The sequence below is a fragment of the Daldinia decipiens genome (genome assembly GCF_022478715.1).
Source record: "Daldinia decipiens strain CBS 113046 unplaced genomic scaffold F4813scaffold_9, whole genome shotgun sequence".
Classification (NCBI taxonomy): Eukaryota; Fungi; Ascomycota; class Sordariomycetes; order Xylariales; family Hypoxylaceae; genus Daldinia; species Daldinia decipiens.
Window position 1 is genome coordinate 2,912 of NW_026054552.1, and position 242,777 is coordinate 245,688.

The window sequence follows — 242,777 nt, forward strand, 5'->3', positions numbered from 1 at the left end:
ATAAAAAGTGTTGATTAAACTTAAAAATTTAAATAGATTTTTTAATAAGTTACGTATTAATTAATATATATAAGATTTAAAATCTTTATATAAATAAGGTAATAAAAATTTATAATATAATTTTTAATAAAGATAAATTATTTAATAAAAATCTTATAAAATTAAAAAAGAAATTACGTAATAATTTATTTTATATAAACATTAAAAAATATAATTATATATTTTAATTTATTTAAAATTTTTAATTGGTTATTATTTAAGTTATTAATAATAGCGTAGTAAATAATAAATTTAAATATATTAAAAATGTAAACATATTAAAATTAAATTTAATATTATTAATAAATGATATATTAAATAAATTTAAGGTAATAAATATTATAATAAAGATTGATTATTTTTATATAAGTATTAAATTTATCCTTATATTAATTTTAAATCTATTATTATTAATAACTTTATTTATAATTACGATATACTTTAAAACATTAAATTATTTTAATACCTTACTTAATAAAAGATACTTATAAATTAAAATTTAATAAGCCATATTTAATATAAGTAAATTAAAAGGTTAAGTAAAGATTTATTAAAAGTAAATAATTAATAAAATAAAAAAAATAAGGTTATTTTATAAATCTTTTTAATATAATTTAATTATTTTAATAATATGCTTTAAAATTAACCCTTAATAAGTAATGAACTGGTGTAATGCCACATCGCCAAGAGCAAGGGTATTATTATATAATCTTAAATCACAGGCCATATAAAGATCTAATATTTATTATATTCTTTTAATCAAATAGCCATAATTATTACCATTCAATTATACATTTAATATAAACATATTTATTATTTTCTTATATTTACAACTTATAGCCCTATCTTATATATTTATTATATATATCCTATCCAATTAATAGATCCTTACAGTTCTTCCAAAGTATAATGCTATTATCAGCTATTTAAGGTTTTTTATAAGAATCTAAACATTGAAGTGATATGTTATACTCTGCAGGAGATACCAACTCCTGTTCAGTAAATAAATTTAAAAAGGTATATTAAAAAAACCTTTCGAAACCTTTTAAAAAGTATGGTAATATTAAAAATTACCTTTATAAAGCGTTATTTAAAAAGGTTAAAAAGGTATATTTAAAAAGTTATTGTTAAATAAAAATTTAAGAAAAAATCTTACGATTTAATTTTAAATATTTTAAAAAATAAATTTTCGATTATATATAAATATATATTGAACTGGTGCTGGTGTATCAGGTGACCTTGACCCTGATCATGTGATCATATTCTTAGTATAAGTACCATTTATGGTCGCACACACCCATTTTACATAGTATCATCCACTTTTAATACAAGTCATTCCTTTCCTTCTTCATCAGTTTCATCATCTAAAAGTCCTTGATATCAGGTCTAATAGGGCTTGATCCAAGGCCAAGACGTCTAAGTCTTGTTCAATATATATAAAATTAATAAGTATAGTTATTTATAAAAGGTTAAGGTAAAATTAATAGTTTAAAAGAATTAATAAGTTTTAAAAATTAAAGAAATATATGCTTTAACGTTAATTAAAAAGTTTTTTAAGATCTTAATAATAATAGTTATAAAATTTAATTTTAAATTAATTTAATATAACGTTATAAACGTGTTTATAAATATAAAATTTAAAAAAGATATATTTATAAAAATATTATTAAGTTATTAAAGAAAAGGTAATATTTTTAAATTATTTAAAATGTTATATGGATTATGAAAATCTTTTTTATTATAGTAAAAAAAATTAATTAAAATTTTAAAAACCTTAAGTTTTAAACTTATTCTTAAAAAATCTTATATATTTATTAAAGAAAGGATTTTATTATTTGTTTATATTAATAATATTGTTATAGTATACCTTAAAGTTAAAAAAAAAATAATATATTTTATTAAAGGCCTTAAATAATGTTATTAATTTATTAGGAGTAATGATTTATAATAATTTTTAAGTATTAAAATAATAAGGGATTAAAAAAGGTAATTTATTTGGTTAAATTAATTTATATATATTAATAAAATAGTTAATTTTATAAAATTTTTAAATCAAATCTTAAGTATTTTAATAATTAAAAAGGAGTTATTTCTTTATAAAGAAATAGCTTTATTTAAAAGTATTTATCGTTATTAATAATGTATAAGATTTATCTTATATATTACGGTAATTACACGCTTAAATATAGTTTTTGTAATTTTATAGTTTTTATAATTTAATTATAACTTTGGTTTAAAACATTATAATATATTAAATTAAATAATTTTATATTTTAAATATATACAAAGATATATATTATAATTAAAAAAGGGTAATATCTTTAAAGTTGCAAGTAATGTTTTATTTATTAATAATATTTATAATTAAAAAAAGTTTTTAAACATATATAATAAAATTATTTAAAGGTATAATAGGTTAAAAAGCTAATAAGTAAAATATAATAATTATATTTATTATAAAAGTTAAATTGTTAATTTTATTATAAATAATAAAAAAAGTTATATTTATTATAAAATTAATTTAAATTAATTTATTATTAAAATTAATTGTAATAATAAATAAATAATTAAGTTAATTAATAAAAATATTAAAAAACTAAAAATTAAGTTAAAATATATAAATATATATAATTATTAACTGCGTTAAAAAGCTTAATAAAGCTATATTAAAGTAAATTACGTTATTTTAAAAAATATAATCGCAAATAAACTTATTAAAGTCTTTACAAAAGATTTATATAAATAATTTAAAACTTAATTAATTTTAATAAATATTAAAAAATATTTATAAATAAAGTAACTACGAAAATTAAATAGTAAAATAGTTATAAAGTAAAAAATACGTGTTAACAGCAATTAAAAACAATTAGGGATTTTTTTTAGATTAAAATTAAATTGTTAATAACTTAAATAATAAAAGAATATCAAGATATTTTAAATTAAATTAACTTATCGGTTGTATTTAAAGGGATGTGTTAAATTAATCAGCTATGTTAAATAACTTAAAAATCTTTAATCTTATATAAAATAACGGTGTAACACACGTTCCCACGATTTTATTTTAATTAATTAAATTATTAATAATATAATAAATTAAACCTTATATAACGTTTATTTAATACGTATTAATTATATAACACTACCACCCACTTAATTTATATTAAAATTAATATTATTTTTTAATAAATTTATAATTTTATTTAATCGTATTATAATATTTATATTTAATTAAATATATTGTTTAAATTAAAGTTATTATTACTTTTTAAATTAATAATTAAATAATTTAAAACGATATTACCTATTTAATAAAAGCCAATAACTTTTTTAAGGTTTATTATAATTATATTGTTAATTAAAACCTCATTTTAACGGATAATGAACAGGAGTTAGTATCTCCTACAGAATATAACATATCACTTCAACATCTAAATCCTTATAAAAAGCCTTAAACAGCTAATAATAACACTATACTTTAGAAAAACTATAAAGATCTACTAATCAAATAAAATATATATAATAAATACACAAAATAAAGCCATAAACTATAAATATAAGAAAATAACAAATATATCTATATTAAATGCATAATTAAATAGTAATAATCGTAACTATTTGATTAGAAGAATACAACAAATATTAGACCTTTATATGGCCTGTAACCTAAGATTACATAATAATACCCTTACTCTTGGCAATGTGGCACCACACCAGTTTAATAAAGCCTTAAATTAATATCACCGATTTAACTTTTTTAGCTTTAAATCACTAACACAAGGCCGTTATCACTGATTTAACCACGTTGATTTAAAATTAATAAAATCAATTAAATACGATGAGTTAGCAAATAACAGCTTTAGTAACGGCCTTAATACAATCGCTTTAACAACAGTATACATAACAGTATACGATTCCCTCATCCCTAACGCTAGCGCCAACGAGGCCTAATATCGCATCTAGCCTTTACGGGTTACAAGGCTTACAAGGCTATCAACAATGGTCTTGTCACACAACTAATACGTACTAAATAGGCGTTATATAAGGTTTAATTCATCATATTCCTGATGATCTGATTGATTGAGGTAAAATCGTGGGAACGCGTGTTACACCGTTATTTTACATGAGACTAGGGATTTTCAGGTCACCTGACATGGCTGACTAATCTGACAGGTCTTTAAAACCTTCCCAATAGCTTTAATAGCCTTAGCAGCTTGTAATTTAACAGTAATAAACGCTTATTATCCCTTTTCAACGACTTATAAAGTAATAAAATTAATGGTTAAATTAATATAACCAATTAAATCAATAACTTTAACCTCCGTATTATTACTTTAATTAAATATATAAACTTATAACTTATATATACGTATTAAATTTAATTATAAATATATTAATTTTTATTTATTTAAATAATATATTTAATTAAATATAAATATTATAATACGATTAAGTAAAATTATAAATTTATTAAAAAACAATATTAATCTTAATATAAATTAAGTAAGTGGTGGTATATCGGGCTATCTCACGTAAAAGTGGATATGTTGTACGTTTAATGGATTTTTACTGTACGTTTAAAGTTACTGGACTTTGAGGCTCTTTTAGTGGGTCTAGCTGGGGATCAGGTTCAAACCTTAAAGGTGGTAGCATTAACTGGCCAATCATTATCCCTGTTACATCCCGAAATGGAATTAATTCAACTAGTACGGATGTCCCTTTCAAAAATTTTTACCATAGGGAACCCCTGTCAGCATTATTGGCAGCTGTCTTATGCTTGGCTAACACCTGTCGGAAAATGTTAAAATGTATACAATATTACCCCTTAGGTTTAATACTAAATTTTACAACAACAGATAATAGTAAAATGAAAGCAAATTTATTTAAATAAGGCCTTTACTTTTATATTTATAAAAAAGCTTTTATATATATTTTTATAATTTATTTTAAGAAATTAATACTTTATTGAAATAGTAGAGTAAAATAAGATACGTATGAGAAATAGGTAGGCAGCTGTTGCCAAGCATGGTCAAAGCTTGCCGGGGGTGACAGGGGTCTCCCTATGGTAAAAACTTTTGAAAGGGACATCCGTACGTATCCGTAAGGGCGACATACCTAGGTACTTTATTTGATTATCTCGGATAGCATTCTAACCTTGATTCGAATAATTGGTCTGGGTCACCTGTGATATGAATATATATCCTTTTTTTTTTTTTTTTTTTTTTTTTTTTGTTTTGCTGTGAAAAAGACATTTGATCTATACCTGCATGAAGCATAGCTTGGTCTAAATGTCTAAGCACTATAATTTACATGCCCTAGGATTCCTTTTTTAACCTTTCTTTTCTTTAAGGCTCACGGCTTAAATCATTGCGGGTTTACTTTCTTTTTTTTTCTTGGATTTTCCCTACATTCTGTAACTTGATAGTTATTTGTAATGCTATCACTTTTTCGTCTCTCGTTTTACCCAAGTTATGGACATTAAAATTGTCCGTTTTTTTGAGACAAGGTGGGGAGTTGGGAGTTGTACTTCGCTTGACGCCCTTCTGGGTATCAGCTGCTCTGTTCTGACTGTAAAGGATAGGACCCTATACCTGCCAAGTTCGGATTATATAACAGCGTGTTCCCTCCTTATTGTGTATTTTTATATGAATAGAGGCAAATGCACGACCCGGGATTTCAGTGTTACTTCCTCCCACTTACGAGAATGCTAAGACAGGTCCCTCGCTGGGACGACACCAAGTGGATGGATCGAGACCTATATCATCTGACATCTTGCATGGAATTGGGTACATGGTTGGATATATCACATCATTATGGGGTTGTAAGGCTACTATCATTGACTTATGATAACCCCCTTTCGAGCTGTGTCCTTGGGCATACACATATGAATGTTAACTTCTCATCGACCGACACTCTTCCTGTAGCGTTCTTCATCTGTTTCGTGAGATATTAGTCTAATGTCAAGTTCGATAGATGAGCTATAGTTCACTTACAAGCTCGAGAAGGGGTCTTGCATGGTTTGTTATCTTGGACATGATTATGCGAAGACCTCGTCAACTACTCTAGATACTACCCCAAGGAAGTTCGGAAGTCGGTAGGTATAGCGGACGGCGCTATCTCACTTAAGAAGACTTGAGTGACCGGCCCAGGACGCTTGTGGAAGGTTCTACTTTATGAAATGTGCTTGCAGAAACTCAAGCACGGCTATATCCGAGTCTCACATTGTCATATTTATTGCAGGAGCCGAGCTTATTGGTTCCAGACTCGAATACAAGGTCGCGAAGCATTAAATGTTGATATTAACAATGGCAAGGGGGTCTAATATGGTGTAAATTAGTTCGTGTTATCTCTCCTATTGTGGCGACGGCTTGAGTATGAAGGACGATAGGAATCACCTATCCGTCGCTTCCGCCTGTCTAGGCCTTCGTCCGCTTCAAATATTCGAGATACGTTGCTTACTTGGTCGCTCCTCTCAACATCTTCTTCCTGGACTCGTCGCTTCCTTGCCGTAGGGTACTGGACCTTGCGATCCCAAGCCTCCAAAGACCAGGGACTGCGCAAAAAGTTCTTGAGTTCGTGAAGGAGCAACTTGGTATTATCGCGACCGAGGAAGTCTTTCAACATTTCTTCCGCTTGACCCTGGCTCCCTTGAATATCTACAGTCTTTAGGATAGCAATTATGTACTCAAGTAGAAACTCGGCGTTATTCGCACGTCTTCTCGTGATCGCGTCGTCGCTGGATTGTGCGGTAGGTGGAGTTCGAAGGAATTCGAAGACTTGTAGTTCCCTCCTGAGCCACGTTCGCGCCCTTGATATCATCTCGGGATCGGATTCGAACACTTGCGGAGTTAAATCTCGATAGCCCGATCTTTGGTTCGACCCGACGTGTAGGGAGTAGAGTTGATTATGATAGACATCTTGCCGGCGGAGAATAGCTTCATTGGCAGTTATCCGGCGCGGAGGCGCTTCTTCGTATCGTCGACGGTTTGGTCTCGGAATCATATTTCGCGGATGTAAGATTTGGGCATGCGATTGTTGGGGCTGTTTTGATGAGGCCTTCGGAGGCGGAACTAGGTATACCCTGCTTTTCGCATCAGGGCTATCGCTTTCGAAATCGTACCAGACCTCATCGACATTGCTCTTGCAAAGAGGGCATCTTGTCTGCTGCTCCAGCCAACTAAGGAGGCAGAGATAATCGAAATTCCGATGACTGCAAGGCCTGGCCTCACAGACCTCGGTGATGCTATCGAGGCAGATGACGCAGCATGTCTCGTTTGGATTATCGGCTTCGGATTGTCTGCTTGACAGCGCTACCTCTGCAAGAGTATTTCGGAGTACTTGAGATTGTATATCAGTCGCATCCAACTTTGCGTCCATATAGATGAGCAGGAGCAGTAGGCAGGGAATGTTGTAAGTAGTTGAAAATGACTTGGATGTTTAGAGGCAATTTACAAAGAAGTGGCGATTGGCAGGGATTAACCAGGTACGGAAGTACGAGAGTACAAACAATGGCTCGGTTTCACTATGGCCGCATGGCAGCATTCTAGCTGACGTAACATTTTCCCCCTAAGGCGGATACGTACATGTACTAATGTAGATCATTTAAAGTGCCCCCCTAGATTGGTCCCGCGTCGCGTTCCATTTAAGCTTGTCGCGTTTTTGGCGGATTAACCTTCCCTATCAAAAACATTCCTTATTACCAAATCCAATATTTAGCAACAATTATTACCAATTCTCGTCAAAGTCTACATATAGCACTTCTCAACTCATCTCTTAGTTAAGATGGATGAAAGTGAGAAGCTTCAATACGAAGAGACGTGCAGGCAATTACGCGCCGACCTCAAGCACTTCGAGGCCGACTGGGCAAGCCATAATGCCGGCACAAAGCCGGGGCGCGAGGATATTAAGAAAAATCCAGAAATAGGTTAGTTTTAGCCCCAGTGGTAGATTTTCACTTACGAGGCAATACTAATTGGTGCCTTTTTAGCTCGAAAATACAAGAAATACAACCAAGTCCGCGATATCTTAGCTGGCAAACTCCCTCCCCCAAAAGCCAAGACGAGGGAATCATCAAGTTCTCGGAAACGCGAGCCGGAAGAAGTTCTCGCAGTGACGCCCTCAAAGCGGTCAAAGCCAGCCGAGACGCCTTCCCATATACGGGAGCGAATTATAGATCCTGAGATGTTTGAGACACCATCCTCGCGGAAACTATTTAGTCCTGCTGTACCTACCTCAATTGGACCTACCCCCCAAAGGGATGGGCGTATCCTGGGATTATTTGATTTGTTGGAAGAGAACGACGAGAACACGCCTTCGAAAAGTAGGACTGGCGAATCATTGAAAGATGGTGCAATCCAGGCCACTCCCAGCAAAAATGTTGGTGGTGAAAATATCGGTGACGCTCTCAAACTGGATAAAACTCCAGTGTCGAGCAAGCGCACGACACTTTTCATGACGCCTTCGCGGCGAGATAGCAATGCTCCTCTAGGTCGAACTCCTAGTTCGATCCGTAAGTTGCAATTGACTACACCATCTTTTCTTAGGAGAGCACCCCTCGCAACGGTGGACGAAAATGGCGATTACATAGCTCCTGCACCCCTACGACTACCACGCAAGCCTCTAGGCCGTAGTCTGAGCAGCGCAGTGGCGAGTCTACGAAAGCTAGAGGAAGAAGCACTGGATGACGATCTCGAAGCCTTACGTGAGGCGGAGAATGATGTTAACCCGTCGGCCACTACGAAGCCTGTGAGGAAGAATGAGGAGATCCTCGAGCCGGACAGTCAGGCCCAGCAGCTCCTTGGTGGATTTGACGATGAGGATCTTTATGACAGTACACCCGAAGAGCAAGTGGGCCGTGGCGGACAGCCCCTAAAGGTTTACAAGAAGAAGGGACAAAAGAGGACTACGCGACGAGTCAATATGAGGCCAACTAGGAGCAAACGGCCACAGCAGCCTGCGCAGGAACAACCGGAGACCGATGACGAAGGTGACGTCGTACCTGAGACGCAGGCAAACATAATGAAGGGCGGCGATACTCCACCACTAGACTTAGGGTCCGACTCTGAATTCGACCTCGTAGAAGATGATGGTCAAGAGCCCAAGGAGACGAAGCATGCAGAGAAGAAAAAGAAGACGGAAAAGAAGGATGGCAAGGTCCAAAAGGTTGCTAGGAAGGTCAACGAGCTAGCCCATGCGAACTTTAAGAGGCTAAAGCTGAAGAATCATGGAGCCAAGGGGCCTCCGTCTGGGTTTGGGGGTAGATTCAGGCGCCGTAGATGAGCGGGCAAGTTACTGATACTACCGTATTGAATGATTATGATGATGCTTGTCAATAATTGCCTATTTACATGAGCCCTTCCATCTTACTAACCTATGCCTTTTGTCATATGCTGTTACTTAACGAAGCAAGAGGCAGATACTTGAAGACCTCCAATTTGAGATCCTACCATTTGTAGTCGTCAAACGTCGCTTAACAGCGGTCTAGTGTATACGCATTAGGCTGGGCGGATAGCCTATTATCGGTAAGATAAATAAACGAGTATCAGTTTGATAGTTTGATTAGGATGGCGTGAGATGGGAATTTGAGAATCCGACTGTTAACCGAATTTGACTATATAGGTACGCAACAGAGGACACCAGCGACCTCTACAGGGGTAGATAGAGGTTTGTTTCACTGCATGTCTGCATGCTGCATGGCGCTCATCGGGAAGACCCAAACCCAGAAGGCGGAATATCACCCTGCTATTGACTATCCTATGTACATTCTTTGGTAAAAGCGTGGTGATTATATAACCTGGGATCACCCTTCAGCTTGGTTCCTATGATAGTTTCACGGGCAGGTATAGTTGAAATTATATTATGGAATGCATCACCCATATATGAACTATTTCTTGGGTCTTGAAGTCTGGTATAGTATTGTATGAAAAGCTATTGTGTTAAAACCAAGAAGTGGAAGTCTGTATTGCCATACAAACGACTATCAACTGACTAGGTAAAGGCCATATGATACTAAGACAGGGTCCCAGATAAGGACCACTATGAAACAGACAAGAACATGAGGGTTAGGTAAACCTGTGCCTTAATGAATGTGTAGCACGACACCATAGTAGTATTCAACAGGAATGTATTCTATGTCTCCACGTAAGAGTCCGTGTTGCGTACTTAAATGCTAGCCATAATATTACCCAAGTCATACTAGGGTGCTGTGAAGTCGGGAAAGGGCCAACATGTGGATCGTCATGTGGTAATACATATGGGACTAATGTCTCCTCATATTCCATACCTCAACAGTCTTATTTCTTATCATCGAACTGGGCCCCGAATCCCAGTAGATCTTGGTCAAGGTTGGTTGAGTCACTCTGAGTGTCTGAGGGTGAGTCGTTAGACTCTGAAACGTCAGGTAAGTCAGGCACGGGCGAGCCCCTGTCTGTCCTTGTACTGTCGTTCGTCATTGCAGGCTCGTCGTATCTATGTGTAAGGTTATAGACATGTCAAAATTGGTTCATACCAAGGGGAAGCCATGTTCATCTGAACAAGTAATAAGCTTACGAAGTAGTCTCCTGGCTACCGGAGGACGAAGGGTGAGACATTGTAAGTTGTTGAATGATGAGATATATATATATATATATGTGTGTGTGTGTGTATGTGTGTGTGTATATGTGTGTGTGTGTGTGTGGTAATTAAAATCGAGTGGATATAAAAGTTTGGTTGCAGTAGATGTGGTAAGAACGGGTAGATAGCAGGTAAGTCTTGGTGACTGTATGGTATTTAATTGTGGAAAAATGGACGGGCATATATATGAAGGCCTAGAGAAAATATCTAAGTCCCAAGATAGAGATATAAGCCGAATACTGGAGTTGGATCTGGAAACTAGAATGTAGAAGAAAAGAGAAGGAGAGAATGATGGGAAACACCCAGGTATTTATTTATCCCATAGCTCAAGGCATTACCATGTAAATCTCCCCAGGCACTTCTCATCTACAATTCATAATCACCCAAACTACTCAAATACGTATGTACGCTCTATCTAGGTACGTGTATACGATAATTGCATATATTACAATTGCTTTGTATGAGTGGCTACAGCACTTTTGTTGGACAGATAATTTCGCTTTTTATGAATATTATTTGGGTAGCGGAAATCGTCCATACATGATGTTGTGTAACACCAGGAGGGCCGAGATACTACGTAGGTACCTACCTACATGCAGGCTGCTAAGCTACCGTTATTACGGTAAGCGTCGCTCAAACAAGGAATGCGCACGCGCCATGTGCCCATTGGATATTGCCTGTTCCCACCATTGGATGTATGCCATTTCTTGCGGGCCAGCGCAACGATTTAAATTAAATGGCATCAGCTATTGGTTCTTTTGCTTACGCCCGACCAAGCTGCTTACTCCGATCTTATATGCATAAGGCCTTCATCCTATTAGTTGCCTGACCTGGCTGGGAGGCGAGACGGGTTGTAATATAAAGGGGACGGTAACGCCTTAAAGGACCTAAAAGAAATCTAAATTCTAATCTTCCATTTCTTCACTTTTTCAAAGTTCAACTAAAGCTCACTACCTTGACAAGAGACCAGAGTGAGGTAATAATGGAACTGTCTAACTCTTCAACGGGCAATAGCCCAGTTGAGAAATTCTTGCATATCCCATATGACCAGAGATGGGAGTATCTTAGACCTGTCATCATTCGTATGTACTTGGAGGAGAATAGCACGATGAAGCGCCTCTCGCAGCGGATGAAGGATGAGTATGGCTTTAATGCCCAGTCAGTATTATATATCCATGCTTGTTTGCTCTGTTTAATAACAAATTGCTCAATGACCAGAGCCGGCCAATATCAATCTCACTTTAGAAAATGGAAGATTAAGAAAAGGATAACGACTAAAGAGAAGAACGTCATTATCAGCGCTCTAGGAAAACGTATCCGGAAAGATGGAGTTAGCAGCTCCAACGTAACCATCAATCAAGGTCAAGGTGACTTTGCAAAGAGTGTGGACAAAAAGCAGCTCAAGCGGTATATTAACCAGGATATTCGCCAAAGCGAGCCGTTGACCTTGAATCCCGGAATGTAAGCTAAGTACGAAGTCTTCATGCAATTCAAAGACTAAATCCATCATCAGATTCTTTCGGCACAACCTTCCGTACGCCGCATTAATTCACAGCCTTGGCGGACATGACGCCTATTCTCCGGCCACGTCAACTCCCCATTCTCTGGATTTTACTATAAATAGTCCACCAGAAGCAGCATCCCCTTCCAGTCCTAAAAATGCTTTGTCTCCAACTATGCAGCAAGTCCAACAGAGTATACTATTTAATCGAGCCCGCCTCTTTTTAGAGGGCCGAGATCGAGACCTAATCACACAGCTAACAGCAGATGAACGAAAGTGAGTAGCCCTTTTCAAACGATTTAACTTTCAAGTTCCTGACTAACCCATTTGATTTAGACCCTTAGCAATATGGCTTCATGACTTTTGGATATATTCCTTCATGACTGTCAAGTACTGGGGTAGGGGACCAGAGACGTGGGATCAGCGGCTTATTAACTTCAAGTCGTTTGCTGGGGTGGTTCCTCCATCCCCTGTGTATCCCTCCCTTGATCAAGAAGCCGGACTATCATCTAGATCTCATTCGATTCCCGACAGCCCGACACAGCTCTGTCGATGGAGCATACACTACAAACCACCAGCCTATGAATCTCTCCCTTCTCCGCCAGCAGAAATCCATAGGTCCGAAGATCAATTTGATATTGATGACGAGTCTACGTGGACTAAGTGGCCAACCAATGGCTCCAATCGAGATCTCACAAGCACACTAGCTCAGGGACTTCAAGAGAACCAATTTAGTTCAGTTGAAACCAGTGAACTCCCATTCGCTACACATTCAGTTGTGAAGGCCGCAGAGAAGTCGACGGATGAATTGAAGGCAGAGGCATTCGGTTTTGCTATCATGTCACGTAACATTGATGTTATCGTAGACATCATTGATGATTATAAGGATTCACTTCCAGTCTGGTTTTCAACGATATTTCCATTTCACCTCGCAGCGAGATTTTTGGATGGTTATAAGGCTTGCTGCATGATAATGGATACACTGGTAGGACGTGTTGACGAATCAGGTTCTATTGGTGCCAAATACACTGATGATAACGGATATACTGTACTGGACATACTCTTTACGACCATCATAAGATCACACAGCAAAGCCCCGCTTGATCTTCTGGGTGATGTATCTGCCGGCCAATCTCGGTATGCTGGACAGGAGGTCGACCCTTGTGGTAGATGGGATGTGGATTCATCTTGCGTCCGCCGGCTTTACGCCCACGGAAGCTCAACGATCCCACATGAGTGGAAGCATATGTTCTGTCACACATCAGTACAGGCTATATGCCATTGCATTTCTTCTATGTTCACCGCCCCCTGGCGTCCCAATATCGATACGCCGAGTGGAATATTTACAACGCGATGCAGTTGTTGTGGGCTAGAGTTAAAGGTTGGACCACTTCATGCTCTGGTGTTGACAGCATTATTCTTGGCAAATCATGGGATGCCTGGAGAGAATCTTTTTGGCATGATATCTTGTCTTGTCTGTTTGTTGACTCATGATGCCGACCCCAGTATTACCGGAGAAGTATCAATTACTCAGCTACTTGGATATGGATCGGAAGATGAGTGTCAACATTCACGCATAACCCCCGCAGAACTAGCATCACAAATCTATTGCGAACGGTCGAGTTCGTGGACCCATGACGTTAAACGTGGGTGGGAAATTTTGCTTTCTATACTGCGGCTATACTTCACTAAGGATCAGCATCGAAGTACACTACCTAGTATGAGCGATACAGGGGTGGATCATATTTCAGATAACGACTCATCCGATGGTATGGCCTTCAAGTCTGACGATTCCAGCCACTGTCAACATGGAGTTCATGAAATTAAGCCCTATGTGAACTACGAATTAGTGCATTGTGGGGATCGACGGTTGGGCCATATATGGGCAGCTATACAAGCAGAACTGGTGACCTATCGCCGTCTCGGCGAAGACGACGGGTGGCTATCTCCTAACTTTGATATGGAGAAACTACGAAAAGGATTGGAGGATAATGATGAAGGACTTCTCCGTGAGTTTGCTAACAACCCAGATGGCGTGACTGGAGAGAGTAAGTTGAAGGGGTATTCGCATTGTGGGCTCTTCGATGCGGAAAATCCATTTTGTGCTACAAGGGAGGAAGTATGCACATCGTATTATGCTAATCTCGATGACTGGAAACGTACTAATTTTATAGGAGTACCGGGATTTTACGAGAATTACGATTGGTAGATGCGTTTCCGATGCTAAGGAACAGCATTCTAGGTTCTCAGATGTTTTGTCTCAATGTTGCCTCAATAGATTTATTTTTGAAAAGTTCTATGATCCACTGTCCTCTGTCTTCCTCTATTTTACGGTTGGAGGGAACGCCTCTGGAAGAATAAAACTACTTACCTTCTAAACCATCATACTCGTAAACCCCGAGCTATTCCCAACTCCAATACCCTCACAAACTTCCTCACATCCTCCACCGAGCTATAAAACCCAAACGACACCCTCACGCCCAACCTATTCATCGTAACGCGCGCACCCCCCTGACCCCCAAAATACGCCCCCCACTCCTTCGGCAGCGCCAAAATAGTAATATGCGGTGCCCGTCTCCCCCTTTCCCTCGGACTCACCACGCGTATACCCAACCGATCACACTCCCTCGCCAGCACATCCGTCAGCCCAAACAAATGCGCCTCGACGTCCGCCGGCCCTAAAACATCGAGATAAAACCGCGTAAACGCCGCCGCCGCCGCCACGGCCACAAGGCTCATATTAGCGTGTTCGAACCGGCGCGCATTCGGATGCAACTCCAACGGCTCATCCACCCTAACGACCAGGCTCTCGTTGAGATTCTTCACAGCCTCCATACTAACGATCGGCGGCGTCGGCTCGCCCAGCTCGCGGAAAGACTCGGGCGAGACGTACAAAGCGCCGATCCCCGTCGGCGCATTAAGCCCCTTGTGCAGGCTAAACGCCGCCGCCGACACCCCCAGGTCGCGGACGTCGATGCGCGCAAACCCCACGTTCTGCGTGACGTCCGCGAGCACGTGGATCCCGCGGGGCCTGTACGCCGCGCAGATGCTCTTGACGTCGTTGTGCTGTCCGCCATCGAACGTAATCGAGCTGATCCCGATAGCGCGGGTCCGGGAATCCACATGCGGCCGCAAAGTCTCCGCACCGACGATGTCGATCCGGCCCGTGCGCTCCGCCTCGGCAATAGTGGGGACTTGTCGGACCTCGAGCCCGAACTCGCGCAGGGCGAGCCAGCACAGCGTCTGGTTCGGGTGCTCGGAATCGACGGTGACGACGTTGTCGCCGGGCTGGAAGCTCACGCAGCGGATGAAGCTGCCGAGGGCCTCGGTGGTGTCGCGCGTGAAGGCGATGGTGGATGGGTCTTCGGCGTTGATGCACCGAGCGACCAGGCTGCGTGCTTCTTCGCGCGTCTCGCGCCAGCTGGTATACGGGTAAGCCTCGTATAAGGCTTGTGCTGAGTATCGCGTGATGGCCTCGTGGACGATCAAGTTCGACGGCGGCGCAGAGGCCGCGTTGAGAAATATGACATCGTCGTTTTGAGAAACCAGCGGGACTAGATGTCTGTGCGCGGCGAACTTATCCGCCAGTCGCTTTTCTTCATCCGCGCTGTATTTTGCTGATGGGTCAGGCTCGGCATACCTAGATGACGCCCTGATAAGTGGGCGAGATACCATGGCTGGCGACTCGACAGTAAGTTTCGACAGTAAGTTCCAACCCACTTGTAGACCGTTGGGATTAATGGGTAGGGAGGCTCGAGGTGGACAGCGGGACTGATGGGAGGTAGTTGAAATAAGTCTCGGGATAAATCGAGATCCTTTCCTAGATGAGTATGTGTTTGGTATCGAGTATCATTGCACCATTCATCCTCCTATATACGCCTACCAACCCCGCTTCTTCGCATGAGGCCAATCAGCACAGCTTCGTTTATCATGTAGTATACGTCGGGCATAGGAAGTATTTTTTACACGGCCAAGTTTCCCCAACTACAGGATATATAAATATCGCCTAAAAGGACAGAAATATCGTCAAGATTGTGACTTGTAAGGTAAGAATCGAAATAGTATATAATTAAAATCTTATAAGGTTAAATTTTCTATTGGTAAGAAGGGTATTGACTTTTCCGGCATTGGCCATATGCCATATAATAATATCAAATTATCAACATGTCCTAAACTCCCCGCTCAATGAATTTGTAAATGCAACATATATATCCGATACCTATTTACTATCAATCTTTCATCTAGCCTCTCACGGTAGTGATAACCGTATCTGTTACCGTTGTGATCGTTGTCACCGTCTCTTTCTCTGTTATAGTGACAGTAGCAGGGGTGGGAGTGGGTATAGTCATGGATGTGACACCGAAGTTATTAGGCTTCGTGAAGAAGGGAGCGCCATTTGGGTCATCCCCGCTATTTCCTCCGATGCCCCCAAGACCAGGAAAGTCGATAATATCCGTCTCGATTGGGATGACGTGGAGGCCGGAGTCGGTAGGGGTAGTCTTCGCTACCGTCGTTGTACTCGTAGACGGTAGAGGTGTTTCAAGTGGTGAAGATGTTGGGACTTCTGGGCTGGATGGCGTTACGGTTACGGTTTCTGTAACTGTTTTAGGAGGCAATGGCGAGCTTGAGGACCGGGTTGCAGTGCTAAAAGTGGTCGGCACATAATGGGTAATTGTTACTGTTTTCTCTGAAGGTTGAGCAGGAACCGAAGAGCTTGTTTTTGAAGAACTTGTTTTCGAAGAGCTTGTTGCTGAAGGGGTTTGTGTAGATGAGCCGAGGTTTATGGTGGTCTGAGCCGTCTTGGTGGCTGTCGGTGTGACTGTCACAGTGACCAAAGTCCCATCTAACGTACCGGTTTCTATAGATGAGCCGGCAGAAGTTGAGCTTCCAACGGGGGGTACGTCGCCACCCAAAGCTTTACGAACGGTAGCGTCATCCCAGCAACCAATCTGGACGCCCTCAACTGTAGTCATCGGCAAGGCATAGCAGGTCAAAGTGTCGGCGCAGGGGGTAATCTCGAATGCGCCGGCACTAGAACATTTCCCAATATTGCCATTAACACAGGCAACTTGACCAATAGCACAAGCAGATTGCTCAGTCAAGCCAGCAAAGACCTTATTGTAACTCTTTGCGTCAGCCAGATTTCTGGCAAGTACTTCGGGGGAAACTGTCGTTGACGAAGCTGGAATTGAACTAATGATGGTGGGAACCTGGTCATTTAACGTCCCCGTCGGCGTTACTGGATGAGACACATAAGATGACTTAACAACTGATGAGTATGAAGCAGTTGTTAGTTGGGAGGATGTGGCAGTAGCTGATGTAGATGAACTTTCCAGACTACTACTGCTTGCTAGTGTGGAAGAACTTGCGGCATTTGTGTTAGAATTTATGGACGTGGTAGACTCCGAAGCCGTGGAACTACTTTGCGTCAGTTGCGTAGTTTGAGTCTGCTCGGTCGCTGTGGATCGAGACTCGGTAAGAGATACTACTGAAGGCGTCGGCGCGAGGGGAAGAGTCAATGCCGTAGATAGAGATAGCGCGGTAGTTTCCTGAGATGAGCTTCCTGTCGAGTTCGATGGAGCAGCAACCGCAGTCGAGCTCGAAACAGCCAAGTCTGCGGTAGAAGCAGGAGGGCTAACAGGGACTGTAGAAGATGGGAAGAAGTCAAAGGTTGGGATGCTACTAGTCTCGTTTAACGTGAACGATCGAGATATCGAAGTGGAAGAGCTAGACCCAACCGGGCCTGAGATGGGACTCGCACTTGAAGTAACTACAACCGACGATGAAGTTAAGCCGGGCGCTGATGTTGCAAATGGTAATGATTGAGATGAAGATGAAGATAACGTTGACGCTTCGCTCGTGATCAACGTCGAAGAGGTTTCAGTTGATAAGGGAGTGGTCGTCGTGGTGGCGATGCTACTAGTATTTGCGAACTTATAAACCCTCGAGGCCCCCAGCGCATCACGCTGTCCCAATCTAAAGCTTATTAGTTGGCTATCATCATATTGCCGTCTTGTTTCTTCGAAAACGTACCTCTCTCCTCGCCTCAGCGGACCTGCCGCCGAGGCCTCGGAGAATAAGAGGAGGTGTGAGAATAAAACTAAAATGAGCATTTTGAGTATGATTTTTTCTTTTCTGGATTGAAGTGAAATGAGAGTCTATCTAAAAGGAAAAAGGATAAAATGAAGCGAAAAGGCGAAAGATAGGTTATGACGCCGAAGGCATGGAGGAGCGGCGGTTCATATTATTTGGTGTATGTGATAAAGAGCCCAAGGATCTGAAAGGAATGCCAAGTATCATTCAAAACCGAACAAGGGGCTGGCAATACGGCACAACGGTAGATAAAACAATAGTTAGTTAGGTATAACTAGTATATGAAAAGACGCCAAAGAAAAGGTAGTTAGCGGAGAATAAAGAGCCGCAAATTTACGAGGACGACCAGCGGGATCTAGAAAGGACGATTATAAGCATTGACGATCTTCGCCCGCAGGAAGGGGGGGAGCTCTCATCTTGTACTAAACACCAGACGGACTGATCATGCACATTTGACCATTCCTACGGTAGAAATCCTACTGTTGGGCCCACGACTATGATGTTAAGAGACCGGGTTTCGCCAAAGTTTCGGCCAAGATGAGATGTCGAACTGCTCGTAACATAAAATTGAGGCCTACCGAGAGGACCAGACGAATCGGGGTAAATCGTCCAATAGAATAGTATTGGACCAGCCCTTGACATGGCAGAACTACTAGTTGATTTTCGTATCGCATGTAGATTGGGGTTTAAGAAGGGTTGGCTAAGCGCTGCCGGGGGGTACTTCTAGTTTCTTCGTTTGGTGTTTCGTTAATTGACGATGGTGACGCGCGCTTGCGTATCATTGGTAGCGGCCAATTGATGGTTGGCGTCTACAAGACTTCTGAGCCAATCGCTTGAGCTTTGCAGAATTACCTGCGGCCGCCTAAAGCAGGAACCCGTCCTTTGAGGCTTGGCTCCGTTGACTTCATTGGTCATCGTATATCCTTCTTGTGTATAAGTATCCAAGTAGCATCGCGGGAGAGCTACATTTAGATTCGAAGCCATTCGGGCTTTGTTTGCTTCATTTTACAAGCCTGGAAGGATTAAAAATCTAAGTTAGGTGGTACGGCGAGTCAGAGGGTAAAATCTAAACGATATCCCTGTTTAACCACGTGACTTTCACATGATATATTTAAGTAAGCATTGATTCGCCGTTCAAGTGACAACTTTACTTAATGCAATAAAGCAATCAAGCTATTATTAGATTGTTACAATCGCATTTATTTAGTTAACCATAACAAAGAACAAAGAACAAAGAACCATAAGAGAGAACTAAGTCAACCTTGACTACATGTAGGTTAGGTTAGGTACTTATTCAGTATTGGGGAAATTTTGCTTGGTTAATTGATACGCCGTGTACGTATTGGCTGTATTAAAAATCGAAGGGCACCTAGTTCTAAATCTACCTACGGGTATAACACCCTCAAAGCCGCCGCTTGCTACCATAAAGGGATATTAGAACCTATAAAACAACACAGTAAACCACTCTATTAACCGCCCCTAATGCACCCCCAAAAGCCTCTCTGTGTACCCTATATAGCCAGGCCTGCATCTCGGAGACCATATGTCGCACCGCCCAGCTCGGTGAAAACATAAGATGACGAGGTTGAAAAGCAGGTATTTGCAGAACATTACAAGCATTCCTAAATCATATATGCGCTTGAAGCCTTTCGCGGTTAACCGTGAATGATACTCCAAAATATCCTGTCCACACACTGCTCAGCAGCGCCTACGTCCCTAGAAAGACCCGCGGCAACAATAGGTCGCTCGATCGGTCCTATCCGCCATAGGCGTATGCGGGCGAATAATCGGGCTGAAGCCAACAAATGAGTATTGTGACCTCTTCTATCCCGTCCAATCGGGATAAAATTCAACTCCATCGTATATATCCCCCGTCTCAAGACGGCTGGTCCTGTTCTAACAAAATCTGCTGTAAAGCCTTAAACTTAACAGGTTTAGTCAAAAACTGCGACATGCCCGCATCCATGGCCTCTTGGCGCGTAGCCTCGTTGCCGACACCCGTGATGGCAATTATAGTAGACGGTGGCGCAGCAGTAGGTTCCCCTGCTCTTTCCTGTTCAAACTCGCGGATCTGCCGTGTTGCTTCGAGTCCATCCATGACAGGCATCTGCAAGTCCATCAGCACGAAGTCAAAGGGTTCCTTAGTTTCCTTGAATTGAGTAACGGCTTCGAGCCCGTTCACGGCTTCAGCGTACGGCAACTTGATCTTCTTCATGAACGTCACTAGGAGCTTGAGGTTGATCGCGTTGTCGTCTACTAGAAGGACGCGAGGCAGTCGTCTAACGTGATTCCCAGACCGAGAGCGGCCGTGCGGAATACTCGCGGGACCGGGTTGATTATTGATCGTGCTGGGATGTAGCAATCCTGCCTGAATGCTCTGCTCCAATGGTAGTTTTGACTGTTGTTGATCGGATTTCCATTTTAGAGCTTCGATCGAAGGCCTATATCGACCTTCTGTCTGGTCGTATACGACCGCTGAAGCATTCCACCCAGTCTCTAAACTATACACCTGATTTCGACTGCTCTCTAGGGATGGCGAGGGTGCCCTAGACCGTGCAAGTTGATCCTGGTGCTTTGAGCTTTCTTCGACGCGTTGAAGACACTGGAAGAGGACTTTTCCTAGCTTGCGCACCCCTACGGGTTGGCTAATAACTTCAACTATTCTGCCGAGGGAAATTAAATCCTTGACGCCGGCAGCCCGTAGGGCCGCGGCCTCGAAAGCATTCGTGCAGACGATAAGTAAAGCTGCTTCTTTACCAGTCTCGCCCATCTCCTTTCGCTCGATGTGTTGTCTTACCAGATGTTCTATCGGTGGCGGCTCGGCATATATGTAAATCGCTGTGTCCGGGTCGGTATCGACAGTCTTGCTTTCGATAACATCCATATTGAACCATTCATGACAGAAAGTGGAGATGGAAAGTTCCAGCTTGGGCAGTTCTCCATCGATATGGGTACCAAGCAGGGGGTCCAAAATGCACACCTTTTTCCCTGCCGTAGCCTTCATAACTTCGCGCTGGATATCATCTTGGACACCACCGCGAGATCCGCTGGCGTCGGCAGTCTTCATAGGAATAGTGATATTAACGTGTGTCCCAACTCCCTTCTCGCTGTCAATTTTGATCTTGCCATCCATATTTCTCACGATTTGTGAGGTGATGGAGAGCCCAAGTCCGGTACCCGGCGTGAATGAGTCTTCTTGTGAAAAGGGTTTGAAAATGTGGTTTTCAAGGAAGTTCTTCGACATACCAATGCCGGTATCCTTTACAGAGAGATCTACCTCATAACTAGACGGTGTGATTTCCTTTGCCTCTAATGAGACGTCGATGCTACCGGTTCTGCAGTATTTGATAGCATTTCCGACCACATTCATGATCACTCTCCTAAGGCCACCTGTTTGTCCCTGCAGATACCAAGATGCCAAGCGTTGGATGTGAAGTATCAGAAAGACCTTTCCTGAGAATTTTACGCTGCCCGAGTGAATCTGTTCTTCGGTTGTCGATGAGTCATCGATGCTTATCGACTTTATTTCTGCAGACACCTCGTCGACGGGGTCGTGATGTCGGAGGTTGATTTTGCGAAATGTCTGGCCGGCGAAGACCGCTTCGACGACTTCCTCCAGGAGAAGGGCAAGATCAAAATTTGTCGATAGGGGTTCCCCAACATCACGCGATCCTTTCCACGTTCTTCTTTCCTTCGAGGAGCTGAGTCGCGCGCTCGCACGGTTCAAGTTGTTGATTTTTGCGTAATCTAGGAGGTGGTCGATGGTATCTAGCAGTGTCTTGCCACATGTTTCAATTGCGCCAATCAGACTCATTTGGTAGGCTGAAGTCATAGTATCTTCTAAGAACTCTAAGCTTCCCAGCATTCCGTGTAGCGGGGAACGCAAGTCGTGGGAGATGGAGGCAATGAACGTAGACTTGGCAATATTTGTGTTCAGGACCTCCATGCTCGCTACCTCGCTCATCATACAGGATCCAAAGGTCTTAAAGTAGGGCAATGCATCATCGGGGTCACCCATCTTGAAGTCGTCGCCCCAAATAAAACCAGCCGCAAACCATTGGCCTCGGGCGTAATTGAAAAGGGGGAGGAATATCAGCCATTTCGCATTCGGTATGCTGCTCAGGAGCTCTCGCGGTAATAGCATATGGGGTTGGTCCTCTATATCTTGTGTTGACGCATTCAAAGCTGTGTAATTGGAGCCTCCACCGACAACTACTTCGTCGAGAGTCATGCTATGATGGGATACGATGCGTCCCTTGTTCAGGTAGAAGCATTTGCCAAACGGATAGCGCATAATGAATTTCTTGAGATTTTTGCGCTTGATTATCCCCTGCGGGAACTCATCACCATCACTGCCGAGGACATCGGCCATTTCATCTAGTCGATCACCAAAGGCAGCCTGAGATAACGTGGATCCATATCCTGGAGACGAAGAATCCTCTCTTGCCTTGTCGGCGTCGATTTCCTCGTCCTCTGTCGACTCAAAATTGACATTCGAAGATACGGTTGGATCAGTATCGCTTGGAGACGATATTACCCCCTCAGATTGACCAAAGAACAGGCCCGATGCAGCGTCGGTAAATACGCAGCCCGTAGCTCTGGCTTGCTCGCATAGTAGCTGCGAAGCCTGTGTGAAAATCCTACGTATGCTATCCTTCGGCGAGTCGGGAGCTTCTTTGCCTTGAGAATCGCTATCCCTAGAGAATTGAGGCCCTCGACATATTAGCGCCTCGCTATATGCAGAGTCATCCCTAGTAGGTGGAATAGAAGTGTGCGCCAAATTTACGGATCCCGGCTTGGTAGGCCGCCCTCGTGGAGGATCCATTTGGGGGTCAGTTGCTCTCACGTCTGATTGCTGTTTGGTACTCGGCGCCTGTATGGAGCGATCAGTATTGCTCAGTTGGAACTTATACTCGGATAAATCTTCCAAGAAGTAAGAGATACCCCTCATGAAATCTCTCTCCGAAACACGGCCCATTGTATCCACTACAGACTTGGTCAGTAAATCTTATATCGAATGTGCTTGGAAGTTGGGTAAGCGAAAGGTCATGTAATGGAAACATATATTTCTGAGGTAGATGTCGTCGAATAGATGGTAACGCTCGAGACTACTTACTAACCCTCTCAAGATGGTCCGCCACGATTTGAGCGACATCTTCCATAAATAGCACCTCGTCAAGACTAAGGCCCTGGGGCCGCGGTCGAATATCGGAAACACCATAAACGCCAATCGCGTGCCCTTGCTTGGTGACTATGGGTACGCCTGCGTAAAATCTGACGCTAGCTCCAGACGTCACGTACGACCGGTATTTGAACCGATCATCCTCTAAAGTATCATTCACGATGAAGGCGGAAACGTCAACGTCTTCACCTTGGGCATCCTTGTAGGTAGTTATGGCTCCAAAGGCATGCTCGTCCATACAATCCTGACGCGGAAGAGACACATGACCGAGCCATATGTGATCCCCAGGAGCGTGCCGTCTTTCATCAACAAGCGACAAAGTCTGTGTGGCTTCGGCGAGAATGATTTGCGTATTGGCGTCTATTAAAGATACCATGGCGCGTTTGACGTTCAACCTTAACGCAGCCAGCTGAGCAAGCGCAGTTAGAGTAGTATCGTGAGAACACTGTACTTCTCGGGTCTCATCCGGGCCCGTATTCGCGGGTACAGTCTTTAACTTCTTGGAGTCGAGCCATGGCTGATAATATTTATGAAGATCACGCTGTCTAGCCAACTCCGTAGTGCTGACACTCGAGGTGCGCCTCGTCGCGACGCCGGACACAGTCATGTTTGCATGTAGAACATTAAGAACAATCTTGAGAATCGTACCAACTACCGGTCTGCAGAACTCATCAGTCTTGATTTTCTCGTGGCGTTGCTCTTAGCGCCGAGCGGAGATGCCCGAGGTCGAGACCGATCGCTAATGGATCTTGACCAGGAACTAAGAGTTAGCGTCGTAGCAAGGCTAATAGTCGACATGATGAGATGTGTCAGATTGAGACTATAGGTGTTGGAGATCGAACTGGCGTTCTTGGTTCGATGACGTCGAGTTTCGATTGTGTTGTGGATTTAGACGAGGATTTTAATAAGTTGCCACAATCGGGCGATCTCAATTTCATTCTCGATGTGCCACATGCTTCGTGGCTAACCTAGTATTGTGGATACCGATTTGTGGCTTATCTTATGTACTTTGAGTTCGATTCAATCGTGGAAAATTATTCACTCTTCGCCTGTTCGTATTCCCAACGTAATACGCGCTGGTCAACCGGAAGATCGTCAAGTTAATAGATATAGAATAACTACTACATTAGACTTACAAGTTAACGTTTCATTTCCTGCCTTTAAGACGTATTGCAGAATGATGTTCTCGGCAAAATTAGGCACTGAGCTGGATTTTATCATTTGCGACTTGTGTTCTCAGCCTTGCACCTGAGGACATACTAGCATATTCAGCAGTGTTAACTATTTAAGAGCTATGGTCAATTCAAGGCTAAAAGAAGAGATTTTTCGTCATATAGACCTGCAACTATTAATTCGGGGTTGATTACCAGATACACCGAGTTTCAATTAGACATAGAGAGACGTTCTTCCTCGTGTACATGTAGCTCGGGTTGCAATAGCTCAAGATTCAGTGCTGGCATCGAAAGTTTCTGCAATGTAATAGCGAATCATAGGAGAACACATTCATTCAATAGTTTCTTCGAACATCGCTTTCCAGTTGCTACGTCTTTCTTCTATGGAGACGCCACGGAAGAAAACGTTGTCAACCAACATTCTTCTTACGGCGTCAATCTCCCTTCGTAGATGTGCAGCTGCTGGCAACTCGAGAATAAGGGCCTCTGCCTTGGAAAGGTGCTGTCGCGCTTTTTCCACACTCACCTTATCTCCGCTCAAATCACCAGGCCCTACAGTACGATTCGCTTGTTGAGAGAGAGAGCAACCAATTTTGAATGGAAAATATGGCATTCAGCCTCTTGTCGAATATATTTCGCCTCCTGTGCTAACTCGGCTAGCTTCTTGCATTCCTCAAGTGCCTTTTTAAGGTTAAACTTCACCACTGTATGACATCGAGTCAGACTTCTCAAATGCAGAAAGTCGCTTATGACTACTAAATAACATCGGAATAGAGAAGTCTGAGCAGCAATCTTGCCACGGGTGTGTCTATCTGAGTAAATCAACTCAGACTTGTCGGTGGAACGATCACTATGATTAGTGTGTTCTATAAGATCATATACTTGGCGGTATGACTTCTCCATAGCCGTAACACGACCAACGTATTCGAATATGGTAAAGTAGAGGTGAATGATTGGCTTATACCGATCATGTCCAACCCAATCGTGGATAGCAAGTAATTGGTCGATAGGGCTTCCGTTGACGTAAAGTTCGTTGCTTACTCTGCTAATCGACTCTTGAAGGCGGCCAGACTTCTTGAAAGTTACAAGTTTTTCCTCCTCGTCAATAAGTTGTCGTTCCAGTTCCACCGACTGGGTATGAGACCAGGTAATATATTTCTTAGTTGACTCTTCTAGTAACGTCCGACGGACAATTGTCCCGTATCGTGATATGTTTCGCAAGCTTCCTCTGCAACGTGGACAAGACCGAATCGTAGCATCCGAAAAAGGACCCGTCGAAGCCTGCATGGTAATAGGGGTATCATCGGCATTCCGACAAATGTCTACTATTCCCAACGACCTGTCCATACTTGATACTGTAAATATGTGACCACAATCAAGAAAAAGGCAGGGTTCCGCGTCCAAGTTGATCTTATGATATTCGCGTAACTCAGGTGCAGGCAACGTATCAACTATGGTGGCTTTTATTTCTCCAGATGCACAAATTTGACAGAACTTCATATCAGGGCAGGCCTCGCCACAAAGAGACGGGCCTATATACTCTAGTCAGATCATGCGTGTCTCACAAAAAGGTATGTCCTTACACTGATGACCGCAAAGTAAGCGCTGGCCGCAACGGTTAGAACAAGTCGTCCAATTGCATGGAGCAGAGCATCTGTCAAGAATAGTTAGTAATCGCATAATAAGGTAATCGCTTGATATGGCAAACTTACGGCATAGAGCATTGACTGTGCACACAGCTAGATGAACACGGTAACATGCAAGGGGTACAAGGCTCGGAGCATAGTTTAGAACATGCTGTATGGGTGCACCGTTTATCGCAAGGCATACCGCAAGGAGCGCAATTCTCACCCGGATGACATTGATCAGCACAAGAGTGTTTACAAGTGCTGTAGCTTCGACCACAGATAGATGTGCATCGTGAATGAGTCCCACCACGAGCCCTGCAAGCTTTGCATGAATCTTTGCAGACATGTCCGCAGGGAAGAGGTTGACCACATCGTGCCGAACAGACGAAACTCTTCTCGGTAATGTCTTCATAGCAGGGAACATCAACATGATGAGCGCAACCCGGAACATCTTTCCCCACACGTGTGAGACATTTGACCTCGCCCGGATGCTTAACTTGCCAACATCGAGGTGAGGTCAGTGTGTGACCACAAGGAAGAGAAACACTATGCCCCTCGAGGATTGTAGAGCACCTTTCTTCACAATTATCCCCACAGAGTCCAGGATAACTATGGCCACAAGACTTTAGTCGTAGGCATGGTTCTGGACATTTGACTGCCCTATGCAAGGGCTTTGCATGACATTTGCTACGGCAAATGTGATCACAGCCAAGCTTCTCGGAACATTGAAGATTGCATCCAGCTTCTGGGGACAATCAGATAAAATCATCAGGTTCCGATACTTCGATGGTTGTGTGTTTGTGTCTTGGGCATTGAAGTGGTAGTTTAGTGCCGATGCACCCGCTTTCGTTTAACATGGAAATGACTTTTGACCACATCTCAACCTCACCATAAGTTGTCGAATTTCCGATGATGTACATCCCATGCTGCGCTCGCGAAAGGAGTACGTCGATCCTGTTTGTAGTCTTCAAGAATCCGCATTGTCGTTCCGGGTTACTTCGAACCAGAGAAATGACAATTACTTTCGCTTCTTCACCTTGAAAATTATCAACGGTCGCAAGCCGTATGCATTTCCCCAATGCCTGCTTATGTGCCTCTAATGGGGTATCTAAACCTTCTTTTTGAAGGTTCTCGAGGTCTCGAGCCTCGACAACAAGCTCGAATGAGTTTTGAAGCTTCTTTCTTAGCTTGTGCAATTGGCCTAAGTAAGGTGTCAGGATGGCAATATCGTCACGTCCGTACGTCCCCTGGCGTACAAGATGGGAAACGAGAGCGGAAACAACTTCAATTTCAAAATCGTTCGTCCGAGACGTATTAGTAGGGAAATTCGGATCTGATCGCGCTTCCGGTCTATCATGGTCGAGCCAAAATAGTCGTTTTCTCATGCCGACGACTTCGGGATAGTTGTTGACTTTTGCATCGTCTTTAAGAGTCTCGTATATGGTGTCTCGAATTAGTCTAGATATAGATGGATGCATTCTCCTTTGTATTTCGAGCATATCGAACGGCAATTTCAAGTCTGTGGGCCGTGTTGGCTGAACAAGTCTCTCAAAAAGTGACACGTCTAGCGAATATTGCTCTCCACGCGGGTTTGCAGCAGAAAGTTCATAATCTGAAACTTGAGGGCGCAGTTGAAGATGGTCTCCGATGAGAATAGCGTGCTGTACCGACGGAAATAACGCTGTGATAATATGACTCTCTAGGACTTCGCCGGCCTCTTCGCAAATTAAGACTTTGCTATCAAGCTTTCGAAACATATCTAAGTTCCGGGCCAAACCGGTTGTTGTAACGCCAATGATATCAGCTTCTTGAAGAACGCGAAGATCCACCTCACGTTGCACAGTGTCGTGTCTCCTCTTTGCTTCCTGATAGTCATGGTGAAGAGAGACAAATTCATCTCCTAAGTCGGTAGCTACTACAGAACCCCAGGATGTGAAAACTGCAAGCCTTTCCTGCTGGCTCAAAACCATTGGATCCTGCCTCTTCAGCGCTCCAACATCTCCGACTGGTTTCTCTGACACGAAACCTGCATTGACCCAGTCAAGGAAGTAAGCTAGGTCGTCCTTACGGGTAACTTTAGTCCAGTCTTCCTCTTCTATGCCAAATATCGCATCGTAGAACGGCGATTCACTGGCCTTGATATGCTCCTTGATCCTTTTATGGGTTGTCGAGGCTTTTAGTTCTGTTAGGTATGCTTTCATCTCGTCCTCTGCCCCTTTTAAACTTGCAGTCGACTTCCATGAAGCATTTCTCTCCGATTTCGTGCGTTCCATTTCCTTCCCCACATTACGCAGGTTTAGATTTGTAAGGACAGCCGATTTCGATCTTGAACCAATGCGAATAATCTGCTCTACTCCGCCATTAAAGAGATGTTCAAGGAGTTGATCTAAAGCATGATTGGTGTAGCAGACACAAAGTATTGGGCCTATGCTAGCCTTTTCCTTGTTTGCTAGAAGGACTTTGATAATAGCCTGTATATATGCCAGTTAATTCTTAGGTACTTTATACATTTCGGCAAGTGGAATTTTTGAATATGTTACTCGTTTAACCCGAAATAGAAAAGAAGGGCCAAGACTTCGGATATTGACTTACCTCCCCTGTATAACTTTTTCCTGTGCCTGGAGGTCCCTGGATTAGTTCCAGGCTTCTTTTTAAGGAGTTAAGGAGGGCTGTAGCCTGGCCTTCATCCAAGCTTGATCTGTTACAAAGCTCCTCAGGATTGATGGCTTCCTGAGGGGAGAATTGTAAATATTTTCCATCCAACGTAAGACAACTCAAATCAAAAACAAATCCAGACTTTGTTGCATATAGGGGAGGTGGGATGTTAACTTCGGTTGGCCCATCAGCACTAGATGCAAGCAGCTCGGCAAATGGGAGATCCAGAGTCATGAATATCTGTTGGAGGGCTAATAGAGTAGGTTTGAATGAGGGCAGAAGAATGCCGGGAAACTCCACCAAGGATCTCCTGACAGGTTCATTAGACTGTGAAACCGACAGCATAGTCTTTAGATCTACTTCGTTCGGTTCGGCTAAGTTCAGATTCACGTATGCAAAATCCTTATTGCTGTGAAGGTTACGTTTCTCGGTGCTATTTTTATCCGTCTTTTGTGTATACGTGCGAGTTGGATCTGGTCTCAAAGTAGATTCGGCTACAACGCAAAAGACGGCGGTATCCTTCTCTAGGAGGCAGACTAAAGCCCCTGCCTCTAATCGTTTCGACAGGTTCCACCAATCTGCTCGTGCTTCACTTGCCAATCTTCCCGCAGAAAAGGGCTGCTCAATTTTCAAATGAAACTCCAATCCGCATCGGCGTGTGCATTTAATGTCAACAATATCTACAATGTTATATGAGTTTGTCCGAATACGACTCTGTGGGTTGATGATAGCTTTGCTCTCGGGATGTTCAAGAAAACGTATCTCTTCGCTAATACAGTCTTTTAGCTGACCAACCATATCTTCTCGAAGAAGTCGAAAGTGGCGGTCGATTAACCCCTGGATCCCTGGCAAGTGTAGCTGTGAGGGATCTTGGAGTGGCCGGTAATCCGAACGGGTGGACATGATCTCTGACATTGTTGGTAGAATTCGAATCTTCGTTATATCCTCATGATCATTGTCGTGACGTGGACCTTCCAGGGACAAAGTTCCAGGAAGATCCCGACGTAATACAAACTTGGCATGTCCAAGGGGCTGGGGCTTTGGGGCGTCATCCCGCGCGGCTTCTTTGATGACGCCAAGACGACGCTGAATATACTCGAGATGTTTCCTCGCTTGTAAAGTCCAAAAGCTACGGCCACTCTTATCAACGTCATCGATAAGTTTCAATATTCGACTAACAATTGGCGGGACTTTCTCGTTCACGAGTGCTTGAGAATTGTAACTGATCGCCTTAGCTAATATTGCGGAGCAAAGTTCTAGGAATTGAGCTTTTGGTCCGTCGTCATCTTTGATAAGCGGCGATGTCCATTTCACGGCGAGTTCAATCAAGAAGTTGAAGAGAATTCCCAGACGAGACGCATCGTGGCCGAAAACAACATTGTAAATAGTCCCTGTGTGCGCTTCTAAGATAGCAGAGTGGCTTACTCGCTGCTCGGTGAGTGTTTGAAAGAAGGGTAAAACGCAAGTACGCCAAAGAGTTATACGTTTAACATCGGTATTGCAAAATTGAATCTGCTCGTCGATCATTTCGCGCACTTCTAAGACTCCTGGATCCGTCGCAAGTTCGGTTATCGTCTTTTGGAGCACGTCAAGGTCACCTTGGACCAGATCACGAGCGATCTGGAAGAATTGAGGTAGTTTAAAGCCAAAGGCTGAAGGCTTACCATTATAAGTCTTCGGGATCATTCTTCGCCACTTATGAAAGGAAGGCTCATTATTTGTATCTTGAGAAGTAGACATGGTAATGTTGGCGCGGTTTTTTGAACTTTGGATGCTGGGAGAGTCTTGTACAGAATGCGAAAATTTACAAGAGGCTCCGCGCTTGCAACCACCAGGTTCGTTGGCATTGCGGCATTGGGCCGAATAGCGTCTATAGAAATTAGCATGAAACTTACTAAAGAGGAGACAAATAAACAAGGCAACTTACATGCCCGAAGGCGCCATGCCAACTCTAACAGTTTTCAACAGATATATTAGGTTTATTTACAGATGGCGATCACAGAAGAAGACCAAGGATAGACCCTTGGATCCGAAATCAGGCGCGATTCCTCGGACTATTGAGTTCGCTTGGGAGAGGAGATGCACGCTTGTAAGAAGATAAAATGTGGTGGTTGAAAGGGAGATTATTGAATGCCTAGATTTAAGCAAATTCCGGGTTGAAAAGCAACCATTGAAAAGGTAACACCAGGCAGGAATGGAGTTGGCGAAGGAAAGGAAACAACCAACGTCTAAAGAGGTACATAAGGGATCAGCCAGCTTGTGTGCACGTTAGGTACCTCTATGCACTTACCTTAGGAAGGAGGTATATTGGGCAGGTACGCGATGTGATGCTAAGTGTACCTGCTTTACCGTTGACGTACCTACCTTACGTACCAGGTAACTTATTTCCTAAAGAGGTAAGACAGGTATGAATTATATATGGTCAAGATACACGTGTTTATATATTATGGTATCTGTAGATGTCATTTACATATTTCAAATTAAATCCACATATATTGATCTCGAAGTCCCTGATTTCGTTTGGCAATGATACGCCACGTCGAAAACTAACATTAATTACAGAAGGCCTTCGCCTATGAAAGAAGTTATGAAAGTTTAGGATTGATTTAAATATTAAAATAGGAGTGAATAAAGAAAGGGGCTAAATCGTATACCGACGCAGGCATTTTGTACCTAAAATTGAACTTATACTATCTATAATCCATGGTAGCGATATTGCGAGTAAGGGGAGAGGAAGAATATTAGAAAGATAGGTATTTATGTGTAATATGTAGGTTTAGAAAGAAGCATGAGACTTGAATTCCAAATGTCCCCCAACCCATACTATTTGCCTCTGAATTCTCTAACACGATATAAACTACATTTGTAACCCGTATATCTCGGTTCCTTCCGCACTCCCGAAGAAACATGGCCTACCTTGGTACCAAGTAAAGTCGAAGATCAATAAAAAAAATATAGGAGTTAAGAGTCCCCTGTTTATTTATGAGGCAGTTAAATGCGAAGGATCAAGTTAACCGTGATGAAGGATTTATCTATGTGTAGTGGTTCGATTTTAACAAACACTGAAAGTCTAGTATTTCTAAACGGCACAGACATACGAATGTTGTCATCAGCGCTGTGCATTATAAAAATAAAATTGAACACACTCCAGAAGCCTGAGGGCTACCCTGCTTTGCTATATTGAATACGAAGAATCTCACGATCCTTCTGTGTCAACTCTTACTTGTCCTCTGGATAGGTAGTCATGTCTCATATTTTAGGATGGAGAGCTTGCTTTTCGGGGGTTCGTAACGTTGTTTTCCGGAGCGGTGAACTATGGCTTCATCTTTGTTCGTATTCCCGATTTATATCTCTCGCTAAAAAAAGTCCGAGGTTTCTAAGACTCCTCTGCCTGGTAGTCCTGACAGTTGAGAAACTGTGCGTGCATGGTTTATGAATCATGATGCTCAGAGAGATGGGCGTTTTGAAATAATGTAGTTTCCACAATCCATTAGATAATTTTACTCCGGATGCAACGTAGTCAGTAAAGACAATAAACAGTCTATGTGTTTTATCCCCGTCCTTGCTCAGAGTGGGGCAAATAGCTCTCCCAAGACATTCATTAATGACCCCTTTTGGCTAGGTGGGATCTTTGAATCTGAGTTCCCATTTCGGTGATTCTATGCTTATAATGGTGCCTATTCGGATCCTGTTTTGAAACCACCCGAATCCTACTAGTCTACTCAATTTGGTTTACGTTTTGAAGCGGCGTTCGGCTTGAAAAGATGTTGATTGGCTACCGGTTACGAGATGCATGGATACGCACAATTATGATTGGCGGGCTTGGTATGGGGCTCGTACCTAACTATTCCGGGAACCATGATCAGCAAAGAGAAGAGACATTTACCGGTGTTCTGGAAAATGGCGGCTAAGCACGTGGCAGTACTCTGCGCGTCGTAGCCGCGAGGCTTAACTTCGGCCGGGAGGTCCTATGATAGGAAATCGGGATGGCGTAGTAGGTGGATTCCTTCTCTTATTCTTCCTTCTTCTTCATTCTCTGCCGGAGTGGGTGAAGCAAGAGAGAAATTCTTCTTCGTGATGTAAATTGAGCGATCCGTCTTTCTCTACGGCACGTTCCTTCAACCAACACGAGAAAAGGTGATGCCGGAGGCCTTCTCTAGGATAGCCCTTCAGAACCCTATAAGTTTCTCGAAGACACCCGCCGACATGGCACTATTGCAAGATGTCAAGACAGACGCTAGAATCATCCAAGCTCGCCCTAGTACAGATTGCTCTCGAGTTCTCTTCGGTACCAACAATAACAACTCGAAAGTATTTTCAGAGTCCAACACTAGCTCCAACATGAGTCACTCAGAGGGCCAGGCATGCACATTTGCAGATATTGCAGTATCGTATCGGGTCTACATTCTCGACGACCTCCTTGCAGAACCGCAAGAGATTGTCCATGATTGGAGCCGGAACCTTTGTAAGTAGTGTCAAGGCCCCCTCCCCCCTTTTCTGCTCCGGTTTATTCCTGTGCCCCTTAAGACTTCTCACAGAATACAGTAATTACTAACAATCATCATCAAAGTATACATCAGTCAACGACATCGGCAGGGCCATAGTTTTGCGCCTATTGAGATGTCTAACGAAATTTTTATTTTCGACATTTCAATTGGTGACATTATCGGTTCAATCGATATTACCCCGTATACCGGGCCACACTGCATGGAGCTAGATGCGTCATGTAGCTATATCCATGCTTACGTCAACGGAGGGACTATTTGGATCGATCTCGAGTCTAGAATAGTCACTAACTTCGAACCGACGCAGACCAGGAGGCGCGGAGAGAGGACCACCGAAGACTTTATTGCTGAAGTTGATCTCAGGTCCGGTAAGATGCGACAGAGGATCAACGTTCCAGAAAGCGACAGAAACTCTAGCGATGGGCAACATGTCACCTTCTCTACCCCGGCAATTCGGTTCGCAAGTCGGTCATCAAGTAGTAGACTACCTGTTATAGATGTTTCGAACGATCATGTTGTCAATGCTATTAAAACTAAGTTCCCGGTGAAAGCGATCTACGTCACATCGAGGAACATTATGCTAGTTTGAGGGAATACATAAAACATATTCATGCCAGAAATGAACACCTGCCGAAACTATGATGGAAAATAGGAGCTGGAATTAGAGCTAGGATCAGGAGTTAGGAGCTATAGATTTAGTCTATGCTGATATGGAGAGATGGAGTTTTTCAATGATTTGTAATAGACTGCTTAAAGTATAACTACAGCAATGTAACGTTTTCCTTCTGTATCTTAACTACGTGTTTTGAATAGTTGTATATGAGTAATGCTGCCTGTTTTAGGTCTATTAAGATAATTATAACAGGCCATGACCTTAGGTTAGGTAAGCACTTTAAACTAAAGTCTTAGAAGTTATCGTATTCAAGTCCCGCATCATGAACTGCCCCTGATCCCCGCACCCGCCTCCTTACAGGGATATGCTTAAGCGATTATCGGAAACCCCACCTTTCAAAGTGGGTTTCATATGCCGTGTTACCGCCAAAGGTCTCGACCCTAAGTGTACATATGTACCTACATGTATGTATCGGGGAAGATTCGCTGCATTAATGTGACGTAAAGGCGCTTAGCTTAGATTGGTAATATAGACGGGTACTAAACGTATTCTAAGCGCGGCTACTTCACTTCCATCTTTTTCGAGAGCAACTAATAAAGGCCTACATAAGCTAGGTAGTCATCATTAGGCACGATTACCTACTTGTAACTTTTAAAATGTCTTACATATAAGTGGATCTACTTCAGCCCTATGAACCAACGGACCCTACCTAACTACCTAGGTACATATGTGCCCATGCATCCCATGTATCCTACTTTAATTGGGACTCCAAGGGCCGTTCGGGGTCCATGGTTGATTATTAACGCGGATATACCATTATATCGCCGGGCTCGGCGACCAGTACGTCATAACCCATAATATAAGCGAGCCTATAGAGTGGATAAGCTTATTCCTATGCGATGTGACGGGTAAGTTGATCTTGCTAGTTGATCATTATGTCTCAGCGGTACAAGCGCGGCACAGCTGAGACGCAGCGCTAGCCATGACGAACACAGCTTACGCATTTAGGTTCTCGTAAACATGAGATTACTTGTGACGTTCAATAAACTGAGTCAATAAGCTTGGTGAAGCGCCGTGCCGCAGTCACACGAGAGTATAGCCACTGTTAGGATTGTTGGCTTTCTTCGCTTTATCAGCGTTACACTTCACCACTATATATGTTAAGATATATCGAAGTTTATGTCTTACACGAGGACTAGAGGCTGTAAGGATAAAACCACGACAATCTAAAGGATGCGCTGCCTACATAATTTGAATACGGAGAGTTTTAGGTACCTAGGTAATATAGACGCAAGCCCAAGCTAACAGGGTTCTTTTGCCCCCATGTCATTGCGCCGCCAGTTTAGCGGCCGGAAGACTTTACCGTGCGATCTTCGGGTTCCATAGTAGATGTGATATGCCGAGTGCGATTTAAGCTTTTAGTCTTTCCCACGACTGTTTATCCATGTCAATTTTAACTCGTACGAGTTGATCCATACCTGTAAAGTAATCATCAACTTAGATAATCCTTCAACCATATTCTTACTTTACATGGCTCTTTGATGGCGACATTATAGCTTCATTAGTATATCAAGTCATTCGTATTTATAAATAAACCTGGAATTAGCTCTTGGCAAAGGCGAGGAATGCTGAACTAGTAAATTATATACACTTATGAAACTTAGAATGAGCTTTACCATTAGCTTCTCGCTTTTCTTAAACCATATTCAGAGAAGACGTATGTGTAAAAATGCAACATAACATTTAAAAGCTTATAACCACTAACATTAAGCACGGATAATCCGAGTTCTCGTGTAATGTAAGTCCCGTCATTGGCTAACGATGTAGCCACAATTAAGCCGTTGAGGACATTGTATACAATAAGGCTGCCGAGAATATTAAGCCATTTATACCTATACAAAATTTAAACACTAATTATAAAGATAAAGCCATGGACCTTTTTGAGATTAGGCCACATGTACAATAAAATAAACCTTATATGTTAGTCCGATGTTTATAAACAAAAAGTTTAGGGACAGTCTATCAATGTTAAAGTCTACTTGGATCATACAACATTACCTATACATGTAAGTAAGTACCAAAGGAAACGCGTACATAGGCACCCCCAACTTAGTCAAATTTATTTTTCCCGTCTTTGCGGCTACGCGTATCCGGCTTCCCGTTTGTTTTTCAGCCTTTTATTCATCCTTGATTCTTATGATGTAAACGGACATTTACCTTATTTACATGAATAAATATTTAAGACTCATTCATCAATATCTAGTATTATTAAGCTACTTAGGTGGACTTTAATGCAAGTTCTAACTCCTTGTATTTTTTTTTTTTAAGATTTTCCCCATACATATATTGTAAAGGTATTGAAAGTAACCGAAATGTACGCCTTGAAGTAAAGGTGGATGCAACGGATAGAGTATGCACGTAACCTACTAACTTTCACATGGCCGTACTTCGTAAACTTTAATACATACCTAGGTACATCGCATGCACCTTTAAAAGGGTGTATGAGGTAGTTTTGTATATGGTCCGAGCGTCGATTGGAGGAGGTGCTGATACCTAACACTGGACGTTCAAATATTTATTCCCAAATGAAAATCATAAATGTTCCAATACAAATGGCTTTAGGTCCTTCTTGCCTTTAGGTACATACCTATGTTTAGGCTAGGAGGTACTCGACTTTTTAAGCAACAGCTAATGATATTTGCTATGAATCTTGGCCTAGAACTACCTTAGCAATAACGATAAAATAACGTTACATAAAGAGCACCTGCCTACCTAAGATTGAGGTTTGTTTATGTGTCTCGGCAGCCTTGTCGCGGTTGCCTATTGACATCTCGGCCCAAACAAATAGCGCTAAGATATCGATTCGCTCTCGTTGAATTTGACGATGCGCCATGTGGTTCCAGTGAATGATCTATCATCTTAGAACCAACACAACTCATACATGTGTAAATTGTAGTGCATTACGCTTGTGTTTGAATACCTACCTTAAGTACCTATCCTACATAACCTACCTACCAGGTATTTTACCCCCCGAACGCACGGCAAGATATTATGTTCTTCGTTCACTATTCTATATTCCCTCCCGCCATGTTTCCCTCTCCCATGGTGCTTCCAACTATCCTACTCGTTTCTTCTCGCCAGGCACTTATTGATGCGAATACAACTTCAATAGATGCTCTTTCTACATTTCCCCTTCATACTTTTTATTTCTACAGATAGTTTTGACGAGACAACTGGAATAAACTGTGAAAATACTCTTCTTCTACATTGTATTTCTATGTGATCCTGTCGTCGGAACAGCAATTGGACTCGCTTTACGAAGTCTTAATGTTGGTTCTGCCCACACACAATGGATTTCGAAGAGGTTCAAACCCCAGATGGGGTTCTAAAAGCCCTGTTTCATCACATTGCACTACCTGCGATGCTACCACGAGGGTCTGAGTCTAATACTGAGGATATCGAGCGCGGGATTCTGGACCGTCTAATAATTGCGGCCAAACTCATGGAGAGCATTGTAGATAGCACCCATTGGCAAATCTGGAACTCGGTCAGGCGCTCACTCCTAGCTTGCAAAGCCCTGAATATTGGTGGAAAGTTGGAAAGAACCCATCTCACCTCGTATCTCAAAGAACTTCGAGACTCTGAGCTTGTCATACTTCACGTGGGGGCTCAAAATGCAGGACTTCTCATTTATAAACCCACAGAGTAAGTTTACTTTTGCCATCACCCATACGGTTGAGACTGACAAAGTGCATTTAGCCCCGAGTTCAGTGGCAACATTCTTTTCGAGGCGTTCGAGGCATCGCCTCGACGCGAATCAGTCCTGGCATCTCAAACCCTGTCATGGACATTCCCTGGCACTGCTGTGTTAATACCTTCCTCGGTATTCTATAGTGATACGTTTCTTGAAAGCCTCTCGGCCTTTCTCGAGCAGGCCTCAGTTGAGTCTACTCAGAAATTTTCCGAATATGGTAGAAAGGCAGGACACGAAATAGCAGAGGATAGAGGAACTTCGGATCCGGCTCTGGTCACATCTCTTCTCACTGCGATACTTGAGGCGAACGGGAAGCGCATTTCTCCTACGCTTCTTCAGAAAAGGGTCAGAGATGACGTGTGCTGGTTCAGTAGCGCACTGCCCTGGCGAAGGTTGCCTTATTGGCTTGTGCTTCGGGTCGCCATCTCGCGTTACCTAGCAATGATGCTTGGTGGAGCCCATGGTAGAATCCACTACAAGTTTCTGATGTGTGTTATTCATGGTATGATACTTGATGATACTCGAGATATCATTCCTTTGGAAGACCAAGCCTTTCTTAAGGCTAAACTTTGCCGTCGTCTCTTTAAGCTTGATCGGGACCGTCTCGAGCAACCCCAAGCCGTTCAAAATTCCTACTCGTTGTTAGCCACAGCTTTAACGCCCCGGTTTAATAGAGTAATTGATGCTACAGCAGCAAGGATCAATAGCGCTTGGGAGCAGGAGAAGCGAAACACGACCAGGCCCATACTCCCGTTGCCTCGGGAAGCAAATAGACACCAGCAACGCTTGAGTCTGACTTCAAGTCGCCCATATCTGGATAAGGCTCGCAAAAGATTCCAAGCAGCCATTCCACGTAGGGCATCTCCATCTCGTATAACGCCGCAACAGCCTAAGGTGCACATCCAAGCCTTTGGGAGCAAGCTCTTTGGACTATTTAACGAAGAGAAGGAACTCCAGGCTGCTTCTGCTAATATGTCCACATCCTCTTTAAGTCTGTCAGCAAAGGTCCGACAGCTTTACAAGGGGATTCTTAAATATATCGACCAAATTGACGGTTATTACGAGAATAACGCAGAACAGAAGAGTATTATGCTGCTTACGCTACTGGAGACGTGGATGTCGCTTGACGAAGCGGCGTGTTCCATGTTCCCACTTTTGAATCATTTTCACCCAGCCTTTACTTCACGATTGATAGAAATACTCCGATTTCCACTCCTGTCTGATATCTCGCGAGCTAGGGAAGTGGAGTCATATATACAAGATCGAATTTCTAAATCTAAAACACGGGCTACGCTTTTTGATGATCCGTGTAAAGGATGCTTCGCGGAAAGATACTTCGATGAATCTCCCGGCTCCGATGCGCTCACAAACATACTTTCCGAAATACAATCAGACTCCATGAAAAGAAGAGAGGAGAAAGAAGAGGAGTGGAGGAATTTGAGTGCTGAATATGAGAAACTGACAAGAGAATACGAGTCTTCAACATGCTTCTATGTCGAATCACGAGATGGCTTCCATTTAGAGCACGAACCTCATTACTGTCCAAAATGTCAACTTGATAAAAGGAGATCTCGTATGGTGATCAAAGCTTTCGAATCGCCATTACCCGAAAACCCTGTCATGGCAAAGGCCGTAGTATTTGAGCTCAGGTGTCCCGAAGCTCTTGCTCAATATCGCGACGCCACGTGGGCAATCTTGTATCGCATCGCAAGGCAAACACAGGAGTCGGGCGTCGAACCGAAGCTATGCCTTCAGGATTATTCGGGGCTACAGCTGTATGCAAAGGTTCCTGGACACATAACCCTTGCGTCAACGACCAAATCCTGTGAGTTATCACATACTCTTCTCCACGATAGCAATAACCTACTAACACAAAGTAGTTCTGATGACTCATTACAAGGAGAGGAAGAAGTTCCCAGTTGACCTTGATCAAGTTTGCCTTCCAAACGGTCTCAAGCTTGCATACTTTGACCAGGCTACTCATTCTTGGCCCGGTCGCAGAGAAATTCATCCAACCTTCGAGCACCATTGTAAGCTAACACTGCCCAAAGGCTCGCCATTTTCACCACTTCTCGAGTCTCAAAGCTTCAACGCCTATGGCAATGGGCCAACTTCTTATGAGATTGCGGCGTCTCATTCATCCTGTCCTTCCGCCCTAAGTATACACGAGTACATGGCCTTCCAATTCCTCCTATCCGGAAAACGTCGTCGGTGGATGGCTCTTCTAGCAGAGCTTGGGTCTTCAAATCTCAATATTTCTACAGAAACGACTGTGCTTTTATTTGACCACTTAGCACATCAGATTGGCCCCTCGGACAAGCACCAAGCGATTCTTGGAACTGTGCACTATATTTTTCGAGATACCTCTTTCTGTGAAAATTTACTTCAACAACTCCGAATAAAGTTGGAAGCCGTTGCTTCCAATTGGCGTGAAACTCACCTTATGGAGATCGTCATCATGTTAGCGCTGAGAGTACTCGCGTTTACAACACCTTTTACAGATACAAACTACTTGGCGTCAAAAGCACTATTACTCCTTTCTGAAGCGAGACAAGTAACTTTCCAATGGGTCAGAATGCTACGGAAGGAAATGTATTGTGCCAGCGACCTTAGTAACGCACAGAACTGTCAGTCATATCTACTGTGGGCCGCTATCCTCTGCAAGAGAACATTTGCTATTTTCCAGATGTCAACTGAGGATCTCAATAAGGATGAACTTTCTACATTTTTAGAATGTAGTGCAACAGTCTACGACAATATTCCGGACAATATTTCCTCCCTCGGGCAAATAATGAAGAACTCATTCGTTCGTGATTTGAGAATGATGTACGAGCTGAAGGATAAGATAAGGAGGTCCATAGAGCTTCATGGACATGATGCTCTTCTTGCCACGTTACAGGTCTTATGGCCGGCTGCTGAATCGAAGCACATATATAACGTCAGCCTGCAAGCTGATAACTGGCTTCAAGTTGAATTAGTTGATCAACATGGGTTTGAAATTGTGAGCTATAACTACCTTTTCGGCATCTTGCTAGTAAATGGCCAGCCACTTGGTGTAAGTAACTATGACACACGTGGATTTGGGATACACTCTATTAACATGTAATCACAGAGACTTCCAGCAGATCCCGAGAGCACCATTATACTCGAGGAACTATTTGGGAGCCAGACTAGTCTCATGAAGTTCCCATCATCCATTCCAGGAATGACGCACGGTGAGTACTATTTGGCATATTTTTGTCCTACAATTCAAGAAGTATTCCAAGTAAGTATGCGGCTAATATTCGAATATATTCAGTCTTGGCCTTCAAAAAAGGCGGATACCATACTCATATAGGGTACGATGAAGGAGAGACCATAATCCGTGCCATTAAAGGCTCACAAGTTTTGGAACTCGTCCCAAGAAAGATATTTCGCGATGGAAATTCTTTCGACCTTCCCGCACATCTTATTGATAATTGCATTCATTGGCTGTAAGTTATTAAATCTAATTCTCAGCTAAGCTCTTCACGATAGAACTAATTAAAATCAGTGACCCGATATCTGGCATCATCGAAATCAGGCCAAAGTCAAAAAATATTTGGCGCTCGCACCCACATAACTGGAGATTGGATGTTACAACTTCGATATGTACACGATTTACACCCACTCGAAGAATCAAAGAAACCCTGGTGGACCCCTACAGTCCACTGTTCGTGCGCGTGTCGAAGATGTTCGCATGGTTTGAGCACGCGATGCATTTAACCATCTACCAACCTGGCGGCGGTCATGCGCTCACCGTAGAAATGCCTCGCATGCAATTGAAATGGTTCGTAAACAAAAACAATTTATTGCAGTCACCACACCTACAGGCCGAGATAGATCCCTGCCAATCCATCGACACATGGTATGGATTCGACAGCAAACTTGTTTGCCGCAGCCTGAAGGACCCTCTAGAGCGTTTTGTACTCGTCCCGCTAGGCGTTCTGAGGGCAAGAAAAAGGGGCTGCCATATTCAAGTATGCGTGCAATTGCACAATATGCCAACAGCCGTATATCTCCGCTTCATGGTTAACAAAACACTTGGCCGTATAGAGTCTGCGGCTGAGCCCGCATTAGTATACAAGAAGGCAGAAATACATGCACTCACATCTTTCATCCTCCCAGATCCCTTAACAGGTCTAACAGGAGTTGAAAGCTCTCTGGCGATTTTAACTTCTGGGATCTCCCAGCCATGGTCACCTTTGACGGTCCTCCCGACTAATATTTTACATTCCATTTCGAACCTTTCACCTCATCGAGAATACTACCCTCCAGACATAAAAGTAATGAAGAAGGAGATGTGGGATCACCATTTACCTACGATGATTCAGCGGGATGAGTTTCGCATAATCGTTTCCCAGATCATCTCACAGTCAGACAGGCTAGCAACATTCCACCCTCATAGGGCAGAGGATCTTCAGAGTCCTGAGATGCCGGAATTGCCTTCGTCCGGCGACCATGACTTAAACCTACGTAGTCTGCACCGCCGACGACTGTATGAGAGGCGTTCCAACTATGAATTGCCATTCAATTATCCCGACGATACGGCTTACGAAGCTAGGCATAATCCTCATGCTGCAAGTTTGCGTTACTCGAATGTCCTCGAAGCGCTCTATATAGTCCGCGACAAACCTGCAACTATGTCCACAGTGGAAGATCTTGCATTGAATCTATCGCAATCACTTCATATCAAGGGTTATAAGCAGATTCTAGAAAAGATAACACTTCAAGAACGTCTTAATACTGATGTACGCCGCGAATGGGGTCCATTAGTTGATGTAGTGAAAGAAATGCGCGACCAGCACAGGCTCATGTTCTTCATAGGCATAATATCATTTCGGTCAGATGCGAACATGCCTCTAATAAGAACTCTCATTGCATTTTCATATTGGGACCAGCTCCAGTCCTTAGATCTACCTGACCATGCGGAATACCACAGTTTCCGACCTCGTCAGATACCACAGCTTGACGTTCTGGTCAAGCTTATTGAACCATTCCAAGTGCCGCCACCAGAGGATCCGCCTTTAATAGAGTTTGCAAGCAGTAAGGGTCAAAGGAAGCTCTGGCAAGCCAAGGCGGCCCATGCTCGCAAAGCGAAAGAAGATTGCGAAAAGCTCGCGAAATCTCTAATGTCAAAGTGGCCTACCCTAACTCCGAGTGCAAATGTCGGCGACGTACATCTGGTGGACATACCCGCTGCTTTAGAAAAGCTGGAGCCTGAGTGGGAGATGTTATACCATAATCATGAGTTCTATAACCACCTCCAAGAAGTTCAGAAGGTTTTATGCCAGAGACATTCAGACGCAAGGTTCCAAAGGGCAGACTTCATATCATCTGAGACATCATACGCTATCCAACAACCGGGCTACACACTACCTGGACTTGGAAATGATCTAATGAAGATGCCTATTAACAAAGCTAGAGAGCACCCCGAAAACCCTTCATATGATTTCAAAGGGCACAAAACACAACTTGAAGTACCTTCGTATGGTAGTCTTCAAGATTCCGGGGCTTCGTATGAGTTGGGTCAGATTATCGAAACATTTTCCAAATCAAAATCAATCATCCAGCAGAGATATGCCAGCGATCTAAAAGAAAGTCTAAATGCGTTTCATACCCGTAGAATACCGACTGCGCCGCGCTTAGCATCGTCTTCCCACAATGAGTATACATTATCTTATCTTCAGGAAAATGTAAAAAGATGCCTCGGGGACATTAAATCAGCTATAGAGATGCCGAGTGATAATTACTCCAGGAGGCAGATTTGGTGGCTCCAACAGGGACAATTGTGGCCTGCTATTACTCCAATCACTATACTCGAACAGCTGCGAACAACCACGAAGCGCCTATTTGGAAGTGGCACGAAGGAATGGATTCTTCACTTTGCCTTATCAATTACAAACTTGCAACGAAAGATGCGAATGCAATCGTATCAGCTTTCGAAAGAAAACGCTCGCTACGAAGAAGAGAGACAAAACATGGGGCATCGTAACTGGCGCGTCGAGGAGTACCCTGACTGGCTATTGTTGGAGGTTGAATCTAACCTACTCATTCGTGAAACTCAGGTCGAAGTTGCGTTGGCAATAATCGCACCGGAGTCTCAAGCAAATAGTGTTCTTCAGTTAAACATGGGCCAAGGCAAGACATCTTGTATCATCCCAATGGTTGCAGTGCTACTCGCCGATAGCAAGAACCTTGTGCGAGTTTCCGTACCTAAAGCTCTTCTACATCAAACAGCACAGCTACTCCATGGGCGCTTAGGTGGCCTTGTAGGTAGAGAAATCAGTCACGTACCATTTTCTCGAAAAACACCAACAAAGGAGGATCATATTAAGCTATTCCATAGGATACATCGCGACATTCAGAGAAAACGTGGGGTGATGCTTTGCCTTCCCGAGCACCAAATGTCATTTATGCTAAGCGGCCTTCAGCGGGTTCTAGATCAACGGATTCCCGAAGCTAGTATGATGGTTCGCGTGCAAAAGTGGTTACAATCATGTGCCCGGGACATACTGGATGAGAGTGACCATACATTAGCGGTGAAGACACAACTGATCTACCCATCTGGGTCGCAAATGTCTGTCGATGGGCATCCACATCGTTGGGTTGTAGTCGAGCAGATTTTGGCCCTGATGGATATGCATCTATACGATCTTGCGACCTGTTTTCCGCAATCAATCGAAGTGGTAAGACGTTCGCAAGGGGGGTTCCCTTTTGTTTTCTTCCTCCGGCCAGATGTTGAGGAGGAAATGATCAAGCGGCTCAAGTTCGATGTTTGCCGTGGTACCAGAGGTATTCTACCAATAGACACAATCGACCCGGCCGATCGTCTAGCCATCAAAGAGTTTCTCTCTGGCGGCAAGGTTCGTCCTTCCAGCTTAGATCGCATCAGCCGTTTATACCCAGATCGTCCACATATCCGGCAGACAGTATATCTACTACGAGGACTTTTTGTCCATCGCATTCTAATTATGGCACTCAAAAAACGATACGGAGTCCAATATGGGTTGCACCCTTCCAGGGACCCAGTGGCGGTTCCTTTCCACGCCAAGGGGGTTCCAAGCGAGCAATCGGAATTTGGACATGTCGATGTAAGTTACATTCACTAATTTTAAGCTCCTACACTACTGGGAGATATACAAGAACTTTATAAAGTCGTTTCATAAGTACTAATCTGGGACAGGTGGCCATTCTATTAACTGTATTGGCCTTTTATTACCGCGGTATTAATCTGTCACAAACCCGCCAAGCCCTAGAAGCTGTCTTAAAATCAGACGATCCCGCTTCTGAATACGATAAATGGACTGAAGATGAGGGTTTCCCGGATTATTTGAGGGACTGGCACTCGATCAACGTTGACGACTCTCAGCAAATAAGCCAGATTTGGAGTTGTGTTCGGTTCAAAGTTCCCGTGATCGACTACTTTATGAACAATTTTGTTTTCCCACCGCATGCGAAACAATTCAGACTTCGGTTGCAGTCGAATGGGTGGGACATCCCTCTTTTCTCCCACGCACAATCTGATACATCAGCCAAGAATACGTCGTTAAGCAAGTCACGAGGACTTACAACTGGTTTCTCCGGTAAGTCTCATATCCCCATTATTTCTCCCTTCCCCGTTCTGTTAGCTTTACCGAAGTGATATGGGATCGTTCTAGCTACTAACATATGTTGTATAATAGGCACAAACGACATCAAGTCACTTCTACCTCTTACTATTAAACAAGACGACTTACCCTCGTTGTCGCATACAAATGCAGAAGTACTCACTTATCTCCTGCAGCAACGGTCAAGGAAGTATGTCGTTATGGCTGATCATAACCATAAGCGTCTCAGCGAGATCGCATTCTTGTATATGCTTAAAAAGTTCGATACTGGCATACGTATCTTGATCGATGCTGGAGCGCAGATCCTCGAACAATCCAACAAGGAGTTAGCCGAGAACTGGCTAAAAATAGATGGAAGGGCAGATGCTGCACTCTATTTCGATGGAGATAGCCCATTCATCCTTTCTAAGCAGAATACGAGGACCCCGTTACTTGCCTCGCCCTATGCAGACAACCTTGATAAGGTACTTGTATATCTTGATGAGGTACGTTTACAACTATACCAAATATTAAACACATAATCTAAATACATTCTTTCCACAGGCTCATACACGGGGAACTGACCTCAAGTTCGGTCCGAAAGCTCGCGCTGCTCTAACCCTTGGCTTAGGCCAGACGAAAGACCATACTGTGCAAGGTAGGGCCCCTGGAATTTCAATTCATTTAGAAAGGTATAACTAACGATAATTACTTAGCTGCAATGCGATTAAGACAACTCGGAACTACACAGTCTGTTACATTTTTTGCGCCCCCTGAAGTGAATCAGAATATTCGAGACCTGTGTAATAAAAGGGATGGTGAGCGTGTAGATTCATACGACGTGTAGGTTTGACTTCCTACCATATGAAACCCCATACTCGTCCCCAGTATGATTAAACAGAACTGACGCGGCAGTAGGATCCGTTGGCTTATCAACAACACCTGTGATGGAATTGAGCAACTGCAGCCCCTATTCTACTCCCAAGGAACGGATTTCTGTAACCGGATACAAGCGGCGGAAGATTTTCCAGACTTCCTAGTTAATGACGAGGATAGGACAGCGTTTATTGATGCTATTAAACATAAGGAACGACAAACCTTGCAGCAGCTTTACGGCGCCCAACCTAGATCAAAGACAAATGCATCCACAAAATCAAATGCCAAAATTGCAAGCTTCGTTAAGGAACTCGAATCCCGCAAGAAAAACTTCCAGGATACTGGCCAGGCTGTTCATGCTTCGGCCCTGCAAGAGGTTGAACAGGAGCGAGAGACCGAGATTGAGGTTGAGGCGGTACGCCAAGTCAAAAAGCCCATGTCGTACACGCCTCTCAAATTCCCTGGGCTCCACAGGGACCTAGAGACTTTTGCCAGAACGGCCAGGATTCCTGCCGGGTCAGATATTTTCGTCCATGTCATGAGAGCTCTTACGAGGACTGCGCTTGGCAGGAAGCATAAGGTTAACCACGAAGTCAGCTCCTCTCAGCTATTTGTTTCTAGCGAATTCGAACGGACGGTTAAGTTAGTCTTTGAAGCGGCGAACGACAATTTCTTGGTAATACTCCCTTATTCTTTCATTCTAACTATCAGTAGTTAGTACTAATTCTTGAAAATAGCGCCCTGTCCAGTGGGTTCTTTACGCGACTTCTCCAGAAGCAGCCATCATTGTCACGCCTGAGGAAGCCGAACACTTAATCCAGATCATCCAAGACGCCGAGAAAGAGAAACAGGGATGCCCAACTCGTCTTCTAACATATGCAGCCCCTGTTACTCGACGAATGATGCATTTCAATAAGCTAAACTTCTATTCTATGCCCCCTCTTCCTCCGGACTGGAAGCCCTCGGAATGGCTCACTACTGAACTTGGATTCTTCGCCGGAAGGCTGTACTTCGAGTTCTCCGAGTACGATAGTATCTGTAGGATGCTTGGCATAGATGTATCTAAGCCTGGGATTGATGAGTTTGACAGCTCAGAAACGGATACCACCGAGCAACAGACAACCTCCACCACTGAGAGGTCCAGCGTAGCGACGTCTCCAAGCTCAAACGAAGTACACGAAGCTGTCGAAGTTCCGCTAAATGAGAAGCCGTTAAAGACCAAGCGCTTCACTTCAACTCTTACATCAAAGCCTTACACGTTCACTCAGGAATACTTGGCTGTTCGGCGACGCGGGCAGGACTTTACGCATACGCCCATGGGTTTCTTGAGCAGTGGAAAGCCATTAACCGAAGAGAGTCCTTTCTTCCGTCGTGCGGATACTATTCGACGTAGTCTGGGCTTAGTACCTGTAGGAACAGTCCAAGCCGACGACGAAGAGGTAGATGTAGCCGAAGACATGATGGATCTAGGAAACTACGATCCTTCAGCAGAGGTTCAAGATGATGAAGAGCACATCACAATAGAATATGAGGAGTCTGAATTACACCCCGTGGACGAGGATGAAGAAGACTCTAGCACTGAGTCTCAGTCTCCTGGAAATATTGATAGGCAGCGGCCTAAGCAGAAGTCCAAACGAGGTGGATTTACCGTAAGATAGGTTGAGGAAATTATGATGTAATTTCCTTCAAAGTTTGCTTGGCCTGTTAAGTTTTCGTTATGTTGATAGGAAAGAAAATGTGGCTATTAGCTTATGTGTATGTAGGACTGATTGTGTCCCTGTTTCCTTCTCAAATTTACATGTTGCTACTCGACCTAGTTCCTTCGTATTCAACTTCCCGGAGCTTGCGTGGCATATACGTCTGTTTCTATCTCTTGTACTACATGCAGTAAAACATCGGCTTATTTACCCAATTTCGAGTCGCAACTTACATTGACATTTTATAGGGAAGATAATATTCTTCCAACTACCAAGAATCACTAAATACCATTGATATTTGACTCGGGAAAAGCCGGGTAGGCGATAACCATGAAGGTAATGATAACTATTCTATCTACAAAATACATAAGTTATCCTAATAGATAGGTACTAATAGACCCTTTCTCTAGATCTTCATCTTCCTTCTTGCGCTAAGCGCCTGCGCCGTCGCCGCGCCACATCAGCGTCGTTCCCAGGCAGAAGAGCCAACTTCCTACAGGCTCGACTGCCACTCCCCTAACACGACGAAGTGGTGCGAGAGTAATTACCACGCCGGATGCAACAGTAACGGGACGCTACATACGGATAACGTCTTTTATTGTGGTACCAGGGTGTGTAAATGCGTTCATCAAGTGATAGGTCCTTAGGAACCTAGTTTGGTCCAAGGAGAGATGGAAGCTGTGGTTGGCGACAATAAAGGGGAGGGAATGCGAAGGGAGAAATGCACGTCGGATAAGATTTGAATAGCAGGGCGCATGGCGGTCCTGACATTGAGGAACAACAAGTTGTATCTTGGTGATAATGATACACATCAAATAAATTCATCGCAAAATCTGTTTACTACCTAGACATCCACTTGGGATACCTGTTATACATGCGATCGCCACTCTCGCCAATTACGATCTCTTTGCACTAGTAATGCGCGGTGCGCACCCACATTTTGTGAGCATCGAATTTAGAGACGTCATCCTGGTCTGCGCGATGCACTTGGACGCGGGTTGGACCGTGCTGTATACCTATATACTGGTTGCAAATGTCTGCTTACGCCGGGTAAAAGCCGTACGACAGCCGTCTCATCTATCTAAGTACATACGTACCTAAAGTTTCGTTCATTGTGACCTATCGATCTAAGCCTTTCCACGCATTGCATAGGCTGCAGGACGACGATGTCTGAGAGCAGGGCTTTGGCAATATCCTTCGGTACCGAGTCTACTGAGTCCCAGCAAAGTGCCAGGCTTTACGACACGTCTGTGCGGCTGCGGCGGACTGACCTAGTGGATCTAGGTATGTCTAGTCCCCGGCCTCTAAAGTAATATCTATAAAAAGATTTAGCACATAACTAAAGCAGGCGCCGCGGAAATGCGTGATTGTATATACATCATCATACATACCTACCTATATATGCAATCGGAGATTTTTCGGCAAGTCTCTGAATAGGGGGGATACAGCATCCCGCATTGCTAGCTTCCTGTACATAGGTTAGCTACGCAGAACCAGAGCTTTGATCACCCATCCCCAGGGGCTTTAGAATTTTGGATATCTAATCTGGAGCTTAGGTATTTGTGAAGCAAAAGGAGTCTGTTTCATGGCGATAGCTTCAGGGGTTCAGGTCACGTGTGCGACGTTGATCTTCAAGCAGTGATAGTTTTAACAAATTGGTCAATTAAACGCCTAACCAGCAGCCTTCAAAGCAATATATAAACAGGGATTAGATAGCTGGTAGACATGATTTATTAGCATATTCGACGTGCAAAGCTCTTTGCACATTCACATGACACTTTTGTTTCCAACCGACAGACGTGCCAAGCTAAGGGGAAATCATCGCTATTATGTACAGTGCGATCACCGTCTTCGCACATACAGTTGTTGTAGACTAAGAATATCCCAACAACTATTATGTCTGGTATGAAACTTGAATTAAATTTATATTTCTTGTTGGTACCTGATTCCTCATAGTTAGCTTTTTCAGAGTTTAACCACCAGCAACTCTAAACCATTCATCCTTACCAGCACAACTCGCGGTTGAATATTCTAAGCAATGACAAACGAAATTTTTATATTTAGCTAGGGAATTTTGAGCTTTAGAAATCCCAGGTAGCTGGTAGAGAGATGTTTAATCTGAATAAAGACGGAAATCTTATATTGAATTGGGCTCTTCTAATACTTCCACTGGGATCAAATCCAATAGTTCAGATCGCAGATAACGTCTCCAGTGCAATGGCACTCACTGCGGCAAGTAATACAATATTCAACCCAGATAAAACTGGCGACTCAAGAAATAATAATTACCATGTTAAATAAGACCTACCGGGTACATAGTAGTTAACCACCAAGTAAGAATGCAGGTAAACATTGTAGATTTTTGAGCTTTGCGTAGGCATTATTTTAAATTCTATCTAAACTCAACGCCACAAAACATCGCGCAGGCCTCCACTTGCTGCACGACCTGTAATATTGGCTGTCCCATGCCAGTGCCAGTCTCCCCCCAGCTGTCGCTCGATTTTCGGTCCTCTAAGCAACGAGGTACATCCGACAAAGTACATACCCAGGCAACAAGACATATATATCGAAATAAACTGCAAACACTCAGCCGACCCCGCAAAAAGGAAGTATCCCTGGGTGACTGGAGGCTAGAGAAAACTGCACCGTGGTGTCATATGCTGGACCGGTATGCCCGTGACTTGACAGTACGACATTTACAAAGTAGTTTTTCGTAGGTCCTGTGTTCAACACACAGGCCGAGCTTTTTTTGCAATTCTTTTTTACTAATATTCCATCTATTTGATTACATTGTAAAACTACATGCCCCCTTTCCAATAGCCCCTTTCCCACATTCTACGTTTTATTAATTATTGATTGTCCTTACGATCTAGATAGAATTCAATAAAATATGCAAATAGCTTTCTTTCTGTGCAGCTATATACCTAAAATCAAATCCGCAGTTGCTGCGTAATAAGTTCTACTTCCTCCCTAATAGAATTTGTGCGATCTAAGGCAAGACTAACTGGTAAGATCTACGTTCAATAGAACATTGGCCTTGCCGTAGCACTGTTGCATACAATCTACAGAAAGGCCATCTTGGTTGTTGTACTATGAATCACCCATGGTAAGCAATTTCTTATATCTTGCTGACAAACTCCAGAAGTCGCGTTGGGATAAACTGTAACGCACATTGGGATGACTACATCCTAAATATGGAAGTAGAGATACGATTGCATATGAACGATGTGGTAGGTACTGGTTCAGCAGCAACACCAACCGCCGCTATTATCAGCCAACCTTTCTTTCACCTTAGATCATCGACGCACCTTATAATACCTACGAGTAATATGTCCATATAGCATTAATCTTACATCTTCAATTCAACTATGTCCTACGCAAACGACTCCTCCTAGTCACATAGAATTAATTAGCTTCTTAGACACAGCACTTCCAAGTAACCATGTCGTCTTCACACGGGAGAAGCATCGGCCAATACTACCTCACCAGGGACTCCTTCGGTAATAGACCCATGTGGCTAGGCGAGATGCTGGAATACATGGAAGCCGATAACACCACAGGTACGGATGTGTGGGAACACCTCTTCATCAAATGGGGCGCCCGCACTGTCATGTCATATAGCGTATCCCTACCCAACTTCGCCTACGTTACCCATTCGGTCAATATGAGCATTATGCCACCGCCGAGAATGAAACATAGAGACATGATAGTCGACAACTATAAGGCTGCAGGAGGGGACTTAGCTACTTTTCAACGGATCTGCGTCGGCTTTATTACCAATTCATCAGCCTATAATTGTGTCGAGTCCGCGTTCGCTGCGAGAGGATTACAATTCCCAGATAGGGAGTGTATGGTGGTCAATTTGGTACGCACCCCCTTTTCCTTTCTACAGCTTTCCGTTTCTCATCTAACCCATGTACTATTGCTAATATTTATCCAGTAAGTACCTACAAAAGCCCTTCTAACTCTCATCACGACCATATAAGCCCTACACGGCCCGTCAGGAACACTAAGACGTAGCAGCGAACCAAACAGTACTGGCTGGGCCGAACTCGTACACGGAAACCCGTTCCTCGAGGGCCAGCAGAAGATGCTGAGGGAATACAGCAGAGAATTCAACAACGCGCGGATCAAAAAGGTAACAATTGCCGTAGACGAGGAACCCGGCATGATCGACATGAACCTCTTATTCATGGTAACGCACCTAACACGCGACGGGCGGGCTATACAGGCGGCCCCGCAAGAGAAGCCTTCACCAGAGACTCGGGAAATGATTAAAGCTTGGGATTGGGATATACACGATTGCTATGTGTAAAAGAATACGGAATGGCTATTAGATGTTGAGGGCTCGATATGTTTACCATCAGCGTTTATTCTGTAGCGTAGTATCGTATGATAGATAGTATGTATAGGCAATACGATATTATTTCAGCGAGAATATAATACATCTACGTGTATTTTCAAGCCCTTATGCTAGACATGGTGGTAGAGTTTACTTAGAATCCAAGGACGATACGGAGATTATTGTGTCCAAGACTTTCAGCTGGATCTCCTATCCAACAGAAGGCCTAGCTAAATCCAAAACCAAAAATTCCCTAAACTCTACAACCCTTCAAAACCTTACCTCGGAAGCGGCAACGCCTTCTGCAACCTGAGGTCCCTCGAACTCGCTCCGACATATGCCGTCTTCGGATACCCAGTGAGACGCCAGTCCTCCTCCTCGGAGTTCCAGTTGCTCAGGTCGCGGTACGTCACATTGAAAACCACTGTCTTCGTCTCTCCCGGCTGCAGGTATATCTCGTCGAACCCGCGCAGCACGACCTTTGGTTCCGTCGGACCGCCATGCGAGATGTACTAGGAAACGCATTAGGTGGAATGATCAACAAGACTACCTAATACAGTGGTTAGTAGTTGATTACTTACAAGCTGTGGAATCTCAGTCCCGGCCACCTCCCCGCTGTTGGTGATATCTGCGCTAATAACGTAGAGAAGCTCGTACAACTCGGGGTTTCCACCCGACGGACCTCCCGCTGGCAGGATCGGCTGCGCAGAAGCATTGTGGCCTCCCGGGGGAATCTCAGCAGTTATGTTTGGGATCGTCGCGGTATTGATGTACGGATAAATAAATCTCGGTATCTTGGTGAAGCCCTCAGGGGTAACCGCATTCTTCGGGTCCAAATCCAACTCGCCGTACGTTGGCGCCGGGGGTGTGGTTCCATATGCTGGTTTATACACTCCTGGGTCGTGATGAACCGCCGTCAAATTTGAGTATGTGAAGTTAGTATAACTAAGCCCGAAGCCGAATTCGAAGCTCGGCTCTATTTCCTCTCGGTCAAAGTATCGGTAATCAATGAAGAGGCCCTCTGCGAAGTCCTGCTGTGGCTCCATCGAGGTAGAGTTGAATAGGATAGACACTCCCCAGTCTTTCGCCCCCTTGCCCCAGGTAAAAGGCGTTCGACCCTGCGGGTTGACTTTCCCGTACAGCACGTCCGTCAGCGAGTTACCCGATTCCTGACCTGGGAGACCGGCCCATAGGATGGCGGTCACGTTCGGGTTCGTCTTGATGTGGTCGATTAGGACCGGACCGACGCTGTGAATAACAACTACAGTGTTAGTATTAACAGATGAAACAGCTTTGATCAGTTCGTCGCCGCCTTTCCAAAGCGTGAGGTTATTACGGTCGCCAAAGTTGCCATCTAATGTCGTATATCCCTCTCCCGAATCAGCATTAGCGAAGACAATCGCAACAGACGCATTACTTGCCGCCGCTTTAGCAGCATCAAGATCGAAGTTCCCCTTCACATTTGCGAATGCTGTACCATCGATCTCCGCCTGCTTCTCAAGCGCAGTGGCCGGCGAGATCAAATAGGGGTACTCCGCTGTCGCCGAACCCCAGCCCATCGCAAGCGTCCCGTTGTTGCAAATCCGGTCTACGCAACCATTCGGCCCGTCGGGGTTATCCTGCGCGTCTTCGCCAATCACTGCAATACTCTCGGGCTTAACCAAGGGCAAAGCTTTCCCAACATTCTTAAACAGTACCGTCGCCTTTGCGCCCATCTCGCGGATGAGCTCGCCATGGTCGGCCTGCACGTCCACGTGGTAATTCACCGTCGTGTTTCCCTGCTTCGCAGCCCAGTACTGGTAGCCAGTGGTCTCGTTCGTCCAGGAAGAGTAGTTAATATCGACCTGCTTTGTGTCCCGCCCTACCTTGTAGAAAGCGGCCATGATGCGGATAGCCATGTCGTCGAGTCGCCACTGCGGAACCGCACCGCTAAGCACCGCTTCGGTCAAAGCGCCGCCCCAGTACGATCTATAAGCACCCGCTCCAAACCCTTCCCCGGGCATCGTCATATCCAAGCCAGCAAGTGCGCTGGCGACGCCGCTGTGCTGCGCGCCCCAGTCGCTGACCACTACACCAAGGTCCAATTAATCACACATATTCCCATAGTCTTGACAAAAAGCACCCCTTTTAACCCCTTAAAACGCCTTCAGAAAACAAGGAAAAACTTACCGAACCCCTGAAACCCCAGCTCATTCTTCAACAGCTTATTCAGGACGTACGAGTTCTTGCACGCATAGCTATTGTTGATCTGATTATACGAGCACATGACGCTGCCGACACCCGCGCGCACGGCGTCCGCGAACGGCCACAGGTACACCTCGTGCATAGTCTTGTCGTCGAGATTGGAGCTGATGCCGCTGCGGAAGTGCTCCTGCTCGTTCAGCACGTAGTGTTTAACGCTGGCCACCACGCCCGCGCTCTGCGCCCCGGTGATGGTCTCGGCGACTGCTACGCCGGCGAGGTACGGGTCCGGCCCGAAGGCTTCGAAGTTGCGGCCGCCGGCGGGGTCCCGGCCTAGAGGGCCGACTACGGGACCTAGGTGCACGTCTGGGTAGGGGGGTAGATATTAATTTAGCTGGTGGTGGTAAAAAAGGCGGAAAAGGGGTTGCTTACCAATGCCTTTACCGCCGAATTCCTGTCCAATCGCCTCGCCCCGTTTCCGGAGTAAAGAGCGCGACCATGTTGCCGCTGCGCTGATGCCCGCCGGGAACACGGAGTTGAGATCGGCTATCGAGAATAAGTTTTCATTAACACACACTCTCCCGACCAACAAATCAAGCGTGTTTCTTCACGCTCCTGCAATTCGCCTTTATTCCTCCAGCTTGAGATATATATCAACTTACTATACCGAACCCCCACAGGTCCATCCTGCAAGCACAGATGGCGGAAATTGAGTCTTGGCACCGACCCCGTATTCCCCGTACACAAATCCGCTTGGTTACCAGTCCCGGTCGTCAAGTTAACCTTTTCAAGCAGCGTAAGCTTGCTGACGAACTCCCTAGCCTTTTCGTATGCTTCGTCCCATCCCGGACCACCAGTTCCCCACGGCGAGGGGTACGAGAGTTCGAATGTGGCCTTCTGGGCGCTGCCAAGGGCAGCTAGAGAGACAAGAACCGCTGCTGAGATTCGCATTGTGCCTATTTTCTATTTTCTCCTCTATATATGACCTTTATAAGGATCTCAAAAGGTATTACGAGGTTCAAGAAAGAGTTGAGGTGAGGATAGGGTTATTATTTCATACTTGAGCTGCCCGCGATCGCGTCATCCTAATCTATAAACAGCCAATTACCGCATATATATATGCCAGAGATGCAAGGTCCCGCTAAGGAACAATATATAAATAGATAGAGCACGCTCTCGGTTCGCTTGAACCGAGTGTTGAATTGCCTGATTAAGTCCCTCATTTGCGGCAGAATGCAGGATATCTACCGTCGGGGGATAAAGTCAAAGAACTATTGTAACGGCGTGAGCCGCATCTCCAACTTGGCATTTTCATTTTCTTAGGATGGGCTATCATGCTGTAATAAGATTCAATAAAATAGCAGTAATAGCTATCAATCCTGAAAATCCACACGTCGCCGATGCTTTTAGGAATACCTTTACCAGCCTATTCTCGTAACTCCAGCGTACCTAATATATCAAGCACGAAACGCAAAGCTAGAATATAGAAAAGCATACAATCTACGAGAACTTGCCTACAACGCTCCCGAAAATCATCTTCCTTTTCTGTTGGCTGACGTACTTACTAACATCATCAGCCCATCTTTGGCTACTATCCGCGGCGGTATCCAGACTGTCGTTCATAAGATTTAGTTTCTCTGTACGCTCATTCAGTTGCCTGGTGAGATAATCACCCCAGCCCTCTTGGCTACCTGATCCCGAACCGAGACCCTCTCCTAGATCCCGTTCGATTGCTGCTGTTGAAGCGTTCATGCGCTTAGCGGGAGGTCGATCGGGACCACCGATCAAGAGGTCCAGGTCTGCCGGCGTGACGTATTGCGTGCCCGAGATCCATTGCACATTTGAGATAGTCGGCCTCGGGGGTATTTCGAGGTTAGGATTAATGAGCTTATCAGCCGTGTTCTCTAATGGTAAGCCGGTACCCCACGCCTGAAGAATTGCAAGTTCGGATGGACTTGTCCAGCAGAATATGTCGCCATCCCCTGTCACTACCGCATCAATAGATCGACTACCATCCATCATAGGGAGTGAGTAGCTTCCTAGTTCCTTGAGTCCTGGCAGGCTAAAAGCTCTCGTCGTCAGGTCTCCAAATACGCCAACCAAGGCCATTCCATGCAATTCGAACTCGGTCACCGCAGCGGCATTGCAGAGGTAGTCGTCGAATGACTTCGAGGCCCCTTTAGCCGTGGACGGCTTGAAAATGCGAGCTTCGCTTTGCGTGACTAAAATAGAGTTAGTATTTATAAGAATATTACCGTATATTGGTCAGCTTACCAACTACAAGTAGGCCGTTGACGTGTTTTCCCTCTCTGAGCCCGGCCACAGCTTGGCCCGTAGCAAGAGCGGGCTTTCCATCCGCGGCGACAATGGGGCATATAGATACCACCTTATCATTTAGGTGTGCAACACCTGCTAGCGTAGCAGTATATCCCGCACCGGACGGTAGTATCTTAAAGGTAATGACCTTCCCTAGGTTTGTGCCAACGAAGCAGCATATGCTGGAATATTTGTCCTCGTCAAGAGTCATGACACCAAATTCAAGCACCACAGGCCATTCCTTAGCCATCGACACGCTAGACCGGCCTTTAAAAAACGACGAACGTTTTTCACGTTTAACAAACTCTGCCATCGGCGCTTGGAACATGACCGTAGGCCCTCGAAGGTCAATGATGCTTATGAAGCCATTCTCGGATCCAACAGCAAGGAAGCCTGCGTCTGAAGCCTTTATAACGCTGATTGGACCCTGCATCATTTCGTATAACGCTAACGGCTGAAGCCCACTCTTTAGAGATGGCTCGGCTCTTGTGCTAATATTAGTGATGCCTCCAGGGTTTGATTCGATGTGCTGGTCCGGGGGTTTCCCAAAATACGGATTACCACCCCATCGGTAGATGACAACTTCACCCTTGCTTGTACCAACAGCGAATTCACCGGTGGTGGAAGCCATAGTCATAGCCGTAATCTCTACATCCTCATAGCGGTCAAGAGCTCTAGCGACATCAACTTGAAGCTGGGACGAATTTTCGATCTCATCACCGTGGCCCACGTCCCAAATTCGTACTGTGCTATCCGCGTGCGCAACCTGAATGATAGTTCGCCCCTCGAAACGCCGGCGCGGTCGTGGTGCCTCGGCACCTCCTTTCAATAACGGCTCACCCTGGTTCCTATTTTCAACCATTCCAAGCCACCTCCCTCGATCAAGTATAGTTATCCCAAACTTGGTCGCGAACGGGTGGGCGAATGATACGGACGGGTGAAGCTGATTTGTTGGCGAAATAGGATAACCACTCGGGAAACTCAACGTGAGGATTTCTCCCGATGAGAGTAGAGTCATGATAGCAATTGGGTCCTGAGCACCGGCGAAATGAGGTGAGAAGCGTTGAATCAAAAAGAAATTTGCAATTCCAACCCCAGGCGGCGTCTGTATAGTATTATGGTGTTTACCTTTCAGGTAATCTGATAGGATCTGCCACGACGAAGTAGCATAATTAGGTGTAATCCCAAGGTCGATGAAAGTTAGACCATTTGAGGATTCATCAAACTTCCGGCCGCCTGCGATAAGTAAACCACTATCTTCTGGATTCTGCTTGCAGCACCAAGCAACGCGAGTGTACGGGTGCTTGGGACTCGAGGAGCCTGGATTTGGTACGGGTTGATTGATGTTGGTATCATAGAGAGTCCGCGCCAATACCACGCGCCCATCTCTCGGATCCCAGAATACCAAGCTTCCATCGTCATGGGCAGTCAGTATGAATGTTCCAGTAGGATGCCATAACGCGTGAGTAACCTTTGGTTTCCTCATAGATTCGACAGCCTGGCTTGACCCTCCTGGAGCTCCCGGGGGTAGCTGATACTCAAAGAATTTGGTCGGAATGTTCTGCTTGAACGAGTAGACCACTATACCATGCGTGTAAGCAATTAACAGCTTACCTATGTCGCGCGGGTGCAGCTGCATAGAGACCAGAGCCACCGCCCGAGCTCTAGGATCGTTTTCGGCCCATAGGTTAGGAATTTGAAACGGTGCCATACGTTGTCTGTCGATATCATATGTATGCACGTCCCCTGTTTGCGTGCCTAGAAAACACCAATCCAATACGGGGTCAGTTATCATACAAGAGACAATTCCAGGCACACGAAAGCCGATGATCTTCTTGCCAGTATCTAGATCCCATATGACAACCTCGCTCTTGGTGTCTAGGCTCACCAAGCGATTATTGGTGAATTGGATATCTGAAAAAGAACATGATCGTGATGGAACAAGCAGTTTCTGGACACGGCTTTGGCCGAAGACGTATATCTTCCCGCTTCCATATTTAGACTCATTCGTTCCAATGGCGAGAAGAGATTGGATAGGCTCATAGGCGATGCAGCTACATAAGTGAAATAAACTCAGTTAGCGAACCCCGGGAACTATAAGATATAGTAAGTCTGAATGACTTCATGATGGCGTACCTGATCTGAGAATTAATGCCGTAACGCGCCCGATCGTCCGGTATGAAAGAGCCTGGGATGATGTTAGCAGACAGGTCATTTTGCATGCCTGCCTGTCGTCCTCGAAGAAAAGCAGCCATTCTTTTTAATAGAAATAATCGACTAGACTGGAATCCAGGACCGTCTTCTTATGTCTATCTCCTATCCCAAATTCCCCTAGTTAAAGCAATTAAAGAAGATAGGAGAGGAAGTTTGTCTGCTAATGAGAAACATACGTCATCGGTGTTTTACATAATGATTCCCGGTTGCCCGGCACAGCGCCCCCACATTGAATAGGTTCTATGTAAAGAGATGAGATCCGGCCACGTGATTTAAACCACCTTCCACGTGCTCGACTTGGCATTTCTCAACTTATCATCGTGCGTTTCAACACTACAAGTTAAGTAACATCTCCGATTGGATTAAATATTTATCTCTTATCCACTTGATACTATAGAAATAGATACCGTCACTACAGCTTCCGCATCTTCCAGTCACGAAACATCCCCCCGCCAGCAGCAATTATAATCAAAACACGCAAACGTAGACTGGCCTCATAAGTTACCTAAAAGGCCGACCTTGCCAAGTCTTATTTCCGCTTTTGAAAATGAGCTCCCAGCAATGTGACCAAAGCCACGACTTAATTATAGTTGAAGCTTTTTGACCCAGTAAAGATCGCTATACTCACCTGCTATACACCCTAAAGCATCAACCGAGTTTGATGCTTTGTAGCGCCCCTTGATTCTGCTCCCAGATTGCTTTAGGCACCCGCCCCGCAGCCTTTCTTTCCATGAAATCGCCTCTCCTTTCGACCCAGAGCACGTTGTAGAAATCATAATTCTCGTGACGCCACTCTTTTGGTAGCCCCTCCTCATCATAGAAGTGATAACAGTTGATGTTTTTGAGAAAAAAGGGCCCCTGATCCCGCTCGTCGGCCTCTTTCTCCATACTCTTATAACATTCCGATCTCGAATCTCCAAAATACGCTACTACACTGTTAGCATTAGATTTTCCAGGATATCATTCCTTCTCACCTATCTTCTGCTGGAAACTCTCAGTCAGCGCGAAATGGCAGTGATCGCGCCTGAACTGGTAGCAGGCCAGTCTGTCAACCGTCTCCTCGTACGCCACGGCAGCTTCCATAAAGCTTGAACTACCCTGAGAGATAGCTATGAGTTCGACTGTTTGCTGGGCCTTGATATTTTCATTATCATTCATCACTCTAAGTAACCCAGCCCAGCGCCCTTGTTCGTCTTCGAGGGTTATCACAGGGCAATATGTCTCGAATTCGGGCTCATTCTTGTATAGCTGCGTGTCTAAGACGGAAATACGAAGCATGGCACCGCTACTAAGCAATTGCTGCGCCCTCTGATGAGGATATAGAACTCTCCGGACGTTAAATGTAGCTGTCGATGTCGTGCAGGAGAGGAAGCGTTTATACCCTTGGCTTCCGACGGTTGATGGGACATGTGTCATTGGCAGGGGGTAGCGAAAGATAGACTGAGCGTCTGAATCATGGGAGTACCAGCTGTTTGGTCTGTTTGTGGGTGTATACGGCTTTACTCCTTCCGCAGAGTCTGTATCTTCTGTTTTGTAGGACCACCCATTAGGCAAATCTTTATTGGAAGGGTTATCCCGCAACCCTTTATAGTGCTCTAGTATTCCCGGTTCGAGTATCTTGCACTCGTCAGCCACGGTGGTCGAGCCAACCCAATCAACAAGCTTCCTAGTCCTCCTAGAAGTTTCGCCTCGGATCTCGTAATCTAGACCGCTCTCTAGGCTTGCTGGGTCTATCAGACATTGCCACCCGGCCCAAGACCAGGATGGTAATGGCGGAGACGATTCAGGTTTCTCCTCAGAACAAACTCGCCTCTTCGCCTTGACGAAAGGCTGCCAAAGAAGAGCGGAGTCAAGAAAAATAGCTGGTAGTCCACTGATGAAGCCTCCCGAAAACCCGTATGTCAACGCATCAAATACACCGGAAATAGCCGGGAGCGCATCCTGGGCGTATGTGAGATTGCGATGATTGTACCGACATATCAGCTCCATGTAGAGCCTGAAGTTGGGTATGGACGAGGTTACAAGATTCTGTGATAATTGTTTATTTTCGTTGTAGATCCTTGTTTCCGTGTAGTCCTTTTGGCTTCGAAGTCTTGATCTCAAAGTCATATTGCCCGACTTTGGCGTACCGAGTTTTCTAACGCCTGCTTCCTGGCTGGTGATCAAAGATTCAGACCACCACACATCACCCTGACAATCCCAGAATGCCGTTTCATTAAGAAAAACCAAAGACCTCGTGGAAAGCATTTGTTCCTGAAACGTCCATCCGCGTGTGGCCCAGTGTGTTGTCATCAGTGCCCCATGAAGGCTACCCGCACCAGGGAGGCCATCTATATTTTTAACTCTGTCAATACCAGCTCCCGACCCGTATAATCCCGATGATTCCGCCGCTGCTATGATCGTGAAATGGGCTCCAGAATATATGTCCCTCATCGATAGGACATTGTCACAGGTGGTCTCGTCGTTTTGAGGGATACAGAGACAATCAACCCAGAGCTACCGCACGCCGGATTGTTGCACGAAGTCCACTGAGTCCCGAATAACTTTGGGTAGTTTTTCAGCCACCCCTAACTCGGAAGATAGAAATCCAGGCTTTCTGAAATCATCTAACTTGTCCCGTTGGAGCATCAATCTCTGTGCAGGTGTCTGGTTACTGGTGGTATCTAGTGGAGACGTCCAGACATAGCTAAGAGCTACATATTTGTCGACTGAATTGCCCGGCACGAGGCAGTTTTCTTGGGTGTCGATAATCCAAAAGTTTGGTATGTGCTTTGGTGGCGTAACTTCGCATTTGCTGCCGTGGAGTTCTTTACATTTCTGAAGTGCGTTTTGTAGTGAAGACACGATGTCTGCAGTCGACAGGCGTGCAACTGCCATTCTTACCAGTCCTACACAGCTCAAGAGGATGGCTTCTTAACCAGAGAAACGGTACGTAGTAGGTCGAATAATCTCTAGCAAAGGATACTTGAACTCGTATCCCACTGTTTTTGAGAAGCGAGATGTTTCTATCGGGAATCTCAAAGTTGTAGCTATATATAGCTTGATACCCAACATACCCGAGTAGGACTTTGCGAGGGGTTATATATCTATATTTTCCCCCAAGCTCGTGGTGTCACGAATAAAACAGGAATCGGGGGAAATAACCCACCGCCACTTGGTTCATTCGCTGTTCGTGCCGATGGCGTACAACAGGTAGTTGAGCAGGATCTGTTTTCGTAATATTATATACTTAACCATATTAAGGTACCAAGGTCTAAATGGTTATAATGATATGCTAACTGAGGCTTTAAATTCAAGTTATGGTAGATGCATATAAATCGAAATACCCTTACTGGGGCCACCTATTTCCCATATAAAATCAACAATTTGGCATATTTATATCCTATTTAAAATCAAAAACCGTATATTTTTCTTTTTCTTTTAAATTAAATATAAATATGCCAAATTGTTGATTTTATATGGGAAATAGGTGGCCCCCACTAGGGTGGCCCCAGTAAGGATATTTCGACTTATTAAAGATTACCATATGTAAGGTATAATATAAAAGGCTAGGCCAGTTAATCATGATAGAGTAGGGGTTGTCATCACAATACAAGCAATAGGAACAACTGGTAATTACGTATAACTAAACACTTACTACTCTGGATATCCCACTCACTAGCACTTGTGAAGGTTTAAGAACGTGGTCTACTTTAAATATTAATTATCACTTTTCTTGCTTTGTCTAAATATTCTAAGTTATTAACTCGATTCAAATATCATACTTCTGCTTAGCCAAGTCAATATTTCTTTTAAAAACTCAAGAAAATACAATGCATGGGCTATTTATGCCCCTGGCTAGAACCAGCAACGATATAACCCATTAGCCCTTCTCAAGTAGCATATTGCAAATGTAATTCTCTAAAATATATGCCAGCTGTCAGATTTGCACAATGTTTGGCTAATTCATCCCATAATAAATACATAAATACGTAGATAGGTACCTAGGTAGGTATCAAAACTCCATGTGAGTACTTGCAGCATCACGTCGCGGGGTGACCGTCTTCATCTTCTTGCACTACGGTCCGTACTTTCTATATTTCTATTAGGCAGCCAGCGTCAGCTCAATTATTAATTGTGCTGGTACCTTTAGACGTATCGCGTTCATAGTCACGCGTTCACGCAGGCATCCACAGTTAAATTTCTTGCGTGAATGCCGTCCCATCTTCATTTTTTTCCCGTCTACAACCTCAAATTGTTGTCGACGCCAGAATCTCTTCACTCTGATCTCGAGTTTCTCCACTGAAATGCCCCTCTGTCCTCCAGACGATCAAGGCAAGTCAACCTACACGATCCTTAGAGTTATCTTCTTAGTCTAATGAAAGCAGATCCGGACTTTGACAACATGTCCGACACGATGTCGCCCGCTGGTCCTTGCAAACTTGCACAATCCGAGGTAAGTTTTTCTGTCTCCTTTCTTCCTCCTTCCATTGTTTGCTCTACCTATCTCAAAAGCTACGTATGCTGAATAATTTCAGTCTGATGACGAGGTCCCCCCGGCAAAGCCCGCCAAGGTCAAAAAGACATACAAGGAGAAATACATCGAGGTATAAGATAAACTTCGTGTGGTTTTTGGTCAACTGAATGTTGTTATGACTGGCTTAGAGGAGACCGCGAAAATGTGTAACGAAATGAGAGACGATTTGAAATCATTCGGAAGTGATACCTGCCGGGAGATCTCAGCTTGCAAATGGGCCCTCTTCGTTTCCAACCAAGCCAACGTGAAGCTTGAGAGAGAGAACATTGCTCTACAAGAACACATCAGCATGCTAGAAGCCAGACTCAGTGAGAAGGAGGACTAGGAGTTTTGCCCACAACGCCATCCCATCCTACGCCTTAAGCGCTGGATCAAGATGAAGATGACGCTGTCTGGAACAAAAGGCTGATCAAATTCGGAGGGATGAAGAACATTTGACTTAGTAGTCTAGGCGTGTAAGGATTGGGTTGAGTGCTTTGTCGCTCAAAGCTTTACTATGGCATCACAATCTTTATGACGGAGACGCCACTATTGTTCACTCGTTGATTTCAAACGGACCAATAAGTTCCCCTGCAATTAGGTAGTCACCTGCAATTCAATTAGTCACAGTTGACTTGCTATATTGACTTCCAAGTTTCGTCCATCTTTGATATACTCGTTTCGGCCGTGACATCAAAATGTCGTAGACTCAACCTAATCCCCATATCATGAGCAGACAAGTCCACTGGTCTAGATGGGCTCTAGCTTTTTATGCCTTCCCTTGCCAAGTTCAAGCATGATCCATTCGTAAACGGCCCATTGAACCGCGTTAACAATGAAGGCCCTAACACTGCATACGGTTAACCCTCTAAAGAGCACTCGCATGCCTTCTTCTTTATATGCGGCTCTGGCAATTTCGATCGCTCCTAGGCGCCTTTGGGTTGACAGAGGGGAGTTAAGCAGAGGCATTTTCGTAGCATCAGAAGCTTGTGCTTGAACCCTGGTCTTAATGACATCAAGAGGAAATATGCTAACCCAGGTGACAATGCCAGCTAGACCGCCACAAAGCAAGACCTTTGCTGCATCTTGTGAGAAGTCGGGGGCGTTCTGTCGGTTGGACTCGGCCCACTTGCTACTCAGTTCATAGGACCAGAAATAGAATCCATACCCAATACTATCCCTCAGCGCTGTGATAACACCACCAAAGTATAACCCCCTAATACCCTCGGTCTTGAATACCTGCTTCGCGATGCTCCAGCTCGAGGCTGGAGGCGATGACAACTGAGCACGGCACTTGATCAGCTCAGTTGGGGTGCTCACGGCCCAGGTTGCTAGGCCACCAACGGCACCAGCGAACCACGTAGTCCAGAGGTTTGACTGGCAGCTCAAGGCAGTATTTATAGCGGCTTCGCTGCGGTTATACGAGACGAAGAGGAGAGCGTTTAGAGCGCCATAGCCGAGCACAGGTGCAGCAGTCCCGGCTACTAGAGCCGACTTGCTTTCGAACTGTCGGACATATGATATGACCGTTTGATTAGGTATGCCTTCGCGCGCTTGCAGCCGCACCTTAATAAGGTCTAGGGGATTTCCGATTAGGATACCAACAGCTCCGCTGATATAGCCGGCCCAGAAGTCTGCGGACATAGCCAGAACACTTGATCTTATGAGACCACGGCTAGTTTCTCATAAAGATCGGAATTTTGAAATTTTAAGTCCTCGAAACAATAACCTATTGTCTCACTCTTGTCACCTCCTAGCTATGTACAACTTAATATATACGGAAAGTGACATGGGGACTTGAGAGGTTGAAAGTCCTTATCGAAAAAGTAAAAGAAGAGAAGTACAGTTCACGTCAGATCTCTACTAAATATAATGGCGCATTAAGGAATCGGATTTTGATAAGCCTACCAAGTGAGATCAGCACAAAGGTAGTAAGTGAAATGAATATACCAAATAGAAACCCCGCTATTGAGGAACGACCAACAATGCTAGAGTGATCAAGCGTCAACGCGGGGTGACGGATAGCTCTAAATACATAGTGGAGCTGATTATTAAACTATTTAAATAGGGTATTATTCGTAAATGGCTTGGGGAAGTAGCCTTGGATATAAGACAACCTTTTGAAATATTAATAGAATGATAGGATGAACTGGTCTAAGGAAAAGAGCGAAAAGTAACTTTGTAGGTGATGATTGCAAGTTACATAAGAACAGAAGGCATTCGCATTCAATTGAGCTCCATTCAATTAATATAATATGTGGGGAAGACGAACTAGCCACGTGATTTGGTGTCACTTCCCCGCCAGTTCCAGCAAAGGCGCGACGCGCTTGCCTCAAGTCAACAAAATGTAAAAATGCCTAACCTTAGGTAGATTAAGATTAATTGATTTCTAATAAGTCGCCGTCAAGTGGCAAACCCCAATTCTATACATCATTTAATTCGCTAGGCCATACCTCAAAATACATCTCACTTTCTTGCAGAGTAACTGCTAGGTGTGAGGAGAAGATAATGTATTTAACCATTCTCTCTAGTTAATACCATTGATATGGATCAACTACTAATATTGTATTGTATAGGGCGAGTGCACCCGCTACTCCGCTGGTAAAGCCGAACAACACCCCTGGGAAACGCCTCCATTCGCAACAATCAAAGGACCAGCTATTTAAACCATTCAGATGTCCCGGTGCGGCTCTTAGTTCCCCGGCTATCGATCGCCCAGTTCGGAAAAAGAGGAAGGTCGATTATAAAGGTGCTGGTGGCGATGACTCGGAAGATAAGCCTTACACAAATGCCGATAGATTAGCTCTAGCAAATCGAGATGTCAATCGCTTCCCCGTATTCCAGCCTAAGGATAAAGACAAGGTCTTTAGGAAGGCTTTTAGCATACCTCTGATCAATAAGAACAACGGTTCCTATAACCCCAACCGTCCTCCGCCAACACTCGGCTTAAGGCAGGGAGCTGTTTTTGTCGCCAAGCCTTTGCACGATCCGAGCGGCGAGTTTGCTATTGTGCTCCACGACCCGACTATCGACGATAAGCCGAAGGAGACTAGCAAATCGGAAGGCGACGAAGTCAAGGATGCGACCCGAGAAAAGCTTGACGCACCCTTAGTTCACAAGAGTCTAGCCGAGATTCTAGGCATCAAGAAGAAGGTAGACGGTGAACATCCAAGAGTGCCAGTCGTCATCGACCCTAGACTCGCCAAAGTGCTACGGCCACATCAGATCGAGGGTGTCAAGTTTATGTATAAATGTGTTACCGGCATGATCGACGAGAAGGCCAATGGCTGCATTATGGCTGACGAAATGGGTCTCGGAAAGACGCTTCAATGCATCACGCTTCTCTGGACTCTCCTAAAGCAATCTCCCGACGCCGGCAAGACGTCGATACAGAAGGCTATTGTCGCCTGCCCATCTAGTTTAGTTCGCAATTGGGCAAACGAGCTTACCAAGTGGCTTGGCGCGGATGCTATCACTCCTTTCGCTATTGATGGCAAGGCCTCTAAAGAGGAATTAACTAGACAGCTTCGTCAATGGGCTATTGCAAGCGGTCGCGCAGTTACGCGGCCAGTAATCATAGTTTCCTACGAGACGCTTCGGCTGAATGTTGAGGAGCTTAAAAACACTCAAATCGGTCTGATGTTGTGCGACGAAGGTCATCGATTGAAGAACGGAGACAGCCAAACGTTCACAGCTCTAAACAACCTCAAAGTCACGAGAAGAGTCATCCTTTCTGGTACACCTATCCAGAACGATCTTTCTGAATATTTCTCTCTAATTAGTTTCGCAAATCCCGGTTTACTTGGCAATCGACTGGAATTCCGAAAGAGATTCGAGATTCCTATTCTACGAGGCCGCGATGCTGATGCAAGCGAACATGATCGTAAGAGAGGTGACGAGTGTCTAGGCGAGTTGCTTGGCATCGTCAACAAATTCATTATCCGACGAACGAATGATATTCTATCCAAGTATCTTCCCGTCAAATACGAGCACGTCGTATTCTGCAATCTTGCTCCCTTCCAGCTAGATTTATATAACTACTTCATCAAGAGTCCAGATATCCAAGCTCTCTTGCGTGGCAAGGGAAGTCAGCCCCTCAAGGCCATCACCCTACTCAAAAAACTTTGCAATCATCCAGATCTGCTCAATTTGTCAGAAGACTTACCAGGATGTGAGAAGTTCTGGCCCGAGGACTACGCGCCAAAAGATGCACGCGGCCGCGATCGAGACATCAAACCGTGGTACTCGGGCAAGATGCAAGTGCTTGACCGTATGCTGGCGCGTATCCGACAAGACACGAACGACAAGATCGTCCTAATCAGCAACTACACCCAGACCCTTGATCTCTTCTCTCAACTCTGCCGACACCGCGGATATGGCCACCTGCGCCTCGATGGTACCATGAACGTCAGTAAGCGACAAAAGCTCGTCGACAAGTTCAACGACCCGGACGGCGGCGAGTTTGTGTTCCTGCTATCCAGCAAAGCTGGTGGTTGCGGTCTCAACCTCATCGGTGCCAACCGCCTCGTCCTATTCGACCCGGACTGGAACCCTGCCGCCGACCAGCAAGCGCTAGCCCGTGTATGGCGTGACGGGCAAAAGAAAGACTGTTTCGTGTACCGGTTCATCGCGACCGGAACCATCGAGGAGAAGATCTTCCAGCGCCAGAGTCACAAGCAATCATTGTCGTCGTGCGTCGTCGACTCGGCCGAAGATGTAGAACGCCACTTCTCGCTAGACAGTCTACGAGAACTGTTCCAGTACAGACCAGATACACGAAGTGACACACACGATACGTTCAAGTGCAAGAGGTGCAAACCCGATGGACGGCAGTATATCAAGGCACCAGCGCTGCTGTATGGAGACACGAGTACCTGGAATCATTTCGTCAATAAGGATCTCAAGCCTATACAGGATTTGCTGCTGCGACAGGAGTGTGGGGAGAAGGAGGTTTCGGCCGTGTTCCAGTATATCTCGCATTAAGGTGGCTGCTAGGGACGAGGAAAGAGAAATGTGCGAGGCGCTGTTTTGACACGATAGAACGGCGCTGGAGGATTGGTCCGCGGCATTTGCAATGGTATGGTGTTATGGCATGGCGTCGTTGCTTCGTAGACTTGCTTGCTGCATGGCAATATAGTGTATCATGAGAGGCTTTACGAGAGTACTTAATGAGGCCATGGTCTGACGGATATATTAACCCAAGTCTTGCTTCTACCGCTCCTGTAAATTTGTGACACTCCCAATGCCAATATATCTATAAGAACCGTTGCCTCGTGCATACCGCCCATCTGTAGTACTAACACTCCCAAATCCTACCTTTCGTTGCCTTGTTCACTTATATTCAAGCGTCCCCGGGTTATATGCAACATACTACGTACAGTTCGGTGCTGACCTAAATAGCGAAGGGTAGTAGGTATTGTGCTGATACCCGGTATCGGATTATTACTTGATCGTACTATTTTGTAAATCCGTTATGGTGGTTAAGTCTTTAATCAAGAAGATAGATGAACATGAATATAAGAAATTATAACGTATTGATAAAAATGTCACTAGATTTGTCGATACGTTTAAGAAATCACATCGAGACTGCTGGGACAAAGGTACCATAATATAATCAATACCTAGTTTGGGAAACTTAGCAGGCGACTTCCTCACTGCTAATATCCTAACCGTAGTTCCTCATCCGCCTCGTCAGCTGCATCCGCACTCATCCGTACCGATAGCAGCAAGTTCTCAGATGAAGCCACGGGCACTTCCAAGGCTATTTCCATCTCATCTCTCACATCGTCCACGACACGATACATCTCGCTGATAAATAATGGCAACGAGTCTATTGTCAAATCCACAACACGAGATCCATCATTAGGTACCGTATTTACACCAGACGAACCAGTATACAACCATCTTCAGCAAGAATTATTTCCTACTAGAGACCATCCTGCGCAAATACCTACCTACCTATCCATCTATAGGTCCGCCTCCAAGTAAACGCCATGATCTACAATGCAAATACCAGGCGTCGACATCCTGCATCTACCTAGCAGGCGGCTTGACTCAGCTTGGCATAGTCCAGCCACGCCTCCCCCACAATCCGCCATCTTGATAAAAAGGGGTTAGAAATTTCGTCGGCATCTCAACAGAAAGTGGTATCATGATAAGAAGTGAGAAAGCCGCAACCAATCTATGCCAGACACAATATATTTGTCCCGTTACATGACAACCTGAGATGGAGTTAGTATAATCGTGAGGCCGAGGTAAAGGGTTAGAAGATAGGAAGAGCCGGAAACTTACGCAATCGTCGTTCTGCTTTCCCTGAGGAATACCCATCGCCTCAAAAGTAGCAGGCCCTTGGTTAGTCTTAGATGTGGGTTTGGAGGCGGGCGCTGGCGCGGATGCTGCAGAGGTAGGAGTACCAGATGTTGGCGGCGGACTTGATAACGGCGGTCTAGCCTGGGCCTGTTGGGGCGGAGCGCTTGAGCGACCGTAGTCTAACTGACTAGGACGGTCTTTCAACGGTGCACCGCTTCCTCGGCCGCCGCTTGACGTTCTCTGGCCGCCGGGACCCCCTTGAGGTAATCCTCCAGGCATCGGCATGGAGCTATTGCGAGGCCCTAGGCCACCAGCCATGGTAGGAGATGAAGGGCCTGAACCCCGCCCGCCATGGTCGTAAGGAGCAGTAGAGATCCGGGGACCAGGGGCATGGGGGCTCGGCATAGATGACTCCCTCGGACCATAGCCAGCCGGATACTGGCCGGGCGGAGGCCCTTGTTTCGTGAGTCGGTTGGGTCCAGGGTTCTTAGCAGGAGCAGGGCCGGGGCCGGGGCCAGGTCCAAGTCGCGGGTCATATCCGGCCGGGGGCAGTCGCTGATCGAATTGCCCCGTGATAGGGCGAGCTCTCGGGTCCCTTCCAGGGCTGGGCTGTCGGTAGCCGCTTTGACCTGGCGATCCCCAACCGGCGGAAACTGGGCGACCACGGTTGGGATCCATACCAGCTGGAGGGACAGGCAACTGGCCTGCTGAATGGGACGGACGCATGCCACCGTTACCAGGAGATTGCGTACGAATCCCAAAGGAACTTCCTGGCCGGTCCGCAACAGGCCCGTTCGACGGCCGAATGCCTGAGTTATAGTAAGGAGCAAGTTGCGGCTTTCCACCCGTATCGTCTTCGGGGTAAGGTACAGCAGCAGACTTGGGTCGTAGAGATAAGGCTGGCGGCCTGTCATCTTCTGGATACGGAGCTGCTGATGACGGTCGGTCCGGAAGGTTGACGGTGAAAGCAGGAGGTCGGTTACCACCGCTACTAGCGAGTCGGGATGGGTCTGGCATGTCTGTGTGGTCGAAATTCTGTACTCTAGGGGAGGGGTGCGGCGATACCCTGGGCGAATTTTGGTCTTCCGACAGCGCCGGCATAGGGTTCTGCGGTTGCTTGAATCGCTCAGGTCTTTGACCCCTCTGCGAGCCATGTTTCGACTTGATGCGCGTCAGCGCCGTCGTCTCGTGGTCCTTCTTCGACAACGTCTTAGATTGTGATAGACTTTCTAATCGGTCCACGGCATCCTTGTTACCATGATCTGCCGCCAACTCGTACCACCTTCGGGCTTCTCGTAAATCCTTTTCAACCGATATTCCAATTTCGTAGTAATAGCCTATGGCAAACTCTCCGGTTGGTAGTTTTGCCTTGGCAGCTAGCTGGGCGTATTTGAACGCGAGCCCTTCGTTCTTCGCAAATGTCCCTTCGTAGCCAAACAAGAACCATCTGCTAACACCTAGACACGCTTCAGGTTGGCCCTGTCTAGCAGCTAGGCCATAGTAATGTAGCGATAGTGCCGGATTGAAATCGCAACCGAGTTGACATAATTCGTAAGCCTGTCCCATCTTCAGCTGGGCCTTAGCAAAACCGAGATAGGCAGCCTTTTCGATATATTGTCGTGCAATACTAACGTCGTATTGTAGAGCACCTTCGGGGATGGCGACGTCCGGGAGATCTCTTGCGATGAGCATGCCATATACAAAGGCACCTTGGGGTGCATCTTCATCGGCCGTATCAGCAGCGATATGTATCATATCCAAACCCCTTGGGATGTCTCTGGGTTGGCCCCGTTGACCTAAGAGGTTGATCATGCCTAGTCGGTAAGAAGCTGCGGAATCATTCGTAGATAGGCCAAGTTGATAATGCTGCAGAGCCTTTTCCATATCGTTTGAATTTTCGTATAGCATACCGATTCGATAGTCGGCGCGACCCCATCCTGACTTTGCGGCGGCTGAGTAGCAAGCATACGCCTCCTTCTTGTCTTGTCGCTTACCAAACTTGCCGAATTCTAGCCACTTGCCCCTGATGAATAAAGCCTCAGGGTGTCCCTGGTCTGCAAGATAGCTAATTATGTTAATAGCGTCGATCCGCAGCTCGTGTTCAATCTTAGGCGTTGCCGTCCGCATTGGTAGCTCTCGGTCGTTGGGGTTGCGCGTGGCCTCCTCTTCCCGGAGAGCAGCTTCGGCAGCTATCTCAACATAGGACAGGACGTCGCGGGCCCAGCAAATCTGCATGTTAGGGTCGTTGGAATGAAGTACATGGTGGCGACTCTCGGCTAGTACGGCCTCCTTCTCTTCATCGCTAGGAGGGATGTGCTCGCCTTGAACCTTGGGGAAAGGCGAAAAAGAAGGTAATTCGCGCATATCTCGAAGGTCGCTCTCGAACTGGGGAACGCGATCCTGAGTTTCTTGGAATGGACTGAAATTGGATGCGGGACTATAATCGGCAGCAGGATTGCTCCCGTATTGCTGCCCAAAGTTATTGACTTTGGTGTTCAGCACGGTGGACAAGGACGGCTCGCGAGAATGTCGCGGACCGGATCCGGGTGCTTGCGACGACGAATTTACTGATCGAGCTTCTAGTTCCATTCGTTGGAGGCCTTGCTGCATGTTCTCGGGCACTTCTGGCATTACCCTATTATGTGCGAAAAGGTTAGGTCAGGTCAGGTCAGGTCAGGTTGAGTCAGGTCAGATGATGACGGTCAGGTCACAGAGATGTTGCATAGGTAGAGATAGATGTCTTGCATGCTGTTGGCTGAGAGTAGGATATTGTTTCAAGAGGTAGGTAAAGAGGTAAGTAAAGAGACAAGTAAAGATGCAGGTAAAGACATAGGTAGTGTAGATAGATAGGTGTATGTATAGGCAAGTAGTCTTAGAGGCAATAGATGTAATAGAGGTAATAGAGGTAATAGGTAATGTTAGATTAGTCTTTAAGAAACGTACCTTTGTGGTGACGGGGCTAGGACCTCGGGCATGTAGTAGTCGTCCATACCCCCTGGATAGAAGGTAGCTCCAAAATTAGGCATTTCGAAATCGTCTTCGCTTGTCTGCGGCTGGAGAGAACCTGCATAAATTTAAAGAAAAATGTACTTGTCAGCCTGCCGCTCCTGGGGGCCTATGGGTCACGCCAGTCCGGCTACAGACCGGCGTAAGATGATAAATGTAATGAAGTACTTTGATCTGACTGGTAAAGGAAGAATCCGTTGTTGTGGCGGGGTCCCCTATTTTCCTGGTTTCGACCGAGTGGCGGCCAAAAAACCGTAGTACGCAATAGGTTGTGAGTTGTGGGTTGTGGGTTGTGGGCTATGGGTAATAATGGATTATGGGTAACGAGTTATGAGTTATGAGTTATGGGTTAACTATGGTCAATTGTTTCTCCCCTCTTTAACATGGAGTATGTACCTACAAGACCCTTTGATCGTCTTGATCCGACCTGACCAGTTGAAGGTAAGAGTAAGACCTATATCCTAGGATCCAGGACCATATGGCATATGGATTTCGGAGAATATGTAAGAGTCAGGTAAAGTTGCTGATGAGTTCAATTTCCCATGTCCGGTAACAATAAATAAAAAAGGGGGAAATATTTATCGATTCTGAATAATGTTAAAACTCTCAAGGGTGACGATTGTTTAAGTGCTCCGCGATGGTCCAGACGCTCCTGATTAAGACTGAAATGTCACCACTGAGGGGGGCTCAGGTACATTCGTCCAAACCTACCGCCACTTCCCCAGATAGGTTAGACAGATTTGCTAAGCCCCTTGGTGCTGAGCTTAGAGTATTTTTTTATAGGTACCAGTCTCGGCCAGTCAGGGCATCATTAGTAAAAGAGCTCTAATAAAAGACGGCCCTAAAAGACAGCTCTACATAATAAAAACCGCTTATTGTTAATTCCCGTCACCAGTTTCCTTAGTGAATGCATAACCCAGATACGTCAGATCGTATTCCAACATATGAAGGGTTGTCTTCTAGGTTAGGCAACAGTTGGCTTTTTTGTCGCATATGTTCCTGCATGACTGCACGATCGTCCCGGATCACGGATCGTTACTTCAAGGTTCGGTTCCGGAATCTTAACATCCAAGGGTCCAGCCGGTAGTGGTCTATTGGTGTCCATTGGTGTCCATTGGCATCCATCGAGCCGACAAATCTTAAATCGATATCCGTGCAGGGCCTCATGGGTGGTGTAGGTGATGATAGGGAGGTGTTGTGGAAGGGAAGGGATAAAAAGGGGATCTGTTTACATACCTTGATCCATTTTGGGCTGCACGTCCGCAGTTGGCGTCCTCGGCCGCGCGTTACCTGCTTGAGCCTCCGTCGTCATCTTCACCAGTACGCAAAGCAATCGTATTAGTCTAATTAACGACTACGTAATCCCTGTTGCCGATGTTGAGTACTGCCGATTTGTAGGCAGGGAATCAAGGTCATAATATATAGTGAGAGTTGCAGTAAGGGAGTTGTTAGTGAAGTTAGTCAAAGTTGCACAAGTCCAAGCAGCTGGTTCTTAAGTGTCTACAATTTAGATCCCAAACCATATTCACCCTAGCAACTATCAGGCATATATTTACATATTTGGGTTCAATCTGGGTAGGAGTTGGGAAACAGATGGCAGCGTCTGAAATAAGATGAAGGGACCTCACCCTCCAACGTTGACGGCCGAGATTCCCGCTGTCTACATAGCCAGGGAAGTTGATATCAAGAGCGAAATGAAGCTTCTGCAATCCTTCCATTGTCTAGATGTGGTAAAAGGCAGGGTAAAGATGAAATCATTTGCCTTATTAGTTTATTCATCAATGCTTAAAGTTACCATGCAGGTGTTACAGCCGGTACGATGCCTCATGTTGTAATGCAAGCCAGATGGAGAATATCGCGGCTAGTCCACCATAGCCTCATTATGTTCTATTTCTGGAACAGCACGGTCGTAGCCGCAGCTGAATATACACTACACTACCTAGGATGCACCTAGACTCGGATATCCACTGGTAGCAAACAGCTGACAGCAATCCTCATCCCCCGCTGATCCTTCCGCGTTCTTTATACATACATGCATGGGTTAATGCAGATAGATAATGCCGGATTGAAAGTATGCAAAGAGACGATTGAATAACATGATCTGGTTTTTTTTGGGGGGGTTTTTTTTTTTAATAATATGCATGAACATGACTTATCCTTCCATCTTCCATCCTATGGAGACGGGATAAAAAACCAAGCTGGATCAAGTAATACCAAGAACGATAAACAAGTTTGACACAAACATGTTACTGTCCTCCTTGGATTCTCGAAAGGCACAGGAAAGGCACAGGAACAATGGAAATTCTATAGAAGATCCATTTGCTACAGTTGGCAGGACGGAATGAAACACGACTATATCTGATGTGTCATGTGGATCTAGTCGTTCACCGTTGGGCTCTGGCGACTAATAAACCAATATTTAGTTAGACAAGAATGAAAAAGTGTCCGAAAAGAGCTATAGAGGGTGGCCGATACGTGAGTAACCAGGACCTCGTGGACAATGGACAGTGGGTAGTTGTCAACTGACAAGACCCAGAAAGAGACGAACAAGTAAACAGAGACACACAATCATAAGTAGCTCGTATTAATAGAATAGAAGACATGTCGATTTACGACTTGTAAGTCGTCTTGATAATATTATCAATATTCAATATTGGAATATTGGAATATTGGAATATTTTATATTTTAGGATAAGAGACAAAGGGAAGAGGAATTTGGAGAGGATGAAAATACGAATAAGAAAAAATGGGACTGCAAGCCCACCAGCCACAACGGGGACAAGCAACAGCACATTTCAAAGCTTCAGCCATATGTGGCGCAGAGCTCGTCACTCCATGTCCATTAAGCAAAGTGGATCGGGTTCTTTCGTCAGCCTCTCAGCCTGTTGCTTGCCTTGCCTCATCACCAAACCGATAAATCCACCTTCACCAAGTCCCCAAGACCAAGCAGCAGCAGCAACAACACTACCATTTTCCATCCGTCGTATTGAATTTGCCTCGTCTGAATATCCTTCAGAATCACCAATTGGGAGATCCGAGCTTGCGAAAGCTCCGCAGTCGTATTCGCACTTATCTTCGCCAGCGACGCCGACGAAGCTACTACAGCAGCCCAACGGCACCACCACCAGCGAAGCCGTCACCCCCGTAGCTCTCTCATCCTTGCCGTCCACAGCGCCATCCTCGCCATTACTCCCGCCTTCGTCGTTATCGCCGCCGCCGCAACGCACCAACATGGCCGAACGAACGCTCCAGCAGATCCTCAACCAGCTGCGCTCGAATCCCGGGCTGCCCTACCCCGAAGCATCCTCCCTCCTCTCCAAAGCCAAGATCCAACTGCTCCAGCTCAAGGCCGCTACGCCCGGCGCCCCCGGGTCTGCCGACACCTCTCCCCAGAACCTAGCCCTCGCCCGCGACGTCTACGAGCAGGGCGCCCTCTTCAGCATCCGCGCGCGGAACCCCGACGCTTTCACCCGCTACGTATCGCAGCTGCAGCCCTTCTACGAGCTGCCGGCTACCGCGGCCGGTGGCGAGCGCAACAAGGTGACCGGTCTATACCTATTGTTGCTGCTGACGCAGGGCCGCTATGCCGAGTTCCACTCTGAGCTCGAGACTCTGAGTACTAGGGCTAAGGAGAATGGTGCCGGCGAGATCGAGGGTGACCGCTTCCTGGGGTACTCGATCAACCTGGAGCGATGGCTCATGGAGGGGAGCTACGACCGTGTGTGGAAGGCTTTAAAGAGTCGGGAGGTGCCGAGCGAGGAGTATGGTGTTTTCTCTGAAGTGAGTTTATATTTTCTACCCCATGCATACCTCCATACCTTATCCCATATATATACTCTATTTTCCCACCCTATCCCCCCACCATCCCCCTCCAAATCAAGCCGTATATCACACAAACTAACCCCCCGCCCACAGATCCTAACATCCCAAATCCGCTCCGAAATCGCCTCGAGCAGCGAGCGAGCATACCCCTCGCTACCGCTAAGCAGCACCAAGTCCCTCCTATTCCTCGACTCCGAAGGCGCCGTCGTCGACTTCGCGCGCCACCGCGGCTGGGTCGTCCGCGACGGTAACATCTACTTCCCCACATCCGCCGCCACCGTCGACGGCGAGCCCATCAACGTCGCCTCCGAAGCCGACGCCGGCGAAGAAAAGGAGTTCAGCCGCATGGTCATCGAGAACGCCCTCGGCTACGCCCGCGAGCTCGAGACCATCGTCTAGCCAGGTTGTCCCAACCACAGCTCAAAGCCCAAGATAAAGAGAGCTACACGTGAAAGTTGCCCTACCTGCCCCTTACGAGCTAAGCTGGGCCCATAATGGGAACTGGCCCCTGGAAACAAAAAAAAAAACGTCGAGAATTCCGGTGCCGTGTGAAGGCTCGACTAGCTAGCTACCTACGCGAGAGGGGGTGAGAATTCCGATACACTTAATAATATCCGTCGTAGGAGACGAGCACGAGATAGATACGCTAGGTGAACCGCTTATAGAACAGGTCAGAGGTTTCCTGGGCCTCTGTATGGATAAGCATAAAATTAAGCATCAATAGCTAGTATGAACGTATTAATGTGAGGCTTCGTCGGGAATTAAGCGCTACTTTTCCTAATCGTATGAGCAAGAGTCCCTAACCTAACCTAAGGTGCCTGCTATCATGATAATCGTCATAACATAGAAACGAGACGCATCAGTCACCTCCCTAAACAACACAATTACCACTATTTACATGCATCGGTCCGACGATTGTATGAATAGGTAGGTTTCATTTGATTAGGCAACTCCTCGTTCCAGCTTTCTACATAAATATATGAATCATTTTAGCCCCTGGCCCCGGTCCCAGCGACAATGACTTTTTTTCCTCCGGCCACGTCCACAGAGAGTACGACTCGTAAGATTCATCATTACCTACTCCACAGCCAGGCTAGGCTAAACTATCAAACACCCTCTTTTATCTAAGCGAATAACTTGAGACCACTGCCGTGCTTTCCGACCTCGCACACCTCGCAGACTGCGCAGACGGTACCCTTGTACTTGGCATGGTACTTGGATCCGTCGAACGCACACTCCTCATACGGGGAACCGCTGTAGATAGGCGTGTGGCTGGCAGCACAGATCTCGAACTCGGCGAACTGGTCGTATTCAATCTCTACCGCGTCATGCGGGTTGCGCTCGCATTGTGCTTTTATCCTTCGTGCCTGTATATCGAATTAGTTAGGTTACATACAATATCGGAAAACCAAGAATACTTACAGTCTCGAGAATCCTTTGAGCACCGCCATTGGCCAGGATGCGGTTTGCAAAACTCAAGGCGGAGCTGAAGTTCTTGCTCCTAGACGCTAGGTTCATAGCATTGAGAAGAGCAAGTTGTCGGTGGGGAACTTCGATCTTAGGAATTGTAAAGTATGCAGACAGCTCAAGGCTTCGTTTGAGAAGCGCAGGGTTGCCGTTAACGGCATCCGGAGGACCTAGCTTTCTTCGTGAGAGTTCGATTGACATGGCGACGGTGTATTCGCTTGCCGAAGTGATGAGCTTCTTAGCTTCTGCTACCTCACTTTCGCTCGCAACCGCGTTTGCGAGCATGGCGTGTAAGATACTCTTAAAGATCTGAACACCCTCTTCAAGTTTGTTCGTCTTCATCGCGTCATATCCCTTATGTAGATCGGTAGTGGCAAGATGCTCGATGTCTCGAGGGATGATAGGCAGAACTTTCCTAGGATCCGTCTCTTCCAAAGTCCGGCGAACATAATTAGCTAGAGGCGGTAACCCAGGGGATGCGGGGAGGAAGGTCCTCGACGCGGAATAAATCTCCAGGAAACGTGGCTTGAGCGGAGCAAAGTTGACAGCGCCAACTTGCCTGTTAAGGAGGTTCATAGCAGACTCGAAGGAGCCTGCAGCGATGTGATCCGCAGCTAAGGGAGAATTGCGAGCCCACAGGTCAGCCTCGCTGCTTCCAGCTCCTCCGGCGTCTGTACTCTCAACGTTAACGAAGTCGCTGTCAGCTTCGGGAACGATGTCCTCGCCCATGTCCCATCCGGCCGCGTCCTCATCGTCTTCGCCTTCCAACCCGCCATTTCGCTTAGTAGCAACATCCTCATCAACAGCCTCATCCAGAATTCCATTGCCGGCTGCCGAAGGCTCCTCCTCGAGAGTTATACCTTCAAGTTGACTGGCAAGGGCCTTCTCAAAGAAGGATTGCGAGGTCGCCTTTGTAGGCCAGTTGGCCTTGTACGTCGGGACAACCGGCTTCGGAGGAGTGAGGTTCTCGCCAAAGGTAGGCAGCGTTAATTGCTCTTCAGTAATACCAGCTGCCTCTAGGATCGATTGGCACTCTTCCTCGAGGCCATGTGCTTTGGCTGTCATATACGCCAGAGGGTCTGCAAGTTTATTAGTTTTCCCACGTCAATAATAATCCAAAGGCGCAACTCACATAAGTCGATCTCTTTGAACATCTGTATCCTGTCCTCGACTTCACCTAGGTATAACGCGTTTTGGAATCTCGCGGTAAAGTCACCCCGATGCTCGGCAATCTTAGCCATCCTTGACAGTTTCGAATGGTCACCAGTTGCGAGATATAGGAAAGAAAGCTTGTCGAACTGCTTGAGCTTCTGGTAAGCCATCTCCACGACCTGGTGGTTTCCATGGGCCAAAGCCTCGGCGCCTAACCTCGTCCAAAGCTTAGGTCGGTCTAATTCCTTGGCCATCTCTACAGCCACGTCAAGGTTGCCACATTCAATGGCAAGTTCGAAACGAGTGGTTGGGTCCTGTACGAATTGCAAAGCGATCTCGGGGTATCCTTTCTTCTGTAGGTACGAAATGATAGATTGGCCGACCAAGCTAGAAGTGCGTATAATGTGAAGCATCTCCTCGTAGTTGCGCTTTACCAGCGACAGCTTGAAGCGATACTCGGTCGGATCGATGTGAAGGATCTTAGGCCTAGCGGCGCGGTCGAGGCAGTAGACATTTCGGCCCTTGACTCTCACGAGGTAGACTGTCTGGTCAAGGGTCCTAACAATGCCGTTGTCACCATTCATAAGAGTGTACTTGACGTGGTTCAGGGTAGAGTACAGTAGGACTCCCGCATCATCCCAAGTTGCGCTCTTGATCCTGATGGTCTCGTGTAAAGTGCTAACCTGTTCGAGAGTCTTCGTCACAATGGTAACGTTGTGTTTGCTCAAAAGTGCTGCATGAAGACCATCGTTCGACCAGACAACATACTTGACACCATTCACCAACAACTCGGCGATGCTCTTCTTCTGCTGAATGTCGTACAGGTGAACCGCGGTAGGAGTAATTATAAACAGGTTTCCAGTGCCGCCAAAGTAGATATCGGTAGTTCCAGGAGGGGGTTTAATGCTTCTTGCCGTATTATTAGAAAGATCTTTAATGTCGATGGTCTGCGTGGACGTGTCGAGTACGGCAAATCGGTTTCGAGCCACAAAGATAGCCGAGTTACCTGATCCGCTCTTGGAATCAGTCGCTTCCAACGCACCAGAGCCGTCTCGAGGAAGGTTAATTAGTTCATATTTGCCACCCTCGGCAGGAGATGTTATGAGAACAGAACGCTCAGCCGGGTTGTAAGATAAGGTGCGAGGAGGAACCCAAGCGCTACCGAGTCGCTTCAAGGATAGCAACGTTGGACTCTCGGCGTTCTTTTGGAAGTCGTAAGAGCGGACGTGTTTCTCTTTCGTGACGAAAAAGAGCGAATTCTGGTGAACAGTCGACGCTGGACGCTCGCGTTCGAGTTTGAACACCATCACACCATTGTCGTGACCGGCAGCAAACAGGTTGATTTCAGGGTGCGCCGCGATGACCCAGAATCGGTCGTTTTCTCGTTTAAATGATTGGACAGCAGTACGCTTTTGAGAATCCCATACTCGAATCGTCTTATCCTCGCCACAGGACAGAATTAAATCTTGATGAGGGTGGAACAAGCAACCGGAAGCATTCTGGAAATGTCCACGGCAGGTATCCACCTCCCAGGCCTTCGTCTCGCTAAATCGCCACAGCTTTATAAGACGGTCATCGCCAGCGGAGACGATATGCGGCGCCGTCGGATGAAAAGCGACCCAATTTACACCCCGGTCGTGACCCTCAAGTACGAACTTCACCATCGCGTCCGTGTTACCGAACATGTCGGTCTGCTGAGCGTTCGAACGGGCGACCTGGTCCTCGAAGGACATAGAGGTCGGGGCGGAGTGCTTCTTTCGTAGACCAGATATATCCCAGACACGAACGGACTGATCGAGAGACGCGGATACTACGAGGTCGTCCTTCGGGTGAAACTGGGCGCACATTACGTAGTGATTATGGCCAGTCATCGTGCAAACTAGATCAACTGTTAGCACATATATCCGAAGCCTAGTTTCCTTCGGAGCTCATACTTAATGACCGATTTTGCCAGTTCCATATTCGGATCGTCTGGTCGTCGGATGCTGATATGATCCACGGCAGCTCGTGGTGGAAGAAGACTGTTCGTACGTAGTCCAAATGCCCATTCAGAGTAAACAGACATCTTCTCGTCTGATAAGACCAGACTTTGATCTTGTAGTCGTCGCCACCGGAAACGAAGAGAGGTTGTGTCTTGTGGAAATCGACGCCTCGGACGGGACCATCATGCTCTTCGAAACGATCAATGAGAGTTCCCATGCGGTAATCCCACAGCTGTATGGTCGACGAGTGTAGCGATACGAGAATCCATGGTCTAATTGCTCTCGGATTAGCAACGAATAGCGGTGACGATAGTCAAAGATATAGCGAAGAGGGGATGCTCGAACCTCTTTGGGTGAAAGGCAATACCTTTCGCTCTCGAGGACTTGGACTCGAACTATAACAAGGTGCGTCAGTGTATGCTTTAAGGGTATGCGACCAGCTTGAGGACGTGCCAATGGAGTATGTACCTTTGTTAGCATTCCCGAAGAGGCCTGCATTGTGAGGACGGTAGAGGCAGCAGGAAGCCCCTAAGCTTGTGTCATGAATGGGCAGAAGAGATGCGCCCAGTTAGAATGGCGGCTTTAAGAAACGGTCGGAAGAGAATTATGTAGTGGTAACGGGTGGTGGAGAGCTGTAAGGCTCTAAAAGTTGATCTCTTAATGCCAACTCTGGGGATTAAGTGCTTTAGACACAATTCGTGAAGTACATGGAAGTCAATTCGTGGCCCCAAAAGTGACGGTGGATTAATTCTTAGCCAGGTTCTAAACGTTGCAGTGTTTCTAGGCTAAGTGGCTAGACTAGAATGTGGCTTTAGTGATCGGAAAGTAAATATTCCGGGTCCAGCCATTAGGTAATTCAACCCCACTAGGTACATAGGTAACCTAGTAACCTACATATTACGTGATGTTGCGCAAGGCTGTCCCGGCAGTACTATTTTTAACTTCATTTTTAAGCCTCAGCCTTGTTATCGATATAGCCATTGATAGACATATCAAATTAATATTCGTGATTGAGTGTGTCGAGTATTATTTAATCATGAGTCTATCAAATCAGGAAATAAAGTGCAGATCGTATTCTGTCCTTCCATACTTTCAAGTTTCTGGCACCCTTGTTGTGCTTGTGTCATTCTTCATCGTTGACTTGGCTCTCATTCATCGTAGATATTCAGAATAGAATATACTCTTTTATCTCGCACATCACATCACAAACAACATCTTTAACTCATTCTGCCATATCATGCGTCAGGTTTCGCATTTCCCGAGGAGGGTTGTACTTTAAAGCCAACGCCCTTTGCCGTTCTATATCCACCCTAACCTTCTCTAATGTTTCAATCAAGTCTCTCATTACTCTTTTACAAAGAAGCGGCGAGGAAGGCTCAAGATCGCGTGAATGATTCATGTTGGCGTGAGAGGCTCTGCCCTGGTTGTCGGTTGCTTAAGCTTGTACTTCGGCTGGGAATGTGAAAGCGTAACTATTCGATGCTGCTGAGGAAACATTATCAACTAAATCCTCAGCTAGTAAAAGTAGGTGCCAAGCGTACCGAAGATGCCACAGGCAGAGAACATGGGACTGTGGGACGGGCAATTACGATATTCTTGCAGTGCTGGTAGAAGGTCTACCGCGGCAGTGTTAGAACCTCCCTTATCTAATATCACCTTGAAATATATTACCTGCCTCCTCAAATAAAATCCTGATTGCCTACAGATTTGATCAGCAATGGCATCGATATAAGTGTTTAGTACCTACCTAGGTAGATATGTAGTTGGGTAAGTAAGATAGTTGACTACCAGCACAGCTTCTGATATTGAAGCTATCCCGAAAGAAAATAATCAAGTGCTTACTTTCTCAGTCTCTTAATATTAGAGATACCTCTTCTTATCGTGCAATTAAATAGACACAATATTCCAGTAATACCTCTTAAGTACGGAGTTCCGCCTCTGCTTATACTTTATATTAACTGTCTACGTTTCAGTTTCAGGTTACTCATTCCATGTAAGCAGTCGCCAACTTATTTCTTGTTATGATAGCTCCTCTTTCTTTAACATACATCTAATCCATCTAATAATATTCATCTCAATTCACATACATCTACATATCTTCTACATCGCATCCTCCACCTTTCTTTCCCTTCTTGTGTCATTCACACACAAAGCCCCTTCTTCAATTTTACATAGGTATATTTTATACCGCCAGCATCTTTGAGAGTCATCAATTCCCAGGTTTATATATCCGTTACCCCATCTCACGCCGGAAAAGCCGTACTGTAAACTACAAGTCTTCCACATCGTCATAAATATAATTCTCCCTTCTCGATCCTTCCGAGAACTAATAATAGGCCAACGGTAAAGGTTGGGAGAGATTTTACCGGCCTCTTCCCTGTTCTAATTTTCCACCAGTTCTTCTATGCAAACTATCAGATACGTGCTTCCCCTAAAATAGTGATCTTCTTGTTGCAATATCACATGTTAGAATTCCACTCACACCTTTCGACATATTTCTAGCATGGGAATGTTAAACAATCTTGGCGTCTATTCTCCTTCCATCCCAAGTGACCTCCGTATGCCTACGAGACACAACAAGATCCAATTCTTGGAGCAAGGTAGAATGATTGAACATTAACATACAGAAATATTTTGCTACTGTTTTTATCAAAGAAACTTTTTCGAGAATATTGAGAAAATTGAAAAAGCTTGGAAAGGATAGAGAAGTTTCTGAGAAAGAACGAAAAGGGGTCAAAGAAGAAGAAAGAGGTCACAACCCCCCACCCCCACAAAAAAGCAGAGGGAGAAGAACCGTAATTTGGAAGTCAATAATAAATTGACGAGGGAGCCAATGAGAAGTCAATCTTCTCAACCCATCAGCAATGCTGAGGGCATAGAATGGAGCCTGAGCAACGACGAAAGAATGCAGCTGGAGCTTCAGGAGCTTTAGGAGAGATTTCAGGAGATGAAAATGAAAGATAACATAGAGACCGGTGAGGCTTCAGCCGAATAAAGAAAAAAGGACATCTTGATAATTACCATATTAGAGGTTGGTGGCTCTAATGGAATGGTTATATTGTGTCTTTGAGTTTTAAGGGGTCTCTGATTAGCTGGATCTTAATATCAGTGCAACGCGGTGAAGGTATATAAAAGATACAAACCCAAAAATGACCCCCTTAAACATGATTAATAATTATATTAACTATAACTATAAAATTAAATCAAACGCGCAAATGATTTAAAATATCACTTGGAGGGCTGATACCGTAGAGGCGCCGTGCTAATAGCCCGATGTCTTAATTGTGCCAGCACAGAAGAATCAGTATCCCTGATGGGTTATAAATGTATTGAGTACTTAGATTCAGGCCAATTACATTAATAACATACTGTACAGGTACTACTTGGAGGGGCAGCTCACTCCAACCTGTTATGCAACTAAACGCAGCTGAACCCCTGACAGCTTCAAATCCCTTCAGCTATTCCTATTGGTCAAGTTCCAATTAATTATCTACCTAACGTTTAGGTGTTCAATTGCAGCGGCTTCTCCAAACTCTATCTTATCACTTACACGGCAGCTTTACGTACCTCGTCCCAAAAAAGTCCAGACCTACAAAAAAGCCACTTTGCATTTACACCAAAACTTAAACTCCGTTCCAATGACTTCGAAATCAGGTTCTTGACTTGATTCGCGATATATGGTCCTGTAGACTTATCAGCTCCAAGCTCTGCCGCATGCCAGAGCTTGCGACAGAGCTATTTCGTCTCTTACCCCTCTAGCTCCATATACTATTTACGACTCTCAAGGCATCATGATACCACGACTTTTTCAGTTGCCATGTGGCCTTGCCGCCACTCTTTTGGCAACTCTTTGCTTGAACTCGGGTCATGTTCTAGCTGGGCCCTCCGTTAATGTTGCTATGAAAGCTGCATTCCCAGCTCCTCCCTATCTCGTCGAGCTCTTGTAGGTTGCATTCGTGGTATAGTCCAATTAGAATATGTAAATGCTAAATGTAATCTAGAGAGACTGCTGCCGGAGAGAACGCCACATCTTACTTCCCACTCCTCGACCGAATCGCCGATGGCACCTTTGCGAATTCGAAGACAGACAAGGAACTATACGAGAAGTTCCTCCAAATTTTAAAACAAGATGGCCACATGGGAAGTTCGGAGGCATTGTCCACTTTCAAGCTTGCCCTTTCTATGAGGTCAGCAGCTCCGAGGATAGAGGCTCATTATCAATACTACGATACAGCCGTAGCACCCTCCCTAGGAAAAGCCAGGACCGACTGCGCTGAGTGGGTGCTCATGAGCGGAAAGCAGTACTGCTCAGCTTCGCTTGCGCATGCCGACGGCCACATCTCAGGGGACTCGTATGTACCATACCTTAATGATATTTATTATTCGATCGTATCTTACATGAATATAGGCAAATACGGTTGCTCCCATTCGATCGCGCTTTAGGGGCAGGTTCAGAAGTGATACTATACGCGGATATCACCAAACCTGAATTTGGGCCCTTCCATAAATCCCTATCCGAGATGGCCCGAAAAGGGGAGGTTTCGTACCGGCTAAGATATCGCGTTGACCAAACCGAGGAACGAGAACCGCTGCCGGTCAGCGGGTACGGTGTGGAGCTTCAGCTAAAGCGAACAGACTATATTGTCATTGACGATCGCGAAGCCGAATCTGAGACGAGCTCGGCCGCTAAGTCTACGCCTACTGAAGTCGTGCTCGACGGAGAAGAGGAGGTAACAGACCTAAAGCCGCTGTCAAGTTCCGAATTGGCATCATTAGGTCTCAAAGCCGGTTCTTTTATCATGCAAAGCGATGACCCTTTCCAAACGTTGATCAAGTTGACTCAAGACTTCCCGAAGTTCTCTACGTCTGTCGCCGCACATAATGCTTCAGATGCTTTCGTTAAGGAGCACCGTCAGAATCGAGCCCTGAGCGTACCTGCTGGGATGAATGTCCTCTGGATGAACGGCGTCCAGCTGATCGAACGGCAAATCGATCCGTTCACCCTCGTAAACAGCATTAGACGGGAAAGAAAACTTATCGATGGTGTGACAAGTTTGGGATTAAGCGGAAAAGAAGCCGTGTACCTACTTGGCCATCGCGAAGTAACATCGGCCAAGTCGTCCGACGAGCCTCGTAGATTTGACTGGCGGGACGAAATTGAAGAAGGCAGCGTCATTATCTGGCTGAACAACATCGAAAAGGACAAGCGATACGCCGAGTATCCCAAGAGTCTTATGGCAGTAAGTACTAATAAATTAAGAGGTACTTCACCCTACAACTAGCTGACTATTTCTAGCTTATGCAAAGGACTTACCCTGGGCAGATTCCTCCGATCCGTAAGGATATATTCAATCTCGTTGTTCCGGTTGACTTGACCAAGCCAGAAGATCTGTCCTTAGTTGTTGAGCAACTCCAGGCTTTCATAAAAAGGCTACTCCCCGTCCGCTTCGGACTAGTACCGTTGACACCAACGAAGACAGCCGAGGAGCGAGCGAAGGTAGCCTATCATCTGTTAGAGAATTACGGGCTATCCAGCCTCATATCTTATCTGGGGGCTTGCAATACGGGGGATGGCTCTGAACAGGCACACTTTGATAAGGCAATTAAAAATCGCACCCCGAAGGACGAAGCCGCACCCCCTTCGTTCAAGGATATCCTCGAATCAGAAGACCACACCAAACAAATCAAGCTTGTGAATCATTGGGTAGAGCGACTCAACGCCAATACCGAAGTGCCTCCGCTGTTTCTCAATGGTCTTGCCATACCGCGGGAAGACAATTGGCTTCAAGTCATGAGCATGAGAATGGGTACCGACCTACAACTAGTTCAACAGGGAATCTTCACAGGCACGATCGACGATGAGACATGGATCCCGCAGCTCTTCCTAGAGGGCGCAGCAACTCGACGTAACCTCTATATTTATCCCGACGGCGAGAATACTCTCATCGTGTTAGATATAAATAAGCTCTATTCCGAACACAACGATCTGTTCGAACAGGTTCCAGTTATCGAAGCAAGTGAGGACACAAGCAAGGAGACCTGGGCTACTCTGACAGTTGTTGCCGATCTGAGCTCGCAGCAAGGTCTCCGTCTTCTCTTATCTGCCTTATCATTCCGGCGTAACAACCCCGGAGTGCGTCTTGATATTGTCAATAATGCTCAGAAATTGAGCAGCGCGCACGAAATCAACGCGCTGCTTAAGAAGGACACTGCCAAACTCTTGGAAGTTGAAAATTTGGAGACGCTAGAAGTCCTCTTATCAAGCCCAGCTGACGGGCAGGATGACGGATATAACGCAGCGTTATCACGTTTCCTAACAGCCGCAGCCGTTGCCCCAGGTGCTCAGTTTCTCATCCTCAACGGTCGTGTGATCGGCCCATTTGTTGACAACTCGGGATTTACGGAAAATGACTTCGAGCTACTACTTGAATTCGAGCAGGAAACAAGAATACTCCCGGTGTATAAGGCAGCTGACGCGCTAGGCTTGGCGGACAAGATCACCCATCCTCTAACTGCCGCGAAGCTTACGTCGGTAACCGCTCTATCCACTATATCTGACCTGCCCGAGGGGATTTTCGAATCCGCCCCGACCCTAAGAACGGCTCTATTCGACGCATGGAATTCCACCCACACGATGATCGACGTTGGTGATGCATCCACGGCTAATATCCACTTTGTTGCCGTGATCAACCCTGCCAGCGAGATAGGACAGAAGTGGGCTCCTATACTCAAGGTTCTATCCCAGCTAGACGGTGTTTACATGCGCATCTTCTTGAACCCAAAAGAGAAAATCGAAGAGCTTCCAGTCAAGAGATTCTACCGATACGTCTTAGACTCGGCACCATCTTTCGACGAGGATGGAAAGGTCAGCGCTCTCGGCGCTACATTCAAGGGACTTCCTTCAGAAGCTCTTCTCAACCTTGGCATGGATGTGCCACCTGCTTGGCTAGTAGCAGCGAAGGTTTCAATTCATGATTTGGATAACGTGAAGTTGAGCTCCATCAAAACTGACGTAGAAGCCACCTATGAACTCGAGCATATCCTTATCGAAGGTCACTCACGAGAAGTGTCGGGCGGTCCACCCCGTGGTGTCCAGCTATTACTCGGCACAGAGCTTGATCCCCATTTCGACGACACAATCATCATGGCCAACATTGGCTACTTCCAGTTCAAAGCCAACCCTGGGTATTACAATATACACCTCAAGGAAGGAAGAAGTTCAGAAATCTTTGACATTATCAGCGTGGGCGCAAAAGGATATAACCCTGTCCCCGGTGACGAAGGTACCGAAGTTGCTCTCATGGACTTCCAGGGTACGACTCTATACCCGCGGCTGGAAAGGAAGCCTGGTATGGAGCTAGAAGACGTCCTCGAAGAAAGCAGTTCGGAGGGCGGCGACGATCTCCTCTCTCGCGGTCTCAAGTTTGCCGAAGGAATCCTCGGGACAAAGCCCAAGCCCAAGTCGGTCTCAAACGAAGAACACGCCGAGATCAATATCTTCTCCGTGGCGAGCGGTCATCTATACGAGCGCATGCTCAACATCATGATGGTTTCCGTCATGAAGAACACAAACCACACGGTCAAGTTCTGGTTTATCGAGCAGTTCCTGTCTCCGTCCTTCAAAGAATTCATACCCCACTTAGCTAAGGAGTACGGCTTTAAGTACGAGATGGTTACGTACAAGTGGCCGCACTGGCTCCGCCAGCAGAAAGAGAAGCAGCGCGAAATCTGGGGCTACAAGATCCTATTCCTAGACGTCCTCTTCCCCCTGTCCCTCGACAAGGTGATATTCGTCGACGCAGATCAGATCGTCAGGACAGACATGATAGACCTTGTCAATCTTGACCTGCAGGGCGCGCCCTACGGTTTTACGCCAATGTGTGATTCTCGGACTGAGATGGAGGGCTTCCGCTTCTGGAAGCAAGGCTACTGGAAGAATTACCTCCGCGGGAACCCCTATCACATCTCAGCCCTCTACGTGGTCGACCTTCGCCGCTTTAGGCAGCTAGCCGCGGGCGATAGGCTCAGGCAGCATTACCATCAGCTATCGGCCGATCCGGGCTCCCTCTCTAACCTCGATCAGGACCTGCCAAACCACATGCAGTTTGTAATTCCGATCCACAGCCTACCGCAAGAGTGGTTGTGGTGCGAGACGTGGTGTAGCGACGAGAGCCAGAAAGAAGCGCGAACCATCGACCTATGTAACAATCCGCAGACCAAAGAGCCGAAACTCGACCGAGCTAGGAGGCAAGTTCCGGAATGGACCGTGTACGATGACGAGATCGCCGCCGTAGATCGACGGAGGAGAGGATCAGTCACAGATGGCGACACCCAGAAGGTGCTTACTATTGGTAGTGAGGAAAAGAACACCAAGAGCCGGACGCTCGAGGAGAAGCCTGATGTAAAGACGAGGACGAAGGATGAATTATAAATTTTTATATATTTGCGCACCTATAGATCACCTATAGTTAGATATTTAGACGTAATTGAGTCTTTTGACAAACCCCCTGGGGTCTGATTAACCATCGCACATTTATAAATCAGATTAAACTATAAATCCTCCTTTCTAATACCTACCATCATGTTCTCTTAACATGAGGCAGAGGCGAATCCCCTCAGCTTATATATCCCCTAGGCTGCTCATACCCGAAGATGACCATTTTGAAGATGACTGGTCATATTTTCAACTGATTATGTTTGATAGGTACTGTCAGCAGATTCATTTTACTTCGTACTTTACCAAAATAGCATCACGTATACGCAACGGCTTCTTTGTGGCCAATCTAGTTTGGCCGCACCAACGTCGAAATAAATAAAAACTCCACTGAGCAATAGTGGATTCGATTCAACTACCACCAAGTTTTACCACTAAATACCTCTTAACCTGGACTAAATACTTAACCTACTACCCCGGCCCCTTTCGCATCCCCATTATCCTATAAAAAAAAACATGCACCATTTGCATACCGTCCACTAACTACTGTCTATCCACTCGCCCCCATATCCATATCCATATCCATATCCATATCCATATCCATATCCATATCCGTATATCCATTCCCCAGCACATGTAATGTACCTTACGCACCAGGTTTAAGACATGCCAGCTTTTCTCACTTACCTCTGCAGCACAGCATTTGTCCATCGTGTCGCGCATCGCCGTTAGGTACCTAATCATTAATACCTAGTCATTAGTACCTTACATACCTGGTGTATATACCTGCCAACCTGGTGTGTATAAAATTAAGGCTCAGGTACCTTTTGCCGTTCTTCTTCACCTTTACGTTCGGTACCTAACCTACCACATATCTAAGAATGGAGCTCGGGTGCTCGGTGATCTCGCCGCTGGCCCCGCATAAGCACACCCACACCGTGATATTCTTGCACGGCCGCGGCGACACCTCGCGGAATATGGCCGATGCCCTGCTGTCGCGGTGGACGAGGGATTCGCGCGGCCGCTCGCTGGTAGATGAATTTCCGTCGGTGCGCTGGGTCTTTCCGGTACGTCTACTGTATTCGTTGTTTGATCGCTCGGCCGTTTAAATGACGTATATCCCGAGAATCTTTCCGGTTTGTCTCAGGGGTCAACCCACTCCCGCTCCCGCTCCCGCTTCGACTAAATGCTTAGGTTAATGAAGTCACCGTCGCTTTCTAATTATATACACGCCACCCCCTTTCCCCTTTCACACTTATTAAAACCCCCCCTCCCCCTTCCATGCATCTATCATCTCCCTACTAACACCCCCTAGGAAGCCGAACCCCGTCTCGCCGAAAACCTCGGCGAGGTCTGTCCGCAGTGGTTCGACGTGTCCAACATGCTGGACCTAACCGATGCCGAAGAGATGCAAGTCTTCGGCTTGCGCGGCAGCGTCGCCAGCATCCGGCGGATCGTGCGGCGCGAGGCCCGCACCGTCGGTGGCATGGACCACGTCGTGCTAGCCGGCGTCAGCCAAGGCGGCGCCACGGTGTTCCACACTTTACTGCACCTCGACGACGGCGGCGGCGCCGAGACTGCCGAGGGTGAGCTTATGGCGTTGCAGGAAAAGGGAGAGGAAGAGGTGCCAAAATCGGAGTCCCGGCTCTGCGGCATCATGGGGTTTTCGTGCTGGCTGCCGTTTCCGGGCGGGTCGCTGGAGGAAACCCGCGAGGTACTAGGGATGGAAGACGGGTGGCCGAAAACGGATACCGTGGTGCGGAATACGCCTGCGTTCCTGGGCCACTGCGCCGACGACTCGCTTGTCTTTGTCGAGTACGGGCGGCAGTTGAGGACTGGGCTTAAGAGTTTCGGTATGAATGTCGAGTGGCATGAGTATGAGGACGGGGGGCACTGGATCAATGCCCCGAAGGGTGTGGATGATGCGGTGGAGTTCCTTAAGGCGCAAGGGATACCGCTGGCGGAGTTGGCAGAGGAGGAATAGACCCGTCTACGTACGGAAGAGTATAAGTTGAGCTTCGATGTCATGACAGTTGGCTTAAAGGTCGTTGCTCTTGCTCTGGGGGGTATGAGATAGAATGTCAAATAGAACTACCGTGTAATCATAATGTTTTGCTGGATATTACCTATGACTGACGTGTCATGTTATTGCGTTATACTGCGTTACAGCCTTGTTTCGCTAACGTTTTTCATTACGCTGCGGATGGCCTTTATACATGCTATGATTTGATAGTTTAGCTAGGTAGGTAACTTGGATACTATGGGGCAAGACATATATGTCTGCATTTGTCCCTATTCATGTTCTGATACTATAGTATTTATATATATGGAACACCAATAGGCTACTTAATTGTATTATGTACAGAACGCTCTACAGATGTTCAACCCAATAGAGATATTATGTATCCTGAAGTAAAGAAGCTAAGTATTCCAAAGACCGAAGAACTGCTATTCGATTTTGAAATATATAGGGGTCTCGGTAGGTGGATGGTAGAAGTTTTAATAGAAAATCTATTGTAACAGCAACCATGAAGCCTTATGAGGAATATAATATAATTCCTCACCAAGTTGGCGAAATGTTGACTTATAAATGCACCGCGTTTTCGGACGATAACATGTACTAAGTACTATGCTGCACTCTGATTGGACCGGATATTCTCCGGCGGATATAAAGCCTTATAAAGTAAAATAACAGTCCAATGATCAGGAGCGGGATTGCATAAAAGTACTTGACTCATGCCTTTTACCTGACTCAACCTTGTGTAACCCACAATGCTCCTTTCACTAATCTTTGGAAACAATATTCTGGAGTTCCCAGATTCAATTTTGTTTTGCCAGTCTATTTTTTGGACCTTTTTTCGCCCTCACGAATGTCCAATTCTACATTTGAATACTTGTCCTATGATTTCTAATTTAAAGTTTATTTTTTGCGCGCTCGTATGCACTATTGATATCTGGAGTTGGTTGATTTTACTTTTTCGCTTTCCTTTCGACGAACCAATCGTACTGCTTGCTACTTATTGGGTCTCTTGCAAATAATGCCTGGTTATTTTTAATTGTCATAATTGTCGAGATAAAAATAAATATTTATATACTACATAGGCACTTGTAGCTAAAATAAAGAACGTACCTAGGTAATGTTGCATGCCACAATAGCATCAATTGACCCCGAGAACCGAAAATAGCCCGACGCGTACGGAATACATGGAAGTCGTGCTTTGTAGAACAAGGTGGGGTAGCTGTTGTGCCCCTCTATATGACGTCCGTTCTGGTGTGGTTGAACTCTCGGCCTGTAAGCTTGTCTGCAATTTATCAGATCCGACGAGGCCGTATATCTGGAACATCGAACCTAGCGAGCCATCAAGGTCCACGTCTCCATACATATTCATCTCCATACATATTCATCTACTAAGTCTAAGTCGCCTGTCAGTTAACATGGCCGCCTGCATCTTCTGTAAGATCATCAAGGGTAGGTATTCAAAATTTCATCTGTGGTGTTGAGATGTCTTGAATTCATATATCACCAACATCTTCTCCCTCATATTTTCAAATTTTTATGCAATGATGTAAATTATTAACAACCAATTACAGGAGAAATCCCCTCCTTCAAGCTCTTCGAGAGCGACAAGACCTTTGCCTTCCTCGACATCAACCCTCTAAGCAAGGGCCACGCCGTAAGAGACCACCCCTCGTCTCATATATTCTAGAATCACCCAGTGAGTATAAAGAAGAGATATATATAAGACTAACAACACCCAGCTCGTCATCCCCAAGTTCCACGGCGCCAAGCTGGCCGACATCCCCGACGACCAGCTGAGCGAGATCCTGCCCGTGGTCAAGAAGCTTGTCGCGGCAACCGGCGCCACCGACTACAACATCCTGCAGAACAACGGCCGCATCGCCCACCAGGTTGTTGACCATGTGAGTTTTCTAACCCCTGACCTAAAGTTTTGCCTAGTCTTCTTGCCCTTCTCAGGAAGAAAGGGGTGGATGAATACAGTTTGATGAGACAAGCGCGAGAGGAAACTTGTAGCAGCGAACTAATCGTGAACTTCCTCGTTCTAGGTCCACTTTCACATGGTAAGAAATGCCCATGAGCAATCTATCTCAACACTCTACTAACACATCCCTTAGATCCCCAAGCCGAACCAAGAGCAAGGACTCGGAGTGGGTTGGCCCCAGCAGACCACAGACATGGACGCGCTAAAGGCGCTCTACGAGGATATCAAAGCAAAGATGTGAATGTATTCTCCAAGAAGCTTTCTCTGAAGTTAGGTAGCTACCTAATATATGTTGATGTATGGCAAAACGACTACTCGTCTAGTTGATAGTCCTTCAGCTCAAAGAATTCACAAAAAAGAAGAAATTACACATCCTCGCCATTGCTTTCGGTAATATTGATGCCTACCTAGTCTATGCTAATTACCCGCCTCCGTGCCCTTGTTGTTGATATACTCCATTCCTCTACGTGTACATTAGGTTTAATCGACATCATCAGCTGATGTTTCTCCCGCCGCCAACGCGGCCGTCGTCCCATTCGTGGTTTTCGAAGGGTAATAGTCAAGGCTTCCGTCGGGCTTGATAACACCTATCCTGTCGAAGTAAGACCTTGACCTAATGTAGGGATCTATATGCCAGTATTGCTCCCTTAGGTTCTTAGCAATTATGTTCCGCTCTGAATAGATGGCCGCCCTCTTCGTAGCATCTGTTTCATTAATCCATTCGATCGTCTTGCTTTCGTAGTCTTCGTAGAGAGCCTCCCGCTCCCGCTGAAGCTTTTCTTTTGTCTCTAGATCCTTCATCTTAGCATTTTCACCGGGCACTGGCTCTACGTATTTGTAGGTATAGCCTGATGTGCCTTCTAGTTCGTCGGGCAGTGTCTCCTTAGCAACGAACTCCTCTAAATCCTTGACGGTATTTGTGAAATGGACCTTGCCTGCAACTACAGGATCGAGCCACCCCCGAAGAATCTTCCAGATACCTATATATTGAGTTAGGGTATACATGCATAAGTATAACGTGGGAGTTAGCAAACCTTGAAAGACCCACGGGGCCTTATGGACGAGAACAACACCAAGGCTCTCGGGGTAATTAGCTTCAAAGCATTTTATCATAAACTTCACCGGAGTGTAATCCTGGTAGGCGTTAGCTTGCCTCATCTCAAATTGTAGTATTTCCCTTCAACTTACCATGTTAGCTAAGGAAAAGCCAGTCAAGTCGAAAACGATACACTAATAATGTTAGTTCTTGGGATATTCGGGATGGCTGGAATATGATACTAACAGCAGTATCAATAGGAGCGCGAAGCATAAACCGTGTCGTCTCGATCAAATAAACAGTAAAACGTTCCAGGCCTTCCTCAGACTGTTCGCCTGCTTTGTGTAGGCGAGCCCTAACAATGCAAATAGGCCTTCCAATTTTATCAGTACCGTAGCAATAACTCTTTCCCATGCGCAGTTGAGCCAGAAAGTCTTGTGCTACTTTTTTTGTCTTTTCATCGCCGGTTTTCTCGTTGATGGAAGCAAGTTCTTCGCCGTTGGCCATAACTTCGTCGTCAACATGGGCCTCCGAACACCTCCAGTTCATCGTCGACATCAGCATGACAAGGGCCCTTTGGAGGTCCCATTTCCTAGCCCTTAGGAACCGTAGTAAAAGAGCATCGGGATGGTCGTGCTTGACCATAGACCAGATCGTGGCTCTTATCTGCTCTGGGGTGTGCGTGGCTAAGGTATCGAGGTATGTCTTGTTCTCACCCCATTTATCTTCTGGGTCGTTTTCCTTGATGCCGTCCATGGCGGGGACCTTGGTAGGCGCTGCGCCATCCTTGCTCTTGTCCTTCTTTCTCTTAAAAATAGACATCCGACTCTTCTTAGTCTTTTCGGATCCCGCGGTGCCCGTCTTCCCCTGACTTTCTGAGGCGTTGTCTACCTCGCCGGAGGCCTCCTCGCCTAGAACGCCGCATACGTGCAAGAACATCTCCCAGAACTTGCGCAGCTTCTCTTCTTCTTCGGGGGTTAAGTTCCCCGGCCTACCCGGAAGAGGTTCCATGTCTTCTACGGGTTTGCTGGAATAGTCTCCAGCAATAGCTTCAGATGTTGGTGGTACTCTTGGACGAGAAGGTACTATACTGTAGAGCACAAAGGTGCTAAATGTGAGCAAGGGTAAAAAGTATAGCGCAGGTGAGATTTGGCTCTTTAAGCACCGTTCGCGTTTCTGCTCTTGTCTTGAAAATGCTCGTCTTTTTGGATGAGTTTTTACTCGATATGAGAGTGATCGATATGAGAGTGAGGATAAATGAAAATGGCGATTATAAGTATAGCTCTTAGGATGTAGTAATAACGATCCGCGGGGCTGTGCAAAGTTTGATGACGGACGAGTCAGAAGGAGGGCGGGGCTAGACAATGCGCATGAGACTTTTGTTGAAGGTCGAAGTAGAAGAGACTGTTGCAGATTGAAGGTTTGGTGAGTTAAGAGACTACTGGCAATAAAGTTGAGTCTTGGAACTGTGGAGAAGAGAAATGGTTGCGGTACAACAGGCGCTGGTGTCTTCTTCATAAGGTCCAAGATAGCCCCAAGTAGAAGAAGGTTGTCGCACAGATGTCAAATGTCCGACGGAGCCGAACTAATCCGTATCCTTTTTCAAATTGAGGCTGGGCTGGCTGTCTTATTTTCTGGGGGCGGGATCAATCCCTTTGCTCAACCTGACGTATAACAACCAAGCTCGAGCAACTGTACGAGACCGGTCTATCCACCGTCCCTGTTAAATGTTGGGTTGTATCGAATGCAGAATGCGTGTGTCAATGTTAAATAATTGATTTATGATAGTTGTTTTGTATATGTCTCAGCTCTCAGACTCTGGGCGCATTCAACCTTAAAGCTCAGATGATACGCAGCGAATAACGATATCCAGAATTGGAAGAGGCAATCATTAAAGACGGGTAGTTAGAAAAAAAAGCAGGCATTTACATAGCGTAGAAGATGTATGTAGGTATGTACATATGTAAGCTAGAGGGAACTAAGTATAGGTAATTACACATTACACCTAGGTTAGCGGACTAATTTCTAATAAGAGTCCGGATTTATACTACCTATTATGCGATTCTTTTTTTCTTTTTCTTTTTTTGAGATGAGCTGCTGCTACTAGCCGCTGCGCATCAGCTCTTCCGTCCCTTCCTTTCTCGATATTAGGTACAGTTTACGTCATGTTGGGGTTCAGGTACCACTTTATCCTAAGGGGCAGCATCTAAATAGAAGTTTAGCACGTGTCCAATACCTTGAACCTTAGGCGTTGACCCCACCATATCTTGAGCACCCTAGCAGCCTTAATTCGCTATTGCCAAGCATTGAATTCTATCGAAGGGGGCAGTTACCTTTTTCTAAGTAACGATTCAAATACCCACAGTATAAACACGTTCAATCAAATAAGTACCTTAGGTACCTAACCTACCAATTACTATTCTAATTCATCATAGTCATCGTATTTTCAGCCAACTCAAACACCATGTCGGCAAACGAAGGCCACGATAGCGTGCGACGACCGCGCTCCACGTCGCGCTCGCGTCCGACAACTCCTCTCCGCCCCTCCTCCCGTTCCTCGTTCCGCGAGTCCGCTCAGCGCAGCGTCCAAGGCGGCGAACCCTTCCCGCTGAACGCCTTCGAACCCGCATTCGCCGAGTTCTCTGATGCTATGGCCGACCTAGAGGCGAACATGATGCACTTCCAGCTGATGCACGAAAGCCTCTCACGATTCAGCGAGAGCTTCGCGAGCTTCATGTACGGACTGAACATGAATGCTTTCTGCGTCGACTTTGCCGAGGTAATAGGCCATTCTACGTCTACGGAATTTAATAGCTGCTGATAAGTTGCGGAATTACAGGGACCGATCCCCGAGTCATTCCGCAGAGCGAGGGTTAGAGAGGAGCAATCACCGGCACCAGTCCGATCTCGAAGCACAGAGCGTGGAGGCGAATTCGATGGGGAGACGACATTCATGTATGAGTATTTGATATGATGCGCTAGGCTAATGCTGATTATCTCTAGGACTACGGACACCTCCTTCGTAGAGAACCCACCGACAGTCTCCAAGCCGACTCCTAAGAAGTTTGCGACGTCGGATGCTCGTCAGTCTCGTGTCCCCCCTCCCTCGAGAGGCGGCACCCAGTCTAGAGGTAGAGGCGGAACGGGACGAGGTCGAACAAGTGGTCTCGTTAGACCGAGAGCTCGTGGCTTGAAATGAGCGAAGTCGATAACTTATCAGACTCTCGAAATATCACAGCCTCGAAATCCGATATTAGCCCTGATTTGGCCAGAAAATGCCTTGGACAATATTGCAACGCATGGGCGCATTATATAAGACGCCCAACCTGTGCTCTATTAATGACACTCGCGCGTATATCGAAACGCCATAGATGCCTGTTTTGAGAAGTTTGCGCGGTGGGATCAAGTCGTTCATGTCGACATGGTAATCTCGTTATCGGTAACGCTCTCGGTTCGGTGGGGGCTTTGGTTGTCGGTTCTGAGACCAATAGCAGCCTCGGCCTCCTTCTGAGTATATGGCTCCTCGCGAAGCTGCTTGACTCTATTATCCAGTGTTAGTTTAGATAACTAGGTACCTAATATGATATGCTACTATCAAGTAAAACGTACCTTCTCTTGTGAGGCTTTCCTTTTCTGTGTACAACAAGGTTATCCTCAGTATCGTACCACTTTGCGCACTCGGTGCAGTACCATTTTCCTAGGGCAGGTAGGTCTTCTGGCGCCTTTAAGTTCTTGAATTGGGCAAGATGCTTTGGCGAGAGGAGGTCGGCTTTGATCTGATCTAGGTCCCTCGTCTTGCGACGGGTCTTGGACAGCGTACGCTTGTTTGTGACACCCATGATAGGCGGCAATTCTTTCAATGGCAAATTCGTCAAGGACTGTTACGTCTTGAAGAATCTAGCAGCCGTGGTAGTAGTAGGTACCTAAATTAATCTCACATGTATTAGGTAAGTTGAATTGAAGATTTCCTAGGCGTAGAAATTTTGGTGGGGTGAATATTTTTAGTCTAGTTCAGGAAGTGGCAACAAGTGATCCGGGCGCAAACCCGTAATTGCAGTTACATATGTACATAGGTATGTATGGTTTAACGTTCCGAGCCTCCGAATTTGATTCGGCTCCATCCGTTTTTCAGAGCCGGGCGAGCGGCATTACAGCGGCAGGTTATTAGTCAGGTCCATGCCGCAGCCACACAAAGTTCCTACCTATCAAAAAACATGGGAAAATATTTAAACGAATTCAACCTTGGAGTACATAGCACGGTTGCATGGTATTATACACAAATTTCGGCGTAGCGACAAAGATATGTGGCATTAGCAATACCTTTATGCCGATGCGCCAGGGCAACAGCTCGGTGCCAAATATTCACCGAGGCAAAGTTGCCGTGGGGGTATGTCCCTTGTCCACTGATCCTAGTGGTATCGCCGATTGGCCAATTCGGTCCCACCTGTTTGGTCTCCAGACTGAGCAAAATTTGTCTCGGCCTGTCGATTTTGGCCTGCAGACCTGTAAATGTGGACCTGCGTGCATTCTTGAAGCGATTCAGGGCTTTTACACTACGGCGTTACTTGGGCTACGACGAAGAGGTACCTGCGGTTATTTCCAAGGTACTTGTGCCCAGGAACGAGGTACATGTCTTTGATTCCTTCAGAATTAATCTAGCTTTCTTAAATAGTCCAAAACTGCATTCTGCTAGGATACAGAAATAATTGTGTTTACAGCAATTTTGAATCTCAGTCCTAGCCTTAGAGTTTTAAGATGCTGCTGCAAGGCTACCGTTGACTTGGTATGTAGCTGTGCAACTGAGGGGGCTGATTCGCAGGCGTTTACATACCACCCAACTACCCCCAGGTCTTAAAGGCAAGGATTAAGTAGAAACTAGGTCATAGATCGACCAGCTTCCAATGAGGGTTAAGCTACAGGAAAACAAGAAAGTCGCACAGATTTACATGTGCCTATCAATTTGACAAATTACTTGGATAGATTATATGCACTACCAATAATTGTGCTATTCGTAGGGACGACGTCAAATTGAGTTTTCAAGTTTAAAGTCTGACCAATCCCATTGATCTGATTGCACGATGGTTTCATGGGGTTTTAAGTATTTGGGTACATATTATGGCTGTTGTACACCTGGGCATACACCACGCAAAGGAATTCGAGCTTGTGAACCTGAGGGATTCTAGGAATTGAACTAACAACATTGAAACTTGCAGCTAACCCAACTCATATCCAAGTCCGGCAACATCTTACATAGATACCTATACATACATGTCTCTCTTAGGCCGTTATACATGAAGAGTCTCCATCCAACCGCTTTCATCTATCTGCATTCCGCGCGTTCTGTTAAAATTTCCGCTTTGTATAATACATGTACTTAATGGATCTAGGTACCCTAGCGTTAGGTAGTTTTTTCCATCATCCTGTTGCCAAGAAATGGAATGCCCCTCGTTTCCAAAAGCCACTTAGATTAGGATAGATAAGTTTGCTTCTTGGAACTTTTGTAACAATGACGACCGTCTTATATAATAAATATACATAGTAAGTTAGAGATGACCGCATATGTAGGAGATGAGGAACCTAAGCTAGGTAGCTTCATGATATCTCTTTGTAATCAATGCATGTTCAAGCATGCATACATACATACATACATACATACATACATACATACATGTATGTATAATGTAGGCCATGCTTCCATCGTTATCGCATGTGGTGGCTGATTCTCCAAGAAGCAAGGTGAGGTCACAGTTTTTGACCTGAAAGTAATCGGATTTGCTGTGATTCGTCCATTCAGCCGGGTGACACCATCAATAGTGGAGGTACCTCTTCGTCTTAGCCGAAGTACCCCGATACATCTAAATCCCTAGCACGCCTAGCCGTTAGTGACCAGTAGGCTTTCGCAGCTCCCCTTTACCGCAGTACCGTAGCACCGGGCGGCCAAAGGTAACATCTTTAATCGCAAACCACAAAAACTCTCCACCTTTTCCTCTTCTTTTCCATCACAATCTTTTTTTTCCTTTCCTCCTAAAGAACCAATTCCTCCTTCTTCCTCCAGGTTCAAGAGGCATATTGTCTCCCTGCTGATAATTTTCCCATCCTCCAATCTTCGTAGGAGTTGAATTTGGTCTGATCGTGTCTTACATCTGAACCCCTCATAGCTACCCTCAGGACCGCGGTTGTCAACATGTTGGCCACTCGACAGGTCCTGGGCAACGTTGCCCGATCGCGGGTCATGTCCAACATGAACCTGCGTAGGTGCATGGCCTCCGTGGCCGATTCGGCCTTGGACAAGAAGGTAAGCCGGCATCGATCGCAAAGCTCTAAAGCTTGCTAGAGGGGTGATCACGGAGGCTAATATTTCCCTCAAACCATAGGTCAAGCAAAACAACTGGGAAGAAGGCAACTTTATCAACTATAAGAAGATGTCTGAGAACTTGGCGATTGTTCGTAGTCGTCTAAATCGCCCCCTAGCATACGCCGAGAAGATCTTATACTCCCATCTTGACGACCCTCACGGACAAGAAATCGAGCGGGGTGTCTCTTATCTGAAGTTGCGACCCGATCGAGTCGCATGTCAGGATGCTACTGCTCAGATGGCCATCCTCCAGTTCATGTCTGCCGGCATGCCTTCTGTAGCGAACCCTACAACTGTACACTGTGATCACCTGATCGAGGCCCAGATCGGCGGAGAGAAAGATCTTGAACGAGCTATCAGCATCAACAAGGAAGTATATGACTTCCTAGCCTCAGCATGTGCCAAGTACAACATTGGATTCTGGAGACCCGGCTCCGGTATCATCCACCAAATCATCCTCGAAAATTATGCCTTCCCTGGCGGTCTATTGATCGGTACTGACTCTCACACACCTAATGCTGGTGGTCTAGGTATGGCTGCCATTGGTGTTGGTGGTGCTGATGCTGTCGATGTCATGGCAAACCTGCCTTGGGAACTGAAGGCGCCGAAGGTCATTGGAGTGCGGCTGACTGGGGCCCTGTCCGGCTGGACAGCACCCAAAGGTAAGTCCTCAGTAAGCCCAACGAATAAGCCTCCTGCTAATAGTGATTCCCAGATATCATCCTAAAGGTCGCCGGCATACTTAGTGTTAAAGGTGGCACAGGCGCAATTATTGAATATCACGGCCCTGGTCTTGACAGTGTATCATGCACTGGCCTGGCGACAATTGCTAATATGGGGTAATGGATTTCTGTTCTTCTTTTATTTTATCAAATTTTTTCTATTTTCCCCCTATTTCCCCCCTTTGTTTAGGGTGCTTTCAGGCTTTTTTTTAGAATTTTCTTTTAATGTTATTGGGGTGTTTTTTTTTCATTCCTTAAGAAGGATACTCTGGTTAAGCAGATGCTAACATCTACAAAAGGGCTGAAATAGGTGCCACCACCTCCGTATTCCCTTTCAACGACCGCATGTATGACTACCTAAAGGCTACTAAGCGTACTGAAATCGGTGACTTTGCCCGATCTTACGCCAAGGAACTACGTGAGGACGAGGGTGTCGAGTATGACCAGCTTATCGAGATTAACCTTTCCGAGCTCGAGCCGCACATCAACGGTCCCTTTACCCCAGATCTAGCGACCCCTATCTCCAAGTTCTCCGAGGCTGTCAAGGCCAATAATTGGCCCGAGGAGCTTAAGGTTGGTCTGATCGGATCTTGCACAAACTCCTCATACGAAGACATGTCTAGGGGTGCTTCCATCGCTCGGGATGCTCTTGACCATGGTTTAAAGGCTAAGTCTGCTTTCGTTGTTACTCCTGGTTCCGAACAGATCCGAGCTACTATTGCCCGTGATGGCCAACTTCAGACTTTCGAGGAATTTGGCGGTATAGTGTTGGCTAACGCCTGTGGCCCCTGCATTGGTCAATGGGATCGACGGGATGTCAAGAAGGGCGAGGCCAATTCGATCTTGTCCTCCTACAACCGTAACTTCACCGGCCGAAACGACGGCAACCCTGCAACGCATTCTTTTGTTACTTCCCCTGATCTAGTTGTCGCCATGTCAATTGCTGGCAGCCTACACTTCAATCCCCTGACCGATAAGCTGAAGGATAAGGACGGTAATGAATTCCAGCTTGCTCCTCCCACTGGCGATGGTCTCCCCACGAAGGGTTACGACCCTGGTAACGATACTTACCAGGCTCCTCCTGCTGATCGCACCTCGGTCAGCGTCCAGGTCTCACCATCTTCCGACCGTCTTCAGGTTCTGCAACCATTCCAGCCGTGGGACGGCAAAGATGCTCTAGACATGCCTATTCTTATCAAGGCAAAGGGAAAGACTACTACTGACCACATCTCCATGGCTGGTCCTTGGCTGAAGTACCGTGGACATCTCGACAACATCTCCAACAACATGTTGATTGGCGCCATTAACGAGGCCAACGATGAGGCCAACAAAGTCAAGAACGCCACAACTAATGATTGGGATGCTGTCCCGGCTGTAGCCCGCGACTACAAGGCCAAGGGAATCAAGTGGGTTGTCATTGGTGACTGGAACTATGGCGAGGGAAGTTCCCGAGAGCACGCCGCTCTGGAGCCGCGACATCTTGGTGGACTAGCCATCATTACCCGAAGTTTTGCCCGTATCCACGAGACCAACTTGAAGAAGCAGGGTATGCTTCCTCTCACATTCGCAGATCCTGCCGACTACGACAAGATCAAGCCAGATGATAGGGTAGGTGATTTTTATTCTTTATGAACTCCGTGTCTACTTGTCATTGTTCCATTAATTAATTCTTGCATGTAATCTAGATTGATCTCCTCTGCACGGAGCTAGCTGTCGGCAAACCTATGACGATGCGGGTACATCCTAAGGACGGCAAGCCTTTCGATATAAAACTTCAACACACATTTAATTCTTCTCAGATCGAATGGTTCAAGAATGGAAGCGCATTGAACACGATGGCTAAGAACGCGAAATGAAAGCCCTACGGGATGATGCGGAAAATCAGATCAGTAATATAGGAGAGATTCATGCAGGCGCATTGTGGGGAGGCCTGCTGGAATTACAGCACTCGGGGTGTATAGGAACTTGGGTTGGTTTTACGGATTCATGCTTTATGGGACCATTATATTTCTACCCCGTCATGATGTTTCCCCAGCCGGTTCTAGAATTTTTTTATAGTTTGTACAAAACGAACTCTGACGAAAGAATTTAAGTCGTTACGCTGTTCCAGTTTCCTTCCGTGAAGCTTTCAAGGTGTCTACATGAGTTTCTAGTGTTAATTTCTATGATTTCATGTTTTTGCAATGCCATATATCCTTACATTAGGTACCTAACCTTAGGTAGTTAGGTAGGTATGCTTATCTTATTCTCCCATATTCCGATTCTTATATTCCAGTTATAATTCCGAGACATTTAAATAAGCAAGGTATTAATATTACAAGGTTACGTTTCCTTGTAGAAGGTAGGCTATTGCTTTATATAAAGTATGCTCGGGGGTTACTTCTCTTTCCAAGTCACCCAGGGTGCCTAATCTGATCGTTTTTGTTATAGCATCCTAGAAATTCAATATTGCGCTCTTGTAAACCTCGAACCTGAGTAACCTAGACAATCCTCTGTCGGGTGCTTTACTCTTGTCAGCTATCGGAATATCTAAATTCTTGGTAATTCTCATAATCAAGTTTGCTGGTAGAAATCTCCGACTGAAGGTCGGGCTTCCTGGGAGGCCATCCCCGAATGACTGAGACATACCATAGGTTCGAGTGAATAGGACAGAAAGTGATGCAATAGCAAGCTCGTCCAATTCCAACTCACAGTCCACAGACCAAGCGAGATATTCCGCTGAAAAAAGCATATCACAAGAATTTGAAGTTATAAATGGGATCCCTTTTAGAGAACAAATTGCTTCTGTCAGCTACGAGGCAACCAAGTAAAGGTTCCTTCCTACGGACTAGATCTCTTCGCGGTTACTGTCTTTGGCGGATAGGATCGTTCTTGCAATGGTATATTCGGAGCTCGGTACCGGCTTTACAATGTACTTTTGGTCCGGAGTGGACCTTAGAGAATCTGACAAAGGTACATATTGTCGGGGTTGTATCTATCGGGTATATGCATTTATAAAAGATCCTGATAAGATAGCGCCAAAGATCAATTCCTTCTAGCGTGTCATCTTCCCTACCTATGTAGGTACCTACCTCAAGCAGCCGCGCTATTGCTAAACCCCTGCTAGCAACTGCCTACGGGTGCAGACGGTGCAGACGTAGTTTGCGACTTCCAGCCGCAAAGCACACGACTCAACTTTGTCCTTCTCCAACTTGCCTCCATATTTTTTCTTCAATGGCGATTCGAGTTGGCGTTAAACAACTGCTTTAAGCCTTGCAGGACGGATCCTGTACGCCTCTCGCTATCTTCTCATTTCCCGGGCGCGTTCGGTTTTGCGATAAGCGTGTCGTTTTGCTGAGTACAATCAATCAGCCAGGGTCTCCGTGAGAAGTGGTAACATCGCAACTCCCGACGTCACTACGGTTAGCGGTTAGCGGTTAGCCCGGTTCGACTACACACCGCGATAATGCCTACCATCCAGGGCTTCAGCACCATGAGAGCGCGCTCATATGTGTTCCGTCTACCGTTATTCACACGCGCCATGATTGCTGTTATGGTGGCGTTCTGGATTGTCTCCATCCAATCTACGTGGGATGTGCGACAATGGGGCGCCTTAATTCCCAACGAATTGACTCTGTCCACTAGTCAGTTCCCTTTGCTCCTATAACATATGCTCTTCTTTATGTGCTAATGCGGCTTTCATGTAGTGTACCGAGTGAATACCTTCCCATTAATACACCTTAACTTCTTCCACGCCCTCTTCAACATCCTATCCTTAACGCCGCTCCTTGAGAGGTTTGAGAACGAGTTTGGAACCTTGACCTCTCTTGCACTGTTTTTTGGCCGTAAGTGCACTTACTTGTTCATATCGTGTTGCCAGTTCTTACTAGGGTGTAACTTGAGTTAACACGTACTGCAGCTTTAACAACGATCCCGGCTTTGGTCTACATCTTTTGGGAGAAGTTCATTGTGAAAGGAAATACTGCCGTCATGGGAGCTAGGTACATACACAGCCCATTCTTTGACTTTGGGGTTGATACTGATACGTGGGCGTGACAGCATCTGGGTATTTCTTTTACTAGGAATCGAGGCCATTCGAACGTACAAGACCAATCCGTACCTTGTGATAGGAACACATCATGTTCCGACATGGACCACCCCATTAGTGATGGTATTGGTAGTTGAGGCATTGATCCCCAATACTAGTTTCTTTGGTCATCTATGCGGCGTGGGCACGGGTTATTTGTGTAGGTGAACCTTGGGCATCTTCATCTTGGTACAATCTCACTAATGGTATCCTCTATCTAGTCGGCCTAGGCTACCTCAAGTTCCTTGCGCCTCCCGAAAAGGCTTTGCGATGGATCGAAGCTCGCCTGAACCTGCTAGGACGATTGCCGCACTACGTCAGTGTCGACCAGAAGACGTACGGTAGGTTCGGCGTCTTACCAACCAGCAATTCAACCACGCAGATGACGCCATTAGGCTTGATGGGTTCTACGCAGCGATTAGGTCCCTAGTGTGGTTCCAAAAGGTGTCTGAGAAGGGTGGGAAGGGCTTCAGTGAATGCCACCCTGTATATAGCACGTGGTTATTGGGCATTCCGACATTGCATGACACTGGCGTTTCTGGGAGGGAAAACATCATTGGCATCGCAAGGCTGTATACTCATCCGCTCCACAGCACTTGTTTGCAGGATAAGGAGATTGGCTGTCTATACTGCTATAAACTTTTCTTAATGCTTTGAGAGTAATATTTCCGAGTTGGTGTGACTTATTGTCTTGATGTCTTTGGTTCAGTTGTATTCATTCTTTTTCGTCTTGTAACTTACTGGCTCGTAACAGGTTCAAATAATGAATATACCTTTCTTATCCTTATTCCCGATGCACTGAAGGTCTGATTCAGATGTTGAATGAATCCTACCTGGAAATAGTTTGGTTTAAATAACACTTTACGATATATCATTCCACCGGTAAAATAATATGCAATTAATACCTAGGTAGATAGGCTGTAAGGCTGACTACATAATGTCATTTTAGGGTAGGCACTTCAGCTTAATTAAGGACCGGACCCCTGAAAGTCAAGTCACGGTGGGACTCGTGTTACACGCGATCTTGGGGTACCTTCCTAAACTTTCTAATTGAATTATGGCTACAGTTTCAATGTACCTTTAAGCTTTAAACTGTTACAACTTACACATCAACTCCCAACTTTTCCTCAGCGCATAGTCCATTTCAGGAGACTAGAGAAGCCATGCCGCGTCTACTCTGTAAGTCAGCTTTACTTCATAGAGCTAGTTATCATATTAAAACTAAAGCAATTAGCTAACTGACTGAATGTGAAAAATAGCTGCGGCAATGGCTCTGCGCCGCGATCCGCGGTTACTGAAGCTCCCGCCGTACCTCTCCCTCCTATGCATCGTCGTCGGTGTTGTATGGCTACTCATGTTACCTCTCGACGAATACTCACGCCGTACTTATATTAGCGAGAACGCCTTGTTACCTGGCCAGGTCCATACCTATTTTGGCGGCAGCGACCAGAACGTGTTCCGCGCTTACAAGCACGAGATCAACGCCCTAGAGAACAGCACCAATGCCCAAGTAAACGATGAGCTCGAGACTATATTTAAGGGCCTTGGCCTTAAGGTCGGACGACAGAATTATACATACCATTCTTCGGGAAACACGTATGTTGGTGAGAACGTGTACGCTATACTACAGGCCCCCCGTGGTGATGCTACAGAAGCCATAGTGCTTGTTGCTGCCTGGAAGAATGTTGAAGAGGAGTTCAACCGCAATGGTCTTGCACTGGCTTTGGCCCTAACACGGTACTTCAAACGCTGGTCGCTGTGGTCCAAGGATATCATATTAGTGGTGCCGCCCGATAGCCGGGCCGGTATGCAGGCTTGGGTAGACGCGTACCACGACGCTCACGATCCATCCCAAGTGGCTCCGTTGCCGATCAAGTCTGGCGCACTACAGGGCGCTATAGCACTGGACTACGCGCAAGAAGGGCGCTTCGAGTCTATCGCCATCGCGTACGACGGCGTCAACGGACAGCTGCCAAACCTGGACTTGATCAACTCGGTCGTTAACATCGCGAGCGGACAGATGGGCATGGGGAGTGCACTGCAGGGGATCTTAAAACACTCGCAGAAATACGACGATAATCTAGCTACGGTGCTCCGAGGTATGCTCAACCAGGCGTTGGGACATGCCACGGGGCCTCATAGCAGTTTTATCCCGTACCACGTCGATGCGGTTACGCTGAGGCCGGTGGGCAATGGCTGGCATGACGAGATGGGTCTTGGACGACTAGTTGAAGGGATGTTCCGAAGTCTAAACAATCTGCTAGAGAAGCTGCATCAGAGTTTCTTCTTTTACTTGCTTATTCATAAGCACCGCTTCGTCAGTATTGGCACGTATCTACCTAGTGCGATGCTGGTCGCTGCGAATTTCACTATTATGGCTATTGCGTTATGGGTTAAGAGCGGGTACAGAGAGGTTGATGTGCCAAAGGAAGAGCAGGAGAAGAAGCCGGAGATAGGAGAGGCCAAAGAAGGTGAAGAGGTAAAGGAGGTAAAGAAGATTGCGAAACCGACTTCGGTACCGGTTGAGCGAGAAATACTTCTTCCACTTACTCTCGTAGCGGGATGTCAGTTCCTTGGTGTCATTCCGCTATTTGCCTTCAACCAGACGCCTTCTAGTGTAAGTCTTCCTGTTCTACCCCGTTTAATCCCTACTTCACCATCCATATCCAACACCACCCTCCATACCAATTATTGAGCTAACTCGCAAATGCAGCTCCTCACGCCAATTTTCATCCTCTTTACTATCATCAATGCCGGTCTCCCACACCTCGCCTCTTATTTCTTAACAAATGGCATCCGCAAACCGCCTACGGCCCAGCAGTACCTACTCATCCGATCGTTCTCCCTATTGCTACTGGGGATGTTCCTCTCGTCCCTCGCAACTCTCAACTTCTCGCTCGCCTTTATCATCGGCGTCTTATCTAGCCCGTTGTCGTTTTCCCGCGCGTGGCCCTCTTCCTCTCCTTCCTCATCCGCTTCTTCTTCTACAAATATAGAAAATGGTGCAAACGTAGCGATATTCAGATACGCACACTCAGCCCTCCTACACGCCCTAGCCCCTCCCGTCGTCCTACTCATAAGTAGCGCATTGGCCGGTGTAAGTATACAGAGCGTGCTTGAGGAAGCAGCGTTCGGGTGGCATGTCTGGGGTATGTATACCCAACTTGTCGTGTGTTGCGTTTGGTGGCCGGCGTGGCTGGTGGGCCAGATCATAGTACTTGGACAGCCGAAGGAAGCCGGGGGTAGGAGTACGGGAAGCGAAAAGGAGAAGAAAAATTCTTGATTTTGTTGCAAGGGATTGTTGGCTGCATGGGTGGCTTTGCTGTGATTATTGAGCTGGTATACTGTCCGAATTTGACCTGTCAGGTGGAATTCAGCAAGGTGTTACGATACTGGAGGTTTTTGCAACAGGCATTGCTAGAGAAAAATAGATGGCTAGCTAGCTACAGCGATATCATATTCATTATATTTGAAATATTGCCGTTCCAACTATTCAAGTAATATGAAACTTAGGGACAGGGGTCCGAGGTTATCTTACGATACTTTAACACGGTGGACAGGTAGTAGGTGGACGTCTATGATAGATAATGATGTCTTTGATTACGAGGACACATAGCTGCGTCTAATTAGTCGGGGCGATTCAAAGACGGGGTAGAATAGGGATATCAAGAAGTATAATAATATCCTTGAGGTTACTATAAACGGTTAATAGGCATCGTAAAGCATCACATATCACATTAAACAGACACCCCTATTCATGTCTTCATAAACTCGGACGTTATGCAGCAATACGTTCAGTCCTCCCGCCGGGACCGCACGTCGTCTATTAATTATCTATCATACATGGCTCGTAGGCCGTCCCGTATGCAAGAGAAGGCGCTGTGCTCACATTGCTTCTCTCGAAGTCGTTGCCTCTTTTTTTTCTTGGTGGGTAATCTTCTTGCTTTAGACAGATAGATGGGCAAATCAAGGGGCCCAGATGTCCTGCCCTGTAGCTTCGATCCAGTTGCCCAGCTTATTGACGTTCTCGCCCCACTCGCCCAGGCGCTGGTTCATGCTGGCGATCTGCGCCATGTCAAGCACACGCGGTTGCACCCAGGTGAAGTTGACCAGCTCGTCGACCTCGTCGATGGTGCCGCGGACTAAACCCAGGCTGAGGGCCTTCATGACCAAGTGCTCGATCTCGTTCTTGCGGACCTTGGTGTCGGCGGATATGGTGCCGAAGCTCATGGCACGCTGATGCGGGGGCCGGCGGAATACGCTTTCGGTTAAGGCCGCGAGGTAGATCTTCTGGCGGATATCCTCGAGGTGTTCTTTCAGGAGCGGGTTGGAGGAGATGTGGCCTGATAAGACGTCGTACGCAACTAGGTCGCCGCGGTTAAAAGCTAGTAGTAACTCCTGCAGCCAAGCAACGTCGCCGGTTAGGGCAGCGAGGATAGGGTGTTGCAGCAGCTCGCCGAAGTTGTAGATGGAGTCAGAGACTAGAGCGGCGATGCCCAGGTCGTAGGCCCGAGCGCGGCGCTCGTCGGGGGAGAGAGAGGACAGGTCGATGCAGGCGAGGTAGAGGAGGGCGTTGCGGTAGTAGGATGCGAAGTCGGCCTTAGCTTGGTAGTAGTCGGCGTTGACCTGGTAGAAGGCAGCGTGGACCTTGGTTTCTACGCTGTCGAAGGAGTCGAGGATGCGTTCGGCCTTATCCAGATCCCGGCGCGAGGCCTCGAGGTCCCGCAGGTTCAACTCCACGCGGGCGACGGCGGCTAGGGCATAAACGAAAGCGTCTTGGGAGTCCTCGTGGTCGGCCTTCTTGGCGAGGTCGGATAGGAAGGTGAGACGTTCTTGGTCATCTACATACTACAGTTAGTCGGATGCAATGTATAATACATGGAACTATGGAATTTGGAATGAGGCAATTCACCTTTGCATTGGGTAGCGGCCTTCAAGCCCAGGTCGACAAGCTTCAGTTGGTTGATCTTATCAGCAAACTTTAATATGAAGACCTTGTAGAACTTGAGGCGCTGGGGCTCGCTCTTGGGGTTGGCGAAGAACTCGATCAGAGCGTCGGTAAGCTGGTGCCATAACTTGCGCTCCCAGAAGTTCTCGAACTGGATGATGAGGTACTGGAGCTCGTCCGGGGTCTCGTCCCGCTGGTCGGCCAGGAAATCGGCGATGGTGTCGACGTTCATGATATTTCTCTAGGCTGTGTTTTGTATGTAGACTCTGCGGGAATTATGTATAGGCGAGAATGGGTCGAAATTGGTGGTGTTTATGGTTATGATGTTAATATTGTATAAGTGGAAGTTGGAAGCTTCTGAAGCTTCAATCAATACGCGGCTGGTGTGCAGCCTGTCCAGGAAGGAGGTACCTTTGTACCTATTATCTACCTAGGTAGGTAGGTATGTATGTATTTTGTACCTTACATAGTAGATATCTAACCTAGGTACCTGGGTAGGTACCTGACTCAGCATGGAGATCCAGTCTTGGCTTATTTAATCTGTGGCTCAACCTCAACTACATAGGTACCTACCAGCCAATTTCTCCAGGCGCATTAGGTACCTAGCTCTGACTTAGGTAAACTCTACCTAGGTACGTATTAATGAATGTGGCTTGACACCTTGAACGTTTAGAGCTTCGATCCCGCTAAGAAGCGAAGTTCGGTATTCCAAAAGCTTCAAACATCACCGGCCTCTCTTTTAGCAATTGGAAAGGCTGCGTCATTCTTGCACCCCGGTATCGAGCAAGGATGACTTCCTTTCCGACCGCCGTGCGGTCCAGTCGAAAGCTGGCCTTGAATTTAAACCACAATCTAAACCAGGCCCGACGCATTTCCGATTTAACAATAACCCGCACCGGCAAACCCATCCTTCGCGTACAAGGTGGCAGGTCAGTCGCTCCGATTCTTCGTCTACCAATTACCATTACACTAACGTGGTTCTACCTATAGGTCATCTCTCGGAGGTAAACAGCCAACACAATATACCCTGCGACTCTTCCGATCCTAACGGTTTATATAGGTCATACCGCGACAGTATTTGGCGCAACGGGACAGCTCGGAAGATATATCGTCAACCGATTAGGTACGGGGAATACGAGGAGATGGCGATTCCTGTCCTGTCTAATGTCATGTCATAGCCCGTCAAGGATGTCAGGTTGTCATCCCGTTCCGAGAAGAGATGGCCAAGCGTCACCTTAAGGTTACTGGTGATCTGGGTCGCGTTGTCTTCCTCGAGTACGACCTATACAACACCGAATCGATCGAAGCGAGCGTCAGGCACTCCGATATCGTATATAACCTTGTTGGCCGGAATTACCCTACCAAGAACTACAGCTTAGAGGACGTCCACGTCGAGGGCACCGAGCGCATCGCCGAGGCCGTTGCCAAATACGACGTCGACCGCTACGTCCACGTCTCGTCTTATAATGCCGACCCCAACTCGCCCTCCGAATTCTTCGCGACCAAGGGAAGGGGTGAGCAGGTTGCCCGAAGCATCTTCCCGGAGACTACCATCGTCCGACCGGCGCCCATATTCGGGTTTGAGGATAACCTCCTCCACCGGTTAGCCGGAGTCACCAACCTATTCACGTCGAACAATATGCAAGAGAGATACTGGCCCGTTCACGTATGTCTATCGTTGACGAGCTGAAATGCTAAGCCAGTCGCTAATTTTAATAGTCGATTGACGTGGGCCAAGCTCTAGAAGCTATGCTATATGACGACAACACGGCCGGACAGACCTACGAGCTTTACGGACCCAAGAACTACTCGACAGCCGAAATTGCCGAGTTAGTCGACCGAGAAATCTACAAGAAGCGAAGGCATATCAACGTGCCCAAAGCCATCTTGAAGCCCGTGGCCAATCTGCTCAACAAAGCAATATGGTGGCCAGTGCTCTCCGCAGAGGATGTGGACAGGGAGTTCATCGACCAGAAGATCGACCCTACGGCTAAGACTTTTGCCGACCTAGGCATCACGCCGGGCGATATTAGCAACTTCACATACCACTACTTGGTAAGCATCGCAGCCATTCCAGACGAGTTTACAATATATTAACCGTTTGAACAGCAAGGATATCGTAGCTCAGCATTCTATGACCTCCCGCCGGCGACGGAGAAGGAGAAGCGGGAAGACAGGAAGTACGTGCACGTATTAGACGAACAATAAAGGATAACTTACAGGCATTTCTGTGCAAATATGGGAAGAAACACTCGTATTGCGCTGTACATATATACTAGACCTAGTAGTTGTCCTTGATTTAAAAGTTACGAATAGTACTTATTATAAGAGCTTCCTGGTTTGTAGGGTAAATATTATGTTATAACGCCAAGAGTGATTTGCTATGGTCTTGAGTTTGCGACTGAGATTTGCTCTTAAAATATTTTTTTTTTCTTTTGCGCCCGGCGAAAACTCATCAACTTATTCAACTTATTCCTAAGCCAACAACACCTAACGAAAATAAGATCAAATCAAGTCTTACTTAACAACGTAGATTTCCTTCTTCTTTTCTTTTCTTTTTTTTTTCTTTAAAATCAATTCGTAAATGTCTGCGCAATATGGCCGAAAGCAGCGACGACGAACAAATGTAAGTGAGCCAGCTCAGGCTGCGAGATGATGATAAATACCTACCTAAACACATACCTCTTATGACTGCTGCACATATCCCGTCTCCATAGCATATACAGATTATATACAGCTGCTAACCTCCACACTATATACTCGGTGCCCTCCCTCCCTATATTCAGTAGTTTGCGATATACTAAAACTGGCCTGTAGAACCCTCTCGTCCCACGCTCTCGCAGCGCTGCAGGAGTTCTACGGAGAGCGCGATGCACACGTCGACAAGTTTGAGAAGCTGAAGGCGGTGGCTGAGGACGAACGTGTCATCTCGCAGCCGCTGTCTATGGATGCGTTTACCGAGGACTGGAATAAGTCGCAGTTCTGGGTATGTTCTTATGCCCATTTCGATTTCTTCTCTCTTTTTTTTTTTTTTTTTTTTTTCTTCGGGGTCGTTTGGATCGGTCTGGGGTATATATATTTGTGTGTGTGTGTGTGTGTGTGAGAGAGAGAGAGAGAGAGAGAGAGAGAGGGAGGGAGAAGATCGCTAGCTGGGAAGATGAAGGGAGACGAGACAGAAGCAAATAGACAATAGAAGGCTAACTGTGTGTTGCAGTACTCGGACGAGACGGCTATTCTGTATGCGAAGCAGCTTCTAGATGGCATACGCGAGGACGAGGTTGTTGCTGTGGTATCAGTGCCTACCGTGTTTATTGCGCTGAAGAATCTGTTGGTGAGTTCTAATATGTCCAACCCAAACTTCTATTATTATATCATGTCTTCCTATCCAGTCAGTTAGTAGCTAGGAGAAGGGGGAAACAAAGGGCTTCATTATTTCACAAAACATATATATATATTCATTCCCCCTTACTCTCTAACCCTATACACGGTAAATACACCGAAGTTGACGTAGAACACTAACATCAATATACCCTCCTCTCAGAACGCAGCAGACGCCGACACCCCCAAGCCAAAGAAAGTCGTCTTCCTCGAGCACGACCAGCGCTTCTCCGTCTTCCCCGAGTTCGTATTCTACGACTTCCTGCACCCTATCAAGCTTCCCGCAGAACTAAAAGGCAGCGCCGACCGCATCATATGCGACCCCCCTTTTCTCAGCGAGGACTGCCAGACCAAAAGTATGTATCCCCTCCCCTCCTACTTGCCTTCCCCCCTACTTGCCTTGCCTTCCCCCCTCTCTCTCCTTCTCTCTTCATATATACATACACCCACGTACACAACATCCTATCTACTACTACTTCTCCCCCCTACTCCCAACTAACACACACACGCCAGTGGCTCTAACCATCCGCTGGATGTCCCGGTCGCGCCCGCGCCTCATAGTCACCACGGGCGAGCGCATGGAGCCGCTAATAACGAAGCTATACCGGTCCCTCGGCGCGCAGACCACTACGTACGAGCCGGTGCACACGCGCGGGCTTAGCAACGAGTTCTACTGCTATGCCAACTTTGAGTGTGACGCGTGGAGCTTCAAGGGGGCCAAGTGAAGACGGGCACGAGAGATCGATTGATGCTTCAAGACGGACGTATGTAGTTAGTTAGTTTAACCAATTGCCTTTGTCTGTCCACCAATGTTTCCCTCTCGTCTTCATTTTTTTTTTAAAAAAAAAAAAAAAATAGATATCGCGTAAATACCAGTTCGTTTGAGCTACGTGCGTATTTCACTACCAAGCTTCTCGAATAGCATAACTACCTACCTACCTACCTAACCTTTATGACAATTATATCGTTCACAAATACCATCACTTCTAGACTCTCCGGTGGGCCGAGTGTTTCGCTCACGCCATGTTTTGTAAACGATGTAGGGTGGGAGCTTGGGGGTAGGGAGCAGGATGGAAAGATGATATTAGAGATCAAAGGAAACGCCACAGCTACCATAGGTGAAAAGAATCGTCGGGCGAGACTATTCAATAAACCCCATCCAACTCTTACGATATTGTCTCCATTTCGCTGTCTTCATTTGAGTGCCTAGCCTAGTCAATAAACCGGCAATATACCTACTCGCTATCACTCGACAAATCAAAAACCCAAAGGCCAAAAACATGAAATAGAGGTGGTCATAATACCTATCACTCTATGCGCTGTTTCTCTATCTTATTCAAACACAACACAATGCCGAAAGAAGAGAAAAAGAAGAAAAACGTAAGCTCATCGCGCCCCAAACCGTGTAAATGCGTCATCAAAAACACCGCCGTCCAATTCCATTTCGGTATATTGATTGGTTTGCCACCAACGACAAACCACCACCACCCCGCCCCCTTTACGCCAGCGACCGGATGATGTAGAATAGCAGATAAGCCTGGCTGCCCAGGACGTCGGATTTCTTGGCCAACTCGACTCTGTGGTCGTTAAACGAGAACCACTGGGACGCATGTTAGTATTGCCTGTTGAGTTTTGCGGTGCTTGGGAAACTTACTTGATCTCCAACCCGAGAATACGTTACGTAGTGTCCTGTCTAGGTCAGCTTAATGAAACTTACATAGGGTTTAGAATACAACTCACCCGTATCGATCTCTCCAACATGCTCAACGACGCTCAATAGGTCATATGTACATGATCGCCTTAGTTCCTGACTATCACGAGCATCTGACGTTCGACTACGTGTGGTATATGGAAGCATGTTTAGTTGTAACGGAAACTGTACTTTCGTGCTGATCTTGGATGCAACACGATCACGACTCCCCTGTTTGAACTCGAACCTCTGGATACTTCAATGTTAGCGTTCCTGTTGAAAACTTCAGATGGCTGATACTGACCTTGAGCTGTATAGACAGTACATTCGGTAGCAGCTTTATGCTGTGATCTCTCCGCGCTTGTTGCGATGAATTGCAGTTCCTACACCGATACTCGCACTTGTCGGATTTAATGTACTCCTCGTCAAGACATTCTTGCAATGTTAGTGACGCGGCGGTCTTGAGGGCCTTCTTGCCCCTCTTCTGTGACAGGTTCTCCAGACCCAAACTTAGGTCAAGGAAAGACTCTATTGCATTGGTAACACCACCGCAGTGCTGGCAAGTCGTCTGGCTTTGGAGCTTGCCGTAGAAAGTCTGGTGGATGATGCAATTGCAACTATGCTCACTGCCAGTTTCGGGCTTCTTGCCATCTCCGTTCCTCTCGTGTAACTCTTCGGCCAAGAACTGAAAGAATTCATGCGCGTCTTGTTCCTTCGTAGTGACTAGGTTCTCAAACGCCTTCTTTTCGGATATCCAAAAACCGGACAATATGTTGGCCGCCGTGTAACCGTTAGTATTTTCGAGGGCGTAGAAGTCTTGGAACATATCGTCCATGGCGCAGCTAAGGCAGTGAGGTACCTGGCAATCGCTGCTCTGGTGGCCGTCGCTCAAGTAGAAGTTCCTTAGTAGGGGGTTGTGAAGAAAACTCTGCAATACAACATTTTGGTAACAAGTCGCACCGGCATTGTAGATTCCTCGGAGCCCGTCTGCCCTACACGATGCGATGGTGGTATTAGAGGATATATATCTAGGATCATCCTTTAAAGGATCTTTCACAGCATCCGAAAACATCTCTTCGTGTTTTCTCTTACGACCTAAATATGTTAGACTATTGCTTATGGCAAGATCCGGGGGGGGAGGGGGCGTGCCAACGTACTTGAGAATGAACCAGTCCCTATCTTTCTCACCCTGAGATCGTCCAGAGTTGGGTCCCATACAAAGTCTTCGCAGAACTGACAATATAGTGAGCCACTCCTTGAGTCGACATCTGTTACCAGTCAGCCGAGATTCGACATGTCATATGTTCACCTGAGACTTACAAAACCGATGGCTCTTCTTGTTCGCATGTTTTGTGCGCTCTTCTTCGGTAACAATGACAGAACATTGCAAGCAGAGGTAGTTCGAAGTTAGAGACGTAGTTATCAGCCCATCTGGACCCTTGCAAGTCTGCGGTACCAGGGGGTTGCCGTCGAAGATGACTCTCAGCAACATCTTATAGTATTGGATTGAGTTGTTTAGGACATCTGGGTTGTTGGATAGTAGTATTTGAACGTGCTCTAGAAAGGCTTCAGTATATACCACAGCAAGACATTATATCCTGCAAGCTTGGAACCAAATAACTAACCACAGCCAAACAAGGGCGTCCCCGGTGTGGGCGAGTTGATCTTGACATTTTTAGGGGACGCCGGAGTGGTAGGTCGCGCAGCCATGCTTCCTACTATGATCCTATGATCCTATGATTGCAATAGACTTATAACAGGTATACGAAAGAAGTTCTTCAATGAATTGGCGAATATGTATGCAATGACAGCCGCGCAGGGAGGAGGATTCGGTCGAGTGTAATTAAGAGGCGGGCGGCGTCGGAAATGAGAAGGACAAAATTGCGATAACGAAAGGCTCGAACGACCGAACGATTTAACGACCGTCGCCCGGAATTAAGGAGGGTAATGCGCTATAGCGAGGCCCGTGTAAGAGGATGAGTAGAGTTCGATCGTGTTCGATCGTGGGGTGAATGCGAATGTGAATGTGAATGTAAATGCGAATGTAAATGTGCCTTTGCAAGAGACGGAAAATGCAGCTCAGCTACTGGCGATGCGCTCGCTTCGACTTCTAAGATTCCCTCTTACTTCAGCCTCCCCAGTATTAGTTAGCTCTAGTTATAAGGCAGGAGGTAGTTATTAATTACGCAAACAGCTCTTTAGAAACGTACAAAGCTTTCGAAGCTACGATACGAAGTTAGGATAGCTATTAGACGATTTGTTGCCAAAAAGCTTGCACGGTGCCAAACCTACCTCACCTCACGTACAGAAAATAATTATTAACTAGACGCCGTGCAGCGTCATTCAATAGGCGCAAGATAGGTACAGATTACAGGTGAAGCAACATGCTAGAAATTCTTATCGGCACCTGATTTACGGGCATTTTTATCTTGCTTATCCGAGCGCGCTAACGGGAAGATCAGGGGTCATAGCAGCTATGCAGCTACCTAATGCCAGCCATGGTTACAGGTAGGCAACCTACCTAAGCTTAGGTTAAGTATAGTACCTCCTAGACAAGCGCTGAAGCGGAACAAATAGCTAACCTAACCTACCTAGGGGATGAGCCCTTCCCGTCATGTCGCTATCAGTTCCTAGTAGGCAGTAAGTAACATCGATGCTAACCTAAAATTAAAGTCGGTACCTGAAGGTGATGACCTACATAAGGAAATCTTATATCGTTGGGACCTCGGCATTTCAATCATCTCCAAGTGCATCTACCCTGTCTACCTGTCTACCCTCTACCCTCTACCCTGCTACCTTATCTCAGATACGATCCCCAGAATGGTAGGCACCTCGTGCAGCTCATGGCATAATTGCACCTTATTCTGTCCTCATCGCTGATATCATAATCTACCACTGCTCTCAGTTAATAGATAATACAAGATCAATATCTATATGATTTACATCCTCAACTTGGTAACTTGGTGCATCCGTCCTTTTACGTGGCTGGCTTATTACAAGCTATCCTTTGACTAGTTACATATAATTTGACCTAGTTAACAGTGGTATGAAAGCATTCCGAATAGCTTCTAAAACCACCATGGCCTCCCAACTTGTCCACATCCCAGAGGTTGAGCGGTTAAGTCCCGCTTGTATCCGTATTCTCGGTGGCAATCCGAGCAAATTCGCTCTTCAGGGCACCAATACGTATTTGATCGGAACAGGCCCCAAGAGGTTATTAATTGATACGGGCGAGGGCAAACCCTCGTGGATTGCGGCCTTAACGCGGACTCTCGAAGAGGAGAAAGCCACCATCCAAAGTGCTCTTCTCACTCACTGGCATCACGATCACACGGGAGGCATCGGCCAGCTATTAGAGCACTCGCCACAAACAGCCATCTATAAAAACCAGCCGACAGAAGGTCAACTAGATATTTCAGAAGGTCAGAAATTTGAGGTCGAAGGAGCTACTTTGACAGCTGTCCATACTCCGGGCCACGCTGCAGACCACATAGTCTTCGTCCTGCAGGAAGAAGACGCGCTATTCACAGGTGACAACGTTTTAGGGCAGGGCACATCCGTCTTCGAAGATCTCGGAACCTACCTCAAGAGTCTAGCGAAGATGGAAAAATTAGTAGGAGGCCGCGCATATCCAGCACACGGCCCGGTCCTGCCGCAGGCGAGTGCTACTATCGCTGAATATATATCTCACAGGCACCAGAGAGAGCAGCAGGTTCTACAAACCTTGGGTTCCGCGAAAGACGGCCATCTCTGGACTCCGATGGACGTAGTAAAAGTTATATACCGGGACGTCCCGGAAGCTCTCCACATTCCCGCCGCAAATGGTGTGGTCCAGATCCTGCGGAAGCTCCGGGACGAAGACAGGGTCATATTGGAGGATGGGGATGCGTGGCGTCTTAAGGATCGGTCAAGTTTATAAAGTTATCAGCCCACGTACGGGGCGTGTCGTGACACCGACCACATCGGTGTAGGCTGCAGGGGCCGTTATTGAAATGCCGGTGATAGACTCAAGTTTCAACGGATATGAGTGGAAACAAAGTCCGGTTTTGATAGAGAGGTATTTCAGCTCATACATTTACTTACCTAGGTTAGGTATTCAACATAGCTACGGTGATACGTTATCTTGTATCGCATCGCTGGTTTATAGATCTGGCACGAGCGCTATTATGGGGTAGTACCAGCATGTCGGGAACCGTCAACAAGATCCCAGACGATCTGTCGTCATTCTTCGGGATTTACGGCAAGATACATGCCGTAGAAGCCGAGTCGGGTTTCTTTTCTTTTTCTTTTTTATCGAATTAGGTATACAATTTTGAAAGCCGATCCTAGCTCGTCTGAGTAGCGTTGGGCTGTTACGCTACGACTTCCGGAAAGCCGGAGGCCAAGAACTGCTGTATAAGCAACAGTCTTCTCGGAGTCGATTAGTTGGGGCTAGGAGTGAGTTGAAGTCTGTTAGGATTATCCATATCTATACCTACATATGTACCTGTGTATGTACCTGCGTATGTACATCCTTATTACAGGTACATAATGTATTTAAATTTCAGATTCTATTCGGCCTCGTCCATTAGGCTTCGTAGTAAGGGACGGGACTTGCGGAGTTTACCAAAATTAAAGCCTTGTGGAATAGTAGTCACCCTCCCTATGTGCTGTAAATAAGAGTATTGGGCTGCGGATGTATGTAATTCAAGTATGGGTACCAACAGCGAGCCAGCCTTACGGTCAGGCGGTGTAATGGGAAATGGCTATGATTGACGGGTTCCCCATTCTGTGTAATCACTGTAATGACCCATCTTCGCCCTACATACATAGGTAGACAAGATGGATATATCCCTTGTTCGGACTCGGAGTCCCGATTTGTACCGTGACTCGAATTCGGCGTCGACTTTACACTTGTGTTCCGAAGAGCGAAAGACGGGGAAATATGTAACCTAGTAATGGGTGATTAGGAGTTATCGATCGTTCTAAGCGTCTAAACGGATATATTTCCCGGTATTTTTGGGCTGTCTTGTCTTCGTCACCCAAGATCTTGGCAAAATATAATCGATCGATCTAATTGAACCGTTGTCCTAGCAAGATCCATTGGCCAAGTAGCCGACGTTGGGGCTTCTACATATATACATGCACTATGCATATATATACCTAGGCCATGTCATGCTCTACCAAGAAGTATTAGAACCTGGTTGTGGATTGTCTCGTTGGCATGTGGGATTGCTGCAGATCGAAGACATACATATGTATGTAGTATAGTAGTATAGTGGTAGCATATGGTAATCGAATATTCGCTCGTACTCGGTATCGGTCTAGAAATGGCTTCAATGACAAACCCTCGACAAACCCCATCGAAATTAGTTTCCCAATATCTCTGTGACTACATACCTACACCATCGCTTAATGTCACCCTCCATCTTTCCTCGGAGGCTTAGCTGATGGAGATTCCCATTTTACTACCTACCCCAGACCATATCTGTCACAGATATCATCCGAGGGGGTATCGGACTCGTCGCATGAGTACGTACGACTTGTCATGCGCTCTTCACTTTTAGACTTAAGGATTTACAATACAAACGGTCGTCAATTAGTGTGTGACAGCTCTCGTGCATGATGGCGTCCGGGTAAGCCAGTCAGTCTAAGCCAGTCTAAGCCAGTCGGTCCCTAGTCAAGCGATAGACCGACGTTGCTAGGGATAGTGTTAAACGGCGAAACACCTTCTCGGAGTTAAACAGATCGAAGTTGTATCGATATTTAGACTCGGCTCTCTCCCAGGGATTTATACGTTAACCACTACACATGAATCCGCGTACGGGATATGGTAAGCCTCAGCTGATCGATCGCAAGGTTATGCCAACGTCATATATTGCTGTTGTAACGGTCTCAGCCATCTGGTCGATAACGCTTATGGAAGAGCACCGGCATACAAACATTTGAAGATGCTATAGCTGTATACTATGTAGGTAGGTAGGTAATCCGTAAGCGCTACCAGAGGTGTTGTACATTAACGCCGGCTTTTTTAGTGTAGCATCCTTGCGTCCAAGTACCTATGTACAATACTGTCTTACTCCACTATATTAGTAGCGACGAACTACATAATCCCTGTTAGCGCGGCTCCCCAAGAACGCGAAAGGCTGAGAAGTCCTGCGCGGTCAGCCTGAAAAGGTAAGGGGAGTCCACACATGATCAGATGAAAGAGTATTTCTAAGCTCAGATATGCATGTCTTGCATAGGTAGGTAACAGATATCACCAACCCTATAAGTTTTTTAGAGTACGAAATATTCACTATAATAGCTTTAGGGAGAAGTCTAGGAAGTATTTAAAACTGTTCACTTTATACCAAACCAATGCGGATTGCTGGGCGTGTACCTTAAAAGATATGTGACACGGAGGAATACATCCAGAGGAACATCCAGAGGAATATGGAACCTACATCTTTATGTCCGATTGCGGATGACGGGGTCGTCGGATACCTATCGTTCTTTCATGTCAGAAAAAAAAAACTTATTGATCCTTTCATAATTCGGGTCAGACTATAGGTCAGAAATTATTATTCACCATTGGCCGGGAAGCTTCTAGTAAAGGAAGCCATGTCGCATGGCTAAGTGCGGAAATACCTAACCCTGTCGAAGTCGTGAGGTATCGACGCTCTGCATACATACATCATAGGTTATGTACCTAGCGGAAAGTGGGTACCTTCCAAATAGCCGATGCTGTCATTTGGTAGATTAGGTACATATGCAATCCGTATATTTTTATGTATTCCTTCGGCCAGCAAGTACATACACGATTACATTACACTACATGAGACTAGACATGGGTATTAGTTAAGGACGACTCATTCCTGCCCCGAAGATATCCACAGTACCATTCTGCGAGCTTCTTTAAGCCCTTGACAGCCTCAATCAACATCCCATACCGCTCGTTCTTGGGTTTCGTTTCGGATACTTCGGATGAACCCATCGTGCTATTTTTTTTTTTAACGCTATCGCTCGATGGCTCATCAGAAACAGATGGCGCGAACAAATGACAAGAAGAATGCGCCCGGGTGGGCCCGGCTTTTTTTTTTTTTTTTTTTTTTTTTTTTTGTTAATGGCCAACATCGAACGGAAAGAGTATGTTAGGTACATTCAGACATTCAGACTACACGAGGTAAGAAGTATCTACGAGAGGGCTATTACTTCTATTTCTACTATTTCTACTAGCTCATGTACGTAAGTAGTACTTACCCGTAGTATATGCCTGTATGTATAACCCGCCTGCCCAGCTACAGCCTACCGTACCTACCTTCAATCTCATGGGCACAAAGGGCGCCGACACCGTTTTCCGTCTTGGTATGTACAAAATAAATATATTCCAGAGGATATGCACCTTCCACTCCCTCCCACCAAGATGATATTTATGAAAAGCCTTCCTCTCCCTCGTTCGTCTCGTTTGTCCTTCCATACTTCCATACTTCCCTACTTCCATACATGAGGTAGCATACTTCCGGATACCACCAACCACTATTTTGCCCAGTCTTTGATGGTTATATACATCCAGCTTTCTACATAAGCTCTACATGTAGGTACCTACTTGCCGTGAACAGCTTTCATAAAAGTGCCTACGTCGGTGAAGCGCAATTTCTAACCGTGCTAGGGTACAGATCGTTCGAGGGCTAACCCACCTAAGGACAAAGAGCTCGGCCGGGGGTATGTAAATATATGTCTCCCGGTTGACCCGCTCAATTTTACCATTCAACGTATTCCAAACAACTTAAACCGATATGAGGTCGACAGCTCAGTTTGCGCTCAAGGCGCTGGCGCTCGTCGCCATAGCAGGAGCTATTCCTACGATTCTTGCCCACGGTCACGGCGACGAAGACGCGACAAATATGGATATGGATATGAACATGGATATGAGTAAAGAGGATCCAAAACCAGATCCAGAATCGTACCCGCCCACGTATTTTTCGCATCCAGAGCACGTAGTCGAAATATATACGCATATCGCACTAATGGTCGTCGGTTGGGTAATCATGCTGCCACTAGGTATGACCATCTTGACAACTCCAGGACAGGTTCATAATGATTCTAACAGTTCCTTTTAGCTGTCATGTTCTCGATTGCGCGATCCCGGTATACGCTCCCCGTCCAATTTCTCTTCCTCATCACGAACGCGCTCGGCGTTGTACTAGGTATTACCTACAACGCGAACACACCCGATTTGTATCCCAACAATGCGCACCACAAGCTTGGCTGGTTAGTCACTTGGGTCGTCAGCGCGCAAGTGTTTATCAGTCTCGTCGGTCGCGTCGCAGGTGTAATAGGCAGGAAAAGAACAGAAGGAGTCGACAAGGAGGAGGAGCAGGCGTTCATTCCGGTTTCGACGGAGGCTATGGCTGAGCACCAACGCATTAACGATGCGCTATACTCTCACCCATACCGCCACTCTAACGACAGTGGGCAAGGCACCGAACCGAATACCGAGTCTTTGAGAAGTAACTCCTTGTCGACCGTAGTGGGTCGGGAATCCCCTATTGAGATGAGCGACCGACGAATCCACTACGACGATCTCGAAGATGTTCACTTTAAGCCCGCAGAAATGTTAGGTTCGAAGAAGACCAACTCGTTCGTCGCCAGATTTGCCGGCAAGATTTCCACCAGAGCATGGAAAGTTTTGACGTTCGCCTATAACTTCGTCGATCGTACTATTCTTATCCTGGGTTATATTGCTCTGTGTACTGGTGTGATCACATTCGGACGATTCTTTGTAAGTTGGCCTGAGTGGGTATGTTAGGATTACGTCTTCGTGAGCTAACCGGTCAATTTAGGAGGGTCACAGTATTTTCAGCGGCTTAGCTCATTGGATCAAGGGTGGCATCTTTTTCTGGTACGGCCTTTTAACTCTCGGAAGGTGGTCGGGAAGTTTCGGTGAGCTGGGTTGGGTAAGTCGGAGCGAACACCGTACCCAATTAACCGATGAACATGACTGCTTACAAAAAATACACAGGCATGGAATGTCCGTCCGAAACAAAGCTCGCAGAAATGGAGGCCAACTGCGGAATTTGTCGAGGGTGCGCTTATCTTCACTTACGGTTCAACCAACATCTTCCTGGAGCATCTTGGCAGCTCCGGTAATGAATTCAGCCCTCAGGATCTAGAGCACATCTCCATCACGGTTCTCTTCATCGGAGGTGGTCTGGTAAGTCATTCTTGTGTTGGCCGATATGTGTGATGAAACTAATACGGTTATACAGCTTGCCATGCTCATTGAGTCGACGCGGATTCGGGAACTCCTGAATACTACGGTGTACGATGCAGCTCTCTCGCATCCGAACCACGCGTACGGTGATGAGGAACGTGAGGCTTTACAGGCACCAAGAGGTTACGAATTTTCCATCAATCCCATTCCGGCACTTGTGATCTTACTTCTTGGTATCATGATGAGCTCGCACACGCAGCACAACATGGTTTCCAGCATGGTTCACAAGCAGTGGGGCAACCTTTTAACTGGCGCTTCTTTTGCTCGAGGGTTCACGTACATGCTCGTATATCTCAAGCCCCCGCGCTCGATCCTGCCATCTCGACCTCCGACTGAGCTTATTACCGCATTTGGACTCATTTCAGGGGGTACCATCTTCATGGCGAGCGTAAGTCGGATCCCAGTTACTGTACCGCGTTTCAGGAGCTAACAAGAATAACAGGCCAACGATACAGTTGGGGGAATGATCCACTACGACCTAGACGCCATGTTCTTCTACACCGTTACTATGGGGTTAGTCGGTCTGATCATGGCCTGGGAAGTTATCCTCCTGGCCCTCAAGGGTTGGGCCGTCCGAAAGGAGTCCAGCCGATCCCCGAAATCTTGGGACCTAGCTTCCCGCGTTTAGGCGGTCTGGCCGGAATCCCTTACGAAATTTCAACAAGGAAAATTATGATAAACATGCATGGGGAAGCGGCCTAGTTAATCAACCCCCCCAGTACCATTAATAACTGGGGTTGTTAACTATTACGGGTAAATTCTTGAATTACGGCGCATTAGGGGCGGGGTGGTCGATCGCGATATACCCAAGATGCTCCTCTTTTGTTTTCATTTCATATATATCCATTTGCATTCTAGACTTTCATTATTACCGATGATACCCCTAGGGAAAACAAAGTACGATTATTTACACGGTGGAATTTGGTGGGATCGGTATTGGAAGGAACTATAAGGAAGCCTAAGAACTAAACTAGGTTGTCAACAGTGAGGCAGTCTTGGAATGACGGGCAGGGTGGAATGGATTGTTAGATTAGCTCAGGCAAGTATTTAATGGCTGAATCGATAATGAGGTTGGGTTCATTAAAGCAAGAAAGGGTGTGAGGTATATCTGTGTATGATCTCGTCCAGTTGACGATTACCTGTCAGTCTATACATGACAATTCTAGCTATGAATAATCCGCGCCAACATTATAAATGGTTGAAATCTTTTGATGGGGGTTACCAACGATTACCAACTTCAAGCTTGCAACTTAATGTCTAAGGAATGTAGTAAGGGGTGGCGAAGAGGCTGGATTATACAAGTGCTCTCAGCTGGCTGCTATTCTTCCACGTCTTATATATTTTGAAGTATATTGACTGACTATAGAGGCTCAGTGTATACTACCCGTATCATACATATAATCCACCAAAAACTCAAGCTATATGGCGTAGCTAACGTGTATCATACTATACGATATTACTTGAAGGCCAGGGAAAGTCGCACCAGTCTTTATTATGATGTTTATAGGCTTTTGTTCCGTTATACTAATTAGCTAGCTGATTAGCGATGTAGAACTTGAGACTTCCGATGGCATTACATTTAAATAGGTTTACCGTCAAAATTATTAACCGAAGTCTCATTAGAATTCCACTTATAGAATACGGCTATAGGTGAGTATGAGTTAGGGAAGAAAGATGAGAAGATACTTGCTCTCTACTGCTCGCCTTCATTCGCCGTTACTAATTTAGGCTTAGGAACCTAACCTTAGGTAGGCCAATAAGGCACTAAAGGTGTGTGTCGCAAAGATGCAAGTTACATCATCTGCTGCCCATCCTACTACCCCACCAAGCACATGTACCATGCAGCATGTTGGACGCAGGCAGGCGCAGACCAGCAAGGAATAGAGAACTATACATGTAGGGAACTAGCTTGCCATTGATCAGCTTGATATCGTACATGGAAAGGACGATTTGACAAATATTTAAACTATTGCTAATGTCCCACCAAATCCGAGTAACATAGGTACTCTAAATTCTAATCTCCCCATCTAATTATTCCATATTCAAATCCAAACTCAATCTTCCTTTCGCAACACCCTACTTTTACCGTGTACGATGACGACTTTCAAGAGTACCCCGCTATACGGAGGAGCTCTCATCTGCGACCTCCCAGCTAGCTTCGCCGACGTGAGGTACGTTTGCAGATACTCTCTTATATCTTATATCCCGAATATACTCCAACACTAACTGTCTGGTTAACCGTGTATTAGTCTTATAAGACAAGTTCCCGACCACCAAGAAGCATATATCGACAAAGATGGCTTCACCAGCATCATCTTCGACATCAACGAGCGCGTTGGCGGCCCGGGCAGCGGTCCCGAGATAGACGGTCGCGCCTTGACTACGCACCTTGAGGAACTTGTAGGAGAAGACCTCGACAACGTCAAGGTCTGGAATACCACACCCACTGTGTTCTCCCGCTTAGAGTACGTATCATACTAAAACCAATCTTGCGCATTCATTCGTTCATCCATTCGTTCATTCCTTCCGACACCCCCACGATCCCTTCGAAGACTAACGCGCGCCATTGCACTCCGAACAGCGACGAGATCCCCGCTTATACGCTGATCGCAACACACACGACGCAAAAGCCCGATAAGCACACGGACGATAAGCCCCAGCGGCCGGTCAGCAAGACGGACTTCACGGCTATCATTCTGACGCTAGTACGGCTAGAGCGCGAGAAGACGGACTTACTCATTACCATCAACGTGCCGCATATCCGCGGCGAGTACGACGAGGACGACGTCGACCTTCAGCTCGGCAAGCAGGGCAAGCTCATCGGCGACGCCGTCGATTACGCCGCTAAGATCTGGGAGACCTTCAAAGTTAAGGACTGGGGTCTCTTCAACGAGGTCTAAGCGGCGCAGGAGTTGGGAAATAATGGGATATACTACATTGCCAATGGGAGTGTAGAAATAGCGTTGTCGTGCGATTAGTCGGATTTAAATTACAAAGAGCAGGAATCACAAGAAGGGGAAGAGCATGACGAGGCTTTGCTGGGGGATATTTCAAGGAACACTATTTCCTTTGTTTGTCCATGTTCCGCAGCCCCTCTGGGCTTCGGCTTTGATACGAATCACGAACGAGTAGTTATGGATAGGGGCTAGCATGCATATTCGGCGGTAGGAAAGTTAGGGAAGTGGATATGGAAATGACATATGACCGTTGCTTTAGGTAGATAAGGAGGGATTTTTGTCTCGCGTTCGGTACCTAGGCAGTTATGTTAGGTAGCCTAGATAGTATCCCAATTACCCTACGACTAGGGTTAGATAGAGGCGATGTTGCTTCAAGAAGACGGACTAAAGGCTGTCTTGGCTGTGACCGTTAGTATTTACCTACCTAGGCATTTGTATAGAGTGTCAATCTATAGGTACTTTACTATGAATATCAAGGTTCGTATGATCAAGAGGTTATCGAGATTTCCCTATTAGTTATATGTGTTTAGATAGACTCTCAAATTCTCATTCTTATTCGAGTCTTCAAGACAAACGGTCGATCCAACCGCCAGTCAACCTTATACCTAGGTGCCCTTACCCTTAACCTCACTATGATACGGGGCACATATCCCACCCCGTCTGTCCTAAACGATCGATCGATAGATATATTCATTCCGCCATGCCAGAACCCGTCCGCGTACAACCCTCAGGCGTATACCCGTCTGCCGCGCGCCCCCAGTCTGTAACGTGACACTTCGGCACGACGCTACGCGAAGATGTCATAAGTGCCCCGAGCCTTGCCTGCCTCCACCTCCCGTTGCTTGCCCTCTTCTTCTTCGTCGTCGTCGTCGTCATCGTCGATCTTCAGAACCTCTACTGCAGCCTGCAGCTCCTTCGCCGCCTGCCCGCCGCCTTTCTGCTTCTCTTCTTTCTGCAGCTCCTTCCATCGCACCGATATAAGCGCCATGCGCTCCTTGAACGATAGCCCGGGGTTTGTCTGGCTCAGGACGCGCGTCTCTTTCGTCATGAACACCTGCCATGCGCTCTTCTTCTTGGGTATCATCGTGGCGGCGGTGCTGTCTTTTCCGCTCCCGGTCCCGCCTGCATCGGTGCTATTACCCGGGGTACTCGTCGCGCCAGCACTAGAGCCACGCGGCACAGGCTTAATCTGCACCAGCCGTCCACGACATCCGCCGCACCGCTGTCGTTCCGTATCCACGCTCTTCGAGTGTCTCTTGACCTCGCTGCCACAGTCCCCGCAGCGCCAGACGTACTTGTACTCGATCTCGTAGCTGTGCTTCGTGGTAACCCGGATACCGCGGTCGCCGAAGATGGCTCCGCACCGCGCGCCCCAGGCCTTGAACTCGGGGCCGTGGGCTGCTGCTTTCATTTTCTTCTCGCCCATACCACGCTCGGCGTTAGGGTCCGTGTTGGGGCCGCCGAGTATGAACACGGCCAAGTGGCAGAACTCGTGCGCGACCGTGTTCAAGAGGTCCGCCTCGTTGCCGAGAACCTTGGACGCCAGTTCGATGGACGCGTTGTGCTGACGCATGGTGGCGCCCTGACTGCTAGTGCCGTCGGCGTGCCGTGTCGTCGTAGACACTGTTCTGCATTTCCAGTGCGCGCGTCCGGCCGTCGTGAGCAGGGAGTTGGACCAGGTGATCTGCAAACCTCCCGTCTCCCGCGTGAGCTGTGCTAGCTGGCCCTTCGTCACGCGCTCGTCTAATTCGCTGAGAAAGGTTTGTGCGAGATTCTCCTTGCAGGCATCGAAAGCACGCCGCGCGTCCCGGAGCTGCTTTGCCGGACTCGTGCCGGGCTTGTGCTTAGCAGTTTTCGGCGCGGCCTGCTTCTTCGCCTTGGTCGCCTCCTCGGACATATCGGCCTGGGGCTTCTCCGGCGAGTGCTCATCGATCCAGGCGAAGTTCACCTCTGGGTCCCAGAACTCCTTATGCTCGGGCTTCCAGGGCGATGCGGGGATCCTAGGTGTCTTGAGGGGAGATGCAGGCAGCGTCTTCTGCGTCCTCTTGGGCGTTGTAGGCTCTAGCACATGTTTCTTAGCTGCCTTAGTCGAGGGCTCGTCAGAATCGGAGTCCTCGTTGAAGCTAGCGGGACGGTTAGTATTAATCAATATTGTTTGCGCCGTGGCAGTGATGCTAACTACTCTTGGCGTGGCTTACATATGAAGTTTTTGAAAGGTGTCTTCCAGATTTCCAGGTTGGGATGGCTTGAAGTAGTCAAGAATATTTTTCTTGGGCTCGCCTTGTTTGGGTGAATGTTTACTTGGGTCGACGATGGTTGCCTGGGGTTGTTTGTTGCTGGGTGCTGCCTTTTTGCCTGGGTCCCTGAACAACGTTCTCTGAGGCTTCGCCCATTGAGTAGTGGGACTCCTTGAGCGTCGCGTGGGTGGTGTTAAGGAATGTTCCGAGTCTGAGTTCCACGTATCCGATTCGGATTCTGATATTGAGACGAACTCGGAAATTTCCTCTTCACTTGTGTCTATGATTTCCTGTATTGTATCCGATTCTTCTTCACACTCGTCCAAAGGTATTGATTTCTTGGTTAGCTTCGGATTCGGAGGAGCCTGTTTATTTTCCTCATGTCCATCTTTCCGTCTACTCTTTTGATTAGGTATTTCTTTTTCTTTTGGCAATAGAACCGGCTTGGTGCTGGACGAGATCGTACGAGAAGCTGTTTGCCGAGCCGTGGCCGGCAATTGATTTGATGCATCTCCGGAGGGTACATCTGGTTCGGTGTTTGCTCTTTGTATAGGAGCACGAGAGCTTCTTGGTTTTGACGTGCGGCTATCTTTTCCCTTGGTAGTTGCGATGTCATCCCAAGGTTTTAAGAGGGACCCGTCCACAATCTGACCCTGGCCTAGCTTCCGTCGTCGAAGAGGTGTCGATTTCACTGCTGCATTTTTCACTGCTGCATTTGACTTCGTCGTCGTCTGTGTGCTTTTTCTGTCGACTTCCGGCTTTCCTGGTACTTTATGAAACCGACCGACGACCACGTCTACCTCTGGGAATTCATCCTCGCTACTATCCCTTAATTTACCTTCTAACATGTTTTCGGTGCGGGCTCCCCTAATGATATCATGCCGCGGCATCACCAGGAATTACGAATATATGGTTTAGGCTTATGTTGGTTAGTTACTCCATAATAGAATAGAAACGTTTTTCTTTCAATGATCTGTTTCCATGGAGAATCAATAAGGTTTAGGGTTAAAGTTTGATAGGTTATGATAGGTTATGATAGGTTGTGGTTGCCAGGCAACGCGGGGTGCTGGCCTGTTCCTCCTGATAGGTGCAGATAGGTCCACTATACGGATTACGTACTACATATATATCTCCAATATTTCAAGCATACAACATTGAACTTTTATGTGCAGCGGTGAGAACTCAATTCGGTATAAGGAGGTAAATCTATTTAGTCAATTTACTATTAATTCATCGTCTACATTTTCCTCTTCTCATTGCTTGATAAGTGACTACTTTATAAGAGACTAGTTAATGGGACTTATTTACGGTTATAAGAGATTAGGTATGATTGGAAATGTAAAATGAAATACAGCGCCGTGCATTTGACTACCTTGGGTAATCTGTTAACCTAATTGGCTTCCAAATAAATAAATTGTTCATCGTTCAACCAGCTTTTATGAGGTAGTTAGTCAATGCTCTTATTAGTACTCATGGCTTTGTAAGCTTAGTTCGTTTAGTTCGCTTAACTAAAGACTCGATTGACTTTAAATAACTCCGAAGCTAGTCGAGTTGCTTATCTACATACATAGGTAGTCTAGGTACCTATGTATTTATCTTCCTTGCACCTTAGCTCACCTTGGACGCGGATCTGGGCCCTCTAAAAATACCGAATTTTGGCGGCGTTAAGCATCGAGAGGCGTAGCCAATCAGCCAATTAGGATGCTGGCGTTGGTGCCCTCTGCCCCTGAAATTTGAAAAAAAGGAATCCTACCATCCATCGCCCGATCTCGAGATTGACCCACGTCTAACAAAGTAGCCTAGAATAGATTGTACATTCGAGAAGCGTGTGGACTATCTAAGTTTAATTTTGCTACTAGGAGGTATGTACATAGGTAGTCTAAATCCTATTCCTTCTCATTCTCAGGGGGTTTCCTTGACTTCGAGCTCGAGATAACATTTTCTGGTTCAACCCGGCTGATTGAAAATCTTCCACCCAAGCCGCTAGGTTAGTTTATTCCTACAATTACCACACTGTCCAGAACACTGTTTAATATGTACATAGCACATGCTTACATAGCACATGCTTATGCTGATCTACAGATTTTCCTCTGCAAGCACTTCTAATCTATCGAAGCAAAAAAAGGATAGTCTTCAAATCTTTCGGTACTAGTATCTAACCTAGGGCTTTGTGTCGCACGCCTATCAGTTTCCGTTGGTCCAGTAAGAACTATTCTTCTTAGCCATTGCAAACTAGACGCGTGGATAGTTCTTCATCATGCATATCTTCTTGCAGGAATAATAAATTACCCTACGTGGATAACACCGTACGCACACGTATATGATTTGAGCATTCCGTCATTGATAACCAGAAGAGGGAATAATGGCCGGTACCTGCATATAGCGTAGCTCGTCATTTGTAAGCGTTGGGGTGGTCAGGGTGTGGTAGTAGGTAGTGGACGCCACCGCTACCCTTTTAATACTGCGAAGCCGTTTCGGTCGATGGGAGGGCGTCAGAGTCGCGTCAGGCTCTCTATGTACATATGTAATTGAATGCGGACGAAGAGCATCACCAAGGGTTGTGCTGGCACGTGTCCTTCATACCACAGTAGCATGATGGTATACTGCTACCGATGCAAATTCCTAACTTGGATCGTATTCAAGAGAGGGATAGGTGACTACATATGTACATACATAGTTAGACAGAAGAGCCAGTGGCAAAAGTTGGTGGGTTACACCGTCGACATACAATACGAAGAGAATTACGAAGAGAATTTAGAATACGATGTTTGTTCGAGAATTGATACGATTCCTTTTTCTTCTCACCAGTGGTAGCAGTAGCTATAGATACCTTATCGAGGTAGAATTGCGCTCTTATTTGTTAGAAGCCTTATGCTGTACCCAATATACGAAGCAGTGGCACATTGCTTATATGACATCATCTCTTTGATTATATTATGTATTTTTAACTACGCGCATATAGATAACAGCAAGGGAATTTTCGTGATAACGAACGAGAGTATAGATTAACTTATCCTCAAGACCTGTTTTTGTCGACAACATTGCCGGCGATAGGTGAGCTGTAATCGTGTCGCTATGTATGTAGTGTAGAATACCTACATGTATTGAAATGCATAAGGTAAAAAGGAGAGGTGGGACGATAACTTATTCTGATGGAGGGTACGGCATTAGCTGCTTGTATCAGAAACACTGGCTAGGTTAGCCCATTGAAAATAGAAGACTAACGGCCGGCTCGGTACACTAGAGCGGGCAGCATTATGTACCTACCTCTTGATAGACCTTGTGAAATACCTAAAACATAGTAAAGCGTAAACTTTAACATGCATCTGTGAAAAGAACATCAGATGACAAGATGACAAGATGACAAGATGACAAGATGACAAGATGACAACTGAAACTTTGATCTTAATGTGATGGCTACATATACTTAGACATACCTAGGCAAGATTGTGTCAAGAGTTCTGGCAGCGCAAACCAAAAGTAAAAAGATTCAAGTCTGGCTTTAAGTGGTTTTGTACATGAACCTGTATGTACTTGCAGGTTACAGTTTCCTTAACACTGTACATCTTTACCTTTTTAGCACCAGGTACAGGTCGGAACAAGCCCATAAGCCCACTAAGTCCTACACTATGTAATACCCCCCCTGTTATGGCTGGTCTGGTCCACCAATAAGGGGCTAAAATCCTGCTCATGATGAATCAAGGACGACTTGTTTTGGCAACTGCCAACTCCACCAGTCCTTTGCCCTCCCACGTCCTTTTCTAACAAGTTGTAACCTAACCTAGGTACCTACATATCAATGCAATCAATAGCAAAATACCTTTGCTTTAGAAGGAAACTCGACTGCATTACCTGCCCCACACCTTCGCCTCCAGCATACACAGCCACGTCCAATGCCAACCTCCACTAGGTCGCGTTTCCATTGCGGGTAGAAAAATGCCCCGTTTCAATCTCGATCTGGTCTAGAATATGCACTGTGATAGGAATAGTTGACCAAGAATTCTCGTGAAGCAGGCTGGGTAACGTTGGCAAGCTGATAAAGACTGGCTACCGGATGCACCGGTGGGCGAATAATAACTTATTTCTACCTAGGTAGGTAGTAACTAGGTTAGGTATGTTACTTTGCTGCCCAGCAGCCCTAACCCATTAACACTGTGTACTACATGTACATAATGTACCTTGAACCTCTGTAATTAAGCTTACGTAGGCACGTCCATAGGTATTTACCTAGGTATTGTACTGTTGCACACCCTGGCTAAGGGGCGATACATACTAAGCCCGGGTGGGCTGGGCTAAGCTTTGCCTGATTCCCCCTGGCTCTTTTCTCCTTTCTGACATTTTTCTTGATTCTCGATCCCAAGTTCCACGTCCCAAAATCCCCTTTCCCCCCTTTCGCCCTTAACAAAACTTGTTTTACACTCGCTTTCATCCTTCGACTTCTAAATTCTTATCTTCTCATACTCTCTTTCTTCCTCATTTCAATCTTTTTGTACCATCTTGCCGCTACAACTCTGCGTAGAAAACGTCAGGGGGGCAGCGCGAGGATCTACAGGAATAGGAAAGAGAATAGAGATTCCGCTTTACGCACAGAACCTAGAGGGAGCAGCGTCCACTTGGTCATTCCTTCTTTTTGTCTTTCGCTCCCGCCGTCCGTTGATTCAACGCACGCTCGTTTAACGGCCCGCGAGAAACGGAAACTCTAAGGGACACCAAGAGTATATTGCTTGTCGATAACTATCAATCGTTCATCACAGCCAACTCAGCCCACAGATTGTAAGTGAATTGGAAATCACCGACCACCCGGCGAAGGGAGATAATTGTGAGGTGGAACTTGTCGGATTCGCCAATCAAACGCGCCTTTGGTCACGCCTCGGTTTATCCTTAGGCATCTGTCAGGGGCTTATCGCGCTAATCATCTCACTAGTTTGCACTACTATTAGTGCCGACCTACCGCGTAGCCAGGAACCTTGGAAGTTAACATTCACTTTTGCACTTCCAACTTTTGACACCTGCGCCATCCCGCGTCAGGGGCTCACAGCAGTAAATACACCCGTCTTTCCTCGCGAGTCAACAAATAATCGCAGTCACTACTTAGTACTAAATTCGTCACAAAGACAACTCCTGCTTGTGGCCGGCCACATCGACTCGATATAACAAATTAATAATTTTAATCTCGACAATTTGCGATTGCTTGACATTATTCAAGCCTCTACTGTTACACTTATAACATCCCTGATGAGTCCTTAATTTGTAAGTAAGTTGGTAGGACTTATTAGATGACATCTCCAGCAAGTATCTCTAGCTACTTTTCATGGTGCTAATATCCTAGTGCTCTAGACCGCATCTTTCGCATAGTCTTGATTTCCCAAGATGTCAGGCTACCAAGGAGGTGGTGGTGGTGGCGGCGGCGGCGGTGGCCGTCACGACTACGATGACGGATATGGTCAAAACCACGATTCGTACTACCAAGACGACCAGAATGGCCACTACTATGACAATGGTTATGATGCCCATGGGGGACAGCCGCAGCAGCAGCAGCCACACCATGGAAACGGAAACGGAAATGATGGCTATTACGATGAATCGTGAGTTTTTATGGCTTCCCATTTGCAACTAGAGATGATTACTGACCACTCATAGTGGTTACTACAACGCCGACGCAAACAATCCTTATGCCGCAGAGGGTGGTTACTACGATAACCATGATAATTACCAAGGAGAGTACTACGACGATGGCCATGGCGGATACTACGACAACTATGGTCAAGGTGGTAATAATGGCAATGGAGGACGACGCGGCGATTCCGAAGAAGATTCCGAAACCTTCAGTGACTTCACTATGAGGTCAGATATGGCTCGTGCCGCGGAGATGGATTACTATGGCCGTGGCGACGAGCGGTATAGTGGTTACGAGCAAGGCAAAGGATACCGGCCCCCTTCTTCTCAGGTCTCATATGGTGGCAACCGCTCATCTGGTGCCTCCACGCCCAACTATGGAATGGACTATGGCAACGTTCCCGGTAGCCAAAGATCCCGGGAGCCGTATCCCGCATGGACGTCTGATGCGCAGATCCCTTTATCCAAGGAAGAAATTGAAGACATTTTCCTTGATCTTACCAACAAATTCGGGTTCCAGCGCGACAGTATGCGGAATATGTATGATCACCTTATGATTCTGCTTGATTCAAGGGCATCTCGAATGACGCCTAACCAAGCCCTTCTGTCGCTCCACGCAGACTATATCGGTGGTGAAAATGCCAATTACCGAAAGTGGTATTTCGCTGCTCACTTGGATCTGGATGATGCCGTCGGTTTTGCGAATATGGGCAAGAAGTCCAAAAAGAAGAAGTCCAAGGGCAAGTCCGGCGATCCAAATGAAGAACAGGCTCTTGAAGACTTGGAAGGTGATGACAGCTTGGAAGCAGCCGAATACAGGTGGAAGACCCGCATGAACCGCATGTCTCAGCATGACCGAGTTCGCCAGATCGCTCTATTCCTTCTTTGCTGGGGTGAGGCGAATCAAGTGCGTTTTATGGCCGAGTGTCTCTGCTTCATTTTCAAGTGTGCAGATGACTATCTCAATTCGCCTGCCTGCCAGAATCTCGTCGAACCCGTTGAGGAGGGTACCTATTTGAATAATGTGATCACACCGCTGTACCAGTACTGCAGAGATCAAGGGTACGAGATCTCTGACGGAGTTTACGTTCGTCGTGAGCGAGATCACCACCAGATTATTGGCTACGACGATTGCAATCAGCTTTTCTGGTATCCCGAAGGTATCGAGCGTATTGTTCTCGAGGACAAGAGCAAACTAGTCGACGTTCCACCGGCAGAACGTTATGTCAAGCTAAAGGAAGTTAACTGGAAGAAATGCTTCTTCAAGACCTACAAGGAGACACGTTCTTGGTTCCACATAATTGTTAACTTCAATCGTATCTGGATTATACATTTGACCATGTTCTGGTTTTACACTGCCAAAAACGTTCCGACTCTTTTGGTTGGTTCGGTATATGAACAGGAAGTCAATCAACAACCTCCCAACTCGGCACAATGGTCTGTTGTCGGTGCTGGTGGTGCTATTGCTACCTTGATTCAGATTATTGCCACCTGTGCCGAGTGGGCGTACGTCCCGCGACGATGGGCAGGCGCTCAGCATCTCACTAAGAAGCTTCTGTTCCTACTCTTGGTATTCGCCATCAATATTGGTCCTAGCGTTTATATCTTTGGTTGGATAGATAATCAGGAGACGCAACCCGCTCTGGTTCTGGGTATAGTCCAGTTCATCATTGCGCTTCTTACCTTTTTGTTCTTCGCTATTATGCCTCTTGGTGGTCTCTTTGGCAGTTACCTCACGAGAAACTCTCGCCAGTACGTTGCAAGCCAGACGTTTACTGCTAGCTGGCCGCACCTCAAGGGCAACGACAAAGCGCTATCATATTTTCTATGGGCGGCTGTTTTCGGCATCAAGTTCGGAGAATCGTACATCTACTTGACTCTGTCTCTTCGCGACCCGATTCGTTATCTTCAAATCATGGATGTCTCGTCTTGCGTGGGAGACATGACCCTTGGGACGGTACTCTGCAAATACCAGCCAATAGTAATAATGGTTTTGATGATTGTCACCGATTTGATTCTCTTCTTCCTTGATACTTACATGTGGTACGTCTTGTTGAACGCGGTCATCTCTATCGCGAGATCATTCTATTTGGGATCTTCTATCTTGACTCCTTGGAGGAATGTGTTCTCGCGGCTTCCCAAGCGAGTCTACTCCAAGGTCTTGGCTACTACAGATATGGAGATCAAGTACAAACCGAAAGTTTTGATCTCGCAGATCTGGAATGCCATAGTCATTTCCATGTACCGAGAACATTTGCTCGCCATCGACCATGTCCAGAAGCTGCTCTACCACCAAGTTCCTTCCGAGCAAGAAGGCAAACGCACTCTACGTGCACCAACGTTCTTTGTATCTCAGGAGGATCATTCGTTTAAGACGGAGTTCTTCCCCACCTACAGTGAAGCAGAGCGTCGTATCTCTTTCTTTGCCCAGTCGCTGTCTATGCCGATTCCAGAACCTGTCCCGGTGGACAACATGCCTACATTCACTGTTCTGATTCCTCATTACGGCGAGAAGATTCTCTTGACCCTCCGCGAGATCATCCGTGAAGATGAGCCTTATTCCCGTGTTACGCAGCTCGAATATCTAAAGCAACTTCACCCTCATGAATGGGATTGCTTTGTCAAAGATACCAAGATTCTTGCCGACGAGACGTCCCAGTTTAATGGAGACGATGAAAAGGGAGAAAAGGATACCGCGAAGAGCAAGATCGATGACCTGCCATTTTATTGTATCGGTTTCAAGTCTTCTGCTCCTGAATACACTCTACGAACACGAATCTGGGCATCTCTTCGTTCGCAAACGCTCTACCGTACTATTTCGGGTTTTATGAACTACAGTCGTGCTATCAAACTGCTATACCGTGTTGAGAATCCGGAAGTTGTTCAAATGTTCGGTGGTAACTCGGAGAAGCTAGAACGCGAGTTGGAAAGAATGGCTCGACGGAAGTTCAAAATCTGTGTCTCGATGCAGCGTTACGCCAAATTCAAGAAAGAGGAGATGGAGAACGCCGAGTTCTTACTTAGAGCCTACCCTGATCTGCAAATCGCTTATCTTGACGAGGAGCCTCCGGCGGTTGAAGGTGAAGAGCCGCGAATCTACTCTGCCCTCGTCGATGGACACTCTGAAATCATGGAGAATGGCATGCGACGGCCTAAGTTCCGCATTCAGCTCTCTGGTAACCCTGTGCTAGGTGACGGCAAATCCGATAATCAGAACCACTCGATCATTTTCTACCGTGGAGAATATATTCAGCTCATCGATGCCAACCAGGACAACTATCTAGAGGAATGCCTAAAGATTCGCTCGGTATTGGCTGAATTTGAGGAAATGAAGTCTGACAACATCTCGCCCTACACACCCGGTGTCAAGACCGAGTCTGTAGCCCCCGTCGCCATTCTCGGTGCCCGTGAGTACATTTTCTCGGAGAATATTGGTATTCTTGGCGATATTGCCGCCGGTAAGGAACAAACATTCGGTACCCTCTTTGCCAGAACCCTGTCTCAAATCGGTGGCAAGCTTCATTACGGTCATCCTGATTTCCTCAACGGTATCTTCATGTGCACGCGTGGTGGTGTCTCCAAGGCTCAGAAAGGTCTTCATCTGAACGAGGATATCTACGCTGGTATGAATGCAATGCTTCGCGGTGGTCGTATCAAGCACTGCGAGTACTACCAGTGTGGTAAGGGTCGTGATTTGGGTTTCGGTTCCATTCTTAACTTCACTACGAAGATCGGCACTGGTATGGGTGAACAGCTACTCTCTCGGGAATACTACTATCTTGGTACTCAGCTCCCTCTGGACCGTTTCCTGTCTTTCTACTATGCCCACGCCGGTTTCCATCTGAACAACATCTTCATCATGTTGTCTTTGGAGATGTTCATGATCGTCCTGATCAACATTGGCGCGCTTCGACATGAGACAAACGCTTGTGAGTACAACCGGAATGTCCCTATTACGGATCCCATGTTCCCCACAGGATGTCAGAACACAGATGCCCTTATGGACTGGATTTACCGCTGCGTCATCTCTATTTTCGTCGTGTTCTTCTTGAACTTCATACCTTTGGTTGTCCAAGAGTTTACAGAACGTGGTATTCTACGTGCTGCAACTCGTCTGGCCAAGCAGTTTTGCTCTCTCTCCCCCTTCTTCGAAGTGTTCGTCTGTCAGATCTACGCCAATGCTGTGACACAGGATTTGACTTTCGGTGGTGCTCGATACATCGGAACTGGTCGTGGTTTCGCCACTGCTCGTATCCCCTTCGGTGTCCTCTATTCGCGTTTCGCGGGTCCTTCAATCTACTTCGGTGCGCGCTTGGTTTTGATGTTACTATTTGCAACCTTGACGGTTTGGCAGGCGGCGCTGGTATATTTTTGGATCTCGCTCATTGCGCTGGTTATCTCGCCCTTCCTTTACAATCCTCACCAGTTTTCGTGGAACGACTTCTTCATCGACTACCGTGACTATCTTCGCTGGCTGTCTCGTGGTAACTCTCTCAGCCACGCGTCCTCGTGGATTTCTTTCTGTCGTCTCTCTCGTACCAGAATGACTGGTTACAAGCGCAAGGTCCTAGGTACTCCGTCCGGTAAATTGTCAGCTGATGTTCCTCGTGCTGCGATGAGCAATGTCTTCTTCGGCGAGATCTTTGCACCCCTCGCTTTCGTCGCATTAACAGGCATTCCGTACCTTTTCATTAACGCGCAGACCGGCGTCCATGCCCATCAGGACAAAGTTGTCCCGACTGCATCGCTCTTCCGTGTCGCTATTGTTGCTCTTGCCCCTATTGGCATCAATGCCGGTGTACTCGGTGCCATGTTCGGCATGGCTTGCTGTATGGGACCACTACTGAGCATGTGCTGCAAGAGATTTGGTAGCGTATTGGCTGCCATTTCTCATGCTTTGGCTGCCATCTTTCTCCTCGTGTTCTTTGAAGTCATGTTCTTCCTTGAAGGTTTTGATTTCACGAGGACGCTCCTAGGAATGATCACCGTCGCAGCCATTCAGCGGTTTATCTTGAAGATTATTATCACATTTGCGCTTACTCGTGAATTCAAGACGGACCAGTCCAACATTGCGTTCTGGACGGGCAAATGGTACTCTATGGGCTGGCACTCGGTTTCCCAGCCGGCACGTGAATTCCTCTGCAAGATTACGGAATTAACCATGTTCGCCTCCGACTTCGTCCTCGGTCACTTCATTCTATTTTTGATGTTCCCAGTCATCTTGATCCCGAAGATTGATATGTTACATTCGATGATGCTCTTCTGGCTTCGTCCGAGGTATGTTGCTCTACTACCTTTATTTTTGTTCTAAGCTAACGATGTGGTATCTAGTCGTCAAATTCGGCCGCCTATCTACTCGATGAAGCAGTCGAAGCTCAGGAGGAGACGTGTTATTCGCTACGCTATTCTGTACTTTACTCTGCTTGTTGTCTTTGTCGGTCTGATCGTTGGACCCGCCGTAGCGGGCAAGCAGATCGGACCTACTTTGACCGATGCTCTAAGTGGCCTTGGCATCCCGATCGCGCAACCGGCTGGCCAAGATCATAACGACACTAAGAACCATACTCAAACCGGTACGGGCAGGCCAGGGTACTCAGGACCCGGTCTAGCATCGATGACAAAGACGGCGGACGCCGCTGGTTCAGCGGAAACGGACAAGTCAGATAGCAGCGACGATACTCGGAAGTTCCGATTTGTCTAAGAGGGACACTAGAAGGGATGCTTGTACCATAAAAGAAAAAAAGATGGTCCTAGTCCCTCAACCAGTACGAGATTAAGTGGAGTGCTGGTGTGATATTCCAAGTTGTTTTTTGATGCTGTGTATTGACTAGGTAAAGAAGGCGGCATGGCACATGGTATTTTCATTCTTCCTAAAGTCATGGCATCAATATTTGCAGGGTTTTTCTTCCGTTTTTTTCTGTCTCTGGAATGGAAATGAGATGGTGTTCTATACGTAATGATAAAGGCTCCGATTGCATTTATTACTTATTACTACGATGACGTTTTCATGCGTGAAGTATTTTTATGTGACATGAATGATGTCGATGTCGATGTTGATGGCGGGGGAGTAAAATAGAATATCCCACGCAACAAGCAAGTATTATAGTGCAGTATTATAATTAATATTTACTATCAAGTGATCACATATAGTTGTTGGGTATCTACTTGATTTTGCTGTTAAGACCTTAAACAACCCTCCTTTTTTGGGTTGTTTGATTTGGCTAGTTGAAGAAAGACGGGATTCCAGAATAGGGAATGTTTGAGTCTATCGATTGAGCCTTGCTTATTAGTAAGGCTCTTTTCGTACCCGAACCCGAAGAGATAAAGTAGTGCGACAGATAGTGCAACGTGAATTTACACGCTACATATACGGAATACTATAGTAGGCAGTATGTACGGCAGTTACGCAAACTTGGCAACTGCAAAGATACCCTGAGTGCATAATAAGATGCATATTACAGTATATAATTGAAGTTAATGTCTCAACTTTAAAAAAAAGAGAAGTTGCCACTAGCTTATTAATATGTAATGAACAGAACGTGATTGTTTCCTCGCCAATCCCTGATCTTCCCTGTTCCCTTACGTTCATGTTCACGTTCACGCGCTCGCACAATCCCACCACGTTTCCTATTCTTAAATTTTTATATGTAAGATATATATATATATAAATTAAAATTAAAAATCCAAAACTTTGCATATACCTACGTATTTCCCCAGTTCTCCCCCACAGTCATCAAAAGTTGCTCGTGCAGTTCGGGACACCTCGGAATAGATTTGTAGAGACGATCCCCTCTCCTCGGATGTCAAGGATTCGGACTAGTCCCTTGGGTCTCATCTTGAGATCGACACAAACCACACCGCTTAGGCACCGAATGGCGAAATAGAGGCTGACCGGTTCATGCCGAGCTAAGGCCAAGGAAAGACTAGTGAGGTCTTCGGGGCCTGTAATTTATTCGCTTGACCCGGCGGTTTGCAACAAATGCGGCTGTTTATTTCCCGCCGTCCGACTTCAGCCCGCTTTGCCGTCGCCGCCACCGCCGCCGCCGCCATGCCTTACCTTGGCTGCGTTTGGCAGGCAAACGCTAATTTTTATCGCGCCCGCGTTTCTAACGGCTAACGGCCCTACGATACCATAAGGGGACGTCCTAATGGTACCAATGCCAGAATGACTCGAGGTGTGGGCCAGTCCTGTGGGTATCAATGACGAAATGCGGATGAAGATCTTCAGGTCTGCCCCCATAATAAAAGGCACAAATTTTGCTCTCTGCTACAAATCACAGCCTGGCCTGACTGTCACATTTCAATTCTCACGCGGTCCGCACGTAATGCCATGCATTGCGTCCGCCCGCGCTGCCCGTTGTTGGTAGCTGTTGGTAGCTGTTGGTGCTGCAAACTTCTCGTGGAGTGGACACCAATCTAAGGGTCTTCTCAGACGTTATGATGACATTTCCTCGGCCCTTGCTCGGTGACACCCACCCACGAACTCAACCTCCACTGCCTCTCAGCAGGTTGCTGCGATAGAGGCGTGAGGACCCTTTTTTTTCTTGATACGGACCCTTTTTTCTTGTGATTGTCAGAGTATTCCTGGTTATGCTGGGATATACTGCGACATACGTATGCGAGGTAAGAGGTCGTGTAAGCAGATCGTGTAGCTCAACATAAACATATATAAGATATCCGGTGGACCATACTCTCCTTATCCCCCAACAGCCTAGAACTCGTTCCATTTCCCTATCCTCCAGCTTTTCCCCCTTCTCCTCATTCTTACCCCTTCTCACTCCAGGTTCCCGTAATCTTACAATCTAGATTTCCCCCCTGGACGAGTCCTACGTAGATAGCTACGGCAGCCTACGACGATGGGGCACAAAGACAACGCCGATGGCGCGCCCACATACTGGGGCAAGTCTGGCAAGACATTGCAGAAAATGATCACGGCCGTAGCGACGACGGATTTTCTGTTGTTCGGTTACGATCAGGGCGTTATGTCCGGTATCATCTCGGCTCCCGCCTTCACCTCTGACTTCCCGGAGGTAGATGGGGACAGCACGTACGAGGGTTTCGTCGTGTCCATTTACGCTGTCGGCTGCTTCTTAGGTGCCTGTTTCATTCTCACGTTCGGTGACCACCTCGGCCGCCGCAATTCTATCTTTACCGGAGCTACTATCATGATTATTGGTGTTATCATTCAAGTCACCGCCATGCCTAATGGATCAGGGGGAAGCGCGACAGCACAGTTCATAATCGGGCGGTGTATCACGGGTATAGGCAACGGTATCAACACATCGACGGTGCCAACCTATCAAGCAGAGTAAGTCATTACTTCATTCTCATCTCCTTATTAAAGTGCATAGGATCTAGTTCCGCTAACCTTTGTCTCTTCCGTGTTTTTAGATGCAGTCATTCGCACAATCGTGGAAAGCTCATCTGCATTGAGGGCGGCAACGTTGCGATCGGAACCTTGATTGCTTACTGGATCGACTACGGGTGTACCTATGGGCCTCACGCCTTCGTTTGGCGATTCCCCATCGCTTTCCAGTGTGTCTTCGCTTTGGTCGTCATCCTCCTTATGACCCAGCTACCGGAATCACCCAGATGGCTATTAACGAAGGATCGAAACGAAGAAGCAACCACGGTCCTGGCGGCTCTTAACGGTGAACGCCGGGACGACCCTGCTGTCCAGACACAAGTTGCTGTTATCGTCGACGCTATTCGTGCTTCTGGCCATGGTGGCGGCGTTACTCCTATCTCGGATCTCTTCACTGGTGGCCCGACCCAACACTTTCGCCGTCTCCTTCTCGGTGCCTCCTCGCAGATGATGCAGCAGCTATCGGGTTGCAACGCAGTCATCTACTACTTCCCCATCCTGTTCCAGACCTCGATCGGCACTTCGCACAACCTAGCCCTGCTTCTCGGAGGTATCAACATGGTCGTATATTCCATCTTTGCCACTACCTCGTGGTTCGCCGTCGAGCGGATCGGTCGTCGAAAGCTCTACCTCATCGGTACCGTTGGCCAGTGCTTGTCCATGGTTCTCACCTTTGGTGCTCTGATTCCTGGAACGGAAGAAGCAGCTAAGGGAGCTGCTGTTGGTCTTTTCGTAAGTTGACCTATCTTACCCACCAATGCCATTTGGCTATAGATAACTAATGCTTTTAAATAGACTTATATCGCATTCTTCGGTGCGACATGGCTTCCGCTACCGTGGCTGTACCCGGCCGAGATTAACCCTCTTAAGACACGTGCTAAGGCCAACGCAACTTCGACAGTATCCAACTGGCTGTGGAACTTCTTCATCGTGATGATCACGCCGGTACTACTAAGCAACACAGGACGCAGCGGTTGGGGTACCTACCTATTCTTCGCGATACTCAACGCAATGTTCTTCCCCGTTATCTATTTCTTATACCCAGAGACAGCTGGACGTACCCTTGAGGAGATTGATGTTATCTTCGCTAAGGGTTACGCCGAGAAGATGAGTTACGTTAAGGCTGCGCAAGACCTGCCCCGTCTTACGGAGCAAGAAGTCGCGCAGAAGGCCCGCGAGTACGGGTACTGCTTGTCCGACGAGGAGGCCACCGTCAGCATGCATGAGAAGGCCGAAGCTGTCTTTTCGACCCCGCCTTCTTCTGATTAATGCTGTCACATGGCGCAAGAATTCACGATTAGATGATCGCGCAACGGATCGCGATCATATGTTTTCCTATTTCAACAATGCTCGCCTTTGATTAAGGTCATGACAGTTATGATATTTTGTTATGGTGTTCAATGTTGACGCCCGACACTGCCACATTCGGTACAATTATGATGAATCGGTTCATAAACCGAAATCATGCGTGTTATATTCATTGGGATAATGGAATTACCATTAGCGGTGCCATATGATCAGGAAGTCCACGATAGGCTTTTTTCATATCTGAATTTTTTTTCGGTCTTGAGGATGCTAATCGTTTTCTCCTTCTGTTGTCTTTTTTTATTTTTTCTCATTTTATATTCCCACGGGGTCGTCGAGATATACCCTCGGGTCAGATATGACCCGAAACTGGATGTTGAATAGACTGGTTAGAATCAGTTTATATAGATCTATTAGATTAGATCGTTGTATCTAGCCGCGTTAGAAATGTGGCGAAGTAAGCATGGGCGAGGTCCCTTATAGGCAGGCATTCTGTAGACAGGCATTCTATAGACTATGAATACCAATTGGAATCGCAAAAAAAAAAAAAAACTAGTCTGGCGCAATTAAGAATCTTCTTGGCGACTGTGTTGTCGACGAGCTGAAATGGACGAATGGTCACAGGTAAGAAATCTCGGGGATTGTAGCCAGGTTCGAGAGACGATGTAATGCGGCGCGGCATAACGGCGCTGATTCGCTGGTTGTGACCTTTTGACATTTCGCTGGACCTATCAGCTCTTCGGCGATTTAAGATGGGCTTATGGTAGAATGAGTGAGATGGGATGGTCTTATGGCGACTTGATATGTGCGTATAGTATAGTATGAGGTATGTAAGATGGCCAGGTTACTTACCACCGCGATACGATATGGAAGAACCAACAGCTCACTTGTACAGTTCCACGCAATAGGCACTCCCAAATAGAAATAGAAATAAAAATACGGGTTTGAATTCGTCTACAGAGAATAGAATGCTGCGCAAATCGTACACACCCACCTCCTTTTCCCTTTGGCCGCACGGATCCTACCGACTCAGCCAACCTTTCTCATCCATGCGTATATGCCTAACCTAACTCATTAATTCATAATCTACCCGCCCGTCTATGCCACGAGACCGTCCTACTCGTCGCAAGGCGAATACTGTCCTCCCATTCCCCAGTACTGCTCGGCCATGAACGTCGCCGCCTCGGCCTTCTTCCACATGTCGTTGAACGCAGTGAAGAGAATAAGGTTGCTAGCATTAGAAGCATAGGCCTTCTTGATGGTCGAGAGCGCCGTCGACTGCTGATCCATTCCCGGAACAGCCTCGCCGTTCGATTCTCCCTGCCAAGGCCAACCCGTCTCCGTAACCACGATACGTTTGCTCGAATCGGATAGCTTACTACGAATGTTACTAACGGTGGAAGTAACAAACGAGCCTGCTCCGTCGGGACCCGTGTTGGGATCGAAGAAGGGGTGGACGTTGACGGCGCAGTAGTCAGACTCGTCGCAGAGCTCGGGATGGGCGAGAATAGCGACGAACGTATCCACAATAACGACAGGTCCTTCATACCCGGCGCTTCTCAATAGGGAACGCGTTTGGCTCAATGCGCTGATACACTGATACACGGTTGCGCCACCGTCGTTGACTAGTTCGTTACCTACCGAGACGGTGTCGACGATATCCCAGTCGTTCTGGACGCCGGCAGCCATGGTAGATACTCCATCTTCGATGGAGTTGATGTCGAAAATGCCTAAGAATAACTTATTTCCATACTTTTTGGCAGCTGCATATGCTGTCGCTACCTGATCGCAATCAACGCCATACAAGCGAATGACGCCGTAGTCCTTGGCTATCAGCGCAAAGTCCGCATCAACCTCGTCTGCCGTCTTGCATTCTCCGTTACCTTTGTAAGGAGAGTAAGCAACGCCGTGAAGAGCGCCGCTGCTTGAAGATGGAGAAGCTGCTGAAGAGGACGCCGATTTCGAACTGGTCGGGTACGAATCGGCGGAAACGTGTTGAGAAGACAAAGCCTGCTGGGTAGTAGGAGAGGCTGCTTGGTACGAAGACGATTCAGATTGCACCACTGGCGCAGCCTTAGTTGACAGAGGAGAAATCTCCGTCGTTGGCGTCGTAGAAGTTGATGCTTCATACGTCTCTACTGATACGGGGACATAAACGACCGTCTCGATGGTGGTGCGAATCGGGTTGTTATTTTGATCTACATAGACCACGACTTCAGGGACTTCGGTAGTCGTACTGTATTTGGAATCAGTGACGGTGATTTTCTCCCTTTTCGCAATAGGGGCTCTGTTTGCCCTATGTCGGTGGAGATGTTGATGTTGATGTCCTGATAAACACATGAGCTCTTGTCCCTGGGGGGAGATAATAGATCAGAGCTGTGACTTACTCAGCTGCCCAGCCGACAGGCCGAGGAGGGAAAGAAGACTAAGAGAAAGTAGCGTAGATCTCATAATGTCGATATGTTAACACGATGCTGGGTATTTCCAGAATGAGCGTGATCGCGAAACTGCGAAACTGCGAAACTGCGAAAAACAAATAATGAGCGGCCTATGTTGTTAGCGAGGCAACGATTTACTTGAAGGAGCGACGAGAATAGAGACAAAAGGGGACATGAATGCGGCAGACGACACTCAACAGGTGTCCATTAGCTACAAGGACTGCGAGGGAAACAAAAGCAGACAAAGGAGTGTGGAGTGTAGTGAGAGCTTGTGCTGGTAGGTAAAGAGGACAATTAAGGGACTAGGTATGTATGTTGAGGTTCTAGATTCGAGGGACGAGGTGCCCGTCCAAGAAAACACATAGATAGTATCAGCATAGATAGTATCAACATAGCTGATCGTATGTGGCGGAAGTTGCCCCGGCATCGAAGGGGGAAAGGGGTAAACAAGATGTGGTGAAGGAATGATGGCGTTTGTAAAGGGGGTCATTATTATTGAATACAATGAATAACAAGGGAGAGAGCACCCACTATCTTTTATTCCCGATTTTAGACAGAGGTCATTATCGATGTTGCCTTATTTTTGAATATGAATATGATAGATAGGCTAATAGGTTAATAGGTAAAGTAAGGAGGAGTGATTGAAGGAGTGATTCGCAGTTGACCAGCTAATATCCTAATATCGCATATCTTGATTTATCGATAACCTCAAAGGAAGGTGGTTGGTTGTAAAAGAGAGTGTTTTATAGGTTAGGTGCCTACCTAAGGTATCGTAAGGAATGATGGCGGTGGTAGGTAAACGAGTTATCCGAGTTATATGAGATCTGGTGGTGTTAGCCTAAGTAAAATTCTCCTAGGGCAACGACATCGTGGGTCAAAATTTTTTTTTTTTTTTTCAATCTACATACAACGTCATCACAACGCGCGGCAAGAACGCTAGAGAAATGAGACCCACGCTTCCCTTCGGTCGAGAACCACATGACATAGACATCAATGTTTCACATTTCATCTAATAGTTCGTCCGGAAGGCACAAGGCACAAGGCACAAGGCACAATACCATGCCTGGTCCTTACCTGTAGATAAAAAAAAACAAAAAAAAAACAAAGACATCGGGCCCCATCGACTTTTCAGCCCTGGGCCCCCTGCCCCCTTTTCCATAGGATAAAAATAGATAAGTTCATCACAACGCCACAGTGGAACGTAACGTAACGACATTCGTAAGATAGAATTAGTAATTAGTATATGGTTCTAGTGTATGGTCTGATCCATCCGATGCCGGCAGTTTGCCTTTCCATCCTGAATATACATTCGTGGACCCTTCAATTATTAATCGAAACGGATTCGACTGCTTATCCATCTCAACCCCAGGTCATGCCCAGGTCGTCGTATAATAGCCATTACACATACAGCTACCTCATCTCGCGTCATATCGTGAAGCAACGTGAAGCAGTCGTGAATAACATCACGAGAAACTGAATGTCCTAAGCAGCTAGTGACGACGCCTGCCGGTTAGGTTTTCGGGTCATGATCTTGGTGATAGCGTGTCGAATCGTCGTCCCGGCCTTTTCGATTTCCTTCTTAGACAAACCCGACGTGATACAAACCTTCAAGGCAGGCTTAATATCTATGTCGTTCGTGCCGATGCTACCAATCAGTGGGAAGCTCTTCAGTCGCGTAATTAGTACACCGTTGGCGAGTGCCTATATATTTCTGTAAGTGGATAAACTTCGTTTGTGTTTTTCCTGTAAAACTTACCTCATCCGTAATCTCAAGGAACAGCCGCTCTTGATCTTCGTTGCTCAGTCGTCTCGACGAGACGACCTCAGGCTTGAACACTAGTAGCATGATCGGGTTCTCAGGGTCGCTTGTGCATCGGACCCATTCGCTACGGGGATCGAGTTGTGCCTTCATAGCTTGAATGTTTTCTCGGCATGCCAGTAGGATATCAGGGTTGCATTGTAGAACGTTCAACGTCTCACTAGCTGTGACGGCAGCCATAGCAGGTAGAGCAGCCGAGTAAGTGTACGATGCGGCATTGATACGCTGGTGCCGTATCACGTCCTTTGAACCGGCGCAGAATCCACCAGCAGCACAGAGAGGTCCAGCCATAGAGCCAATGATCATATCGACAGCCTCCGAGTCGACGTTCTGAGCCTCAGTAAGTCCTCGTCCATTACGGCCGAGTACGCCAAACGACCAAGTCTCGTCCAGAGCGATGCGGAACTTATATTTCTCCTTCAGTTCAACCTAACACGTTCAAAAACTGTCAGCACGCTATAGGACGGGATTAAGTTGGCATCGGAAAGGGTTGGCTTACGAGCTTAGGAAGGTTAGAACAATCGCCAACCATCTCGAAAAGCCCCTCGGTAACAATGAATCGCCTAGTCAAGATCCTCTTCTTTGCTTGCTCTTCGGCTACTTTCTTCATAACCTGTTCCAAGTCTTCCATATCGTTATGCTCGTACCATTTAATGATGCTTCGGGAAGCCTCTAGTCCTTTACGAATCGAGTAGTTTACCATCCTATCCGCTACGATGACATCACCTCGCTTGCAGAAGGTCGGAATAACGCTGGAGATGGTAGAGAAAGCGTGAGCGTAGATAATACAGCTCTGGGTACCGAGGAACATGGCGATATCGTGCTCAGTCTGCATGTGGACATCCTGGTTGCCGTAAAATTGTGGGGGACCGCAAGGGCCAACTCCGTAGGTGCGCAGCGTCTGGATCGCCTTCTCTTTAATCGGTTCGCTTGCGTTGAAGTTGTAGAAGTTGTAAGAGGCCAAGTTTACGACAGTTTTTCCGCTGGACAGTTTCACCTTCGGACCCGTCGGTCTATGTTGATACTGTTAGTAGTGACTACTGACAGACCGAGAGACTAATTCTTACCCAACAATAACAGGTTGCCTCTCAGCTTCTGCCTCCTCAAGCTGCGTCTGAGGAGCGACGAGCGGTTCGGGCTCCCAATCTCTAACGAGCTCGTCGATCTCGTCATCGCGGAGCTTCACGTAATTGGGATCGTGGGTAGGATAAGACGGCGACAGAAGGTACCGAACGAAGAATATCACGAGCACAAGTTCTATCGCAGATCGAACGGGGTCATTCTGGTAGCTTGACTGGATATATCGAACCAAAACAGCACTTCCAGGAACTTTCTGGAAGGCATGGGATATTTCATGAAGCGAAGCCTGCAAGTAGGCTTGCGCCTCGTGCAAGTCCATTTTTAGCAATTTAGTACGGTGACGACTATTGAAGAAGAGACATTGAAAAGTTCAATATTATAGAGTTAACGTTAACAACAGTTTGGCGTTGAATTTGTAGGTGAGTGTTTAGTGTTTTCAAGAATTCGGGGCGTGAGACGTGGATAATATTATCATAGGGGCAAAGGTCGGTAGCCATCTCAAATTGGAAAAGGGTCCAGCTGTTTCTCAATCACAATTACGGATTACCTAAGGTGCCTCAAACACTTCCGCGAATCCGGCACTAGGGGACATTACCTACGGATCCGTAGCGGCGTTCAATTGAGGCAGCCTAGACGCCCATTGGAAGCGGAAGCCCCACTTACTCGCATCAAGGCTAATGTAATGTAACTTGTTATAATCCCTTTAATTGTATGCATTGACGTAACTAATAGGTACATATACCTTTTAAGCACCTTTCAAGCACTTTTTACTAGACTTCAATCTCGCTACCTGCTACAGCAGCTTCCTGTTAACAAGGTCTTATGATATCAATGTCGATGCGACACCCGTAGAACAGCAATTTGTAAATTCATTCGTTACGCCTCAAGTGCCTTGATAAACGCCGGACTCTCGTTGCCCTCGACTACTTTGGAAATCGGCGTAAGATACGCTTTGCTATCACCAGATTCCTCCCCAAGCTGCCGAATGTATAATTCGGCCACTTTGATCCACATGGCCTTCTCTGTCTTGCTTGCTCCCGAACCCTGCCAGACCCAAATAGCGGACCCGGTATCCAACAGGAAGACATCATTGCTGTCTAGATCAGAGCTGTCTATTGTGGTGCCTTCTTTCACTACGTCGAATCTCAGCTGGCCGGAAGCATCTGACAGACGGAACAGCTTGCGAGGGCGATGATTGGCAGCATCTTGACTCTTGGACGAGATAATAGGCCGCGGTGCCTGAAATGGTCCTTCGACATCTTCTCCGCCTAGCATAGTAACGATAGTTCGCGATCTCGACTCCTCTTGCGCTATCACTTCGACGTCAATGTGTTTCGCGATGGTCATATCGTGAACGACTTGTGCGGCCTTAGCCTTCTCCATTGGGCTGCAGTTCTTACCCTGCCAGACCCAGATTTTGCCGTTGCGCTCCAACACGAAGACGTCGTTTTCGTCAAGATTCTGCCAGGTAGGCTCAACTTCGTAGATCAGGATCGAGTCGGCGCGTTTGGCAGTTGGGTGCTTGAAGATCCTGAGCAACGTGAGCGTCTCCTTCGGTTCCTCCTCGGTCTCGACGTGCGTGAAACCGGAGCGGACACCGCCAGATAGGATCCGGATGCGAGAGAACAGGGCCACGAAGTCATCGGAAGGCTCCTTCTGGAGCTCGCGGTGCTGTATGGCCACGCCGTGTAGAAACTCATCGAGTTCGACTGTCTTGTAGGCAGCGGTGCCCGCCTCATCTTGCGTTGTCTTACTTCCGAGCCAGAAGAAGATATCATGGGCCAGCTTTTCCTGACCATCCTTGCTTCCCACCTTGTACGAGTGTAAAACGATGTAACTGTCTCCCTCATGGAAGTCGCCGTACTGTTCCTTTGGCCATGGAACTACCTCGAAATCCTCAATTCGCCATACGTAAAGGCCAGGGGTATTTCCGACTTCTTGCCATGCCGGCTCACTGGCTGCTGAGTTGTACTTAACTTTATGATCAAGCTCTGTTCCAATGTTCTCGACATTGCTATCCCTCCAGTCGTAGTCTTTCATATGTACTAATCCTTCGTGTGGTGCCATCTCGACGATACGATGATGCCAGCTATGGAAGTGCACGCGTATTTAGTTGCTCCTTTGTGTATAGTACAGGTAGATGCGAAGAAATGATATTAACACGATACACCAATACGAATAAGAGGATGCTGTTGACGTAATGGAGCTGAGCTGGCAATGGGTTGTCTAGGTACTTTGAAACAGAATAAGGCGGGGGGCTGAAATAGCATTATCCTTATTAGTAGGGATACATATATCGGTCCATTGTGCATCCATTATGCACTTGGTTTGCTGCTCCCCGCCTCTCGTAACATCGCATCTATCACGATATGTTATCGCGGATTGGCTGTGGAATTTAGTAGAGAAAACATAGGTACCTACCTACTAACTAACATAGACTACTAAATTTAGAGGTAGATGGACTGTGGAGACCAAACATTCCCAATTATCCAGTTATAAACTGTAACTTACAGTGATATCAGAAACTTTTCGCCATCCAAAACCTCCGTCTCAAACTTATCACAATTACAGCAAAACAACTCAAGGACCACAAATCCACAATCTACACTATCGCCAACTTCCACTCTCAACCGAATAATCGGCAAAGCGAGAGCAGAAAAAGAAGCATGTCGGATAAAAACACCACATCCCAAGAGTTTACCTCCTATTACCTGCAACAAAGCACCAAGGAGTTCGCAGAGGACCTAGACAAGGTCCGCAACGCCGACGACTTCAAAGGCGATGCGGTAGCCATGCTCGTCAAGTCACTGCAGCAAGGCACGTCTCTATTCTCGGCTGCCGACCAAGAGAGAATACTGAAGGCGCGAAAATCTGGGGAAGAAGATAAATGAAGTGCGCATGCGCGAGGTGTACCCAACAGGTTGTTAGAGGCTGAGGGAGATATTCGGGTTTGAAGAATGAGATTATTTAGAAGGAACACACACTATTAGATAGTGTTCAAACCTAATCGCGACCTGATTCTGTAAAAAATTGAAAGGTCCTTTTTCTACGAAGGAGCAATATTACGTAATTCATTCAATCGGCAAATGCACAGCAACTGCCTGCCTTCGTGATTGATATCGAACTCACCTTTTTGAAAAACAATGTAAAATAAACATCGGAAAAGGGAAACACGAAGAGCAAAAGATATTAAAAATGACAATTAGGTATTCAAATATAGAAAAAGATCGACACGAGCAGGATTCGAACCTGCGCGTCCTAAGACATGAGATAGACTGGACCACAATATTGGGATTCAAGTCTCACCCGTTAGACCACTCCGGCATCGTGCCTTGATTTGCTGCTGTTGAATTGTGGCCCGTTATAGCGCTATAAGTATGTAGGTGTCTGCTTGCTGCCAATTCCTTAGCCCGGAAAACATTGCCAGACCTATCCATGTAGCCAATCAAGGCGTTCTAGGTTGATTTACATACATAGTCGTAAAGTGTAATCAAATTGAACTATTCTTATTGGTCGAGCGCTTGAATTGATTTGCTATATAATAATAACAACTGCTCGGGGAAGATTCAAGCAAGAATTATTCTCAACCTGACTTGGCTCTGTAAAGAATGGCTGGCTGGCTAGAGACCGGATCTGAGACATTAATTAATTAATGACTACATCTTGAGAACTCGGGTTTCATGGAAGGCGAAACCCTGTGATTAGACCTATAGGTATCTAGCAAGGAGCAATCTTGTATGATAAACTCGAAGACATTTGCATATGCATAAATCACCACCAGCTTCAGCTTTTACTGCTTAGTATAGAAAGTAATTATAATAACATCTTGCCCTAGCTACGACATTGACAAGTTTCTACATATGCATTACTACTAGCATCCACCAATAATGACGTGGTAACAACAGAAAAGATGCCCCTATAGATATGTATTCACCCGGGGCCGAAACCATGTCCCTAACTAGGAATTATTGTCGTGTAGTAAGCAATAACTAACGGGAAAAGAATACTTGCATATATCCAGGGAACTCCGACCATGATTTCGTAAAGAGGGAAGCCGGGAGAAAGTCTACTATACCGACTCCAAAAAAATTGTCTCGTAAGCATCATTCATTGCGCTATGAACCCAAAACATTGTGCGCGATCGAGGCACCACTAACCGATCCCCCCTCCCCCTCCCTCTCCACCCTCTCTACTGCTGATACGAAGACGGATATGAAACCTAGTCCTGAGCATCGCCATGAGATAGTAATAGCAACTATATAGTAGAGTGACACTGTTATCGTAATAAAACCGAGCTCCTCTGAACTTTCGAATCCCGTATGCGTAATATCATAGCTTAGCATCCCCCTAGCGTCGAATATCAAGACTAGCACGAGCAGACTCGATAGACGGGCGCACAGAACTGCTCGAACTTCTTCGTCTCCTTGCGCGTTGCTCGCTCGGATCCGAGGGGTTTAGTCCGGTAGATCTTGCAAAGAGGTTGAGAACGTCTGTCAAGGTAACGACGCCAATCAGGCGGCCAGATAGGTGAGACCCCGGTAGGGTGGAAGCTGGAGGGACCGAAGGGAAATGACTGCCGGTAAGAGACGTCTGCGAAGAAGATGGAGTCGGGATGAACACGGTGGGGCCTAGCGACGGGGTTCCTGGTGCGGAAGGAGACGGAGACGCAGACTCTACGATCCACATCCTATGTGAGCGGGTAGCAACTAGCTTGGCCACCGTGTGTGCAAGTGTTGAGTAAGGGTTAACATAGAAGACAGGGAATGAATCCTTCCCTTTCTCGACACCTTCCTCGGTCAGGATGACCGATATAAAATGCATGCACGAATTCTGTAGTAATGGGAGACTGGTTGCGTTGGTAAGAAGTTTGACGTCGGCCGTGGAAATATTGCCGACGACGTTTAAAGCGTTGTCAACCACGGCTACACTTGACAGGCCTTCCTGGTTCATAAGATTGAGAGCCTCTGTCAACGGGCTATCTGCGCTATGTGGTTGTTAGAGAATAGTTTAGGGTCAGAACTTAGGACTGGTAATGCACGTACTTGACAGCTAATATTTGCTGGGAGCCGACGCCAACCTCGCGCAAGAGCTTAGGGTACAGATCATCGATGACGCGGAAGTTAATGCCCTCGTGCCAGAAGAATTCTAAAAGCTTCAACTGGCTAAGGATACCGATCACTTCGGCATTGTGATTGCGGACGAGCACCCGGTGAACACCGCTGCCAAAGATCTCGATCGCCTTGGCCAGATCTTCATCTCCCTGAAGAGTGATAAGAGACTCTTTCCGACAAATCGGCTGGATGTCGCGGAGCGGTATGTTGTCTCTGGCCTGTGCTCTTCTTGCTATGGAATCGTACAATTCTACCAAGTCGTCGCTTGGATGCGCTAATCCGACTACGATTAAGATGTAAGCGTTTAAGTCGTTGAAATCGAATGTGGAGATGGGAATGGTGCCGGTAGCATTCTCTCGTATGATAACGACGTTGCTCGAAGTATTCTTAAGGAGCGCCTGAAGACATACAAGCAGTTAGAGATAAGCTGGATAAATCGATATTGGTGGATCAGGGTTAACTGTACCATTGTGGCATCCTGCACGCTGGTATCCAGTTCTACCCAGGAAACGTCATCTTTCGACACGAGCTCCCCGATTGCAACATCGCGCCAGTCTCTCCCGGCGAAGCGAGGATTCTGCTGCTTCGGAGCTGGCGGGTGGTTGAGCAATTCCTGAAGAGCGGCCTGGGTAAAAGATGGATGTCGCTGATTTCGCGGCGACGGCGGCAAGCCCCTCAGATTCTCTGCGAGACTGGAACGATGACTATGGCCTATGACATGACTGGATTTGTGCAGGCTCGAAGAGGAACCGGTTCGTTGAGGGGGTGGCGGTGAGATACTCGTTTCCTTGGAATCTTTACGTCCCCTAAAATAGAATGCATTAGGATCCATAGTGAAATGGTATTATATTAGAGCTGTTGACCGCAGCAGGGTATGTTCCTAGGAATATGGTGCAGTTATTCGCTCTGTCGCTCTGTCTCAAAGTCGCAAAGCCGCAAAGTCGAGGAGAGTCGGGATGGGATGTCTTGTAGCTTCGAAGCTGTAGCTACATCAATGTACATATAAATGTACATATACCTATAAGTACCTGTCTAGGTTAAGTATGTAGCTAGGTTACCTCTTAGTCTTGGCTTCGTCTATCCTACTTGCTCATATCTTAGACCATGGCTTTTACGGGATTTGTTATGGTGTTAATGGTGCTAATGGTTCTATACATGTGTGTGTGTATAGGTAAGGTTTGTATGCGTATATTTGATATTATCAAATGAGGATATTGTAGGTAGGTAGGTAGGTACCTTACATCATATACACTTCTTATGTAAAAGTAGGCGGTGCATTGATGAGACAAGACCATAAGGTCGTACCTACCTACCCCAAGGAAGATATCTCTTATGGTCCGAATTAATTATTCTAATTGTGGATAGCGTAGGTAACTACCCAGCTACCCCGTGAAATGGCAACCCCTCCTTCACCTTTCTACACCGTCACTCGTCACTCGTCACTCGTCTGTCATTAGCGTCAATCTGCAGCTATTTTATCAACTTTAACAAACCTAAAGTCTTCACAACTTAAAACAAAAACGCCACTGTTGGAGGGGTCGAGTACCTAAGGCAAGTGGGCCGATATAAAATAGTCTACTATGCATACCTTCTAACATCTAATATGGCTATAAAAACGAGGATTATACGCTATATCTGCAGTTCCATAAGGGAACCATGAGCTTGCAATGTTCTAGACGTACATGCTATCTTATGTCAACTAATAAGATATAAGAGTGATTAAGAGGTTGTAATACGTGGCATCGCAAATGGGTAGCGCATTTTCGGGATATAGAAAGCTGCAACCAATCGACTGGCAATTAACTGTGTTATGCGATACATGGGCCTTAAACATGCCAGACAAACATTCCAGATCCTAGTTAGGTAGTCTCTATGGCAATGACTCAATGGAATCCATTTATGCTGCACCCCATAACCTGGCTTAAGCAAATTTGGTGAATCGAGATCTTTCTAGTTTAAGTACCTAGGTAGATTCCACTCAGAGGCAGAATCCAAATTAAAAGGGTGATTCAATACCTAGGTACCTATGTAATCTTATCAGTAAGTACCCACCAGTAACTATCGATAAGCTGTTCTACCTAGGTACCTACTATGTAGTAAGTGATAACTCGTATGATAAGAAGGTTCTGTGCCTGACCTAAACCCAATTCAGCTAAATCACCCCAAGTCAGGCAATCAAAAACAGCCAGAAGCTGCTCTTTGAAGTTAGCACGGACGAAAGCATTCGTGCACGGACCATATAGTGCACTAGGAGGCCTAGGAATTTATTTTATTTTGGTGTTCAAGCAGCTTGCATTGGGGAAAGAAAAAAAAAGTCCATAGCGAAACCTCCCCTCTTTCGCGACCCCTCGCTACCATTGATGCCAAATAAAAAAAAACACGACAACGACAACACCAACATAGACAAACTCTTTTTTACTGCCGAACTATTTAGATCTACTATTAAGATCCCTTATACGAATCTTGCCGGACCTCACCTCACCTTGAGTATACAGGAATCTGTTCTATGAACTTGATTACTACTGTATCTTCGGCGCCCTCTACCTAATCTACGCTCAGAGTCCGTAGTAGGCCACCGCGTCTTAGCCCTGCGGGGCACAACATCTCGAAGCGATACAACTTTGACAAACTTTGATTTTTACCTACTAATATAAAACACCGCGCCTTCTTCTTCTTATTTCTTCTTCTTTTAGGTAGAATCGTTCGCAGCTCGCAGTTCGCAGTTCGCAAATCGCAAATCGCAAATCGCAAATCCGCGAATCCGCAAACCTACCTCGATTATCACAAATCATGTCGGTGCTTCCGGCAGAGACTCATGCAGAGCTAACGCAGCTCCTGCAAGCTCTGCAATCCTCGGATAACACTATACGATCTCAAGCCGAGGGGCATTTGCAAAATAGCTGGACCAACACCCGTCCTGAAATCCTGTTGATGGGCCTGGCTGAGCAGATAGCTGCTTCACCTGAATCATCCGTAAGCAATCTCTTTGATCGTCTTCTACTTGTTATGTTTTAAAGACTAACATAACCTATGTGCATAGCTCCGCTCCTTTGCTGCCGTCATATTTCGTCGAATAGCATCAAAGACACGCAAGAACGACAAAGGCGACAATTCTGAGGTATTTATATCACTACCTTTCGAGCAAGCTTCCGTTATCCGCCAGAAGCTCCTTGAAGCCTTAGCCAACGAGAGAGACCGCCTGGTACGGAATAAAATAAGTGACGCTGTTGCCGACGTCGCAAGACAATACTCAGAATCCAGTTAGTCTATTACCGATCCTCTCCTTTTTTTTTCTTACTTACGCTCACGATGCGTTCGCGACCACATCCTGTTCCACATACTGTGTTCCCTCTATTCCTAGGAGCAGGAATTGATAAGCGCTATAGCGCTAATACTAGACCCTTCGTGAGAACGACCGCTAACATACATGTCCCAGCCGAGCAATGGCCTGAGATTCTAGCCGTTCTCTTCAACCTGAGCGTGGCGACTGACGCAGGCCAACGCGAGACTGCATTCCGTGTCTTTGCGACTACACCAGGTATTATCGAGAAACAGCATGACAATGCAGTGTTGGATGCCTTCAACAGAGGATTCAAGGATGATTCTGTTGCAGTCCGCTTGGCTGCTATGGATGCCTTCGCATCTTTCTTCAGAAACCTCCCCAAGAAGGATCAAAATAAAGTATTTTCGTTGCTACCCGACGTACTCAACATCCTACCCCCTATCAAGGATTCACACGACTCCGAAGACCTCAGCAAAGCCCTGGTTGCCCTAATTGATTTAGCTGAGACCTCGCCTAAGATGTTTAGGCCCTTATTTCACAACCTCGTCATGTTCAGCGTCGGTGTTATACAGGACAAGGAGTTAAATGATCTCAGCCGACAGAATGCACTCGAACTCATGGCTACTTTTGCCGATTACGCCCCGTCCATGTGCCGCAAGGATCCCTCTTATACGACCGACATGATCACCCAATGTTTAAGTCTAATGACAGATCTCGGCGAAGACGATGACGATGCTGCTGAGTGGTTAGCATCAGACGATTTTGATCAGGAAGAGAGCGATTTGAACCATGTCGCAGGAGAGCAGTGCATGGACCGACTGGCCAACAAACTCGGAGGCGAAACTATTCTGGCCCCAACGTTCCACTGGCTCCCCAGAATGATGACTTCTATGGCCTGGAAGGATCGTCACGCGGCTTTGATGGCCATCTCGGCTATATCGGAAGGCTGCCGTGACCTTATGGTCAAGGAACTCAGCCATGTTCTTGAGTTGGTTGTTCCTGCGCTGAAGGACCCCCATCCGCGAGTTCGTTGGGCCGGGTGTCAGGCTCTTGGTCAGATGAGCACAGACTTCGCGCCTACGATGCAGAAAGAGTATTTTGATACTGTCTTGAAGGCCATCATTCCTGTGCTTGACTCCCCAGAAGGTCGTGTTAAGGCGCATGCCGCTGCCGCATTGGTTAACTTTTGTGAGGAGGCGGAAAAGAGTATCCTTGAACCCTACCTTGACCAATTATTATCCTCGCTATTCCAACTTCTCCAGAATGAGAAGCGCTACGTCCAGGAACAAGCACTCTCAACGATTGCCACCATTGCCGATGCCGCCGAAGCTGCCTTTTCTAAGTACTATGACACATTGATGCCTTTGCTCGTTAATGTCCTGCGGCAGGAAACCGAAAAAGAGTACAGACTACTTCGTGCTAAGGCTATGGAATGCGCTACTTTGATAGCATTGGCTGTTGGAAAGGAACGCCTCGGAAACGATGCTATGGTCTTGGTTGAGCTCCTTGCCAATGTTCAAGAACATATCACCGACCCTGACGACCCACAGTCGCAATATCTCATGCACTGCTGGGGACGCATGTGCAGAGTTATGGGCGCCGATTTCTTACGCTTCTTGCCAAATGTCATGCCTCCTTTAGTTGAATTGGCCAGTGCCAAGGCTGACATCCAGCTATTGGATACGGACGACGAGATTGAACAGATTCAGCAAGAAGACGGATGGGAGCTCGTGCCGCTCAAGGGCAAGATGATTGGAATCAGAACTAGTACTATGGATGACAAGCATATGGCCATTGAGCTTCTCGTGGTTTACGCGCAGACTCTCGAAGGTCATTTTGCTCCGTATGTCGCCGACACGATGGAGAAAATCGCACTTCCGGGTCTCGCATTTTTCTTCCACGACCCCGTTCGATTCATTTCGGCGAAGCTTGTTCCTCAGCTGCTCAGTTCGTACAAGAAGGCCTATGGTCCCGAGTCGAATGAACTTCGGGGTCTATGGGCCGGAACCGTTGACAAGCTGCTCGAGGTGCTTACTGCTGAGCCGGCCATTGATGCTCTAGCTGAGATGTACCAATGCTTTTACGAGTCGGTCGAAGTAGTTGGCAAGGATTGCCTCAACTTACAACATATGGGCAAGTTTATTGACGGAGTTCACTCGGCTATTGAAGACTACAGGGACCGTGTCTCTAAACGCGAAGAAGATAAGGAAGGAGCTGCCGCGGAGGATGCCGAGGATGAAGCCGAAGAGATCATGATTGCAATTGAGGACGACCAGACCTTGCTGTCTGATATGAACAAGGCATTCCATTCCATCTTCAAGAATCATGGTTCCATTTTCCTCCAGCCATGGGAACGCCTCATGGGCACATACGAAAGCTTCCTTACCTCGGCGGATCCTACGCAGCGCCAGTGGGGTCTATGTATCATGGATGATGTCCTAGAATATTGTGGACCAGAGAGTGTTCGTTATGCCCAAGCTATTAGCACTGCTCTCTTGGAAGGCTGTAAAGATCCCTCGGCTGCTATCCGACAAGCTGCTGCGTGAGTTAAATCCTACATCTTGGGTTATGATGCGGCCGATATGATATCGCATCGTAGCCCCTTTTCGATAACCACTAACATATTTTTAGGTATGGCATCGGTGTGGCCGCTCATCGTGGCGGGGCTCCTTGGTCTCAGTTCCTGGCGACGTCGATACCTTACTTATTCCAAGCAACTCGGATACCGGATGCGCGTGGCGAAGAGGCTGTTTACGCTACTGGTACGTCGCCCTGTTAAATTCAAGACGTATTTCAGAAGTCGCTAATGTGTGTACAGAGAATGCTTGCGCGGCTATCGCAAAGATTTTACACTTTAACAAACAGAGTCTACAGGATCCCCAAGCTATCGCAGCACAATGGTATGTATCCGGCACAGTCACAAATCAAACACAGCTACTAACTAGTTTGCTACTTAGGGTCAATACTTTGCCAGTAACAAACGACGAAGAGGCAGCGCCATATGCCTACGGCTATCTCGTGGAGTTGATCGAACAGTAAGTCCAAATCGTTAATAATAGACGCCATCTTCATTCTCATACCGTTTCACAAATGGACAAGCTACTATTCATTTTCTATATACATATATATACATACAGTATGTTTAATATGTCAGGATACTAACCGTTCATGTAGACAAAACCCTGCGGTAACTAGCCAGGTTGACAAGGTGTTTGTCTACGTAGGACAGGCTCTTGAAGCCGAAATGCTCCACGGACAGTTGGGCGCACGCGTGGCCCGAGCAATTCAAATCCTACTCCAGTCGGCAAATGTCGACCCGACGCCAATATTGCAACAACACTTCTCGCCCGAAGGCCAACAAATCATCAGACGTCACTTCTCCTAGTTGTGACAAATCAACGCCCTTGGGTTGCTATGATGACTTTGCTGAGGGCTGCGCGATATCGGATTCGCGCAGGGTTGCTCATAGGAATTAGCTGCAATAGATAGCAGCATAAAGAATGAGAGAATACTAAGCCTCAATCATGACACTATTCACCATCATCGATCGAATCCACTCACCTACTTCTAATGACGGGGCTGCCCCCCTTACCCTTCATCGGGGTGAAAGACCTGGGAGAGCGAATAATTCAAGGATAGAGCTATACGCCCTAGCGCGACAACTGATGTCGCGGTTGCGGGTGGATAAAATGGAGAATACGGTTCTCCTGGGCGAATAGGCACGACTATAGGAGAAGAATTTGTATCGAGATTCGGTACCTAGCAATATAGAATCAAGAAAGATTACCAACGTAGAGGGCGTCTTGGCGTCTGCTGAATACGTGACACATCTGATTTGATAGATCAGGACAGCTCGCTAAATATTGAAGGGCTATGGAAGTTATTTCAAAGTGGCATTTAAAGCAACAGTGTTTATAGTCGAGTAACTGCTGTTATGCAGTTGAATTTTTGACTTGGCCATATGTTTTACGCCAACGAAGGGGCTTCTTTATATCACTTATGTGTTCCCGTAGCTCTGCTTATAACAATCTACATAATCTAATAATTCCAGGTAGAGGTGCTTTTATACTCCTTGCTATCTTCATCACTACATCCCTATTCAAGTCTCGACACAATACCTCGTCAACAAGTACAAGATAAATCACAAAGAATCAAATCTCACAAGCAATCTATAGATACAAATCATTTATATATCGTAGATAACCCTATGCTACACATTCAACTACTTCAGTGTAAATAAATTGATAAATACCGCAACTTAATACTACTATACACTACGCATTAACGTTAATTAATATATTGCGCAGCCCAACCCGTAATACTATTTACCCACTTACAAACAACCAATGATCTCAGTACTCCTAACCAGAGAAGTGGTATCTTTTGACTCCTTGAAAGCGGATTCCGTCATCATCTCCTTAATAACGCCGTAGAACTCGTGCTAAACAAGCTCGAAGAATGTAGCTATTGCAGAATCACATTTGATTGGAAGGCTCGTCGCTAGGCTTGTTCCCAGGATTCGTAGTGGGATCCTATCCCACGGTCGTTCTAGCGACTTTATCGATTTCCTCATCGCGACAGCTCCAACCATCGTAAACTCGCATCAACTTTTCGGTTTCCTTGTTCATAGAACCGACCCAGTTAGCTAAGGCATCGCAAGCCTGGCTGATTATCTCCTGGCTTTCCTCCTGGACGGCAAGTTTTGCGGTCTCCTGTCGCTTCTTCTCTTCGGCCTGGCGTAGTTCATCTCTTGCCTTTCGCTTTGCGCGACGGTCCTCAACTTCGCGGGCGCGATCAGCAAGATAGCGAACGCTATGTCCGAGGCCAGCACTCTCGCTAGATACACCGCGGTGCGGGCGGTCTAGAGGAGGTTGAGTGAAGAATAACACGTGACCAGCTTCGTCGCGTTGGAATTGCTCGCGAACTTCTTCGGGAATCTTGTCATTCAATGCGTCATCCAAGCGGTAAACTTCGACCGGACGGGGCGGGTTGTAGACATTTGCTTGACCGTGCGGACCGGGACTAGGCGCGGCGGCCATGGGAGCTCGCGCGGGCGTTGGCGCAATACGATGCGACGTGTCGTAGGCGGGCATCGGTGAGTTGATTTGGTGAGGAGGTGGGTGGTGAGACTGATGGGGTACGGGGACTGGAGTAGTGCTGTATTGAGGCGGGTATCCGTTGTAAGGAGCAGGCTGGTGAGGAGGCTGATGCGGTTGGAAGTGTGGTACGGGAGTCATCTGTGGTGTGGTATGACCATGGCCGCCGTGTGGAGGACCTTGGACACCCTGAACCGGAAAGCCGGGATGGGGGGCGCCAGCATGGTTGCCGTATTGTGGCACAGGGACCGGGGTTGGACTGGGACGCGGCGCGAAGGGATTAGGCGGCGCATAAGCGCCAACATGTCCAGGCGTGGGCGTAGCTGGAGCTGGGATGGTAGAAAAGTGATGAGTATTACCCATGGCGATATCACCCTGAGCGTCAATAGGACGCGCTGCCATCATGGAAGGACGACGGACTGAATCCATCATAGGGAGAGGCGGAGGTGGAGATGGTGTTGGTTCCGGGGGCGGAGATTCCTGTAAAGAAAGAATGTATGAGCAAGGTAAGAAATTAGATTAATTTTAAGTGACGCGCTCAGTGAGACATTGGGGGAAAAAAGAGAGAATAGGATACATCGCTATCCACCCGTGAATTTTTTTTTGTCTTTGTAAAATGTGAAAGTAAGAGGGCAAAAGGGTAAGAGGGTAAGAAAAGCTTGCGATGCAATCGATAAGACAGAAAGAGCAAAATAGGGATGTTAGTAGAGGGGTACGTTAAATCCATTCACCCTCTTCACTCTTTTATTGTTATTTTTTTTAGTCCCTTCTTATTCCCTTTATCCCCCCTTTTTACATGTTACATGTTCGCTGCTCCTCTGGCATCTAGGGGGAGGGGGAGGGGGAGGGGGTATGAATGTTGCGAAATATGATTGCGATAGCGACGTTTAGGTGCGCGGGGCAAAAAGATAATATATAAGAATATAAGAAAATAAGAAAACAAGGAGATAAGAGACGGGAAACAACTTACATTCGGCTCTCTCTCGCGACAATGCACGGCCCCAATGAGGGGTGGCGCATTAGGTGCTCCCCAGGTTGGCTTGGGTAAGGGATCCGTTGGCTTTGCATCATCTTGAAGAAGATGCTTAATGGGGCTGATCACCTTCTTAAGCTTGCGAGGCGCCTCAAACAGGTCCATCTCGTAGTCCTTCTCACGGACCTCGTCGGGTAAGCAGCTCGCCCACGTTTTGATCTTGTTGAGCTTGTGCTTCTCCTCGTTATATCGCGCCTCGCAAACATAGACGTCTTTGTTCTTAGGGAACCCTCGCGGCCTACCTCTGTTATAGCGAGTAACGAACATGACGAAGCACCGATCTACTACTTCGTCGATGCGATGGTCTCGATACTGGCCCGTCTTGACCACTTCGTTTTCGAGGAAATGCTTCTCGAACCGATGGACCGTCTGCTCTGGGCGGTAGTACCAGCACGCATTCACCCACTTCTGTCCCGACTTATCCTCCCAAGTTCGGTAGATCTGCGCCACGATGGGCTTGGTCAGATCGTTCGGGTTGGTAATATGAACCCAGTCACCTAAGTTCAGTCAATGTCAGTATCAATATCCCTCATCACACGTGGTAGACGACGTGACAGTTCATAAAACTTACCAACTCTCCAGATCTCCCCTTTATAGAAAATCTCTGGCAGGGGTCGCCTACCGTCCTCGTCTTCGAATTCGCTATCGGGCTTAGCCTTCTCCTGTTCAGCAAGCAAATGAGTTTGCCGCTGCAGCTCGACCGCATCTTTATACAGTTGGCTGTCCTCTTCGTTATACAGTTTTGCGTTCTCGAACATCAAGTCGAGGTCTTTCAGCACTTGATCTACATTCTGATACTTCTTCCTCTTGGCTTTACGCTTGATCAGATCCATCGCTATGGGATTCTTTATGGCGGCAAAGTAATCAGGAGTTGTCTGCTTGTCTGGAAGCCTCTCGAACGGGATGATTAGCAGATCTCCATCGGGATGCTTTGGCTTTCGTAGACCTTTCAATAGTGTGTGGATGCGGGCTTCCAGCGGAGTAAAAACCTTAGGAGGACGGCCTCGTCTCTTATGTGAATCGTCATCCCTCGTGTCAACCTTTCGTCCCGAAGTTGAGTGACGACCGCCCCGCCGCCCACGTCGTCGACCACCCTCATCGTCCGAATCGTCGTCATCGTCATCTTCTTCATCCTCTTCCTCTTCCTCTTCCACTTCTTCCTCGTCTGGATCCGGAGGAGGGGAATCCTCCGCTTCGGGAATCTCTCCTAGGTCGGGGAGTACGGCATCCTCGGGCTTGATAGTTCCCTCGCTGACTAGCCTCTGAAGTTCCTCCTTAAAGATCTCTCGTAAACGAGCGGCGTCCTGAAAGAATTCCGAGGAAGGTCGGTTATAGACCATGGCATTATGGGAGATGAGGGCGACATCCCTGACAAATTCGGAGAAGGCCGTGTATTGTTTCCTAAGCTTCTTGGTCTGCAATGGGAGATATCAGTGTCAGGACGACGTGAAAAGGGGGGCCAACTGGACTAGTGACTCACTCGAACGGTACTAAAAGCGATGGGCTCCTTTATAACGTCGTAATATTCTGGGATTAGTCGTCGGTTCGGGATGCGCTGAAAGTGCGAGGCAATATGGTAACCGCTATCGAGTTCATTGTTGTTAGATAAAAATAACAACTACCAACCACTACCAACCACTACCAACCAGGCCAGTAGAACTTACTTGGCGTCTCTATAAGTAGAAAGATAATTTGCCGTGTTTTCGATGACAATTAACATATCGTGATCAAGACGGCTCGGGGTGCGATCCTCTTCAGGCTCCCCATCGGCATCCGCGTCGTCTTCGGCATCTGCGCCAGCTTCTGCGCTCGCGTCTCCAGCGGCGTTGATACTCAATTCTCCTCTGGAACCCTCGCCGTTGTCACTAGCATCTCTGGAGTCTGCAGCGGCCTTAGATGCGCCCAGATCCTGCGGCGTGTTTTTGGCATTGCCATCATTAGTTGCTTTAGCCTCGATGGACTCGCGAACCTCGACCGCGCTCTCGGCTTGTTTCTCGGCTTCGTCAGCCATAATAAGAGCTTTAAAGCCAGACGAAAAAGTAAAGCCTCAGTCTCAAATTAGATGATACAGCTTCAAGCAAAAGAATTCAGAGCTGGCACTTGAGGCCGAGGTGGTCAATGGTGGTCAATGGTGGCCAAGCTGCAATTTCGCGGATATATAACAAGTGCTGTTTCGAGGTGGTCCGCGGTTTGTTGGTGTTAGTGACCGGCGCCCGCTGCAAAGTCTCAGTTCTTAAGACTTTATCGAAGCTATATAGCCGAAGATTACCCGAATACCCACCTGCAGTTACACGTATTGTTGTATCTACGGATAAATGCATACGCTGTATACTATGAGCAGTATTATATCATTAACGGGGGTCATGTTCCATTATACCATTTTATCTTTCCAATAGCATTTTATCTTTCCAATCCCCTTCACATTACGCACATATTCCGTACACATACATGGTATTACGAACAACAACTCACGAGGCGGATATTAACTCAGCTGACAAGCATCTATAATACACAAAAGTAAATCAACGATTAGTTTCCAACGTCTTGTCCAACTCAGCATCCCCCACCACCACCTCCTCCGGCTCGGATATCGTATCTACGTGTTTCGGTTTGCGTTTGTATTCCCTATGACTCAAGAATAGGATAGCGAGGATGGTACCGAGTTGTGCCACAGTAGTTGCCAGAATACTGATGAATCCGCCGTGAAAATTAGGCGCGCCGCTTGCTGGAAACTGTACCACTTGAGTCCCGGCCGTAATAGCTTGGCCGATGGCGTTCATGCTGGCTGTTACTACAGCACGTTCCTCGGCGTCTCCGGCCATAACCACTGATGCCCAACCCATAGTCAGGGGTGAGCAGGCTAGGAAGCGGTTAATATAATCATCTCAAGCTATTACCGGAAAGGGGGGAGGCTGGTGGCCGGCCATTGGCGCGATAACTTACCTGCCTCAAATCCAGTGAGTATAAACCCAGCTAAACGGCCGCTCTCACCAACGTCCCAAGCCACAAGCAATGCCATACCAACAAGAACTGGAAAAGTCACGACGATGGCGGGAACCCAAAACCGCCCGGTTTTATCTGCAATAACACCGCTGAACAGTGCAACGACAATACTCACCGCCGTGACGATGGTAGGTATCGTATTAATCTGAACGACCGAGTATATGTTGCTCTTTGCTTTCAGATATAGAGAGAACGGCTGACTTCCAGGGAGGAAGTTCTGATCCATCAATGTCCATTGGAGCACGAAGAGATACCAATGCCAACGAGAAAATACCCGCTTGAATATATCTCGGGATAGTTGTAGCTGCGGCGGAGCTACGAGTCCTTGGATACGCTTACGCGCAAGAGCGTGCTCTTCCGTCGTGATGAAACGCGGCTTCTTCCTAGTAGGTACGTCGGGAAAGACAAAGAACCCGCTGGGATAGATTAGCATTCGCTAGTTAAAGCATTAATATCAGGTATGGTTATGAGATAGACCTTACAATACTGATATGACAAGCGTAATTATCGTATCGACGATGAAGAGCCATCTATCTACTAATTAGCAACATACCATCTTGAATCTCGCAATGAACTATGTCCTAGTATAAGGGACCTACCTCCAGCCTGCCAAGCCGTGTACTTGATTCAGATTAGTATAAGCCGCAGCCTGCAAATACCCAGCAAACATAGTCCCGAGCGGACTAGCAATGAAGAAAAGAGCGACGCGTCGTCCAATCTCCCCTGGCTTATACCAAGAACCGATAACGTAGATCGTTCCAGTAAAGGAGCAGCATTCGAAGGCACCGGTGAAAAATCGCATAGCATACAGCGTCTCGACGTTCTTAGCCCAAGCTAGACCAAAGGTCGATAATCCCCAGCCGATTTCTAAAGCCGGGAGGACCCTGTTGGCAGGATAGTGCGTCAGGAAGTAGCACGCTGGAATCATGAAGGTGCAATATGATGCCCAGAAGGTTGCCGTGATGTAGTTGAGCTGGTCGCCGTGCATGCCGAGCTCTTCTTTCATACCGCTAATAACCTCGCGTATTAGCAGCCATACACGGTAGTATATGTTGAGAACTTACCTGACATATGCATTGGTGATCGACTGTTGGTCGAGGTACTTGGTGAAGAAAGACAGGCAGCCGAAGATCAAGATGCTCAGGTCGAGTTTCAGGATTAGCCATTTCTCCTCTTCTGGCATACCCTTTGGATACCACCCGATAGAGCTCATCAGCCTGATCCAAAGACTCCCAATGCGAGACTCGCCATTACCAATGCTCCCTTGCTGGCTGGGCTCCTGTCGTGTTGATGACCATATGGTCGTTTTGTGATTCTCGTTTTCCGGCATTGCTATACCCAGCATCCACGGCAGAGGCTCAAGTCTATGATAAAATAAGACCTCTACCTCGAGTTGTGTTACCCTGTTGCACTTTTGAATCGAGGGGGCATTGATTTGTATTAATAGTAAAGGGGGTAATGCCTCTGCAAATGCAATTGGGTACCTGACATATATATTGCACTCCAGCTAGATACATATAAGAATTAGTAGAGCATCTTACCGGTCGTCACGTATATAATAGAAGGCGAGTGTTACCAATGACAACTAATAGGCGTGAACCGTAATGTCGTGATCAACCTTTCCTATGATAACACGACCCCGGCATTGCCCGAATACTTATAGCGCCGAAGAGTATACAAGAATTGAACCTGTTATCTCTTGTTATGGAGATATTGTATTTGTGTTGCATTATGAATACCTAGCTGCTTCTTACCAAATTGAGAGTTCCCCTCTCTCAAACCTATCGCGACGGTGGCGTCAACGAGACCTGGTATGGCGTGACAGGGATGCTCTTTCGCGCCCATGATATCCTCAGAGTATATATCCTCAATAAATAGCTTCGATATCAGCGCAAATAGACGACGTGCAAAAACAGTATACTCACGTTTGTATTTACTTCATCTTGAGCGGATCATAAAGCGGTTGCCGGTGCAAGAGTCAGGTTTCTAAGTTGGTTTAAAAATGACACTTGGTATTATCTGCACATCAATAGCAACCTAGCAATATATTTACTAGGAGTTCTATATGAGATGTATTTCAATGCATTTTCATAGCCTGTATTTTTGTATTTGTTATGATTGTAAACAGCTTTAATCAAACACCTTAAGTCTTGAAAATACAACCGTCTTTGATTCTCTTAACTGTGATAGTTTAGGTACTGAAGTAGGACTGAAGAGTTATATGTTCTAAATAAGAATATAATAAACATATAAACTTTTCTCATATGCGTTCGTGGTCAATTTTAATAAGGAGGCTTCGTCGGATCACCATGGAAATAAACTAGTGAGAGGTTGCAGCTGTATAATATAAGTCTATGAATAAATTTTACTATTGTTAAAGATATTCCACAACTCTGCAATACTATTCCATATGATTAATAGATCGATAATCGATATCTTTTTATATACAACTAATGTAGTCCCAGATAGTCCTATCGTTTCCTTATTATGCCAACTCTCTTACGAAATAGCCTACTGCTTTACTATACATAGCTAGGTAGGCAAGGGCATTGGTACTCATAGAAGAAGAGCTCCTTTGGAGCTTCGCAAAATATCAGTTAATGAAATACGCTATATTAATAACCTCTACATATCAACTTACAACGCCCCTTAAAAGGATAGTATCTATTTTAAACACAACAAGGAGGCCAACCTACATGCCGATTGAATTGATTATATTCACTATGCTCTTACCGTCATTATATTAGCCAAGGCAGAACTTTCCTCTGCACGCTCAAAGCTTAAACATATCAAATATCACCAGTCACTTATACGTTTGGATGAAATAGCAATCCATCTAAGATATAAGCAGGTAAGTTACATCTTACTACATACATACCCTCCTATCCAACCCACACTAAACTTGCAATTAAACCCTAGCCCCTGATCGCCGACCGGGTAACATGTGTCAGTCCCCGTCTCCGCCGATATGAGGGGTGGCTTTGACCGAGTTCTCTTTCTTTCTAGATACATACCTACCTACCTAACCTACCTATAACTAACGACTTACGTGTACGAGCAACTACGGGATGCTATTAGGTGTTTGATTTTTTGGCGTACGTAGGGCGGGTCTGGCGTTGTATTTTTTATTTTTTTTTTATTTTTTCTTTAGACAAGCGACGAGTACATACATATTGCCATGTCTTGTTTGGTATAAGGAGTATTTCATAATTATTGATCAAGTAACTAGGTTAGTTACTTGTTTTACTTTGGTTACCATCAGTGATTATCATCTCTTTGTCTTGGGTCTTGGGTCCTGGTCTTGGTGGTCCTCTTCTCTTGCCCTGACGTGTTGTGCTTCCTCGGTCCCCGCTGCCCCGTCTCTTTTTCAAATCATACGCCCTGTTACTCACTTAGTTACTCACTTATTTACGTACGTACACACTCACTCACTCCTCAACCTACTTCGCCTGCCCCAGCTACGATGAAGATCCGATTCAAGTCTCCCTCGGGCGGAGGAACGCTGGAACTCGACGATGCCTCCACAGTCGACCAGCTCCTCGAATCCATCAGGTCGAGCACCGGCTTCGCTGACGTCACTGTCAAGTATGGCTGGCCCCCTAAAGCTCTAACCGCCGATCAGGCCCAGCTCTCGGCGCAATCTCTCGGCCTTCATCGAGAGAACCTCACTGTTGTCCTCAAGGAAGATGCTTCCGCTGCTGTCGCACATAATACGCCTCCTGTCCCAGAACCCGCCGCGACCACCACACCCCCCGCGGCGGCTCTCTCCGGCCTCCCGTCTTCGCTTCGGGGCCGCGAGAAAAGCAAAGGCCAAGGTATCAAGGACCAGAACATCAGCGTCGCCATGCCGGAAGCCAGCTCTACGCTAGGTAAGCCAAGTATTATCCAATGGCGCATTCTATAGAGACCACTTTAACTAACACCGTGCGCCTCGCCCCAGTCCTCCGCGTCATGCCCGACGACAACAGCTGCCTCTTCACCGCCGTCGGCGGCGCCCTCCGGGGCCTCCGCTCCGGGCCCGACGAGTCCTTCACCGCAGACTCCCTGCGCCGTCTAGTGGTCGAGCACATCCGCGCCAACCCGGAAAAATACAGCGCCGTGATCCTCGGCAAGCAACCCGAGTCCTACTGCGCCAACATGCTGCGGCCCGACACCTGGGGCGGCGAGATCGAACTGGCCATCATCTCGGAAGTCTTCCAGCTCGAGATCTGCGTCATCGACGTCAAGACCGGCACCGTCTACCGCGTCGGCGACGGCAACGGCTACCCCCTGCGCTGCGTCCTCGTCTACTCCAACGTCCACTACGACCGCGTCGCCGAGATCTTCGTCGACGGCCAGGAGATCATGGAGTTCGACGTGACGCGCTGGGCCGCCGACGAGAGCAGCGAGTACATCATCGCGCGCGCCCAGGAGATGTGCCGGAAGCTGAAAGAAGAGCATCACTACTACACCGACACTTCCGACTTCGTCATCATGTGCAACGAGTGCGGCTGGATCGGCCAGGGCCAGAAGGCTCTTGCGAAGCACTCCCTGACCACCGGACACTCGGATATCAGCGAGATTAAGGATACCGGTGCGTAGACGGCGGTTATACATTTACTACTAGTTGGGGACCGTTAGGTCGTTATAGTAGAAATCCTCTTGTACATAGTATGATATACGGATGCTGGATGGCGCAGTCCGCGGAGAGTTGGAGATGGATACCCTTACTCGAGAGAAAGAGTAGCAGATACTCGAATGAGACTCACGATCAGTCATGCTTCATACCTATAAATATGTTCAAGGTCTCTATACTGGTTTGATGCTTAGCAATAGAGATAATTGCATCGATTTCCTAATGATGCTAATGATACGTCTGCGTACTATGTAAAGAAGGGAATATTTTAATAATGTTCGACAGGCACTTAAACTTCACCAAAACGACACAAAACACGTATATGCTATTTATTGTGGTATCTACCTAAGGATCTCTACCCAAGGCCGAGGGAGTGACTTCCTCGATATGCTATCGACATCGACATCAACACCACCACATCCATTACTAAATAACCAGAAGGGAGATTCATCTGTCCCCCAGCCGGTTAACCCCCGGTACCCAATGCCCTTGCCCAACCCTACCGTTCCAACCCAGCTGGAAACGCCGAACAATGTTTGAGATGGATGGATGGTTGCGCCCTAGACCCTCCCTAACTCCCACCAACCTCAACCATCCCATGCAATAGATCATGCAAGCCCATATCTTCATTAAAACTGATACTACTATAGTACACAAATTGCATGCAGCCTGTCGTTCGTCTCTCTAGTCAACCTCCCAGCGGCCATCTTCGAACTGCGAGATGCTGTTGCTGCTGCTGCTGCTGCTTTGTTTATTTCTTGCTGACGCGTAAGATTCGTCTTCGTCGCTCCAATCGCTAAACTCGCCATCGGAATAATCCCAGTGGACCGGGATCTTCTCACCTCCTTCGCCGATGCCGAAGATAAGGCCTCGCCATTCGCCGGCGAGAATTCTGGCGGCGACTTTCAACATGATATTTACGAGATAAGCCGGTGGGCTTAGAATAAGCCCCACCGTCTTGTTTATTATCGTGGCTGGTATCCGACGGACAGCAGCCATACGACTCTGGGGGGTTTGCCTTGGGGGTGGCGAGAAGAAGTTAGCGGGAGGGGGTAGCGGTGATAGAGCTCGTCGGCTCATAGATAAGCTATGAGGTCGTGGCCGCGGCCGGACTTGTGGCTTCTCTTCCACACCGGATGCGTGTGATGCTTTGGAAGACTCGGCAATAGTCACATGGCTGTTTTTACTATCGACAGGAGAACGTTGGGAGGGCGAGGCTATTTCGTTAGCATGGTCTTTGGCCCCTTCAGAGCTTGCATCAAACGTCTTATCCGTCTCTGGCGTATTTGTATACGCCGGATCGTCCCTTTCACGCGGAGACTGAAGAGGAATGACGATATCATCGTGTGGATGAGGAAATTGAGATTGAGAAGGCGTGATTGGGCGAGACGATGGCGGCGACGGAGGGAGCGGGTTGGCTGGTGAATTCCATGACTGTACACTATGAAATGAGTCGCTTGACCCTGCAGGAGAACTTTCATCCGATTCTAAAGGATGTGAATGCGGCGGAGGATGGGGCTTCGAAGCGCTTGATGATTCTCTCGACTTTGAAGGGAGCGAAGACACAGTAGTCACCTGTGAAGGAGCCGTGTAGGTTCGGCCAGCTAACATTCGGCTCATCCGTTTCTTCTTTAGATTGATAGGTGCGATACGACCGGATCCCTCGAAGGAAGAAGGCCCTTCATCAACTTCTTTACCTGTGACTTTCCCTTTTCTATTGTTAGGTGCGGGGGGTTCTTGCAGCATCGACTCCCACTTTTCGAAATCGACAGCTTGTGATGTCTGGGGTTGTGTTGAGATACTGTGAGAATCTACTGGGCCTAATAGCTGCTCAGCGTCCTGCACAACCAAAGCTGCCGCCTCCACCTGAGCTCGCATGGCGCGCTGATGATGACTTGTGCTCGTAGAGCTGATGTCGCTTTGTCCTGATACCGATTGCTTGGTATTATACGAAACCACATTATCCTTGACAATGTCCCATGGGATATTTGCTAATTCCAACCCAGTACCGAAATTGGAAGCCAGAGATTGTGCGCCGTCCTGAAGAGCCTTTAGAGCCGCTAGATCTAATTTTCTAGGACGAATACTATCTTCCCTCTCCTCGGCGACCGTCGACTCTTCAGACTCGGACATTAAGTGTCCAGATTCCGGCTGATAGTTATATTGTGATAAATCACGGGGTGTGTGTGGTCCAATGTCATTCCTAAAAAGGGATATGTCGCTTAAAGTACTGGACCGTCTATCCATGTAAAGTTTGGCTGTCGGCGAGGATTGGGGGGAGGAGTCGGAGAAAGGCGACGATAATAAATTCTTCCCTTCCGGAGTCCAAGCCTTCTTTTTGACTGGTGTATGCGGATCTTCCGGCAATTCTACCGTGAAGCTCCTCTTAAATGGACAATGTGTCTTTTCAAATAGCAATGTTTTATCCAAAACTTGTTTTAGCAATAAAGCGCGGTCCTGGTCATCGGGATCTAAGACTGGTAGCTCGATTCTCCAGTATTGAGGTCGTCGTATCTGCAAGACGAATCTGCTGTTATCCTCGTCGATGCACCAGCATTGACTTTTCGGGAGGATGGGCTGAAGGGCAGAGCCGCAGCTAAGGAAGGCCACGGACCCGGGGGCACGGTATATGCGGAACGGGCCTTGTAGTAGTAAAGATTAGCCCAAGAATAGCCAAAGAATAGCTAAAGGGGTAGAGTTTTGTAAGCCGTCTGTAGGGCAAACGCGGTAACCTACCAACAGCAAGAGTTCTTTCGAGTTGCGACGAAGCTGGTAAGGTACCTGGTCGATCCTCATGGGAAGAAGAGGGACGCGAACCAAATGGGTTACTCTGAGTGGAGGTAAAAGAGATTATCTTGACGGAAGGGTGGCTATAAAGAGTCTCGACCAACTCTTCGGATTTAGATGTGGTCGATTCTGACATTCCAGGCTATAAGTAAAGTGACGTGTCCGTGCTTTTGCTATGGATGCTGTGGATGCTGTGGATGAATGAAACTCCCAGGAAGAGCAGACGATATGACGTCTAGGTCATGGTGTGCAAGGTGTGCAAGGACGCGAGGACGCGAGGGTCGCGGGGTTGAGGAGAAGGGAAAAGACGGTGAGCTGGTTAAAAAGGGGAAAATGGAGGAAATGACTTAAAAAAAAGGAAAAGGAAATTCAATAGCTTCAAAAAGTTATATTAAAAGATCAAACTGTTATTTAAAAAGTTGTTAAAATTCAAACGCTACGCCTTCAAACGCGATTCTATGCCAAATGCTCATTTAAGCAGGACTTGGTGAATAGGTAGGTAGTAAGTAGGTAGTAAGTAGGTAGTGAGTAATAAATGGTAAGAAATAAGAAACTAAGGTATGCGAGAGCCGAGGGCTGCATTCGGAAAGCTTGGATGATGTCGTTCGCAAATGCACGAATGCACGACAGAAAATCGAACTACCTTCCCCGCGCCACAGGACTTATGGCGTGTACGGAGTAGTTTGTACATACGATATGGGCCATATGTGCGACACTGTATGTATGATACCGTAAGCGGTGTAAGATCCGAGGTTGGTCAGGTGGGGGTTCCCGATCCCAACATCTCATCATCTCCACATGTCTGATATCCATGGATTTGATTGATCCGTCTATCGATTAAGCTTAGACGTTCATGCAACTAATAAGTCGGCTAATGCATCCTATATATCCTATATATGCATAGTTTATGAAGTAGCTTATATTCGGTATAATTACATATATGGATAATCCGTACTTTACGAAGTACATACTGAATGAAGATATGTAGAGATAGATACCTACTTCAAGATCCTTATCCCTTATACGTTAAGCCTCCACCAAAGCTATGCTCGCTATTCTTACCTCCAGCCGTAACCTCACCCTTACTCGCTCCGCTTTCAAAAGCACAGCTACCCATATCCAATGCCTTAGCCGGTCCTGAAGGCATAATATCGAAGTCGAAGATGTCAACAGGTAACCCCAGGGTTGTACACGCATTCGGTATATCAACGATGCCCGCCACGTGTCCCTGAATGGGTGCCGACGATAGTAGTAGGTAGATCTGGTAGTCGCTATATCCAAAACGGCGGAGATATTCGATACATCCTATACTGTGTTAACCAGTTATCCCTCCTCTACTTCTCGTTGTACTTACGCAAGGTTGTCTGTCTATAAGCAACTGCGACGTCCATGTAATGTTGCTTGCCATGTTCATCCACCGAGAAGCCCTCAAAGTAAATATGGCGACCGGGTCCGAACTGCGGCTCTACCGGTCCGGGTAGGTAGATGGGTGACTTCAGGCCTAGATCTGCTACCCCGTTCTTGATGACTTTGAAGTTGATTGTGATGACACCGGCCATCTCTATCGCCCCGCAGAATGAGATCTCGCCGTCGCCCTCTATTTTAAATCAGCACTCTCCATTTATTTGCCTGGGCTCTAAACATTAAGGCTCAACTCACGCGAGAAATGTAGATCTCCAACGCTAAACTTCGCGCCGGGAACGTGAACCGGGAGATAGACCTTCGAGCCCCTGCTTAGATTCTTAATATCGCAATTCCCGCCATGTTCCGGCCGGCCCGGGATCGTCCTAGCACCTTCCCTACCGACCTTCTCCGTGAGAGCCGCATCCGCCGCGCCCGCATGCAGGCCCTTCGACTCCGGCGGTAGGGCGACCTGTCTCTCGAGCCTATTAGCCGAGATAAGCTCTGCCTCGCGCTTATTCCAAGTCGCTAAGACCTCAGCCGACGGCGCACAGCCCAGAATACCCGGGTGGATTATTCCTGCGAACTTGACGTGCGGGATGTGGCGCGACGTAGCAAAGATGCCTTCGAAGTCCCATATAGCCTTTGCGGCCGATGGGTAGATCTCGTCTAGAAACCCGCCGCCGTTGTCTTTGTGGAAGACGCCGGTGAAGCCCCAGGGCTGGTCTTCAAATGGCTGGACATCCATGATTTCAACCAGGAGGATATCGCCCGGCTGGGCGCCTTCGATCTCAAAAGGGCCTGTAAGGCAATGGACCTTAGTTAAGTCAACATTGCGGATATCGTCGGCGCTGTCGTTATTTCCAATCTGGCCTCCTGTCCTGTGATCTAATTAGTTTTTATACGGAGGGTATAGCTTAAGACCCACCAGTCAAGACATTCAATCTTAACCGTCTCACCATCCTTGATAGTGCCCGCAGATGGAACTATGGATGCGTCAATACGTAGGTTTCTGGCTAAAATATTCATTTTGGGGCCATACTATCAGGGTGCCATCTGTTCTTGATACGATATTAGTTAGGAGGTATATATTTAGTCTATCCAGTTTGACCTACGTGAATGTTTTTATGCGCTGTTGCTGGCTTATCGAGGCTTACCTTGCCGGCAGTACGAATTGCGGTTTTACCCATAGTGAGTTTCTAAGACTTGCGATGTTTTCCAATGGTGATATCACTGATCTAGGGTGGTTGTGACTGTTAGTACTAGCGAAAGTTCTGCATCTAGCTCCTCATAGACACCAGGACGGACATCAATGTTCAATAGAAACTATGTAGGTACATGTTCAGGTTTACATTAAGGTACCTTATATACCTTTTATAACGGAACTTACTTGGACGTACCCCGCATCGCGGTCTGCAGGAGGCACCTATCGCAATAGACATTGTGATATCACATACTAGAAGATACTAAGCAGCCTGCGTCATGTTAGTGACGGCAAGGACATGACACCTTGGGTATACCTAATAGCTAAGGTTGGCGTATCAAAATCTCCAACTATTCGCCCCCCCACTTGGGAATCTACCTTATCATACCTATCATAGGTAGGTACCTATCAAAGTCGATGAACGGAATATGCACCCAGCTGATAAGAGGAATCCCAAGCAGCTGCTCAAGTTTACAGATAAGGGAGAATATCTCCGGGAAACGTAATTCATATAGAGAACCTAGTTATAGCTTATCTTACTATTCTCTTGGCTTGCCAGATCCGGATATAAAGTGTTTAATGTGATAATAGAGATTATAAACCATTTTAACTAAAATATCGTCGTATATCGGTGATAAATACCCCTTACAATCTAGTATTTGCGATCTGGGGCAATTAATAAGGCCATTATAATTCTTTCCTGCTTCCCTGCTTTACCGACTCATCGTATGATGGCGGCTCATCTCCATGGATGGCATCCAAGTTCGCTAATGGAAGGTTGAGGAACTCATGCTTGTTCTTCCAGACTTGTTGGCTTGCTGCAAATTCCTGTATTTCGGAACGGGGCGCGTTCGGCGACGGCGGGGGGTCCGTGATCTTAGTGATAAGGTACGCGGTCGATGCTTCGGCAATGCCATATATCAACACGCCGAGTAGCGGGACCCGGAGAAGCGTGTAAAATCCAATACCGAACCCGAAAAGGAGCCCTTCACGGCTCCTGAACCAATTTCGCTTCTGCTCCTTGGTGAAGTAGATACGGGCAAAGTAAGGTTCGAGTAGTTCACGCATCAGGCTCCGCGAAGAGAAATAGGTCTGAAGGAAAATGACGAGGTAGCGCTTCGGGAGAAAAATTCCCGTACCAAAGATGACCGCCGCTGGCCCTAGGCCAACCGCCTTGTTGAAGGTATAGAAACTGGCCGCGGGAAGTACCAACCGGCCGATGTATGGGACGTACGACAGAGCAAATACGGCCAGAGAAACGAGCGCCTTTCGAGCAAACTTCCACAGGAACATAGTAACGGCCTCGGCAGTGCTTCCCGACTGCGTGCTCCCATCCAGATGCTTGAGTTTACTAAGGTTCGGATAGTACATATCGCGGAGTGTATCGGGATTCTCGTGCTTATGCTTATGGACATAGGTCATATCTACCCATCGTAACGAGTCCATGAACCTGGCAGGTTAGGAGTTAAATGAGCACAAGCCGTGTTGCTACGAGGAAATAACGACGTACATATTGTCTAGTGTTGGTGTCATATATCTCATGAGAGTCATGAGAAACAAAGGAACTTGAAGGACATGGTTGGCGATCAAGTCAAGGCCATTTACCAGAGTATCGTCCCACGTGGCTTTGTCAAGATCGAATATTAGAGAGAGGACGCCCAGAAGAACTTTGATCCCGATGATCTAGTGTTTAAGATGGTTACTTATAAGTCGACCTAAGCAGATCAGGTCTTGGGGCTCTTACCGGAACGGCAATGGCCAAACGGATCGCGATGCCGGCACCGACAGCTATGGCGGCTTGCCTATAGTGATCGTTCGTGAATATAGCGGGGTTTTGTAGAGCTCGGTGAGCTATAGGAGAGATATTAACGACCTTGTAGGAACAATTGAGTTCCTTGTATATAGATAGAACATACCACCAACGAGTGTCAATTGTATGCCACGTATGACGGCATTTAAGTCGAAGTGGGAGAGGTCGAATGCCTTCTTGAGGTCTTTTTTATCCAGCTTGTCTAACTTGTCTAATTTAGACATGTTTAGTTTGAATACCGTTTAATTCTTGGCTGTGGGAAGAAAAGTAGAGTCTTGAATTAAGAATTGAGTAAGAAGCATAAGACCATAGGAGCCGGATACCCGACTGATGAATGCACCGGTGACGACATCTGCGTACCTAAGCTTTATGTTATCTAATCTCGACTTATTGTTGTCTATCGATAAGAGTTGTTCCATATAAGCCACGGGCAATACGCCTGTACGCTTAAGTGCTACTTCAGGTAATCTCTCCACCGCGTATTTCGCAAACGGATTTGATTCGTCGTTTCCCCTTACTTCGTGAGCACTGCCACACGCTTTATACAAAGGGCTGAGAAGATGCCTAACCTAGGTACATATGCTTATTCTTTCTCGACTAAACTTTGATGAAAAATGAATCAGAGCTGAGATTCTGCCTCTACGAGGGGAAAGTCATATCCAGACACCAATGAAAGAGACTAATACAATTTCATATAAGCATATAGGTAGGCTGAGTCCAGCCGCACGAACTTAATGATGCAGTAAGGTGGACGATATAAATGTTTATTAGTGGTTACAGGTACCAGGCCACTCCTCGTGGCGCGGCGTAGCATTACATCTTTTACGCCGTATTCCTACAAGCAATGCGATTGGTCGATTGTCGTCTGTGAGGCTAGGATTGGTTCACATTCAAGAAATACAAAGCAGGCAAGGTATATTTCTATATCTCTGCCCAAAAGATAGTTGTATACCTATATAAGAAGACATCATGGACTTCTATCAGGGCCATGTAGATTCAGCATTCCGGATTCGGCGTGAACGGATCAATAGGGAAAATAACAGCAGTTGATCATCAAGTTATTATATTTTATTTTATCTACCTCTGCCTAAACGACGACGTGCTGTCAGCAAATATGGAAGACGGAAAAAAAGTCGACGGTAGCTTCTATATATACGCCCCAAACAAAGGAGCGCCGGTGTTCTTCGCAGTCGCCTTTCTAGCTACCGGTGGTGTTCACCTTTGGCAAGCAATGCAAGTGCTCTCTCGAAAGTGACACCCTAATAGTCGGCAAATGCAATTCTAACACGGACTAGTCATTACAAGAGCTGGAAGCTCACCGGGTTATATGTTTTATGCGCGCTTCTGTTCGGGTCGGGTTTTATTGTGAGAGAGTTGGGGGCTTTCGAGTATACGAACCTCGGCTATTATATTGCTAGCCAATGTCTTATTTACTTTGCACCGTAAGTTTAAAGCCCAGCTACCTTAGGTACCTATTAATCCTCATAAGTTGCTTATCGAATTATGTACTAGGCCGCTATACGAACTCTGCAACTATTATATCCTCGGCCGCATACTTTACTTCGTCCCCTATTACTCTCCAATCCATCCTGGGCGAGTACTGACGACCTTCGCCGCTATCTCCATGGCCGTCGAGGCACTGAACGGCAATGGTATTGCCTATATGGCTAATAGGTCATTACCAGAGGAACAGCAGCGGGCGGGCGAGGCGCTAATGAAAGCCTCGTTGATATTGCAGCTTTTCGTTGTGTCGCTTTTCGTTGTGCTCGCTGGCGTATTCCAAACGAGGTGCCGACGAAACGGTATCAACCACGTCAAAGTAAACGAAGCACTCCTAACTCTTTATATCAGCACAGCCATCATCATGGTCAGGTGCATATATAGAACAGTCGAGTACTTCGGTTCTACTAACGTCGACTTTTCGGATCCAAACTTCGACTACTCGGCCTTAAGCCCGATTGTTCGCTACGAGTGGTTCTTCTACGTGTTCGAAGCGACGCTTATGCTATGCAACAGCGTGTTGTTGAACGTCCGCCATCCGCGCCGCTGGTTGCCAAGTTCCACCAAAGTCTACCTCGCTAAGGACAACGTGACGGAAATCATGGGGCCAGGGTATAAGCAGGAGAGGAACTTTTTGGTTACCCTCCTCGATCCTTTCGATATCTACGGCATGATTAAAGGCAAAGATCAAGCCACGCGTTTTTGGGATGACAATGAACTTGAAGGGAGGAAGACTGATGTTGATCCAATGCTATCGACCGCCGAAAGACAGACCAACAGAGCTGTCTGAAAATAGAATGATTTGAATTTGGAGTTTCTGGGGTTCAGGGCATTTCGAATGCTTCTGCATATATCCACATGATTAGTTTAGACGGCACAATCAGTTGTGTCAAAGAATAGCAACAATACCTAGTTAATGTTTCTAGAAAACATGATTGAACTTCTAGTGTATTTTGCTAGGTTAGAAATATATGTATTATTTAGCATTTGTCATATTGTTTGGTAGGGATTCTGAATAAGAAGGATTCCATGTCAGTCAGATCCGTCAGGAAAGAGAGCCACATAGTAAAAGTCTAACCTTAGGTAGTTAGTGGCTGGAACATCTACGCAGCGTACCTACCTAGGTAGGTAGTATACAGTTAGGAAGGCACTTTTGTGCTTTTTGTTTCCGTTCTATGTATTCGAAACATGTCAAAACATACTAAACGCTCAATCGTCCCCCGCTTGCGAGATGAAACAATCTTATGTGATGTGCCAAAACCCCGTGTAATCCACATTATTAAGGCTGGCATTGGAAGTTGAAGAATTCGGTGTTTCAATAGTATGTATGCCGTTTTTGGGAATTGCTTACGAGCAAGCTTATCCAAAGGGACCTGTGCCTTAAATGGTATGACGCTATCAACGGTCTTCCTCACGATCAACGAGCTATTTGGTAAAAATAGGACAATTGCTTCGGCAGCTGAATTGCGCTGGCGATGACTTTAAAAGTACCTGATAGATTAAATTATTTCCAACATTGATTGGTATCTTGTTGTAGATGGGCTAATCGCTTAACGCCGGAGGAAGTAAGGGATTCTTCGATCTAAACGATAAAGAGAAGTTAGCCATAGTGCGACATGTCACATGAGATGTTAGGTTGAGAATTACATATGTACCTCATTCAAGTCACGTCAAGTTGGATAATGCAAATTTATAATTACAAAGTACATGTATGTGATGCTGTTTGTTTTGCTATTGCTCTTACATTTTTATAGGTGGGCCGCGGCATGCACATGTAATGCGGAGGGGAAAGCTACCTCATGTATGTACATGATAAGCCAGCCGGCTGCATACGCTAAGCTCTGTGCGAGACCAGTTTTTTCTATTTTCAGAAACATCCCACCAAAGGCTATGCATTTAAGGCATGTACGCAATATTCAAGGTATTATTAAAGGTAAGGTACGTATACGACGGTAAATTGCAGTACACTCATATGCACATACCATATTCGGGTACATTTATGTGCCTAAAGTATATCAAATAGGTATGTACTTAATAATACCTTATTATTAACAACAATATTTTATAACAAATAAATGGGCGAATCAATGTTTAATATAGATAAGAATAAAAGCCTCGAGGATCGACGTTTAATAAATACAAAGTTGCTTACAATAATAAGCATTCCCAAATTCCGTCTTATGATTATATTTAAAGGCGTTAGTCGAGTTAAAGTAGTAAAAGGCGAGCAAAGAAACGTCATAGCTTATTACTATGCCGGTCATTTTTCGAACCTGGTAAGTCCGCAAGTCATGATAATGTGGCTCGGTTCAGTTGTAGAACCCAGTTGTAGAACCCAACGGCTAATCCGAACGGCGCCTCATTTGCCATCCAAAGGAAACATCTTTAATAAATATCAGGTAGTTAAGGGGGAGAGCTATCATCTCCATACATCTCAATATTATCGGTAGCAGCGCTAATTTATGCTCTGGAATCGCATCGACAATGGAACAGTTTCCAATAATGTATTCGTACTTGAGTTTTATATGCGGTAACAGCTTCAAAATGTCCTCGCTACGAAAGTTAACGATATAGCTAGTTACCTCTATCTCTATGCAAGTTTCGACCAATTGACAAATGATAAATACAGCCGCAGGGATCAACATCCTTCAAACTTGCCATTTCCGCACCAGAAAATATCACTTCAAGGGTTCTTACCAGGGGTCATCCAGGCGGATCTTCTAGTATTTTCCTTTTGGCTGGGGGTGAGGCGGAGCTGGAATGGATGTACATACTAGGTAGTATACCAACAATACATACCCAGGTCAGGTATGCTATGTGCTATGTATGTAGGTACACTACGGAGGCAGAGAAGCAAAGGAGGCAAAGGAGGCATGGCACTATGTACATCTCTGGCTCTGGGGATCGCTTCGCCATACATGATGTACATGCAATACTAACCTCCGTCTAACCGTCGTACATACATACCTTACCTATGCTTGGGATATGCTTGGACACCGCCGTTCGTCCTGACAAGTTTCGCCAATGAGCGTGTTTATCTAAACTAACCCGCTGCGGATACAACAAATCATTTCGTCGTTCTGCCCCTCTTCATAGGTCACTGACAGGTTAATCATTCTTATTCTTCGATTCTATTTGCCGTTTTCTTGCTCATACATTACCGGCACACCTCTCTACAACCCTACCTCAACAGGTAGCCACTCACGACGTACACGCACTTGGACTCTTGGACTATCAGCAGGATTGTCACTTACAACTTGCACATAGCGCCTGCTCCTCAACATCTCCTTGTACGCCACCGTCCTTAAACCGTTCGTCTAGCCTCCGAGCTACTCCTAGCGGCTTAGACGAACTTGGATTATTGGATTTCTCTCCTGGATTCTTTCCCCGAGGCTTATTATAATATAGCACTCCATCGCACACCTACTCAGATCATCTTCATTCCCCCTGTTACTTCTCTAACCAGAGGGCGTCGCATAATAGAGGAACAAACTCCACCGCTAACGTTGGAAAAGTACTCAATTTAAAGTATTTTTGGTATTTTTGGCTGGTCACACCCAACTGCCCTTTTCGAGCGTCTCGCGTTGAGGGCCTTGGCACGCTTCTAGCGGCTCGCCCGTCATATTCTAGAGACAAGCACCCATAGCCGCAAGTGTGCTCCAGGCTTGTTTCCCATCGAATCCCAACCAACCCTTGTCAGCCGAAGTGGTAGTAGCATCCTTTATTAAGAACCGTCCTCTCTTTTTATTTCCCTCCTCTCCGTGTATTGCGGAGGCCGGCACCTAGCAACATGGATCACAATCGGAGCAAGGCAATACGCAACGAACGCAACAATCTTTCGAAGCCGCAGGTTTTCGTCCAACTCGCATTTGGCGTGTCTTGGTCTCAACGGCATACACCACAGACGCATACCATGACTTATATGTCTCGTAACTTGAAGAACGCGAGGGATTCCGGAAACTTCCCTCGCCAAGTACCCCCGCCGAATGCCAACTTCTTAGGTATCCCGGAATCGCGCCAGCAGCGGAGTCGAGAGCACCCAGGTCGACATTATCGTCAACATAATCACGCCCAAGCCCGGGAAGCCGGACGTTCCCGGGGTCAGAATGGTAATCAACCTGGCGAACAGGTAAGGCTCCGGCCAAGGCGGAATTCAGCGAGTGAATCTCGAGCGGAAAGGGGAAGGTCAGCGCCGCCGCTATTTAATGATAGCCCGTGGGACGTTCCTCATGTATCTGCGTCTTTATTCCCACAACGTTCACAGACGGCTGGAGAGCAACCTTGGAGAGCATTGCCTGCAGCACCGAGTCAGTATCGACTTGGTGAAGAAGGGCTACCATGGTCTGCATATGCTTGGCCAGGGGATGTCCAGGACGATGGCGATGGCGATGGCGATGGCGAGGAATTGCCTTTTGAAAATCACCCAACGACCGTCCCTCTCGATACGGAGCGATCTCGCGCCGAGGACCCCGAAAGAGTGAGGGAACTCGAGTCGCTGTCTACGGCCATGATGACGGTGGACAACGGGTTCGAGCATCAATGGTGGTATCAAGGTCCTCGAGAGTCTATGGAACGTTGGTGGACGCAACGAGCCGCAGAGGAGGCGGACGATGCACGGTCGGCCGTGAGCGCCGAGGCGGTGCTATTATCTGACATGGCACCACCGTCGGCCTTGGAACCTGGAGAGGACGACATGCCGAATTTTAATGATATCGTATCGCCGATATCAGAAGCGTCAAGCCCGCCCCCGAATTTCGGCCGTTCTCTCCACAGATCATTAACGACAAGATCGGACGAACTATGGCTAGGAAGTTAAGGGCTGGTCGATGATAGGTACAAAGGAGTTTAGGTTAGAAGAACGGAGCATTGCAGGCGATGCTTGGGCATTGGATATGCTATCAAGCGGGAGGGACTACTACAGAGCATTTGCATACTATTGGGCGTTTGAATTCAGGACCATTAACTACTTTAATAATACTATGAAGGGCATCAAAGTGGAGGATATTCCCACGGATCGCAATGGATTTAGCATGAAGCATTATATGGAAATCTGGTAGCAACCAATGTGCCCAATATTGAGCATTAATTACTTCTTTCTATGGGTTCAATACATACGTCTAATAGCCTTACCACACATCACGACTCCTCCCGCCACGATAAATCGGGAGTGTTTCGTAACCGTTATAGGAGAGTACCTCAACTACATCATATCGTACAAGGCGGGCTTAGCAATCAACATTCATCAACATTCAATAGTAGGTACTACGTATTACGATGCCGGCTGAATGGAGCAGTTCTATTAGGAGTTAAGATAGGCTTTAAGCTATGTGGAGATTTTTATTTTAACATTGCGTCGGTTTTTGTAAAGCGAGACGATTTGCTACGATGATTTAAGGCACGATGCGTAAAACTCCATTATTTGTTACCCAATGCCTGACAGAACCAGGTTAGGTGACAAGCGCCAGCAATGACTTGCTTTCTCAGCTACCTCCTAACCCCTAACCCTTAACCTACATAGGTAGTATTTACCTAGGTAGTTAAGTTGTATAATATAAAAAAGGAGAACAAATACCCCTTTCAAAATACACTACACTTTACACCATACAACGATGAGACCCCTAAATATCGTCTATTTATTCATTAATCATGCGCTCATCAATAAAAAATCTTAGTGGAGCTACTACCAGGGATAGCTTTCACCGAGTTAAGACACGGCGAGATCTGGGGTTAGTCAGTTTACGAATGTTTTGATCCTCGAGACGGGGAATGTAACGTTGAACCTGACCCATCGTCGGGTGCCATCTCCACATACAACACTACACATTCATATATTATGGGGGGGGGATCATCGTGGTAAGTATTGATGTATGGATTGTGACGATTAGACCTGCATACATAAAGGTCTACTTTAACAATCCATCGACAACTTTATCTAAATATAGGATATGATGGCCTGCTTTATGACTTATACCTAATATTTACCTATATAAAATAACAGAAACAACTAATAAACAGCAACAAAAGCAACAACAACAACATCAACAAGGCCGAACTGTACATATGCACATATGCCGCGGCTGTCGTCAGCACGAGTACGAAACATTATACGTCTCCTAGGTACATAGGTATGCATAACAGATATGTATATACACGCCCAAGCCCCTGGAAATATCAAGATCTACAAATTGTCCCAAGGGGGGGGGGGGTCATCGACTTATCGACAGGGTCCCATCCGAGAAGGGACCGACGACGCTGCCGATTCGACGGCGGGCGCTTGTACCCCCATCTGATCCGTAGAGCCGCCAGGGGTAATGCGTCTGCGTCTGTCTCCGCGGTCTATGTATGTATTATTGAAGCCGCGCCCGCGCGCATCCTAGCAAGCTGAACCGGCGTCTTGGAGGTCCAAGACACACCATCATCTGAAACGATCTGTATGCAATCATCAACGTCCAGCGTAGCACCTTTTTTGTACAGCCTTACGTTGTCTGTCCGTCTATCTGTCTGTCTGTCTGTCTGCCTGCCTGCCTGCCTGTCGGCGACACGTAGATGCTTCTCCGCGGTATCATACGAATACAACTTCGGGTAACTAGGTAGGTAGGTAAATCTGAGATTTAGATGAATTGCTGCGCCGCACCGACGTTGTGGTAGATAGGTATACATAGTATGTATCTTGGGTTGACGACTCGTCGCTCGTTACCTTGCCTCGACAATACTACGGTAGTATGCGTGATGCAGGGAAGTAGACTAATAATAATACAACGGTTTGATTTATATATTTAGATCCTACATACATACAGGTAGGTACCTAACCTACGCAAGTCCAGGTTAGATATGTTCCGCCGAGCTCTGGGTGACAGAGGCTGAGGAACAACGTGCCAGCAACGTGCACTTCACATGCAAAATACCCGGGCATTGTATGATCTGCTAGTCGTCGCCTTGTAATACTATATATGTAGGTAGGTAGTAAGGAGCTACTTCGGCAGTCAAGTTTCTTGGTACGGCACAGCATACTTGCGTGCAGGAGTACAGTTTAAAAAAATGATGATAAACTACATCAGCTTCAAGGCTACCTAGGGTTACAACGTACAGTTGAATCAACCGAAGAGGTAGGTACCTAGGTAGGCTATGCAAGCCGTTGCACATAATCACGATTTCCTGGAGCCGGATCCATTTCTCGGCTTTCAGATATCGTCTGAACTACGAAACGTCCCAACTATCAGGCTGTTAAAGCTGCATCGTTTCCTGTATGTGACGATGCATGGGGGTGGTATTGGAGTTCCGTGCCGCACATATAAGGCTATAGACCTACGCACTACTACTACCATCTAATAATCTAATAGTAGTAGAGTGCCATTGTTTCGGCATTCTTTCCGCTCCAATACCCCGTTGGCAAATTAATTTACACACTCCGGATGCAAGCACTCAGCCCCATGCTATTTGGTATCCCTTTTCGACTTATAATCCGTCTATACTACTACACGTGGAGGACTGACAAGCAGATTGGATGAAAGTTCTCTTGAACTGAGCGCTTACTACACTACCCACTTTATGTGGTATGCCTATATTCTTGCTACGCGCGGTGGCGGTGCGAGAGGCATGCTACTTGCTTTACTACCAAGTCATATTATATGATTCCCTACCTAGGTAGATAGACATTACTCTACTACCATAAGGCGCCGTGTATTGTCAAAATTGTTTTGTTCATATTCGTGTACGTCGTCTCAACATAGCAAAGCGCGGCTAACTAGTACTCATCGTGCGAACAAGGCAGAACGAGATACATGACATGTGCCCTGTTCGCGCTCCACCAATGTAACCGTGTATTCCTAGCTAGATTCCCTAGCCAGACATAGCAACATGTAACTCGTCCCAGTTTTTCTCCATCACATCATATCATTGCGACCAACCAACCACACCCACCAACCTAGCCATCTTCCGAAACTTAATCTGTTGATAACCCTGGCTCCTTTTACCTTCCCTTAACTATGCTTTCTGATAGCAGCAGTCGCACGGCCTTGATAAACTCGAATAGGGCACGATAGTTCTTAGTGGCCCATCAAGGCTGAGAAGAAGAGGAAAAAAAAAGGAAAAAGCAATAAACACCCAACCGGAGGGTAGCCGACGCCGCGTATATGCATCCCCCCTCTTCCACAATAGCCCATCAAGGACATCCAGGTATCTCTGAAGAAGCCTTCGCACCCGTCTATCAAATACTTGCATTGCGTATTGCCGCTTGGGAGTAGAGTGAGAGGGAAAAAAATCATGTAAGAAGTGTGATATGGTATCTTTGCATAGCCGTGATTTGGATCGAAAAGAAAAAGAGAACCGAGATGGCCAAAAAGAAGACCAATAGAAACCTGCTGCTACATGCTGACCTCCCGCTCTTCCTGGATAGCTGTCATTTCGCTGCCAACGACACCGCCCCCAAGGAGGGATAGGCTCGGCGGAGGCATCGAAAAGACGCGGGAGTTCGATGGTGTTGTATTAGCGCCGCCGGTGCTGGTAACCACGTTCGAACCTGATGACCTGTTTGCCGTTGTGCTCGCACCTGTCTCGGAAGGCTGTTCGATGACACCCATCTCGTTCGTGGGGACTTCTCTTTGCAGGGGAGAGGAATGCACAGGCGAGTTGGATTTCTTACTTGCACCGTCGCCGTTGCCCCCACGAGAAGAATTTCGTGGAGAGACCCTGCCCGTCTACTACAGGTAAGTAATCCACACGGAGGAACATGGAAAGGGGATTCACCAACCTGCTTTGCCCACCTAAGGCCGCAGCTGTTACACAGATCTCTTTGACCACTCGGGCCCCTCCGCCACTCAGGCGTGTTGCGAGTATGACAGTTAGCACAATCTCGGACGAAGTTCCCAATCCCCTTTCTACGCTTGCGTTTCTTTTTGTTAGAAAGCAGACCGTGGAGCTCCTCAGCTAGTACCCGGTTTACCTTCTCCATTTGTCTCAATTCATACTGCCAACTAGTGCATCTTGTGGTCTTGAGCTCATCAAAAATATTGTCATCCGAGGCGAGAGCCTTATCTTGGTTACCAGGAGCCATGCCGCCACCTGCCGCAGCAGATAGGAGGCCATGACGTTGGTCATCTGGAGTCTGGATACCTTGTGCTACGGCGAAGCTGGACGTTGGCTTAGGTTCCGTAGATGAATGGTTGGTAGAACTCTGTCTAGTAGACAGAGTAGACGAAACCGGCCCAATTGCCCGTGAAGAGGCCTTAACTAACTTCGTCTGGGCAAGCAAAAAGGTTGGCTTCTGCCCCTTAGACGCATCACCGGGATACATAATGGTATGAGCTTGTAAAACCTGGCCTCGACGATTTTGAACCTCGTGTTTGCATGTGACTATACGTCCTCTTCTAGCTTTCTCGATTGAACGCCCGAACTCGGCACGCGATTCCTTACGCATCAATTCCTGGATGCTAGTCCCTACAAGGTTTTCTGGTTGTAAATCTAATAGAGATCGGACATTTGCGGAGACAAATAGAAACATCCCAGATGTAGAGAGCTTTGTCCATAATTCGCTATCACCTATGCCACCGTTAAATTCTAACTCACGTCGACTGAGCGTAAATACCGGACGCTTCCGACCGACAAGAATTATGCATTTCCGACCCTTTCCTTGCTCGACGAATAGTGAACCGTGGCTTTCGAACCAAGTGTAGCCGCTTTGCTTTCTTCGTATGCGAAAGACTATATTCACCGAATTTCCATTGGTAGCATCCTTGAGCTCTCGGGTAACTGGAACGATATCGGAAGGATGAGATATAGATGAAATAGAATTTCCAACGAGCTCGGTGGCATCATATTCGAGTATGCGCTTACAAGACGGTGACAGATAGAGAAATAATCCCTTCAAAGAGAGCACGTGAACGACATCATCGGTATTCTCCAGAAGCATCTTGTCCCAGGATTGCCGGTGCCAGTCAGAGGCAGACCCCTTCGGATTGAATTGCTGCAGTAGCGTAGATACGTCGTCAACCCCTAATGTTTGTCCGTTCTCTGGTTCCCACTGGCTTGAAGACGGCGGCGTCCAAATATACTGTCCGATATCACTGTGCTTGTAGTTGACTTTCATGGTTCCAGGGCCTTGATGCGAGGCGATGGCGTCGGGGCATTCCACCAGATCGATTTGGAACCCAATGATATATCTGATCTCGGAGGTGTCCCATGGGATAGGGATCATGGTTAATAAGTTCAAGAAAGGCTTGCCTCCTTTTCGATAATTTATTAAACTTTGCTGCACTTCCTTGCCTTCAGCAATCTTTTGCTTCAGGTTATAGACGGCTCCATTATCAACGAACTCCCGTTTTGTACCTGCTTCAACTTTGCCGTCCGGGGCTTGGAGGAAACGGCAATTCTGACCAACGATGTCGTGCTGACTGTAACCAGTCAGGTTCTGAAAATTGTCTGAGACGTATATGATTGGACAGTCATTCATCGTAACATCGCAGACGACGAAAGCACAGGACATGTCGACGGCGCCGAGATTGACCTGTGGATTTTTTCGCGTAGCCACAAGCCAAAGGGCCCTTAACATATCAAACCCACTTTTAGAATATATCGTCTTCTCCTTTGGATGTTGAGGATTGATGACGGCTGGGATGGACGGCTGGGAAGGGGGGGCACTTTCTGGCGTTGTTCCTGTTGTAGTCGCTATGGGTGACTCGTACGAGGGCGTAGAGGACACGAGGGTTTGGGGCCGAACCTGCGGAATAGGTTGCGGCGAAATATTGGGCTGAAACCCGTTCATAGTAGTATCAAGGCCGATATTTGTCTGGGTGTTAGTTTGGCTGGGCGAAGCGAATTGTGGTGAATTGGTCATAATGCTATCGTTGCCAGTGTCCACGGGCATACCGGCGCCAGGGTTGTTTGCCATGGCACCAAGAGCACTGCTCTCACTCGACAGGTCCATACTAAAGTCGGCTGGCAACCCATCCATGGAATTTGATGGAAACGGGGTAGACATTGCAGTTGCCGATGAAAACATGTTCATGGAAGGGTCCGCGTTCATCGATTCCATGTTCATATTAGAGAAGGCAATCATGTTCCCTACCATATCGGGGGATAGTGCTGAAAAGTCATTAGCAAGCATGGCTGGGGAGGTGAACCCTGAAGTCCCGTGAAGGGGTATATTGGTGTTAAGGGTAGGAAACCCGTTGTGCATAGCGTCAGCAGAGTTTGACATAGCTCCAAACTGATAGTCCCTAAAGGAGTCATCGCCGCCACCAAACTCCATCATAGACATTCTTCGATCAGCGTCTACTTGGGACATCTGACCTGGAAATTGTTGTGGTAGACTCCGTCGTCGCTCCAGTTCATGAGAATTGCTACAGATCATATCATCGAGAGAATTAGCGCCTACCAAAGACGGATCTGCATTTGTAGCCGTAACAGGGACATGGCTATATTGTGGCTGTTGAGCGGGCTGGTTCAATGAATTCGCAACTAGGCGTCTCTGGTTGCGCTGCAGAGAATGGCGGCGCTGCAGCTCCTCTTGGGAGAGCCGATTGCCGAAGAAGTTGTCCATTTCGACTGCATCTGTTACAACTCTAGTAGAACCTAGGTTGAATATTCGATGGCTACCGTATCACCCGACGCAAGTTCCTCCACAATAAATAGTATAAACTAGGCACGAAATCCGGAATCGATTCGAATAATAAATCGCGGGAGTATCAAAAACATCGGATGATATCGTCGGCGATCAAATTATCATATGCGAAGAGTGCTGGCGTTTGGGGTTGCATTAAGACGTGACTTGTAGGATGTGTCATACGTAGACGGCTGGAAGACGTTGGACGATGTGCTACGAGGGATAACACCGAGACTTGTGCGTCTGGCGTCGATTATGAGGGATAACGAACTTCGCTCGGATAACGCAGGAAGTAGACGAGGTATTCTATAAATGCCGGGATTCTATATAGTCGACTACTATGGCTCCATCGGATGGGCCAAATGTGTATTTGAGGGCGATTCCCAAGATGTTGCCGTGTAGGAAATGGATACTAGATGATGGAAAGCGAGCGGGTATGTTCGAAGGGAACTGCGCGCGCAGTATACAGTAGCTTCGCGGAGACACGAGAACATCGGTCGCTCCCCCGAGAGGGATGGTTCTGAGCAGTTGGTCGGCTTTTCGAGGTCAAAAAAGGCTTATCGCAGCGGAAACATGAATGAATGGGAGAGATTTCGAAAGATGGCATCTAGACGGCATCTAGATGGCCTAGTTTGGCTAGCTCTCTCGTTGAAGGTGGGAGGGTCGAAGATTGAATTCGACCGACAAGGGTCAAGTTAAGAAGTACTATATGTAGGGGCCAAGTAATAAAGTTGCCGATCAAATGGATTTGATCGAGCTAGTGCAGGCGTTTCCTTTCCGTTGGGTCTCATACCGTACTTGGCACCGTCTGATACGGTTGTACCAGAGCGGGGAAAACGGAACGGTCAATAAACCACGCAAAAACGTACCTACCTAGGTACCTTTTAGGTAGGTAGGTATGTACCTAGGTCTTCATTACTCTGTGTAGGTACAGTAAAATGCGACCGTTATATTATGCGGGGTAGTTCCTGGTTGCTTTCTGGGGCAGGTACAAATGTTACCCAGCCTAATAAATTCGTAGGTATCTCCAGATGGTATTTTTGCGAAATTATACAATCTCCATCCAAACGTGAAACCCCGCCTTACCCACAACCCCGGCAACTCATTTACGTACCTACCTTAGGTAGGTATTTTTGAGCAACGGCTGCGGTAGTTCCTGGTGACCAGTGCATAAATTTTAGGTAACGAACATCACATAAAACTTAAGCAAAGAAAGCTTTAAGACACAATTATTACCTGGGCTCTTATCAAAGCACATTGAATAGATGTCTTGTAAAGAGTTGAGACACGTGACTTGAAACCTTACTCCTCTTTAAAAGTACCTAACATATGTATATTTCGTACCTAACCTAACGCATCAGCTAGTGGAGACCGCTAGCACCATTAAGGCTGACTTTGTCACCTTTTAGAACCTTCGAGGTACCCAAGTACTTTCTAATGTGAATACAACGCCTCATCGCCTCATCGCCTCATCGCCTCCCCGGTAAGGTTCGTCATTCATTCTACCATGAAATTGCGACCTCTAATCCGATAATAACCATCATAACCAAATTTAAACACCGCTGGGTTTCGTCTTCTCGAAAGCCATCCGGTTGCCGTATCTTTGGCCTCTCAGAATTTTCTGAATAAACCTCATCTCCTACAGAATGGACGAACGTACAGAGCTCGTCAATCCATTACCTCTGCAGTCGGTCAACGTCCTTATCTCGTAAGTTCCCAGTCTTTAACATCTAAAGTCCCCGCGTTCCCTATTACCTTGTTGCACTTACCATAAATTTCATTTATCATTCCAAGATAAATCAGAGATAGATATAACCGGTTATCGTTACTTGAGGTTTCGTGCTCGTACGGCTGCACGTCAATACCTTTCCTCTTCGCGCCTGACCAACTTCCCTCCTCACTTATTAGTCACTTAACTTCGATAACACACTACTAATATCTATCAGGCTCCCATTTCTGAATTCACAATTAATTAATAAATCACCGGAGTTTACACCCTGCCTCTTTATGCGATAACCTTTCCCCCTTCTGACAATGGCTCTTGACATCACATATGACCAAGACCTTCGTGTGTCGAGAACGCCTCCTATCATGAAAACAACTCCTCGACAACCAGAGCCTAATGGCTCGCGAGTCGTCAAGAAACGGTCATCCCCTCAGCTTGGGGATGGCCTTTGTGATGTCTTCTCAGTTACAATTGATTCTCTTGCTTGGACGGAAGATACCTCCATCTCTTCCGTCGATCATGAGACCAGTAGCTCTGTTTTCACGCCATCAGAAAAGACTTCTACTATTATGTCATCTACGCCTGGTTCGAGCACTGGATCCATCGACTTCGATCTCCGATTGGATTCTTATGATCATATTGAAACACCCAAGCATCCAGCCTCTAGCATTGCGCATTGCGAGTCGTCTCGAGCCACTTCATACACGCCTAGCGGAGTTGAGCAAGCATTGTACACGCCATCTTCAGTATCTCTAGACGTGAGCACCAGCGCGCTTACCAGTCCATCTCCAAAACTACTACAGCTTTCACAAATACTTGACCCTCAGGGATATCTACCTTATGCCACACCTCCTAGGATGCCCAAAGAGCAAACTACTAAGAACCCTCTCATAACCGCGACGACTGTACGAAAGATCGACTCGTGGTTTCATGATGGGAAATTGCCGCTTTTAGAAGCTAAAGACTTAGTTGGGTCATCTCAGTATTTGGATTTATTGGACGCTCTTAATGCACAACAGAAGCCCCACGAAAGAGATCAAGTCAATGTCAACCTGCTGCCTCACATACCACAATACTCAAAACTACCTCTGCCGAATCCTTTATATCGCAATGTTCAGTCAATATCCCCATCGCCGATCGAAATTATGCGTGAACAATTCTATGCGAAGTTGAGGAGTCATACTGATATGAACCATGCTTATTCATCTTTAGAAGCCGAGGCTGACGTGCACATTTTTGTGGATATGTCTAATATCTTCATTGGATTCTGTGAGAGCTATAAGATCTCTAGGCAAATCCCGCTTACTCGTAGGATAAGCATACCTCCATTTTCGTTCAAAACATTGGCACTTGTGATGGAACGAGCAAGGAATGTGCAGAAGAGAGTGCTCGCCGGGTCGATATACGGCGTAGCAAACAATAATCCCCAAACGTCTTGGCCGCCTTACTTTCTAGAGGCAGAACAATTAAACTATAAGATGAATGTTTTTAGTCGTGTTCGAAAGCGCAAGGTCTCACCAAACAAGCCAAAGGGAAGGGGCCGAACACCGACCGAACGCTCTGATGAAGCAGGCGAGATTTCAGAAGATGTTACGTACGAAGTGAGAAACGGAGAGCAGGGTGTAGACGAGAACCTCCATTTGAATATGATGGACAGTATGTGGGACAACATGTCACGCCCTGGCACGATGGTATTGGCCACCGGAGATGCAGCGGAAGCTGAGTTTTCTGGTGGATTCCTGCAATACGCCATTCGCGCTCTCGAAAAGGGATGGAAGCTCGAGCTAGTGACATGGAAGCGACCTCTCTCATCCGCTTGGACCGATCCAAAATTCCTAAAGAAGTATAGGAACCAGTTCAGTATCATCTTCCTAGACGATTTTCTGGAAGAGTTACAGACCGGTCTTCTCGCGTAAGATATCGTCACATTTACGTCTGGCTAGGAAACTACTCCTAGTATGTCGTTGGAGAGATTTTCGGCTCTCTGTTGCGTTCGGCTATTATATTTCGTTGCCTACCTGTATGGCGGGCACATCTCAAAGTCCTTTTTTTCTTTTTCTTTTCACTTCTGGTGCATATATGCATTTAACAAGCAGCATTCGGCGTACTACGGTCATTCGATTCACTACTTGTTTTTCAGACTACTTGATCTCACGATTTTGTGGAATATGTCCTGCCGGGCGAGCTGAAACCATCTCGGAGCGATGATGGAGGTTTGAATTATCTGGAGAATCGTCAAATTCGACGTTCCCACTTATCTGAAGGTCAATATTTGCTTTACGGCCGGAATTATAAAGACTAGACGAGACAACGGCGAAACGACACATAACGACGTGGAAGGTTCCGGATACACAACAAACCTCGGAAGGATAGAGAGAGCTATGTTTTCGCATTCTGAGATCTGGCGTTTTTCACGAATGGGAACAGCTTTTCTAAGTTAGTCCTTGGTGATTGGATCCGGTTTGGTCCTCCGATATACCCTTCACAGCGTGGGGGTTGATTTACGTCACAAACTGTTGACGGGTAAATTAGGTGATAATATAATTCTTTACCGGGACGATCCTACGCATATGTGGAGTTCTGGTTTGCATAGCATTATTTGCATGGATATCTCGAGAGTTGGGAACCCGGCTTAGAGGTGCAGACCGGAAGACAAAGTTGGTGCCTATTTAGGTATTCCTGAGCAGCATATTGGAGCTTAGTTACTTGAGAAGTAATTGGCTTTGTTTTGATAATATGTTTAGTGTAACCCTACGAAGTATTAATGGAAGTGTTACCTTTACAAGGAACACTCTCAAGTTAATACTTATACATCTTGAACGAGGGAAAATACAAGCAGTTTTTGACCGAGGAAAACTGACGTCATGGTGACTATGTTAAATACATGTGTAAATTAAGCTGATACCTAGGTACATAGGTAGGTTCTCTGTAGGTACCTAGGTATGTAGGTACATGTAAGCTTAGGTATGTGCCTAATGCAATATATAACTAATAAAACCGTTCAATCTCACTCAGTCTTACTATAGTTGAAAAGTTAAAGCTGCACTTCTTCATGCCACAACTCGTTTTCTTGCTATTTGACTAATTCTACCTAAGCTTCTTGCTCGATACCTACTTTTTATTGTTTGCATCGCTTATCTCCTAACCTAGACAGTTACCTACCTATCACTACCTACTACCCCTTTGCCGATCGTGATTAACACCGCTTTCCCGAACCCGTGAAATTTAGGGGTGCTCGGGCCCGGCCCGACGGGTACACCCGAACAAACAAGCATGGCGGTAGCCCTTAGTCAACCGCCAAGACACATCATCATTAGCACCGTCGCGTTCATTCTCGTAGCGTGTTTCGTGCTGCTCACGCCGACGCCGCCGCCGCGGTCGACACCATACCATACCCCGGCGTCATCAAGGATCGACCGGTCGTCGCCCGCCGAAGTCAATCGTGTGGCCAACGGGACCCTGGGGTTCGAGAAGATCTTCGTCGTGGGCCTCCCGGAGCGCAGCGATAAGCGCGATGCTATTGCGCTTACGAGCACGCTGACGGGGTTCGCGGTCGATTGGGTCGATGGCGTTAGAGGGGAGTCGGTGCCGGATAAGGCGGTCCCGTTTGGTGCCGATAGGAACAAGTTGTGGGAGACGAACTTGGGGAGTTGGAGGGGACATATGAATGCTATTCGCAGGTACGTCGAGTGAGGGTTTGAGTAAAGGGGGGCGAGTCTCGAATACCCGCGTGTGTCCTTGTACAAAACAAGGGGGGGGGGTACTTATACTAGTACCTAGCCTTCATGTGTTGAGGAGGCTTGGCTAGAGTTGGATGCGACTTGCGAACTATGAGAGATATCTACTGGGAAATCCAGGAAAATAAAACACTATCAGAGAGGATAATTTCGATATGGACTAATAAAGGGGTTGGTATAGTAGCGTCTAGACTAACCTATCGATTATATAGGATCGTGGAAGAAGACCTTGGATCGGCTCTCATCATGGAGGATGACATGGATTGGGACGTACGGCTTAAGCCCCAGCTAGAAAGAATCGCTCAAGGCGCCAGGGCTCTTCTCTCCTCCGCCTCGAATCCCAGCTCTCCCTACGGCGACGATTGGGATCTCATGTGGCTCGGCCACTGCGGCGAAGTCTTCCCCGAGACGCTCGATGAAAACAAGGAGAAACCCGCCGACGACGCTGGCATCCGATACATGTCGCGCAAATTCGTCATCGAGAACGACTCCACGGTGCCTCCCCGAGACAGAGTCACCGGCCTCGTCGACTTCAAAAGCCACCCCGCGTTTACCCGCTGGGTCCACATCACCGGCGCCCCCATCTGCACGTTCGCATACGCGCTTTCGCAGACGGGAGCCCGGAAGGTCCTCCTAGACCTATCCGTCGACCACCTAACCGGGCCTTTCGACAACGCCCTCGCCGGCCTCTGCCGCCGCGCCGTCTCAACGTGGGGCATCCAAGACCCCGCGGAAGCCGGCGACCGCGGGCTCGACGCGAAATGCATCAGCGTAACGCCGCCCGTGTTCTTCCACCACAAGGCCCGCGGTCTTGTGAACGCCGACAGCGACATCCAGACCGTCCAGGACGGGCAGATTCGCGAGAAGGGCAGCACCGAGAATATCGTCTGGAGCGCGAGGAATAATATTAAAAACATGGTTATGGGGACTCAGATGGAGAGTCAGTATGAATAGAAAGGAGTTCGACTGCATATATATATATATATATATATATATATTGGGACGGAATGATACCTACCTCAATTCGAATTATGAGGGCTATAAACGACGGCGTTGGTGGGATTCGGCAAATTGAGAACGTGGCTCCTAGTACAGATAACTCCGAGTACCTGTGGTAACTAATATAAATTATACGGGTTGGAGCCAAGTCTGCTTCTTCTAACTATACCGTATGGGCTAAACAACGTTATCAATTCTATTGTCGAGGATTGATGATATCACGAACACTTATTTAAACCGATTCCTGTTTTGGAGGCATTAACGCCCCAGTTAACTATGCTCTAGAAATTCAACTGACTTTTATGTTTCCCCTTTTCTCTACCAGGTTATCTAACGCCTAGAAAATCATGGAAATTTAGCCACACATACAGGTATCCCGGTGCACAACCCGGGAGTGACAGATTAGGAGGCACCACCACGACCTCCTATGCCTCCCACAGCCAGTGCTTGCACAATATCCGCGCTAATATCGGGTAGCGGCCGACCCCTTTCGGTTGGCTGGCCGATGAACTTGATTTCGGCTAGATATCGCAGATACCTTCCCACGTCGTCCCTGCTAATGCCATAGCCAGAGCTCTCGTCTATACCTGTCCACTTATCGCCATCTGCCTTCAAAATAGCAACAGTGTTCCTGTCATCCAACTCCGGCGCTCTGGTATTGGCCGGAAGGTCATTCATACAGAAATGTGCCAGCGGCATGAGCGCATGCTGCTCTTGGTCCTTCTCGAGGGTACCCGCGGACACGAAGTTCTCTAGTTCCTGCTTCCAGGAATTATAGCTGATTTCTGGAGTTTTGTAGCCGTAGTACTCTAGTATTGATAGATATTCATTCATGCGGAGACGCGGGTGGCCGGTGACGTGAACCACGTGCACTCCGCCTGGAAGAGGATTCAGGGCAGCAGCGACGACCACCCTCGCAACGTGGTTCACGGGGACAGCGTTGACAGTGTTGATGATACGCGGGCGCGCTACTAGCTGTATGCAACCTTTCAGCATTCTGATTAGGAAGTCATCGACGTTGCAGACGCCAGTCTGGTAATCACCAAGAATATATCCAGGCCGGATAACTGAGCCCTGGAGACCTCGTCTTCCGGCCTCTCTGACGAGTTGTTCTGATACCCACTTGGTTTGTCCGTATCCTGTTCCCAACCCGGTACGGCTTCCATTCATGTCATCACTTTCCATTATAGAACCCTCTCCTGTTCTTGTCTGCTCCTCTGACAGTTTGATGTAATAGTCTGTGTCTAGGACACTTGTTGAGCTGACGAAGCAGAAAACCTTTGCCTTCCCTTCATTGCACAGTTTCATCGCATCAATGGTTGATAATACGTTTGACGCCATCATATCCTGGTACTTCCGAATCCAATGGACGGTAGCTCCGTTATGTATCACCACATCAACTTCACGCGATAATTTTTGCCAGGTTAAATTATCAATACCGAGCTGAGGTTTTGATAAGTCGCCCACGACCGCACTTAATCTCTCCTGCCACTCATCTCTCCATAGGGCATATCCTTGAAGAGAGCGGCGAAGCCGTTGTAGGGCTGCCGTTGAATCCTTGGCGCCTCGCACATGTGCGATTAATTTAACCTCACGAGAAGTCCGGTCAAGGATGTCCTTCACAAGGTATGATCCTAAGAATCCAGTTGCTCCCGTAAGAAATATTGTTAAACTTTTAGAGTCGCCGAGACCGCTGAGATCGGCGGTTTGATATTTATCAGCCAGTTGGCCCGTCAGTTCGTCAAGAGACTTCGTGTAAACCGGGGTGGCCTCTTGTGCATCGCTGGTGGTATCGGTACCGTTGGCATCTCGAAGTCTCTTTTCTACGTGAGCGCTGAAACTAGCTAGATCCGGATGCTCGTAGAATGTGCTGATAGAAACGTCTGCTCCAAAACTCTTCCGAATTTCCAAAAGAAGCTGCTGGGCTAACAGGCTGTGTCCACCCAGATCAAAGAAGACGTTTTCTCGTCTAATAGTTTTCGGGTTGAGACCCCGGATGAGATCAGCCCACTTCTGGGCCACCTTCTGCTCCGTCTCCGTCAAGGACTCCCAGCTCTTTAGATCCTCCTCCGAAGCATCTTCAACGCGTTCGGTAACATCTGGGAAAGGAAGATTCGGTTTATCAACCTTACCATTGGGGTTTAAGGGAAGCTTCTCGAGAACTATATATATGCTCGGCACCGAATAGGCCGGTAATCGAGACTTCAAGTGGTCTCGTACCTCGGTTTCCATGCTTCGATATTTCTTCAAGAAGACACGTGTAGGTCCCATCTCAACACCGTCATCTTCGACTTCTTCTATCCCCCGAGCGGCAACCCATCGCCGCCATTCAGCTGCTTCGGGGACTAAGTAGCTTACCAGTGTTGGTTCTTCATTACGATCTCTTCGTACAAGAGTCTTACAGTCTCGGATAAGTGGGTTTTGGCTTAGATTGCTGTCGATATCGTTGAGCTCGATACGGAAGCCGCGAATTTTGACTTGGTCGTCGGCACGACCAGTGCATTCAACATCTCCAGATTCAAGGTAACGTCCTAGATCGCCCGTGCGGTAAAGTCGATCCCTCGGGCCCTTATAGTACTGTCTCCAAGGTTCATTTTTGCTCGCTTTCGCGTCTGCCTCGACCCATTTCCCATTATCTACGAACCAGTTTATTAAGAACTTCTGCTCATTCAAAGATGGGTCCCCAAGATAACCCCTGATAGCAGCATAATTAGTAAAAACATGAGAATGTCGAGGAAATATACTCACTCAGCAAGACCTGCGGCCCGAACGAATATCTCTCCTACTTCGCCAACCTGGCATAATTGGGATCGGTTCTCTCTATCGACAACTAAAAGTTGGACGTTTTGCATTCCTTGACCAGCCGGGACTGTGTCCTTGAGTTTATCTAGAAAATCCGGATCCCTCGCTCGGCTCGGGACTTCAAAATAACTGACGGCTCTCTGGGTCTCCGTAGTGCCGTACATATTAATAATGTTAGCATTCACGGCAAGTTGCCTGAGGGACCGGCATTGCCTCGTTGTTAGAACGTCGCCGACGAAAAATACGTGTTCTAAGCTAGAAAATTCAGCGGTAGCGCCACCAACTAGAATTTGACCCATGGCTGGGGTAAGATGGGTAACGGTAGGCTTCGTTTCACGCATCCACTCAGCAAGTTTCTCATGTTGGATATCCTCTCTAGACGGGACGAGGAGTTGGGCGCCAAGGAATAGTGGTGTAAAAATATCCCTCTGTACGGGGTCGTGAGCTAGACCAGAGAGAAGCGTAAATCGACTCTCGGTTGATAAATTGAAGCGTTCGGCCATCCAGCCAAAATACCTAGTAAGACTATAGTGTCTACCAAGAACCCCTTTTGGTCTTCCTTCACTCCCCGAGGTGAATGACAAGGTAGGATTTGAATCAGGACCTACTATCACATCAGGGGGGGAAGATGCAAGACTTCTAAGGGGCTCGAAGATGTCTTGAGAATCAACCTGGCCTCCAGACAGAGTTCCATCATCAAGAAGACGGAGTTCAGGGACTTGGGCCTTTAGTTGAAGCTCTTGGTCAATATAACCTTGCACCAGATCGGCCAATGGGCCATTCTCATCAGTTGCTCGGCCAATTTTGATCAGAGCACGTGGCTGAGATACCTCAAGGTAGATCTTCTGCCTAGCTGGAGGATAGGCGGGATCCAGGACCGTCATCGTAGCACCAGAAGCCTAATTGGATAATTAGTATTGGCTGAAATTACATGGTAGTCTTCGTATATAGAAGTAAAGCGAATTTAACTAATTATAAAGTGAGTCTAAGTTTAGAAATCAACAACATACCAGGGTACCCATCAAGGCGATGACCAAGTCAACTGAACGGTGGGCCCAGATCATTACTACATCTCCATTGGCAATACCGGCATTGTGAAGGTACCGGGCAAGTGTATTAGAAGCTTCGTAGATCTGACGGTAAGTGAAGCGTCTCTCGGGATGCGTCGAAGACTTTGTTTCCAGCACACAAGTCCTTTCGGGATATTTCTCAGCAGAGGCCCGGAAGCGCTCATGGATTGAACCGACATAACCTGACCAGTCAAGGTCGATTGTCGGGTCAGGTAAGTGGCCCATGACGATAGTATTTCTATATCCAATTCCACACGAAAGTCAAAGTATGAAGGTAGAGATTATTTCATCGTCTCTACGAACATTGAAGTAATCATTGAAATATGGAAATATTAAAAAATCACGTTGGTGGTGGGGTACATGTATTCAAAGTACCAGCTGCTAATGTGCGATGCGTCATAGTACCTTTTACCGTGTAACTCTTCCGAGAGCGGAGCAAGAGGTACCAAAGTACATAACATATTTATGTACAAATTTTGAAGTGCATGTGCATGTGCACGTACCTTATGCATGTACCTAAGTACATAGGTACCTATGTATCCTCCCCCTTTTCCTTAGATTAACTATCACGAGAAATCATACAGATCAATATATAAGAAGATGCCATGGAATTATATTTTCATCTATATACTTTGATGTACTTGAGTGACATGGGTCGGTACCTAGACTTAGAGATACGAATCAAATATCCATATCATTATCAACTGCTCCCTTAAATACAAAAACTGCAGCTTTAACATGGTCATCCAGGTTGATTTCGTTTGTGTACATACCGCCCTCTCTCATTTGGTTTTTCATGCTCTGTATATCTCTCTCTTCTTCGTCTAGACTGTAAAGTCTTCCGAATTGTCTCGTGATATCAACTACCTTCTGGCTTCTTGGCCTACGAATATGGTCGAAGGCTTTCAAAGCCGTGTTGATATTATCTTTCGACTTAACCTCGGCGAAGACTCCCGTGAGCACTGCCGCATCCTCGATGGCTTGGGCGGCACCGTTGCCGGCATGGGGAGCCGTGGCATGTGCCGCATCGCCGACAATAGCAACGTGGCCACGGTGATAGGTGGATGCGTGATCATGATCCAATATTTCCCAATGCTCATTTGGATATTGTTCGAGAAGCTAGAGTACAGTCATGGTTATTCTACGACTCTTGTGGCTAGAGTAATATGATTATACTTTAACTTACTGATACTAGCGAGGTGACTTCAGGACAGAAATCCTTCCATTCGTCTGCATTAAAACCAGCTCTCTCGCGGTTACGTCGCTTGCTATCCCTCTGGTAGCAAGAGATGCTGTATGTCTCTCCTAGATCCACAGGAAGGCCGTTGACATACCCAATAGGCGTGCAGAACATTCGGACCTTCTCGATCGACTCCTTGGGAACTACCTTGTTTGCCTCTACCATTGGGACAAGTACATTGAAGCAATGCCAGTTATCATGATTGACTGCTTCCGCTGTCGGGTGATCAGGGCCTAGGGTGAACTTCCTAGTAATGCTCTTAACGCCGTCGGCGCCAAACACCAAGTCGAATTCCTCAACCGTAGAATCTGCAAAGGTGACAGCAACCTTATACGCATTTGCGCCTATGGTTCCGTTCTCTTCCATGCTTACCGCGCGTTTTCCAAAATAAACACGATGTTCAGGGATGACGTCCTCGAGAAGGCCCTGGATAAAATGTGCCCTATGAATGGTCCTTCTTCCTTTTGCTCTGCCTAACTCTGCCACAAGGGTTCCAGCATTATGCCCGCTCCCAACGATGATCTGAGTTGCCATCTCTATGTTTTCCTCATTGGCCATGAAATGTGACTTTTTGAAATATGTCTTCTTGATCTCCGGTGAAATTGAGTCCATTGCTTTGATGGCATTTCCGTGAAGGGCAATGCCGGCGCCACGAACGCCAACATCTGGATAGGCCTCATAGAGATGTACATCAAGTAACGGGTTGCGGGAGAGCCCGATGGTTAGACAGCATCCCGCGATGCCGGCACCGATCACAGCTACTCGGATTTTGGGGTTTGGGGTTTGAGTTTCCATGTTGACTACTATTGTCGTTTGACGGAAAACAAATCTGATAAGTTCACTTTTCCTTTCCTGCACCAATAAAATTCTGGTGATGTGCGGGAGAAAAAGCCAGCAACATAGGCTTTATATAGATCTCGAATGAATAAAATACCATGAGGATACTGTTCCATGACTGGATAAAACTATTATGAGTGTTAGTGGACAATGCCCTTGTTAGTCAGGAAAGCATTAACCTGGCTCTACGACTTTGCGTCACGGACTTTTTTATCCCTTGTCTTCCCCATTCAGACAAGTTCAGCTCGGTCAAGCAAACCCACACCTCTGTGAGGGGCTGGAAGGATCCGACGAACGCGAACTCATATAGTCATCTGATACCACACAACATGAGGCTCAGAGGCAAGCGCCTTCATCACTTTGGAAGTGAATTTATGGTATTCGGTGGTTAAGCTTGTGAGACGACAGTGATGTTGAATAAAAATACGATTTAGAGTAAAACTGGTTGTTTCCATTCACTACAATCTCTCTCCCTTGATTTGCTGCTAAGAAATCTAATGAGTCGCAGGACTGTGACTACTCCCGAAGGCGTGATATCGCGATTTCTTATATGTCGTAAGCTCCCCTTACATCGATGCATGGTTGCTTTCAGGTCTGGTGTTAAATTCTGAATCAGGAATATCCCCGTTCTGTCTGATGCCGTCTATTTTATCTATGGCTTACAGTTGTGGATTACTAGGTCTCGAAAATTAGGCCATTTCTCATTAAGTGGCAATATTCTTCTTAGCCTCACTGCTCTTCTTATATAAATTGTGAGATGGGTTGAGAGTCTGGGGTTAAACAGCTTTATTCTTAAAGCGGTACCGAGGCATACGCTTGAGCTTACTACACATAGAATTATGGACATTCATCGTCTCTATCATCTCTTTCAACGAGGTTTAATAAAAGAATATGTCACCGGACTGTATCTTATTGTAATGGATCATTCATATTTTATTTGTAACCCTTCAAAGATCTTGTAATCCAGTTTAAATTATACAGGGATGGGGCTTTATTTCTGCCGCCATTACAACCGAGGGAAAAGGCATCCAATGTACCAGGGATCTTACCGAAACCGCCGTATTTATAACGTAATTTCTAATTGCCATCGCTAAAGCACGAACCCAATCAAAAATTATTAACTTTCACACCTTGTTTCTTGCCAAGTTCTCTCTAGACATTCATCTATGAGCTGGTAAGATATTCAACTAACAATGGCAGCACAAACCCAAGCAATCCCGCTTACAGCCCCACAATCCGGGTCCGAGTCGGGCTCAACTCCAGCACCGACCTTACCGCCGATCTCACGGAGAAAACAAGCCTCGGTCCTCATCTCAGCCTTCGTGACCATCGCTCTTACGATAGGGTATAACCAAACCTTTGGTGTCTTTCAAGAGTATTATCTCTCGCCGGATCAGAATATCCTAGTGCCCTCCCCGGCCTCACAGGCTACACCGCCGACAGCACTGCTCGCCTTCGTAGGCACGCTGTGCTATGGGTTGACTTGGGCGGGCGGCATCCTTGTTAATCCTGTGATATCGCGTATCGAGAATGGAACTTGGGCTCTAGCCACGCCTTCGAGTCGACGATGGCGCCGTAGGATCCTGCGTTTCTTAACGCCAAGAACCATCACCATTTCAGGAGTGGTTATGATGTCTGCTGGATTCGCGTTGGCTTCCCTCGCTAGTTCCATGTGGCAGCTCCTGCTTACGCAAGGTTTCCTGGTTGGCCTTGGAATGTCACTCTTATACTTCCCACTCCTCGCACCCGCGCCTGAGTACTTCACTAGCCATCGTGCAACCGCCATGGGCTTTGTAAGTGCTTTATCCGCAATTCTATTTCTATATTCTTTAAAAATAGAGCGTTGCAGTATACCATGCGTCTCTGCATCCCGATGAAAATCATATGCAGCCATTCAGACAATGTGGTATCACCCCTGAAATTCTTGAAGGTATTGCCACTAATTCATAGTACTCCTCCTAGATCCTGGCCGGTGGCGGTACTGGTGGTCTCATACTTTCACCTGTAATCCGCGCACTTCTTAGCTCCCTCGGCGGCCGTTGGACCCTCCGGATTTATGCTATCTTCAATCTGATCGCCGGGCTGCCAGTTGCTTGGGCTGTACCGCGGAGTCGGTTTGCAACAGTCCCAGCTGCAGAAAGACCTGAGAGGCGAAACACCCACGTCTCACGCTCCTTGGCCGTAAAACCTACATTCCTCTTCTCGGTTGTGGCCGCATTTCTCCAGGTTAGTACTCAAGAGACCTCTGTCTTGCCATTGGCACACAACCAATTGAAACTATGGAATAACTTGCCTCTGACATTCATGCTCTAACCCCCCCAACCCTAATTCGTCGCGTCCATCTTTCAAGGTTCCGTAGCTAACCCCTATAGTCGGCCGGTGCCCAACTTCCCCTTTCCTTCATCCCTTCCTATACAGTAATTCTCGGCCAAACCGCATCTAATGGTGCCAATCTCCTCGCCGCCAGCAACGCCATAAATGCCGTGTCCCGCGTCGTCACCGGCTACGCTGGCGACCGCCTCGGTCGACAGAACACACTTTTGTTGACACTTTTCTTTGCTGCATCTAGCGTATTTGCCTTCTGGCTTTCTAGCATTCTCGCAACTGCCTCGTCGTCATTCTCGCTTTGGCTAGCCTTCATTGTGTTCTACAGCATCTCAGCCGGTGGGTATTATGGGCTGTTCCCGGCACTTATTGCCGAAGTCTTCGGGATCCAGCAGTACGCGGCCGTGAACGCGTTCATACTTTTCGTAAGGGGGCTAGGGACTATGTTTGGAAGTCCTGTTGGTGGACAACTGTTGGGAAGTTCGGAACAGGGAACAGGGGCATATGCTAGTATCGCGTATTGGGATGGAGCACTATTGATGGGTGCTACAATATGTTGCGTTGGGGTACGATGGGCTGATGGAAAGGGGAAGGGGTGGAAGTGGATTGCTTAACGTCGACATGACCTGGACATGTACAAAATAGCATTTTGCTACTTGCACACTGCTTAATTAGAACAACCGAGTAGGCTAGACTACAATTATAAATGGAAGATATGATACAGACTAATAGCTTGATTGTGTCTTAACATTTTTAGATCCACGCTCCGAAAACTTCCTAGTGCAACAAAAGAACTGAGAATGTCATCCCCCTTACAGATTATACCCATAGAATGTTTGCCCCTTGGTAGATAATAATACGATAGAAGAGGAATATTCTGTCCCTGACATAGATTGCATGGATTTCCAAGACGGATAGGAACCATACTACAGGATCTACTTACTGCAAGGGACATTGACATATGATTCTATGATATGGTGTGAAGCAGCGTTTAGAAAACGATATTTACCTAATATTTATCAAATTGAAATTATCATAGCATGTTCTAACCCTATAGGTTACGTCAAGCATTCGCTGTGAGCGTTAGTTACATAGTTGAGTCCCAAGTACATAGTAGTGGTAGTAGTAAGGATGTAAGCCCGATCAGAGTCTTGTTCTGCTATTGGATACCATAAGTAAACGCTGTGTCCATAACAGAGGCTCCTGGTGAAAAATTATCATCCGTCGTTGGCCTTGATAGTGCTGGAGATGACAATGTGTACATTTACCATGAAGGGGTAGGACAGGCGTTATCTGACTTATATCGAAGATGGACATATTTTGGAAGAGTACCGTGGCTATGGAGACTGGTTCAAGATCGGGAGCATCGGGCCACTGGATAAGACGCGCTGGGACGTGATATTATCTCCGGACGTATGTCTCTCTGGACCATTCGAGCATGACATGAGTTGTTTTGGGTAACCACCGCATTTCTTGGAGACGCAACCCGTTAATGTGAGTTTAATAGATGACGTTCAACATCCAGAATATACTACGCCATCGGGAAAGTACCTTATGCATGCCGAGTATGTATTCCCGTTTTCAAGCGCCTGGAAAGTAGCCCAGTTCTATATCAGCTGCGTCCATATTAATGTTTAGGTTGGGGGTATGTGTTTATCCCTATTTCATTATAGAACAGGAAGCTCGTTGCGAGTAGGTAGCCCTAGTCCGATGGTTAAATTTTCGGGTGCGTACGACCTCTTTGAAACCAGCAAATGAGGTTAAAGTAAGGAACTTTAATATAATATATCACATATGATACTCACGCCCTAACCTCAACCTCCCCAGCAGAAAATGAGCATGTCTGCGATATACAGTTTAAACTGAACTACCAACTAGGAAATAATTACATTCAAGTCATGGATATTGATTATGATGGAGACGCAGAAGCAGATATTGAGACCATGGCAGCTTGGCTAGAGGCTCATGGTCCGGTAAGTGATATTGATATTGAGTAGACTTTCAACATAACACACTTCTCAGGAATTCCTAATTTAGACAAACAAGTAACGCATGATATATAAAATCCATACCCCAGCCCTATCTATCAAGACTACCCAAACTGTAAAAACACGAACATGAATTGAGAACACAACTCTATCAAAGCGTGAGCTACGAAACCATCAAATGCTAGCCTACTTATGAGGTAGCCTGGAGCTCCTTATGCTAGGTGTCCTAGTGGTCTCGTTATCAACTTGTTAGGCGGTGCCTAACGGCTGATCATGTGGTAGGCTGTTGTCACTGTCGGCTCGGTGTTGTATTTTAAGGGCGGCGTGATAGTCTGCCTCGGAAGCATCGCCTACAGAATCTAGGGTAGCAAATGTAGCAGAGCTCACGCCAGTCCGATTGTTCCTACGAATGAAAGTTCGCAGGTCAGTGAAAATCGGAGACGGTATCTTGGGAAGTTTGAGAATTGAGGTGTCTGGGTTTGATGTGGATTTCTCGTTGGGCTGCGCTCGAGCCAAAGATTGGAACCGCCTAAAAAGTTTATGAAAAAGGCTCTCAACCGGGCTGCGTGGTATTGTATCATCGGTACTGTTTGCCTGTTTGACAAAAAGCGTGCGAAACGCTGTGATGGATGCCATCATGACTGAAACTGCACCTTCAATATGTTGCCAGAAGAACTCCCAGGTGTCATCCTCGAGCCCCTTGTAGTAAAAGCCAGCCATCTTAACAATAGCGCAAATTGCCATGAAAATCGAGAGACAGAGGAAGATTGCCAAACCCAACTTGGTAGACCGGCTGAGGAACGAGCCTCTAAGGATGATGATGGGATACTAACGACTAACACGACGTGAGTTTCGAGGACAACGAGCTAGCTAATGCGCAGACATAAACAAGACGTACCCATTATATCTGAAAGAATGTCTAGGACCGTAACAAGCGCGGTAAGACCCAATGTCTTTTTCTCATCTACGGTCGAATTGAAGCATTTCACTATGCGAAGGTTAGCCTTGGCCCAGCGTTGGTTGACAAATTATACTTACTCCCTTCTAATCCAAAATATGGGCACACGATGAATGGTTCTGAGACGACAAATGCCCAAGACAAGATACAGAACCCTGCTATGAACCAATAGTACCAATTTACTCTTCGTGATATATGCCAGACAAGCGGCCGCATGAATGCTAGAAAGCACCCCTTGACGGCGAAAGTCGTTGTCCATATTAAGGCTAAGAACGGGTATACCCTCTTCTGAAGGTTGAGAAGTTCGTCATAATTGGCAAGGAGGTAAGGTAGAAGTTGAGGGGCTAGTAAAGCAACTGAATGCAGGTAGAGGAAATAACAAATATGGTAAAGAATACCCGTGGCCGCACATAGAGAAGCGGCAGCGATGATCAAAAACGCATCGTCCAGGTGTAGGCGTTTCTGGTACGTAAGACGTACAGCCAATCGACCGATGAAGCAGCAAAGTGCTAAGCCGGTCAATACTCCAATGGCCACTTGGAAGGCCCGCATGTGAATCTGGCCGGATGACTCGATGAGCCTTGTAGCTTCTTGAGGATCCAGAGAAGTATCCATGTTTTGTGTGAAGTCTACCAGGTGTCAACTGGTGATAGTCAGTCTTTGAAGAACAGGCCTGGGAAACGAGGTCTTGGGGACCTTGGGAACCTTAGCTAAATAGTCATTTTTATGCTGTAAGCCCACATGCCCGCCCGACTGCAGCATTTTCGCCTCTATCGGGGCCGCTTTGGGGTTCCATTTGCACGAGATGCGTCATCTTTGAGGGTTTACGGTAAGACTGCAGAGAGGACTGTAGAGAGTGTTGGTATTGGCATTCGACAGTTACCGTGGTCTTTCTCTTGTGATGCATGAGTTGGCGAGAGTGTTATTCGGTGAGGCTTTAGTCGGTTGGGGGCCATCATACAATTATAGAAATTATAGGTTGTTGCATTGAATACTGCCCTTGACTCAACAACCCGTGTTAACCTGTCCGGTTCCAACTCTCTTTTCCAAAGGCGAATGTGACAGTAGTTAACCCTACTCTTGAAGACGTATTATGATATTAGGTGTCTACCGATATTAGGTACCTACCTAGATAAATTGTTTCTAGAGATGCTCTTCAATCTTTTCCCACTCAGCCCTGCTAACATGTTGGCTTTTTGTCTACTGTTAATCACTGTGCTTTGGCGTCGATATGCTACTAAACACGCCTGTCTTGTGGCGTACGAGAAGCACGACGATGTAAAAGGCATCCCTTCGACGTTCCCCTATGTCTTCCCCTTCCTGAGAAGTCTACCAATTATGTACTTATGGAGCCCGAAAGACTTCGTCTTGAACCCCAAGTAAGTACTTCTTATGCCATTATCTATTGCAGTAACCAACCCATCACAGGAATTTCTTCCAGAGCGCGCAGCCGGTTCTGGTCAAAATTCTCACTCAAGAGTTCTACGTGGTCCAGGGCCCGGAGAATGTCAAAGCCCTCTTTAAGAGCTCTTCAGTCTGCACGTTAATTCCCTTCGTCGAGTTCGCTCTTGGGTACGCTTTTGGCTTGCCAGCTAAGGCCCTGAGTTTATACGACAAGGACGACTCCGGCAGTAGCCATGTGCCTCATCCGGACAGCACGGTGGAGGCTCGCAACCGTATTGACTACCGCGGGCATCAGTCCATAGTCCAATTTCTAGAAGGCAAAAAGCTTCTGCCTTTCTGGAACAGGTTTGCAGACGATATTACACAGCAGTTGTATGGTTTACATGATCGCGTGGGGTCCGAATGGGAATACCGCGCTGATCTGATGAAAGTCATTGGAGATGAAGTAACGATTTCAACCATTAATGCTCTTTGCGGCCCATACCTCCTGAAGCTGAATCCAAATTTCCTGCAGGACTTCTGGGACTTTGACCGCAACTTACAGACTTATCTCCAAGGTAAAGCACCAGGAAGCATATAGTAGCGCACTTGGCTAACCCTGTTCACAGGGATCCCTTGGTTTCTTGCGCCAAGGGCCTATGCGGCTCGAAAGAGGGTCCTGGACGCCGTTAAAATTTGGCAGCAGCACGCAAGGGATCATTACGACGACTCCGCTATGGGTGCTGACGGTGACGATCCATTTTGGGGGAGTAGCTTCTTCCGAGAGCGGCACGAAATGTTTCTTGAAATAGACGGTTTCGATCACGCTGCCATCGCATCCCAAGATTTCGGAGCAATATGGGCGTAAGCTATAGCTTCGGCCCCTGACCGTCAAGATCGATACACGCTAACTTCTCGCATAGAGTAAGAAATTCTATCGCTACTGTATCATGGGCTATATTCGAAATATATCGGGATCCTGAGCTTCTCGCTAGTGTGAGGGCTGAGGTTGATAGCTGTGCGACCAGAAGCGCGGATGGCCGCATCCGGTTCGATATAGACCAATTGCTTCGTTTGCCAGTGCTCCGAGCTGTATATGCCGAGACGTTGAGACTTAGGATGTACTTTTACATCATCAAGATGCCCGATAGAGTTGATATGAACATCCGAGACTGGGTTATACCGAGGCGAAAGGTAATTGTCACGCTGACGACAGTTGCGCATATGGATTCCAAAGCGTGGAACACTGGGTTTGATAACGAGCACCCCGTCAACAAGTTCTGGGCTGGACGATTCCTTAATTATCCATCTGGAAGTGACCCCTGCAACGTTCAGGCGCACGGTTCTACCCTCGCGTTCTCAACAAAAGAATACGAAGGATCATGGATTCCCTACGGTGGCGGACCACGACAGTGTCCTGGTCGGCATTTTGCGAAACGCCAGATATTACTGACTACTGCTTTGATAATTAGCTTATTTGACTGTGAGGTATTGGAGGAGGGAAAAACCGTGCAAGAAGATTTGACCTTGAAAGGATTCGGCGGTGGAATATCGCATCCCACTAACCTAGTGCCAATATATATAAAACAAAAGAAATAATACCTAATGCCAAAGGCGGACTAGCTTTTGGGCCCTTCCATGTAAATAAATGACTACGATTCACTCTGATTTAATTGATTCATTATATTGAATTTAAAGTTAAAAGAACGCCCCCCTTTTAATACACAGGTTTTCTTACACATTATGGCATTACACGTTTCCCTTTACCCTTTACCCTTTGCCCTCTACCCCCATATCCTCATAACCCCGCCCCCCTTACACCCCTATGCCAATTATCCATTCATGATGGCTTGTAATACAGTGGCTCGTTGAAAACGTGATACCGGTGTCCTCTAACACCTTGTCCTCTGAATAGGGCCGGGAATCTCCATCCTTCAGGGACATCGTGCTCCTTGGTCCTGCGGTTTCTTTTTTCCGAATTGGTATCTAAAGCCGCCACTTGCGCTTTTTCAGCCTCACTCTTGGGAACTACGAATTTTGCAACTTGCAGCTCGGTATCGGTGATAGTACTTCGAGACACCCTCGCATATCCTACTCTCTGTAGGCGTTTATACAAGATATATTCGCACCAACGATCCCAATCACGCGGATCTACATCGTGCATCCCTGAAATATCGGAGACGTACGTGTTATAGTTGCCTTGAAGGGGCCTGGTCACCAGGTAGGAGAGTAAAATCGACGGCCTTGGTGATGAACCCATCAGTTTGGACATATACTCAGTTTGCAGACGACGGTCTTCTGGATCCTCTTCCTGGCCAGAATGGAACACAAAGACGTCCACTAATTCGTCGTAGACATCAAGAGTCGCATGGATAGCAGGAGCTAGTTCACCTGCGGGGGACGGAAGTAGATGATGCGTCGAATTCATAATAGGGAACTTTGATAAGAGTGCGGCGCCCCAAGTATGCTTGTTCGGCCCAGGACCATAGTCGACATACATGCCTAGATCCTCGGCGAGGAATTGGGTCGTATCTCTATTTCCCATTATAATACGTTGTAAGTCGGACTCTAGTAAACCGATAACGTCAATTTCAAGTTCTTTTACTAAATCACGAATGCGGTACTCAGAAGACCACATGTCGTTGTCAAGAGAGAAGTGGATGGTCCAAATTCCAGCAGTGATAAGTCTCGAGTCATTGTGGTAAGGCTTATAATCGTTGGTCGGAAAACGTCGGAACGCAGTAGCGACGAAAAAAAGGTGTATGATGCCTAGTACTAAAGTGTGATACTTGCGATGTCGTGATCGGGCTGGAGGTTCAGATGTTTCGCGTTGGCGCGAGTGTATCGACGTGATGTTGAATACACCAGCGCCGATGAGCAACATCATTGTTGTCATGATCCAATCCGTGTGTTCGCGAACAAGGGGTCCTCCGGGAACGAAAGCGTAAGCAACCACCCAGACGTGGAATAGAACCATCAAGTTGTATAGGAAAAATCCAAGACCAAAAGCGGTTGCGGGGTTCTTAGAGGCCACGGTAATGAAAGGAGTCGCAATGGCTGTTAAGTAGAAGGCGGTAGTAAGGCCGCCGAAATACCCAAGCCAGCCGGGATAGAGAGTGAGGGTAGCCGCGCCGACGCACCCGATGCCATAAGCAGACCAATTGCTAACTAATCTTGGTAGACGAATTCCAGTTAACAATCCAGCTGTCATTGCCACTATTGTGAACCAGCCATGGGGACCAGAGAGGGGACCCCGGACTGGATAACCATCCCACACCCATAGAATCATAGTGCTGGTATCAGAAAGTAGTGAATGCAAACCAAAGAAGAGACCGCCGATACCCAGGGCAGTTAGGAATGCTGAACCGTTCTGTCTATTATCTTCGGCTACACCAGTATTAAGAGGCGCCCTACGGGTGAATCTAAGCGTAGCGAATACTGCTAGTACCAACCCAGTCCCGTTATAGCCACCGTTGGCGGCGTGCATGATCGGCCATATCGGGTTGTTAGTTTGCCATGCATATTTGACAGCGGAGGACATTACTAGACCAACAATCCAGGCTAATATTTTTGACTCGAAGCGGACTGGGTGAACTGATTCAGAGAACAAAGTGGCGGCCCATGCCAGACAAGACATTGCGACGCCAAAACCAACCGTGAAGAGTCTGTAGGCTAGATCTTTAACCTGCCACGCAAGAAGTCCGGCGAGAGACAAGAGATGACAGGCGCGTAGATTTTGAGTAATAAGCGAGCGGAATGGTTTAATACTAAGAAGTAAGGGCGAAATCGTAGACATTACGAGCGCTTCGTAGCCGGAGATACCCATGTGCCAAAGTGGGAAGTACCAAATAACTACGCCCAGACTTGTGAGCATAGACCAGAAGACGAAGCCATGGTAGACCTCGGCAGCAGTGTCGAATACTTCAGGCCAAGAAAACTCAGCATCGAAGATACCAGCAGTAATCTTTCTCTTTTCCTCTTCGAGAACGGCGGTCGCTTGAGGCGATACGTTGACCCTGCGAAACCGATCAGAAAAAGTGACAGGGTAATGCCGAGTCAACCGCATGATCGCATCAAAACTCGCCCGAACAGATGCCGCCGTCACCCCTAAGCAGCTATGGCATATCTGCATTAGAAAGACAACCCTATTTTCAAAGATAGGAGCCTATTACATAGTGTTTACCCCAGAAAACCAGTTGATTATCAACTCAAGACAGATTTCGTAAGGGGATAATGTTCGTGACAGGTTGCACCTATCATCGAAGTCCCACAGACTAATCTGGCCAATGATAATCTCAGCCAAAGAACGATATCCGTTAAACGAGTAGAGAAGATCTACCTTATCATAGCTGATTTGTTGTATCTGTCGACCTCAATTATTCCAAATATGCGGCTTCGTGTAAAAAACAAAACAGGGGCGCAGCATCTAGTCCCAAGCGAGTATGCACGTCATAGTAAGTTTACCTGGGGAGCCGTTGTACGTACCCCGTACTCAAACCTTTCACGTCCCTAACTACAATCTCAAAAGTATCGAAGTCGAGAGCAGTAACCGCATCAAAGGCGACGTCAAACAAGATAAGAGACCACTCGAGGAGCGAATAAATAGTGTAAGCTGCAAGTAGTGAGCAATGTCTTCACTCGAAGCTTTGAATTAAAGCGTACTAACCTCCTGCTACCCGGCGGATCTTGTGTTGAATGAAGAAGTAGACCATTGGAGGTATCATGCCGAAGAAGGCTGTTGCGAGATACTTTCGATACTTGATAGCTTTTCGGTTCGGTGGACTCAAGGCGATACAGCCAAAGGTCCACGGGATAGTAGCTATAAGGTAGGAAATCATGAAGATATCATGCCAATCATGATCGTCGGTGGAGGTCACATAGGTCCACCCCCCACACGTAAGAGTCCTGAAAATACCCACACCAGCGATAAACTTGGGGAGGGCCTTTCCAGGCTTCGTGGTAAGGAGATACCAAAGGGTGACAAGCGCAAATCTAGGTCCGGAAGTCAAAGCTATGAAGAGCATAAAGAAAGATCGCTCGGGATATCGATCGCCTATGGTGGCAGACACAGAGGGGAACCATTCGTCGGGATAGCCGTAGAACTCATTCTTGACAATCTTATGGTAATGGAGGTACATGCCCACAGACAGGGCACTCAGGAAAGCAGCTATTTAATCTCATTGATCAGTTGAAAAATCGTGCTTAGCAAGGGCGAATATTTCACCAACCGTATGCGACAACAGTATGAACCCACGATACCCATTTCGCATTTAAAGTGGCTACCGTCGTCCCGGTGTCCTTATCTTTGTACTTGGATGACATTTTCGCATTCCCAAGTTGGGAGCCGAACGAGCCTTGCGTGGATGTTAAAATTGAGCTACAAGAACCAAACCAAGGGGTGAAATAGAATTAACGGGAACAGTGGCAACGAGCGTCGGGGGGAAAGAAGCGTTTGAAGAAAAAGAAAACCTGAAAGTTGCGTCAATGCTTGAATGCATGTGGTTGGAGGTACCTTCCCATTTACTTCTCCGGATTCCTCGGTGATCTCAGTGCTAAACTTTTAGGTACCTTTTGTGTGGGTCGATGAGCCAAGAAGGTTTAATCCATGCTTGTCGCGTGTTGTCGTGCACGAAAAGATAGATCCCTGCTGCTAAGTGGTGCAAGCTTATCGAGGCTTATGTAAGGGTTTTATTGCATAGGTACCAGCGGACCAAATACCTATTCAAGTCTCAAGATCCCCAGCCCACTAAAATTTGAGTAGCTCTGGGACGGATATCTATCTTATCTTTAAGGTCCACTATAATTTTATTTAGTCTTCTGAAACTTTTCTGAACTGCTGGATTCTGCATAGAACCTACTCACTTCAAAGTCTTAGGATCACACAAACCAACTCGCTTCTAGCATAGTAGACCTAATAATCTCAATCTGGTGAACAGATAGGCACCATGGCAGGTGTCCCCGAGAAAGCTCGATTCTTTCTCGAGCAAGCAGTTCCCCAGCTACGTGAATTTGAGGCCAAGGGCATATTCACCACCGACGAGATCCGTTCGCTAGTACGAAAGCGTACCGACTATGAGCACCTTGTACTGTCGCCTGGAAACAAACCGACCGACTGGTTGAACTATGCCGCTTGGGAGAAATCCCTCGAAACCCTACGCGCGAAGCGATGTCGTAGATTACAGGTTCGCACTTCGTCTAAACACACGGGACAAGGACGGGTTTTCGGGATCCTGGAGCGGGCAGTGAACAGGCACCCAGGGAATATCGAACTCTGGAGGGAATACTTGAATTATGCAAGAGATATGAAGGCGACCAAACGTTACCGAAAGATCATAAGCAGGGCATTAAGAATGCACCCGGCTAAACCAGAGCTCTGGGTACTGGCGGGTAGGAGGTCAGCAAACAATGGAGACATGCAGGGGGCAAGGGATTTTTTTATGCGCGGCACTAGATTTTGCACGAAAGATGCAACAATCTGGCTTGAATACACTAAGTGCGAAATGCAGTGGCTGGAACGGATGGATGCTAAGAGAGAGAAGAAAGGCGGCGCCAAAAAAGCGATCCAAGAACAGGCTGAACAGAGTGATGATGAAATAAAATTCTCCGAGAAGAGCGATGATGATGATGACGACGACGATGTTGATGAAAATGGCCAGCTCATTCTTCCAGATCCAGGAAATTTCGCTGGAAAAATGGTTATTGATGAAGACACCACGAAGAAGTTAGAAGGCACCTCGGAGGGCAACCCTGCGTTGGATGGAGCTATCCCCTTAGCTATCTTTGACATCTCAAAGAAGCAATCGTTCTTCAACTCCACGGTAGCGGAACAATTCTTCGACCTCTTCACTACTTTCAATACCGTGTCCGCTCAAGCTCGACTCGTCCAACATGTACTAGACAGTATGACAGAGCTTTATCCCAACGATCCCACAACATGCTTCTGTCATATCCGACAGCCATTGGTTAATGTCGGTATAAATACGCCTTCGTATCCTAAAGCTCTACGGGAGGCGCTAGCCCATCTTAAGTCATCTCTTTCCACCACCACTGACAAGACTAAACTGATCGAGAAGGTGGAATTGTGGATAGAGCCTATCCTAGCTTCTGAAGATCTCGATACGGGTATCCGTACAGTGTTGGAGTATACCCTTCGAACATTACCTAAGTCTTAATAAGAACAAATGACCCCCGAGACTCTATTTCACATCTTATTTCACATCTTATGGGACCTTATTGAGTCTCGCCGCCTCGCTGCTTCACTACATCCATTAAATACTCGAATTCAGAAGCGCTCACGCGGCTCACGCTCAGCCGGCTCTGTTTCAGCATCTGCATATTCTCAAGCGGTTGACCTGACTGGCCCATCTCACGAAGTTCCTTCAGTCCAATTTGCTTGTTGAACTTACTGCGGAACTTGACGTGCACGACGCTCCATTTCGGGTTATCGGGTTTGGAAGAGGCATCGTAGTATGGTGCCTTGGGGTCATGTGCCGATACTAGCATACAATAAGGAGCAAATTCGTGTAATTGGGGCGAAGCAACTTACAGTCGGGGGAATGTTCTTGCACGATCTCCATAGTACCCACGATGCCCGGCTCTTTGCAATTAGAGTGGTAGAAGAAAGCTACGTCGCCTTTCTTCATGTCCCGGAGATTATTCCTGGCGACATAATTACGAATCCCTAATATACTTGTAAGTATCCAGCTGTCATATATAAAGTAGAGATAGCTAGTTACCAGCCGGAAAACTGGCTTACTACAAGTATGAAATCTTACCATCCCAGGGTTCAGGTTCTGTTCGCGACGCCAAATCGTCAATGGAGAATTTGACATCAACACCGTTTTCAAATCGTGACTCGGGTTCAGCTTTTAAGAGCCAATACGACCTTTCTGAAGAGTCGGGCTTCTCATCTGCCTCGGACATGGAGGCTGTACTTGGCTGCGTGGTACTCTTCGCCTTCTTTGATTTTGGATTTTCCTACAATGGCATTCTTAGATTCATTTACTCGAAGTGCAACGATGATTTAATACTACTGAAAAAACATAATTTCTTACCGGAGATGCCTTTGATTTAGGCAGCTTCTTAGAAACCTTCTTCTGGTCTGTTTTGGGGAGCTGAGTCGCGCTTTTTTCTGCCGACTGATTCTCGGTAGCATCAGTCGCCAATTCTGGAGCCGCCGGCTTGCGACGCGTCGACCTTCTTAGATCAGTAGCGTCCGGCGCCGTCTCGAGCTGGCTTGCTTTTCGTTTTACCATGTTAAACGATTTAATTTCTCTGTACTAGAAATAAGTTCCGAACGAATGAGTAAAAACGAGTTTCCGGATATATTGTTAGACAATCGACGAAAGACATGAAGTTGAATGTTGTTCTAACTATCTGAATTCAGTCCATACGAACTTAACGGTTAGGTTAGATGCTTAAATGAGAGGTGTGCACGGTCCATATGCACGTGGGTATGTTCAATATGTCCTTTTTACGATTAGTCGAAGAGTCGATTTTATTATATATATGCCTAGCGGTATATTCGCACATGAGTCCCCTTACTAGTCCTTTTCAAAAGATCTGACTATACCGCAGTTCCGTTATATGATAGTCTCCTGCATCTCTCGCTGCCAATATTGTCCCGCCGGTCCCAACAAAGGCTCATAAATAACGACCACCAAGGGGACAGTTTCGGATATGCCACGTTCTCCCAATGTTCGATGGAGCCGTATGTTTCGATACTCCCCATCCACATGTTCGTACAGGCATGGATCCATGGGCCGCCAGCTTCCATGAACAACATCCAGAACGCGGAAATTCTTCGACCGCTTTATTTCGTCTTTCATCGCCTTCGTCAGCATGGGTATTGAGATGGACTTATTCAATCCGAGCCTCGGCCTTACATCATCGAGCACTCTTTTCAACAAGGTCCCAAACGACATGTTCTCATACATGTATGCTCTCTGATTTTCAGTAGTAGCAGAAAGGATACTCTAATGAGGTCGCATTAGCCACTGACTTTCTCATACTAAGATCATGTACTGTTAAACATACCATAACCTTGCCCGGTGGACCTTTGAATCCATCTTCTTCGAGGTTGCGTGAGACCCAGGCGTCAGCGCCATGGCAGCAGTTAAGAAACATGACGACATCGCACTGGGCCGCTTCGAGAACGGAACGAATTACAGGCCAGTCAATACTAGCATCGTCGCTAGGTGAGCTACCCTGTCGAGCCACGCCAAAGGGCTGAGGCGTTGGTTCTTTGGAGCTCTCACGCCCGTGGCCAACGTAATATACTACCAAAAGCTCATCAGACTGTGATGCTCGAGTGCAGTCCGTTAAAAATTTAGCAGTTTTCTCGGCAGGGTCATCGGCCATGATGTAATAGTCTTCAGTTTGCCATCCCCACTTAGACAACGCCGCCAATAGCTCGGCAGCTTCGCGCGCGGGTCCATAAGGATCACTGTCGAACTTTTCGCCATGCCAATGGAGAGTTATGGCCTTGACGGTGCGATATCTCCTTTCTTGTTCGTTAATGTCTGAGCCTAGCGTTGATGCCCCCTTTAGTTTCTCAGATGGTGAGACTGATAATACAAATGATATTGTCTTAGAATTATCAATACTGACGGGCTCATTAGGAAATGATGGTATGATTGGGGAGTCCATAACTTCGGATAGGACACTTGGCTTTGATCTATTAAGGACATATCGGGAAGTAGAAGCCTTAGAGCAGGGTTATCAGCATTAGGGGGCCGTGATGAAGTAGTACTAGGTAAATCGGAAAGAAAGTTTGGAGCTTCAGCCTTTTCGGAGCGGCTCTAGCCTCCCTTTATAACATAAATCAGACGATAAAACTACCTAAGTAGGCAGACAGTATTTTCTTCCCATCCTTCCCCGGGAGTATATTACCTGCATATGGTTGTGGTTCCTATGTCGTCCAGTAAAAGTCCCCAAAATTCCGAATCACACACATATGCTCCACACACACCTGCGTAGGTCATGGAACTTTGGGGACTTTTGGAACTTTGAGCAAATCACAAAACTATGAAGTTCCGGGACACGTAAGTGTTGGGGATCTTTCGGATCTTTCGGGCCTTTAACCCCTCCATTGCAAAGCCCTTAATACAACGTGCAGCTCTCCAATTGGCTGCGCACGGGTGTAAGCCGGGGATTTTAGGAACTTTTGCGGGCTAATCATGATTTGATTGATCTATCTCGTGATATAAACCAGGAAAATAAGTTTCTAGAGTTCACCTGCCTGCCGGTTATGTGTATATGGCGCTTGATCTCCATTCCATCAACACCATGACGCCGTTAGATGAATATGAGTCATCATGCGAGGCTCTGTTCCTTGGGGAGTCCCTCGGGGGATGGCGCGCGGCTTGCCACTCCCACACAAATAGTCGATCTACCGCTTGTTTGATTGGTTCGGTGGATATTTTGAGCCAATCTATAGAGCTTCAACCTCGGGACACTCGTAGCTTAAAATACCAGCATCTTGATGCTACGCTACGAGAAAATAAGAACAATACAATTCAACATGCGCCTATATGGCTAGAGGAGCATGGGGACGTTCTCATTCCGCCCGTGGCTAGAGTGTCTTCTCCAAGCCCGGTCCCTTCCCTAGACTTCTCTCTAACAGATAGCGAATCCAGTACTATTGACGACGATCTAGACGATATAGAGGAAAAAGACGACACTTTTCAGTGGTGTCGACTCGCCTATAACCATGACGTGGTGCCCAGATGTAGCTCTACTACCGCGTTGGACCAATGGTCAAAATTTGAAAGCCGAATTGGTTTCCGCGAGGTTGGAAATAATGGGTTACAGGACACAGAAGGCAACGATCAGGGGATGTCTATCACGCATAACCCTGAGAATAGGAGTGCCCAGACACATACAAAGCGGCGTAGGGAACTAAGCGATATAAATGAAAATTCCGACGAAGGAAGCCTCTCTGCATCTAAAAGGGCTCTTTCTTCACGTAAGGATTCACGCCTGCGATACGCCTGCCCTTTCTCTAAGTTCGATGCAACTCGTTATCTATCTTGCTCGCAGTACGAACTTCATAGGGTAGGCGATGTAAGGCAACACATAGTCAGAAAGCATAGTGGCCCAATACACTGCCCTCGATGTGGTATGATATTTGACAGAGATTTAAAACGGGATGAGCATATAAGACATGATGCTTGCGAGATAAAGGATTTCCTTGATATCGAAGGCTTAACGACGGACCAACTTACGAGAGTAAGGGATGCGGCGATGATAAACTCCTGGTCTAGTGAGGAAAAATGGTACCAAATATGGGATACCTTATTTCCCGGTGCTTCTCGCCCTGCCTCTCCATATTATGACGGCGGGATGCTGGTGCCTTTAGGAGTTATAGAGAGCCACATGACGACTACACTCCCTGCAATTATTGGTCAGAGCCTGATTTCTAAGATGAGTATCCCACGGAGTACTCTAGACACATGTTTGCATGAGGCAGTTAAAGAATCCTTTGCTCAATTTAAAGATGCGTTTCAGCCAGCGCCAAATTCTCCTGCAGCAGGAGAAACTAAACTTGCTTTAAACGGACCGGTTGCCACAGAAGCTTCTTTACCATACATTACAAGTAATCCATGGCCTAACGACACTTTCTCCAACACGCTCGCTGAAAGGTCTCCATTGACTGAAGCACCGCAAATAGAAATATCCCCGCAGACGACCCCCAATTATGACCCTAATTCCACTAGGGAATCGCATAGTCATGTTCTCGATACCACGCAGCCGACACCAATTGAGTTTCCAAACCATAGGCGCCAACACTCTGATCCTCAGACGAGTGTATATACGTCAACACAAGGCCGAAGACCTCTCTCTAATGAGAGGTGGGAAGCATACAAAGATAAAATACACCAGCTATATATAAACGAAAATAAAACGCTCCAGGAACTTATGGTGATCATGAAGGAGAACCATGGCTTCGACGCTTCGTGAGTATTCAAATTGAGGAGATATGATGTTTTATGCTGACGTGCAAAATAGGGCTAAAATGTACAAGACGCAATTCAAAAGATGGGAATTTACTAAGTATAACAAATCTCATCTACGCGAAAGTCCCCAGCCAGCAAAAGAAGCATAGACCCAAGCGTCCACGGGCTTACATGTTCGTCAACAGAGACTCTAACCACCACTGAGGATTCCTAGGACACTAACATGGTAGAAATTGTTCAGTGGTCAAAGTCGGTTTTCCGCAGGCATGAAACATGATGGTAAAGCTGCCTCGCAAGCTTAGAATGTCTTATACTTTAGATACCTACCCATAGTATTAATATTGAACTGGTGTGGTGCCACATCGCCAAGAGCAAGGGTATTATTATGTAATCTTAGGTCACAGGCCATATAAAGGCCTAATATTCGTCGTATTCTTCTGATCAGATAGCCACGATCATTATCATTCAGTTATGCATTTCAATATAGACACATTCGTTACTTTCCCATATTTATAGCATATGGCTCTATCTTACGCATTTATCTTATATATCCTATCCGATCAGTAGATCTTTACAGTTCTTTCAGAGTATAGTGCTATCATCAGCTGTTTAGGGCCTTTCACGAGGATCTAGACGTTGAAGTGATATGCCATACTCTGCAGGAGATACCAACTCCTGTTCAATATATTGTAGACGGGCAGTATAATATGCATGAGCTTCATTCTTTAACTTTGACAAGTTATAAACGAAACCGGAATTCATCTTTACATTTCACAAGTTCAAGTATACCTATACATGTGCTTGAATCTACTATATATTCCCGCGCTCACCTCTGCGCGTGCTACGTTACTTCTCGAAATTTTGTGATGAGAGACAAACCCCAAGCTTTACTACTAAAACCACTTAGGATATGAATTACATGCGCCTGAATTTATAGGCTTTGGCTTTTAACAATTAGCTGTTAATACAATAACCTATTGCTGGAGAATATACGGAATAACTTTACGATAACAATTATCTGAAAGCTAAAATCACCATTACTTTATTCGAGTGACTCCAAATGTGAAGATCTGCATTGTGTAATTGCTTTTGCTTTCTGAAGGGGAAAAAAAGAAGAAAAAAGCGAGTTATCAAACTTGGCGTGGAAAGCCAAAGGGTAGTTCTTAAGAAGAAGACAATATATGCTTTGGATAAGACGAAAAATAAAGGATCACGGTATGACTAGAAGAGTAACTACATCTGACGAAGAAGGAAGATACGCGCTCCCAATTTTAGCATTAAGTTAAACGCTGTTTATTGGTGAACTCTTGGAGGCTATCCAGCTGGCTGGGCCATCATCAGCCTTGTTGATTCTTAGCGCTTACGCAGATTCCTAGAATCTCCATAATACAAGGCTTAGTTGCCCTATCATGTCTATTTAAAAGTGCATTTTGAAATTGGCTAAGGTACCGCTGGGCTGAGCAGACTACCAACACAGACCAAGCGTTTGCCTTATTGGTTTATTCGGCATGCAGCTAAGCGAGCCAAGCAATATAGTAGCTCATCCCGTGCAGCTCCAACGACGCAGTGTCCGTTAGGTGACCATTCAGCTGTTTGCGTTCGAACTCGACATCGCTTTTACTTACATAGCAAGGGAGAACACGACAGAGAATGAGGAGGCTTGCAGCTCTCCACATGGAACGTACCAATCCAACAAGCTGCCACCCATGCGTGGTAGCAACTGTCACTTACCACCCCGGGTTTCTCTAGTTTTGTTTTCTTTTCTATCTTCACATTCCGGGATTCTGGCCTGCTTTCCTCTTGTAAATTTCCCGGCTTCGTGAACAGCCAGGAGTATAGTTGCAATGAAGTCACTTTTCCTATTGTTAGCCGTGGCGGCCAGGCTCTCGCCTATATACGCCCAGACAAAAACCACAGGAGGCAACGAGCCCACGGCTACCGAGTCAAATCAGGCGGCCACGCATACTGTCCGGGTTGGATTACAACATGATTTTCAGCCTGATACGATAAAGGCGAATCCCGGCGATACGATACGTAAGTTAGACTAAAACTTCTACTGAAGCAATACTTTAACATGTTTCTCTTAGGGTTCAATTTCTACCCCAAGAACCACTCCGTCGTTCGAGCAGACTTCAAGAAGCCCTGTATACCATGGGAGTTAACCAATGACCCTGCCGAGAGCTTCTTCAGCGGCCCGGTGGAACAAGATGCGCTACAGACGCCAATTCCTACTTGGGATTTAAAAGTGAATAGTACAGACCCAGTCTTTTTCTATTGGTAGGTGTAACAGAGACCCTGATGTTCTAATTATGATGCTGATGAAATGAAAGCTCCGCACCCGGTTCTTGTATTGACTGGAAGATGGTTGGCGTCATTAACCCGGTATGCGTCTAATGTCAGGCAGTCATGTTAATAATATGCGTTTCTAACTTCAGTAAAGAATAAGACATTCACCTTAGATATCCAAAAAGAATCTGTCGCGAACTCGACGTTTCAGCTCAGTCCTGGAGAAGGATTCCCAGACGAATCATCGCCCTCCAGTACAGCAGGACCAGGTAGTAGTCCAACGTCAATGCCCGAAGACTCGTCTGGTGGATCCGGGGGAACATCACTCTCCGGTGGGGCTATCGCGGGGATTGCTATTGGAGGTGTTGCTGTCATTGCTATCATTGTCGCCTTGGTCTACATCTGCGGTAGGAAAGGTGGAATCGAAAAAGGATACCGACGAAGCCAGTTCATCAATACGGCGCCGCCGCAGATAGTCGAAGCCAATTACCACGACTATGGTGCCAAGAGTCCTCCCATTGGTTCGCCTTACGCCGTGTCGTACGCGGATCCGTACAGGTCGCCAAGTCCGGGAGCCATAAGCTCTCAAGTTGGAAGCCCACATAATTCGTACTTGGGACATCCGAGTCCCGGGATTCCTCCATACGGTCCTTCCAGCCCTCCTTTTCCTGGGCAGGAACAACACCCCTTATTGTAAGGATATTCATACCATTACGCTCCAAGACTTTCGAATCTAACATCAAACAGTGAGGCACCAGATTCGCAAAGAAGCCCGCCAGTAGAACTCCCCGGGAGCATGGATCACTCATACTTGCGTTAATATATAATGTGTACGATCTAAAGTACGCCATATACATAAATGGCTAGTTGAATACATTCGGGTTGTTCCATATAAACACTAATGTAGAAATAGAGGGTTGGATATTGGATACCGGTATCGTATTAGCGTGGCGCTGGGAGTTTTATTGATTATTGCTGTTTTCATGATACCTAAACACACTGTTGCTATATTCACGTCATAACGACGATTAGGTTGACACGGCGGTGACGGGAAATATGCGGAATATAAGCTTGTGATTTGTATGGAAATGAAACTAAAACTGCCCTGCCTAATACGAAACGATACCTTGGTGAAGTAAGCTTCGCGAACCTCTAGAGCGAGATGAGAAGCTAAAAAGAAGATGTACATTTCCTATCTTTGTTCTCACCGAGTAGATCCGTATAGATAACCAAGAGGTACCTAAAATTTTGTATCCTAAAATAATAGTTTAGGCTTTTTATATACCCAATCCTAGTAGATCTACCCCTGAATCTGTCCCTAGGCTAATTATCCTCTGACATGTGGATTATTGGCTCCACGTGCCTCCGCGATCTAAACATAAGTCATGGTCGCGTTTAAGGTTAATAGATATCACGGAAATTATACATCAGGATATAAACCCTAGTTAAGTCAAATTTCTGTAATAGACGTGGATGACGATCTCATTCGTTAGATGAAGCTACTATGAAGTGATATCAAATAGGAATCTAAGTATCGTCATTCTCACCCCTTAAAGCCACACTATTACCCATTTTACATGATAGCGAGCGAACATGATATTATAGAACAGAACACGGAGGAGTATAAATAGCTTTAATGTGTTTTAAGTCACCTAATATTTTTATATTATGAAGTCCTGTAAGTCCTGTTGCATTACCACATGACGCCTCATACCAGTTGAGATATTAATTAAAGAAATATACCAGAACGAGGCCGGTTTCATAGGTTATATCATATAAGGGCTAAAGGCTGTAAATCCACTAACTACTTGGAAATACGACGCGGTTTTCGTAGTATTTGGCACGTATAGCGGTATACCCATGACAGTTCTATAGCAGTACTTACCTATTCCATCTATTTTCGGAAACGGTGATATGATAGAATATACCGGCCTGGTTTTAAATATCACGGCAAATAGTATAATTGAAACATGTATTCGATAGCTTTATAACACGGTATTTTATCATTAGATCCCAACCTCTCCAGAAAGTTTCGGTTTGCACTTCGTCTTTTGGCTTTTACGAAGTCTTTTTTCCCGGAATAATAACGTAGGTAGCTGAAGGAACACGGCTTATTTGAGGATTACTTGACGTCAATTTGAAGTCAGTCTAATAGTATTAAACACTAGCGAGCACTTCGTGCGCTCCTTCGCTAGGCGTAAAAGCTTGAAATCTGAAGCTTAAGACTAAGTGGAATATGCACAAAGCTATGGGAGCCGTTTATAGAAGTCTTGGCTACGTAATACCTATTAGTTCAATAGTATGCATAACTACAAAATTGCTCTCGACTTCTAGCCACACTCTCAAACATTGTAGTAGCTCGCTAGATTCAATTAATTGCCTACATATTCAGGTAGTCGGAAAATAGGTATTTGTGTTAACAAAATTGGATGTCTCATATACAAGGTAGCTTATCTGGGTGCCTGATATAATAGGTACCTAGGTATTAGCTTTCAGACTATAAGACGTTATTGGTATATCTGAAGGAACACTGCTCAAGTCTCTTGGGTGAAGATTAAGAGTGGATGCCTCAGATATACACGGGGCTATCTGATAAACTACCTAATGTATTATAGATTCAAGGAGAATATTATGGTATCTCTTCCATAATAAGCTAGGAAATATCCGCGTACCTCCACGGAGACTGATCCGGCAAGCGCGTGATATAAAGGAGCCTCGGAGGTATCGCTCTAGTCAACTTGTGTCTAGTGCCCTAGTCACACCGAATTAGCTTCTATTCAACAGTACATATACAATAAGTCCTACCATCTGGCTCACATGGCCTTAGTGGACTGTTTTAACAGGCTACCAAGGTAGGTATAGTAACCTCACCTTATGTTGTTTGCCTATCTATCATCTTATTTAACGAATTGCATAATTAAAGAAGATTTGTTTTGATCCCAATGATGGTAAACACATGAGAGGGTGTTAGCGAATAAATACATGTATATGCCCAAGCAGATACACTGTACAGCTATGAAACAAAGAAAGTGCAAAAATCTTGCCCGTAGATGATAAGGTGTCAAGGGGTTATGATGGAAAGGCTGTCAATGGGGTAAAACTAGATGCTTCTTATGGAGATTTAGTCAAATCTGATTCGTAGTTTGGGTCGTGTGATCGCTCTTAGTTTCGATATGATCCGCATTATGCAGGTAGAGAACTCCTAAGGCAGCCGACATGCTAACCGGCCGCCTAGTATGTGCCATGCTACTATCAGTTGAAATTATTACGCAAGCATCGGACCATCCGATTTGAGTGGTGTATTGAGTGGTGTAAACCTAGGTCGTCGTGGGAGGCTTGGTGGCCTGCTCTGGCGCCACAGGAAGTCCACCCCTCTCCTCTACGTACACTCTCCTATACATACATGATGTATAGGTAGTATGTACTTGGAGTCTATCGGTACCTCCATCACGAGACTTCTGCTACGAGCATGCACTGTTTAATGCCGGCTGCGGCTTGCCCCCAGTATGCTATAGGTAATCTCACCGCTACCATGTAGGTACATGCGGCCTCCGATGCCTCGCATGATGCATAGTCGATAATCAAGGCAGTGAGTCAAAATTTTAGTTTTAGTAACTACTCTTTTAATCAAGGCTTGGTTGCTATTGGAGAATTAAAAGCTGCAAATTTCGGCCAACAATTCGTAGCAATTGATCGGAGCTAACGCAGCAAGAAATCTTCGCTCCATTATGACAGCCTTCTATGTTATACTGCTACCTTAGAGATAAGGTGGCGAGACGAGTTGGGGGCTAGACTTACCTAGTATAGGACATATGTATGTATTGTACTTCCTGAGGCTAGCCTGAATTCGGATGCGTCCGCGGGGGGAGTCATACAGGATTGATGCCTAGATAACTTGATATCGACTTGTAGGACTTCACGACGGTCTCATGATATCACAGGTGAAGTTGCCGTTGTTTGTTTAAAGTGACGTTTATGGTGAAGTCGGACCTGTCCGAATCTGTTTGATAACGAGCTCTTGATAGGTAATGGGTGTTTGCGGAGAACCTTGGAACTGTGGCCATTCTATTAGGTATCTGATAGGTAGGTAGGTACACAGCCACTTCAGCTAACTCAGCCTCATCTCATCAACTGAAGCCAAAGTGGGTTGTTTCGAACCCCCCAGCGTTTCTTAGTCGGCGATGCAAATCTGCCTAGCGTAGGGCTGAATCGAGTCCTAGACGGGGTTTGACCTAGCTGCCTAGCTAGGAGAACGGGATCTTTTTTTTTTTTTGCTTCCTGTCGTCATAACCGAAACTTCTTAAGAAGTGACGAAATAATCAAAACTACTCTTTGCATCGAGATATTACGGATATAGTCGGTTGCCTCCCGAATGTTCTAGGGGCGACCGCTGGTAAGCCGGGTCTCTTCGGGGGCCATTAAATCCTTCCCTAGTTTTTGTTCTTTCGAGCGTATGAGCGTATGGCGCGTATATGTTACAGATAAGCGCGAAGGCCGTTGTTATGGGCCGTGGCACGGATGCCGTCAGCATCTTCGCATATCTAGTAAAGTGGTGATACCTTTACATCACTGAGGACTGACAAGCTTCAACGAAGTTTTACATATTCGGCATGGACATGCTGACGCAGCGCGTCGTCCAAAAGTAGCACTAGTGACATGGCACGTCAGATATATTAAATATTTGGCTGCTCATTTCGCTTTAAGTTGATCCGAACAGCCGGAAACAGTTGCGATAAAAGCAATAAAAAAATAGGTCATTCTGACATTCTGACATTATTACCTTCTAACCAACGTAAGTTACGAATAAGGGAATTAAAAAAAAAAATATGGGGTGAAATATTTTTGGCAAGTTTTAGCAAGTATTGAACTTGTGACGATTCATAATTTATTTAACCCGTACGCGTAATAATGATTGTGTATGGCTTGTGTTGAATTGGGAAATGTATTAATAGGTTGGGGTGCGGCAAATATCGCAAAAATCCGGAAACGAGGATTGGGCATCGACAAGCGACACGGAGATGAAAATCCTTCATCATGCAATCGAAGCTTGTCAAAGCTGAACCGAGCTATGTTTGACCTGTCCCCCCTTTTCATCTCTTTTTGGTTAGGTATACTTCGTACTTGGGAATTACTATCGAGTGTGTGTCTATAACGCGTCGTTGATGATTACGAGCCCTCCAATTGATGCATTTTTGCTGCCTGGGATTAGTGTAAATTAGGTAGGTAGGAGGTAAGTTTTACTACATGCCTACGCTAGCACGAGTACCTACATTAGTTGAATATTACATACATGTAGGTTACCTACCTAGGTTAACTACCTAACCTAGATTAGTTGATTAATAAGAAGTACCTAATAGTAAGAAAAAGCAATGTAGCCTAGAATTAGCATATAACACGTGATACACAACCCTTGGCTAAACTGTTAATGGTCAATTGAAGAAGAGGGGTTTTCAAAAGTCGGGAATGACTCTTTTGTTTTTACACTTCTACATTGTACCTACATAACAATTCATTGTGCATTTAGGTATGCAAGATTTGGCAGAGCAACCCCGGACTTTTGAGTCTCACAAAAAAAAGAACAAATAACGAATTGCCAATTGTCGTGTTTCCCGAAAAGGTGTAACTTTCTATTTACACAGGGCACGTGTCCGCGGGAAACATCAATGTTCTAGATCACCAGTCTTGGAAATCAGATAGTTCTCTCTTTTACTGTTGCTCTTTTACTGTTGGCACAAATGCTTTTGCCGGTGTAAAGTAGCTGAGTGTTTCCGATCGGGGGAAGTTAATTGGAAGTTAATTCTTGATGCTGTACCAGGTAAACTACCTGGTAAACTACCCTGGCATCTATGTATCGCGGGCTTTGCGGCTTTGCGGCTTTGCGGCTTTGCAGCTTTGCAGCTTTGCAGCTTTGCCACGATGCGACCAGCTACCCTGGGATTTGGAGTCCTGGGGCCTTGCATCGACTTGCGGGAAGGCTATGTCCTCCGCATTTGACACCAAATCACATCGGAGTCGATGACTCTCTCGGAACCCATTTGGTCGACGAGATGCATCATAGCGGGTGCAAACCGCCTGCAAGTCACCACCTCTCGCATTGGTATGTAAATACTAGGTAGCTATTAATCTAGCCCATCTAGCCACCTAGAGCTTACCTTAGGTTGTCACTCCATTACTGCACACTACACACTGCACGGACATGTAGCAAATGAGACGAGTCGAAGATCCGTTCATGCACACCATTTACATAGTTTACTAGGTACCTATGTTCCAGAGTTCCTCTCCGGCAGAACTACTTTCATACGTTGGTTCTTAGAGTCACTCCCCGCGCGTGTCTCACGCCGCGCTTTGTATCATGCAAGTTACTAGGTTATCCTATTTGCTTGGTCTACAATTCTTGTAGCAGTTGTAACAGAAATCTCTTTACGCGCTGATGTCGAACTCCGCCTTTCCAGCCTTATGACAGAGGGGAAACGTTCAAGGGTCCTTCATCAGTGGCTCCTCTTTGGGTTGCCTCTTGCGCATCCTCTCGTCTCGAGTCTATCAGCAAAAAAAAAAAAGCTCCAGTGAGTGGCTAAAGAGGGCGATCGAAACTGGGATCCCTCATGGAACGAACCCACGCGGTCGGCCTTGTCATGGGTGGTTACCGCGTCCATGGGTGTGAAGCTACACACTCAGCTACACACCCATCCAGATTCACCTTGTACCCCAGTCCGGTCACCCGTCTTCCTTAGGCCAAACACTGCCTCTCTCTCGGCCGTGAACATTATTGGCTCCATCTGGAAACATACCATTCCTTTCTGGTGTGCTACCAATACGGAAGAATGATTCATCGACCCTGGTAACGCAGGCACCCAAGGAGTTGAACATGGGTCAGAGGAAAAGGGATGTCTAACCCCTGCTCGAAATTATTATGTACACCACAAGACGAGGGAAAAAAAAAACTACAGGTATGTACGTACAGAAAGTCCTAAGAATTTCGATACTCCCATACTTAAAGCACCGAACCCTACCCCCCCATTCCTGTTGATTTTACCTCTCTACAGCACATCTCGTTGGATCGTCTATCTTGAACCACCTTACAGAATTCAACAAGGTGTCAGTTACTAGGCACCAGTCACTTCTCGAAAACATACAAATTCCTCAGGTTTCCCCTTCCATACCACCCAGAGAATTCCTTTCCCGATGCCCTCATGTCTCTAGGCCCAGAAGCTGAACTCTCTATTAACCATTCCGACTCTGACACTGCCGACTGACCACACTGCCGTGGCATCTCACTCGAGGATTATCGTCAACAACTCTGTCTACAACCATAAACGTTCACCTAGATCAGTCTCGACTGAAATCATTCCGGCTCAGGCCAGCGTGTCGCTCGGATCGCATTATATCAACAACTTCCGAAGTAACCGTCCGAGACCTCAGATTATTCAACCAAACCCACCGCGCATTAGTCGCATCAACGGCACACCACCAACCGACACGATGTGCCACAAGAATATTTTCACCTACGTTTACCCTGACGGGCACAGCGCTGAGCAGGTCAAGCACGACTTATGCGAGAATTCGCGCCACGGCCTACCATGCAAGCTCACCAAGACGTTCCAACACCCAACGGAATATGTCCGATCTGGACAATTAAGCCCTCCCGGATACAACCTTGGCCAATTCCCGCCTACTCCACCACTCTCGTCTCACTCCGCTTCCGACTCGGAACACTCTTCCAAAGGGCGATCAGGTGTCTACATCAATGGCGAAAAGGTCGTCGATCTTAACAGGCGCTCCTCGCGACGCGACAAGGGCGAGCGCGCCGGTGACCATACAGTCTACGTTGACAGCCCGCCACTATCGCGCACACCACCCCGCAAATACGACATACCGCGCAGCGTGCCTTCTAGCCCCCGTGAAGAGACCATCCGCGTGCGCGACTCGCGACACCGCGAAACGAGCCCAGAAGAGCGCGACAGGTCTACTTCGTCGCACAGCCGGCCTTCTATCGAAGTCAAAATAGTCAATGAACCGCGACACCGGCGACACGGGTCCAGCAAGTCGAGTTCGCAGGATGGCGATGAGGAGGAACGTCGCCGAAAGCGCAGGAACAGCCACGTTCGATTCGAGGACGAGGAAAAGAAAGATGAGAAGAAGAAGGATGAGAAGAAAAAGAAAGTACAATCCGAAATTGAACGCGCGAATGAGGATATCGCCAACCGGCCTCCTGTCCCGACCACAACGGTACCAGCCAACCCACGATACCGCCGGGGCTCAGTGGCCGTTGATCCCAACGATGCGGCGCTTGTAGTTGCGATGGACCAGATAAGCTTGGAACGCGAGCGAAAGGCCAATTTAGACCGCGAGAGGCGGCGGCGCGAGAAGCGTGAGCGCGAAGAAGAAGAGGCGCAAAGGCAGCGACTGAGAGACCGCATGGCTGGGAGCCGCCGGGCTACTGTCAGCGACTCCCGAAGTCTAGGGCGAGCTCGACAGAAGATAGTTTACGATGATGGAAGATACCGCTGGGAGTAAACCAACATAAAGCCCCCCAAAAAAGGTCAAAACAATGTAAAACTCATGCATGTAAAAGGATACGACTACGGCGTTGGATTGGATTGATGATACCTGGGCACTGCGATTATTACTTGGTTTGTATTGGATTTATTTGGTTTGACTTTTCCCTGTTTCGATAGACAATGCATGGCTGTTTTCTTTTTCTATTATTTACTGTTCAAGCCTGTATTGATATCGCTCATAGACAACCGGTTCATCACCTTTGGTCTATGAGATTTTAGGGAACTGCAAACCCGATTTTTAGAAACATTCATCTGTTTTCAATGCTTATACCATTTATATCATTTATACTATTTATACCTGTACTTATCGTACCCGCGATATCACCGAATATGTATGTAGTTACCGTAGATAGTATTATTAGATCGAGATACCCAATAGTTAGAGCTATGTAGCTTAGCTGAGCTGACTTAAGACACCCAATAGATTACTAGTATGTACAATGTTTACCTGGTCGACGTGGAGAAGTTGTTGATATTACTATTTCTGTGTGACAAACAAATTGATTCAATGGTATTTGTCAATGAATGCTACTGTCTGAGTAGCCAGGCAACGAGCTACCCCTCCATGGAAATCTCCAAAGAGTAAGACGACTCAAAATGGTCGAAGGTCAGAAAAGACAAGGGGAGGGACAATAAAAAAAAAGTTGTGCGGGATACATTTCGCTCTCCCTAGGTATTCATCCATCCAAACAACCCCCTATTATCCCACATACACACACACACACACACACACACACACACACACACACACACACACCACCATACCACATACCGGTACCACACGCATACACCCCCCTAGTTCAACTCTTTCAACCCAATTCCCACCCACGGATATTACTCACGGCCGATTGCTGCCTGATTGGCCCCTCCTCGACCTTCTCTTCCCGGTCCAGCCCGTCGAACCCGTCTTACCGATCTATTTTTCATCACATCTTTCCTGGTCTTCCCATCATCATCGTACATTATCGCATTATCCCATACTATCCACATTGAGGCCGAGAAATACTAGTCAGCGATCGACTCCCGCTCGTCCCGTAGATCCCTCACCTTTGGCTTGGTTCGGAATAGTGGCTATCCAATTTTTTTTGTCCTTTCTAATTTCTTCTCCGAAGAGTACCTACCCCTCAATCTGTCCTCAATTTCGGTCCCCTAGTCAATCATAAAGAACAATTCGCAGGCTGTCTACCTATTGGTCAGTCCACCGCCTACCTACATTGTGCTAGATTAGGCAGATCTAGGACTCTTGCAGAACCGGAGTCCCATTCTCCTCGTGGGACTGTATCTTGTTTATCACGGCATAATGCAAGCACTTGGCTACAATTTAGATATGTAGGTAGGTAGCATACGGACTCCTATAGGTTTCCATCGTACTCGATGCGTACCCCGGGCTATCTACGATGTCTTTGTCTTAGGTAGTCAAGCATGTGGTTGCGTATTGGTATCGTAGGTTAGTGGATAGCCTGAGAAGGCAGACAGATAAAGCCACATGATACCGTCGTAGGAATGTCCCCGCGTCGCATTCCGCTTGTCGATCTTGTTAGCGAATGCCATCTTCGGGTCTAGACCAGCGCCGCCATATTATAGGACCTACATGGACCGCCACTCACTGGCATTGTCAACAACCAGACAGCGATCTGTGTGGCGAAAGGAATCATATAATGATATAATGATCTTCTAGACGGATAGGTCAAGTTGGCTAGCCGCCTTACACGGTCGGGTTCGGGAGATCCCTTACGTCGCTATCCATATTCTAGACAAACTTTTCTTTTACCTTTATAAAACAATAGCCAGCAGTTCTGCCATTCCCATCGCCGGCGACGTTCCCACTGGTCGACGGCAAGTTACATCGACCGGCTTGGCGGCCTAAAGAATTTTATAGGAATGATGGCATGGGATTGTCAAATTTCATGATACCACACCCACTCCCAGTCGTAGAGAGAGGTGCCCCATCGACTTCTCCCTATAACATCACCACACCCAACCCAGGCCAGGGTAACTAGTAGGACTCGAAGGGGTCCCGTGGCTTGATACTCACCCACACTTGGACTTGTAGGTGGGGTGGAGTGGCGCACACTCGGCGAGAGACGAATCGACCGTTGCTTGCTATCGGTCTCGGCTCGGGATCCGGGCTGTGACGCATGGCTACCTGCAGCACACCTAGGATATACAACCTTGCTTAACCCTTACCCGCTATATACCTATGCACACATACGGATAGCGGTAGTGGGAAAGTCAACCTAACTCTACACGATCAGACGAGCATCGGCTCCATGTGGGGATGTGGAGAACGTCAGAAATCGAGCTTCTATGTGCATGTGTGGTGGGGGTTTGCTCTGAGACATGCGTTTCTGTCGAGTCACGCCGCACGTCGCTACGCATACTTTACATATCCATGCTGAAGATCTTGTTAATCTTGCGTTATACTCCCCGTTATTGGCCAACCCTATAGAAGCAGGTTAGGGTTTGGAGGGATGGGTCGAGTTTATAGTATCACACCGTAAACTATACGAACGGGTGAGTCATCCTAGTAGTCAGATGCTGGTTGGATAGTATTGCAAATCATCCTGCACGATGCCATTGCCTTTACTACATCAACACATGGTTATCTCTGTTGATGAATTTTGTAGTATTAAGGAGCAACGTATGTTTCTATGTAATAGTATATTGTCTCACAAAGCCTTGGTAGTTAATACAACAAGCTTTCCATATAAGTCTTACTACGAATCCTTTGATATAAGTATCGATCTCCATGTGGACTATAAGTGGTTAAGACTAAGACTAGGGACCAAGCAACTACCGTAGGTGCCAAGAACGCTATACTATTGAAGCAGCATCTCCCTGCAAACCCTTTCGGTGAGTACATAGCAACCCGCATAACTCCAGTTTACTAAACCGTCTTAGCCACTCACATCCTTACCCGGGGAAGCAGGTTGTTGGAAACGCCTCGTTATTAGTCCAAGTCCTAGATTGTCTATGAAGCTAGTTATAAGCTAGTTATCATACAGTAGCTTAAACACTAGTAGCCCCGTTGTGTTTATAGTATTGTGAGGGCTCCTATAGAGATGTAGTATAGACAGGCCTTATGTCATTGTAACGTTAGAATTTACTATTGCGCATTATCCCTAAACTGTTATTTGTTATTACTCAAAACTTGGTGCTAGGCAGTGCTTATTAGGTGACATGGGTCAACTGTCAGCTTCATCCAACAACCTACTATGTCCCTGGTCTTTTGTATAGCTGAGCCCCTTGATGCTAAGACAAAGTTGGGTAGAAGGCGGCTCAGCCGCAGAGGGGTGACAAATTAATTCAATTCTCGTGCTATCGTATAAGTAATGTAAGACTAGAATGCGCTGGCCGTGTATATGTAAAATAACAAGTTATTTTTTCAATTTCATTTCTAGTAACGATTTACTTATTCACATTTTTTGATATACCAGTCCGATGTTTTCCATATGTCTCGATCGTAGAATGCGAGGGCAAAGTTATATCAGCAGAAGGAAATTGAAGCTATCTAACTGGGCAGGATTGAATAATGACTTCTAAAGGTCCTAGAGCTTCTCATAAGACTTGTTCAGTATATGAAAAGATACTACGGTTCGAAACCCAGCCTGAAGACGTGTTCGCGACACCACACCATGCATCACGTCGCTCCTTAGAGGCATCAGTGGAATCGTGTCGACTATGTTCCATGGTACTTCGCGCTGCGATATCTGGCTATCAAGACTCACGGAGTAGAAGAAATGGATTGGGCTACTGGAGACAATTTAACGCCATAAATTACCATGAAGGCTCCAACGTCGCAAAATCACATACGTGAAGGAGTCTGGACCATGCATGCCCGCTACGTCGACGGATGGTAATAATGGCCTTGAGAGAGTAGTTTTGGCGGCAACAGGCAATATCAAAACAGACGATAATCATGTAGACGACGATACTATAAACCTTGAATCATTGAATATTGATGAAGAGGATTCGGCCGATTTACCTGTGTGGCTTTATGGTAGTTGGTGGGCTAAGCGCGAGCCGGGTGGCACTGGCGATACGACCCATCTGTGACTTATGGAAGTAGGAGCTCGGTCTGGAAAGACTCAAAGCTAATCCAATGCTTTCAATAACAGACGTGACCAAGTTAGCCTGCGTGGAAGCTCTATTGGGATCTGTACCAGCGATGGTAAGTAGATGCCTAGGTAGATCCCCAGTCAAGGCTAAGAATTAACGAGTTGGCCCCTTAAAGATAACATGTTCAACACAATACCGGGCCGCCTACTTGAGGTAGAATCTGACTCGGATATCGCGATTAGCCGTCTTAAGAAATGGATGGAAGACTGCGAATTAAATCACCCCTTCTGCGGACGTCCGCGATAAGCCAAGTCTATCTCAATTCCCATCTAACGATATCAGCGGCTGCTTCAAAAGACAGTTATTCCGGTTGTTTTCCAAAACGTGAGAAGGATTCGTATGCCACTCCTGCAAACCTATCTCTCGGGCATGGCACTCCAAGAGAAGCGACGGAGCTGAGGAGCCACGAGCTAGTATACGAACACACTTCTCAGCCCGGGAAAAAGAACTTGATTCATCTGTTCGAGGAGTGGTTTCTGGGATCTAGCTTCCACTTCCCTCAAAGAACGGAGATGGGGTCGTTCGGCAAGCGATACGACCCGACCGCTGACGAAGCTCTCAGCTCGCGGGCATGGACTCTGCAGGAACGTCTGCTTTCTCGGCGTCTTATCCACTACGCCCGTGATCCGATGTATTTTGAGTGCGAGGCTTGCATTTACTCCGAAGATGGGTTCACGTTTGGTGATATTTACTTTGGGATGAAACGCCTCCTGGACACGTAGCGTATATCCCATAAGCAGCACGGGCTTTCTCAAGCATCCGGAATCTCTTTTATCGTCGGCCAAGAGGCTGGGGGGAAGTACCCTGGAATTAAGTGGCAAGGGGATGGCTCTCCTTGGTCGAGAACTATACGATGCGCAATTTGACTGTGTAGCGCGATAAGCTCACTGCGTTGGCTGGTGTGGCGAGAGCAGTGGCAGAAGAGACACGGGATTGCTACTACGCGTGCTTATGGCAGAAACAATTCATGGAAAATCTATGTTGGCGGATGCATCCCTACGAAGAGATAGAGGATCGAAGGGATGCGAAGATCACGCCGCTAACGGGGAAACACTTGGGGACTGTCCGTAGGCCGGCCGGCCGAATATCGAGCGCCTAGTTGGTCGTGGCCATCTCTTGACGGACCTGTCATGTATATTACGTTATCTTTCAGGAACTTAGTCTCCTCGATCATTAATTGCTCAACTGTTTCCGCCGGCAAAGACCCCTATGGTAGGGTATCGAGTGGTAAGCTGGATATAGAAGTGAGGCGGATTTTCCAATAAGTCAAAGCACCCTTACAGGGGCCACCCTAGTGGGGGCCACCTCAAAAACGCAACGCGTTTGTAATAAGATTTATATATAAATTATTATATAATTTTATTAATTTTTAGTTAATTAAAAAATAAAATTTATTATTTAAATCCTTATTTTTTTACGATTTTAAAATGCCTATTTTCTTAGCTTAATTATATTACGCTGCAGTAATAAACGACGTTTTTAACGGCATATCTTTACGGTAAGCGTTTAAAAAATATTTTATATTATAATACTATTTTACGAACCAAATATTAAGCTATAAAATATAAAACGACTATTTAAAGAAATGTTAAAAACTATCAAAATATTAAAAAAAAAATTTAACCAATTAAGTTGTTACGTTAAACCGTATTAGCTATATATTTCTTTTATATCGATTTAAAAATATTATAAAAAAATTATTAGTTTATAATTATTGAACTGGTACTAGTGTATCAGGTGATCTTGACCCTGATCATATAATCATATTCTTAGTATAAATATTATTTATGGTCGTACATACTTATTTTATATAGTATTATTTATTTTTAATATAAATTATTTTTTTTTATTAGTTTTATTATTTAAAAGTCTTTAATATTAGGTTTAATAGGGTTTGATTTAAGGTTAAAACGTTTAAGTCTTGTTTAATGGCGATTTTTAACAACTTAAACCCGCAACACCAATCTTAAAAAAACCGTTATTATCAAAAATATCTTATTGTGGCTTAATCGGGTAACCTCCCATAATCCATAAGGTTTACAATATATTAATTAATAGCCAAATCCATGATAGTTTTATTGATATCTTTAACCAATAATTTAAATATAAATTAAATGATTTGATTAGATGATTTAAGTTTTATATTAGTTATATTAGTTTATTTAGAAATATTTATTTATTAATTAATTTAGTTATATTTTAATATATTAATCAATATATATAATATAGCCTTATTAAGAACCTTATTTATAACTTTATTAATAACTTTAACAATTACGTTATTTATTAATTAAATTAATATGATTTTTAAGATACCAATATTCTTATACTTTAAATTGAGATATACGAGATATAATACAATTTAAAAAACATTATTATATTAGGATTTAATTATTAGTTTTAGGATATGTAAAGGCCATGGTATATCTTAACTAGTTAAATATTAGGAAATAAAAAATAACTTTATTAAATACGTAAAAAGATTACAAAAATAAAATCGGCGAAAGTATTAGTAATTATTACGTTTAAGATTATATTTCAAATTATTTAAAAATAATATATAATATTTTTTGGGTTATATTATACCCAGTATACAAAATAATTAATTATAGGAAATTAATAATAAAGGAGGTAAATTAGTTAGTTAATTGATAAATTACTAGGTTTATTATAAGGAAAATAAGAGTTTAATTAATATTAAAATTTATTTAAATTAATATTAAGATATTAAAAAAAATAAATAGTTTAATTACAAAAATTATATGATATTAGGATAAGAGAGGGAATGAGATTAGCTAAGTTTATTATAAAGAAAATAAAACCATATAATAATCCTTTTATATAATTCTTATACCACGATTTTTATATATATTTAATTTAATAGTAAATATTATAATCGAACTTATTATTATATGATTTTATATGGTTAAGGGATATGATTTAATAATATTAGATATTTGATTAATAAATTTTAATTAAATTAGTTAAATTATATAGTATATAAATTTATTTAAAATATAATTTAAAACTTAATAATACTTAAGATATTAAGAAGGTTATACTATAAAATTGATGATTAAAAGTTTTAATAATCCTAATAGTTTAGGTAGTGCGAAATTTTTTTTTTAAAACCTAGGATTTGATCTTTATTTATATTATTTTGTTTTTTTTTTTTAGATCCCAACCCCTATTTCATGGGTTAAATTTGATTTTATAACCTTGATAAAATTTAAAAAAAGGTTATAAATTAATGTTAATATATTAGGTAATCTTAACCTTAATTATATAATTATATTTTTAATATAAATATCATTTATAATCGCATATACCTATTTTACATAATATTATCCACTTTTAATATAAGTTATTTTTTTTCATCAATTTCATCATTTAAAAATCCTTAATATTAGGTTTAATAAGATTTGATCCAAGGTTAAGACGTTTAAGTCTTA

The 242,777-nt window shown here is 46.2% G+C and overlaps 67 protein-coding genes and 1 non-coding gene across 68 annotated transcripts; 35 read left to right on the plus strand and 33 right to left on the minus strand.

The window, feature by feature from the left end:
• Positions 1-6,235: 6,235 nt before the first annotated feature.
• F4813DRAFT_331359 (uncharacterized protein) lies at positions 6,236-7,499 on the minus strand. Its single transcript, XM_049241131.1, has one exon. It carries the CDS (start codon positions 7,411-7,413, stop codon positions 6,370-6,372), a length of 1,044 nt encoding a protein of 347 aa, XP_049101329.1. The 5' UTR covers positions 7,414-7,499; the 3' UTR covers positions 6,236-6,369.
• A 177-nt stretch (positions 7,500-7,676) lies between these two features.
• F4813DRAFT_352706 (DNA replication/checkpoint protein) lies at positions 7,677-9,390 on the plus strand. The gene is made up of 2 exons (XM_049242545.1): positions 7,677-7,960; positions 8,024-9,390. Exons 1-2 carry the CDS (start codon positions 7,819-7,821, stop codon positions 9,313-9,315), a joined length of 1,434 nt encoding a protein of 477 aa, XP_049101330.1. The 5' UTR covers positions 7,677-7,818; the 3' UTR covers positions 9,316-9,390.
• Positions 9,391-10,328: 938 nt separating this feature from the next.
• F4813DRAFT_387478 (uncharacterized protein) lies at positions 10,329-10,625 on the minus strand (the record flags this gene model as incomplete). The annotated part of the gene is made up of 2 exons (XM_049246564.1): positions 10,329-10,503; positions 10,585-10,625. The coding sequence occupies 2 exons, from the start codon at positions 10,623-10,625 to the stop codon at positions 10,329-10,331; spliced, it is 216 nt and encodes a 71-aa protein (XP_049101331.1).
• Positions 10,626-11,433: 808 nt separating this feature from the next.
• F4813DRAFT_352708 (uncharacterized protein) lies at positions 11,434-14,502 on the plus strand. Its single transcript, XM_049242546.1, has 4 exons — positions 11,434-11,805; positions 11,866-12,108; positions 12,161-12,424; positions 12,485-14,502. The coding sequence occupies exons 1-4, from the start codon at positions 11,630-11,632 to the stop codon at positions 14,355-14,357; spliced, it is 2,556 nt and encodes an 851-aa protein (XP_049101332.1). The 5' UTR covers positions 11,434-11,629; the 3' UTR covers positions 14,358-14,502.
• Positions 14,503-14,530: 28 nt separating this feature from the next.
• F4813DRAFT_401492 (PLP-dependent transferase) lies at positions 14,531-16,308 on the minus strand (the record flags this gene model as incomplete). The annotated part of the gene is made up of 1 exon (XM_049248412.1): positions 14,531-16,308. Exon 1 carries the CDS (start codon positions 15,821-15,823, stop codon positions 14,531-14,533), a length of 1,293 nt encoding a protein of 430 aa, XP_049101333.1. The 5' UTR covers positions 15,824-16,308.
• F4813DRAFT_331376 (uncharacterized protein) lies at positions 16,107-18,624 on the minus strand. Its single transcript, XM_049241132.1, has 2 exons — positions 18,182-18,624; positions 16,107-18,124 (listed from the first exon to the last, which is right to left on the minus strand). Exons 1-2 carry the CDS (start codon positions 18,259-18,261, stop codon positions 16,390-16,392), a joined length of 1,815 nt encoding a protein of 604 aa, XP_049101334.1. The 5' UTR covers positions 18,262-18,624; the 3' UTR covers positions 16,107-16,389.
• A 1,267-nt stretch (positions 18,625-19,891) lies between these two features.
• F4813DRAFT_331396 (uncharacterized protein) lies at positions 19,892-24,128 on the minus strand. The gene is made up of 2 exons (XM_049241133.1): positions 23,358-24,128; positions 19,892-23,227 (listed from the first exon to the last, which is right to left on the minus strand). The coding sequence occupies exons 1-2, from the start codon at positions 24,028-24,030 to the stop codon at positions 20,118-20,120; spliced, it is 3,783 nt and encodes a 1,260-aa protein (XP_049101335.1). The 5' UTR covers positions 24,031-24,128; the 3' UTR covers positions 19,892-20,117.
• Positions 24,129-24,926: 798 nt separating this feature from the next.
• F4813DRAFT_401501 (P-loop containing nucleoside triphosphate hydrolase protein) lies at positions 24,927-30,618 on the minus strand (the record flags this gene model as incomplete). The annotated part of the gene is made up of 11 exons (XM_049248413.1): positions 24,927-25,097; positions 25,184-26,127; positions 26,179-26,249; positions 26,308-26,392; positions 26,426-26,800; positions 26,834-26,894; positions 27,006-27,424; positions 27,458-27,470; positions 27,507-28,694; positions 28,816-30,476; positions 30,543-30,618. The coding sequence occupies 11 exons, from the start codon at positions 30,616-30,618 to the stop codon at positions 24,927-24,929; spliced, it is 5,064 nt and encodes a 1,687-aa protein (XP_049101336.1).
• Positions 30,619-32,743: 2,125 nt separating this feature from the next.
• F4813DRAFT_352715 (uncharacterized protein) lies at positions 32,744-34,256 on the plus strand. Its single transcript, XM_049242547.1, has 2 exons — positions 32,744-33,343; positions 33,449-34,256. The coding sequence occupies exons 1-2, from the start codon at positions 33,019-33,021 to the stop codon at positions 33,970-33,972; spliced, it is 849 nt and encodes a 282-aa protein (XP_049101337.1). The 5' UTR covers positions 32,744-33,018; the 3' UTR covers positions 33,973-34,256.
• Positions 34,257-37,247: 2,991 nt separating this feature from the next.
• Positions 37,248-48,076, plus strand: F4813DRAFT_331455 (uncharacterized protein). The gene is made up of 12 exons (XM_049241134.1): positions 37,248-37,701; positions 37,756-39,575; positions 39,631-40,805; positions 40,863-40,965; positions 41,049-41,223; positions 41,283-44,862; positions 44,955-45,354; positions 45,454-45,863; positions 45,922-46,015; positions 46,074-46,200; positions 46,276-46,909; positions 46,971-48,076. The coding sequence occupies exons 1-12, from the start codon at positions 37,346-37,348 to the stop codon at positions 47,889-47,891; spliced, it is 9,795 nt and encodes a 3,264-aa protein (XP_049101338.1). The 5' UTR covers positions 37,248-37,345; the 3' UTR covers positions 47,892-48,076.
• Positions 48,077-51,372: 3,296 nt separating this feature from the next.
• F4813DRAFT_387486 (uncharacterized protein) lies at positions 51,373-52,245 on the plus strand (the record flags this gene model as incomplete). The annotated part of the gene is made up of 2 exons (XM_049246565.1): positions 51,373-51,778; positions 51,917-52,245. 2 exons carry the CDS (start codon positions 51,373-51,375, stop codon positions 52,243-52,245), a joined length of 735 nt encoding a protein of 244 aa, XP_049101339.1.
• Positions 52,246-52,349: 104 nt separating this feature from the next.
• On the minus strand, positions 52,350-55,686 carry F4813DRAFT_401504 (glycoside hydrolase family 3 protein). The gene is made up of 5 exons (XM_049248414.1): positions 55,116-55,686; positions 54,886-54,999; positions 54,442-54,819; positions 52,854-54,340; positions 52,350-52,784 (listed from the first exon to the last, which is right to left on the minus strand). Exons 1-5 carry the CDS (start codon positions 55,402-55,404, stop codon positions 52,551-52,553), a joined length of 2,502 nt encoding a protein of 833 aa, XP_049101340.1. The 5' UTR covers positions 55,405-55,686; the 3' UTR covers positions 52,350-52,550.
• Position 55,687: 1 nt separating this feature from the next.
• On the minus strand, positions 55,688-59,189 carry F4813DRAFT_331508 (lethal giant larvae like, C-terminal-domain-containing protein). The gene is made up of 3 exons (XM_049241135.1): positions 58,906-59,189; positions 56,728-58,823; positions 55,688-56,675 (listed from the first exon to the last, which is right to left on the minus strand). Exons 1-3 carry the CDS (start codon positions 59,022-59,024, stop codon positions 55,954-55,956), a joined length of 2,937 nt encoding a protein of 978 aa, XP_049101341.1. The 5' UTR covers positions 59,025-59,189; the 3' UTR covers positions 55,688-55,953.
• A 442-nt stretch (positions 59,190-59,631) lies between these two features.
• Positions 59,632-61,860, minus strand: F4813DRAFT_401507 (heterokaryon incompatibility protein-domain-containing protein; the record flags this gene model as incomplete). The annotated part of the gene is made up of 5 exons (XM_049248415.1): positions 59,632-59,909; positions 59,958-60,979; positions 61,160-61,479; positions 61,513-61,766; positions 61,797-61,860. The coding sequence occupies 5 exons, from the start codon at positions 61,858-61,860 to the stop codon at positions 59,632-59,634; spliced, it is 1,938 nt and encodes a 645-aa protein (XP_049101342.1).
• Positions 61,861-64,026: 2,166 nt separating this feature from the next.
• On the minus strand, positions 64,027-65,336 carry F4813DRAFT_331526 (solute carrier family 25 member 45). The gene has a single exon (XM_049241136.1). It carries the CDS (start codon positions 65,120-65,122, stop codon positions 64,229-64,231), a length of 894 nt encoding a protein of 297 aa, XP_049101343.1. The 5' UTR covers positions 65,123-65,336; the 3' UTR covers positions 64,027-64,228.
• Positions 65,337-65,739: 403 nt separating this feature from the next.
• On the plus strand, positions 65,740-68,724 carry F4813DRAFT_352724 (recombinational repair protein). The gene is made up of 2 exons (XM_049242548.1): positions 65,740-65,988; positions 66,055-68,724. Coding segments are annotated over exons 1-2 (2,409 nt in total). The 5' UTR covers positions 65,740-65,986; the 3' UTR covers positions 68,462-68,724.
• A 963-nt stretch (positions 68,725-69,687) lies between these two features.
• Positions 69,688-74,105, minus strand: F4813DRAFT_387494 (uncharacterized protein; the record flags this gene model as incomplete). Its single annotated transcript, XM_049246566.1, has 4 exons — positions 69,688-69,699; positions 69,770-72,422; positions 72,731-72,851; positions 74,030-74,105. The coding sequence occupies 4 exons, from the start codon at positions 74,103-74,105 to the stop codon at positions 69,688-69,690; spliced, it is 2,862 nt and encodes a 953-aa protein (XP_049101345.1).
• Positions 74,106-76,024: 1,919 nt separating this feature from the next.
• On the plus strand, positions 76,025-77,014 carry F4813DRAFT_379719 (SAC3/GANP/Nin1/mts3/eIF-3 p25 family-domain-containing protein; the record flags this gene model as incomplete). Its single annotated transcript, XM_049245486.1, has 2 exons — positions 76,025-76,573; positions 76,709-77,014. The coding sequence occupies 2 exons, from the start codon at positions 76,025-76,027 to the stop codon at positions 77,012-77,014; spliced, it is 855 nt and encodes a 284-aa protein (XP_049101346.1).
• A 375-nt stretch (positions 77,015-77,389) lies between these two features.
• Positions 77,390-81,969, minus strand: F4813DRAFT_352734 (Coatomer, alpha subunit). The gene is made up of 6 exons (XM_049242549.1): positions 81,685-81,969; positions 81,562-81,611; positions 81,169-81,488; positions 79,215-81,113; positions 78,038-79,161; positions 77,390-77,982 (listed from the first exon to the last, which is right to left on the minus strand). Exons 1-6 carry the CDS (start codon positions 81,712-81,714, stop codon positions 77,740-77,742), a joined length of 3,666 nt encoding a protein of 1,221 aa, XP_049101347.1. The 5' UTR covers positions 81,715-81,969; the 3' UTR covers positions 77,390-77,739.
• A 2,767-nt stretch (positions 81,970-84,736) lies between these two features.
• Positions 84,737-89,760, plus strand: F4813DRAFT_331685 (glycosyltransferase family 24 protein). The gene is made up of 4 exons (XM_049241137.1): positions 84,737-85,159; positions 85,218-85,568; positions 85,625-86,456; positions 86,513-89,760. Exons 1-4 carry the CDS (start codon positions 85,008-85,010, stop codon positions 89,645-89,647), a joined length of 4,470 nt encoding a protein of 1,489 aa, XP_049101348.1. The 5' UTR covers positions 84,737-85,007; the 3' UTR covers positions 89,648-89,760.
• Positions 89,761-90,240: 480 nt separating this feature from the next.
• Positions 90,241-91,916, plus strand: F4813DRAFT_352743 (alpha/beta-hydrolase). Its single transcript, XM_049242550.1, has 2 exons — positions 90,241-90,717; positions 90,966-91,916. Exons 1-2 carry the CDS (start codon positions 90,532-90,534, stop codon positions 91,632-91,634), a joined length of 855 nt encoding a protein of 284 aa, XP_049101349.1. The 5' UTR covers positions 90,241-90,531; the 3' UTR covers positions 91,635-91,916.
• A 1,169-nt stretch (positions 91,917-93,085) lies between these two features.
• Positions 93,086-93,892, plus strand: F4813DRAFT_379722 (HIT-like protein; the record flags this gene model as incomplete). Its single annotated transcript, XM_049245487.1, has 5 exons — positions 93,086-93,119; positions 93,242-93,324; positions 93,410-93,571; positions 93,716-93,730; positions 93,785-93,892. The coding sequence occupies 5 exons, from the start codon at positions 93,086-93,088 to the stop codon at positions 93,890-93,892; spliced, it is 402 nt and encodes a 133-aa protein (XP_049101350.1).
• Positions 93,893-94,131: 239 nt separating this feature from the next.
• Positions 94,132-95,698, minus strand: F4813DRAFT_387500 (CRAL/TRIO domain-containing protein; the record flags this gene model as incomplete). Its single annotated transcript, XM_049246567.1, has 4 exons — positions 94,132-94,631; positions 94,686-94,785; positions 94,840-94,881; positions 94,934-95,698. 4 exons carry the CDS (start codon positions 95,696-95,698, stop codon positions 94,132-94,134), a joined length of 1,407 nt encoding a protein of 468 aa, XP_049101351.1.
• A 1,096-nt stretch (positions 95,699-96,794) lies between these two features.
• On the plus strand, positions 96,795-97,913 carry F4813DRAFT_331775 (DASH complex subunit Dam1-domain-containing protein). The gene is made up of 5 exons (XM_049241138.1): positions 96,795-96,838; positions 96,910-97,051; positions 97,123-97,466; positions 97,527-97,642; positions 97,691-97,913. The coding sequence occupies exons 3-5, from the start codon at positions 97,152-97,154 to the stop codon at positions 97,884-97,886; spliced, it is 627 nt and encodes a 208-aa protein (XP_049101352.1). The 5' UTR covers positions 96,795-96,838; positions 96,910-97,051; positions 97,123-97,151; the 3' UTR covers positions 97,887-97,913.
• Positions 97,914-98,084: 171 nt separating this feature from the next.
• Positions 98,085-98,963, minus strand: F4813DRAFT_331783 (uncharacterized protein). The gene is made up of 2 exons (XM_049241140.1): positions 98,297-98,963; positions 98,085-98,228 (listed from the first exon to the last, which is right to left on the minus strand). The coding sequence occupies exons 1-2, from the start codon at positions 98,524-98,526 to the stop codon at positions 98,099-98,101; spliced, it is 360 nt and encodes a 119-aa protein (XP_049101353.1). The 5' UTR covers positions 98,527-98,963; the 3' UTR covers positions 98,085-98,098.
• A 1,750-nt stretch (positions 98,964-100,713) lies between these two features.
• Positions 100,714-104,101, plus strand: F4813DRAFT_331846 (aconitate hydratase). Its single transcript, XM_049241141.1, has 5 exons — positions 100,714-100,982; positions 101,062-101,704; positions 101,758-101,881; positions 102,064-103,372; positions 103,450-104,101. Exons 1-5 carry the CDS (start codon positions 100,872-100,874, stop codon positions 103,618-103,620), a joined length of 2,358 nt encoding a protein of 785 aa, XP_049101354.1. The 5' UTR covers positions 100,714-100,871; the 3' UTR covers positions 103,621-104,101.
• A 595-nt stretch (positions 104,102-104,696) lies between these two features.
• F4813DRAFT_352776 (uncharacterized protein) lies at positions 104,697-106,617 on the plus strand. The gene is made up of 5 exons (XM_049242551.1): positions 104,697-105,387; positions 105,451-105,588; positions 105,663-105,744; positions 105,803-105,990; positions 106,052-106,617. The coding sequence occupies exons 1-5, from the start codon at positions 105,210-105,212 to the stop codon at positions 106,258-106,260; spliced, it is 795 nt and encodes a 264-aa protein (XP_049101355.1). The 5' UTR covers positions 104,697-105,209; the 3' UTR covers positions 106,261-106,617.
• A 202-nt stretch (positions 106,618-106,819) lies between these two features.
• Positions 106,820-109,305, plus strand: F4813DRAFT_352780 (Glycosylphosphatidylinositol:protein transamidase, GAA1 component). Its single transcript, XM_049242552.1, has 3 exons — positions 106,820-107,009; positions 107,090-108,447; positions 108,544-109,305. The coding sequence occupies exons 1-3, from the start codon at positions 106,994-106,996 to the stop codon at positions 109,111-109,113; spliced, it is 1,944 nt and encodes a 647-aa protein (XP_049101356.1). The 5' UTR covers positions 106,820-106,993; the 3' UTR covers positions 109,114-109,305.
• Positions 109,306-109,780: 475 nt separating this feature from the next.
• On the minus strand, positions 109,781-111,191 carry F4813DRAFT_331944 (uncharacterized protein). The gene is made up of 2 exons (XM_049241142.1): positions 110,743-111,191; positions 109,781-110,671 (listed from the first exon to the last, which is right to left on the minus strand). The coding sequence occupies exons 1-2, from the start codon at positions 111,008-111,010 to the stop codon at positions 109,797-109,799; spliced, it is 1,143 nt and encodes a 380-aa protein (XP_049101357.1). The 5' UTR covers positions 111,011-111,191; the 3' UTR covers positions 109,781-109,796.
• Positions 111,192-111,419: 228 nt separating this feature from the next.
• On the plus strand, positions 111,420-113,145 carry F4813DRAFT_352784 (NAD(P)-binding protein). Its single transcript, XM_049242553.1, has 6 exons — positions 111,420-111,707; positions 111,769-111,782; positions 111,839-111,901; positions 111,957-112,444; positions 112,498-112,833; positions 112,888-113,145. Exons 1-6 carry the CDS (start codon positions 111,568-111,570, stop codon positions 112,984-112,986), a joined length of 1,140 nt encoding a protein of 379 aa, XP_049101358.1. The 5' UTR covers positions 111,420-111,567; the 3' UTR covers positions 112,987-113,145.
• A 74-nt stretch (positions 113,146-113,219) lies between these two features.
• On the plus strand, positions 113,220-115,031 carry F4813DRAFT_352786 (N(6)-adenine-specific DNA methyltransferase). Its single transcript, XM_049242554.1, has 5 exons — positions 113,220-113,404; positions 113,596-113,764; positions 113,993-114,109; positions 114,320-114,512; positions 114,670-115,031. The coding sequence occupies exons 1-5, from the start codon at positions 113,376-113,378 to the stop codon at positions 114,879-114,881; spliced, it is 720 nt and encodes a 239-aa protein (XP_049101359.1). The 5' UTR covers positions 113,220-113,375; the 3' UTR covers positions 114,882-115,031.
• On the minus strand, positions 115,027-118,220 carry F4813DRAFT_352790 (ubiquitin carboxyl-terminal hydrolase). The gene is made up of 8 exons (XM_049242555.1): positions 118,057-118,220; positions 117,472-117,972; positions 117,167-117,403; positions 117,004-117,114; positions 116,151-116,941; positions 115,897-116,095; positions 115,811-115,845; positions 115,027-115,756 (listed from the first exon to the last, which is right to left on the minus strand). The coding sequence occupies exons 2-8, from the start codon at positions 117,554-117,556 to the stop codon at positions 115,655-115,657; spliced, it is 1,560 nt and encodes a 519-aa protein (XP_049101360.1). The 5' UTR covers positions 117,557-117,972; positions 118,057-118,220; the 3' UTR covers positions 115,027-115,654.
• Positions 118,221-118,925: 705 nt separating this feature from the next.
• Positions 118,926-119,765, plus strand: F4813DRAFT_379729 (putative metallo-beta-lactamase domain protein; the record flags this gene model as incomplete). Its single annotated transcript, XM_049245488.1, has 1 exon — positions 118,926-119,765. One exon carries the CDS (start codon positions 118,926-118,928, stop codon positions 119,763-119,765), a length of 840 nt encoding a protein of 279 aa, XP_049101361.1.
• A 3,619-nt stretch (positions 119,766-123,384) lies between these two features.
• F4813DRAFT_332102 (uncharacterized protein) lies at positions 123,385-126,185 on the plus strand. Its single transcript, XM_049241143.1, has 7 exons — positions 123,385-123,401; positions 123,484-123,868; positions 123,928-124,589; positions 124,651-124,764; positions 124,830-125,021; positions 125,077-125,469; positions 125,524-126,185. The coding sequence occupies exons 2-7, from the start codon at positions 123,604-123,606 to the stop codon at positions 125,707-125,709; spliced, it is 1,812 nt and encodes a 603-aa protein (XP_049101362.1). The 5' UTR covers positions 123,385-123,401; positions 123,484-123,603; the 3' UTR covers positions 125,710-126,185.
• Positions 126,186-126,866: 681 nt separating this feature from the next.
• Positions 126,867-128,529, plus strand: F4813DRAFT_352809 (Mog1p/PsbP-like protein). The gene is made up of 3 exons (XM_049242556.1): positions 126,867-127,252; positions 127,331-127,546; positions 127,663-128,529. Exons 1-3 carry the CDS (start codon positions 127,176-127,178, stop codon positions 127,979-127,981), a joined length of 612 nt encoding a protein of 203 aa, XP_049101363.1. The 5' UTR covers positions 126,867-127,175; the 3' UTR covers positions 127,982-128,529.
• A 296-nt stretch (positions 128,530-128,825) lies between these two features.
• On the minus strand, positions 128,826-131,123 carry F4813DRAFT_379731 (SprT-like family-domain-containing protein; the record flags this gene model as incomplete). The annotated part of the gene is made up of 2 exons (XM_049245489.1): positions 128,826-130,161; positions 130,237-131,123. 2 exons carry the CDS (start codon positions 131,121-131,123, stop codon positions 128,826-128,828), a joined length of 2,223 nt encoding a protein of 740 aa, XP_049101364.1.
• Positions 131,124-135,788: 4,665 nt separating this feature from the next.
• F4813DRAFT_352815 (glycosyltransferase family 48 protein) lies at positions 135,789-142,036 on the plus strand. The gene is made up of 3 exons (XM_049242557.1): positions 135,789-135,860; positions 135,916-141,168; positions 141,223-142,036. The coding sequence occupies exons 2-3, from the start codon at positions 136,115-136,117 to the stop codon at positions 141,590-141,592; spliced, it is 5,424 nt and encodes a 1,807-aa protein (XP_049101365.1). The 5' UTR covers positions 135,789-135,860; positions 135,916-136,114; the 3' UTR covers positions 141,593-142,036.
• A 1,403-nt stretch (positions 142,037-143,439) lies between these two features.
• F4813DRAFT_332643 (general substrate transporter) lies at positions 143,440-145,623 on the plus strand. Its single transcript, XM_049241146.1, has 3 exons — positions 143,440-144,199; positions 144,283-144,988; positions 145,052-145,623. Exons 1-3 carry the CDS (start codon positions 143,748-143,750, stop codon positions 145,523-145,525), a joined length of 1,632 nt encoding a protein of 543 aa, XP_049101366.1. The 5' UTR covers positions 143,440-143,747; the 3' UTR covers positions 145,526-145,623.
• Positions 145,624-146,482: 859 nt separating this feature from the next.
• F4813DRAFT_332663 (glycoside hydrolase superfamily) lies at positions 146,483-148,111 on the minus strand. The gene is made up of 2 exons (XM_049241147.1): positions 147,949-148,111; positions 146,483-147,888 (listed from the first exon to the last, which is right to left on the minus strand). Exons 1-2 carry the CDS (start codon positions 148,010-148,012, stop codon positions 146,678-146,680), a joined length of 1,275 nt encoding a protein of 424 aa, XP_049101367.1. The 5' UTR covers positions 148,013-148,111; the 3' UTR covers positions 146,483-146,677.
• A 1,133-nt stretch (positions 148,112-149,244) lies between these two features.
• F4813DRAFT_332689 (PLP-dependent transferase) lies at positions 149,245-151,434 on the minus strand. The gene is made up of 4 exons (XM_049241148.1): positions 150,886-151,434; positions 150,318-150,831; positions 149,756-150,247; positions 149,245-149,700 (listed from the first exon to the last, which is right to left on the minus strand). The coding sequence occupies exons 1-4, from the start codon at positions 151,215-151,217 to the stop codon at positions 149,482-149,484; spliced, it is 1,557 nt and encodes a 518-aa protein (XP_049101368.1). The 5' UTR covers positions 151,218-151,434; the 3' UTR covers positions 149,245-149,481.
• Positions 151,435-151,599: 165 nt separating this feature from the next.
• On the minus strand, positions 151,600-153,264 carry F4813DRAFT_332699 (actin depolymerizing protein). The gene has a single exon (XM_049241149.1). The coding sequence runs from the start codon at positions 152,963-152,965 to the stop codon at positions 151,775-151,777; it is 1,191 nt and encodes a 396-aa protein (XP_049101369.1). The 5' UTR covers positions 152,966-153,264; the 3' UTR covers positions 151,600-151,774.
• Positions 153,216-153,789, plus strand: F4813DRAFT_387519 (ribosome-assembly protein 3-domain-containing protein; the record flags this gene model as incomplete). The annotated part of the gene is made up of 2 exons (XM_049246568.1): positions 153,216-153,224; positions 153,421-153,789. The coding sequence occupies 2 exons, from the start codon at positions 153,216-153,218 to the stop codon at positions 153,787-153,789; spliced, it is 378 nt and encodes a 125-aa protein (XP_049101370.1).
• A 337-nt stretch (positions 153,790-154,126) lies between these two features.
• Positions 154,127-154,230, minus strand: F4813DRAFT_t53. The gene has a single exon. It is a non-coding gene; the product is annotated as a tRNA-Ser (tRNA).
• A 282-nt stretch (positions 154,231-154,512) lies between these two features.
• F4813DRAFT_352824 (uncharacterized protein) lies at positions 154,513-157,332 on the minus strand. The gene is made up of 3 exons (XM_049242558.1): positions 156,476-157,332; positions 155,941-156,407; positions 154,513-155,882 (listed from the first exon to the last, which is right to left on the minus strand). Exons 1-3 carry the CDS (start codon positions 156,839-156,841, stop codon positions 155,246-155,248), a joined length of 1,470 nt encoding a protein of 489 aa, XP_049101371.1. The 5' UTR covers positions 156,842-157,332; the 3' UTR covers positions 154,513-155,245.
• Positions 157,333-158,314: 982 nt separating this feature from the next.
• On the plus strand, positions 158,315-163,322 carry F4813DRAFT_352825 (ARM repeat-containing protein). Its single transcript, XM_049242559.1, has 7 exons — positions 158,315-158,982; positions 159,050-159,269; positions 159,446-161,834; positions 161,924-162,054; positions 162,111-162,192; positions 162,250-162,327; positions 162,467-163,322. The coding sequence occupies exons 1-7, from the start codon at positions 158,800-158,802 to the stop codon at positions 162,675-162,677; spliced, it is 3,294 nt and encodes a 1,097-aa protein (XP_049101372.1). The 5' UTR covers positions 158,315-158,799; the 3' UTR covers positions 162,678-163,322.
• Positions 163,323-163,393: 71 nt separating this feature from the next.
• On the minus strand, positions 163,394-167,625 carry F4813DRAFT_352830 (uncharacterized protein). Its single transcript, XM_049242560.1, has 6 exons — positions 167,086-167,625; positions 166,902-167,004; positions 165,993-166,836; positions 165,359-165,918; positions 163,630-164,868; positions 163,394-163,566 (listed from the first exon to the last, which is right to left on the minus strand). Exons 1-5 carry the CDS (start codon positions 167,430-167,432, stop codon positions 163,825-163,827), a joined length of 2,898 nt encoding a protein of 965 aa, XP_049101373.1. The 5' UTR covers positions 167,433-167,625; the 3' UTR covers positions 163,394-163,566; positions 163,630-163,824.
• A 318-nt stretch (positions 167,626-167,943) lies between these two features.
• On the minus strand, positions 167,944-169,607 carry F4813DRAFT_379739 (MFS general substrate transporter; the record flags this gene model as incomplete). Its single annotated transcript, XM_049245490.1, has 5 exons — positions 167,944-168,281; positions 168,365-168,840; positions 168,907-168,954; positions 169,024-169,434; positions 169,489-169,607. 5 exons carry the CDS (start codon positions 169,605-169,607, stop codon positions 167,944-167,946), a joined length of 1,392 nt encoding a protein of 463 aa, XP_049101374.1.
• A 1,806-nt stretch (positions 169,608-171,413) lies between these two features.
• Positions 171,414-173,328, plus strand: F4813DRAFT_332850 (OTU-domain-containing protein). Its single transcript, XM_049241150.1, has 2 exons — positions 171,414-172,293; positions 172,365-173,328. Exons 1-2 carry the CDS (start codon positions 171,888-171,890, stop codon positions 173,003-173,005), a joined length of 1,047 nt encoding a protein of 348 aa, XP_049101375.1. The 5' UTR covers positions 171,414-171,887; the 3' UTR covers positions 173,006-173,328.
• A 323-nt stretch (positions 173,329-173,651) lies between these two features.
• F4813DRAFT_401512 (inheritance of peroxisomes protein 1-domain-containing protein) lies at positions 173,652-175,962 on the minus strand (the record flags this gene model as incomplete). Its single annotated transcript, XM_049248416.1, has 2 exons — positions 173,652-175,681; positions 175,776-175,962. 2 exons carry the CDS (start codon positions 175,960-175,962, stop codon positions 173,724-173,726), a joined length of 2,145 nt encoding a protein of 714 aa, XP_049101376.1. The 3' UTR covers positions 173,652-173,723.
• Positions 175,963-176,838: 876 nt separating this feature from the next.
• Positions 176,839-180,465, minus strand: F4813DRAFT_379742 (formamidase; the record flags this gene model as incomplete). The annotated part of the gene is made up of 10 exons (XM_049245491.1): positions 176,839-177,131; positions 177,181-177,423; positions 177,486-178,108; positions 178,156-178,213; positions 178,270-178,288; positions 178,343-178,426; positions 179,149-179,881; positions 179,942-180,114; positions 180,176-180,282; positions 180,348-180,465. 10 exons carry the CDS (start codon positions 180,463-180,465, stop codon positions 176,839-176,841), a joined length of 2,451 nt encoding a protein of 816 aa, XP_049101377.1.
• A 512-nt stretch (positions 180,466-180,977) lies between these two features.
• On the plus strand, positions 180,978-182,798 carry F4813DRAFT_332950 (uncharacterized protein). The gene is made up of 3 exons (XM_049241151.1): positions 180,978-181,474; positions 181,537-181,683; positions 181,754-182,798. The coding sequence occupies exons 1-3, from the start codon at positions 181,356-181,358 to the stop codon at positions 182,529-182,531; spliced, it is 1,044 nt and encodes a 347-aa protein (XP_049101378.1). The 5' UTR covers positions 180,978-181,355; the 3' UTR covers positions 182,532-182,798.
• A 2,102-nt stretch (positions 182,799-184,900) lies between these two features.
• Positions 184,901-186,698, plus strand: F4813DRAFT_333135 (uncharacterized protein). The gene is made up of 2 exons (XM_049241152.1): positions 184,901-185,031; positions 185,150-186,698. The coding sequence occupies exon 2, from the start codon at positions 185,532-185,534 to the stop codon at positions 186,555-186,557; it is 1,026 nt and encodes a 341-aa protein (XP_049101379.1). The 5' UTR covers positions 184,901-185,031; positions 185,150-185,531; the 3' UTR covers positions 186,558-186,698.
• Positions 186,699-189,587: 2,889 nt separating this feature from the next.
• On the minus strand, positions 189,588-193,514 carry F4813DRAFT_333168 (PAS domain-containing protein). Its single transcript, XM_049241153.1, has 2 exons — positions 190,491-193,514; positions 189,588-190,437 (listed from the first exon to the last, which is right to left on the minus strand). The coding sequence occupies exons 1-2, from the start codon at positions 193,275-193,277 to the stop codon at positions 190,105-190,107; spliced, it is 3,120 nt and encodes a 1,039-aa protein (XP_049101380.1). The 5' UTR covers positions 193,278-193,514; the 3' UTR covers positions 189,588-190,104.
• A 1,860-nt stretch (positions 193,515-195,374) lies between these two features.
• Positions 195,375-196,982, plus strand: F4813DRAFT_379745 (uncharacterized protein; the record flags this gene model as incomplete). Its single annotated transcript, XM_049245492.1, has 1 exon — positions 195,375-196,982. One exon carries the CDS (start codon positions 195,375-195,377, stop codon positions 196,980-196,982), a length of 1,608 nt encoding a protein of 535 aa, XP_049101381.1.
• Positions 196,983-198,036: 1,054 nt separating this feature from the next.
• F4813DRAFT_333213 (glycosyltransferase family 25 protein) lies at positions 198,037-199,981 on the plus strand. The gene is made up of 2 exons (XM_049241154.1): positions 198,037-198,746; positions 199,016-199,981. Exons 1-2 carry the CDS (start codon positions 198,340-198,342, stop codon positions 199,755-199,757), a joined length of 1,149 nt encoding a protein of 382 aa, XP_049101382.1. The 5' UTR covers positions 198,037-198,339; the 3' UTR covers positions 199,758-199,981.
• On the minus strand, positions 199,777-204,022 carry F4813DRAFT_352906 (large subunit of L-aminoadipate-semialdehyde dehydrogenase). Its single transcript, XM_049242561.1, has 3 exons — positions 203,615-204,022; positions 202,551-203,503; positions 199,777-202,497 (listed from the first exon to the last, which is right to left on the minus strand). The coding sequence occupies exons 1-3, from the start codon at positions 203,897-203,899 to the stop codon at positions 200,205-200,207; spliced, it is 3,531 nt and encodes a 1,176-aa protein (XP_049101383.1). The 5' UTR covers positions 203,900-204,022; the 3' UTR covers positions 199,777-200,204.
• A 306-nt stretch (positions 204,023-204,328) lies between these two features.
• F4813DRAFT_352907 (FAD/NAD(P)-binding domain-containing protein) lies at positions 204,329-205,933 on the minus strand. Its single transcript, XM_049242562.1, has 2 exons — positions 204,861-205,933; positions 204,329-204,793 (listed from the first exon to the last, which is right to left on the minus strand). The coding sequence occupies exons 1-2, from the start codon at positions 205,707-205,709 to the stop codon at positions 204,356-204,358; spliced, it is 1,287 nt and encodes a 428-aa protein (XP_049101384.1). The 5' UTR covers positions 205,710-205,933; the 3' UTR covers positions 204,329-204,355.
• Positions 205,934-206,599: 666 nt separating this feature from the next.
• Positions 206,600-208,801, plus strand: F4813DRAFT_352909 (MFS general substrate transporter). Its single transcript, XM_049242563.1, has 3 exons — positions 206,600-207,544; positions 207,714-207,977; positions 208,124-208,801. The coding sequence occupies exons 1-3, from the start codon at positions 206,945-206,947 to the stop codon at positions 208,688-208,690; spliced, it is 1,431 nt and encodes a 476-aa protein (XP_049101385.1). The 5' UTR covers positions 206,600-206,944; the 3' UTR covers positions 208,691-208,801.
• A 1,512-nt stretch (positions 208,802-210,313) lies between these two features.
• On the minus strand, positions 210,314-211,637 carry F4813DRAFT_379749 (uncharacterized protein; the record flags this gene model as incomplete). Its single annotated transcript, XM_049245493.1, has 3 exons — positions 210,314-210,870; positions 210,963-211,052; positions 211,103-211,637. 3 exons carry the CDS (start codon positions 211,635-211,637, stop codon positions 210,314-210,316), a joined length of 1,182 nt encoding a protein of 393 aa, XP_049101386.1.
• A 534-nt stretch (positions 211,638-212,171) lies between these two features.
• F4813DRAFT_379750 (cytochrome P450) lies at positions 212,172-214,004 on the plus strand (the record flags this gene model as incomplete). The annotated part of the gene is made up of 4 exons (XM_049245494.1): positions 212,172-212,401; positions 212,451-212,983; positions 213,035-213,269; positions 213,329-214,004. The coding sequence occupies 4 exons, from the start codon at positions 212,172-212,174 to the stop codon at positions 214,002-214,004; spliced, it is 1,674 nt and encodes a 557-aa protein (XP_049101387.1).
• A 64-nt stretch (positions 214,005-214,068) lies between these two features.
• Positions 214,069-217,991, minus strand: F4813DRAFT_352915 (Frag1/DRAM/Sfk1 family-domain-containing protein). The gene is made up of 4 exons (XM_049242564.1): positions 217,634-217,991; positions 217,072-217,572; positions 216,891-217,017; positions 214,069-216,421 (listed from the first exon to the last, which is right to left on the minus strand). The coding sequence occupies exons 1-4, from the start codon at positions 217,725-217,727 to the stop codon at positions 214,246-214,248; spliced, it is 2,898 nt and encodes a 965-aa protein (XP_049101388.1). The 5' UTR covers positions 217,728-217,991; the 3' UTR covers positions 214,069-214,245.
• A 182-nt stretch (positions 217,992-218,173) lies between these two features.
• F4813DRAFT_333341 (U3 small nucleolar RNA-associated protein 6-domain-containing protein) lies at positions 218,174-219,816 on the plus strand. The gene has a single exon (XM_049241158.1). It carries the CDS (start codon positions 218,351-218,353, stop codon positions 219,575-219,577), a length of 1,227 nt encoding a protein of 408 aa, XP_049101389.1. The 5' UTR covers positions 218,174-218,350; the 3' UTR covers positions 219,578-219,816.
• Positions 219,607-220,858, minus strand: F4813DRAFT_333327 (DUF55-domain-containing protein). The gene is made up of 4 exons (XM_049241157.1): positions 220,460-220,858; positions 220,181-220,382; positions 219,952-220,086; positions 219,607-219,901 (listed from the first exon to the last, which is right to left on the minus strand). Exons 1-4 carry the CDS (start codon positions 220,658-220,660, stop codon positions 219,636-219,638), a joined length of 804 nt encoding a protein of 267 aa, XP_049101390.1. The 5' UTR covers positions 220,661-220,858; the 3' UTR covers positions 219,607-219,635.
• A 449-nt stretch (positions 220,859-221,307) lies between these two features.
• F4813DRAFT_333324 (uncharacterized protein) lies at positions 221,308-222,173 on the minus strand. Its single transcript, XM_049241156.1, has one exon. The coding sequence runs from the start codon at positions 222,051-222,053 to the stop codon at positions 221,358-221,360; it is 696 nt and encodes a 231-aa protein (XP_049101391.1). The 5' UTR covers positions 222,054-222,173; the 3' UTR covers positions 221,308-221,357.
• Positions 222,174-222,580: 407 nt separating this feature from the next.
• F4813DRAFT_352953 (uncharacterized protein) lies at positions 222,581-224,841 on the plus strand. Its single transcript, XM_049242565.1, has 2 exons — positions 222,581-224,362; positions 224,415-224,841. The coding sequence occupies exons 1-2, from the start codon at positions 222,663-222,665 to the stop codon at positions 224,509-224,511; spliced, it is 1,797 nt and encodes a 598-aa protein (XP_049101392.1). The 5' UTR covers positions 222,581-222,662; the 3' UTR covers positions 224,512-224,841.
• A 1,112-nt stretch (positions 224,842-225,953) lies between these two features.
• F4813DRAFT_352956 (uncharacterized protein) lies at positions 225,954-228,008 on the plus strand. Its single transcript, XM_049242566.1, has 5 exons — positions 225,954-226,396; positions 226,450-226,639; positions 226,693-226,744; positions 226,803-227,341; positions 227,396-228,008. Exons 1-5 carry the CDS (start codon positions 226,207-226,209, stop codon positions 227,466-227,468), a joined length of 1,044 nt encoding a protein of 347 aa, XP_049101393.1. The 5' UTR covers positions 225,954-226,206; the 3' UTR covers positions 227,469-228,008.
• A 5,792-nt stretch (positions 228,009-233,800) lies between these two features.
• F4813DRAFT_333477 (uncharacterized protein) lies at positions 233,801-235,601 on the plus strand. The gene has a single exon (XM_049241159.1). The coding sequence runs from the start codon at positions 234,128-234,130 to the stop codon at positions 235,160-235,162; it is 1,035 nt and encodes a 344-aa protein (XP_049101394.1). The 5' UTR covers positions 233,801-234,127; the 3' UTR covers positions 235,163-235,601.
• A 3,753-nt stretch (positions 235,602-239,354) lies between these two features.
• Positions 239,355-240,657, plus strand: F4813DRAFT_352970 (uncharacterized protein). The gene is made up of 2 exons (XM_049242567.1): positions 239,355-239,377; positions 239,427-240,657. Exon 2 carries the CDS (start codon positions 239,520-239,522, stop codon positions 240,045-240,047), a length of 528 nt encoding a protein of 175 aa, XP_049101395.1. The 5' UTR covers positions 239,355-239,377; positions 239,427-239,519; the 3' UTR covers positions 240,048-240,657.
• Positions 240,658-242,777: the final 2,120 nt, after the last annotated feature.

What these genes read in the sequence shown, in the direction of transcription:
- F4813DRAFT_331359 (XM_049241131.1), bottom strand. Translation starts at nt 7,413, where the DNA reads ATGGACGCAAAGTTGGATGCGACTGATATACAATCTCAAGTACTCCGA.
- F4813DRAFT_352706 (XM_049242545.1), top strand. Translation starts at nt 7,819, where the DNA reads ATGGATGAAAGTGAGAAGCTTCAATACGAAGAGACGTGCAGGCAATTA. An exon ending in TAAGAAAAATCCAGAAATAG is followed by an intron (nt 7,961 to 8,023) that starts GTTAGTTTTAGC and finishes GTGCCTTTTTAG; the next exon opens with CTCGAAAATACAAGAAATAC.
- F4813DRAFT_352708 (XM_049242546.1), top strand. Translation starts at nt 11,630, where the DNA reads ATGGAACTGTCTAACTCTTCAACGGGCAATAGCCCAGTTGAGAAATTC. An exon ending in GAGTATGGCTTTAATGCCCA is followed by an intron (nt 11,806 to 11,865) that starts GTCAGTATTATA and finishes CTCAATGACCAG; the next exon opens with AGCCGGCCAATATCAATCTC. An exon ending in TTGACCTTGAATCCCGGAAT is followed by an intron (nt 12,109 to 12,160) that starts GTAAGCTAAGTA and finishes ATCCATCATCAG; the next exon opens with ATTCTTTCGGCACAACCTTC.
- F4813DRAFT_331376 (XM_049241132.1), bottom strand. Translation starts at nt 18,261, where the DNA reads ATGCTCATTTTAGTTTTATTCTCACACCTCCTCTTATTCTCCGAGGCC. An exon ending in CCGCTGAGGCGAGGAGAGAG is followed by an intron (nt 18,125 to 18,181) that starts GTACGTTTTCGA and finishes AATAAGCTTTAG; the next exon opens with ATTGGGACAGCGTGATGCGC.
- F4813DRAFT_331396 (XM_049241133.1), bottom strand. Translation starts at nt 24,030, where the DNA reads ATGACTGTGTCCGGCGTCGCGACGAGGCGCACCTCGAGTGTCAGCACT. An exon ending in GGACCATCTTGAGAGGGTTA is followed by an intron (nt 23,228 to 23,357) that starts GTAAGTAGTCTC and finishes CCAAGTCTGTAG; the next exon opens with TGGATACAATGGGCCGTGTT.
- F4813DRAFT_352715 (XM_049242547.1), top strand. Translation starts at nt 33,019, where the DNA reads ATGCCGGAGGCCTTCTCTAGGATAGCCCTTCAGAACCCTATAAGTTTC. An exon ending in TGATTGGAGCCGGAACCTTT is followed by an intron (nt 33,344 to 33,448) that starts GTAAGTAGTGTC and finishes TCATCATCAAAG; the next exon opens with TATACATCAGTCAACGACAT.
- F4813DRAFT_331455 (XM_049241134.1), top strand. Translation starts at nt 37,346, where the DNA reads ATGGATTTCGAAGAGGTTCAAACCCCAGATGGGGTTCTAAAAGCCCTG. An exon ending in TACTTGTATATCTTGATGAG is followed by an intron (nt 45,864 to 45,921) that starts GTACGTTTACAA and finishes TTCTTTCCACAG; the next exon opens with GCTCATACACGGGGAACTGA. An exon ending in CGTGTAGATTCATACGACGT is followed by an intron (nt 46,201 to 46,275) that starts GTAGGTTTGACT and finishes ACGCGGCAGTAG; the next exon opens with GATCCGTTGGCTTATCAACA.
- F4813DRAFT_401504 (XM_049248414.1), bottom strand. Translation starts at nt 55,404, where the DNA reads ATGCGAATCTCAGCAGCGGTTCTTGTCTCTCTAGCTGCCCTTGGCAGC. An exon ending in ACCTGTGGGGGTTCGGTATA is followed by an intron (nt 55,000 to 55,115) that starts GTAAGTTGATAT and finishes TATTCTCGATAG; the next exon opens with CCGATCTCAACTCCGTGTTC. An exon ending in GCTGGGGTTTCAGGGGTTCG is followed by an intron (nt 54,341 to 54,441) that starts GTAAGTTTTTCC and finishes ACCTTGGTGTAG; the next exon opens with TGGTCAGCGACTGGGGCGCG.
- F4813DRAFT_331508 (XM_049241135.1), bottom strand. Translation starts at nt 59,024, where the DNA reads ATGGCTGCTTTTCTTCGAGGACGACAGGCAGGCATGCAAAATGACCTG. An exon ending in GGCATTAATTCTCAGATCAG is followed by an intron (nt 58,824 to 58,905) that starts GTACGCCATCAT and finishes TCACTTATGTAG; the next exon opens with CTGCATCGCCTATGAGCCTA. An exon ending in CAACGGCCTACTTGTAGTTG is followed by an intron (nt 56,676 to 56,727) that starts GTAAGCTGACCA and finishes ACTCTATTTTAG; the next exon opens with TCACGCAAAGCGAAGCTCGC.
- F4813DRAFT_331526 (XM_049241136.1), bottom strand. Translation starts at nt 65,122, where the DNA reads ATGTCCGCAGACTTCTGGGCCGGCTATATCAGCGGAGCTGTTGGTATC.
- F4813DRAFT_352734 (XM_049242549.1), bottom strand. Translation starts at nt 81,714, where the DNA reads ATGCAGGCCTCTTCGGGAATGCTAACAAAG. An exon ending in CTGGCAAAATCGGTCATTAA is followed by an intron (nt 81,114 to 81,168) that starts GTATGAGCTCCG and finishes CAGTTGATCTAG; the next exon opens with TTTGCACGATGACTGGCCAT. An exon ending in GTTCAAAGAGATCGACTTAT is followed by an intron (nt 79,162 to 79,214) that starts GTGAGTTGCGCC and finishes ATAAACTTGCAG; the next exon opens with ACCCTCTGGCGTATATGACA.
- F4813DRAFT_331685 (XM_049241137.1), top strand. Translation starts at nt 85,008, where the DNA reads ATGATACCACGACTTTTTCAGTTGCCATGTGGCCTTGCCGCCACTCTT. An exon ending in CCCTATCTCGTCGAGCTCTT is followed by an intron (nt 85,160 to 85,217) that starts GTAGGTTGCATT and finishes AATGTAATCTAG; the next exon opens with AGAGACTGCTGCCGGAGAGA. An exon ending in ATCCCAAGAGTCTTATGGCA is followed by an intron (nt 86,457 to 86,512) that starts GTAAGTACTAAT and finishes GACTATTTCTAG; the next exon opens with CTTATGCAAAGGACTTACCC.
- F4813DRAFT_352743 (XM_049242550.1), top strand. Translation starts at nt 90,532, where the DNA reads ATGGAGCTCGGGTGCTCGGTGATCTCGCCGCTGGCCCCGCATAAGCAC. An exon ending in CGGTGCGCTGGGTCTTTCCG is followed by an intron (nt 90,718 to 90,965) that starts GTACGTCTACTG and finishes AACACCCCCTAG; the next exon opens with GAAGCCGAACCCCGTCTCGC.
- F4813DRAFT_331775 (XM_049241138.1), top strand. Translation starts at nt 97,152, where the DNA reads ATGTCGGCAAACGAAGGCCACGATAGCGTGCGACGACCGCGCTCCACG. An exon ending in TCTGCGTCGACTTTGCCGAG is followed by an intron (nt 97,467 to 97,526) that starts GTAATAGGCCAT and finishes GCGGAATTACAG; the next exon opens with GGACCGATCCCCGAGTCATT. An exon ending in GATGGGGAGACGACATTCAT is followed by an intron (nt 97,643 to 97,690) that starts GTATGAGTATTT and finishes GATTATCTCTAG; the next exon opens with GACTACGGACACCTCCTTCG.
- F4813DRAFT_331783 (XM_049241140.1), bottom strand. Translation starts at nt 98,526, where the DNA reads ATGGGTGTCACAAACAAGCGTACGCTGTCCAAGACCCGTCGCAAGACG. An exon ending in GGAAAGCCTCACAAGAGAAG is followed by an intron (nt 98,229 to 98,296) that starts GTACGTTTTACT and finishes ACTGGATAATAG; the next exon opens with AGTCAAGCAGCTTCGCGAGG.
- F4813DRAFT_331846 (XM_049241141.1), top strand. Translation starts at nt 100,872, where the DNA reads ATGTTGGCCACTCGACAGGTCCTGGGCAACGTTGCCCGATCGCGGGTC. An exon ending in ATTCGGCCTTGGACAAGAAG is followed by an intron (nt 100,983 to 101,061) that starts GTAAGCCGGCAT and finishes CTCAAACCATAG; the next exon opens with GTCAAGCAAAACAACTGGGA. An exon ending in GCGACAATTGCTAATATGGG is followed by an intron (nt 101,882 to 102,063) that starts GTAATGGATTTC and finishes CATCTACAAAAG; the next exon opens with GGCTGAAATAGGTGCCACCA.
- F4813DRAFT_352776 (XM_049242551.1), top strand. Translation starts at nt 105,210, where the DNA reads ATGCCTACCATCCAGGGCTTCAGCACCATGAGAGCGCGCTCATATGTG. An exon ending in TCTTGCACTGTTTTTTGGCC is followed by an intron (nt 105,589 to 105,662) that starts GTAAGTGCACTT and finishes CACGTACTGCAG; the next exon opens with CTTTAACAACGATCCCGGCT. An exon ending in CGTGGGCACGGGTTATTTGT is followed by an intron (nt 105,991 to 106,051) that starts GTAGGTGAACCT and finishes TCCTCTATCTAG; the next exon opens with TCGGCCTAGGCTACCTCAAG.
- F4813DRAFT_352780 (XM_049242552.1), top strand. An exon ending in TCAACCAGACGCCTTCTAGT is followed by an intron (nt 108,448 to 108,543) that starts GTAAGTCTTCCT and finishes TCGCAAATGCAG; the next exon opens with CTCCTCACGCCAATTTTCAT.
- F4813DRAFT_331944 (XM_049241142.1), bottom strand. Translation starts at nt 111,010, where the DNA reads ATGAACGTCGACACCATCGCCGATTTCCTGGCCGACCAGCGGGACGAG. An exon ending in GGCCGCTACCCAATGCAAAG is followed by an intron (nt 110,672 to 110,742) that starts GTGAATTGCCTC and finishes TGTAGTATGTAG; the next exon opens with ATGACCAAGAACGTCTCACC.
- F4813DRAFT_352784 (XM_049242553.1), top strand. Translation starts at nt 111,568, where the DNA reads ATGACTTCCTTTCCGACCGCCGTGCGGTCCAGTCGAAAGCTGGCCTTG. An exon ending in ATATATCGTCAACCGATTAG is followed by an intron (nt 111,902 to 111,956) that starts GTACGGGGAATA and finishes GTCATGTCATAG; the next exon opens with CCCGTCAAGGATGTCAGGTT. An exon ending in ACTTCACATACCACTACTTG is followed by an intron (nt 112,834 to 112,887) that starts GTAAGCATCGCA and finishes CCGTTTGAACAG; the next exon opens with CAAGGATATCGTAGCTCAGC.
- F4813DRAFT_352786 (XM_049242554.1), top strand. Translation starts at nt 113,376, where the DNA reads ATGGCCGAAAGCAGCGACGACGAACAAAT. An exon ending in AGCAGCGACGACGAACAAAT is followed by an intron (nt 113,405 to 113,595) that starts GTAAGTGAGCCA and finishes ACTGGCCTGTAG; the next exon opens with AACCCTCTCGTCCCACGCTC. An exon ending in GGAATAAGTCGCAGTTCTGG is followed by an intron (nt 113,765 to 113,992) that starts GTATGTTCTTAT and finishes TGTGTGTTGCAG; the next exon opens with TACTCGGACGAGACGGCTAT.
- F4813DRAFT_352790 (XM_049242555.1), bottom strand. Translation starts at nt 117,556, where the DNA reads ATGGCTGCGCGACCTACCACTCCGGCGTCCCCTAAAAATGTCAAGATC. An exon ending in TACTGTCTATACAGCTCAAG is followed by an intron (nt 116,096 to 116,150) that starts GTCAGTATCAGC and finishes TGAAGTATCCAG; the next exon opens with AGGTTCGAGTTCAAACAGGG. An exon ending in ATTCTCGGGTTGGAGATCAA is followed by an intron (nt 115,757 to 115,810) that starts GTAAGTTTCCCA and finishes CATGCGTCCCAG; the next exon opens with TGGTTCTCGTTTAACGACCA.
- F4813DRAFT_332102 (XM_049241143.1), top strand. Translation starts at nt 123,604, where the DNA reads ATGAGGTCGACAGCTCAGTTTGCGCTCAAGGCGCTGGCGCTCGTCGCC. An exon ending in GGTAATCATGCTGCCACTAG is followed by an intron (nt 123,869 to 123,927) that starts GTATGACCATCT and finishes AGTTCCTTTTAG; the next exon opens with CTGTCATGTTCTCGATTGCG. An exon ending in TCTTCATCGGAGGTGGTCTG is followed by an intron (nt 125,022 to 125,076) that starts GTAAGTCATTCT and finishes ACGGTTATACAG; the next exon opens with CTTGCCATGCTCATTGAGTC.
- F4813DRAFT_352809 (XM_049242556.1), top strand. Translation starts at nt 127,176, where the DNA reads ATGACGACTTTCAAGAGTACCCCGCTATACGGAGGAGCTCTCATCTGC. An exon ending in GCTAGCTTCGCCGACGTGAG is followed by an intron (nt 127,253 to 127,330) that starts GTACGTTTGCAG and finishes ACCGTGTATTAG; the next exon opens with TCTTATAAGACAAGTTCCCG. An exon ending in ACTGTGTTCTCCCGCTTAGA is followed by an intron (nt 127,547 to 127,662) that starts GTACGTATCATA and finishes CACTCCGAACAG; the next exon opens with CGACGAGATCCCCGCTTATA.
- F4813DRAFT_352815 (XM_049242557.1), top strand. Translation starts at nt 136,115, where the DNA reads ATGAGGTCAGATATGGCTCGTGCCGCGGAGATGGATTACTATGGCCGT. An exon ending in CTCTTCTGGCTTCGTCCGAG is followed by an intron (nt 141,169 to 141,222) that starts GTATGTTGCTCT and finishes TGTGGTATCTAG; the next exon opens with TCGTCAAATTCGGCCGCCTA.
- F4813DRAFT_332643 (XM_049241146.1), top strand. Translation starts at nt 143,748, where the DNA reads ATGGGGCACAAAGACAACGCCGATGGCGCGCCCACATACTGGGGCAAG. An exon ending in GTGCCAACCTATCAAGCAGA is followed by an intron (nt 144,200 to 144,282) that starts GTAAGTCATTAC and finishes CCGTGTTTTTAG; the next exon opens with ATGCAGTCATTCGCACAATC. An exon ending in GAGCTGCTGTTGGTCTTTTC is followed by an intron (nt 144,989 to 145,051) that starts GTAAGTTGACCT and finishes GCTTTTAAATAG; the next exon opens with ACTTATATCGCATTCTTCGG.
- F4813DRAFT_332663 (XM_049241147.1), bottom strand. Translation starts at nt 148,012, where the DNA reads ATGAGATCTACGCTACTTTCTCTTAGTCTTCTTTCCCTCCTCGGCCTG. An exon ending in CCTGTCGGCTGGGCAGCTGA is followed by an intron (nt 147,889 to 147,948) that starts GTAAGTCACAGC and finishes TGTGTTTATCAG; the next exon opens with GACATCAACATCAACATCTC.
- F4813DRAFT_332689 (XM_049241148.1), bottom strand. Translation starts at nt 151,217, where the DNA reads ATGGACTTGCACGAGGCGCAAGCCTACTTGCAGGCTTCGCTTCATGAA. An exon ending in AGGCAACCTGTTATTGTTGG is followed by an intron (nt 150,832 to 150,885) that starts GTAAGAATTAGT and finishes GTATCAACATAG; the next exon opens with ACCGACGGGTCCGAAGGTGA. An exon ending in GTTCTAACCTTCCTAAGCTC is followed by an intron (nt 150,248 to 150,317) that starts GTAAGCCAACCC and finishes TGAACGTGTTAG; the next exon opens with GTTGAACTGAAGGAGAAATA.
- F4813DRAFT_332699 (XM_049241149.1), bottom strand. Translation starts at nt 152,965, where the DNA reads ATGGCACCACACGAAGGATTAGTACATATGAAAGACTACGACTGGAGG.
- F4813DRAFT_352824 (XM_049242558.1), bottom strand. Translation starts at nt 156,841, where the DNA reads ATGGATCCTAATGCATTCTATTTTAGGGGACGTAAAGATTCCAAGGAA. An exon ending in GCGTGCAGGATGCCACAATG is followed by an intron (nt 156,408 to 156,475) that starts GTACAGTTAACC and finishes GTATGTCTTCAG; the next exon opens with GCGCTCCTTAAGAATACTTC. An exon ending in CAGCAAATATTAGCTGTCAA is followed by an intron (nt 155,883 to 155,940) that starts GTACGTGCATTA and finishes ACAACCACATAG; the next exon opens with CGCAGATAGCCCGTTGACAG.
- F4813DRAFT_352825 (XM_049242559.1), top strand. Translation starts at nt 158,800, where the DNA reads ATGTCGGTGCTTCCGGCAGAGACTCATGCAGAGCTAACGCAGCTCCTG. An exon ending in CTGCTTCACCTGAATCATCC is followed by an intron (nt 158,983 to 159,049) that starts GTAAGCAATCTC and finishes CTATGTGCATAG; the next exon opens with CTCCGCTCCTTTGCTGCCGT. An exon ending in CAAGCTATCGCAGCACAATG is followed by an intron (nt 162,193 to 162,249) that starts GTATGTATCCGG and finishes TTTGCTACTTAG; the next exon opens with GGTCAATACTTTGCCAGTAA.
- F4813DRAFT_352830 (XM_049242560.1), bottom strand. Translation starts at nt 167,432, where the DNA reads ATGGCTGACGAAGCCGAGAAACAAGCCGAGAGCGCGGTCGAGGTTCGC. An exon ending in TCGCTTTTAGTACCGTTCGA is followed by an intron (nt 166,837 to 166,901) that starts GTGAGTCACTAG and finishes CTCCCATTGCAG; the next exon opens with ACCAAGAAGCTTAGGAAACA. An exon ending in GTCGCGAGAGAGAGCCGAAT is followed by an intron (nt 164,869 to 165,358) that starts GTAAGTTGTTTC and finishes CTTTCTTTACAG; the next exon opens with GAATCTCCGCCCCCGGAACC.
- F4813DRAFT_332850 (XM_049241150.1), top strand. Translation starts at nt 171,888, where the DNA reads ATGAAGATCCGATTCAAGTCTCCCTCGGGCGGAGGAACGCTGGAACTC. An exon ending in GGAAGCCAGCTCTACGCTAG is followed by an intron (nt 172,294 to 172,364) that starts GTAAGCCAAGTA and finishes GCCTCGCCCCAG; the next exon opens with TCCTCCGCGTCATGCCCGAC.
- F4813DRAFT_332950 (XM_049241151.1), top strand. Translation starts at nt 181,356, where the DNA reads ATGGAAGACGGAAAAAAAGTCGACGGTAGCTTCTATATATACGCCCCA. An exon ending in GTTCACCTTTGGCAAGCAAT is followed by an intron (nt 181,475 to 181,536) that starts GCAAGTGCTCTC and finishes AACACGGACTAG; the next exon opens with TCATTACAAGAGCTGGAAGC. An exon ending in TGTCTTATTTACTTTGCACC is followed by an intron (nt 181,684 to 181,753) that starts GTAAGTTTAAAG and finishes ATTATGTACTAG; the next exon opens with GCCGCTATACGAACTCTGCA.
- F4813DRAFT_333135 (XM_049241152.1), top strand. Translation starts at nt 185,532, where the DNA reads ATGGATCACAATCGGAGCAAGGCAATACGCAACGAACGCAACAATCTT.
- F4813DRAFT_333168 (XM_049241153.1), bottom strand. Translation starts at nt 193,277, where the DNA reads ATGGACAACTTCTTCGGCAATCGGCTCTCCCAAGAGGAGCTGCAGCGC. An exon ending in GCCTTAGGTGGGCAAAGCAG is followed by an intron (nt 190,438 to 190,490) that starts GTTGGTGAATCC and finishes TACCTGTAGTAG; the next exon opens with ACGGGCAGGGTCTCTCCACG.
- F4813DRAFT_333213 (XM_049241154.1), top strand. Translation starts at nt 198,340, where the DNA reads ATGGCGGTAGCCCTTAGTCAACCGCCAAGACACATCATCATTAGCACC. An exon ending in CATATGAATGCTATTCGCAG is followed by an intron (nt 198,747 to 199,015) that starts GTACGTCGAGTG and finishes TCGATTATATAG; the next exon opens with GATCGTGGAAGAAGACCTTG.
- F4813DRAFT_352906 (XM_049242561.1), bottom strand. Translation starts at nt 203,899, where the DNA reads ATGGGCCACTTACCTGACCCGACAATCGACCTTGACTGGTCAGGTTAT. An exon ending in TCGCCTTGATGGGTACCCTG is followed by an intron (nt 203,504 to 203,614) that starts GTATGTTGTTGA and finishes TTATCCAATTAG; the next exon opens with GCTTCTGGTGCTACGATGAC. An exon ending in CGGGCCGCAGGTCTTGCTGA is followed by an intron (nt 202,498 to 202,550) that starts GTGAGTATATTT and finishes TGCTGCTATCAG; the next exon opens with GGGTTATCTTGGGGACCCAT.
- F4813DRAFT_352907 (XM_049242562.1), bottom strand. Translation starts at nt 205,709, where the DNA reads ATGGAAACTCAAACCCCAAACCCCAAAATCCGAGTAGCTGTGATCGGT. An exon ending in AAGTCACCTCGCTAGTATCA is followed by an intron (nt 204,794 to 204,860) that starts GTAAGTTAAAGT and finishes ACTGTACTCTAG; the next exon opens with CTTCTCGAACAATATCCAAA.
- F4813DRAFT_352909 (XM_049242563.1), top strand. Translation starts at nt 206,945, where the DNA reads ATGGCAGCACAAACCCAAGCAATCCCGCTTACAGCCCCACAATCCGGG. An exon ending in GTGCAACCGCCATGGGCTTT is followed by an intron (nt 207,545 to 207,713) that starts GTAAGTGCTTTA and finishes TACTCCTCCTAG; the next exon opens with ATCCTGGCCGGTGGCGGTAC. An exon ending in TTGTGGCCGCATTTCTCCAG is followed by an intron (nt 207,978 to 208,123) that starts GTTAGTACTCAA and finishes TAACCCCTATAG; the next exon opens with TCGGCCGGTGCCCAACTTCC.
- F4813DRAFT_352915 (XM_049242564.1), bottom strand. Translation starts at nt 217,727, where the DNA reads ATGTCATCCAAGTACAAAGATAAGGACACCGGGACGACGGTAGCCACT. An exon ending in TCATACTGTTGTCGCATACG is followed by an intron (nt 217,573 to 217,633) that starts GTTGGTGAAATA and finishes GAGATTAAATAG; the next exon opens with CTGCTTTCCTGAGTGCCCTG. An exon ending in GTGAAAGGTTTGAGTACGGG is followed by an intron (nt 216,422 to 216,890) that starts GTACGTACAACG and finishes TCGGTTTCGCAG; the next exon opens with GGTCAACGTATCGCCTCAAG.
- F4813DRAFT_333341 (XM_049241158.1), top strand. Translation starts at nt 218,351, where the DNA reads ATGGCAGGTGTCCCCGAGAAAGCTCGATTCTTTCTCGAGCAAGCAGTT.
- F4813DRAFT_333327 (XM_049241157.1), bottom strand. Translation starts at nt 220,660, where the DNA reads ATGGTAAAACGAAAAGCAAGCCAGCTCGAGACGGCGCCGGACGCTACT. An exon ending in CTAAATCAAAGGCATCTCCG is followed by an intron (nt 220,383 to 220,459) that starts GTAAGAAATTAT and finishes ATGCCATTGTAG; the next exon opens with GAAAATCCAAAATCAAAGAA. An exon ending in GCAAGAACATTCCCCCGACT is followed by an intron (nt 219,902 to 219,951) that starts GTAAGTTGCTTC and finishes ATTGTATGCTAG; the next exon opens with TATCGGCACATGACCCCAAG.
- F4813DRAFT_333324 (XM_049241156.1), bottom strand. Translation starts at nt 222,053, where the DNA reads ATGGACTCCCCAATCATACCATCATTTCCTAATGAGCCCGTCAGTATT.
- F4813DRAFT_352953 (XM_049242565.1), top strand. Translation starts at nt 222,663, where the DNA reads ATGGCGCTTGATCTCCATTCCATCAACACCATGACGCCGTTAGATGAA. An exon ending in AACCATGGCTTCGACGCTTC is followed by an intron (nt 224,363 to 224,414) that starts GTGAGTATTCAA and finishes CGTGCAAAATAG; the next exon opens with GGCTAAAATGTACAAGACGC.
- F4813DRAFT_352956 (XM_049242566.1), top strand. Translation starts at nt 226,207, where the DNA reads ATGAAGTCACTTTTCCTATTGTTAGCCGTGGCGGCCAGGCTCTCGCCT. An exon ending in GAATCCCGGCGATACGATAC is followed by an intron (nt 226,397 to 226,449) that starts GTAAGTTAGACT and finishes TGTTTCTCTTAG; the next exon opens with GGTTCAATTTCTACCCCAAG. An exon ending in TGGTTGGCGTCATTAACCCG is followed by an intron (nt 226,745 to 226,802) that starts GTATGCGTCTAA and finishes ACTTCAGTAAAG; the next exon opens with AATAAGACATTCACCTTAGA.
- F4813DRAFT_333477 (XM_049241159.1), top strand. Translation starts at nt 234,128, where the DNA reads ATGTGCCACAAGAATATTTTCACCTACGTTTACCCTGACGGGCACAGC.
- F4813DRAFT_352970 (XM_049242567.1), top strand. Translation starts at nt 239,520, where the DNA reads ATGGATGGAAGACTGCGAATTAAATCACCCCTTCTGCGGACGTCCGCG.